Source organism: Mixophyes fleayi, chromosome 1 (genome assembly GCF_038048845.1).
Source record: "Mixophyes fleayi isolate aMixFle1 chromosome 1, aMixFle1.hap1, whole genome shotgun sequence".
NCBI classification, from domain to species: Eukaryota; Metazoa; Chordata; class Amphibia; order Anura; family Limnodynastidae; genus Mixophyes; species Mixophyes fleayi.
In genome coordinates this window covers 319,492,987-319,781,344 of record NC_134402.1, presented here as the reverse complement: position 1 = coordinate 319,781,344, position 288,358 = coordinate 319,492,987, and the positions used below count along the sequence as shown (strand labels likewise).

Genomic DNA, 288,358 nt, shown 5'->3' with positions numbered 1-288,358 from the left:
CATTTCTCCATACTCATTCTCCTGGATCTCACTGCTGCTTTTGACAATGTTGATCACCCTCTTCTCCTACACACCCTTCACTCCATTGAAACAATTCTTTCCTGGTTCACTTCCTACTTATTGAATTGCTCCTTTAGCATTTCTACCTCTGTCGCATCCTCCCCTTCACTCCCACTATTTGGGGTCCCACAAGGCTCTGTTCTTCACCCGATACTTTTTACATTGTACACCCATTCTCTTGGGGCACTAATTCACTCATTCGGCCTCCTGTACCACCTCTACGCTAATGACACCAAATTCTATATCTCTTCCGCTGACCTCTATCCTTCTGTACTATTTTGTGTAACCAACTGTTTTTCTGCTATTTTCACATGAATGTCCCAAATCTACCAAAGCTTATAATCTTCCCTCCTACCAGAATCACCACCTGCGATCAAATCTCCCTCACTGTCAATAACACCACAATCTCTTCAGGCTCCCAAGCCCGCTGCCTTGGTGTCCGCCCTCTGCTTTATTCCTCACATCCAGACTCTCTCCTAGTCCTGTTGATTCAACCTTAAAAACATTGCCAGAATATGCCCATTTCTTACTTAACATGCTACAGAAATTCTTATCCATCCTCTCATCATCTCCGATCTTGACTACTGCAGCCTCCTGCTATCTGGCATTCCCGACACCCATATATCCACCCTTCAATCTATCTTAAATGTTGTTGCAGGACTGATCTTCCTCTCTTACCGCTTCACATCTGCCGCAGCACTTTGCATCCCTACACTGGGTCCCTGTGTCCTCTAGAATCTAATTCAAATTAGTCACCCTTACCTACAAAGCCCTCAACAATACCACGCCTTCATACATCTCAAGTCTCATATCAAAATACTCTCGCCTTCTTAGATCTACCTCTGACCTGCTCAGCTCTTTACATACACAAGAGTGAGAGCACAGTAATTCCTGTAATGAGAGGATGGAGACGGAGGGATCGCACATGGAAGTCTACAAGGATAAGTCGAACAGTATGCAAAGCAAGTCCAGTGCAGGCAAACAGGTTTCATCAGCTAGGAGAATACACACATACTTGGTACATGGATTGTGTGTAAAGCTATGGAAAATATTGATAATAGTAACATTAATGCGGCAAGTGTATGCAAACAGAATAGTGCTGAGAATGTCTGTATATTTATAAGGAAGCAGTTATTATGGTAAAGGTTATGGTACAGATTTAGTGTTGGTTTAGGACAGCATATGAGTAATATCATGCATGCTTGCACAGCTGCAAACATTCATCAGAACCAACTACATTTAATCTGTAACCACTTTTAAAACACTGCAGCTGTCAGCTGTAGTCTATATTTCTGTAGAACCAGGTTGTGTCCCAGAGATAACTCTTTAGTATTAAGACATTCACTGAATTGAGAGTTTTTATACTGGAAAAAAATGGGGTACCATACATTATGCGACATGTTATTAGTAGTGTAACAGCAGTCTTTTTTCTTCTTATTCACTTTCATCACTCTCTTTACCTTTTCACTTCAATAGTATTTTTATTGGTTTTCCAAGAAAAAATATGGGATACAGAAAATAAAAAGGGAAGGGGGGAGAAAAGGACAGAGTAAAAAAGGGAGAAAATGGGGTACATAGTGGGATAAGAACACTACAACAACATTAAATCACCATATCGATGTTACGATTTTGATGCCTTAGTCAGTATTAGCACAGGCTTACCTAGGGCGCGGAGTCTAACGGCCTTCCGGTCTTCACCAAGAACCACCGCAAGGTAGTGTGGGCTTAGCTGCCGAAGAACCGCAGGTCACGGCCCCCAGATTAGCCTACTGACGTAAGGGAGAAAGTTCTAAGTGATGGCAGGCAGACAAGAAAATAGACAATGTGGTGCAAGTACAGGCACTAACCGTTAATTCCAGGCGTAGTAGGTCTGGAACAGTAACCGGTAGATGCACGGAGGCAATGGGTGCGTGGCAGGATCCAGAGAATAGTTGGTAACACAGCCGGGTCGGTACACAGAAGGTATCAGGTATACGGTGCCAGAGGGAGATCCAGAGAATAGTTGGTAACACAGCCGGGTCGGTACACAGAAGGTATCAGGTATACGGTGCCAGAGGGAGATCCAGGGAATAGTTGGTAACACAGCCGAGTCGGTACACAGAAGGTGTCAGGTATGCGGTGCCAGAGGGAGATCCAGAGAATAGTCAGGTCACAGCCAGGTAGGTACACAGGAGTAGGAGGAATAGAGGGGTTAACAGGGAGCAGGTTCACAGGAGTCAGGACACAGGAACGGTAGCCAGGAACAGGAAACACATTGCTCTGACACAGGCAGCGTGTCAGAGCAGGGAAGATATAGGAGTTTGAATTCCCCGCCCAGGAGTCACATGATCAGCAGCAGAGAGAAGCAGGAAGTGCGGCAGCGCTAACAGAAGCAGCGCTGAAGATATGGACACCGCTGTCAGCTCCTGCTGACAGCGCAGCGGAACGGGAAGAAGGTAAGTTCCTAACAGTACCCCCCCTTCAGGGGTGGCCTCCGGACAACCTATAAGGCTTTAGAGGGAACTTGGTATGGAATTTCTTCAACAAACTCGGAGCATGAAGGTCTCGTGCAGGAATCCAAGAACGCTCTTCAGGACCGTAACCTTTCCAGTCAACCAGGAACTGCAAGGAACCTCTGGAAATCCGAGAATCTAGAATCTCCTTCACCTCAAATTCCTGATCTGGTGCAGAAATAGCAGCAGGAGGTCTTCTTGAAGAGAAGAATTTGTTAACAACAAGTGGTTTGAGAAGGGAAATGTGGAAGACATTGGGAATCCTCAAGGTAGGGGGTAATTTTAATCTAAAGGCCACCGGATTAATGACCTCAATGATCTTGAAGGGACCGATAAATCGGGGAGCGAATTTCCTAGAAGGAACCAACAAGCGAAGATTCTTTGTAGACAACCACACTTTGTCACCAGGAGTAAGTAGTGGAGACGGTCTTCTTCTTTTGTCAAATGCTTTTTTACTGATGGCAGAGGTGTGAAGTAATTTGCGTTTGATAAGATCCCACCTAGACGAGAAGTCCGATAGAAGGGAATCCACTGCAGGAACCCCAGAAGCGGTTAACTCTTTGAAGGGTGGAACTTTAGGATGAAATCCCTGAAGAGCAAAAAAGGGAGAAATGGAGGTAGAGTCGTGTGAATTATTATTGTGGGCGAATTCTGCCCAAGGTAATAAATCAACCCAATCATCATGTTTAGCTGAAATGAAACATCTGAGGAATTTCTCCAATTCTTGATTCGTCCTTTCCGTGAGACCATTACTTTGCGGATGATATGCAGAAGAGAAATTTAACTTAATTCCACAAAGACGAGAAAAGGCCCTCCAAAATCTTGCCACGAACTGAGTTCCTCGATCAGAAACGATAATATCTGGACAGCCATGTAGGCGGAAAATTTCTTTAATGAAGAGTTGAGCCAGAATAGGAGCAGAAGGGAGACCTTTTAATGCCACAAAATGAGCGGCTCGGGAAAGGCGATCGGTGACCACCCACACTACTGAGAACCCTCTGGAGGAGGGTAAATCTGTGATAAAATCCATGGAGAGATGACTCCAAGGTCGATCCGGAATTGGCAGAGGCTGCAGCAGACCGTATGGAGCTTGACGAGGAACTTTATTCTGAGCGCAAGTGGAACACGCCGTCACAAACTGTCGAACGTCCGAACGGATAGCCGGCCACCAATAACTACGGGAGATAAATTCCAAGGTCTTCTTTATACCGGCATGACCAGAAAAACGGGAGGCATGAGCCCATTTAAGGAGTTTAGTTTTATAGATGTGGAGGAACCAAAGTCTTCCCGTGAGGAATGATCACCCGAGTAGGAGTAGTAGCCAAAATACATTCTGGATCTAGAATAGACCTAACACTCTCTTCTTCGGTATCCATAGAATCAAAGGAACGAGAGAGAGCATCAGCCTTCTTGTTCTTGGACCCTGGTCTGAAGGTAATGATCATATTGAATCGTGAAAAAAATAAAGACCATCTGGCCTGACGGGGATTGAGGCAGGATGCAGTTTGTAGATAAAGCAGGTTCTTGTGATCCGTAAAAATAGTAACAGGAAATCTGGCTCCCTCCAAATGATGTCTCCAGGCCTCCAAGGCCAATTTGATAGCAAGTAGTTCTCTGTCTCCAATGCCGTAGTTTTTTTCGGTGGATGAGAATTTACGAGAAAAGAAGCCACAGGTAGAAAACTTTCCAGTAGAATTCTTCTGAGACAAAATAGCTCCTACTCCAGTGGAGGATGCGTCAACTTCGAGAAAAAAGGGGAAGGAAGAATCTGGCTGTTGAAGAATAGGTGCCGATATGAAGGCTTCTTTAAGATACTTGAAGGCCTCTACCGCCTCTGGTGGCCAGGTCTTAACGTTGGCAGATTTCTTGGTCAGGGAAGTGATGGGTGCAATAACAGACGAAAACCCTTTGATAAAGTGGCGGTAATAATTAGAGAACCCAATAAAACGCTGGATGGCCTTAAGTCCAACCGGTTGGGGCCAATCGGAAATCGCCTTTAATTTCTCAGGGTCCATACGTAATCCGGAGCCAGAAACCACGTGACCAAGAAAAGGAAGATGCATTTTTTCAAAGACACACTTGTCCACATTACAGTACAGATGATGCGACCGAAGGCGTTGAAGAATCAAGGAGACATGATGGCGATGAGTAATAATATCAGGTGAAAAAATAAGAATATCGTCTAGGTAGATGACAACAAATTGATACAGGAAATCCTGAAAAACTTCGTTAATGAAATTTTGAAAAACCGCAGGAGCGTTACAAAATCCAAATGGCATGACAAGATACTCAAAATGCCCATCGTGCGTATTGAACGCCGTCTTCCATTCATCCCCTTGTTTTATACGGATAAGGTTGTAGGCCCCTTTCAAATCCAGTTTAGAAAAAATTCAAGCTCCCTTGATCCTATCAAAGAGTTCAGAGATTAATGGTAAGGGGTACCTATTCTTTTTCGTTATGGCGTTGAGGCCACGGTAGTCTATGCAAGGACGCAATCCGCCGTCCTTCTTTTTTACGAAAAAGAAACCTGCTCCTGCTGGTGACGAGGATTTCCGGATAAAACCTCTGTTTAAATTCTCCTTAATATATAGGGACATGGCCTCTGATTCGGGTAGAGATAATGGAAATACCCGTCCTCTAGGTGGTATCTTATCCGGCAACAATTCAATGGAGCAATCCCAAGGTCTATGAGGGTGTAACTTGGAAGCCTCCTTTTCACAAAAGACATCAGAAAACGAATGATATTGAGGAGGAATACCGGAGGGTGTTGGAAGACAGCCCATAGCGGGTCTATGAATCCTGGGAAGACATCGGGAATGACACTCTGAACCCCATGCAAGAACTTCCGGTTTCTGCCAATCTAAAGTGGGGGAGTGAAGTCTGAGCCAAGGTAGGCCTAAGATCAACGGGTTGATAGCCTTTGGGATGACTAAGAAGGAGATTTCCTCAGTGTGCAAGGCTCCAATGCGTAGAGACATGTTGACAGTTCTGTTCTTAATGGATCCTCCAATGATACGACTGCCATCTATAGCTGTAATGGCAATAGGTGGATCTAAGGGTTGCCTAGGCAATGATAACCGCTCTACAATGTCAGCTCGTAAAAAGTTCCCCGCTGCACCGGAGTCAATAAGCGCTGGAAGAGACAATTGTTTATCAGTATATTGCAGAATAACTTGGATAGAAAAACTAGAATCCATAGGAGAGAGAATGTTCATACCTAACTTAGTCTCTCCGTCATCAGTTAGGTCCGATCGTTTCCCGGGCGCTTCCCACATTGACTCAGGACATGACCGGGTTCCCCGCAATAAAGGCATAAACGATTCTTGAACCGCCTCTCTCTTTCCTCCTGGGATAAACGTGCTCTTCCCAACTGCATAGGCTCTTCCTCCGGTGTAATAGGACTTTGGAAGCGAGGAGCCAAACGGAAAGTAGATCGACGGGAACTCTCTCTCTCCTGAGTGCGTTCACGGAAACGTATATCAATCTGGTTACAGAGAGAGATCAAAGCATCCAGGGTAGTGGGTAACTCTCGGGCTGCTAGCTCGTCTTTAATACGATCGGACAAGCCTTGCCAAAATGTGGCCACTAAAGCTTCATTGTTCCAACGAAGTTCGGCCGCCATAGTGCGAAATTGAAGGGCATACTGGCCCAGAGTAAGGGTACACTGGCGCAGACGGAGGAGTCCAGAAGCTGCACTGGAGACTCGTCCGGGTTCATCAAAGATGCGTCTGAAGGTTTCCAAGAAAGTGGCACAATTATGGAGAATGGGGTCATCATGTTCCCAGAGAGGAGAAGCCCAGGCAAGCGCTTGACCAGACAATAAGGAAATAATATACGCGACTTTAGTTTTCTGTGTGGGAAAGTTTCCGGGCAAAAGTTCGAATTGAATAGCACACTGGTTCAAGAAGCCTCGGCATTCCTTAGGATCCCCATTGAACTTGGGTGGGTTAGGTATGCGGAGTTGAGAGGTGGTGGGAGCAGATACAGCTGAACCGCTTGGAGCGGGGGAAGGCTGTGGGGCCGGAGCAGGTGGAGGATTAGGAGCTGCCACCTGAGCTGCTTGGAGCGTATCCAACCTGTTAGACAGAGTCTGCAGAATCTGTAATAACTGTTCTTGATTTTTTCCCTGTTCCTCAACCTGAGCCGCTAAGTTATCCAGTAGTACTCTCGCAGTGGGATTCCCTGTCGCTTCCATCAGTTAGATAAGGGTCAGAGCAAACTGTTACGATTTTGATGCCTTAGTCAGTATTAGCACAGGCTTACCTAGGGCGCGGAGTCTAACGGCCTTCCGGTCTTCACCAAGAACCACCGCAAGGTAGTGTGGGCTTAGCTGCCGAAGAACCGCAGGTCGCGGCCCCCAGATTAGCCTACTGACGTAAGGGAGAAAGTTCTAAGTGATGGCAGGCAGACAAGAAAATAGACAATGCGGTGCAAGTACAGGCACTAACCGTTAATTCCAGGCGTAGTAGGTCTGGAACAGTAACCGGTAGATGCACTGAGGCAATGGGTGCGTGGCAGGATCCAGAGAATAGTTGGTAACACAGCCGGGTCGGTACACAGAAGGTATCAGGTATACGGTGCCAGAGGGAGATCCAGAGAATAGTTGGTAACACAGCCGGGTCGGTACACAGAAGGTATCAGGTATACGGTGCCAGAGGGAGATCCAGAGAATAGTTGGTAACACAGCCGAGTCGGTACACAGAAGGTATCAGGTATGCGGTGCCAGAGGGAGATCCAGAGAATAGTCAGGTCACAGCCAGGTAGGTACACAGGAGTAGGAGGAATAGAGGGGTTAACAGGGAGCAGGTTCACAAGAGTCAGTACACAGGAACGGTAGCCAGGAACAGGAAACACATTGCTCTGACACAGGCAGCGTGTCAGAGCAGGGAAGATATAGGAGTTTGAATTCCCCGCCCAGGAGTCACATGATCAGCAGCAGAGAGAACCCGGAAGTGCGGCAGCGCTAACAGAAGAAGCGCTGAAGAGATGGACACCGCTGTCAGCTCCCGCTGACAGCGCAGCGGAACGGGAACAAGGTAAGTTCTTAACAATCGAGAAGACAGTTAATACATTTTGCCATAGAGATATCACCATGTTTGCTAAGACTCAGAAGTCTCTGGTTGTTTAGACTGGGGGGATTCTATAAGTGAGAATGCTGAAGGCTGATAGATGGCGTTAAGTCCAAGAGGTGGCGCCCCATCTCCTTCAGTACCATATATGTGCCAGCTATACCACTTCATGAGCGGAGATGATGCAGTGGAATATGGCATTCCCATTCTCCATCTCGATGCTAACTTGAGCCTTAGCCACTACTTTTTGGAGAGGTGGAGGCAGTGGAGATTTCCAAGATTGGGCTAGGGTGGCCTGTGCAGCGATCAGTATGTGGCTAAAAACATATTTAGCATGTAAGGGAAACTGGAGGATAGTGGTATAAGAGGGCTACTTTAGATGTCGGGGGGAGATTATGCGCTGTGACTTTATTAGCCAAAGCAAAGACCTGAACCAAAATGGTTGGATAAGTGGTCACCCCCAAAATATCCATAGCAAGTCGCCAACTGTATTACACAGACACACAACATTTTTTCCCCCAGCACACTGCTATAGCCAGCAACAGATCTGCCATTTCTACTGTAGATAAAAATGCAAAAGTCTTTGTTGCACACATTTGCAAATGTATGTTTAAGCCATCCTATTACACAGACGCCAACAAAATTTCGACTCTGAGTGCTACATTTTATGTAGTTTCACAAGAGTTAGGTATAGCCTGTTAATTAGTTTTATCAACATTTCTGTGTGATTCACACAGTTGGACATACGATATGAGTTCAGGAAGATAGCCTCCGACTGATCGGTAGAGAGATCTACATGTAGGTCTGCTTCCCATTGCACCTCTGTACTTTAGTTTTATGTGGAAGGGAGGAAGGGGTGGAAAAGCCATACCAGAAAGATAGCCTTATTATCCCATTTCGTCAATTTCGTATGTACCAACGGGTACATTAGGCCCTGTCAAGGGAGTGAGGTAAGCCAGTGCCTTATCTGAAGATATTTCTAGAACTCCCAGGCAAGGAGCCGAAACCTGTCTTGGATCTGAAGAAAAGACATTAGGCCTTGGTCTCTCTTTATCATTTTAGCTGTTTGCATAACTTTTTGTTTAAAACATAGATAGAAAAGACCAAGGTATATCAATCATAATTATTGCAAGACTAATGTGGAAAGAGTCTTCTCCATATCCAACTAGAGGAGAAGAGACATGGCTTTAATTTAATTTTGTGGATTCACTCAATTGTCCTGCCGGTGTTATCTCTTGCCAGTTGGCCCAGCACAAAACCCACCTGACCATAATGAATAGTCTATGGTAGTACATTACTTATTACTGACAATTTTGTGTCAGATATTTTTTTAAAATAATCAAACCAAATCACACACAACTAATTAATGACAGCTTAAATTTCCTTTTAAAACATAACTGCTTATGGTTTGAAGATACAATGTACAATTACAGGGCATGACCACAGGAGTTAGATTTGAACAAACTTACACCAATCTCTTCATGTGTTGTTCAAAAGAAGAGTACATTTGGGAAATCTAGTCCTTTAGAGTCTTTATATTGCTGATTTTACATGAAGTCTCAGGTTCAAACATCAGCGAGTTTCAACTCTCGCGAGAAAATAGCTGGCTTTTTAAAATCAGAGCTTGATACATTTACCACCCTGCTGTGTGAGGGAACACAATTGAGAAATATAGAACATTTCAGTCTTGATGGACCCCCACATGAAAATGCACAATGTAATGTCTAAAGCAGAATATTTTAAACCCTTCTTACAGGCTCTTCACCCCACCTTAGGAATTACATTTTCAATTAAGTCAGATTGATTCCCAAAATGACACAGAGCTTTCCGAAGTAAATTATATATCACTAAGTCATATGTTTGGGCACCTCAGAGAATCTCTCACCTCTGCTCTGCTTGAGTGGCTAGATAGTTTACAACTTTGGGGCTTCAAACTCCTCCAAGTTCCTTATCTATTCCCGGGCCTCGCTAGTTTCAAAAGATTAATGACACTTGCATAAGTTCAAACTCATGTCATCTAGCAAAGCACACGTTGAGATTACATTACAAGATTACATAATAAAATATTCACATTGTCATACATGAATTCAACAGAAAATAACAATCAGTCATTAGATATACTACATAATCGTCACAGGTCCCTATCCATATAATGATGCTAAATGATACGCAATGAGTTTAGCACAGGCGCGAGGTATATTTATAGTATTAGGGATTTTCCCACGCTGTCACGGGGAAACCCCTTACACTATAAATAGACCTCACGCCTGTGCTAAACTCATTGCGTAATGGAGCTTGTACAGTGCAAAAGCTGTTTTAGCTTTGTCTGTCATCTTTTATTTTTATCAAAGCATGTTCCAGTTTGGAATACAATTATGGGGGCCTTTCTGGCCTGAAGAGAAGAAGACTGCAATCAACAAGGGAGCCCTTCTGGCCAGAAGAACAGAAGATATGTCCATGCATGGATAATTGGAATATAAATTATTTTGGGACATTTCAAGCTTGGACAATTGGAATGCAAATTATTTTGGGACATGGTTTACAAGCATTTTTGGATTAAAAGCTGCTGACAACAGATGAAGAATTCAGATTGGTAAGTATATTGGGGTTTTATTTATTTATTTATTTATTTATTTATTTATTTATTTTGAATACATTTATGTGCTATGAATGAGGGTGTTTAGTGTATTTAGTGGGGTTTTATAATTTTTATTAAAATGTGATTTTAAACAGGGTGTTGTGGTTTTGTAAACATTTAGTTTTGTGGAACTACAGGTCATGGCCAGATATTCAGATTGCTGTATCTCGGACAGCCAGCCATGGGTGTAAGGCCATGTTGGCACATGTGGTTCTCCAATGCCAGCATCACATGGCTGCCATGGGTATGCTTGTGCTTGTAATTATACAAGCATCAGCATGCTCACACTGTTTATGGCAACCTGGCATAGCTGGGACTTGTAATTCCACAAAACAAAATGGTGTCCGTTTGTTTTTTTACTTTATTGATACCGATATTACCCTACTACCCACAGCCCACGGAGGTAGGAAGAGCCCTAGTGCTTGTCGCACTGGGCTGGGTTTTCCTAGAGGGGGGCCCACTCATTTTTTCAGCGGACCCCACTCCCTAGAAAATCCAGCCCAGCGCTAAACAGTCTGGGGTTGGTTGTCATAATGGCAGTGGAACCCCTGCTGCATGTCCCCCCGCTATAGTGCCACCCACCCGGGCTGGTTTGGCTAGTGCTGGTTGTGTGAAAATTCGGGGGACCCATGCAAATTTTTCACTGATTTTCACACAACCAGCAGTAGGCTGGCAGCACTAGGGTTAATAGTGGTAGACGTGGGGACCCCACACATTTTTTTTTTACATTTATCTATTTTTACACTTTTGACAGCTGCCAGACCTCTGGCTCTATAGACAGGGCAGTGTAACAGTGATGTGTTTTTTAAACACGGGAGAGTTAGCTAAGCACAGGAGTGTTTGAAACCGCAGCAAATCGCCAGAGATGACCAGCGATTTTGAAGATCAGAGTAAAAATCACAGCTTAGTACATCTGGCGACTTGGGGACTAAAATTGTGGGTTATCACCCACGATTTTCCGCGATTTTAAATTGTTGAAAAAAACGGAGCTTGATACATTTACCCCAGGTCTTAACTAGTAAGTAGTGTTAAGCACGTTTTGTCGCTATCCATTAGCGATTGTCGAATCTCGATTTGTGTTTATTATCCAAAAGTAGCAGAATAATTCAAGCGAAATAATAATAAGTACAGCCGTTACTTATCGCAGGCGCCCTGGATCCAGTGAACAGTCATTCAGGTCTGAAGTCTGTGGTCAAAGAAGACTGGTCACTAGCACAAGAGCCCCTGCTTATATGCAGTCAGAAATACAGTAAAACAATGCAGATGATGTGGCTTGCTTCTATTGGTCCAGGTTTCAGGAAGGTTCAGGATGTTGCAGATCATAGACCAGTTCAAACCATAATGTCCAAAGGTGGGGGTCATCTCTCCAGGGGATGTGCTAAGCCAGGATTTGCTGTCAGGCTGGTCCCTTTCCTTGGGACCAGCCACGGATCTACAGATTCGTTCTGATATGTTCCAGCTCCCGTCAGCAATATGCGTCCCATCCCCCTTTTTCACGTCATAGTACAGGAAGTCTGTAGTGTACAAATCCAAATGCAAGAAGATAAGTGAGTGTTTATTGTAATAAGGGTGGGGGCTGTGTGTTAATTTAATGGTAAGGGTGGGTAGTAATAATTTAATAGTAAGTGGGAAATATTAATTTATTGGTGGGGGCAATTTATTTCATAGTGATGACTATTTAATTTAATAGTTGTGTCATGGTAATAACTATTAATTTAAGGTGGTGTGATGGCATTATTTAATTAATGCTAGGATGGTTTGGGGCTTATTAATTTACAGTGGACTGATTTTAGAAAGAAGGAGCGCTATTAATTATTTGTGAATACCAATTATTTAATATTGGGAAAATTTGGGGGGAGAATAGGTGTATTTATTAAATGTGAATACCATTACTTTAATGTCAGGGCTTTGTAGGGGGAATTAGGTCCATTAATTCTGACATTTATTTATTTAATGTTAGGGCTAATTTGGAGGAAATAGGTCTATTTATTGAATGTGGAAACTATTAATGGGCAGCATGGTGGCGAAGTGGTTAGCACTTCTGCCTCACAGCACTGGGGTCATGAGTTCAATTCACGACCATGGCCTTATCTGTGCGGAGTTTGTATGTTCTCCCTGTGTTTGCGTGGGTTTCCTCCGGGTGCTCCGGTTTCCTCTCACACTCCAAAAACATACTGGTAGGTTAATTGGTTGCTATCAAAAATTGACCCTAGTCTCTCCCTCTCTCTCTGTGTCTGTGTGTTAGGGCATTTAGACTGTAAGCTCCAATGGGGCAGGGACTGAAGTGAATGAGTTCTCTGTATAGCACTGCGGAATCAGTGGCGCTATATAAATAAATGGTGATGATGATGATGATTAATAAAATGTCGGGGCTGGTAGGGTGAAAATAGGTCTACATATTAAATGCGGATGCTATTAATTTAATGTAGACGCTGATAGAGTGGAAATAGGTCTATTTATTAAATGTAAATGCTATTAATTTAATGTTGAACTGGTTTTAGGTAGGGAGGCCTAATTAATAAATGTAGGCAGGGTCAGACTGGCCCGCCGGGGAGCTAGGATGTTCCCCAGTGGGCCCCAACACCTGATGGCTCCACCCTTTTCATTGGTGGGGGGAGCAGAGTACTTTTTTAAAAAAAACAAGTTAAAAAAAATACTTATATAATCGGGGCGTCAGCACCCCTCCTCCCTCCTCCTTGCTCAATTCGCATTCAATGTCGGGCGATACGTCATCACGTCTGACATTCAGTGAGGAGCAGGGGCGGATCCAGACTATTGCTATACCCCGGGCGATTTTAGGGGGGGGCGATTTAGGCCCCGCCCCATTTCTAATTTCTAAGGCTGCCGGCGGCTGCACAGTATGTGCAGGTCCGCTCGGCAGTGACAGTGTGCTGCCCCGCTGCTCTGATTGTGTTTAAAACACAATCAGAGCAGCCGGGCAGCACACTGTCACTGCTGAACACACCTGCACAGTGTGCAGCCTCCGGCAGCAAGCCGCCCCTGGATCTGCCACTGGTGAGGAGCAACATAGAAAGGAGCCAGCAAGCAAGAAGTCAGAAGAAGCCATTATAAAGGTAAGTAAAAGAACGGAGGCAAGGAGAGGAAAGCAGTATGGCACAAAGTGATGAAGGGGGGAAGCAGCATGGCACAGAGTGATGAAGGGGGGGGGGGGAAGCAGCATGGCACAGAGAGATGAAGGGGTGAGCAGCATGGCACAGAGTGATGAAGTGGGAAAGCATCATGGCACAGAGTGATGAAGGAGGGGGAGCATAATGGCACAGAGTGATGAAGGGTAGGAAGCAGCATGGCACAGAGTGATGAAGGAGGGGGGAAGCAGCATGGCACAGTGCGATGAAGGAGGAGGGAAGCATGACACGGAGTGATGAATGGGGGGAAGAAGCCTGGCACAGAGTGATGAAAGGGGTGGGGTAAAGCAGCATGGCACAGTATGATAAAGGGGGTTAGCAGCATGGCACAGAGTGATGAAGTGAGAAAGCAGCATGACAAGAGTGATGAAGGGGGAGCAGCATGGCACAGTGGGATGAAGGGGGGGAGGCAGCATGGCACAGAGTGATGAAGGGGGGGGAAGCAGCATGGCACAGAGAGATGAAGGGGTGAGCAGCATGGCACAGAGTGATGAAGTGGGAAAGCATCATGGCACAGAGTGATGAAGGAGGGGGAGCATAATGGCACAGAGTGATGAAGGGTAGGAAGCAGCATGGCACAGAGTGATGAAGGAGGGGGGAAGCAGCATGGCACAGTGCGATGAAGGAGGAGGGAAGCATGACACGGAGTGATGAATGGGGGGAAGAAGCCTGGCACAGAGTGATGAAAGGGGTGGGGTAAAGCAGCATGGCACAGTATGATAAAGGGGGGTTAGCAGCATGGCACAGAGTGATGAAGTGAGAAAGCAGCATGACAAGAGTGATGAAGGGGGAGCAGCATGGCACAGTGGGATGAAGGGGGGGAGGCAGCATGGCACAGAGTGAGGAAGGAGGGGGAACAACATGCCACAGAGTGATGAAGGAGGGGGGAAGCATGGCACAGAGTGATGAAGGAGGGGGGAAGCATGGCACAGAGTTATGAAGGGGGAAAGCAGCATGGCACAGAGTGATGAAGGAGGGGGCAGCATGACAAACAGTGATGAAGGGGGGAAGCAGCATGGCATAGAGAGATGACAGGGGGGGAAGCAGCATGGCACAGAGAGATGACACAGAGAGATGACGGGGGAGCAGCATGGCAGAGAGATAAAGGGGCGGAAGCAGCATGACACAGAGTGATGAAAGAGGGGGGAAGCATGGCACAGAGTGATGAAGGGTGGAAAGCATGGCACAGTTTGATGAAGGAGGGGAAAGCAGCATGGCACAGAGTTATGAAGGGGGGAGCAGCATGGCACAGTGTGGTGAAGGGGAGCTAGATGAAGGGGGGAAAAGCAGCATGGAGGGCGCAGTGTGATCATAAGGAGGCACAGCATGGTGATGATGAAGGGGCACAATAATATGTGTGTGATGGCAGTGCCGTAACTAGCCATTTTAGTGCCCTGGGCGAGATAGGGAAGCGGCGCCCCCCATCTAAATGGGAGTGTCAATTGTCGAGTGGGCGTGGTCAACCTACTGTGGGGGGCGTAGCTAGCTCTTTACAAGTTCTAGACCGCACTGAAACCACCTCGCTCCCCATTCTTCTCGGTCTGGCTTTGTAAGGATCTTTATGTAATAAACCTCCATAGATCAAAGTACTTTAAATGCAGCTATCACATGCTAGCTGTATAAAAAATGATTTGGTTATTGAAATAAAACTCACTGAAACAAATTAAAACAAATGTAACAGTACCATCTGTATCACACTGCCCCTTCATCACACTGTGCCCTCCATCACAGTTTCTTCTTTATCACACCATGCCATGGAGCCATCTTTATCCCATCGTGCCCCCTTATCACCATCGCACGAAATGAATATATATATATACATACACACATACAATATAAAGAGCCTCCTAGTGTCCGCCATACCTTACAGAGAGCATTCCTGTGACCGCCATACCTTACAGAGAGCATTCCTGTGACCGCCATGCTATACAGAGAGCATTCCTATGACCGCCATACTATACAGAGAGCATTCCTATGACCGCTATACTATACAGAGAGCATTCCTGTGACCTCCATACAATACAGAGAGCATTCTTGTGACTGCAAAACAGATAAATACCTCACCTGAAATTAATAGACCCTACCATTAAATTAAAAAGCCCCAACAATAAATTTAATTGACCCACCAGCACCCCACAAATAAAATAGTACCCATTAAATAATTAGCCCCCACCTAAACGTCACCATTAAATTAATAGCCTACCTCCCACCCATGTACTAAGACACCTAACCTCCCTACCCTCATATCACACATTAATACATCCCCCCCTTCCCTCGCACATTATGGCAGCATACCCCCCCTTCCCTCATAAAGCATAGCAGCATCCCCCCTCCATAATAGCAAGATGCAGCACACATTCCTCCCCTCCATAATAGCAGCACACCCCCCCTCCCTAATAGCAGCTCACATCCCCCCTCCTTAATAGCAGCTCACATCCCCTCCCTCCATAATAGCAGCTTACATGCCCCTCTCCCCTCCCCTCCCTCCATAATAGCAGCTTACATGCCCCCCTCCCTCCATAATAGCAACTCACATGCCCAACTCCCTCCATAATAGCAGCTCACATCCCCCCCTCCCCTCCCCTCCATAATAGCAGCTCACATCCCCCCCCTCCCCTCCATAATAGCAGCTCACATCCCCCCCTCCCCTCCCTCCATAATAGCAGCTCACATCCCCCCCTCCCCTCCCTCCATAATAGCAGCTCACACCCCCCCCCTCCCTCCCTCCATAATAGCAACACACATCCCCTTTCCCCTGCTTTGAAACTTACCTTTTTCCTCTTTCTTCCTGTCCAGCCGTCGCTGCCTGGCTCCTCTCTGGTTCTCTGCTCCTCTGCTGCCTAGCAACGTCATGACATCAGACGCTGAGGCAGAGGGCAGAGTTCAGAAGGGGGTGGAGCCGGGTGCCGGCCGCCATTTTGGATGCGCCGGGCGGCCGGCAGTCTGAATCTGAGGTCTGTTTAATTTTTATTTTTTTTCACTCCTCACACAGAGGCAGGTGCGGGCGGCCATTGCGCCCCCTTGGGACTGCGCCCGGGGCGGCGGCACCGCCCGCACCGGCCTCGTTACGGCTCTGTGTGATGGCACAGGGGGCTTGTGGCAATGTAATGTGTGTGATGACACAGGGGGCTTGTGGCAACGTAGTATGTGTGTGTTATGGATCAGGGGGCTTGTGGCAATGCAGTGTGTGTTTGTGATGGCACAGGGGGCTTGTGGCAACATAGTATGTGTGTGTCTGTGTGTAATGGAACAAGGGGCTTGTGGCAGTGTAGTGTGTGTGAGGGCAGGGGGCTTGCGTCAATGTAATGTGTGTGTGTGTGTGTGTGTGTGTGTGTGTGTGTGTGTGTGTGTGTGTCTGTGTGTGAGGTAGGTGGTGGCTAATTAATGGGACCTATTTTTTTTGTGGGGTGATGCTGGGGAAATTTAATTTAATAGTGGGGACTATTAATTTAAGATTGGGTGGTTTGGTGGCTATTAATTGAATGTGGGGTTGAGTTTGGGGAGAATGAGGTCTATTCAATTATTCTATTAAATGTGAATATGAATTATTTAATGGTACTGATGGTTGCTATTATATATACTATTATTTTAATGTTGGGGCTGGAGGAAGCCCTAATTATTAATAATGGGTGATATTAATTTAATGCTGGGGCTGGTTGGAATTTCTAAATGTACCCAATTTTATTTCCAAATAGGACCCCCAACATTCAGGATCCAGACAAGCCGCAACTAAGGACACCAGCAGGTTGGTGAAAGTGACAAGAACAGGTAAGAGAGAGCAGAATAGTCTGTCAAATGTTCTGATTCTAGTGGGAGAATCCTGATTTTTGGTGACTGCACTGCGTAATCTAAGGGGCAGGCCAAGACTGCGTTATATACACACTGCATTCTTTATATACTACACTATGGTGCTAGCTGTCCTTCGTGGGCTTACCACACCCCCTTTAGTGGTTTGGTTACGCCTCTCTAGTGGCTGGCCACATCCCCTCTGGTGCGCCTCTACCATTGTATTCTCCCTGTAGGCTCTTCATGCCCCAGTGCAACATTGAATGTAGGTGCTATTGATTTAACATCTGGGGGTAAATGTATCAATGTCCGGATTCTTCAACTCCGGCGAGATCGGCGTCTTCAGCGCTTAAATTTAAAGCGGGGCTGCCTTGTAAAGGGAAGTTTCCCTTTACAAGGCAGCGCCACTTTAAATTTAAGCGCTGAAGACGCCGATCTCGCCGGAGTTGAAGAATCCGGACATTGCTACATTAACCCTCTGGAGTGTTTGGGGGAGGAAGGGCTAATTTGCTCGCTAGATTTTCCATAGTTTATGTATCTTCCTTTTTACCAAACAGGGCTCCAACATTCTAAGAATCCAGACAAGCAGCAACTGAGCGTAACAAATTAGCAGCCGCAGGTAGTGAAAACTACAAGAACAGGAAGGTCTATCCTGATTCTGGTGGAACAGTCCTGATTTTGTATGACTATCCCACTCAATGATAGTTGGAATGTATGGTCCACTTCACACTGTACTGCTCATTAAGGGCAAACAACATCCACTACATTTAGATGCAAGCAGCTCACCGTTAATAATTTGTACAGTGTACAGCAGGACATCCATCCCAACTATCCATGTAGTCAGAACAAAGTGCTGAATGAGCAGGACAGTCATATAAATTTTGACTGCCCCACCAGAATCAGGACAGTTGGCTACCATTGCTCGTGTATTTGATTTGAAGGGGATGGGAAGAGAAGGAGAGCAGCCTAGCATTGTATCATATGATAGCCCACGCCCGTTTCATATACTCTAGCAGTGTGGAAAAGAAATTCCCCTCTAAAAATCCAGCATTTGCCCCATGTGTAATAGAGCACAGAAGAACTACACACAAATTCAACAGCGCACGTATCTTGAGATCCCTGCCTTGATGACTTCAGGAGTGCCGCAAAGCCGAAATACATGCGCTTAATACCAAATGCAGGTTGCGCTCAGTATGCGTGCCTGGATGAATCATGCTAATTGCGTTTAAGAGCTTTCGGCTATTGAGGGCTCTCTTGTCATAGACGACATTACATTGCAGGAGTGTCTTTGCCTGAGCTTGTTTGCTAAGAATGAATTCACCTTGTCACATTTCTTGTAACATTTCTGTTGCAGATATTTAAGACATTTAGTTGCCTATTTGCATAGGATCACATTGGCAGTTGGCACTTGTAAGTTTCTGACATACCTTAAGGCATACATTTACATAAAGACCAGAGGTAAAGACGAAGGCACGCTAATCCAGTAAATGTTTATATATTTTCTTACAGTTAAAACCACTTTTTATTATTGTCTCTCAATTAATAATCACATATTACTTTCACTTAGGGCATGTAAGCTTCCCTCTACATGCCGTTTTATGGGCTTCACGCAGCGTCGGCCTGGCCCAGCGGGCTATTGGTGAAATCACCGATAGGCCCGGCTACCTCACGGCCACACCCCCTTTTGCACATGGGCGGGGCTTACCCAGAGGCCTTTTGTCCTCACCAGGTCGCAATTGAGCAGCGGGGACGCCGGAGAGGACTGACAGCCAGTCATCTTTCAATTGCGATCGCAGCTGCGATTATGTGACCAGCCCCCTCCCCCTGTCAGCTGATTGATGCTCCCGCTGAAGGAAGGAGTACAACTAACAACACATGGTTAAGTAGAGTTTAATCACTTTTTTGTCCTATCACTATATATATATATAATAATAAGTATATTTTTGTGCGTTGCATTTAGTAATTGAGCAAATGTTCTTTGAGCAGGGATGTGCATTTTATTATAGTTCTTCCCAAAGCTTCACCTGGGAAGTGCAGTTTGTCTAAATTGAAATTACCCTTTAATATAACGTGGCCCTTCACATAATTATATATGATCTGAAAGAGCATCGAAAGGAAAGGGAGGTGGCCCAGATTTGGGGCTTAACAGACTAAAGCAGTGATAACTTACAGAAGGCCCACCCAGTTCCCCACTGCGCCCCCCCCCCCTGGACTGGGTGCAAGCGCGGGGGGGGGGGGGGCGCAGTGTGGTACTAAGTGCAGGACAGAGGGGCGGGCGACAGAGGGGGGGCTGCTAAAGTGTGTGTAGGACAGTGGGGGGGTGCTGCTAAAGTGTGTAGGACAGAGGGGGCAACAGAGCGGGGGCAGCTAAAGTGTATGTAGGACAGAGGGGGTGCTGCTAAAGGGTGTGTAGGACATAGGGGCGGGCAACAGAGGGGGCTGCTAAAGTGTGTAAGACAGAAGGGGGCTGCTAAAATGTGTGTTGGACAGAGGGGCGGGTGACAGAGGGGGGGCTGCTAAAGTGTGTGTAGGACAGAGTGGGGGCTTCTAAAGTGTGTGTAGGACAGAGAGGGTGCTGCTAAAGTGTTTGTAGAACAGAGGGGGCTGCTAAAGTGTGTGTAGGACAGAGAGGGGGCTGCTAAAGTGTGTGTAAAACAGAGGGGGCTGCTAAAGTTTGTGTAGGATGGGGGGCTGCTGCTATAATGTGTGTAGGACAGAGGGGGGCTGCTAAAGAGTGTGTAGGACAGAGGGGCGGGTGACAGAGGCGGGGCTGCTCAAGTGTGTGTAGGACAGAGGTGGGCTGCTAAAGTGTGTGTAGGACAGAGGGGGGCTGCTAAAGTGTGTGTAGGATAGAGGGGGGCTGCTAAGTGTGTGTAGGACAGAGGGGGGTTGCTAAAGTGTGTGTAGGTCAGAGGGCTGGGCAACAGAGGGGGGGGCTGCTAAAGTGTGTGTAGGACAGAGGGGACTGCTAAAGTGTGTGTAAGACAGAGGGGGGCTGCTAAAGTGTTTGTAGGACAGAGGGGGGCTGCTAAAGTGTGTGTAGAACAGAGGGGGGCTGCTAAAGTGTGTGTAGGATGGGGGCTGCTGCTAAAATGTGTGTAGGACAGGGGGGCTACTAAAGTGTGAAATGGGGAGGTCTTAATATATTATGTGATATGAGGGAAGGGAGGTAGGCTGTCTTAATAGTACATGGGTGGGAAGTAGGCTATTAATTTAATGGTGGAGTTTAGGTTGAGGTTAATTATTTAATAGGTGCTATTATTTGTAGGGTGATAGTGGGGCAATTTAATTTATTGGTGGGATATTTAATTTCATACTGGGGGACTACGTCCCATAGCAACGCAGAGGATGTTTTTACTTGCCAACCTGATGTTGTGGGGGTGCCCAGGGATGCTCCTGTCCCTAGCAGTATGCCAGCTCTAGCGGTGAGTATAGCAGACCACAGTGAACCCCCTTTGACTGACCCCATTTTGACTGACCCTACCCAGCCCAACATAAACCCCCCTGCAGCATATCCTGATCTCTCTCTGATCCCTCACTGGAAGGCAGGAGGCACCAGGCTGGCGGCAACCTTCCAGTGAAGGAGGTGGGGAATGTGACCTGGCATAAAGGGTTGTTGTACCGTGTAGCTAGGAAGGAAGATGGGGATAGACCAGTCCGGGAACAAGTTCAACTGGTAGTACCACAGGGCTTTTACGCGCAACTAATGTCATTTGCCCATGAAATCCCTATGGTGGGACACCAGGGAAGAGACCAAACACAGAAGCTCCTGACAGAGGACTTTTTCTGGCCTGGAATGTCGGATGACGTCTGGGCCTACTGTAAGTCCTGTGATGTGCGTCAGCGTCTCAAGCGTCCCAGTGTTCGTGCTCCCCATAGGTCCTTGCCAATAATTGGGGAACATTTTCAGCGAGTGGCTGTGGACATAGTAGGTTCCCTGCCTGTGCCCAGTAGATCGGGGAAGAGGTATATCCTCACCATGGTGGTCTACGCTAAACTGTATCCAGAGGCTGTAGCTCTGTCCTCCCTAACTGCGGAATAGGTAGCGGACATGCTTCTAGGAGTATTTAGCAGAGTAGGGTACCCTATTAAATTAATATTAGATGAAGGGACATTTCATTTAATGCTGGGGTGGTTTGGGGCTATTAACTCAATGTGGGGGTTTGTTTTTAAATATGAATATTAATTATTTAATATAGGGGATGGTTGTGGGAAATGGTAATATTAACCATAAATGCTATTAATTTATCGCTGGGGCTCTTTGGATGGCAGTAAATAGGTTTACGAGGTATGTCTATTAAATAACGAGACTGTGATTCCACCTAGTAAACAAAACAGTCAGAACCGGTTATAACTGTATACGTAGTAACCTTAAACAGGTCTGAACCTGCATGACAAGCTGCAACACTGTATGACGTTCAGATGATTGTGAGTCGCCATTTAGTTTGGTTGTGTTTTCTGTAGAGTGCCGAAAAAATGCTAAGTTTAAAAGTCAAACAACGTGTCAATTTGAAATTTTCAGTAAAATTGCACAAAACACCAACAGAATATTTTCAAATGCTTACTTTGGCCTATGGGAATGACTGTCTGTTTCATGCGCATGTGTTTGAGTGGCACAAAAGATTTAGCAAGGGACGGGAGAATGTTGAAGATGATGAACACCCTGGATGACCTTGCATTTCAAGGAACCGAAGAAAATGTAGAAAAAAATCAGTCAGACTGTTTGAAAAGACTACTGACTCAGTATTCAAATAATAGCTGAATCCGTAAACATTGACAAAGACACCGTGTGGAAAATTTTGCGTGAGGATCTTAACATGACGAAAGTTTGTGCAAAGATGGTCCCAAGGGTTCTCACACCAGAACAAAAAGAACGTTGCAAGGAATGTTGTGTTGACATTCTGCAGCAACTTGACACATATCCAAACCTGTTTCATAAAGTAATCACTTGTGGATCTTCCAGTACGATCCTGAAACCAAAAGACAGTCAATGCACTGGAAAACACCGTCATCACCAAGAATGAAGAAAGCTTGTCAAAGCAAGTCAAAATTCAAAGCAATGCTCATTGTTTTTTTCGATATCAAGGGTGTAATTTTGGAAGAATGGGTTCCAGAAGGCACAACAGTTAATCAGCATTATTATAAGGAAGTTTTGCAAAAGCTGAGAGAAAGAGACAGAAAGAAATGGCTGAAACTGTGGAAAAATGGTTTCTTTCTTCACCAGGACAATGAGCCTGCTCACACAGCACTTTCTGTGAAGTAGTTTTTGACCGACAAACACATTGCTACACTTGAACATCCTCCATAGTCGCCCGATTTAGCACCTTGCGATTTTTATCTTTTCCCAAAAGTTAAATCAGTGCTTAAAGGGACACAATTTGAGTCAGTTGATGCTATAAAGAAGAAAACGGCAGATATGTTGAAACAAGTGGAAGAAATTGATTTGCTCCATGCCTTCGACCAGTGGAAAACAAGACTACAGCGATGTATTAGTGCAAATGGGGAGTATATTGAAGGGGACAAACATTAAATTTGTAATACCAATAAATAAAAGTGAGTTATTTAATCAGTCTTGTTTATTTAATAGACATACCTCGTATTTATTAAATGTGAGTGTCACAAACACCCCAGCCTGTCTCAGATACAGCAATCTGAACATCTGGTCATGACTGGTGTTACCTTCGTTACTTAACAATGAATACACCTTTTCTGCCAACACAAAGGATTTACTCTGGCGTCCTTACGTTCACCAACACCACTTATTAATGTTTCACACTTAAATCACATACACATGTAGCATGAGCCTCCTTGGGCTTCCTAAATTCACAAAGAATCACAAACAATACTCTAGATTAAAATATGTTTAATCTGAAAAATATTTCCAAGGCTTATTTACAAAAATTAATAACAAGACATACAATATGTCGCACAAATGAGTTTCAGAAAATAAAATAGGAAATAAAATCAGAGTTACTACTTACTGGTTAAGTCCTGTTGTGTGAGGGAACACAATTAAGGAAAATGACACATTTCAGTCTTAAAAGACTCCCTCATGAAAATGAACACTGTACTACTGATACAAGGGATTTTTAAACCATTTCTTGTTGGCTCTTCACCCCGCACCTTAGGAATTTTATTTTCACCTAAGTTAGATGGATGCCCAAAATGACACAGGGCTTTCAAAGTAAATTATGGATGTCCTGAGATGTGGCACTTCACAAGACCTGAGTTCTCATCTCTGCTCGTTCGGCCTGGCTAAGTCTAACTCTTCTGCATACACAAACTACTCATAGATTTTATCTGTCTCTGGGCCTGGCTACTTTCACAAGACCTATGACATTTGCCTAGGTCAGACTCAGATCAGTTAACAAAATACACTTTAAAAGGTTTTGAAAAATATTCACAGTGGTATACATAAATCCAACAGAAAATAACAATCAGTCATTATATATACTACATTTCGTCACAGTAAGTACTGTTATTTTAATGTTGGGGCTGAAGGAAGGCCTAATAATTAAATGTGGGTACTATTGACTTAATGCCAGGGCTGGTTGGAGTATTCTAAATTTCATGTACCTATTTTTTTTTCCAAATAGGTCAGTATTCCAGTATCCAGACAAGCAGCAACTGAACTAAAGAAACCAGCAGCCTCAGGTGATGAAAGTAACAAGAACAGTCTGCCAACTGTCCTGAATCTGGTGGGACAGGCCAGAATTTGGGTGACTGTCTTGCTTAATTGGGATTTGTTCCGACTGAAGGGACAGTTGGGAGATATGTCCTGCTTCACACTGTACTGCTCGTGCAACTAGCAGTATTGCACACAGTTTTGCCTGTGTATTTGTCTAAAAGATAACCCCCCTGTCTTAAGTGCCCTGGGCCCTTCAGAGCCTTATTCCAACTCTGACATTACTGTAGTTGTTCTTGCATGAATTCCATTGCTTGTCTTCTACCTTGCACTGGTCCCATTCTAAGATCACTTTGTAGAAAATATGGCCAGCCCCCATTGCACTGACAATATTATTAATCCTCCCAGCACTGTTATTAATTCAAACCACCACCAATCACTGGGCAAATTTAGGGCTCATATACAATTGTTACAAAAGAAGTAATTTCTTGCAGATGCTTGACGCATTTCACCTTTGTGGTGATTGAGCTGGATATCCATTTATTATAAGGATTATTTTTAATGCATTTTTTGAATCACAGAGTACACATTTGTCTATATGAAAGAGAGAGATTTGACTGGTAGTTTGCATCTCATGACCATAAGGGAAGATACAATAGTGCGGTGAGGTGCTCATATGCTGCTCTGGCAAACTGATCAAATAGAATTCTGACAACATGTTTCATAATAGTTAAACTTATTAAACGATGTCAGATATGTTTCCATGAAGGGACTTTTGGAAGCATGTGTTAGTAGGCAACTAAACAAGTTTGAGCACAGTGGCATAAACCAGTCGCAGATAATGCAAAAGTATGTAATGCAAAAGTCATGTATTTTTATAATGCAGGACTGGCAGCCTTTTCTCTGCATTGCTTTAAAGATGACCCACTGTGTATTAAGCCATCACATCTAGGTTTTCCTAAATGTTACTACAACCAAATTCCAGTAGTTCTAAACCCTGCCTACTTTTGTATTGGCTCCACCTACAGTTGATGTGGCCCCACCCACATGAGGCCACTTCAAGAATCCTCCCCTGATATAGGGCTACCCATGCAGCACCTTAAGTGTATCAAGTAACCTATCACTGGATTAAGGTAATCATTAGCTGACCTAGAGAGTTTACTACTATAAAAAAATCTCCATCTGGATTAGAGAACAAGTGGAGCAAGGTAAAAGGACTTTGTTATAAATTCAGATAGCAACCTCTTTACATTTAGAACCTGCAGATGAAAGGAATGAATGTAAATAAAGCCAACCCTTGAGAGCAGACTGATGAAAAATAAAGTAAGCACATAGTATCATAATGTTAAGAGAGAATGATATTAACAGAGAATAAAATGATGAATCCTTTTTTAAATGAGTTTATCTTATTTATGTTCAGATAGATTACTTTATGTGGCATGGGAATTGAAGAGAGAGCAATGCCAATACGAAGCTGACCATAAGAGGATTGAATTTCCATAGTCCACCAGGTAGTACAGGGGAAGGGGTTAAACCAACATGCTCAGCGCAAAGCTGGATTACCAGTTTGTCATTCCCAACAGACTGGTAATCCCGATTGTTTGAAAAAGAAACCTCCAACAATTGCGACCAATCAACATCTCGGCACCACAAAACGACGTCACTTTCAAGCACTACACTATTATTTGTGCTGTTTAGGGGGTAATGCAAGGAGGCGCGACTGTACAATGTTTTTTATGAAGGCTTCTACATTGTACAGGCGGCACCTCCTTGCATTACCCCCCCTAAAAGCAGGAATAATAATGTCGCAACCAGTGTACTAAGTATAGAACAGTTTAGGAGAAAATAAGTGGAGGCTAGAGTCTAGCACCTAGTCATAACACTAGAAATAAATGCTGATCTAAAAACAGGGAGGCTAATATAGAGCCATTGGGTCTATGAACTGTGGCAGTATGCAGCAGAATGTCTTTGGAGTTGCATAAAAACTTCAGTAATAGGAAAGGATGTGTGACTACAAGAATAACATAGTCATAAAAGCTACAATTCAAAAGTATAAAACTGTAAAACGTAGCAGTGGTCTTGGTGTCAGAGGGAGTTAATCACATAGATATAGAAAAAACTAGAGCCGTACCTATTACTTTTTGGCATTTAGTGGTAAGCAAAGGGCTAAACCAATCAGGGAGCATAAAATCTTAATCAGAGAATGATCAAAGGTACAATAGTGCTCTCACCCACTCCTGCATCACTTCATAGTTCTTACTACTTCATGGGCGAAGTTTGAGGTCTCCTGGCTTGGTAGGAAAGCCACTCTCAGAATGATGTTTTTGCCAAAAATATTGTACTTGTTCAGATCCATACCAGTTTTGGTTCGCCACCAAATAGTCAAGAAGTTTATGTGGAGAGTCAAGCGTCCTAGGATGGCTAGGTCACTTCTGTTTTGTCCTAAGTTAAGAGGTAGCCTTTCAGCCCCTTACCTGAAACTCTACCAACAAGCCGCAAGGCTTTATTAGCTTAAGGGCTGGACAGCTCACCCACACAAACCATGGGTCTCAAATGAAGCCCACATAGTATCCCTGCTTCCAAGAGAAGACTTGCTTTGATTGGATTGGAAGTCTAGGCCAGTCACAGTGACCATCTTGCATAGTGGTAAGGACTCCATAGCAAGTTGGGATAAGTTGGTGAGAGTGGTTCAGTAATTTTCCCTTCCCTCCTCTAAATGGAATTATATTTTCAAAAATGTAAATACAATGTCGAGATGTATCAACCACTTGGAGATGCTCATTAAAATAATTTATAGATTATATTACACCCCAGTTACATAAAATTAGGCCAAACGTATCCCAATCCTGTTGGAGAGAGTGCGAGGGAAATTGGATCCCTCTTTCTGGACTTGCCTCAATATTAAACCTCTATGGAACAAAGGATTTGGATTAATTCAACTAGTAACTTCAATGGCTATCACATCACAACAATCTCTGCTCCTTTTACAACAATATCCACCTGATTTCCGGCTCACCACTGGTATGTGTTAGGGCTAACAGCAAGTGTCATAAACTTGTAGAACAGGTCACAGAGGTCTTCACCTATAGCAGCCGCCTTTCCCGTAGAGCTGAACGTGCTCACAGGTACTCGGATGCCCCAAGGTCTTAAGCTCAAAGCAGTATTAATTTATAACACTACCGCAACACAGGCGAGGAACAGATGGTAGAAATAGCAAAGTCCAAACAGGCCGAGGTCAAGGGGTACAGCAGGCAGCGGTAGTGTGGTCCAGGCAAAAGGTCAGGGCTGGCGGCAAACAGCGAATCCAGGTAACAGGCAGAGATTGAGGTCACAGGCAATACAGCAGAGTCCAGGTAACAGGCAGAGGTCGGGGTCACAGGCAAAACAGTGGAGACTAGTACACGAGTCAAGGTCATACACAGCAGAATCAATCAAAGAATAATAATATATCTAGGAGGACCAATCACAAGCAGGTAAGCAACAACGATATTCCCCAGCTAGGGATGCAGAGGATTTGCGCACGCGCCCGGCTGGCCAGCGCCCGGTAATGAAGGAGTGTCCTGACCGTCGTCATGGCGTAAACCGGAAGTGACGACCGGGACGCTCCTGTGGGGCCGGAGTGAGTCGCGGCTGTGCCTGAGCCGCCGCGGCTCGTAACAGTATGTTGCGAGCCATATTTTTAGTAAGTGCCCTATGCACCCTGTAAACCACCATATCATCATCATCAGAGACCTTGAATAAGCAGAGAACACTGAACTCCTAGGTTGATGTCTTCGACTGACAGAAGGTTGGGGCTTATAGAGTGGCAAGGGCTGCAATGCATAGCCTGGTCATGAGAACTCTACTTTTTAAAAAAAATAAAAAATAAAAGATGTGTTTGAGTCAGATACTGATTTTTTAGATTTCTTATAGACATAAATGAGGCAAATCCCAATTATAAATTGTTAGCGTAGGTATGTATCTGAATGAGGTCACCTTGACATGGTAGATGGGCATCCACAGTTTAATCAAAATGTGCACTAAAACCTCATCTGTTGTCTTAAGGAGCTGTATATGTTCTCTTTTGTTAGATGTTGTTTCAGTCTAAATTCTGGAAGTATTCTATGTGGCAGACACTTAGCAATGGTGCTGCTTTGTTATATTTTTGCATTACCAAGCAACTTTTTCTCATTGATATGAAGGTCTAGACCTCATAATGACTTATTTTTCCTGTTTATCTTCTTATCAAAGCTCACTTTTAAGGTTTGAATTCTCTCTAATGTATTCTTGTTTGGCTGCCAGTATGGGTAACAATGAAATAGAACCTATGATTCTGTCTGATTACATGGTTTTTTCCCATAGCTATTTTAGACAATGGAATTTTCCCTCCCATTTAGCCAGCTTAAATGTTTTCCAAGGTATGTTGAAAGATACCTGGCAGACCTATGTAACAATCAGCAAAAAATGTAACTCTTTCATTGTTGTTTGGGAATCAACTGTTTTTTTCCTGTAGCACACAAATACTTGATAGCTTATTTGTACACTGAAATTTAAAGTAGATATTTGTGTGCTACATGAAAAAACAGTCATTATTTAACTTATGTGCAAAACAGAATACTAATTTGCACCCCTTGCATTGTAACATGGTTTTGTCCAGGAGACTGAAATAAGAAGTTTCTTAAGTTAAGATCCTTAATGAATCAGGCCTCTTGTCTCTCATACTTGAAACACAGTTGAATCGCCTGTAGCTAAGTACTGGAAAGGCCTGTGCCCACCGACCCTTCAGCTGGCTAAGAATAAAAGCTGCTTTATCGTATTTATGGAAAAGATTACCCAATTACAAGGGAAAGCTGATAAATTTGACCCTATCTGGGACCCTTGGTTTGCATTTGCCTCCCCCATTCCCCATCCCTCCATAATTGTTGTTTATTATATTCCATGCAGACCCTTTGCATCATGTTCTACAATTTATTCAGGCCCTTTTATATTAGCTTAATGGACCTTATTGATAACCCTGTTTCATATGCAAGCTACTTACTCACCTTATAAAATTACAAATAGGTGTTTGTGATTTAATTCATAGAGTTCCTGTAAGCCACACTAAACTGAAACTGTTTCCAGTCATGGGTTAAAACCTGAGAGGGAGAGACTAAATTATATTATTATCTTTTTAATTGTCTCTAAATTCTTCTGCTCTACCCATGAGGTATTTATTGATAGAGATATCCATTCCAGAGGTGTAGCTACAGATGAGTGCCCAATACCAATTTATGGAACAGGGCAAAAATCTAAAAACCTCTTGGAACCTCTCTTTAAGGTTACATCAATATCCTCAATAATATCCAAAAACAGACCCCCTCACACTCCTTGTGGTTCTGTAACATCTCAGGATACCTCAACTTGTTTACAAGAGGTTTAGCAACTGTTTGAATGATGGGAAATAGGAAAATGACACATTTTCTGAAATATCAAATTACAGAAGTCATGTCTGATATGTAAATGGAGAGAAATGTATGACCTGTTGTGTAGTTTCAACTTTGTAGGCCATTCTGATGGGAAGTTTGGCCAGTATATTAAAACCCTCACTTGAAAGGTGTTGTGAATTGACGGCCGTAAAAAATTGATTTACATGAACACAGGCTTTCTGGCTCTGACATCACGTGGAATGGGGGCTTTGGGCATCTGAAGAGTGTTTAAAATGAGAAGTACATCATTGAATTCAGGCTCTTCCAGCGAAAAGAAAACTGATAATTCATAGGTGTACCATTTTCTTTTGTTTATTCATTTTTATTTTTACAAGAAACTACTGTATTATATATTTTTATATATTTTTTAGTATTTGCTTTTCATGTCATGCATTGTGGATTTATTTTCTATTTTATATTACACTTAATAGATTCATGTGTTCTTACAAATCCACGTGTCATTTCGTTTATGATAACTCTGATGAAAGTAAATTGTGATAGTTAGCTTAAAGGGAGAACCGAAGGCTCCCTAAGTAAGAGAGTCAGAAAAAACCTTGGTGGTAGCATAATTGGTAAGGCAAAGTTAGTGTATTGGATAGACAAGGAGAGTTTTAATAACAGACTAGGTGGTAGCCAGGTACATGGGGTCAGGTCAGGTGGAAAATTGGAAAAGGGAGAAGTTTTGTATTTATAGTCCACAACGTTTATTTTTTTTTTTTTATTTTTTATTTTTTTTATGGTATTGATTGTCATTAGTTTTTGGCAATCCAGGTGCAGTCATAGATATAAAGAAATTGAAATCTGTTCTAGTCCTGCATGCTGGGACAGGGCGGGAGAGATATTTAGTAAATTCCTGTTTGTTTTATGTGGCCCAAGGGAGGGGATAGGATAAATGGAAAATAGTATGATTGATATTGAGTCTCGAGGATGTTGGAGTCTAAATTTAATATTATCTCCTGGAATGTAGGAGAATTGAATTCACCGCTTAAACCAGGTGTCAGGGAACGTTTTTTACCTTTTACCCCAAATATATTTAGATACGTCGATGTTACCCCCTTGATTTGAAAGGAAGGAAATCATATATTAATTATTGGAATTCAAAATTTCTTTGAAAGCTTCAACTTCAAAACTTCAGGTTTTGGAGAAATGATGTTGCTTCATTTTTGATTCGAGAGCATCAATATTGGGGCATTTTGATGTCAGAGCAATTTGGATACAGTCTTCAGCGTCCAATCGATTTCTCTGCTTTGTGTTTCTGTTTGTTAGAGTGGAAAATCCTTGTTCTCAAAGGTAGGTTGTTGCAAAAGGCAGCAACTTTTTGACTGCCTCCTCGAGCAATTTTGAATGCCTTTGCAGCTGTTGACATCCAAAACTATGGCAGATCTACTTTGTTTTCAAATGTAATACGTGCTTCATTATTGCATCGAAGTTCGAGAAGTGCCTCTGCCAATCCTTGAGGTTCTTCTGGTACAACAGCAATTTCACATTTAAAGGGGTCCACAATCCAACTGACAGCATGTGAATCGGCAGCATTACCCCCAGGAATTTAATTTTTACCCCATTTGGGATAATTTACCCCTGTTCCCTGACCACTGTCTTAAACCCAAAAAGTTATAATCCATTTGAAGACTTTGTCACCAGATATTGTATTTATTCAAGAGACACATTGGAATCATACTCAGGGGATGACTTTAAAGTCTTCATGGATTCAAGTTTGTATTTCTGCTCCTTATGAAACTAAAAAGAGAGGATTTGCGATACATTGGAATAAAAGATTGCATTATACTATTGAGTATAAGCTAATTGATACTGAGGGTACATATATTCTTTTGCATTTGTTAATTAATGGCAAACGGTTTACATTGTTGAATATTTATGCTCCAAATATGCCTAATCAAGGCTTCTTTGCTAAATTGTCAGGACTCCTATTTCAAAGAGATCTTCCAAATCTAATAGTGGGAGGTGATTTCAAAAAGGTAGATAATCCACGGTTAGATAAATCAGCTATTCCTGCCTCCTATGTTAGATCTGGATGGGATAATATTCAATATTTTAAAGATAATCATGGGCTTGTTGACCCATGGAGGGTTCATAACCCCAATGAAAGAACTTATACCTTCCAGTCGGGGGTTCATTATACATTTTCATGTATTGATTATCTGATTGTTTCAACGTTTTTACTTTCTAGAGTAAGTTATTCTCAAATTGGGAGTATTTTATTTCAGATCATGCCCTGATATGGATAAAATTGAGGGTTCACTCTGATGGGGCCACTCGTCGGCCTTGGAAGTGTCCTGCATACCTGGCACAATCAGATGATTTTAGAAAATATCTTAATAAAAAATGGCTGGAATTTGTAGATGATAATTTAGATCACTGGGAAGATACAGTATTATTTTGGGAGACCTCTAAGGTTGTACTAAGGGGCCACATCATTGTGTATTTGGCAAAGCAGAAAAGAGAATATCAAATTAAATATGATCTTTTGAATGGGGCTGTAAAACCTGTATTTGAGGCTTATATAGAGTCCCCGTCATCCTCTTCCTTTTAGTTTTGTATGAAGGAACGTCAGCTTTTGGAAGACTTATTGGCATCTAATACAAAGTGTAGATTGGATTATTCTAGGAACAGATACTATAGGTGGGGTAACAAAGCAGGGATGGTGTTAGCAAGCATGACTAATGCTCAATGAAAAAACAATATGTGGAAGCAATCAGAGACCCAATTTCGGGTCATAAACATATATCATCCTCTGCGATAGTTCATCAATTTAAAATATATTATGAAAAATTATATACGGCAGATATAGACGATTTACCTCTTCATCATTCTCTTTTAAAGTCTATCAAAATGCCTAAATTAACTGAACTACAACGTAATGTTTTAAATTCAGAGATAACTGAGCGAGAAATCGATTTAATTGTTAAGACTTTGCCTTCTAATAAATCACCATGACCTGATGGTCTAGGGGAATAATATTATAAAACTCTGCGTTTTAATATATTACCATTTCTTTCTATTATGTATCGTAGATTGCATGCTGAACAACTTCCCTTCACCGTTTTAATCAAGCGTATACAATATTTATTCCTAAGCCAAAAAGAGATCTGGAAAAGATATCCTCTAATCGCAACACTCCCTATTTAAAGCACCTGCTGTCCATACCTCGTTGCCTGATCTTGGAGTCTCATTCCCCATGAGCCTCTGAAGGTGTTCTTGTGTTTCCTCGTGTATTCAGCGCTGCTGATTCCTGTGGTTTCCAGACCACTTCTACTCCTGTGGTTTCCAGACCACTTCAACTCTCCTGTGGTTCATCGTGACTGTTAGCTGATTCCTATCCGCTGCCTCCGTGCACTACAGTCCTCTGACCACTTCAACTCACTTGTGTTTCATCGTGACTGTTAGCTGATTCCAATCCGCTGCTCTCCGTGCTAAACAGTTCCAGCTCAGCTCTACTCTCCCGTGTTTCATCGTGGCTGCACCTGCTGGTTGCTACCCGCTACCTCTGTGTACCTGCAGAGTCCTGCTGGCTGCTACTCCTCAGTTCTACTCGTGTCTGCAGCAGCTGATCCGCTCTCCGTGCTTCTCAGTGTTCCTGTTGGTGTCTACTCGCCAGTCTGCATCGGATCTGCGCCTCACTGCTTTCATCTCGTCTAGACCATCGCTACTCTTCAGGATCCTCCAGGAGTCCAGTTCTACATACTACTGCTTCCTGAGTATTTGTTCCCCTGCTGGTCTACCTACCTGTGCGCTGCACCTACTTGATTACCGCTTCACCCTCCAGGGACTTCGCATCCTGCCGGCCTCCAGCCATTCAGGTATCTCTGCACTCCTGTCTGACAGCCTGCTCCTGAACCACGGTATGCATACTTCTCATTGACTGTGCTGGTGTATTGCATATCTTGCTGGACTGAGTTGTTCTCCTCTGGAGCTTACTATCCGCTGAGACTTTTGCCATCATTGACTGTGTTATCTTTTGCCCGGATAGTTTCTATGACTTTGTATTATTGCAGTGCTGTTCAGTCATTACTATATTGTGCATGTCATTGTGGATCAAGTTCAAGGTGCCCGTGTATCCTCTGTATTGCAGTCTCTCCCGGTGCTCCTCCTCACTCATATATTCAGTGGTACAACTTGCTAGAGGCAGACCACTGATTCCTGTTTCCTGTGTCACCTGTGCCAGTGTCCTCTCACATAGCAGTGGTACAACTTGCTAACGCAGACCACTGACTCCCCGGATACCTTCACCTGGATTCTATTCCTTCACCCCAGACAGCGGTACAACTTGCTAAACGCAGACCGCTGACTCTTCTCACCTCCTCGTTTCTGTTGGACATTCCTCCTCACTATAGCAGTGGTACAACTTGCTACCGCAGACCACTGACTACCCTTACGTGTCCTTTGTCCATTCAGTTCCTCGTGTATTTCTACATATATATTACCAGTGCTGCTAGTCATAGACTTTCCCGAGCATCTCTATCATCTGCTGTCTCCTGTTCCGTGATCACCCCGCTACCAGAGTACCATATTACCATCTATACTGCTCTGGTAAGCTTATCACCTGGTGATCCCTGGGTAAAGACTCCTAGTGCCCGTGACATTATCTCCGATCCACACTCCTCAGTACCACCACTTCTTGATAAACTTGCAGAGTTTGGGAAGGTGTCTGGATTTACGGTTAATAAGGAAAATACTGTGTCAATGGCCTTGGGGTCAGTTACGAAACCAATATGGAGGAGAACCTTTGGGTTTACATGGGCAACTCATTCACTGACATATCTGGGGATTAAATTACCTAAGAATATATATAATCTTTATTCTTTGAATGTTAGTCCTACTATTAAAGAAGCTGTTTCTCAACTTCAGAGATGGAGTGATCTTCCCCTGTCATGTCAAGATCGAGCAAACTTTATAAAAATGACTATCGTCCCAAAGATATTGTACCCGTTGCAACTTCTACCGGGTCTGCTAACTGCTGCAGATGAAAAATTGATAGATGGGGAATTCCGTCGATTTATTTGGCAAGCTAAGAGATCTAGAATTGGCTTACTTAAGCTGCAATAGCCTATATAGAGAGGGGGATTCAACTTTCAGAATTTAAAGATATATAATCAAGCGGCGATTCTTAGGTATGTTCGAGAGTGGCTTAATGCCCAAAACGTCTATGTCAATTTGGAAGTTGATAGTTTTTTTGTGCCTACTTGTAGTTTGATCTCCTTTTTAACATCTATCTAGACAAGATCTATTTAAAAAATGGATAGATAACCCCTTACTATTTACTACATGGAAAGTTTGGTGTACAACTCAAATAAAATATGAGCTTAATTGTACTTATTCACTTTATCTACCATTCTATAACAACCCTGATTTTCAAGAGGGGAAAGCTACATTTCCAGTCAAGGTATGGCAGAATATGGGAATTTCTAACATAGGATCAGCAAGCTACGAAAATATTTACGGTAGCTCAAATTAGTGCGAAATTTGATCTGTCTGATACTCACATCTTTGCAATACACCAGGCTCAACTTTATGTTTCTTTGGACATTAAACATCTTTCAGCCCAAGACTGGGTAAATGAATTAGATATAGTAATCTCTAAGCCCATATTAGGTCGGGGGGCTACTTCTGTTCATTATGAACTTTTACAAACAAAGTTTGATTATACGAAAATCCGCTCGGGACTGTCTTATTGGGTGGATATTTTTCCTCAGGTGACTTTGGATATGATCTTTAAAACAATTGTATTTTCTATTAAGACATTACCAGCAAGTACATATAGGGAAATGTTTTATAAGATATTCCATAGGGGTTATCTATTCGCATACCGAGGTTATACTACAGGTTTAGTTGAATCGGATCGTTGCCCAAAATGTCATAGCTCAAAGGCTACATTTTTTTACTGTATGTGGGAATGTCCATACATTAGACGGTTTTGGGGACAGGTTTATAATTATGCATCAACACATCTTTTAAACTATGTTCCTATATCCCCGGAGTGGGCTGTATTGGGAATTGTGACGGTATGCTCCCGGATAATGAGGGGAAGTAGTAAACTACTCTTGATTATTTCGGCTGTCGCTCGGAAGAGTGTTTTGCAAATGTGGACACATGATCGGTCTCCATCCTTAGATTTATTTCAGACAAAATTAATTTTTGCATTTAGAATGGATTGGCTGGAGACCGCTTCACATAAGGAAAATAAAGTAAACTCCTTTTTTGAAATATGGGAAAGCTTTATTGATTTATTACCTAATATACTTAAGTTAAAAATTTTCTCATGTTTTCAATTTACAAGCTGGTATGAGGAAAGGATAGGTTTAACTTTAAACAATCCTCCTATTCAATTATCAAGTGAGGTAGGTTTTATGTCGAATGTAGGTTCTTGCATTAGGTTTAGGTTCTATTCAGATAAAATGACCGCACCTGGAAGATGTATTTAAAAATGTATTTAAAATTGAGTAAATAAGTTGTATGGAATATGTAATTAAATTATATTTTTAGTATTATGTGAAGTTGTTTATGTATTGTATAATCATGTTGTGCGACATAATTGTAAGTTATTTTCTATTTTTCAAATAAAAGAGAAAAAACAAACAAACAGACTAGGGGGTAAATGTATGAAAGCCCAGTTTTTTTAACTCGCCGGAAATCGGCGACTTTGCAGCTAAAATTTAAAGCGGCGCTGGCTTGTATAGGTAAACTTGCCTTTACAAGCCAACGCCTCTTTAAATTTTAGCTGCAAAGTCGCCGATTTCCGGCGAGTTGAAAAAAACGGACCATAATACATTTACCCCTAGGTGGTTGTTTTTGTCTAATCCTTTGTCACGCATATGTCGCACAGACTCGCTCCATCCTTTCTCTCCTTTCCCTTTCTTTCTCTCTTCTCCCACTGCCCTTCCTTTCATTTGATTTCAAAATATTAAAATGGCATATAGATTATGCGCTTTCCTATTTTTTTTTTGCGATAGTTCTACATTGTATTGCTCCCATCTCGTTAAACATGTTTTGCTTATTTATTATATTGTTAAAAAGTTTTCATTCTACAATAAAAAGTTTAAAGTGTTAAAAAAAAGCATGGAAATAAGACAGGTGGGATGGTGTCTAAACAGATTGAAAGGAGATTCTAATGTAGTACATTTAAGGGTGGACAGAGGTTGCTATGGCATGAAGGTAAAGATATTGGGCCTGAGTGTAAACGATTTGTGTCCAATACACAGACAAAATGCATTCCCATAAGAACACATTATTACATATATGCCGTATGCTGAGTTGCACGAATCTTAGGCTGGATGTGAATCAGCATTTATACGTAATTGCTTGTGAATGCTTAAAACATGATGATAATGCTATTCAGCATCAACAAAATGTAAATAATTGCCTTTTATGGATCTTGGCTTCAAGATTAAAATAAACTACCCTTAAATCTGCTCCAAATAGAATCAAATACTTGGGGATTTATATTCACAGAATTTAGAGAACTTTTATAAACTCAATGATACCATAATATTGCAAAACAGTTATAATATTTTAAAAATTAGAATTCGCTAATCATCATCATCATCATTAGCTATTTATATAGCGCCACTGATTCCGCAGCGCTGTACAGAGAACTCACTCACATCAGTCCCTACCCCATTGGAGGTTACAGCCTAAATTCGCTAATTTACACACACACAAATCATATCTTTGCTTGACTACAATGAGGCCCTCATATAAATTGTTTTCCTGTGAACAGCGCTTACTGTTTTGTTAATATACTTGTAAATCAGTTCATCAGGACACTGAAGCATGGGTGGGCACTGCTGAGCTCTTTATTCAGCCATTTGCAGACTCCGGGTACATTGCACACTGCCCACACCCACTTCCCAGCATTCCCCATGGTCTTAGGGACCATCACTAAAGATTCAAGCTTAAACATATAAGGGAGAGTGTCTACAAACATTAAGCATATCTAATGCAATAACATCACATCTTCTTTTCTTTAAAGATAAGCTCTGTATCCTTCAGTATAACAATTCAACGATATAACATTAAGAACATCATCTAACACGTTTCAATGAGTCTCTCTCAGGTCTGCGTATTTCTCTTATGGGTCTTTCACACAAAGTCTGTGTTTCGTCAACCATGTTGGACCTTTCTTCCATCATGGTTTGTTCACCATTATCAAGTCCATCATACATGTCAGATGAAGGGTATTCTTCAGTCGTGTTGCCATCACTATGGTTGGGTTGAGATCTTAAATCGACCCGATTTCTTCTTACTTCTGTTCCACGATCTGTACGTACAATATAAGATCTTGGTGCTACTTGTGCTTGCACAATAGCTTTCTGCATCCAAATGCCTTTCTCATGATCTCGGAGACGGACTTGGTCTCCTGATCTTAGATCAGATAAGCTTTTTGCTCGCCTATCATGGTACAGTTTCTGTTTCTCCTGTTGACGTACCTTACTCAGTCTCACCAATGCTGAGTTATGCGTATTAAGCAGTTCATCACTTATCGGAAGATTTGCTCTAATCCTCCTTCCCATCAGCATTTGTGCAGGAGAGAGTCCATTCTGTAGAGGTGTACTGCGGTAGATTAAAAGACTTTTGTAGAAATCTTCTTTGCCGTCTTGTGCTTATTTCATTAGACTCTTTACAGTTTTTACTGAACTTTCCACCAACCCATTTGACTGTGGATAGTGGGGACTCGATGTTGCATTGACAAATTCCCACTCTTCAGCAAATTGTCTAAATTCAGCGCTGGAAAACTGAGGTCCATTGTCAGTGAACACTTCCATAGGAACACCATGCCTTGCAAAGATTGACTTCATGCAACTGATTACGGCTTTACTAGTAGTTGTAGGTAGAGTCTGCACCTCAGGGTAATTAGAATAATAATCAGTCACGACAATGTGCGTTTTTCCTATACAATCAAACAAATCTGCGCCTACCTTCTGGTATGGTCTCTCTGGCACTGCATGAGGACTCAGCGGCTCGACTTGTTGCTTTGGTCTGTACATAAGACACAGTTCACATGTAGCTGTTGTCTGTGCTATGTCCTGGTTCATTCTTGGCCAATACATCACTTCACGCGCCCTCCGTTTACATTTCTCTTCTCCTAAGTGGCCTTCATGTATCTTGCACAGCATAATTTTTCTTAGTCGTGCAGGTATAATAATTCTATTGCCTTTGTAAATAATACCATTGACAACCGTAAGGTCAGTGCGGTACATCCAATAATCATGAATAGACAGTGGGCACGCATTTTTTTCTGCTGGCCATCCTTTCAGAATGATGTCTTGTAACACTTTCATTGTGATGTCTGTCTCTGTTTCTTTTCTTATCTGTTCTTGTCTTGCAAGAGACACAGGTAGAGAAGCTACAATCAAATTAACATATGCGTCTATCTCTTTATCCATCAGACTTTCGGAACCTTCACTTTTGTTCACAGCACGGAAAAGTGTGTCAGCAATGTACATGTATTTACCAGGACAGTACAGCAATTGGACATCATATTTCTGTAGTCTTATAAGCATTCGTTGAATTCTCATGGGACAGTCATGTAACGATTTAGCCATGATAGCTACCAATGGCTTGTGGTCAGTTTCCACTGTAAACGCTTGACCATACACAAATTGATGAAATCGCTCACATGCATATGTGATTGCTAGAAGTTCTTTTTCTATCTGAGCATATCTTGTTTCAGCACTTGTCACTGCTCTTGATGCATAGATTACCGGTTGCCATGTATCCTCATGTTCTTGTAACAACACTTAGCCTAGGCCAAATTGCGAGGCATCTGCTGAAATTCTTATTCTTTTTGTAGGATCAAAGAATCTTAGTACCGGTTGCTCTGTAATGGTCCATTTCAAGTTTTGCCAACTTTCTTCTTGTTCATGTGACCACATCCACTCATTATTTTTGTCCAACAACCATCTTAGAGGTGCTGTTTGTTCGGAGAGTTGAGAAATAAACTTTCCTAAGTAAGTAATCATTCCTAGGAATCTTCTCACGTCGTCTTTGTTGTTAGGACGTTCCATGTTTATTATGGCTGATATTTTCCTCGGGTCAGGCTTCACACCTTCCTCCGAGACCACGTCACCCATGAAGGTAAGTGTTTTCACACCAAATTCCCATTTGTCCTTGTTCAGCTTTAGATTCACCTTCTTGATAAGTTCCATTACTTGTCTCAGTCTAGAATCATGTTCTTCTTTTGTAGATCCCCAGACAATAATGTCATCCATCATTGTTTCAACACCTGGAATGTGTTCAAAAATCATGTGTATCCTTTTGTGATATACTTCTGGAGCAGACAATATCCCATATGGTAGTCAAAGGAATCTGTATCGACCTTCTGGGGTATTAAGTGTACACAGCATTGAGCTGGCTTCATCTAGCTTCATTTGCCAGAATCCTGAAGATGCATCCAATTTACTGAACCATTTTGCTCCCGCAAATTGGGACATGATTTCATCTCTGGTTGGTAGTTTGAAATGTTCTCTTTTAATAGCCTTATTTAAATCTCTTGGATCCAGACATATTCTGAGTTGTCCATTTTTCTTTTCAACAATTACTAAGGAGCTCACCCATTCAGTAGGCTCATCAACTTTCTGTATCACACCCAAAGCTTCCATGCGGTTTAACTCCTGTTTTAGTTTTTTTCTCAGCGCAAATGGCACTTTTCTACAGGGGTGTATCACCGGAGGAACTTGCGTGTCTAGATTTATCTTATGCTCGCCAGGCATACAACCTAAACCTTCAAACATGTCTCTGTATTCTGTAAACACTGATTTGCATTCATCTTCTACTTGTGATGTCACCATGAAAACTTTCTTTATCAAGTTAAGCTTCTCACATGAACTTAATCCTAGAATCGGTTGTACATCTTTATTCACAATCAGTAGAGATGTTTTGAACTTTTGTCCTTTGTAGCTCAGGGTCACTAGGCATGTATCTTTCACAGGAATTTCCTCCCCAGTGTAGCCTGTAACTTTCACATTGGCTGGATGAATTTTAGGTTTTACTCTAAAAGTCTTATAGTCTTGAAACAATATCAAATTCACCTGCGCACCAGTATCAAGCTTAAAGGGAATGACAATCTCGTTCACTGTTAAAGGAACAATCCATTCTTTCTTGTCTGTGCTGCAAAGTTCAATACAATTCACAAAAAAAATCTTCAGACGTAGCTTGTTCAACGGCATGCACTTTGTTTGTTTCACTATTGGTTCTACAGCATTTGGCAAAGTGATTAAGTCCACCACATTTCATGCAGGTTTTACCATAAGCAGGGCACATTTTAGGATTGTGAGTATTTCCACATCTACTGCAGATTTTCCTATTAGATTGCATTTTAGACTGCTTCATTTTAGAGAATGGTGGTTTGCGTGGCTCTGTTTTCTTCACCACATGTACAGTAGTATCAGATTCCTTGTGTAACTGTTTGGCTTGCAGTCTGGTCATTTCTGCAGATCTGCACATAGTCATTGCCTTGTCTAGTGTTAGGTCTTGCTCTCTCAGCAATCTTTCTCTGAGTCCATTATCAGGTATTCCACAGACAATACGATCTCTAATCAGTGAGTCCTTTAAATCACCAAACTCACAGGTTTTGCTGAGTGATTGCAGTTCTGTAACATACTGATCAAATCCTTCTCCAGACTTCTGATCACAGGTGAAAAACATATATCTTTCATATGTCACATTTTTCCTTGGCACAAAGTAATCTTCAAACTTTTGCATTATAGAAGATAGCACCATATTCTGCCCTTCAGCAAACTGAAAACTGTTATAAATGTCCAGCACATCCTCTCCTATCACATGGAGGAAGATGTATGACTTTGTTTTATCCTCCATTGCATCAGCTCCACATGCAGCAAGATATATATTAAACCTTTGTTTAAATCTTTTCCAGTTTTCAGACAAGTTGCCAGACATGAGCATGCCTGCTGGAGGAGACAGCCTATCCATAGTTACTCACTGTTTGATGTGACCAGAGCACAAGGCACATATTCAGACACTGCGTGTCACAGCTTTACAGACTTCTGCAGGATCCTTTCACACTCTGAGCTCTAGCAGTCCAGTTAAAACTTCTTCTGACACCATGTTTTGTTAATATACTTGTAAATCAGTTCATCAGGACACTGAAGCATGGGTGGGCACTGCTGAGCTCTTTATTCAGCCATTTGCAGACTCCGGGTACATTGCACACTGCCCACACCCACTTCCCAGCATTCCCCATGGTCTTAGGGACCATCACTAAAGATTCAAGCTTAAACATATAAGGGAGTGTCTACAAACATTAAGCATATCTAATGCAATAACATCACACTTACTATACTGACAGAAGTACAGAAAGGACAGTGATACAATCAGTGTGCCCAGGACGTCACAGTGACATGAAGTAGGTGATGTCACATCATGAGAATGAGGAGCAATGTATCTACTTACAGTCAGTTAAGTTGCTAGCTTTCAATTAAACACTATAGCATGTATTTATAAATATCCCAGTATATTTAACTCAGGATCTTACAGATTCACCTTATTATTAAAAGGACTGAGTTACAGAGTAAATCTTCTAGCAAGCTAACAAAATTATACAGCGTCAATGCAATCTTCAATTAATGACAATGTCAATCTGACAAACTGAGAGCTCAGTAATACCTGACTGTCACTATTAGTACTGCATCCCATTCAGGAACAGTGGTTTCTACCAGCGTTTTACTGCCGATGTTTTATAAATAATTATCCTCTGATGTGCACCAACGTCCTTGACCATGTATACATAGGTTTCCTATTACCAAAAACGAGGATTTTTCAGTTATCGAGCGTGTGATGGTGTAAATAATAACCTATTAGTATGTTATAATATTGTCTTAAAACTTCATTTTTAATGTATTAGTTGCCAGAAATGTCTATTTTTCAATAATTCCTAGTGAGTTCTAAAGAAATACTTATATGCTCTACTGAGGAATAAGTAGTGTGATGGAGTAGAGACAGTAAGCTATATTGTATAATTCATTTATGGTGGAACAGTCCTTATATTGTTAGAGTGCCCTCTTGATGGGGGCCAGGTCCAGGCCCGGCGCTCCCATTAGGCAAGGTTAGGCACTTGCCTAGGGCGCCGGGCGCCACAGAATATTAAATGACTTTAAAACTGTGCGGCGACCGCTGACCATACCTGTCACGGCCGCCGCACAGCATTCAGATGCACGGGGAGGGGGGGGAAGAGGCTATTTTGTCACCACCGCCGCCTCTCTGCTTCGTCTCCTCCCCTCCACTTACTTGTGTCAGCGAGTGGAGGGGAGGAGACGGAGCAGAGAGGCGGCGGTGGTGAGACAAGGTAAGGAGAGACGGATTGACGGGGGAGGAGGGTGGCGATTTTTGTGGGGGGGGGGGGCGCTGCTTTTTTAAAAATGCCTAGGGCGCCGTGGACCCTAGCACCGGCCCTGGCCAGGTCTAGTATGGGGCAGGGGCTCTCCTGAACAGACCCGCAGAGTTTAAATTCCAGAAACACAGCCCAGAAGATGAATTCTGGTACAGGTAGAAGCACCATCAAGACTTAAAGGTGAGAAGCACTTGCTCAGTTACTACTTACAGTGATCCAGTCTTCTACTTTCAAGGGCCAAAAAGGGTGTTCCATTTTCAAATATTATTTATTTTTTCATATCTCATAGTTTGCTTTGACAGATTCCCAGACCTATAGAAGCCTAGATAATGCTTCATTATGTGCCTTTGAAGTGGCCTCATTTTTTGTTTGATCATTTGAAATGTCTGCTTTGTATTAAAAACTTCAATATAAAATGTAAGAAAAATATGATGTGTTGCCTGTTGCATCCAGTGTCTTTAAATTTCTCCAAAACTATACATCGCTCTTTATATGGGCTGGTAAGTGCCGCTGGATAAGGTTTAATATTCTACATAGGCATCCATAGGAAAGTGGCCTGGCGTCCCGCTCATCAAGAGATATTACTTAGCTGCACAGCCCGCCCACTGTTTAAAATGGAGTGCTTCCGCCTCAGTCAAGATGTGGACAGCCATAGAAAGTATCTATTCAGATCCCACTGCTCCTGTCTATTCTCAGGCACCGCCCCACCCTCCTCCCCTTTGTCCAGGTCTCATCCAGTGATATCATTCTCTTTATTCATTTGGTTTTATGCCTCAAGATATTATCCCTTAGCACCCTCCCCCTCGCCAATTTTTCCCCTCTGGCTTAATCCAGGATTCCTCACAGCGCAGGTCAGTCCCTGGCTGACAGGTGATATGCGGATGGTAAATATTTAGAGTCAGCCTGTGTTTTCCACCAGTTTTCTGAGCTTCAAGAAAAGTACAGCATCCCCTCAAAATGGTTTTTATCAATTTTTGCAGCTAAGACAGTTCTGCCAGACATAACGCTCCATAGCAGACCTCTGTCTATCTTTGAATCACTTTGTATGAGCTGTGCATCCTTGAAAGGCCTAATCTCCACAATGTACTCAAAACAAATCACTCTTCGTTCCGGGGGAAGGGATCTCTAAGTATTGAAGTGGGAATGCTGACCTGGCAAAGGCTGAGATAGACCAAGCAAAAATAAGAGAAAACACGTAATCAATTTGAGTGAGAATTATATTAGAAAATGTGTATAGACTTTTGTATCACTGGTATTTGGCACCTGAAAAATGACAACACACTTTATCCCAATTCTTCAGATAGATGCTGGAGGGGATGCTCTCGTCTTCTTTCTTCATCTATGGTGGAAATCCCCTAAATTCGCAGACTTTTGCAATGATGTAAAGGATTTTATTTTAACCATGTCCCAGGTGGATGCTCCTTTCCTGACAAAGTTGTTCCTCTTTCTAGTCCCTGTCCCATCGGTTTCCCCTGATCATTTGTGTCGCTCACGCTCGCCCCCTCCCCCCCCTCTCTCTTCCCGCACCAAAAAAAAAAAAAAAAGATATTGCTTACTTACACCTAGGGGTATATTTACTAAACTGCGGGTTTGAAAAAGTGGAGCTGTTGCCTATAGCAACCAATCAGATTCTAGTTATCATTTATTTAGTACATTCTACAAAATGACAGCTAGAATCTGATTGGTTGCTATAGGCAACATCTCCACTTTTTCAAACCTGCAGTTTAGCAAATCTAGCCCCTAGTCTTGTGCAAAACATGTAATTAACAAAAGTTATTGTGAAAAACTTATTGTACGACGTACAATTACCACTATCTGTAATTATCAATTTATGTAAATAGATCCAACATTCCTCCAATAGATTTAAAAATAAAATAAAAGACATAAATAGATAGGTTTACAAGCACACGGAGTGTACCGATTTATGGCCTTTTGCTGCCGTAAGGTCTTATTAGAGTACAACTATACTAAGCCTCCATAATGCTAGTAAGCTATGGCTATATTTAAAAGAAGGGAACATACTGAGGAACCCTTTCACTAATGAATTTAGCCAACGTGGAAAAGGCTTGCCAACAATTGTCAAACTTTTTGGGATTTTTAATCTAAACCGGTTTTTGTGCGATGCTGATCACAAAATCTTACTAGCAAAAAAACAAACAAAGTTTTACCCATAACAAAGTCTAAAATAACTCTTGCATAGATAAGCAGAACTGGTAATCCAAATGGCAAATGTTTAATATTAAGTGAATTAATTCATAGATTCCATGTTATAAGAACTAAAATTGACTGACAAATAAAGGTGTTTGCTTAGGTCAGGGGTCGGCAACTCACGACTCTGGAGCCACATGCGGCTCTTTCAGCCATCTGCTGCAGCTCCGGAGTGCGGGTGTCAGTGGCAAAGGGGGTGACAGAGCGCCTCTCTGTCACCCCCTTTGCTAAAAGAATTACTATTTAAAAATATAAAAAAAGTAATGGGAGCCGACAGAGGTGAGAGCGCTCGTCCCCCGCCACTGCTCCCTGCTGGCTGAATGACACTGACGTGACCCTAAGGTCGCATCAGCATCATTCAGTTAACAGAGAGCGTGCCGAGGAGGAGCAGAGAAGAGAAGATCCAGGACTGGGACACCACCCGAGTGAAGTAAATTAAAAATATATATTTTCTTGGGGACTGCATAATTTAAAAAAAAAAAAAAAAAAAAAAAAAAAGGGACCTACAAGAGGGGGCTACATAATAAAAATGGGACCTTTAAGAGGGGGCCACATAATATGGCTTTTGTGGCTCCCGAGGCTTCCCCCACTCCCCCCCAAAAAAAACGGGTCCAAATGGCTCTTTGAGTGTTTAAGGCTGCCTACCCCTTGTTTAGGTCATATAGAAGTGGAGATTGGGACTTCCTTGGAAAATGGAGATCTGTCCATTCACTTTATTTCCTTTTTGTGAAAAACTGGCAGGACCTTGCACTTTACCCTCTAACAAAGGTTGGTCATATTTTTCTATGAAAGTATTATAGTTTAGGGAAGTGGTTCCTGACAGAATTTTATTTTTAATCTTTTATTGCTGCAGCACCAACATATTACTTAATGCTTTATAACTAGAGAATGTTTATTCATTTTTACATCAGTCCCTTACCCAGTGGATGAACCCTGTTTAGTATGAGTGTGATCCTGAACACCCTGCCATTGCAACAGGTATAAAACTCTTCTTTTCAGAATAGTGCTGGAAGCCACATTCACACAAAGACCTGCACTTCATTTTACACCTCAGTAAGTGTTCAGCAGGCCAAAGGTTGTTGCAATTGCTTGATATTGTTTAACATAGTGAACTGTTAAAAATTAACATTAGGCACAGTTTTCTTTTCTAGCCCTCTTCAAGTAATGCCCTAGAGCTGTTATTTTCTCCCAAATAAAGGCCAATAATAATAAATGTCCTAACATAACTGATAGCAGCCCAACCCTACAAGTTTGTACCGATAACCACAGTTTTCATTGGGGCAGTGGTAAGGCTGTATGGCCAATCTGATGGTCAGCCTTTGGCTAGAGAAGCATCTGTCCTAGGCCATGAAATGTCCTCTTATAATGGACAGGCTGCTTTAATCCACTGGCCAGGAGGCTGTCAAAGGAAATAGAGCAAAAAAAAAAAGTGCAGTAAATGCCATAAAAATCACCAGCTATCATTCTAGCTGGGCAACAAAAAGTTTATATTCTAGTTTAAGGCCAGTGCTGTAAACCACTATACTCATTTATTTTCTTCACAGATTTCTCAGGGTGTGATAGACCTTTATAGGCTTTGCCTTCCAGATCTAGGCTAAGGGCTCTGTCCCTTAAAACCTCTTTGGAAGACTTTACCGATGTCTTTTTTTTTTTAAATTTGTACACGTTTTTGGGCAAGTAAAAAAAAAAAAATCATTGAATACTTTTGTACAAATCCGTCATAACTACAAGCACCAGCATGTCCTGACAGCCAGGGCCTGTACGAACACATTGTTTAAACTGTAAAAAAAAGGAAAAAAAAAAACCCCGCCAATAGCAATAGTATTTAAAATTAATAAACTCCAATATTACTTTTACTTCCTTATTAGATACTTACATCCATAAGGTAACTTCTTTCTTCAATCCTAAAGTAGCCCATTTGGAATAAAAAATAAAAATCCCTGTGAAAAGCTAAGGACTTGGCCGTTAACGAGCATGAAGGGGTCAGTATATGAACAGCCAGAGCAGTTTGGGACAATTGTTTGGTGTGTGGAAAACCTGCTTATTGGCTGTTCACATACAAACCCCTTCATTCTCATCAGGGTCAATTAAGTTCATTTGAATCTACTTTAAGAGAATAGTCCAGGTTGACTCCTTTTCATGTGAATCAGTGTAGACCATGCTGTTCCTTTTTACATTATACTCTGTGGGGAAGGGAAGGTTCTCACTGCAGTCAAAGCACTGCCAGGGTAAGGGAGGTGCTAACTTTGCTATACTAATTCCAGACTGGGATATTTAACCTTCAAAATCTCCTACCCAAAACGAATGTCCATGATCCCCCCCTGAGGTCTAGTGCCAACTCCACACCAAAATACTGTGGGCCAGTAGGCTCCTTGCTTGCTACTGGGAAAGCCCTTCATTTGAATCCAAGAGGCACTAATAGTCCACCCCCCTCTCCTATGCTTCTGGCTGAGGCTGTAATGAGGCAGCTAAACACTGTGACCCTTCAACTGGACAAGTAGGGATAGGGGACATATAGCACATTGCTCTGGTTGAAGAGACCGTGATGTGCGTTGACCCCCTTTGTTCTACCAGGATAATTATTTGAACTTATTATTTGAAATATATTTTAAACCTTTTTTTTAAAAAAAATACATCATTATATAAAAGGCACACTGTGCCACCAATACAGTTCAAAGGGCACATTAAATAAAACATGTGCCACAGCACATAGAGGGGCAGGGATGGGGGACCCAGGTAAGCTGGCTAATGCAATATTAAATGTTCTAAGACTGATCATCTTAAAAGGATGTAAATAAAAAGCTTTAATATATAAAAGCATAAATTGTCAGAGTCCCCATGGCCTACAACCATGTTAAAATGTGATGCAAGATAAAGTACTAGCCACTTAGAGCTGCACTACCATCTAATGTTAAACTTAATTAACTTGATCCTCCACTTACCCAGTCACAGGGACAGAAGACTGCTTTCAGTAGGTGGTAGTGCAGCTTTAATCAGTTTACAAACGCCAGCGTTTGTTAGTACTACCCACAGACAGAATCCTGGTCTGATTTACTAAATTACAAGCTGTACCACTGTTAATTTAAATAAAACACTTTTGTGGCTTTAATGACAAATATACGCAATATTTTCAATAAGGATAAATGGTATGTATGCAGTTTAAAAATAAAGAACATAGCACAGTTGACACCTAGATGTGGAAACAGATATACATGTTTACATATTAAGGGTCATTCACAAACCACAAGATGTGCACCAACTATGAGGATGCACCTAAACGTACACATGGGGTATATTTACTAAACTGCGGGTTAGAAAAAGTGGAGGCGTTTCCTATAGCAACCAGATTCTAGTTATCATTTTAGTACATTCAACAAAATGACAGCTAGAATCTGACTGGTTGCTATAGGCAACATCTCCAATTATTCAAACCAGCAGCTTAGCAAATATACCCCATGGTGTGAAGAGTGAATAAAGACAAACCTACTAATCCTTTAGGACCACATGTATTCATTTAAATGTTTCCTTTTTATATCCTATAATACTGCTCAGTTTCGCTGTAATTAGGTATTAACATAAGAGTTAAGACTCACTGACACTTGTGTCTTCACAGCCTCTTACTACACTGCTCACAGTATGCCTAGAAATGCCATTTACTGATTTCTGTATAAATGGAAGGTGCCAAATGCATCACCTTAAACCTCAAAACTGTATGCATTTGAGGTTTGCAAATTACCTTTAAATGTGTTTATTAACTTTCTTTTTAAATGTAATATTTAAGAAGTCTATCTCTCACCTACCTACAGTGGACGCAACCATTTTGTAGGCCGAACAAAGCAATTCACTAGGAATGTCACTGAGGCATGATGCAAAAACTGAAGCTACATTCTCACAAATTCTCGTTCAGCCTGAAAAACGTCTGTTTCCATTCTGTATACTTCATGGAAAAACAAACTATTTAAAAATAAATAAAAGTTTTAAATGTAAAACACTATGTAATGTATTTGGAGGAGGACTTCTCAGTAAATAATCCGGAGCAGCGTCTCAGTGGTCTCCACTAGTTTTGCCTTTTTACAGCACAAACTTTTACATGCTCACCAAAAGCCATACATTTTACTACATGCAGCCAAGACCATTTTTTTTATATATATACAGAAATGTCACTGTGTGGGGAGGGGTTGGGTAGAATAGCAATAGCATTATTCTCTTCTACGACCAATAGCACAGCCAAAAAAAAAAACTTTACGCGGGGTGCAGGAATTCCCACCTTTTCCATGCACTATGTGCAATGCACAAAATCATTCAACCAAGTCATATACAGGAGCTGCAATTACTTATTTTGAATGTTGATAATAGTTTAAAGTGCTAAAGTGACACGATCAATGTCCAATCCAGCCACATGGTGGTGGCATTGGACAGGAGCCTGCGATTGAAGGAGTGTACCTGATCACAGAAGGATTACCATTTAACAAGATACCTCTGTATGAAACAAAGATCATAGATTATGTTTAACACCATATTCTTCCTGCATTAGACTGACAGGAGACTTGCTGTACTGTTGGGGAAACCCATTTATTCCATCACACTCATCTCCTGAAATATTGTGCCACTAGTAGCTTACATAATGGACCCTCCGACAGATATTAATAAAATAAATTGAGTTATTTCTATCTATCCACACACACATATATATATTTTTCCTTAGTAGCTGAAACTGGCTCGGAAACTGCAGTTGTTCTGCCCTTTATTCTGTTTATTTCTGGTGTACCCCCACTGCATAAACCCCCTGATAATATATAGTCCTGTCTAATGTTTATAGGGATACCTAATTTATTATACTACTGGTATGAACTATTTAGATGGGCCATAGCATTTTGTGTATATGTCTGTTATTTTGCATTTGTTGCCTTTTTTACACTTTTAAGAATAAATTCTTAGTGAAGCTTTTTATTTTATTAATGATATTGTTAGTGATTGTATTAACATGCCATCATGTTACAGTTATATATCTACAGTATATCTAGATCTGGACAATAAAGTATAAACAAACATTTTGTAGCTCAACGCGCATTACCCGACCATACGATCACTAATGTGAATTCAGTACTTATATGCAAATCATGCCAGCAGGTGCACAAAATAAATCTTAAGTGTGCTTTTATATTATATCTTCTAATTGGTTATTGAAGGCATGAGCAGTAGCTGTTGTCTCACTTTGTTCAGTAACAGGTCTGTTTTTAGCTTGTATCTAGACTGCATTGAATTGCAAACAACTAAAATGATCAAGTCCTTACTGTAAACACCCAAAGTGACTTTGTATTGTTGGGTGTGATTAAAGCATGAATATAAGTCTCTGCTAGTAAGTCAAACACCTGATTTAGCCATAAAGGAAAAACCAAAAACAAATGTTTCTGTGAGGTTGTTTATCAAAGCAGTTTGTATAAAAGTGGTATTAAGAAACGGTCCCCCTGTATGTGACCTGGTTGTGAAACAAGGAGGACTTCTGGCAGCACGGTTAAAGAGAAAGCTGACTATCTCATCAGCAAAATGATGCCTACATCAGGAACATTTGCAAATTTCCTGAAGCTAAGTAACAAGAGTGGAGCTACATTCCTGGGACCATAGTACCTTTATACTGCATAGATTGGTCATTTCAGAAAATATGCGCACATAACTCTTGCACGGCACGCACAAGAGAGATCACAAACAAAATCCACCCCCCAAACAAGCCAGCAATATAGACAGTAAATTCATCACTTACAAAAGGATAGTGACTTAAAGGAAGAAAAGGAAACAAACACACACAAAACACAAACTATTGTCACAAATGAATGCTGTGATACAAGAACACATATCCTGAATGGTTTCAAATATATTCAATCTAAACCAAAACCCATGAAACACAATTAGTAACACTGTATATAGTGTATGCAAATGTGCTTGTGGTACTTCCATCAGTTATAACAGTCACCAGTAGATATATTTTATACATTTCTTGTAGTTGGGAAAAACACTTTAAGGCATTCTGATTACCAAATAGTTCAAAACACATTTGTCCACTTACAAACTGAACAGTACGACTATAGGAAAAACAAACAACCACAATGTAATTTTATTGTAGTCTAAATATTGGCAAGCATCTTTATTTTTTTATTTATTTTTTTTGCAACAGCTAATATCATAGATAAATAAATATTCCTGCTTGGCTGTGTTTAGTGTAACGCTATAATACACTGTGTAATACAAGCCCTTCCCTGTAGCATCAGGAGGAGGGTGGAATAGTGTTGGTTGGTCAGGTAACAGCATACAGTTCATTCCCAGAACCTCTTGCAGAGACCTGAGATGCAAACTTGCATGTTCTCTCCTTGTAAAGGATCTAATAAGACGGTGAACAAACTAAACAGACACTCCATTGTGTTGGGCTATAATTCATACTCCTTTAATCCATTTATTGGTACAAAGAGTGTCTGTGGGATAGAGGAAGAGAGTCTGTCACTTTTATTTTTCTGGTTGGTCCCATGTACAAAGGAAACAATGAACTCGTTGTGCATAGAAGGAGACATTCTGCTTTCAGCAGCAAAACATCTGGAATGGAACAGCGCACAGGGCGCATACTCAGCACCCTTTATACGGACATCAGTCACAATACAGAAAGGATCCCTTGCAGCCTATACTGGATGGTATTTCTAACTAGTCCAGTCTGTTACCAGCAGAGACTAACAGACATGAAGAACACATAATGGATGTTTTGTGATCTCTGAGCAATGACGACTTTTGGAAGTACTAAGAGTCTAGAACTTGGAGACAAATCCCACAAATACATTACTTTATCCAACAGATTAATAAGGCTGGTTTCTGAATGGTCTCTACCTATTTGTATCCAACACATCTCTGCTGCAGCCGTTACAAAAGAGGTTTCTGCCTTTGAAGTATCTCTAGTACTAGAGTTGAAGGACTCCTAAAGCACACTGATGGGTATGATTTGGGGTAACCATTTCTCCAAGTGGCATGGCTGTGGAAGTTATAAATAGGTGTCTTCACTCTCTTTGGAGCACAAGCTCTCACTGGACTGGTGCACATTTAAAGAGTCCTTTTGGGATACTTTGGCCAACAAAGGCTGTACCGGATCCTGCCGGAAATCTCTGGTCCCACCACCCCCATTTTCCTCTTTCACAGCCCCATTAGATTGGTCACCTTTGCCTTTACTCTTTTTTTCAAGCTTCTTTTTCTCCTTCTCCATCTTTTCCCTCTCCTTTGCCTCCTTAGCCCGCTTCTTTTCCTGTTCCTTCTCCTCCTGTTTCTGCTCTTTAGTCTTCTTCCCAGCGCCCACACCTGATGGAAGGATGATGGATGGAGAGTGCATGAGAGGTTTATGGACAGATGGCTCAGCATCTCTGATGGCTTTGGCCCCATGCATGCGGGAGGGCGATTTGCATTGCAACTCTCCACATTCTTCCTTCCACTTCTTTAGTTGTATTAGGTGTTCACGTTCCACATCCCGCTCTGTAATGGTCAACTCCACAATCTCAGGAGAAAAGAAATAGAAGAGGCCATGTAAAATGGGCATCAAGCAAAATATTAAATTCATTCAGTAGGAATCACTTTAAAAACAACAACAAAAAAAAAAGTAACCTTTATCATACTGTGCAGGCTTAAAGGGTAAGAAAGCTACCCCCCCCCCCCTCCCCATTTAAATTTTTCAAGTGCAATTATCAAATCAGTAGGAATTGACAGTTAAGAGATGCAACAAGTGAACAGGTTCTTGCTAAATTATAGTTGTAAGATTGTTTAGTATTACCAAAAAATAGCCTTTCTACAAAGAAAGTTTCCTGTGCATGTTTTATTGAAGGTATTTTTCCATAGCGCAAACATGACTGTAGACTTCAGGAGTACGTGTGTGGAGGGAATGGGAAGGTTACCCTTTAGGCTACGTACACACTGAGTAAAACAGAAACTGTCAACCACAAAGTAGACAACTAGAAAGCATGACTTCCTGGGGCGTCGTTTTCTTTACCTCTATACTGGCTACAAGTACCATTGTAGGTGCTGACTGAGCCTCAGGTAAAACACTCTTTCCACAGGGTGTGTAGAAGGCCTTAAGCAGCGAGAGTCATACTAAGCCACTCATTTTAGGAGGGGGATATTTTTCTCTGTACGGAGTAAATATGTAAAATATATTCTAGAATAAAAGCAACGTAAAATTGTCACCACATTTTATAAGGAGGTCTCCTGGGCTTAGGCGTTTCCTAAATAGATCATCAAAATGAGCCTAAATTCTATAAAGAGGTGAATGCGGTTAGTAAAAGGAATCAAAGTTCATAAACTGCCTAAGTTATTACGCGGCCCAAAAATTATTTATGTCAGTTAAACCTTAAATGATACTGTAGCTAAACTCTGCTCCATTTTTTTTTCCCATTTCAACAACTCTATAAATGTTGTTTGCTGTTTCGCACTCACTACTTAAAGCTGTGAAGACAAAGATGTTCTGATTTCATGAAACTAAACTCCAATTACTTTACATCATAGTGTGAATTCTGCCAACATAGACAAATACCATCAATGCGTGACCTGCTCACCTCTGGGATAAGAAAACTTTCATGCATATATTTTGGATCAATCGCCCTTAGACTCTCCATAGTCTCATATTGGCCCTGGCATGATTTGAGCTTTTCAGAGGAGCCAAGTGAATACTTCAGGAGAACAAGTGCTACCCGGAAGATGATCTTCACACCTACAGGGATAAAGTTAGAAAAGGAGCAAGAGTCAAGTGAAATTAAATTAACAAATACTTCCTAGAACAGGCCATGCCAAAAAAATCCACACAAAAACACATGTATTATTTATTTAACTGAAACAGAGTTTTATTTAATACACCACTCTAAAATGCCTGATGGTGAAGTTTCTCTTGCTGGCAAAGGATAACTGCCATGATTCTAACTCTTACCAGATCCATTCCCAATATACGCACAATTTATATATGCATATTAGCAGGAAAAATAAATTATCTATACTTTTAAAAGATAACGTCATACAGATGTTGCCATTGTGATATGTTCACTTCTGCATTTGACTTCAGTGCATTCATTGCAGGCAAACCTCATGCATAAAAGACAGGAATTCAGAGGTCACATGGCTCATTAGTCCCTGATAATCTATACTTCCCGGTAACATCAAATTGTGCATTGGTGTCACAGCCCCAGGAATACAGCATGCAGGGTTAAAATCACAGCAATAGAAAGGTCAAAAAACAGAAAGTCTGCCAAAGAACAAGCCTTAAATGACAAATGCAGGGAGGGATGAGACCGATAGACAACACATGCTAACAGACTGTAACCAAAACAGACACTCCACACCTCCTGAAAAGTCAAGTACAGGCAGGCCACACTACTTACACACCCTGTGATGAGTAACTGCTCCTTGCAGCATTCATATCTGCCCATCTAACAAGGACACTGCACGCCTCACACTGAGCTGGCACCAGACTGGAAGTGCCCTGTGAATCCCTCCCAAGTGGGTGAGGGGAGCACAGTACAGCAGTTCTGAGTCACAAGAACAGGTTGGGATGCTTCACAGAATCAGCATTCATCTCTTCTCAAATGATTTTTGTACACAATGTTCTTACCTTACTGTCCTTACAAATCATAATGTTGATTTAACCACACAGCTTATTATAACAGTGACATTCTTGTACATGCCTTTGAGATCAAGCTATCAAAATGAAACAATATTTCACAATTGCAAGTCGATAAAGAAGTAAAAATCTTACAGGACATTTCAGTGAAATGTCCAATGTTTATACCAGTGATTGACAAGCTGATACACTTCAAGGGCCGCACGGGCGACCCTACAACCAACAAAAGGGCCACCCATTTAATCAGAGATACACCAACATGGAATAAGAGTGGACATTTTAATGTATAATAAACAAGTGTTAGAAGCTATAGAAAACATGAAAATTCAATATGACTCCTGGATAACCACATTTTCCACCAGCTTTTGAACGTTGGGTGTAAGACTGGAACAAGCACAGCACAATTCTGCAGAGAGGTTTCTATCTATTAACCTGTTTCTGTGCTCCAAAGTAGAGAGCCCCCTCTTGCCCCCAAAACAGCCTCAATTCTTTGTGTCATGGATTCAACAAAGTCCTCAGAACATATCTTTGAGATTAGGTTCCATGTGGATATGACGGGTGTTTAACGACATGTCGCGTTATACACATGGTCAGCAATAATACTCAGGTAGTTGGGGCATTTAAACAATTCATGTGGTATTAAGGGGCCTAAAATGTGCCAAGACGACATTCCCCACACCACCAACCTGCACCGTTGACACAAAGCAGGCTGGATCCATGAATTCATGCCAAATTAGAACCATAATCTCTTGCAGCAGTAATCGAGGTTCTCAGGTCAGGCATTATTTATTTGAGTTACCGTCACCGTCCTGAATGGTTGAACCAGTCTGGCCATTCTCCAGTGACCTCTCATAAACAAGATGTTTTCGCCCCCCCCAACAAAGCTACCACTCACTGGATGTTGAGAATTTACAGATAATGGTGCATAAACAGACTGTTGTGCATGAAATCCCAGTATATAGCAATTTCTGAAATGCTCAAACCACCCTGTCTGGTACCAACAATCATTCCATGGTCAATGTCACTTAGGTCACATTTCTTGCCCTTTCTTGCGTTTGATCTCAACTGTCATCTTGACCATGTCTGCATGCTTTCACGCATTGAGATGCTGCCAAGTGATCGGCTGATTAGATATTTGCATTAAAGAGCAGACATACAGTTGTACCTAATAAAGTGGCCACTGAGTATATGCAAAAAATAGACACACAACTTTGCAGCATATTGGTGCATACATAACAAGTTCCAAGAAGGGAAAATCACACAGCTCTGTCTCAAGAAGGAAGGAGGAAAACCATGCAAAATAGTCTGTATGGCCATCCTCCTCTGATCTCAGATGTGCTGCTCATGCTGCATAGCCTCCCTGCATTTGTGGGGCAGAAGGTCATGCGAGTCTTAGTCTCTGTTTTACACCTGCAGAGATTCACCCTCTGCCCCATCTTTCAATAAGACCTGGGACCATTGGATAAGCTCAGTGGGGCATGAATCTGATAAAAGGACTGATAAAGCAGGATGGAGCTGGGGCCATAGGTGAAGGTTTGGGGGGCTGTCTGCAATGCTGCATCATCCCTCACAGCCACTGGCAGAGCAATGATCCACGGACCAGCAATGCTGCATCATCCCTCACAGCCACTGGCAGGGCAATGATCCACGAACCAGCAATGCTGCATCATTCCGCAGCCGCTGGCAGAGCAATGATCAATGGACCAGCAATGCTGCATCATTCCGCAGCCGCTGGCAGAGCAATGATCCATGGACCAGCAATGCTGCATCATTCCACAACCACAGGCAGAGCAATGATCAATGGACCAGCAATGCTGCAACAATTCCACAACCACTGGCAGAGCAATGATCAATGGACCAGCAATGCTGCAACAATTCCACAACCACTGGCAGAGCAATGATCCACGGACCAGCAATGCTGCATCATTAAACAACCACTGGCAGAGCAATGATCCACGGACCAGCAATGCTGCATCATTAAACAACCACTAGCAGAGCAAAGATCCATGGACCAGCAATGCTGCATCATTCCACAACCACTGGCAGAGCAATGATCCACGGACCAGCAATGCTGCATCATTCCACAACCACTGGCAGAGCAATGATCCACGGACCAGCAATGCTACATCATTCCACAACCACTGGCAGAGCAATGATCCACGGACCAGCAATGCTACATCATTCCCCAGCCACCTTCAGGATCACCATGAACAACACAAGAAAGGGGCATGAACCCTCCAGTAACAGTAACCCACAGATTAGCAGTAACCTGGATACTCTTATTGAAAAGTAACATGAGATTAAAATCTCAGTGAATCATACAATCACTCCTCTTCAGTATTACCAAAGGTATTAAAGACTATTATTATTTTATTCAATGAATCATTGCGCATGATAACAGCCCAAACATTAGCATTACTCCTTCAAACTGCTTGCATTATAGTCATCTTTTATGAACAATTTCTCAATGTACATAATAATTTCATGGGATACTATCACAAATAAAAAAAAATAAAAAAATGAAATAGAAAGGCAGATAGGTTAGATACACTGCACACATGATGTATCAATCAATTGACAGGGCTGGTAGTAAATGCTGCAGTAATTTTATATTTAACCAGCCTTGCCACTCTTGAAGGTCCTGTACACCATAGTTACCTTCACAGAAAAACATGTCCCACACACGCAGGACAGAGCTCCAGGGAAGGGTCCGTGAAAACGCACACATGAACCACTCAGTCATGTACAAGATGGGGTCAATTTTCTGCTTGCTCAGATGCTTGTAGGCCACAGGAGACACTTTACGGAGCAGCGAAAACAGAATCCTTCCATCTAACTGGATCGCCTCCTGCAAATAATATCAAAGTACATTTTACGATGATGGCAATAAAAATGAAAACAGGGAAATTTAAATAATCAAGGGGCGTGGCTGCATCACATACACCAAAACCATTTGTTTACAAGCTAGAGAGGGTTTTCTGATCTGGAAACCAGTTAGAGAAATTTCCAAAATTCAGATAGAAAAAAAATAAAAATAAATAAAGTAAATGATTGGTCATTTTGACACACCCTAGATACAGTATTGGCTTCCCTCACTCCCTTTTAATTATATGGGTTCCTCTCCGATACTCCCACTGTTATCTTAACAGTGGCTGGTATCCAGTGACCAAAAAGGTTCGGTCTTTGGCAAGCAGTACAGTAAAGAAGTCTGAATGTTCCCCGGCAGTTGCAGTTCTTCATGCTCCAGGTATTGTCCTCCAGCATTTTGTAAACATGGGACATTCATGGTACAAGAATGGAGTAATTCATAGGGAATGTACCCTTTACAGCTACACAGCAACGGGCCATCTAAATAGGTGTCAGGTCTGAAAAGGTGCGCAACCCTGAGGGGTTAAGTTTAACCCATCATCACGTGAGGTGTTCCCGTTTATCTATTATTGCACGGAGTACATAGGGATTTTTCTCCTCCATCTACATTTTTGATATATATGTGGATTGCACTATGTTTTTTCTTCTTCTCTTTTACATGTATGACCTATGAGGAATATTGAAATATTCGACTTGATCAGAAGATTCCATAACTGTGCCTTTTGGAACATAGGACTTCCTTTATACTTATATATACTTTTTCTGGACTTTTTATTATTGATTTTATATTTTGGTGGATTTATAGATGATTGGCGCCTGTTTGCAAATTTGCTGTGTGTATATGGCCATTATTTTTATCTAAAGCAAATGAGATGAAAAAAATTGTTTTATATTGAAATATCAATTAAAGAAAAATTCCCAAATTATTAGGACAAGTGCACCATCTAGTAGATTGTACAAATGTAAGAAGTCATCTTGTACTTGTATGCAAAGTATAAAAGTGTAATTTACACTAAGAGTATATCATCATTTATATAGCACCACTGATTCCTCAGCGCTGTACAGAGAACTCACATCAGTCCCTGCCCCATTGGAGTTTACAGTTCCCTGACAGACAGAGAGAGAGACACACACAGACAGACATGGGTCAATTTTGATAGCAGCCACCTATTAGTATGTTTTTGTATACTAGGATTGTGGGAGGAAACCCATGTAAAAGCCATACAGATAAGGTCATATTACCTCTATATTCACAAATTAGAAAATTGGAAGTGTGAAAAAGTATAGAAAGTACATTGGCAGCTTTTTTTCTCCATTAAATGTTTATTAGAGTAGAGAAAGGAAAAATAAAGCCACAGACAGGAAAGGACAGTGTGGCAACTATAATTACATTGCCTCAGAGCTGTATCACGGCACTATGGGACCCAAATACACATTATAAGTCTCCAGTGTATACATTCCACAGATCAAACTATATTCCTTTATATTTATGGCCTAAAGATTTTATTATTGTATGTTGGACTGACTCATGTAAGCCACACAATAAAGTCTAAACCAACCGTAAATAGCATCTTCTGCTTAAAAGAGCAAGTAAATATTTCTCAAAGGCTATGATACATTACCAAGCTGAATAATATGAATGAGATAAACCAGGAGTGTTTATACGTAACTATGCTCTTTCACTTCTCTGCAGCAGGTTGCCGTGTTTACCTAACAGAGGTCCAACACAGTGACAAACGCATTTTGTGGATTGTTGAATTCCTACACAGATGCAGGAGAGACAAAGGGGCCAGCGATGTCATAGCAACTTAAATGTCTCAGCTTTTTGTACCTCATCAAGACACTTTTCTAAAGTAGTGGGGGGAGATTCAATAATCTGTAATTGAGTGGGGAGTAACTTACTTTCTAAGGCTGGGTACACACTACACAGTGTTTTCAGATGATTTATCGGCCCAATATCGCATTAGTGTGTAGGCTGTAACAATTAACGATTACCGTGCCAAAGCACATCGTATCATTTCATTTGATCTTTAGACTGGACAAAAGATCTCATTCAACAATGGAAGAATGTCGTTCTAATTCTGCAGTGTGTATGTACTCACGACGGGCACGGGTACTCAGTCATGTGGGGTATATCTGCAGTGTCTATAGATCTCTATGGAGTGTGCAGAGTAACGATTTTTTTCAGCAGATGGCTATGACAGATGAAGAGCACAGATCTGAAGGTAAATCCTGTAAAACGTGGTTAGTGTGTACACATGAATCGACCTGCTGATCGGGACTTTTTTTTCCCTTTGTAAATCGTTGGTAAAATTATTAAGGATATCGCATTGGGAGCAAATTTGTATAGTGTGTACCCAGCCTAAAAAAAGCTACAGTGGAATGTCAGATGAACACTGCACAATATATTTTACTTTCATGAGTAAGATCAGAAGTTGGATATTCTGAAGATAAACAGCACAGGTTCTAATATATGTATTCTCTGAATCCAAATGACCGGAAGTAAAGTCAAATCATGAAAATACTGATGCAGTACTCATTTTTTTATTCCTTATATCCCCCAACACTGGTTCCTCCCTAAGTCGTAGCAGTGTACATACAATAAATGTTGTATTATTTGCGTGATCACATCATGTTGGGACATGCCACATTCCCTAGTGGCGTACCTAGTGCTTCTGAAGCACTATGGCATCCTAAACCCCTCCATAAAAAGGCCTTTGAACTAACCAATTTCAGATTTGAAGGGATGGATGGTTTGCACAGCACACACCATAGTGAGGGCAGCACTCTCTCACCAAAGTGAGTTGGGTATATCTCTAATATGCCAACAGTTGGGACAAAGGTGCAGACTGGTGGGACAGCCCCCAACTGGGACAGTAGGAAGGTATATATTACAGGTGTGAGATCTCCACATTTAAGTCAGTCAATGTGTTTTCTGGTAAAGGTAGGGATTGAATTTACCTTTTGGTAGGTTTAAAGTCGACTTGAACCTTAAAATAACATTTTGCCTTTTGCTAGGTTAGCCCATGTATTGATTATCAATGAGGATCTTTTATGGTCTGCCTTAGTAACATTTACAATGGAGGAGGGAGGGGTCAGACACCCTGACTGCACAGTCAATTGCTCAGCTCTGTGATAAATTTTAGATACTGAGCAGAGGTTGTGGGCACAGAGGGGTCCTTCCTCCATATCTGCTGGCAGTGTCCCAGACTTGCCCCATTTTGGACGGAACTTCGGGACTTTGCTTCACAGCTACTGCAGATTGACATCCTGTTTTCTCCCAGGTTTTTCCTTCTCCCTCTCGGGATCCCATTGGCCACCAAGCATCAAATGAAAATGTTTCGCCACGTAATCTCTGCTGCCCTATGCCAAATTGCTACGGACTGGAAGCAGCCCAATGCTCCAACTCTACAGACGATTATCAGTAGGATTTGGTACTTTTATCAGATGGAATACATGACATGCATAATCCGTAATACCTCCAAGTCATTCACTAAGGTTTGGGCGCCGTGGACCTCATACTTCCAAATCCAAACCCCTTTTTTCATGTGATTCTACAGCATCACTCCATCTAGATCCATTCTTCCCTTCCCTGTTCCATCGCTTCTCTTTCTTTATCTTCTCCAGATTCCACTACACTCTTTCCTCCCTCTTAGGCGGTCCGCCACGCCGCCCCCCTTTACTCTTCTCAGTCTTATTTCTCTTTCTAAAATTGTTGCTTTCTTGAAAAAATTGGGTCAACATCCTTATTAATACTCTTTTCTAACAAGACGCTGCGCTGTATGTTTTAATGCATATGTATATTTCAGATGTTTTTTTAACACAGTGCTGTACAGAATGTTACTTTTGGTTGACCCTTGCAAAAATAAAATCTTTAAAAAAAAATTTTTTTTAAGATACTGAGCACCTACCTTCTTCTCTACTCTTGTTCCACAGTGATATGGAAGCTCCAAACTGCCTTCACACCATTAAACATTTAATTTAAAAGAGTGACACAAACTGCTGGATACATTTAGTCACGTACAACCACTTCCATTATTTCAGCTACTTCGGTTACTGGAAGCAGAACAAGGACAAACCAGTACATCCATCAGCTTCCCCAAAGTAGTCAGCCAATTACAATACCAGGTGCAAAAGATAAAATTATCAGTTGTTGAAGAAAAAGAGACCTTTTAGAAAACAAAACAATACTTCTGCCTCTCACAGTGTGTGCTGATTACCAGTAGGGGTTTCCAGTGGAGGCAGAAGAGCCATAATTGAAACAACTCTATAAACAGACATCTCTACCCTTCTGCACTTCATCACCCTGTTGGAGATGGCTAAGACAAGGGGACTAAGTCTCATAGAAAATTGTAGTTTTGCTTTTAAGCATTTTTTTGACAAGGATGTTCACCATTCATTAGGGTTAAGAGGACTCTCCCCATGCTCTAAACTCTCAGTCACGTGGGGTATATCTGCTATGTCTTTGGCCAGAGAACTCAGAAGTAGTAGTTAGGTGCAGTAACCCAAGAAAAAGATTCATTCAGCTCTTCCCTTACTTATAAAAAGTACACAACAATACTCGTAGTTACTTGACATTGCTATTTATAGCAGAGTATATTAAAGCAGATTATTCATACTTGCCAACTTATGGCAAGTATGATTCGGGAGCCTGCCGGGGAAGGTGGGCGTACAGGGGACGGGGCTCCGAAAAATCGCATCATTGTGGCCCCGCCCCCGTGACCTAATGACGCAAAACGCGTCATTTTACAGGAAGTGGGCAGATCCGGGAGATTGCCACACTCTCCCAGGAGTCCGTGAGACTCGCGTGAAATGCGGGAGTCTCCCGGACATTCCGGGACAGTTGGCAAGTATGAGATCATCCTACTGCAGTAGCAAAATATTGTCACAAAAGTTCTGCGCCTGTAGGACTGAACAGTGTTTGGGTATGTAAGCTGTGGTACTAAGGTAGTGTGGATATTGCAGGGGTGGGACACCACAGTGCTACCAGAAACATGTCTGGTGGTGAGGGAGAACACTGTGCTTGGAGTTCTTTATCATGTTTAATTGTATTAATATAAATTTTGAAGGTTTACACTTGCAAAACAGACAAAGAAAACAGTGCCTTGCAGAGCATGCAGATACAAGACAATGTATATTATGCAAAAAAAAAAAATCACACTTTCCAAAAAAAACACAGCATACCCAGTTAGAACAGCACCAAGATCCCATTATACCAGTGCCCCCACATTATACCACCACGCTCACATACAAGTCAATGCTGCACATTAACAGCTCCAGTGATCCACTTACAACCCTGTGCTCCACAGAACACAAGTATCCCTACATAGATGCTAGTGCGCCGCATTATCTACACACACATACCTGCAACAGTATTGCACATAGTAGCTTTACCAATGCCCTGCATACAAGCCAGTGTTTTTTTCCAACAGCTGTATTCTGGTTACATGGCTGGTGTGACATCTTGGAATATCAGCACCAGCCCACTGCTCTAGTCATAAGGACACTTAAATGATACTGGGTATTTATCCAGCCCTGCTACTATGTTTTATAGCAAGTAATGTATTCACATTATGTTTCTTTAAGAGCAGCCTTAATATCCTCAGTATATATGTTTGCTTTTTTACAAATGATCAAATTGCCCCAACATTATCTATGGTCCATACTCCTACTTGAATTATTATTATTATTATTAATATATACTAACATTGCCTGCTGTCTTTAAGCAAACAAACTTTCCCAGGAAAGTCTAACATCTAACAAATAGTGAAATTATTCTGTACAAATTGTTTGCACCAGATGATGATCAGTGATCGCCTTAGGCTCCTCATGCGGTCTTCAGCACACCTGTTGTCATCCTCAGTATAATGTCACCATCCTCAGTATAATGTCAGAGCCGATAGAGGTGTCTACCGTCTTACACAGCAACAAACCATAAGCAGGCAGCAGAATCTGAGCTTCGCTATGTGTGGTCTTTTCTACATACATATATGGACAGACTGGCATTCAAACATCCTTGAAAAATAGTCAATATGAAAACACTACACAGTATATTAGAAAAATGACATATTTAAGAAATGTATTACAGTATTTAAATATTTACACACAATATTCCCATCACTGCACTACATGAAATAATATCCATGAGATTGTTTAAAAGTATTCTTCTGAAGCACAATTATTTTATTTATTTATTTTAAAACCGTTGAACATTAGCTAAATGCATTACTATACTTCCCTGTATAATGACACTAGGACAGTGTATTATTCACTTGTTCTGCTTCCTGAATAGACTTTACTCAGTAAATCACAACAAACTACTCTCCTCGTACAACTGGCTGCCAACGTGACATTGAGTGACTTACTAGATCTGTCTTATCAGACATGAATGAACATGATCATTAACAATAATTTATTTTTTGTTCCAATTTAAGATGTTCCTGGAGCGCACATGAGGTCTTTAAAGGACCAATAAATCTAAAATACGTGTGGCTGTGGAGGGAAATCTTTTCCTATACTGCAACTGAAGGGTGCTGAAGCCAGCCTGAAATCTCTGATAACAGAACATTATGCATGAAGTTACACAGCAAATATGAGTATACATTCATTGGTGTTGCCACATATAATGTGCCTGGCTCTGGTGCTGGTATTGGAAGATTTTTCAGCAGCTTTATCACTGAGTTATGCCAGAAATCCTTCTTTGAAAGAGCAGCAGTTTTCTTATGCCATCCTAGGCTTTGCCCTGTCTGATGCCAAGTGTCTGGTTGGTTGCTTCCAAACACAGGATATTGATTATTTTGCCAAATGGTAATTCTACCAGTCTCAACATTTAGTTATGTTTGCCCACCCCTAAAACGATGTCACTGCTACACTTTCCTCTGAGCCACTGATGTAAAGCGTCAGTAATCAGTATATCATATTATGGGCATGCTCACTTAGAAGTTTCTTTGAACTTTGGAATCGGCTACACTGAAGCATCTCTGTTACAGTAAAAAGTAATCCTGCCACAGTAAGGAGGAGGGATTCAGCACAATGTTTCTCGGGAACCTCCAAGGAAACACATCCCGTTGATATCCTGGCTGGAATCTCCTCTCATTTTTCCTCACACCTCTAAATGAGCGGAGATCCCCTACCGTAATGGCCGGCAATGTGCACAGCCTGTCAATGTGGTGTTGTCCAGCCGCACGTGACCAGAAATTGAATTCCCTACCGATGTCTGATCAGATTGGGTAGGGAATTTCAAATTAGTAAGATCGGACTCCCCCCATCTTCAAATTTTCCAAGTGCTCTCTCAAACCCCCACATGTGCCCCATCTCTCTATAGGTAATTCCAGCAACCATACTGTCCCTCCAGCTCCTATCCTATCATGCCTGCACCTTCTCCGTCAACATCGTCTCCGTCTTCTGTTTCTATTTATGATCACATATTTTTTTTTAGACTTTGTTATACAGATTCTCTGGTGCTGCAGACTTTTGGGGCTTTTTAATAAATGAATTATAATAAATGATTTAACACCAATATTAATTAGCAATAATAGGTGTACACCAAGTTCACAGATTAACATGCAGGATTTTAATGTGTGTTAGCCCGGGACTAGGCACCTGTGTTAAAGCAGGGGGTAGGAGTAGGAGTAGTATAAAATTGACAATTTATTTCTGCCTATTAAAATAAAAGAAAATACATGTCCAAATTACTCAATACTATAACCATGAACAGCCTTTTAGGAAGATAGTTATGAATGACCCTAGGTGACAAGTATATATAATTTGATAGAATTAATTACAGAAAGATATTTTTACTACAGACACACAGGAGGTAAAGTAAATAAAATTCAGCCGCATAAATTTGGCCACACGAATACAGCCATGTAGCATGTATAATTTACATGCTACATTTATAATTTAAATGCAGAAATGTCAACAGTTTTGTGACAAAAATGTCCAGTTCAGGATTCCCCATTTACAATTTGGCTGAACTAACAAGGGTTCAATTCATTCAGTTGTTACCAAGTATGTATTTCACATAAATGTTGACTGAAATAATTTAGGCTCAATTAACTGAAGTGGGAAAACCTGTACCTGACAAAGATGTCTCCCCTCATGAAATAGGTCAAGTCTACATGTGTATGGATTTACATGTGTGATCTCTTAACCCTACGCTACACTGACACGTATAAAAATGTATGTGAAGAGCATCGTTAAATGACTGCGGGAGTGAAGGTGGTGTTAGCAGGGTCTTCTGAAGATAAAAAAAAAAAAGGTATAAAGCCCAGATAGCAACTGAGGGCCTATTGATATAGAACAAAAACACAAGTGATATAAGGTTGTTGGAGCACTGCAAGCCAGTTATGCTTGCTGGGAAACCAGTAACAGTGGTGAAAGCACATAACGGCAGTCTGTAAAGAACATTTCTCTTACCCAAAAAACGTGAAATGCAAAACACAGGAACCCAGAGTGATGCAAAAGAGAAGCATCATCCTGCTAAACAACCTCTACTTTCTCTAACCAACGAAGCAAACAGCATGCCTGAAAACAATGGAGGGCTGCAAAGAATGAGTGAGAGGAATGAGGCTTGCAGCACCACCCAGTATAGTAAAGGGGTGTAATGAAGGGAAAATATTAGGAACTTGCAATAGTCAGTAAGATAAGGATAGCTTATGTGAGATAATGACATACACAATAATGTAAGAGTTGTGCGAGATTTCATGCTAATTTTGAGTTGGATATATCCATAATGCACATATACTTGTGTACAACAGTGTGAAGTTTAGGTGTATTATTCAATAAATGGGGGGTATTCAATTGTTGCTCCGGGGCACCGCCGGAACGAGCGCGTTAAAACTATTACCGTTTATACGGTAATTTACTCGCTCAATTTCAGCTCGCTGCGAGCTGAAATTGAGCGAGTAATTACCGTATAAACGGTAATAGTTTTAACACGCTCGTTCCGGCAGCGCCCGGAGCAACAATTGAATACCCCAATACGTACATGTAGTTCTATTTAATGCAGCGCTTTAGTCCCCCCTAATCAATGCCATCTTTATGCTAGATCTATTTTTCTAAGTGACAGCTCTTACAAAACATCTAGATCACTGACCCTTGATCTGTTCCCAGTGTGGTGCCAATTATTAGCTACAACTCTGCAAAGAAAACAGTGGCTGTGCCAGACAAAATGACTGGGGAAAAACAAACATTCTATTTCTGCTTACCAGTTTCTCACTGTAATATCCTGGCAGGTACTTCTCACAGATCTGCACCAAACACCAAAATGCTTGCTGTGGAAGAAGACAGGGGCTGTGAGACTGCACAAACGCCATTCTACTCACCTAGCAGCTGTTACTGGTATTCTTACCTCCGCTGGCATATGCATGAGCAGGACCGCTGCAATGGGGGCCTGGGCCTGACAGTATCCTTCATCTGGCCGGTAGAGAGTGTAAGCTTTCAGTACCCTGAAGAGATCTTGTTGACTGCAGAGTTAACATAACAGAAGAAATATATTATATATATTTATGTCTGGGCATAAATCTTATAGTTGTCTCGCATTTGGCAGTGAATGGGTTAGGGCAACGCTTAGTGTACAGGGTTCTATGTTGTTGGCAGATAGGTATTCTAATTATACAGCACTTAAAGCCCTGGACCAAAATAATTGTGGCATGATGCCATTACATGATTTAACGAATCTGCTGTCTTTGCATGCAGATCAAAATCAATAACCTACACAAAATGTGGTTACTTAGCCAGGAAATTGTTTGATAATGCAGAATAGACCATCGGCCAAATAGTTAACTTAAGCAGGCAAAGATACTGGAAATTGATAATCAATAAGTATATATAATGACTCATCACTGTGAGGAGCAGCAGGATCTAGAAACAACTCACCCATGACCTCCTCGAGCAACAAACATTTCATGGAAAGGGAACTGCCTGTGAAGGTCTCGTTCTATAATATCAAGCCACTTGGGGTCACCTGCCATTGAGTCCAGCTCCTGTGAGAACCGAAAATGTGTAATGAGAGGGAGTGTAAGAAACACACAAACTTGTTCCTCACTAGAAATTACTCACATCAAATTTTTGGTGGTTCTGATCCATTTTCACCCTGCTCCCTGAAAGGAACTGCCAGGCGCGGCCACGCAACGAAGGCGGAATACCCTTCTGACATCGCAGCTTTATCTGCGGAACAAAGCCTTCCATTACTGCATGCTTTCCCCAAACCCACTTCTCATAAGCTGAGACAACACAATGGTGTAACAAAGTGCTTAAAGGACCTGTCAAGCTTCAGATATAATTAGTGCACAAGGAACTGTGTAAAGTATGCAGGTCCTAACACAATTACAAAGTTCACCTATGCTCCTTCCCACTAAGAGAGAACATATATATTTCTGTATGTTATATTCAAATGCCAAAATTTTGGTTGCTAAAGCAGACTATTGCTCCTTTCTAAGTGGCTTCCTTCTACAGCCCCTCTGTAATCACGAGGCAGCGGGACTTGCAATGTAGGGGAAGCCAACAGGAAGAGAGCACGAGTCCAATCTTTGCAACGGACATTCAGAAACTGCATATACAACACAAATATATGCTTGGTCAGGAGCACTATAATGCAGTCCCTTTCTTGTGGAGATTTTTTTTCCTTTTCTGTAAACAAGACTCATTATTAAAGTCTACATTTTTTAATAGCTACATTAAAGAAAAAAAATAAATACAAATAAAAAAGAATTATACTTTGCAAAAAGGCACTAGTTTCTTTAAGTATTTTTACAACACTCCCAAAACGGAATTTAGTCAGTGGTCCTTTTCCAATCTCCTGAAATCATCCTGCATTTACAATACACAATATTGATCAGAGACATAACTACTTACTGAAGCAGTAAGTGTCTAGACTGTGCTACAATGCTGACTTCAAGTCTCAAAACATAGTGCACTCTTATTATCTATACCTCATATGTTCAGTCTAAACCACAAGGAGCAGGACTGAACTTGCACATTGTCTAGGAACGTCTCAGTCTCAACAATTACTGTAGCAGCAAGAGATCAAAACCTCAGACTGCCTTAGGTTTATACCATACAGCTGCTGGACCAGCAGTACTATACGTGTGATGGCATGTCGAAAAAGCTTTTAGCAATATTGCTGTTAACATGGGAATGCAATAGCAGCAACATTATCTGCAGCAAAACAACTGCTGAGCTTCTGTGTACCAGAATATTAAAACTGACGCTTTACGAGTGCACTGGATGATTAGTGCGTCAGTAGTGAGAAATACATGAGCAATATTGTTTCATACATTGGGCAAAATGTAGTTGAATTCATCCTCTACAGTACTGTAAACAAATTAACTTATTTGTTGGTAACTGTGTGCCTGGTAAACAGTTCAACCAGTTTGCATTTAGAGCACAAGGCAAACTGGGCTGTCTCTCTTCATGACCTTTACCTGTGCAAGTCTTTTCAGCCAAACCACTGTCTATTCTGCTGAAGCAAGCAGAGATTTGTTGTTGCTTAACAATAAACTGCCTGAACGGCATATGTCCCTAAACGTCCGAGGGTGCTGTGAGCACACCCCAACTCGCTGCACCCAGGGATAAGATGGGAGTGTTCATAAATTATGTCATTGGCAAGTTATATAAAGAGCTTGTTAATGCTATAAAATAAGCACTTAAATTATTAATCTACCTTCTTGTGTCTCTTTGCCATCCATATATCCCAGTTTGACAGCATGTCCAGCCATTTTGCTTCCCTCTGTCTTAACACATCAACTGGCAATTCTTGCTCCCTGTGAAAATACATTAGAATATTAGTACCCTAAACTCACCACAATGCACAGAAAGCCACACTTCTAAAATCCATTAGAAACTATGGGCATGTGGGAATTGCTGCATTCTTCATAAGTATAGAAACATAAGGCTGATTATACACCACGACAGAGAACAAGCATTGGATGCTAGCTACTCTCCCGCTAAACACAGGCATGAACATGCAAAGTCACAGCAAACACTCAAGGCTTCTATTCAGAACAGATATACCATGTTCTTACGTGTCTAACAGTGGAAGAGAAGAGGTGATGATATAAGACAGCATCTGTCACCAATCCTAATAGAACATTAACATAGCAAAGTCTCTGTCGTTTGAACAGAGACAAATGAAAGACAATTATATAATCCAGGACATTTATGAAAACTGGGGCACCAAAAACATGCAGAAACCCACAGTAATAAATCATATTTTAACATTTTACTCGTAGAAATTTTGACATGCCATTATGGAAAAAGTAAATGGAATATGAGGGCAGTACGGTGGCTAAGTGGTTAGCACTTCTGCCCAACAGCACTGGGGTCATGAGTTCAATTCCCGACCATGGTCTTATCTGTGAGGAGTTTGTATGTTCTCCCAGTGTTTGCGTGGGTTTCCCTTGCTAACAAATTGACCCTAGTCTGTGTGGTGAGTGTGTTAGGGAACTTAGAGTCCCAATGTAAGTCCCAATGGGGCAGGGACTGATGCGAGTGAGTTCTCTGTACGACGATGCGGAACTAGTGGCCCTATATAAATAAATGGTAATAATAATTTTACAATAAAAGGCAGTAGAAGTCGCGGTATGGCATACCACCGTATAGCAGCCCCCTTAAACCATTGATTTTACTAGTACAGGTCTCTTATATAATGAAACAGATTGGTTGCTATGGGTTATAGCACCTTCCAAATGTGCACCAGGGTTTCAGAAGTGTCTCCGATTACTTTCTACAGTGATCTACAATGAAGACGCAAAGCCAATCCAAACTGGTAGCAAGGTATTTGCATACAATGAACAGGGGCCTGCTCACTAGAGTGTGCAGTAGGGGAAAAAGTAAACCGATGCCTGTGCAGAGAGACCACATTATATAATAAACATGCCCCTTGGCTACAATATAAGGGTGCAGCCTCACATAGCTGGCATCTGTGCAAATACAGAATCAGGTCAGCAATGACTAGAAAAAAAGCCTAAAAAGGGAAATTACATTGCTTGTTTCCCATCTGCCAAATTAATATACTTTAAATAACAGTGGTATTAACTCAGCTGAATAAGTCATCTATGGCAAGGATGTAGATGAGAATCAATTGTAATACATGTCTGAAATATTATTATATGTTATGCATATTTCAATCTTTACTCTTCCTATCTCTCATACAAAGTGTAAAGGGCAAAAGATATTTTTAGAATAGTGTTCCTGTTACAAGAACATCACGGAGGTAGCATAGCAATATTAAAGTGTCCTGGATGAGTTAATAAGTTACCTGGGTAAAAAAAAAAAAAATCATGTGTTTTAAAGAGCATGACAATTGGCTATACAAGAAGATAGATGAAACAGTATTATATAACCTCAACAAATGAAGTGCAGTTGGAAGAATGACTGAGATGACTGATACAAAGAAGCAGGTCACAGTGTGAAGGTGTTTGGTACACATAACACATTGGCCAGATCTGAGGGGCAGCCAGATACAGAGCATACGGAATCGCCATTTGGGTCACTAGCAAAATTTGGTACTGCAAGTACAAAAAAATTGGTACCCTTGTAGTTTTATCTTATAATGCACCATTTCTTCCAGAAAATTGTTGAAACTCAAAAAAGTTTTGGTATCTACATATGTATGTCTTTAGTTTGCTGTGGATAAAACACAAGAAGCAGAAGAAAAAACAAAAACAAACCTCACAGCTTATTCCACACAGAAATCCTTAAATGGACCAGGAAAAATTGTAGCCTTTTAGAAGTAGTCAAAAATAATTGGATTTCAATTGAGTGATTCTCCTTCACGTTAGAACTGAACTCACCTGTGGTGAGTAGTAGGTGCCTTGTAATCTAAACTTCACTCAACAAGCTTGAATATAGAAAACTCAAGCTCCTGTTTTGTACTGCATGGAGTCAGAGGTCAGGCAGTAGACTACATGGACAAAGGCTACAAATCAATCTCCAAAGACCTTGAGGTTTTTTTTTCCACAGTAGGTAATGTTATTGGAAAGTCCCTTGGTATTTTAGCCAATCTCCCTAGACATGGCTGCAACACAAAACATGATGAAGAACTGCAGCACACTTTCAACTCGCACCATCTGTCGTCAACTCAATGAAAGGGGGTTACATGGCAGGAGGAGAGAGAGAACAAGACACACATTAGAAAGCCTGACGTGATTATGCCAAACCACACAGGGCAAGTCAAACTCCTTGTGGGAGAATGTCCAGTAGACAGCGAGACCAAACTAGAGATATGTTCACAGAAAAGAACACCTTCTATACAGTCAAACATGGAGGAGGTTCAATTATGTTTTTGGTGTTGCTGTGGTGCACCTGGCACTGGGTGTCTTGAGCGTGAGCATGGCATCATGAAACCTGGAGATTACTAGGCCATTCTGCAGTGCACTGTTGAACCCAGCGTCAGAAAGCTTCTTCTAGCAGGATAATGACCCCAACACACATTTCAAGAAGTACTGAGGAAAGTTTCAAGACCAGACGCAGGACTGTTCTGCTGAGGCCAGCAATGAGACCTGGAAACAGCATTTGGGAGAATGCACCTTCAAATCAGGGAGAACTGCAGAAATAAACAGGCACCAAGACTACAGCAACCCTAAATTCTAAAATTTAGTAGAAATAGTAACCGAATTTTTAAACTGGAAACTATTACAGCATTGCTTTGAAGGGGTTAATAGTTTGCCCAAATAAAAAGATCCTGATTAGTTAGAAACATGATTGCAAGCTATTTATAACATAATTATGCGCAAAAAGTTTACCATTGTCATTTACTTCCAATTAGAGCAAACTCCCTAGTTCTCTTCAGAGATGATACAAGCAATTCAGAATCCACTTTCACATTTAGGACAGAAGTGTACAGTTAACTGGAACAAGACAGTGCAGGGAGGGGGGAGAAGGGTGTGGCCTCTATGTAATGGATCCAAAAACAATGACATTGTTCAGATATCAGACGCTTCCTTCTCTAGATATGCAGTGAATGGACAGGGGGCTGCATTCCCCTCCTGTAACAACTCTGACCTCGGGAGAGGAAGCAAATTCTTCCAGAGGAAGTTTGGACAGTGACTTCTGTATCCCACGCAATAGTTAGTGCAACAAATGAACGCCCTACTGTCTCATCACACAATTCTCACACATGACAGTAGTTTAATATCAACAATGCCTTCTTAACCTAGAAGCAGGCATCATATTAAGCAGATTGTGTGACTCATAAGGCTATTTAAATGAAATGCCTCAGAGCCTCTACGTTTCTCCTATTCACATCATTTTATATTGCAAAGTATGTGTTTATGTATGCAATGGATAGCTTACCCATTGTCTCATTACTTGAAGACCCCAAAACATTGTATTGAAACCAATAATAGAATTACAGCTTTCAACTCTAAACCACTACCTGCTTAAAAAAAAAACAAACAACATTCAAATACAAAAAATGTCCTTTCATCAGAGAACTGAAGACGTAACTTGCTGTAAATGAGTAAAAAAAATAAATACATTAAAAAATGTAATTCTTCAATTTTCCGCAACTGTTAAATCAAGGCTGGACAAATCCCACGAGTCAGTCAGCCAAAGCTACTAAAAATATTGCTGCACTTGAAATTGGCGTGTCTTTCTTTTGAGGTCACTGAATAAAAAAAAACATTCTCAGTAACATAAAATATCCTGCTGGCTACAAGGATTGACTTCTGAATCATCCTCTTGGATCATAAGTATAGTTTATAATAGAAGGCTTGCATTTTTTGACCCAGGCTATAATCCATCCCCTTTTTAATACTGTCTAGCATACAGAATAAGAGGGGCAAGAATGAAGCAAAGAAGAGCTTTTTCAGGCTCTTTTCTGTGGTCGGAGTCTTCTTAAATGACTTGCACACAGAGTGGAGCTGGGGAGGTACAGTAAAAAGTAGCAGTTTTCAAATCTCCCATTGCCTGGCTGGTGCAGTAATTTAGCCAAGCAGTAGGATAATTGAAATACTGGCGCAAGTGACAGCAGCAGGAGAGTCAATGTGGCACCTGTATAACAATGATCATTTTCTGCTGGTCTCTTGCCATGTATGAACTGTGAAAGATTCTTATTTTTGACAACGTCTGACATCAATAATCAAATATATTTTTCACTATGGCCAAGTGAGTACATCATCCATGCCAGAAAGTGACAAACATAACTTTGTTTCACATGTATGTGCAATGTTTAAACAATGCAATACCCACTGTTTCCTTATTTTCTCCAGTCATCACATTTACCTGTCCAGTGATCACAAAAAAAAAACCCAGATCAGGTTTGTGTCGGACCCAATCACAGCTCTCCCTCACATGCATCATCCAGCTGTCTGACCCAATCACAGCTCTCCCTCACATGCATCATCCAGCTGTCTGACCCAATCACAGCTCTCCCTCACATGCATCATCCAGCTGTCTGACCCAATCACAGCTCTCCCTCACATGCATCATCCAGCTGTCTGACCCAATCACAGCTCTCCCTCACATGCATCATCCAGCTGTCTGACCCAATCACAGCTCTCCCTCACATGCATCATCCAGCTGTCTGACCCAATCACAGCTCTCCCTCACATGCATCATCCAGCTGTCTGACCCAATCACAGCTCTCCCTCACATGCATCACCCAGCTGTCTGACCCAATCACAGCTCTCCCTCACATGCATCACCCAGCTGTCTGACCCAATCACAGCTCTCCCTCACATGCATCATCCAGCTGTCTGACCCAATCACAGCTCTCCCTCACATGCATCATCCAGCTGTCTGACCCAATCACAGCTCTCCCTCACATGCAGCATCCGGTCACATAGAATCACCTCACAAGACACATCTGTGTGCACACCAAAATTTAATTCAATATAATAATGTGAAAGAGTGGTACAACAGAAGTCACCTGAGTTTCATGACATGGATAAAAGCACTTGGCCTGTAACCTCATACGGTTTATTCCAATTTAATAGGACTCTGATAGGCTTCTAGAGCTGGGGGGCAAGTAAAAACAGACGGGTGGAGTACCTGGGAAATATGTGCTGGGCAGAACAATGCAGACAATCTGATTTTTAGCCTAGGGAGTCTAATGTTACATACTGAACACTGTAAATGTAGAGTGTTCAATCAGGTAAGTCATGATTATCTAGCAAGGTCTTCTCTCTATTGTACTGCTAGAACAGCACAAACACTTTATGGTGGTGCTGTAATCATGTATTTAGGTCAGTGGCATATGGCAGTATGCAAAAGCTGTGTGTTTCACGGAAAAAAAGCATAGTCCTTACAGGTTCTAAATCGCTCTGGGGCAACACATGAAAATTAAGCTAAAACATTCCTCCAATGTCACATGACAGTACTTCAGCTGAATACACCCTACATGCAACCAGGTGACAGACTTACTCATGAAATCAGGTGTGCAAATGTCTTTCTGTACTAGAAAAATCACAGAATCTGTTACATCGTCTTATTTTCCACAACTTCAAGTGGAGCGTTTTTCTATGTGTTCCTCAATGTAATCAAAGTGTGAAACATGCACCTTCTTGTGGGACCAAAAGGGACCTGAGGTGCAATGTGGGCTTATTATCCATCATGCCACAGAAACCTGTTAAACAACCTGCTCTTGCTGTAGTGCATAGATTTTATTTGATGCATTTAGAAGGCTTCAAAGATCCCAGTTAACAGATTACCCTGCTTGGTAGGCCAAGAGACAAGACTACAAGAAACACATGCAGGAGGACAGGAGGACCACAAATCTTGGCTTCTTCTGCAGTTTTCAAACAGTGAAGAACAGGGGCAGTTTAGAAGCAGATATACTAGCAGTCTTATGTATGATATAAAGAAAACAAAAACAAAACACTACATTAATGAACATACAAAGTGCAGACACTGCATTGAAAGGGATTTAAATTCATTTACAGCAATAGTGGACAAAATAATGCAGAAGCTAAAAAACTATTAAGTCAACTCTAGAAGGCAGAAGGATACTTTAAAGTGAACCGGTCACCCAGACAATGTAGGAATCTATTTTGTGGGTTGAACACCAGTATGCAGCCGAGCAATTTGCTAGGAACAGCAGAGACACTGCACGACTAAAATGCATGAAGCCAGACATTCATTAGGCATTGGCTCCTAGTTAATGAATAGGTATAAATATTATGAATATTAATTAAACCACAAAATAGCCGCCGCTACTCTGTATAGGCGATAGGTCCTTGATTAACTGTATTGTTTACATTTAATGAAGGGTAACTTACATCTCTAGTTGAAGGTTAGAGGGTACATCATTTCACCCAAAAAGGAAATAACTCCCAAAAACTTAGGTGCCGGCAGAGTGTGTGTGTGTGTGTGTGTGTGTGTGATATATATATACAGATATACATATATACATATATACATACACATATATACACACACATATACACACATATATTATTATTTTTTTAGGTGCCATGGCTACCAGGCTATTGGGATTTGTCCAGACCTGAAAAACAGTATGTTTGAATTTACCAAAGTGTAATTATTTACTGTAGCTACAAAATATGGATATACATTACTGGTTTAATATATTTTAGACTAGAAGTATGACTGCAATGTATATTTTTCTCCCAAAAACTGAGAAGCAGATCTCCAGAGAAGACCTCAGAATCACAGGTGCATACTGACCACCCACATTGTAATGACAAACACAAGTTACAATGGAAGACTTGGTTAGAACAATCCAGTGTGAAGTAGTTGTAGCTTCAAACATAGAAGACCACAGAAAGTGTGGTCACTGGTTCCAAGTGAAGGGACTGAAAACATTCTTAGTAATATTTGGCTTTGCACACAATGGGTCCCGATTCAAGTCCCTTTCTTTACGTGACGCATCTTGCGTGAAATAGATCTGCACATGCTCAGAAACAGACCTTATGCCAATTAACGCAATTCATGTCCGAAAGTAAATGACACTTATGACTGCCAACAACTTGAAGTGCAGAATGGGGGTGGAAAGGTTGGACAAACATAGGCAATGTATAGTAAAGGTGTGCCACTGCCAACGCAGATGCGGCTGAATCAAGTCCTGGGTTTCTCTAAAGTACGCTTTTTAGAAGTATCATTTGCACCAGCTACAAGAGTTGACTGATAGTGATGAGCGACTGTCACAGCATAGTAATTGTATTAAAATTGTATTAAAATGTCCATGTTTGAGTGTCACTAGATGGCAAAGAAAATGTGTATGCAAGGAAGATTGACTTAATAAACGCATTGCATATACAGCATCTGATTGATTTTCCTTGCAAATTGATCTTTCTTCCACTGCTGACCCACTCTGTCAGTCTCTACATTGGTTGCCCATTTTTCACCGAATATAAAATTACAAGTTAACCTGTGCATGATACTCATGCATTCTAGTCAAATCAAGCTACTTAAGGTCTTAAAAAGGTTCTTGTCATGCATTTGGGCCTAGCCCAGGCCTCCTCAGGGGAAGAGCGTTACTTCCCGACGCAAGCGCCCTTTTTAATGTGTGTTTATGAGGTAAAATTACCTCACGAAAACGAGTTTGACCCCTCAACTCATAAATTTAGCCTTTACTACCCCTCCCACGGGGGGAAGGGGGATATGATGGAAGTTAACTGACTTCACTATTCTAATTTTTTTGTCAAATAATGTCAGTATACCAAATTTCAGGTCAATTGGATGAGTCCTTTCTGAGAAAATAGTTTTTTCCACACACACACACACACACACACACTAACACACGCCGCTAGGCTTTTACTTTTATATATTAGATAATGCTAAGAATTTAGTAGGTCAGTGTATAACTCCGCCCAGCAGGTGGCGCTGCAGCTTGTGTTTTTTTCCCCACACACAGACTAACACACGCCGCTAGGCTTTTATATTATAGATTCTACGAACATATAAAGCCATCATACAAAATTGCACCAACATGCATCTCCTCACTTGTCTCAAAATATCTCCCAACTTGACACCTTCGTTCTGCACAAGATCTACGTCTGTCATCCACACATTACCTGCTCCCATTCCCAATTACAGGACTTTTTTCAGGTTGCACCGACTGGAATTCCCTCCCTTGCACAATAAGGCTTTCCTCTAGTCTTCTAACCATCGTGTTCTCTGAAAACCCACCTCTTCAGGTAAGTTTATAAAATTCTTCAACCACTCTCTTAACCTCCTTAGGTTACTCTATTACCACCGTCTACACATTTAACACAAGACAAGACAAGAAGCCTATGACCAACATTGCTGTGTGACTGGATCATATAGCCCACTAAGCATTTTTTACCTTTAAAAATTTGTCGGGACCAATATGGACTATGCAGCACTTAACTTCATTTATCAAACTCCCATTGTCCTATAGATTGTAAACTTGCAAGCAGGGCTCTCTTACCTCTGCATGTATTACCCAATATAGTTTTATTACAGTGCTTGTTCCCAACTGTGAAGTGCTACAGAATTTGCCAGCGATATATATAAATAAATAATCTGTATTTACTGTAAAAAAAAAAAAAAAAAATTAAATCCATATTTATATTAGTGATTATACTAACCCAGCGGCTCCCAAAGTGTGCGCCGCGGCTCCCAGGGGTGCCACCGCGCTGTCACCGGGGTGCCGCGGGCCAGCCATAAAAAAAAACAAAGAACACAAAAACTTACCAATCCGCGCGGTGCCGGGACCCAGCATCCTCCTCTCTCACGCAGCAGCTTGTCATTTCAGTGACAAGCTGCTGCGTGAGAGAGGAGGATGCTGGGTCGCGCGGATTGGTAAGTTTTTGTGTTCTTTGTTTTTTCTATGGCTGGCCCGCGGCAGAGAGGGCAGAGGAAGGGGGCAGCGTGTCTGGATGCAGAGGGGGCACAGTGTCTGGATGCAGAGGGGGCATTTTTGCATACAACTAAATAAGTATTTCTGACCTGACCTAAATACTTATTACAATTTTTGGACCCAACTACTTCTAAAACAGGACTGCTCAGTAATTATTTTGGAGGGGTGCCTTGAAAAAATGATGGAGACTAAGGGTGCCGCGAACTGCAAAAGTTTGGGAACCACTGTACTAACCCTTAAGAGTTGCTCATTTATTTTACCATTAAGAATGGTTTGTGTGTTCGGATCTGACCTTTTAGTAAACAGATACTTGTGTGTATGCTGCAGGTTCTGTCTACATAAGGCAAGTAAAGTTGCAAGTTGGGTCCGAACAAAATTCAGGCCCAATATGGCTGCCTCCATATATAGAAGACATGTACAATTTAAAGGCACTTTAGTATATCTCCCCCAATATTTCAGGCAATTTGCTGTAGTATTATATAGATATCACTAAACAAGTGTGTACATAATTTCACGGAACAGGATAAACCAATGTGTTTCTAATTTACCTCAAGTTCCAAAGGAACACACATTTGGTTTTATTTTCATTACAAGAATGTGTGCGCTGTTGTTCCACTGTACACATTGACATATATAGATAAAATAAGCGAGTACTTCTTTATCTGTTCTAATATGTGAAAATGGTAGCTCAAAACATATTACACAGTTCTGCAATGTTACAGAACCTTAGAAAAAAAATAATTCAAGGGAAAAATAATTCTGACAGCCCTCATTTTTATTAACATATTCCATAACATGAGTAATGGTTTATTTTAGTTAAAGCTTTTGTTTGCATATAAGAACCTGTTTCCATAATATAAGAGTAAGATAAATAGGAGGCTTCCGTTACAGCGATCTATAGTCAAGGTACAAAGATGCCCCAAAAAAACTTTGCATTGAAAACTAAGTTAAAACCACCCAATATATATATATATATATATATATATATATATATATATATATATATATATATATATATATATATATATATATATAAATTAGTTTGGGATTTAGACAAATTGCATAGGATGGGTGGTGATGGACAGAAGGCAGTCCAACCAGTATCCCCCTGCCCCCCCCCCCCCCCCCCCTCTTTCCATTCACTCATGGCCCTAGCCATTAGGAGACTGAACATGAGTGGTGAAACAGACTTTCGCATTGTGTGACCACCTCTGCAAGATGCACAGCTCTAAGATCAGAGAGGGAATGACGTCTGTATCATGTATGTGGCTTCCCTCTGTGAGAAAAAGCTGAAACAGTGATTCATTATTACTTCCCTGATTACAGCAAGTTTAGGAAGTTTTAGGCAGATAGTACTACATTTGTAATGGATACTCTCAGTGACACTTGAGTGGGGGGCTTGAGTGACATGGGTAAATCTGAAGGGAGTACAGGTAGGATATCATCACCATGGGGCATTTGGGATTAGTGCGCGAATTCTCTGATAATTACCATTTCTGCACCTATGTCATTAACTAAAAACAGAGACCGGGTATCAGTTCCTGTTTATGTTTTGCCTACCTGGTTGACCAAACCCTTGACTTCAGATTTAACTTTGATTACTGTCCACATCCAGACATCAACCCCTGACACTTCTCCAAGCATCTGGTGTATTTAGCGGACCGCTTTCAGTGTATGATCAGCTTTTGTTGTCCCTACTTTTAGACCCTGCATTGCCACCAGTCAATGGGATCCATTATCCAGATTATTAGCTGCAGAGATCGTCATCTGCAGTGAACATTACAGGAGCAGAGTAAAAGTGGTAGAGATTGTTTCTGTAACACTGTAGGTAACACATTGTCGGTCACTAATAAGTTATTACAGATTGGTATTTTTCTTTGATTAAATGTATTGTGTACGTTTAGAAGTGAAATTAAGGGTAATGTTCGTCCCACCTGCGAGGCCGCAGGTTGTTTGAAATAAATACATATGCTACGTCTGGAAACACAAATAGTAATAATCCCTGACACAAACTGGAAGAGAAAACAAAATAAGGCCGTGTTTTAATACACATGAATGCCAGGCTCACTGTACTTAATGATTCTAAAAGCATGAGAATTGCGTAATGCAAAGAAATCCTTCAACAAGTTTTGTAGAGTTTCATAATAAATTACATTTCTGAACATTACACAACTTTCATGAGAACATAAATTTATATTGAGAAAATTGTCTATTAAAAGAATAGATACTGCAAAACAAACACCACCAGAGAGAAAAGAAAATTGCATAGTAGATAGGAGCAGTAAGAAATCACTGCAGCAGAGAAAATACCATGAAACCTTTTAAAAGGTTTTCTTAGCAATCTGGCTGTTCCTGGTGACGTAAATGGAAAATACTTGACAGAACCTAGTGTTATTGACATGCAGTATAGAGGGTTTGAGGTGGGCCTTAGCCAACCAAGACAGCTGTGCCACAAAATAACTACCACTAACACACCTTCTGCAGCATTAACAAAACTGAGAGTCTGGAGGACTGTTTATAATTTGCATTTGTAGACAAAGCATCCTCTGCAACCATGCAGAACACGTCTGAGGCTTAATCTGAACTGTATGGTAAAAAAAAAAATGCATATACGCGAACCATATACAGATAACCACAACACTTCCCATTTTCTTAAGTGCTGAAGGAAGAGAACAGGAGACTGGGAGGGAAAGAGTGAGATAACAGTTTGTGGTACGGGTGATAATTCAGCTGAAGGTTTCTTACTGCTACTTAGATGAAGTATAATCTTAGGCCCATGTTGAAACAGCTATTTTAAAGCTGGGGGGAAAAAAAAGCATCACTATTGCTTACAGATCAACCTGTGACTCTCCTGGTGCTATGGAAGGATGTGTGCCAGCATGCCAGCTTTACCAGCCAGAAGCAGGCAAGGCATGCTAAGACCTGTAGTTCACAACAGCTGGAGAGGCTGTCTACTTTGCTATAGAGTATGTAAAATCCAGGTAGCAAATGGTGTTTGTAAAAGTTATATATATTATTTCTACTCTGATACCTTTCCCCACAATACCTTAAAAAAGACAAAGAACATAATGAGGTTTGGTAAAACAGCTCATTGCTAAAGCCACAGACCTAGATACACTTAGGGGCATATTTAATTAGCTTTCCCCTTCGCGATAACGCGCTTTTCCATGAAAAGCACGCAGTATTGATGGTAATTCGGTATCGCAATAACGCAGATTTTCCTTCGCAACCCTATGTGCACGAAAATCCACATTATTGCGGTACCGTAGATTGCCTTTGCGGCCCATTCCGGTGCATTATCGCGGACCGGAAACCTAATTGAATATGCCCCTTATTATTAAATCTACCTTTCTCTGTTGTGCAATGGAAAGAGGTTGTTAGTTAAAGAGGAACTAAAAGTAAACAAAATACTTTTATATAGATGCAGAGGAATTACACTTCCTTCAGTGGTATAACAGCTCAGATTAGTCACAAAATGATTTGCAAATTGCTCAGGATATCATCGCTAATTCTGCAGAGCTGTACAGAGAATTTACTCACATCAGTCCCTGCCCCATTGTAGTGAGATGACGGTCAATTTAATAGCAACCAATTAACCTACTAGTATGTTGGTTTCTGGGAGAAAACCAGGGCACCCGGAGGAAAGCCCACGCAAACACGGGGAGAACATATAAACTTGACACAGGTAAGGCCATGGTCAGGAATTGAACCCACGACCCCAGCACTGTGAGGCAGAAGTGCTAACCACTAAGCCACTTGCTATGCTGTCATATTTGAATAAGACTATATCCCACGCTCAGATCAATTATTATTTTCACAAAATAAATGTAAAAACCATCAGCATATACAGTGAAGTAGAGAAAAACAATTAAGCAGCCTCCACTCAAAGACTATTATCAAGTCTATATCACTGATCAGATAAACAAAATATCTGCAATTTCATATTTAATTTTAAACCTTTTCCTGCAGTGCAAAACCAGCTATATTAAAGGCACAATCTAACAGCTCAGATACAGAAAAGTCAGAAAGCAGAATCTTGCCAAAAACTTCAGACTTAATGTGATCACTATGGACAATAAAAAACATGACTTGCAACCACCAAAAAAGCTAACAAAAAAAAAAAAAACACAAGTGAGTTATATTACTCTTACAGATAAATACCAACAACAATACTAAAGCCATTGCAATACTACTGTGATCAATACATAACTGAAGCCAGAGGGACTATGACAGTCCTAAGCTCCACATTGAATTCCCACTATAGTTAGTAGACAAAGCTTTTACCATAATATAACATTTCAGAGATCTGGGCAAAAGTGACATTTTATACTCTTCATGCCATTTTCTTTACAATAATACTTTACAATTCAAGAGATGAGTTCACTGTTAACTACTCCATCACAATAATCTTAATGAGACTAAATTGACAAACTATCGATCGAGCATAAGAACCAGTAACGCAGAACACTAACTCTCATAGCCATTGTCATAATCAGGACAGGTGAATTATATTTTTGCTTTGACTTAAATGTAAGATGGCCAGATATATATTATAACTTGAATGTTTAAGGCAGGAGTTGACAAAATAATGTGGAAACCAGAAGCCAGGAGTAAGATCTCGCAGACAGCGGGATCTTCTACGTAGGCAGAGAAGATGTTCATCCATTGATTTCAAAAGCAATAGACTCCCAAAGTGAACATACCAGCAGTTATTTTTAGATGATTTGGATACCTACCTTCTGGGATTATTCTATCCCTTGTATATAACAGAAGAGCAGTGGCTATACATGTCATCTTAAAACATGCAAGAAAAGACCTAACTAGAAGACAAGGTAAACGATTTTTTGAATCAATTATTTTTTGCCACACAAATACATATAATCATATTTTATTAGGCTGGTCCTTTCACAATTGAACAACATGTCCTAATGCAATAGAGCATTACAGATTAATTATAGAACACGCTTAGGGTTAGGCACATTTCATAAGTCAGATAACCACTGTGCTTAAAAGGAACCTAACTTTTCCCAAAGCCTTTCTTTGTCTCCTTAAAATGTTAATCTGGAACTGAAAAGGTACATAAATTTACTTCTATATCTGTTTATTTTCATATTAATTGCCAATGGAATTGCATGCAAATGAGACTGAAACAGCAGGCAATAGTATAAAAATAAAGATGACCCACTAAAGCTTCAGGGATATATGTGAAAAGAAATAAGAAATGTTTCTTTCTGTATGTAATGCAAGATCAACTAGACCACTCTAGAACTTTTAAAAACAATCAATATGGCATTATATGAGGGCAGCAGGTTTATTACATTATCAACAAGTAAACTTGTAAATCAGAACACAGACTTTACTCTGGATATTTTACAGCTACACAATTACTGATCACAGACCCATTTCTGTAAACTTTGCATGGACTAAGCATAGGTCCTCCTGCAGCAATGCAACAATGTCTATTTTACCATTATGTAACAACAATGCAACATATAAACTGATCAATCGTGCCGGACATTTGATGTTAGATCATTTTCTTATTACTGACAACATTGAGCAATAAAAAAATGTTTTACTTCAAACAATCTTATTGGTTAGCAGCCTACTCCAAAATGCCACCCACTGGAAAGACTGCCTTACTGTCCAAAGTGGCAGCAGTAAAGTGAAATGTTACTTCAAATACTTGGTAATAGTCTAGACTCAACCCCTTTCACCCAATAAACATGTAATGGCAGGAGTTCCTCTTATAATTAGGGACATACACAGTTATCACACAACCCCATTAGATAAAACACTGGCATACACAATAGGGCTTATTTACAGACATCATATTTGGGCGCAAAACAATAAACAAAACCATAGCAACTAACAACACACTCTCTTTTATTGACCAAGTTACACTAAACAAATATAAAACTAATTGATGTGGTTCTGCTCAAATGCAATGAACCTTACTGACTCCACAAACCCATATTTGTATATAATCTACACCCAGAACCACAATACTGATCCAGGGAACACGCAGACTGAGGTCACATATGAACACACTACTGCCTACCCCACAAACACTCGGTCAGCACAGGCGACACAATGGTGTCCGCTCACCCCAGCAGCAAAACACAATTACACTCTAACCCCACATACATCCCGGTTAGCGTCAATGACAAACATTAACCCTACACGTCCACTAGTGACAATCACACTGAGCCCACTGGAGACACTCTGACCCCACTAGTGACATGCACACTGAGCCCACTGGAGACACTCTGACCCCACTAGTGACAATCACATTGAGCCCACTGGAGACACTCTGACCCCACTAGTGACATGCACACTGAGCCCACTGGAGACACTCTGACCCCACTAGTGACAATCACACTGAGCCCACTGGAGACACTCTGACCCCACTAGTGACATGCACACTGAGCCCACTGGAGACACTCTGACCCCACTAGTGACATGCACACTGAGCCCACTGGAGACACTCTGACCCCACTAGTGACATGCACACTGAGCCCACTGGAGACACTCTGACCCCACTAGTGACAATCACACTGAGCCCACTGGAGACACTCTGACCCCACTAGTGACATGCACACTGAGCCCACTGGAGACACTCTGACCCCACTAGTGACATGCACACTGAGCCCACTGGAGACACTCTGACCCCACTAGTGACAATCACACTGAGCCCACTGGAGACACTCTGACCCCACTAGTGACAATCACACTGACCCCACTGGAGACACTCTGACCCCACTAGTGACATGCACACTGAGCCCACTGGAGACACTCTGACCCCACTAGTGACTGTGGAAGGCACTCTTGTATCAGTCCCCGACACACTGTATCCCCCGTACTCACGGGCCCTCGCTGTTCTCGGTCTTCAGCAGGAAGCCGTACTTGTCGGTCCTCCTCTCCGCCGTGAACCCGTTGATCTCAGAGTCTGAACCGACAGACTCGAGTTCCGGGTCGCTGAGGGTCTCCCTGGTTCCACGCAGGCTGGCGGAGGGGGACACGCTGTCCTCCCCGGGGCTCCGCGCCATCCCGGATCTCCCCACCTTGTCAATACCACGGAGCCATCGCCTTACCCCGGCCCCCGCCGCACCTCGCACTCCGCTCTCCCTTCAGCAGCAGCAGCGGACACCTCCCGGGGCCTCTCTAACATTACCCTGCCTTGCAGCTTGTTACCCAATCAGCGACCGGGATGCAACACGTCCAGCCAGCCAGAACGGGCGGCTGGTCTAGGCCAACCAATCGTGGCAGAGAACGGACTGTCAATCAAATGTGTAGCTTGCAATGCACAACATTAATTATCTTCCATCCCGACTTCTCTATCAGCCAATCGGCCAATGTGATAGTCCACTCCAGCCAATCACTGCTCGGAGCCCTACGGGTTGCGTGGTCAATGTATGTGACATTTATATATCTGCTCAGTGTTCTGTAAACACTCTGCTGCTGTCACAGTCACTGTAGTTCCGCCCTCACATTAATCACAGCCCAAGAGGCTGTCAGTCAAGGCCAGGTCCTCCCAAGTCCTGGATCCTGTCAGAGCAGCTGGGAAATGTGCCATGTGTATTATTAAGGGGGGAGGGGCAGCATCCCTTAAATATGCAATATATGTAAAGCACTTTTAATTCCAGTTGAATGAATTCAGAGGGAGTGTCCATTTGTATTATGACACTTTCCCAGACGCTGAAACGGGCATCCTCTCTGTAGGAATGTTGTGGAAAAGAGGAGCTCCAGGTGCGCCATCTAATGGCTGTTTCTTCAACTACAAGTACAATGCTAAAATGTGAGGTATAGCATTCCTATATGTCAGGGTAAGGAAAACATTAGTTGTACCATGTTTTAAACCTTGGTTACAAAATATTATTTAGTCCTAAACATTGGTTCTAGAAGCAATGGGAACTGATGGTTCTATTTTTTTGTAAACAAACTGGCTACTTAAACATATAATACACTCATAGGGGCCGATTGAGTTCTGCCATGTTAGTGTAGGAATAACGCAGCGCTAATATTACCTTTAATACAGTAATTTTAACGCTGATTTTTGCTCACAGCAAAAATCTGCGTTAAATTACAATACTACCGGTAATACTGCACTATTGTCTTGCTATTTTGCCAAGATTTGGGTATATTTGTTCCATCAGCCTCCAGAATCTTAGTTGGTTCTCCTTTATTTTCTCTGGCAGAACACCTGTAACACGATTTATAAATCATGACTAAGTTTGCACTTACAATTGCAAGCTATACTTGATATGTTCATTAAAAAAAAGTTAAATAAATTAAGCACCATTAGACACTGTTCTAATGTAAGATTAAAATCTGCCCAAATTTTTACACTACTAAGTTTTTTTATGTTTCAGGCAAGGTTTAGAGAACAAACAATTCATATACTGTCTCAGGCTTATTAATTTTTGTGCAAGATTATTAACATTTAGGATTCCCAGAAAAAAGGCAAATCATTTGTGCTAAAATAAAATATTCTACTGATGGCCTCTCTCTACAGTACAGTATACAAAACAGTTTTGTACTGTCTCTATTTGTCTCCTCAGATGCCTCCCTCAGCATTAGAATTATAGCTACACAGCATTGCACAGCTGCTTTTGTGCGGCTGTGCAGTACCTTGCACATCGGAATGGGGCCCCATGTCACTAAAGTATGTATTAGATCATATTTATAACATTGTTATCTAACTAGTAAATTATGGCTTGACTAAATTGATAGATACCATTTCTAAAACGTATGTTTTACCAAGATATTTTAGAAATATGGGCAAATTTGACATCTCCGTAAAAAAAAAATGTAATTTTAAAGAATACATTAATGCAGGTTACATAAGTACATAGAAAGCTCCTGTGGCATCTGTGAACTGTGAGACAGTGACTCTTCATGCCAGCATTTTTGAATGTCATTGTCGTGATCGCTAAACAGGTCACTTATTTGATGCTTGGTGACATGTATCTGAAATAAAGAACTTTGTCTATAATAAATGTGATATATATCGGTTCTCACCTCTCAGTTCAAGCTGAATCATACTAAAATGAAATACTTAGGAATCTATGTTCCCACTAGGCTTCATAAATTATATGAGGTCAACTACCCACCTGTAATCAAAAAAATTAAAGCGCTTCTAACAAAGTGGCATAATCTCCCACAATCCCTTTTGGGACGTAACGCAGTTATCAAGAGTGTGGTCTTCCCAAAATTATCATACCCAATTCAAATGCTTCCAATAGGTTTAAATAAGTCAGACACGCATACGTGTACAAAGTTATTTTCCAAATTCATCTGGCACTCAAAGAAACCGCGTATAGCAAGAAGTAAGCTAATTCTAGGAAAAGCGCAGGGAGGAATTAACCTACCAGATATAAATGCATTTACTCGTGCAGCCTTATTTCGGTATATTGTTGATTGGCTTTTTCAGCGTAGCTGTTACAATGATAAAAACCTGGAAAATGCTATATTTTACCCACATTCCCCGGCTGCATTATTACATCTGCCCAAATCTGAGATACCACCACAACTTGCTGAGAGCATTATATTCAAAGATACATATAAGGCATGGATCCATATCAATAAAAAATACAATAGAGATTTTAGGACTACCGAATTGCTCCCGATCTGGGGCAACCCAGCATTCCAACCTAGCTTGGAAAATACCAACTTTCTGACATGGCGTGATGGTGGGATAATGGCGATTAAAGACATATTTGATCCAGGCAGCAATATCTATACGTTCAGTCAACTAAGTGGAAAGTTAAGAATTCCAAACTCCCAATTTTTTATGTATCTGCAGCTCAGACATTACGCAAATTCAATACTAATTCAGAGAAAACCAACAGGGAGTTCAGATGGTTTGGAAAATCTACTTTCCTTCTTAAAAAGGGTTAAATTCAAAATTAGGTATGTATATGCAGATTTAACATCTATGCAGCTCACAATCCCCTGGAAACGAACGGTGGATGCATGGCGAAGGGATATCCCCAGCATAAGTGATCCAGTCATTTTAACTTGCCACTTTGAACGTATCTGAAAGTCGCTGTCCACTACTTGCCTCCAGGAAATACATTTAAAGGTAGTTCACAGAGCATATATTCCACAAACAAGGCGAAGGTTTATGGTTGAGGGGGAATCTGGTTTTTGCCCAAAGTGCAAATCTCAAAGGGCAGATTGGCTGCATAACTTTTGGAGCTACAGGAAGGTCAGGAGATTTTAGTATAAGTTGGTAAATTATATTAATCACGTTTTTAAGACACAGGTTAAACTGGCTGCAGAGCCCCTTTTGCTGGCCGATTTTACGATTTGAAAGGACCTCTTACCATCCCCTGACACTCTGGTTGCCCTGATTGTAATTGTAACAGTAGAAAAAAAGCTGATCTTACGATATTGGGTATCACTGGTATCCCCGACTTTGGAAATGCTCAAGTTGGGAGATTTTAGATATTATATACTTGGATAGGAGAGCCACTCTCCCGAATATTGAAAAAGGTGGTCTGAGGTTCCAGAAAAAATGGGGCATATATATTGAATCACTAGATCTACTGGTTCAGCAGAACATCTTTAAATTGTTTGAATACACTACCTGGTATTTACTTAGGCAATTAAGTTAGGGAGAGAATAAATGAATAAACACTTAGAAAGATAACTGGAACCTCCTAAAAATTCTGAAGATGCAAATTTTCCTTAATTGAAGAAAGGTCTGACTAATACCCCCGGTCATAGTGCTTACTAAAGGAACAACAACCCCCCCCCCCCCCCCTCCTTCCTCACCTCCTCCCCCTTATTTTATTTCATTTTACTTTACTTTATTTCATTTCATTTTACTTCAATTGTTTTAATTTTCTGATAGTAGCTCATACTGTTCAGTTACATCCATATATGTAGGTATACATGATTATCTAAAATGTATTCATAAATTTAAAATAGCACAATTTTTCAGATGTTGTTACTGTTTGATGTTGATATTTAATGCCAAAATGTCATGGATATCTTAATTATTTCCGAAAACATTGGAAGATGTAACAGAAATGTCATTACTGATTTGTTGTATTTGTATCTGAGAAAAATATTCAATAAAAAGATTTAAAAAAAATGTAATATATATTTTATATTTAATAATAAATGGAGCCATCTAACCTTCACTGTCAGATGAAGAGCTTGGGTCTGTACTTTTACGTACATTCTTTCGGAGTGTGTTGCTTAAATAGGTAACCTGTTTTGCCAAGGCAGTAGCATCTTTGAAGTACATTTTCTTGAAGCATGGGTCTAACACTGTGGAAATTGCTAGTAAAAACACATGTTCTCAAAAAGTGAAAAATTGTTTTCAATTCTCAGGGCTGCCGTCAGAAATCGTGGGGCCCAGTACAAATTAAATTGGCAGGGCCCCTCCCTTACTAATTTAAAGGGAAAAAAAATGCAGGTGGCCCAGTGACCCAGTGCAAGGTAGTCCACTATGGGACCGGCCTCGAGGGGCAGATGAGTCTCTGGATGCCGGGTCCTGTGAAGACTTATGCGCATGCGCACAGCGCCTCAGCACTTCAATCAAGGTGTGTTGAGTAAATTAGTCAGTGTAACAGCTCATGAGCAATGGAATGGAGTGGAAAAAAGGGTTCCTTAGGAACCCTTCCTTAGGAACCCCTTTTTTCCAATCCATTATGCCGACAGATTTACTTAACATACCTAGATTGAAGTGCTGAGACACTGTGCGCATAAGTTTTCACAGGACCCGGCATCCAGAGACGTATCTGTGCGGCGAGGAGAAGCGGCCAAGCGGAAGGACGAAAAACGTGGACCAGGTTTCCCGGTCAACTATCCCAGCATACAGGTGACTTCTTCGAACACCTCCTTCCTGTGCAAACAAGGTACTCTGCGTGTTTGTGAATAACCCACTTCCAAACTGTGCCTGCTATACACCAGCCACTGCTGCAAGGTATGTATGCAATATATGGTTCGGTCTGTGCAATAACTAGTCTGCTGCCTCCTATTTTCCTACATACAATCCACCTACGTATGGAGCAATGTCATATATATACAAAAATGGAACATAGGCATGGCGCTGACAATATACAGAGGGGAATAATATCCAAAATCACATAGGGTTAAATAACACCCTTACATAGTTCTGATGAACAAAAGTCAAGTCCCCAAAAGTTTGAATTGTCCTCCTTAGAAGTAACACTTGCACAATCCTGAATATGAAGATTTCCAAGATAGAGGGAGTGATCTTAAATCGTTCCAACAGTTCACTCTCAGAAAAATATTCCAACTCGATTAGTTGCAGAGTACATACATGGAAAGAAAAAACGGGTATAAGTGTCATCAATAAAAACACATATATTGGGGATCCTCAAGTAAAAAATTGTATGTACCAATGAGCCCAAGTGTAAATGGCCCTAAAACTGATACAACACCACGTGGAAGATAATGACAATAACCCCTCCGGGTACTAACTTACGAGAGAATTAATCCTGAAGGTTAGTGGAATAAGCCCAAAGACACATTCAGAACACTCCTCCTTTTAGGTATTATTCATCATCTCGATATGTAGTGTGTACCCGAGAAGAAAAAAAATGGATTTGGAATACTAACCATATAAAACAGATATCAATAGTAGGCTACATCCTTTTCTCACACATAAATTCCATAACGTATAAGCAACCTAATGGTTACCCTGATAATTTTCAAGGCAGGTAACCGAGTTAGTAATCATATGATTGACTGAGATACTTCTCCATATCTAATATATAAATGCTTAGTGGCGTCTGTGTGTGTGTGGAAAAAAAAACCCAAGTTGCAGCGCCACCTGCTGGGCAGAGTTATACACTGACCTACTAAATTCTTAGTGTGTGTGTGAAAAAAAATTCAAAAAGGGCTGAAATTTGGTAGGGCTCAAACTTATTTTCGTGAGGTAATTTTACCTCATGAACACACATGTGTAGAGGCGTGCGTTAGTGTGTGTGTGTGTGTGTGTGTGTGTGTGGAAAAAACTATTTTCTCAGAAAGGGCTCATCCAATTGACCTGAAATTTGGTATACTGACATTATTTGACAGAAAAATTAGAATAGTCAAGTCAGTTAACTTCCATCATCCCCCCTTCCCCCCGTGGGAGGGGTAGTAAAGGCTAAATTTACGAGTTGAGGGGTCAAACTCATTTTCCTGAGGTAATTTTACCTCATGAACACACATTAAAAAGGGCTTGCGTCGGGAAGTAACGATCTTCCCCTGAGAAGGCCTGGGCTAGGCCCAAATGCATGACAAGAACCTTTTTAAGACCTTAAGTATCTTGATTTGACTAGAATGCATGAGTATCATGCACGGGTTAACTTGTTCCAAATATGTGTGTAATTCCCTAGTAAAAGCCACAAATGAACAATAAAAAACATATAAATCATAAATTACACATTTACCTTCTTAATTAAAACCACCATCTGTTAGAATAAAAGTCTTGCTGATTTGTTGAAAACACCACTCCAGATTATAAATATAAAAATACCTACACACAAATCAACTATAGAAAAGGGTACAGATAATAAATTGTACCTTTTCCTCCCACATATTATGAGACCCCCTGAGTGGAAACCGATATTGTTACTCATAAGAAACTTCTTTATAAGACCAACACATTAAAAGCCATTAAATTGCTTGTTTTTCCTTATATAGAAAAACCTTTTATGGTGCGATATAACGATACTCCGAAACAGGTATTACAGAGAAAAATTTCTTGGAAAGTAAAAAACCTCCCTACATTGGACGGACTCCATCTACATATTCTCATACATATAACACATAGTGAAAGAGAGAAAACTATGGTAAGTAAGTTATAAAAACCATTTGATTTCAAAGTCTGTGTTCAAACCCTGGGGGGTTAGGGTTCCCATTTGATAGATTAATTTCATCTCCGTTTTAGCAAGTTCAGCTTTGGAATCTATCTTTCTCCAATCACCCCAAACTTTTTTAATTTCACAGAAAAATTTGATGGTAGAGATATCACACTGATGTTCTTTCTTACAATGTAATGATAACGAATGTAGTTCGTATCCTTTCTTAATATTCAGAATATGTTCCCCCCATGATTGTTCAATTTACGTCCTGTCCTACCTATGTATTGTTTTCCACATCCACATTCCACTATATATATACAATTCTTAGTATTGCATGTAATAAAGTCATCTATTTTATAAATTAAACCCATGGTATTGGATTTAATCTTCACTTGTTTAATACAACCTGACTGGACATTTTTACATGCTGAGCATGATCCACACCTATAAAAACTTTTAGATTTATTAAGGGTTTGAGAGGGTTTTCAATTCACACTTTTAACTAAAATGTCCTTCAGTGTGGCGGGTCTCCTATATATGAAATGTGGATGCTTCTTTATAATATCTCCTAGATCTGGATCCTTACTTAGGAGGGACCAATACTTCCTTATGATCTTTTCTACATCTTTATAGTGGGTGTTGAACCTGGTTATAAATGGAATCCCCATATCTTTATTATCCCATGTTTTTCGATTTGTTTTTGGTACAAGGAGCTTATCTCTTTCTACATTCTGTACTTTATCTATCAAATGTTCCAGACAATCTGGCTTGTAGCCTTTTTCTATAAATTGTTCTTTTAATGTTTGGGCTTGTTCTCTATAGGTCTCTACCTGGGTACAGTTACGTCTGATTCTCTGAAACTGTCCTACGGGAATATTTTCAAGCCATTTCTCATAATGATTGCTGTCCATGGAAATATATGCATTAGAGTCCGTGGGTTTGCTATAATTTTTCGTACACAGATTTCCTTGCTCTATATAAATATCTAGGTCCAAAAAATGCACTTGCTGATCACTGACATCAAAAGTAAGTTGAATATTGTACTTATTGATGTTAAGTTCATTGCAGAACTCCATCAAAGAGGTACGATCTCCTCGCCATATAAAAAAAATATCATCGATATAGTGATACCAGGAAACCAGACTCGCTCCGTGCATGGGGTTTGCATGAATGATGTTCTTCTCCCACCACCCCATAAACATATTAGCATAGCACGGAGCGAATCTGGTTCCCATGGCTGTATCCTTAAGTTGTAAGTAAAAATTGTCAGAGTACCAGAAAAAAATATTTTCCAAGATCAGCCTGATTCCCTCTAAGAGGAACTTTTTTAAACCTTCTGGTATGGTAGATTGATCCAAATAATGTCCCACAGTTTCTATCCCTTGACTATGATCTATAATAGTGTACAGCGAACTCACATCTGCTGTACCTAATATATATTCCTTCTCCCAAGTGATCTTACTCAATTTATTTACAATATCCATAGTATCTCTCAGGTAAGATGGAATAAATCTCATACAATCTTGGAGATAATGGTCTATATATTGGGAGAGGTTGGATGTTATCGATTCCGTCCCTGCCACAATCGGTCTATTTGGAGAACGAAATTGATCTTTATGGATCTTGGGGATAGTGTAGAAAACAGGGATCGAAGGATTTGAGATCATAATATAATCACTGATGTCTTTAGATATAATTCCTTCCTCCATATATTGATTCAATAAATTATTTCATTTCAGGATTATCTGAGTGGAGGGATCTCCTTTCAGAGTTTTGTAAGTTTAATTGTCTTGCAATTGTCTCATCACTTCTTCGTGATATTGATCTTTTCCCTGAATAACTACACTTCCCCCCCTTATCAGCTGGCTTGATAACTATACATTTATTTTCTCTTAGATTCTTCAATGCTTCCCGTTGTTTTTTATCTAAGTTTAACCCTTGTTTTCTTTTCTTCAATTTGATCCTTTTTAAATCTTACTTTACAAATTTCTCAAAGGTTTCAACCATATGACCTTTACAGAACGTAGGGAAGAAAGTAGATTTATTTTAAAAAAATATTTTGTTCACCTCCCTGTGAAGTTTCTTTATTGTTTTTTTTAAAAAACTTTTTTAGAGCCAACTTCCTTCCAAATTTTTGGAGATCTATAAATACTTTGAAATTATCCGGTTTACTAGAGGGGGCAAATTTAAGACCCCTCGTCAGTACATTTTCTTCATCTTTTGATAATTGATGTGTACTGAGATTATAAATTCTAACTCCTTCATTGGTAGTTGGTACTCCATCTACTTTGGACTTTTTCTTTCTTTTTTTAATATCTCCTTCCTGACCATTATCATCCCTTTTTTTTTTTTTTTAATCCTGCCCTTTTGCCCCTTTTCCTTTTTCGGTTACTATTTGTATTTAATAATCTGATCTTCCTAAAAAAACATTTTGTCTGTCTTGATTTCTTTGTCTTTCTTCTCTCCTTGTATATTTATTAGGGGTAGGGTTACTCCTAGGATATGATTCTCTTTCTTGTCTTTTCCTATCCATATCATACCTATTTCTTCTTCTATCCCAACGATGGTCTCTCTTACTTTCCTCTTCCCTATACCTCATCCTTCCCTCCTTCGAATGCCTACCTCTTCTGACTTGTCTATTAATTCTAGGTATATATCTTTCTCTTTCCTCTTCCCTATATCTAATTTCCTCATCCTCTAAATGCTTGTCTCTTCTACCGAATCTATTAATTCTAGGTGTGCTGACCTCTCGATCACTTTTATACTTCTTAATATCAGATTTTTCCTTTGGTCTACTTTCTTTTCTAATATTTTCTGATTTGTTTCCTCCCCTTGGTTTGATTGTTGGTGGGAGTAACCTCCCTTCCAAAAAAATCCTGTTTGTCCCTTATGTACTTTTTCTGGTTTCCTGAACCATTTTCTTCTGTTTGTTCAATTTGATCATACTAAGTTCTCCTAATAATTTATAGTCCTCTAATTCAGAAAATGGGGACACCAGGGATTTAAGGACTTCAATTTCTTGACTGATGACCTCCAAATCCTTCCTTCTTTCATTCACTAACAGCTCCATCAGGGAAAAAGAACAGTTTTCTAAAGTTCTCTGCCATTTTTCCATGAACTCCCTGGAGTCTGTTTTTAAAGTGGGTCCTTTAGTAATTCTCAGACCCCTAGGGATCAAATTTTCAGCTAGGTACTTTTCTAGCGTAGCAATTTCCCACCAGAGTTTACTCTCCTTAATTAGTTTCCTCTCTAATCTGACCATAGTTCCTTCCAAATCATCTTCAAAGAAATCAAAATTATCTGTAGTTTCTAGATTTCTAAATACTCAATCTAGTTGTAGTTGACGGGTTTCTCTATATCTAAACATAATGTATGCCGCTGACCTTCCCAAAGATGGATAAAATGCAGAATATGTACACAATATATGGTTCGGTCTGCGCAATAACCTGTCTGCTGCCTCCTATTTTCCTACATACAATCCACCTACGTATGAAGCAATGACATATATACACAAAAATGGAACATAGGCACGGCGCTGACAATATACAGAGTGGAATAATATCCAAAATCACATAGGGTTAAATAACACCCTTACATAGTTCTGATGAACAAAAGTCAAGTCCCCAAAAGTTTGAATTGTCCTCCTTAGAAGTAACACTTGCACAATCCTGAATATGAAGATTTCCAAGATAGAGGGAGTGATCTTAAATCGTTCCAACAGTTCACTCTCAGAAAAATATTCCAACTCGATTAGTTGCAGAGTACATACATGGAAAGAAAAAACGGGTATAAGTGTCATCAATAAAAACACATCTATTGGGGATCCTCAAGTAAAAAATTGTATGTACCAATGAGCCCAAGTGTAAATGGCCCTAAAACTGATACAACACCACGTGGAAGATAATGACAATAACCCCTCCGGGTACTAACTTACGAGAGAATCAATCCTGAAGGTTAGTGGAATAAGCCCAAAGACACATTCAGAACACTCCTCCTTTTAGGTATTATTCATCATCTCGATATGTAGTGTGTACCCGAGAAGAAAAAAATTGGATTCCAACAATGGTGTATTATCGCAATATAAAAAATTATTTTAATACACATGTAGCACAATTAAAACATAGAACTTCGGTCATATAACCACAACAGCAGTGCACATCCCTAGTGAGGTTGGACTCTTACCCCGTTCAGGATGGTAATAGACACGTAGAAATAGTCTTTATTCCTTTTCATACGATCGGGAGCTGCCGAGCATCTCCACATGTCGTCGATAACGGAGGCCGTGTCCAAACACTTCCTGGAACGTGCACCTTCGTTTGTAACCGCCCCTTGCCAACGCGTTTCAATTACATCAATCTTTATCAAGGCATAGCGGTTACACTGAATCCGGTTCCTACTTAACAGGCTTCCAGCCAATAGCGGTGTCCTAAATTAGCATATCGTTGTCATGGTGACCTTTCCGGATTCCAGATATTCACTATGTCCCGTTCAATGGCAAGGTTAAAAACAAACCTTAATGACAGACTCTTCTCACACATAGATAAAATAACATATAAGCAACTGTATAATTGAGCTAAAACTTTATAAAACAAATGATTGGCTTATTAATCGTATAATAATCCAAGTAGTCTCTCCATGTTCCAAATACAATACAAGGGAAGTTTCCCTTTTGCAAGCTTAATACATTTACCCCCTGGTGTTTCTGTGATAAAAAATACTTACCCCGTCCTCTTCGTAATGCACTGTCTCCGGATCTCCTCCTTGTCTTCTTCATACTGCAATTGCGCATGTGCAGTTTGAAGACCTGGGCATGTGCACAAACATTTCTGCTCTCGCTCTGCAACTATAGTTACAGAGAGAGAGCGGTGAGTGACAGGGAGGGATCATGTGATCCCTCCAGACATGCGCTGTCCAGATCTGGTCTTCGGAGCAGAGCTGACAACACTGAAATTTTTCAATTATGATAATGTAAGCCAGCATTAGCATAACACGTTACCATAAAAAACTTTTTTGCGGAACTTGTTAGATTGCAGAAAGGAACAGTCACCATACTATTGAATGGTGACTGCTCCCAAAAATGAAACAGTAGGCAGAGCAGCAGATATCCAAGATATCTGCTGCAATGCACAGTTCATAAATATGCGGCACACTACAAGTGGCGTGGAATTTGCGGTAAGTGTCTGAAAGTGTAACATCACTACTTGTTAAATATGCCCCTAAGTATCAAACAGTCTTGTCTCTTTTTCTTTCCTGCAGATCTCACTCTCTTGAGCCTCCTCTTTAATTTATTTTTTACAGTGCACCTTGGCAAAACCATGTTGCATTGGAGGCGGAGGCAAAATTAAAATGTGATGGAAGATTTTTAGTTGGGGGGAATTCATTTTCTAGATCAACTTTAAATTTCAGTGTAAATCTATCAAGTATTTGTGTGCTACATGAAAAAACAGCCAGTATTTAACTTATGTGCAAAATAATAAACTAATTTGCACCCCTTGCATTGTATCATGGTTTTGTCCAGGAGAAAATGTACTCATTTTTTTGTCGTACTTTCCTTAATGAATCAGGCCCTCTGTCTCCACTCTCCAGTCTCCCTCCCTTCTTTCTCTCTGTCTCACGACACACTCAGTCTGCTCCTCATCAATGACGTCACTCCAGGTTCAAAGATACCGCTGGGTCTGTCTCATGCTGCAAACACAGTGAGTGACTGACACTGTCACTCTCTGCTCAATTATCAATAGCTGCCAGTAGTGATGGGTAGTTCACGAATGATTAGTTCAAATTAACTAATCTTCAAAGTAAACTAATTCATTTAGTTCACAGCTCTGGCAAAGATTAGTTCACCAGGAACTAAAACAAGTGGGAGGAGTTAGAGATAAAGCTGAGCAGCTCCAGCAGCCTCACTCACTGGGGCATATTCAATTAGCTTTCCGGTCCGCGGGACCGCGCCGGAACTGGCCACGAAGTCAATCCACGGTACTGCAATAACGTGGATTTTCGTTCGCACCCCATAGGGTTGCGTACGAAAATCCCCGTTCACTGGACCACCTGATGGTGGGGACAGACGGGCTGCAGACTGACAGAGGGTCGTGAAGTGTGTACTGGCTGGGGAGAACCCAGGCAAGCGGAGTGGAATCCAAGCAGAGGTCAGGGGCTGGCAGCAGACAACGGTACCAATAAAAAAGCTGAGGTCAGGGGTCACGAGCAGGCAGGGAGGTCGGTATTCAAGCCAGAGGTCAGGGTCACGAAGTTCACAAGCAAAGTCCAAATCCAAGCCAAGGGTCATACACGGGAAAACAACAGCAAGTCTAATAGACAGGAACAAGGCAGACTGGATACAGAACTATAACCGGCAGTGAGTTTGCAGAACTCACTGCCTTAAATATACAGGTGGACCAATCAGAGCCTAGCTCTGCAAGCAGACCCAGGGGCTGGCTAATTAATAAATTAAGGCCAAATAGCCACCAGGCTATTAAGTATTTCTGTGTACGCGCCCAGCTGTCCCCTGTTGCTGGGACGAGGCACTACACTGCGGGACGTCCGACCGTTGCCTCGGCAATGGTCGGGAGTTGGGAGGAAGTGACGTCCCGGTCGTCATGGGCGCACGGGAAGCGAGCCGCGGCGGCTGTGAGTACCGCCGCGGCTTGTGACAGTACCCCTTCCTTGAGGAGGGGTTAAGGAACCCCGACACCCAGGTTTCTTAGGAAATCTCCGAAAAAATTCCTTCAACTGTCTTGGAGCGTACAATCGTCTTCGCGGGACCCAGGACCGCTCTTCTAGTCCACGATTTTTCCACTGTACTAGGAAGTACACCTGCGCCTGCACTCTTTTAGAGTCGAGAATCTACTGGATGGTATAACTCTGCGGTTTGTTCCTATTCTGCACAGGCGAACTTAACGATTGAGACAGATTAGAGTATAACACAGGCTTAAGGAGGGAACAATGGAACGTGTTGGGGATCCTCAACGAAGCAGGAATTTTCAATCTGAAAGCCACAGCATTGATCTGCTTGATAATGGGGAAAGGACCGATGAATTTAGGCCCCAGTTTCCTGCAAGGCTGTCGGAGCCTAATATTGCGTGTGAACAGCCACACTTTCTGGCCCACTTTGAGGGAGCAGGTGGTACGATGACGGTCCAAATTTTTTTTTGCAAAGAATGAGGCTTGTTTCAATGATGACTGTACCTTCCTCCAGATGACCTTGAGATCCCTGGCTGTGGAACGAATTTCCGGAATACTAGCGGACTTGAGAGAGCACAGGGAATTGGATCTGGGATGATAACCAAAATTGCAGAAAAATGGAGAAATTTGAGTGGATGCATGACACGAATTATTATAGGCAAACAAGGAGGACCAGTTGTCGTGAAACTCCGAAGTGTAACAATGCAGGAACTGCTCTAAGGACTGGTTAACCCTTTCAGTTTGCCCATTAGACTGAGGGTGGTATGCGGATGAAAGACTGACCTTGATGTCAAGAAGGGCACAGAAGGATTTCCAGAATTGTGCTATGAATTGGGACCCACGGTCCGAAACAATGTCAACCGGAAGATAATGGAGGCGGAATATATGCTGGATGAACAGGAGAGCCAGATTTCGAGCACTAGGGAGCTTGGTTAATGGTATGAAGTGAGACATCTTGCTAAATCGATCTACTACAACCCATATGGTGTTGTGTCCTGCAGAGAGTGGCAGAACGACTATAAAGTCTGTCAAAGTCAGCAAATTGGATAAAGTCATTTCAATTAAAGTCTAGCAAACTTGGTTGTCTTTGTCTGAAAAGATGCGTACGGTACGCATCGACGTACAAGGGCACGCTACGGCGTGAAAGGGCGTACGCATCCACTACACGTGGCAGCAACAGTAATTGGTCTTTTACCATACATCCGCACAAACACGCATACTTATAAAATAGTACACATTAATGGTAGTTGCAACACATAGTCAGTTATGTCGAAATATAGTAGTATTTATATGTTATATCAGAGTTACATGCATATTAGTGAAATACACGGAACAGGTTGAAGGAATTACATCATGAGTGGTATCATAATGAACCTCGTTACATATCCTACTGTTTGGCTCACTCTGCGAGGGAATCGCAGAGTGCATACACAAGTTATGAATAATAGGGAATTATGAACTACTTAAGACTAAGGAATCTTGGCGGGAAGAGATGACCCCCTCCTTTGGATTCCTTAGGATGAACCAGCCAATGATTGACAACCCCTTGGACATTCCTGAGACCTGGACCAATAGATGCAAGCTATACCATCTTCATTGTATTACTGTATTTGATTGTGTATATAAGCAGCAGCTTGTGATCCAGTGTGCAGACATCTTGTCCCCAGACTTCAGGATTGAATGACTGCACTGGATCCAGAGCGCCTGCGATAAGTAACGGCTGTATTTATTATTACTTCGCTTGAGCATATTGTTCTACAATTTGCGAATAAATCTTTGTGCGTTGGAAACACAACTCGAGGTTCGACAATCGTTATTGGTTAGCGACAATACGCACATAACAAGTCCATCGACAAATGAGTCCAGGGTTTTGCAGGAACGGGCAATGGAATCAACTGACCTACCAGACGATTCCTGGGAACTTTATTCCTGGCACAACCCTCGCAAGAGAGAACATAACTTCTGATATCAATAGGTAACGATGGCCACCATACAGTAAGGGATAAGACTTCCAACGTTTTCCGGATTCCGGGATGTCCGGCAGTCTTACTATTGTGAGCTTCTGCAAGAACCGCCCTACTTAAATGAACCGGCACAAATAAACGTCCCTCCAGTGTATTATCAGTGGCTATCCTTTGAAACCTTTGGAGTGCAACGCTCAGGTCTTGGGTTAACCCAGCGTGGATTATGGAAGGGGAAATGATAGGTTCTGGGTTCGTAATTGGAACATGATTCGCCAGGAAGCTTCTGGACAGAGCATCTGCTCGGACATTCTTAGAACCTGGTTGGTAGGTGATCACAAAATCGAATCGAGTGAAGAACAGCGACCAACGGGCCTGTCTAGGGTTCAGACGTTTGGCCGACTGAATATATTGTAGGTTTTTATGATCTGTAATAACGGAAATCTGATGAGTAGCACCCTCCAGCCAATGACGCCACTCCTCAAAGGCCCACTTAATTGCCAATAGTTCTCAGTTACCCACATCATAGTTGGCTTCTGCCGAAGACAACTTGCGAGAAAAGTAAGCACATGGGTGCAGACGGTGAGTATGAGAGTCCTTCTGAGACAAAATAGCACCAGCAACGACATCAGAGGCGTCGACCTCAAGAACAAATGGTTTTTTAGGATCTGGGTGTCTAAGGACCTGAGCGGATACAAAGGCCTTTTTCAAGCTTTCAAATGCAGCTATTGCTTGAGGCGACCAATTAGTGGAATCCATTCCTTTGCGGGTCAGGGTAACAATAGGAGCCACAATATCAGCAAAGCCACGAATGAATCTTCTATAATAATTGGCGAAGCCCAGGAACCTCTGCACCGCTTTGAGATTATTTGGTCGCACCCAATCCAGGATAGCTTGGACCTTGGTTGGATCCATGGAGAACCCTTCCGAAGAAATTACATAACCTAGGAAGGATACCTTCTGCACCTCAAACTCGTACTTTTCTAATTTGGCGTAAAGGTGGTGTTCTCGCAATTTCTGTAGGACCTGTTTGACGTGACCCCGATGTACAGTTAATGACTTGGAATAGATGAGAATATCGTCTAAATAGACAACCACGAAACAATCAAGGAACTCCCGTAGCACTTCATTAATCAGATCTTAAAACACAGCAGGTGCATTACTGAGGCCAAATGGCATGACCAGATATTCATAGTGGCCAGAAAGCGTATTGAATGCCGTCTTCCACTCATCTCCTTCTCTGATCCGGATGAGGTTATATGCACCCCGAAGATCGATTTTGGTGAAGACGGTTGCACCTCTTAACTGGTCGAACAAAACGGAGATGAGAGGGAGTGGATAGGTGTTTTTGACCGTGATGAGGTTCAATCCTCTGTAGTCAATACAGGGTCTTAATCCCCCATCTTTTTTAGACACAAAAAAACATCCAGCTCCTACTGGAGATTTGGATGGTCTGATAAAGCCCTTTTCCAAATTCTCCTCAATATAATCCTGCATGGACTTGGTCTCGGGACCCGAGAGAGAATATAAACGTCCCTTGGGTAACTTGGAACCAGGTATGAGCTCGATGGCGCAGTCAAAGTCACGGTGAGGTGGTAAGGTATCCGCAGCTTTCTTGGAAAACACATCCCAGAACTCGTGGTATTGTGAGGGAAGTTGCTCCGGAATAGACTGGATCATCCGCAGAGGCAGTGTCAAGCAAGACTGTGAACAATACGAGCTCCACAGAACAATCTCTCCTTTCTCCCAATCCACAACAGGGTTGTGACAGGAAAGCCAGGGATGGCCCAGAATCAAAGGAACTGACGGACATTCGATAAGGAAGAATGTAATAGACTCAGAAGGGAGAGCTCCAATGTTCAACTGTAATAGTGGGGTCTCCCAGGTAATCTTGCCACCAGGCAAAAAACTCCCATCTAGGCCACATACAGTAATGGCGGATTTGAGCTTTACCATCGAAATTCCAGCAGAGCGGGCAAACCCGATGTCGAGGAAGTGGCCCGCAGCTCCGCTGTCAATGAAGGCCAACAGGTCCACAGATCCAGAACTGGACGTGAGCCGTGCAGGAATTAATACAGCATTTTTTGGGGAAACAATTTGCAGACCTAGGTGAACTCTCCCCTCATTCCCTAGGCATGCTCTTTTCCCGGCTTATTAGGGCAGGAACGGGAGAAATGGCCCTTAGTGCCACAATAGAGACATAGGCCTTGTGATCGCCTCCTATCTCTTTCCTCAGGGGAGAGACGGTACGCTCCTAATTGCATGGGCTCCTCACCATCCGTGGTAACAGGAATCAGGGCAGATGGAAAAGAAGATGCCACCTTCTCAGATTTCCTTTCCTTAATTCTCCTGTCAATTTTAATGGCGAGGTGCATCAGTTCCTCCAATGAGGTAGGAGTTGGGTATTGCACCAAAGAGCCTTTAATCTGTTCCGACAGGCCTAGGCGAAACTGACTACGTAAGGTAGGGTCATTCCATCCACTGTCGGGTGACCATCTATGAAATTCAGCGCAGTATTCCTCTGCCGGTGCGCCGGCCTTGTTTCAAGGCCCGTAGATGGGCTTAAGCGGAGGCCATTCAATCCGGGTCATCATAGACCTAATGCCTCGAAGAAGGTGTCCACTGACTGCATGGCAGGACTGGTCTGCGGCAAGGAAAAGGCCCAGGACTGGGGGTCACCCTGTAGGAGGGAAATGATAATCCCAACTCGTTGCTGCTCGGGACCAGAGGAGCTGGGTCTCAACCGAAAATAGAGCTTGCAGCTCTCTCTGAAATTCCGGAACAGGGATCTATTTCTGGAGAACCGATCCGGTAAATTCATTTTAGGTTCACAGGTAGAACTTGAAGTGGGTTGTGAGGTTTTCGCAGCCTCTTCTTGAACAGACAAATGCTCAGACAATCCCTGGATCATTTGATACAGGGACTCCACATGGCCCGCTAGGGACGTCTGTTTTTAGGCCGGTTATAATGTTAGGAAGCCCTCCAGCCAGCAAAACACTGTTAGGAACCCCCACAGCCAGTAACACAAAACCCGGAGTCTGCTCAGAAGTCTGGTTTTCGCTGGAGCCCCTAGTGGTGGGGACAGACTTGGCCGGAGACAGCTGAGGGTCGTGAATTGTGCGCAGACTGGGGAGAACCCAGTAATGGAAGATAGGAGAAATAGCAGAGTGAGGTCCAGGCAAGGGTCGAGGCTGGCAGCAGACAGAATATCCAGTACACGAACTGGGGTCAGGGGTCACAGGCGAATCAGCAGCATAGGAGTTCAGGCAAGGAGGTCAAAAGGGCACAGGCAATCAATCGTGGTCAGTAAACAAGGCAAGGGTCGGCAACAGAAATCAGAATCCAAAAGTAGTCAGAGAGCAGAGGAACACAGCAGGCTAGTGTGCATAAGCAGGAACTATAACCGGCAGGGGAGGATTGCCCCTCCCTGCCTTATAAATGCAAGCTGGCCAATGATGGGAGGCTGGGGGCATGCCTAGTGTTTCTCCACCTGGCTAGGATTTGATTAGCGCGCGCGCCCGGCTCTTCTGCATGCCGGGACGTGGCACTGAGCTCAGTAGCGTCCCGGCCGTTGCCAGGCCGGGACAATGCGGAAATGACGTCCCGGTCGTCATAACGACGGCCGGGACATGAAGAGAGAGGAGGAATAGAGTCGCGGCGGTGCCCGGAGCCGCCGCGGCTCATGACAGTACCCCTTCCTTGAGGATGGGTCAAGGAACCCCGACAACCTGGTTTTCTGTGGAATTTTTTAAAGAATTCAGCAAGCAGCTTGTCAGAGTGTAGATTCCTTTGTGGTACCCAGGACCGCTCTTCAGGGCCATACCCCTTCCAATGAACTAAATAGTGAACTTGACCTTGGACCTTTTTTGAATCCAGGATTTTCTCTACTATAAATTCTTGATGTCCATCCACCGAAACTGGTTGAGGTTTGGATTTCCTGGCAGATCGGGCAGGTTTCAATAAAGAGCAGTGAAATGTACTAGGAATCTTTAAGGATTCCGGAAGATTCAGTTTGAAGGCCACTGGGTTGATTTGCTTTAGGATGGTAAATGGACCAATAAATTTAGGTCCTAATTTCTTACAAGGCTGAAGGAGTCTTATATTCCGAGTGGAGAGCCACACAGAGTCCCCAACCTTGAACGTACAAGCGGAACGATGTAGATCAGCAAAAACCTTGGACCTAAAGGAAGCTCGAAGTAAAGACTGATGCACAGACTTCCATATCTTCCTAAGACGAGTGGCCGTGGCTCTGGTTTCAGGTGGTCCCTCGGTGGATAGAGAGGATAAGGAGTTGGCTCTGGGATGGTACCCCAGGTTGCAATAAAAAGGAGAGTATCGGGAAGACGTGTGGCATGCGTTTTTGTACGCAAATTCGGCCCATGGAAGGAGGTCAGCCCAATTGTCATGATGTTTAAAAATATACAGTCGAAGGTATTGCTCCAAGGATTGATTCACCCTTTCGGTTTGTCCATTCGACTGAGGGTGGTAGGCAGATGACAAACTGAGGGTGATGCCTAGGAGCGAGCAAAAGGCCTTCCAGAAGACTGCGATAAACTGTGAGCCCCGGTCCGACACGATATCTTCTGGTAGTCCATGGTGACAAAATATATATTTGACGAACAAGGTGGCCAATGAACGAGCAGAAGGTAACTTGGTTAAAGGAATAAAATGGGCCATTTTGCTGAACCGGTCCACGGTTACCCAGATGGTGTTACACCCAGAGGATAAAGGTAAGTCAACAATGAAGTCCATGGACACATGGGTCCAAGGTCTGACCGGCACAGGTAACGGCAGTAATGGCCCGGAAGGGGAACTTTGGGAAACTTTGTTCTTGGAACACAGGTCACAGGATAATATATACTCTTTTACATGCTTAGACAATGATGGCCACCAGACAGTTCGAGAAACAATTCCAATGGTCTTGGCAATACCGGGATGTCCAGAAGCCTTATTGTCATGACACTGGGAAAGGACCTTTCTGAGGTGTACCGGCACAAACAGTTTGCCCACTGGAGTTTCAGAAGATGCCTGTGGTTGACATTGCTGAAGGGTTTTACCCAGTTCCTGCGTGAAAGCAACCAAAATAGAAGAAGCAGGAATAATAGAACAGGGCTCAGAAACTGGACTTTGAGAAGAAATAAAGTTACGGGATAGGGCATCCGCTCTTAGGTTCTTAGAACCCGGCCGAAAGGTAATGATGAACTGGAAACGGGAGAAGAAGAGGGACCACCGTGCTTGCCTGGAGTTCAATCTTTTAGCGGACTCAATGTAGGATAGGTTTTTGTGGTCCGTATAGATTGTGATAGTATGTCTTGCTCCTTCAAGCCAGTGGCGCCATTCTTCCAACGCCCATTTGACGGCCAGTAACTCACGATTGCCCACGTCGTAATGTTCTTCAGCGGAAGAGAATTTTCGAGACAGATAAGCACAAGGATGAAGGCGGTGGTCTTTAGAATCTTTCTGAGACAACACGGCTCCAACTCCAACTTCCGAAGCATCGACTTCAACAATGAATGAGAGGTCTGGATTAGGATGTCTTAGTACCGGGGCAGACATGAAAGCACGTTTCAGGGCTTCGAAGGCGGAAAAGTGCAGTAGGCGACTAGACCTTAGGATCAGCACCCTTACGGGTCAGAGCTGTGATGGGGGCGATGAGTATGGAAAATGAACTGATAAATTTTCTATAATAGTTGGCGAATCCTAGGAATCTTTGGATGGCCTTTAAATTGGAGGGTTGTACCCAATCAAGAATAGCCTGTACCTTTGTGGGATCCATGGCAAAGCCTTCAGGAGAAATAACATAGCCCAGAAAAGTGACCCTGGAGACTTCGAAGTCACATTTTTCTAGTTTAGCATATAGATGATGAAGACGGAGCTTCAGGAGTACTTGCCGAACATGTTCCCGGTGTTGTTTTAATGAGCGGGAGTAAATCAGGATGTCATCCAAATAAACCACTACGAAGGAACCCAAGAATTCATGAAGGACATCGTTGATTAAGTCTTGGAAAACAGCTGGAGCATTGCTGAGGCCGAAGGGCATGACGAGGTACTCATAATGGCCCGTTTGAGTATTAAAGGCGGTCTTCCACTCGTCGCCACTTCAGATACGTATCAAATTGTAGGCTCCTCGTAGGTCAATCTTGGAATAAATTTTAGCTCCCTTTAGTTGATCGAAGATGGCTGAGATAAGTGGCAGAGGGTAAGTATTTTTAATGGTTATTTTGATTATCCCTCTATAATTAATACAAGGCCTCAGCCCACCATCTTTTTTAGCCACAAAGAAAAAGCCTGCTCCGGCAGGAGACTTGGAAGGCCGTATGAAGCCTTTTTGCAGGTTCTCCTTTAGATATGATTCCATGGATTGGGTCTCTGGAATAGATAAGGCGTATAATCTTCCCTTGGGCAACCTAGAACCAGGAACAAGGTCAATAGCACAATCGTACTCCCGAAGTGGAGGAAGAACATCCGCTTCTTTTTTAGAGAAGACGGCAGAAAACTCGTGGTAATGAAGAGGCAACCGTTCAGGACAGATCCGAGTAATTCTGAGTGGAAGAGACAAACATGAGGAAGAACATTGAGGACCCCACTTGATGATCTCCCCCTTGGTCCAGTCAATACAAGGATTGTGAAGAACTAGCCAAGGGTGGCCCAGTATTAAAGGAACCGAAGGACAATTAATTAGATACAGAGAGATGGTCTCGGAGTGAAGGGCACCCAATTTTAACTGCAGAGGAGGTGAACGATGATGTATCTCACCCTTATCTAGATGATTTCCATCCAATCCGAAAACCGTGATGACGGATTCCAATGGAACGGCTACGAAACCCAAGGACCGGGCGAGGGCCAAGTCCAAAAAGTTTCCGGCAGCTCCACTGTCCAGAAAGGCTGGGATGAACATATCTCGTCCGTCAAAGGTGAGCTGAGCAGGTACAAGTAAAGAATTTTTGGGAGAGATTACTTGCAGGCTTAAGTGGACACCCTCCATGTTTACTTGGCCCGGTCTTTTCCCGGTTTAACGGGGCAGGAACGGAGCAGATGACCCTTCTCTTCACAATACAGACCCAAGGTACGCCTCCGGGTTCATTCCTCCGATGACAGTCGATATGCCCCCAGCTGCATAGGCTCGACTCGGTCAACAGAAGCAGCTTGCGGAAGCATAGGAGAAAAGGTAGAAGAACTTTTCTTTTCAGTCTTCCTTTCTCTGTATCTCCTGTCGATCCGGATAGCTAGCTGCATAAGTTCTTCAAGGGATTCTGCAGTAGGATATTGGACCAGGGAGTCCTTTATTTGCTCAGAGAGGCCCAGACGGAATTGACAACGAAGAGCTGGGTCATTCCATGCACAGTCTGAAGACCAACGCCTGAAACTGGAACAATATTCCTCCGCGGATCGTTGCCCTTGTGATAAGGATCAAAGCTGTGCTTCGGCAGAAGCCACTCGGTCCGGGTCATCATAAATCAACCCAAGTGCTTCAAAGAAGGCGTCCACAGACTGTAACTTAGGGCTGTTGGAATCTAAGCTGAAGGCCCAGGATTGCGGATCCCCTTGTAGGAGAGAGATAATTATCCCCACCCTCTGCTGTGGAGATCCAGACGAGAGTGGTCTCAATTTGAAATAGAGTTTACAGCTGTCACGGAAGTTACGGAAGAGCCTGCGATCTCCCGAAAAGCGGTCAGGTAAATGCATCTTGGGTTCCACCACAGCAGACTGAGCGGCTTGTGAAGCTCTAGACGCTTGTTCTTGGGCAGCCTGCCGCTGGGACAGCTCCTGGACCATCTGGGACAAAGTCTGGATTTGTCCTGCCAGCACTTGTGCTGGGCTTTGTTCCATAGGGCCGAATAATACAACTCACTCAGTATAACCCTTTTTTGGGCCAGTTATAATGTTAGGAACCCCCACAGCCAGCAACACAAAACCCGGAGTCTGCTCAGAAGTCTGGTTTTCGCTGGAGCCCCTAGTGGTGGGGACAGACTTGGCCGGAGACAGCTGAGGTCGTGAATTGTGCGCAGACTGGGGAGAACCCAGTAATGGAAGATAGGAGAAATAGCAGAGTGAGGTTCAAGCAAGGGTCGAAGCTGGCAGCAGACAGAATATCCAGTACACGAACCGGGGTCAGGGGTCACAGGCGAATCAGCAGCATAGGAGTCCAGGCAAGGAGGTCAAAAGGGCACAGGCAATCAATCGTGGTCAGTAAACAAGGCAAGGGTCGGCAACAGAAATCAGAATCCAAAAGTAGTCAGAGAGCAGAGAAACACAGCTGGCTAGTGTGCATAAGCAGGAACTATAACTGGCAGGGGAGGATTGCCCCTCCCTGCCTTATAAATGCAAGCTGGCCAATGATGGGAGGCTTGGGGCATGCCTAGTGTTTATTCACCTGGCTAGGATTTGATTAGCGCGCGCGCCTGGCTCTACTGCATGCCAGGACACGGCGCTGAGCTCAGTAGCCTTGGCAACGGCCGGGACAATGCGGAAATGACGTCCCTGTCGTCATGACGACGGCCGGGAAATGAAGAGAGAGGAGGAAGTGAGTCGCGGCGGTGCCCGGAGCCGCTGCGGCTCGTGACAAACACAACCCAGAGTCTACTCTGCCAGTCAGGTGTTCACTGGAGCCCCTGATGGTGGGGACAGACTCGGCTGCAGACTGATAGAGGGTCATGAAGTGTGTACCGGCTGGGGAGAACCCAGGCAAGCGGAGTGGAATCCAAGCAGAGGTCAGGGGCCGGCAGCAGACAACGGTACCAATAAACAAGCTGAGGTCAGGGGTCACGAGCAGGCAGGGAGGTCGGTATTCAAGCCAGAGGTCAGGGTCACGAAGTTCACAAGCAAAGTCCAAATCCAAGCCAAGGGTCATACACGGGAAAACAACAGCAAGTCTAATAGTCTAATAGACAGGAACAAGGCAGAGAGCAGGCTTAGCAGACTGGATACAGAACTATAACCGGCAGTGAGTTTGCAGAACTTAATATACAGGTGGACCAATCAGAGCCTAGCTCTGCAAGCAGACCCAGGGGCTGGCTAATTAATAAATTAAGGACAAATAGCAACCAGGCTATTAAGTATTTCTGCGCACGCGCCCGGCTGTCCCCTGTTGCCGGGACGCGGCGCTACACTGCGGGGCATCCGACCGTTGGGAGGAAGTGACGTCCCGGTCGTCATGGGCGACACTGTGTAAATAAAGGTTAATAAGAAGCATTTATAAGTAATAATAATATAATGTGTAAGGCAAAATTGGATTCCCCCTTTTAATATCCAGTGTTTGCACCTGGAAATGACTGTTGGTACAAACAAACTTCTAACATATAATATCTTTTCTTAGTGTCTGCATGTGCAAAATACACAGTACAATAATTGTTCTACAAGCAGTTGGGAAAAGACTTTTTAGAAAAAATGTGTTTCCTGCAAGAGGATGATGTCAGCCTATAATTTAGAGTAGTCTAGGAATGCTATGCTCCTCTGGCAAGGATTATTAAGGGCATTGATGTTGTGTGATATGAATATCAAATGAAAAGCCTTTGTTGGCCCGTTGACTCAGCCAGTAAAGTAAGTCTAAAGTTCCATTTATATAGACAGCTGCTGTGCAAAGTGAAACGTATATGGTTTCCTGGATGTTAATACGTGGACTCCCCTGAGGTCCCACTGTCACAAGCCTGTTAAAAAAAATAAACAAAGGAAGAGGGAGAAACAACATGGAGGAAGAGGGTGCCAAGGGCAAAGGTAGGAGAACACAAGGCCAACTTGTGTTGTTTGGATCTGGTGAACATGGGGTCAGTGCTGGATGGGACATCACCTCTTTTTCCCCACCAATAACTGAAGTAAAAATTTTGAAAAGAAAGAGCAAAATCGAACTATTCAGAACAGGGCAGGAATACAAACTCAAAACATAATTCCCCGGTAAATACATGGGATCTCAAAAGGAAGGCCATCACTGAAAAGGTCACAGGTTAGAAGTCAGCATCCTAAACATCTGCACACAGTCAGACTACTCTAAGGGGTATATTTTCTAAACTGCGGGTTTGAAAAAGTGGAGATGTTGCCTATAGCAACCAATCATATTCTAGCTGTCATTTTGTAGAATGTATTAAATAAACGACTGTTAGAATCTGAGTAGTTGCTATAGGCAACATCTCCACTTTTTCAAACCCAAAACATATGATTGTCTGTTTTCGGCTAACTTTCCCTCACTAGTAACCGCCCTAAAGCGTGATCTCAAATCCTGGTCCCCAAAGTATATTTCTTGGATTGGTAGAGTGGCATCAGTTAAGATGAATACTCTACCAAAGATTCTTTACCTCTTCCAGACCCTCCCTGTACGAGTCCCATCACTGTTTCTTAAAGATCTTCAGGCAAGCATCTCACAATTTATATGGTCCGGCCGACGTCCTAGAGTTGACCTCAAAGTCCTCTTTCGTCACGCCCGAAACGGGGGATTGGGGCTACCGTGCCTCCATAAATACTACCTGGCGTCACACCTTACCCAAGCCGTTCTCTCCCATTCTCTCCCCCAAACTAGACTTTGGGTTGACACAGAGGCAGACCTCCTCCAGATGCTATCCCCCAGTAATTTGTTTTGGCAAGATCCTAAGGACCTTCCCCCTCTGCACACCCTCCCCTCAACAGTTCGGTTTTCTATAGAAATATGGAAATATTGCATCCGTACTTTTAAACTCTTGTCTAATCCCAAGCAGATGTACCCTCTGTGGCATAACCCCTCTTTCCCTCCAGGGGTCAATCCTAAATCTTTCTCCCAACGGACAAAACGGAATATTTTGTTTCTTTCCGATATTGTCCCAATGGGTTTTTTCCCGTCCTTTGCTGATCTCCGTGAGCGTTTCCATCTCTCGTCCTCCGTGTTTTATCAATATCTACAAATTCGTCACATTTTCTCCACCTTAATAGACCCTCGTGCTCCTCACAATCCCTTCCCCTTAGAAACCTTCTGTAAAAACAAATCGTTTTCTAAAGGTTTAATATCCACTTTCTACTCTTTATTAATGAGTCACAATTTGCCTGACAAGGAGGCTCATGAGCTCCGCTGGGAGGAGGAGATGGCTGAATCTTTGGATCCTGAGGAATGAACGGAGATTCGCGAGGCAGTCGCCAAATCCTCTATCTGTACACAGATAAAAGAAAACTCCTGCAAACTCTTATTCCGTTGGTATTTAGTCCCATCCAGACTGATCTATCCGGCAACCTCTGACCAGGGCCGGATTTACCACTAGGCAACCTAGGCCATTGCCTAGGGCCCAGCGGTCCCCAAAGGGCCCTCCTGGGCCGCCGGTGAGACCAACCTTTAAAAATGGGCCGCTACTTATGGGCCAGTGCTATGTGCTTGCCCCCCTGGGCTAAAGTCTGCCAGCCAGCCACTGAATACGGGTATATGTTATGCTAAAAGGGAGGGGGCCCCAAACCAGTATCTTGCCTAGGGCCACATGAGGTCTAAATGCGGCTCTGCCTCTGACCTCTGCTAGTGCAACTGTGGCCAGCGCGGCTCCCTGTCCCACATCTGGTGGAGCTGCCCAAAAATCATCCCCTTCTGGAAGGAGGTAGCTGATCTTATTTATAAAGTAACTAATCTAAGATCTCCATTCCATCTATCTTACTTTCTCCTCCCGTGGCTACCTCCTGACACCCACAAAATAATGTGGTTACTCCCGGGCCATATCCTGACCGCAGCCAGATGCTTAGTAGCCAAGAAATGGAAGCAATCAGAGAGCCCTTCTGTATTGGAACTAATTAAAAATGTTTGGCATATACATAACCTAGAGCACATGACTAGTGTAGTTAATGATCGTCCTTACAAATTTCTCTCCACATGGCATTTGTGGCAAGATTACTTCCCTGCTACACATTCCTCTTCTTGAAAAAGGAAAATTACGATACTTCAGTAATTGTTTGAGCTGAGTCTCGCTAGGTTCTGTTTCCACTTCCTTCTTCTTTGTTCTTCCCCCTACTAACACACCCTCCTGTCCCCCCCGCCCCCCCCCCCCTTACATACCGTCTCCTCTCTGTTTTCCACTTATCTTATTTCCTCTTCCTCTCCCCCTCTCCATTTTCCCTTCATGGTACCCCGGATATCTCATAACCATAATTCTTTTGATTCCCATTTTCCCGTATGTTACTAATCTTGAGGACCACTCCGTTTGTGGTGGTTCTGAGTTCTTTACCTCGCCTGTATTACAAACTCTTGATGTTAATACGGTTATGAGTTGTATGATCATAACATATGCTGTACCGTTTATTTTTGACAAAAATCTGAATAAAAATATATTTAAAAAAACACAACAAACAACCCCAGACCATATATAAGGCAGCCTTACCATGTCCCCTATTTCTTTTCCTACCACTAATATAGGTAGGTCAGGTAGTGTTTTTACTTTTTCAGTAGTGTATGGGTTTACCTTGTCTGTGGTACCAGCAACACACCATCCGTGGTGCAAGCCGAGGACTTGGTTCTATTACCATCGGGAGCAGATCTGGTATACTGATTTGAATAAACCTTGCTACATGCGTGCACCACGTCATGGGTTACAGGCTGCCAAGATGGAAGATCAGGCTAAAGAAGGACTTCGAACTGCTTTGAAGAGTAAAAAGAGGATTACCACATTCATTGTTGGAGTGGCAGCTAGAGTTCTTTAGTGGAATGGAACCCAAGCCCAACCCCAAACAGCCGAAGCGCATCCACTCTAGGTTAGACCCTCAGTTAGTGGTGCTTTATTGTTCATGGCTTCACTTTAGTTTGTAATACTGTCCTTTCAGTACTCTTGTAAAGCCTGTGTAAAGAAAAAGGACAACCGCTTAGTCTGTGGAACCTGTGATAAGCTCAATATTGTTTGGTTCTAATATTTTGCGGGTAGACAGCCATACTTTGTCTCCCACTTTAAGAGAACAGGTCTTGCGGTGGCGATGAGAAAATTTTTTTGCTCGAGCAGAGGCGTGAAGCAGGGCGGAATGGACCTTCTTCCAAATATTTCTAAGCCAAGAGGCAGTTGGACGTATACCAGAGGAACCAGAAGAATTGATTGTAGAAAGGGAATGATGTAAATGATGAAATCCAAAATTACAAAAGAATGGAGAGAGCCGGGTGGGAAAATGAGAGGCATTGTTGTAAGCAAATTCAGCCCATGGGAGCAATGACGACCAGTTGTTATGGAATTTGGAGACGTATAAATCAAAGGAATTGTTCCAGAGACTGATTGACTTTTTCTGTCTGACCATTTGACTGTGGATGATAGGCAGACGATAGACTGATATTGATGCCCAGGTGAGTGCAGAAGGATCTCCAAAATTGAACGATGAATTGAGACCCACGGTCCGAAACAATATCCTCCGGCAAGCTGTGGAGACGAAAGACATGGTGGATGAACAATGATGCTAGGGTCTGAGCATTGGGTAACCCTGCCAATGGAATAAAGTGGGTCATTTTGCGAAATCGGTCAACCACCACCCAAATTGTACTGTGACCAGACGAGCTGGGGATATCCACAATGAAGTCCATTGAGATATGGGACCATGGTTTAGTTGGAGCGGACAAGGGCATGAGTTGACCCCGACGGACAATTTCTAGTAGACTTGTTCCTGGCACAATCTTTACAGGATAGGACGAAATCTCTGATATCAGAAGATAAGGTGGGCAACCAAACGGAGCATGAGAGAATTTCAATTGTCTTAAAGATGCCTGGATGACCAGCACTTTTATTTTCATGTGCTTCAGATAAGGCCTTTCTAAGGTGAACCGGTACAAATGATTTGCCAGACGGAGTCTCGGGTGGAGCAATTCTTTGGAACCGGCTGAGAGATGCCCCTAGGTCCAAGGTCAAGCCTGCATGGATGGAGGCTGGAGGAATAATAGGAAGTGGAAATGTAGACGGTGTGTGAGAAGATATAAAACTTCTGGAGAGGGCATCCGCTTTGGTATTTTTGGAGCCCGGTCTGTAAGAGATAATAAACTTAAAATGAGTGAAAAACAAAGCCCAACGTGCTTGCCTGGAATTTAAGCGTTTAGCAGATTCAATAAACAGGAGATTTTTGTGATCCGTAAGCACAGAGATAACATGGACAGCTCCCTCTAGCCAGTGCCTCCATTCCTCAAATGCCCAGTTGATAGCTAAGAGTTCACGATTGCCCACGTCGTAATTAATCTCAGCAGAAGAGAATTTTCGTGAAAAGTAGGCACATGGGTATAACTTGTGGTATCGAGGATCCTTCTGGAACAGAACAGCCCCTGCACCCACATCAGAGGCATCTACTTCAATGACGAAAAGGCAATTCAGGATTGGAGTGTCTCAAGACTGGAGCTGAGGCAAATGCTGACTTTAGAGCTTCAAAAGAGACTATGGCACCGGAGGTCCAATTGGTGGCATCAGCCCCTTTTCAGGTTAAGGTGGTAATAGGAGCGACTAGGTCAGAGAATGAATAAATGAATCTCCGGTAATAATTTGCAAAACCCAGAAACCTCTGGATGGCCTTGAGATTAGTTGGACGTACCCATTCTAGAATTGCTTGAACTTTGCTAGGATCCATTAGGAACCCCTCTGGTGAGAAAATGTATCCAAGAAAAGAGACTTTTCGGACTTCAAATTCACATTTCTCTAGTTTAGCAAAGAGCCGGAGTTTGAGCAGAACCTGTTTCACATGAAAGCGGTGCTGATCCAAAGACGAGGTAAAAGATCAAGATGTCATCCAGGTATACCACAACAAAGCGGCCTAGGAATTCCCTGAGGACATAATTAATTAGATCCTGAAAGACAGCGGGTGCGTTGCATAAACCAAAAGGCATAACCAAATACTCATAGTGACCTGAATGAGTGTTAAATGCGGTCTTCCACTCATCACCAACTCTGATACGAATAAGGTTGTATGCACCTCGTAAATCGATCTTAGTAAATACAGAAGCACCTCTGAGTTGATCGAAGAGAACAGATATGAGTGGAAGCGGGTACGTTTTTTTTATGGTGATTTTATTCAACCCGCGGAAGTCTATGCACGGTCGAAGTATCCCATCCTTTTTGGAGACAAAGAAAAACCCGGTTCCTATAGGAGATTTCGAAGGCCTAATGAAGCCTTTTTGAGATTCTCCTTGATGTACTCTTCCATTGCTTGCGTTTCTGGAATCGAGAGAGAATACAATCTCCCTTTAAGGAGTTTAGAGTCAGGGACTAGGTCGATTGCACAATCATAGTCACGATGAGGAGGTAGTGTGTAAGCTGCCTGTTTAGAGAATACATCTTGAAACTCATGATAGGGAATAGGCAGCTGATCCAAAGAGACCTGGAGCAGACGAACAGGCACAGACAAACAAGAAGAAGAACGGGACGGACTCCAGTGAATGATGTCTCCTTTGTTCCAATCAATGACCGGATTGTGGAGTTGTAGCCAAGGATGTCCTAGGATCATTGGAACGGAAGAGCACCTAATGAGATAAAAGGACAGGGCTTCGGAATGTAGCGCCCCCACGGTGAGTTGTAATGGTGGTGTCTGTGAACATACTTTTCCACCTGGTAGAGGACCTCCATCCAGGCCACAGACAGTGATGGGCGACTTAAGCTTAATGACAGGTATTCCCAAGGAATGGGCAAAATTCAGATTCAAGAAGTTTCCGGCGGCGCCACTGTCCAGGAATGCAGAGATAGGAGCAGATTGTGCACCAAAGGAGATAACCGCAGGAACCAGGAGTGCATTCTTGGAAGATATTATTTGTAAGCCTAGACAAACATCTTCCACGTTCTCTAGGCTTGCTCTTTTCCCGATTTGTCTGGCTTGTTGGGACAAGCTCGGAGAAGGTGGCCCCTGTTACCACAATAGAGACAAAGGCCTAGGGTACGTCTACGGGTTTTCTCTTCTGTCGTGAGACGATAAGCCCCTACCTGCCTGGGCTCAGTGGCTTCATAATGTACAGCGGGGGGAGTGAGAAAAGAGCTTGAAGTAATGGAGGTGTCTCTCTCTGTCTTCCTTTCTTTAAACCGGCGGTCAATCTTAATGACCAGTTGCATGAGGTTCTCCAATGTAGCTGGTGCAGGATATTGCACCAGAGCATCTTTTATTTGTTCGGAAAGACCCAAATGGAACTGGCTACGGAGTGCCGGGTCATTCCACTCACTATCTGTGGACCAGCGCCTGAACTCCGCACAGTATTCCTCAGCGGTACGACGACCCTGCTTCAAGGCCCTGAGGTGTGACTCAGTCGAGGCAACTCTGTCTGGATCGTCATAAAGGAGTCCTAAAGCATCAAAGAACGCATCCACAGATTGGAGTGGAGGGATTGTGGGCGCAAGGCTGAATGCCCAGGATTGAGGATCACCCTGCAGGAGCAATATAATGATGCCAACTTTTTGAAGTTCCGATCCAGATGAACGGGGCCTAAGACGAAAGTACAGTTTAAAACTTTCTTTAAAGTTGCGAAGTAAGGTTCTATCTCCGGAGAACCGATCGGGCAGGTTCAATTTAGGTTCAACAGTACTTGACAAGGGAGCTTGCTGGGCTTGTGAGGCCCTGGCAGATTCCTCTTGCGCAGACAATCTATGTGACAGGCCTTGAACCATCTGAGAAAGATCATGAATTTGGCCCGCCAAGACTTGAGCTGGAGAAAGATTTGTTCCGCTTTCATCCATGGGAATAGTTTCCCAGTCTTCACTGGCCGGTTATAATGTTACGGCAACCAGTGCGACATAAACTTATAGAAGAAGTATAGGAGGTCTTCACCTATAGCAGCCGCCTTTCCCGTAGAGACTGGTTACGCTCACAGGTACTCAGATGCCCCCAGGTCTAAAACTCAAAGTAGTATACGTTTATACTCACACAGCTGCGTACGGGTACAGGTGATGGCACACGGAACAGCGGCGGACCAGCGATCTGCAGACTGGACGGAGCACCGGAGGTGCCAGGAAACAGCACGGTCAGGGTCACAGGCAATGGTACGGAATCCAGGGACAGGCAACGGATCAGGATCACAGGCAAAGATTCAAAATCGGTACACAGGCCAAAGGTCAAGGGTCACAGGCAACACAAATTCCAGGAACATGCAAGGGGTCATACACGGGTAGTCAGAATCCAAAGTTCTTCACCAAACAGCAAGAGCAAGCTAAAGACTGGCAACAGAACTATAACCGGCAGGGAGGCTAAGCCCTCCCTGCCTTATAAACAGGCAGTGACCATTGGGAGCCAAACTGTAATCAGTCCTAGAGGCTGTCATGACAGGTTCAGGTGTGACAACGAGCGTGCCCGGCTGCTCCTAATGCCGGGACGCGGCACAATGAGACTGCAGCGTCCGGACCGTTGCCTAGGCAATGGCCGGGACAACCCCCGCAAGTGACGTCCTAGTCATCATAGCGACGGCCGGGTCGAAGGTGAGAGTCGCCGCGGCTGTAACAACCAATACAAAAGGTTTTTCTGAGATAATGACATTATAGGTGGTGGTTACATCTGCTCACAGAGCTGGAAAATACAAATATTGTGGTTCAAGGAAGTCTTTCTGAACATCTATGTAGATAAAGTGGTTCTAAGAGCCAATCCAACATTTCTGCCAGTAATATATATATATATATATATATATATATATATATATATATATATATGACATTTATCAGGAAGTCATATTGCCGTCCTTTTGTCCACAACCTATTGATGAAAAAGGAAAGAAAGCTGCACTTTTGGATCTGGTTAGAGCTATTTTCATATATTTATACATAACAGAAGAATAGAACAACTTTTTCTGATTCTTACAGGACCACGGAAAGGGTCTGAACAAGCCATTTTCAGATGGAGCAGATAAGTAATTATACACAATACAAGAGGAATGTGCGCAAGATGCCAGTGATTATAAGGGCCCACTCAACACAAGCAATAGCAACATCTTGGGTGAGAAGGGCTCAGGCTTCAGCGACAGAGCTTTGTAAAGCAGTTTGATGGACATCTAGCCATACCTTGGCTAGTTATCCTCTGGACGTCTTATCCTATAGTGACACTCAGTTTGTGAGACATGTTCTCCACACAAGCACTAAAAAAATCTTGATATATGAATTCTTCTATGTAGCATGTGGTTGATTATTCTTTTGTGGTCCATCCAACTGTATTGCATTGGGTCATGCCATTATAATGGCCCATGGAGAATTGAAGTGGAATAATGTGAATCATGCTTATCGTTAATTCTTTTTCCTCAATATACTCCATAGCAGCCCAATTTCCCACCCATGCCGACAAGTTTATATTTTTCATAGAAAGCTTGGAAAGTCATTCAATGACTTACGTGAAGAGGAATAGAGAACCTATCGATTGCAATGGCTGCCATAAAGCATTTAGAGGAAAAGGAATGTTTTTTCCATGACTTTAATTTTCATAACAATTTCCACTGATATATCAGTCTGATCACATTTGTTGTATCCCTGGATTAAATTAGATTAAGTATGCACACTCATTAGGGGTTGGGACCTTTTATTACTAGCTTTAGATCCTCTTTGGTTGAAAAGGGTCGGCCAATGCAACGTTCATCCATTTAATTTGTTCCTACACCTGAGGGAGTGGCTGCTATTTTTCATTGTGAATACTATTAGCACACAATTTTCCCGAGTACCCGCACAGGGAGGCTCGTCTCACAAGGTGCCCTGATCAATATCTTTTGCTGTAGAAAGACTTTTCTGTTAACTCACAAGCAGGGCTGCCATCAGAAACTGTGGGGCCCAGTACTAATTAATCTGGCAGGGCCCCCTCTCCCCATACATGTGCCCCTCTCCCCATACATGCGCCCCCTCCCTCTTTGCCATATATGTGCCCCCTATCCCTCATCACAGTACATTCCCCCCACTCCCTCATCATAGTAAATGTCCCCCTCTCCCCTCCCCACAATCACAGTTAATGTCCCCCTGTCCCCCCACAATCACAGTTAATGTCCCTCTCAAACACAGTTAAGGTCCCCTCTCTCCCCTCTCAAACACAGTTAAGGTCCCCTCTCTCCCTCCACAGTTAAGGTCCTCCAGGCTCTCCCTCCTCCCTTCACAGTTAAAGTTCCCCAGGCTCTCCCCCCCCCCAAAAAAATGAATACCTAATTAACTTACCTTCTCCTCCGTGATGCTGCTGCTCCCGGTCACTGATACACTGGGAGCACTGTGCACTGCCAGCATATCAAAGCCTGGGAGGCGGAGCTGCAGAATCGTGGAGAAGGTAAGAAGAAAAAGGGGCAGCACGGACGGTGACTGAGGGGCCCGGACAGTCAAGGGAGTCCGAACAGACGGAGAGGTCTGTCCGGGCCCCTCACAGCAGTACTGGCCGTACCCCCCTGATGGCGGCGCTGCTCACAATAATCCTTTTTCGTAGGGATTTCTGTGGAATGAGAGACTCTAGTAGAGACTGATATAAATCTGTTTGCGATCTTCCACAGACATCCCCTTGGTTTATACAAAGGTCCAACACCAGGGGCCAGGGGCGGATTGGGAACTTAAAGTGGCCCTGGAAAAAAGTCTGAAAGTGGCCTCATGTGGGCGGGGCCAAATAAATGGTAGGCGGGGCCCAGTATGCGTGTGTACCCACTGTGTCTGTCCCCGTATGTGTGTGCGCTCACTGTGTCTGTGCGCCTACTGTATGTACCAGAGTATATGTGTCCTGTTCTTGTTGCTTTCCCTACCTGTGGCTGCTGGTGTCTTTAGCTTAGTTGTTGCTCATCTGGATCCTGGAATGTTGAGAGTAATATCTGGAAAAAAAATGGGTACATTAAATTAAGAAAACTCCAATGAGCCCCGGCGTTAAATCAAGAGCACACACGTTTAATAATTAGGCCTCCCTCTAGCTCCATTAAAATAAAAGTATTCACATTTGATCAATAGATCTATTTCCCTCCAACCAACCCAAACATTAAATTAATAGTATCCGCATTTAATAAATTAACCTATTTCCCTACGTCCAAACAGGACCAGCAATAAATAGCATTTACGTTTAATAAATATAACCATTTCCCAAAATCAACCCTTGCCTTAATTTATTCATATTCACATTTAATAAATAGCCCTCCTCCCCAAAATCAGCCCCACATTGAATTAATAGCCCCAAATTAGCAGTAAATTAAAAGTCCTGCCTACTCATCTTAAATTGTTAGGCCCCCCCACTATTAAACTACATTGCCCCACCATCACCCATTAGTCACCACCTAACTCACACCCCCATTTCATTGCCATAAGCTCCCCTGCCCTCACCCCATTTCATTGTCATAAGCCCTCCTGCCCTCACCCCCATTTCATTGTCATATGCCCTCCTGCCCTCACCCCTTTTCATTGTCGTATGACCCCAGTCCTCACCCCCATTTCATTGCCATAAGAACCCCTGCCCACACACTACAGTGACATAAGCCCCCCTCCCCTCACCCCCATTACAGTGACATAAGCCCACCTGCCTACACACACTATACTGACATTAGCCCCCCTGCCCACACACAATATACTGACATTAGCCCCCCTGCCCACACACAATATACTGATATTAGCCCCCCTGCCCACACACACTATACTGACATTAGCCCCCCTGCCCACACACAATATACTGACATTAGCCCACCTGCCTACACACACTATACTGACATTAGCCCCCCTGCCCACACACAATATACTGACATTAGCCCCCCTGCCCACACACAATATACTGATATTAGCCCCCGTGCCCACACACAATATACTGACATTAGCCCCCCTGCCCACACACAATATACTGACATTAGCCCCCTGCCCACACACACTACATTAACACACACACTACATTGACATAATGTCTCCTGTCCTGACCCTCATTACATTTCCATAACACTAGCACACGCTACATTGACATAAAACACCCTCACACTTACCTTATTCCAGCGGCGCTTCCTGCACAGTACACATGGAACAGCACCAGTCACATGGTGCGCGTCCCATGTGACCTTTGTTTATTACTGGATAGGACAAGGACGCGGCCACGCATGGGGGCGGGGTTTATGATGAGTTCCGCGGCCACAACAATGTTCCCCCTGCTGGCACCTCTGATTCAGGGGGCCTCCGCTGCCCCCTCTCTCCCCCCCCAAACCGTCCCCATATTAGGCTGGCACTGATTGTCGGCCGGCATCCATAATAAAAAATAAAAAAATAAATAAAAAAAAAAAAAAAAAAACAGATAAAAAAATAAGATGTAATAAAACAAGAACTTCAAGCAGCCGACAGTCGGCCTCATCATGTAAAATTCCCGGTAAGCCCAATGGCCAATCCGCCCCTGCCAGGGGCTGCAGGATTAGAGATTCATCTCCTGACTTCCTACGCAATATCTGCTTGTGACTCATTTGTGCAGACACCTGAAGACAAGGGAAGAGGCCTTATATACCCTCCAGATGTCTTCTTTCCTGAACACATGTGAAGGGGACCATTAACCCCTTGAGAACCACTGCCAATGTGATGGGAAAATATTTAAAAGATCAGTTTATTTCACAACTTCTAATTACTTTTCCTGATTTACTGAGTTGACCAAAGGTACACATTTTACTTGATTTCCATGCAATACCATTGGTAGCCTTTTATTTCTATAAATGTTTCCATATTAGTATAGTTTGCAACAGTATCTAAAATCATTTTCCCACTCAAGCTTCAGCACATCTCTGAATTGATTAAACTTTGACCTTCTAAAATCCAGTTTTTGTAGTTTACTTACATACAGAATATTACATTGAAATTCAAGTAAAATGTTACCGTTTTGACCACTGTTCCCTAAATGCAGCATCACCTGTACATTAGATATAATATCTGTTCTATTTGGTTCTTCTATCACTGGTGGCAGCTAATAATCTTAAAATAAGATTTAAATAAGGATAGGAATGAGATTTCCTCCAGTGGCACTCTGGAGAGCGGGAGCTCTTTTGCAGATAGCGAGTCTGTTTATTGTGCCATGATTGGGGTTTGGAGACTATATGTAGTAGCTGGAGCTGTATTGTCTAGGGCTGAAGTGAGTGTTTTGTTATAGAAAGAGGCAGCCTGATTAGGACAGGACAATGCAGTCATTGGAGAAAGTAGTTGTTTAAGTGAAAATAAGAAGTGGATTGGGTTAAGAGTAATTAGGTTTCATTGTGTACGTCATACTTGCCAACCCTCCCGCAATGTCCGGGAAACTTCCGAAATCTGGGTAGGGCTCCAGGGAGAGCAGGCAAGTCTCCCGCATCCCCTGGCCAAAATAACGCAATTTGTGGTGAATCGCATCATTTTGGCTCCGCTCCCGGCAACAAAACATAATTTCCGTCGTAGGAGCGGGACCAAAATGACGCAATTGACCGCGCCCCTCTCCCGGACTGCACTGCACTGCCTGAAAGTAAGCAAGTATGGTGTACGTATGTACTTGCGTGTAGGGGGACGGGCACAAGGTAAGGTGAGGCTGAAAGAAAGGAGGTTGTGGTTGAAGAGTGGGACGGCTAAATTGGAGAAACTAGAGATGGAGCAGTAGCGGGAGAAGACAAGGTCAAGGGAGTGCCCATCACAGTTTGGTGGGAGATGAGGTCCACTGGGAGAGACCAAAGGAGGAAGTAAGTGAAAGTAGTTTAGTGGCAGAAGAGACGGTGGGATTTTCAATGGGAATGTTGAAATCAGCAAGTATGAGTGTAGGCAGGTCAAAGAATAGGAAATAAGTGAGCCAGGCCGCAAAGTTGTCATGGAATTGGGAAACTGGACCTGGAGGGTGATAAATGACAGCAACACAAATGCGGAGTGGATAAAACAGACGAATAATATGGACTTCAAACAAAGAGAATGAGACGGAGGGTTCAGAGGGTATGACAAGGAAGGTGCTGCTAGGATAGAGTAGAATGCCTACTCCACCACCTTGTCTGTTTCAGGGTCTGGGAGTGTGGCTGAGGGAGAGTCTCCCATAGGAGCGAGCTGCAGGGGATGTAGTGTCAGATGAGGTGAGCCAAGTTTCTGTAATGGCAAGGAGGTTGAGGGATTTAGAAACAAATATATCAATGATGGATGTAAGCGAGTTACAAACAGATCTGGCATTCCATAGTGCACAAGAGAAGGGAAGAGAGGGTAGTGGAGATATGTGGATAAGATTGATGGGATTGGAAGTACGGGATGGATGGAAAGGTTTGGGGTGGAGCGAGGAGTGTGAGCAGATAATGGGGATGTACGGGGCCCAGAGTTAGGCGAGATATCACCCACAACCATGAGAAGGAGCAGGGTGAGAAAGAGGACATGTGAGGATTTGTGGGTGTGAGGTTTATTTCTGTTTATGTAGGTTGGTGAGTGTGGTGTGTGCAGGAGACAAAACAGTTCATGTGCACAGACTAGCGAGGAAGAAAGTAGTGAAGGGGAAATCATAATCGGGGAGGGAGGAATAGGATGATGGAGAAAGAAAGGGAGTTTAGAGAGAAGTATGGCGATAGTAAATAGGAGAAACTTTAAATTCAGTAGGTGCATGATGGATAGATGTGAATGAATGTGTATTAGCTAGGGTAGGTAATGAGAGTAGAAAGGAACAATTGATCCAAATTGTGTGGGGCAATGGAAGAAGTGAAGGATACTTTGCCGCCCCCTGGCTGGGTTTAATGGAACAGGCAGTTTCTGCCGCTCTGACACTAGGTCCAGGAGGATCCTGAATGTTGGGTGCAGAGTTTAGCAGCCAACCAGAGATGGTAACAGCAAACACAATTGAGCGCAGTGAGTAGATGAACAGATGTTTAAACAGCAATGTCAGTTGAGCTCTGTGGGTCCCACAGCTGGACAGAGATGGTAGTTCTGTAGATCCTAAAAGAGCCTTGTTTTCGGTATGAAGTCGATCCTCAGCGCTGCTGTGCTGTTTCAAACAGTATTTAGAAATATCCAAAGCGTTAGATTTGTGAAAAAAAGGAAAAGTGAGAGCTTGGGCTAAGAGCTGAGCCAGTGTACAGCTTACTCCAACTGCCGTCCAATTTTCACCTATTCTAAAGAAACCTTCTCTCGATCAAGGCTCTCTCCCCAACTACCGCCCTATTTCTCTCCTCCCATTTGCCTCCAGACTACTTGAGCGATTAGTGTACAAACACCCATCTCACTTTTTCTCCTCATTCCATTCTCGACTCTGCAATCATGCTTCTGCCCCCAACATTTCACTGAAACTGCTCTCACAAAAGTGACCAATGATCTACTTACTGCATAATCTAATGGTAATTTCTCCATACTTATTCTCCTGGACCTCTCTGCTGCTTTTGATACTGTTGATCACCCTCTTCTCTTCATTGGCCTTCGTGACACAGTTCTTTCCTGGTTCACTTCCTACCTATCCTTTACTGTTTCTACCTCTGGCATATCCTCCCCTCCACTCCCACTATCTGTTGGCTCTGTTCTTGGCCCTTTACTTTTTTTCATTGTACACCTCTTCTCTTGGGGCACTAATTCGCTCATTCTTACTCAACATGCTACCAAAACTCTTAACCATTCTCTCATCATCTCCTGTCTTGACTATTGCAACCTCCTGCTATCTGGCATTCCTGACACCCATATATCCGCACTTCAATCCATCCTAAATGCTGCTGCAAGACTGATCTTGCTCTCTCTCACTGCTCCACATCTGCTGCACCACTTTGCAAATCCCTACACTGGATCCCTGTGTAAACAAATTCAAATTACTCACCCTTACCTACAAAGCCCTCAACAATACTACCCCTGCATACATGTCAAATCTTATATCAAAATACTCTCCCTCCCACCCTTTTAGATCTACCTGACCTTCACCTTTATCTCGTCTCTGGTAACCAACTCTCACTCCCGCCTACAAGACTTCTCATGTGCTGCTCCCCACTTATAGAATTCCCTACCACGCTCAGACTTTCCCACAGCCTTCAAATCTTTAAACGCTCTTTGAAAATCGCTTTTTTTTTTTTTTCTTTTTAAGAGGTGACCTTATCCCCGACAACACTATTCACACTAACGCACCCTCATGACTATCCCAATCTCCACTCAAACACATTTACTCCTCGTTTCATCTGTGCCCTCTTCCATTTCGAATGTAAGCTTTCTAATGAACAGGGTCCTTCATACCCTTGGTTTTCATGTCTGCATTTATTTTGTCTACCTTGTATGTCCTGTTTTACCTACTGTACTGCGCAGCGGAGCATTGGCACCCTACAAATCTATGATAATAAATGTGCTTGCTCTGCCTTAACCATTAGATTATTTGTCCCTACTGATACCTGAATAGGAGTACATTTTTCTTTCAATTGCTAGTAATTTAAGTACAATGGAATGTGTCTTATTAACAAACCTCTAATCACTAAACCTAAACACTATATTGGTGTCTACTTTCAGGTTTATCTTGTGGCAGGTCTTCAATATATTTTTACATATACACAAACCTTCCTATTCCTAAACATTATGTGTCTTTCCAAATTCACTGGTCAGTCATGACTTTCATCCGAACAAGCCTCAGTTACACCCATCATAATGATCTACCAACATCATTAACGGTAGTTCACATACTTTGTTTCAATACAGCTTGGGAGTATAGTACAGTGTTCTTTACATTGTGAAATGTTAAAATGCACCTAGTTAGGGCCATTTACCAAGTGTCATTTGAGGTATTTTCTGAAATATGCACAGTCATGTATATTGTTGTAAAACTATGGATTTACAATATTTCTAATAAAAATAAATAATCAGCCACAAACTAAAACAAAACCTATAGTCACACTGTAGGAAAGCTGCACATTGATTAGAAAATACATGTATGAATGTTGACCAATGTTTTTTAATGTTGCATACAAACATTTCATGAACAATAATTCTGCTAACCTTTAATGTTAAATTACTGCATGGAAAGTGAATGACAGAATAAAACACTTAAACTGTATTATAATTACAATATATTTAATTACAAACCAGTACTTTTTCGCCATACAGATTTGCTTTCCTGTGTATAGGCAACATGCCAGATGTTTAATTTATACCTTGGTTTTTTATATGAATGTATAATGATGGTTTGTCAAACAAGCCATGCCTACTTCTTATGTCAATAGTCACACTTGTTACTAAATGTACATAAAGTACTAGATAATTACCCCAGTTTACTCCACTATATTAATACTTTCTACCCATCCTCAATATTTGTTGAAAGTTTCTTGATCTCCCCCACACAAGTCGATTCAGTCAATAAGATTAAGCATTGTGGACAAAACAATCAGTGTTACCCTTTAGCAGGGACACAAGTTTCAATTAATGCAATTATACACAAGTGTGTCCACTAATTTCCAAAATTACTAAACATGATCTCTTCAATCCTAATAATATTTTACAAGGATTGCTGGTCAGTCTGGATCTACATGTCTGGAAAAATACACAATGACTTCTTCCATTCCCACTTCGTGATCTCTATAATGACTGTGCACCATCTTAGAGATCCTATAATAAAGTATCTAGTGACAACCTGACACTGAATTGTGCTATATACAATTTTGAATTGGTAATTTAAAATATTTCCAGACAATAAGTTTAAGGTTTTTTTTTATTAATTCTCGAGTTCTTTAATTGAACAAATTCTGATCAGATAGTTACAGCCTTAAATCAAATTATCCATAAAAGCCAGTCAGCAAACAGGTCTTATTTAAAGTGCAATATCTGCACGGTACCACACTCAATGGGCATAATGAGCTATTGTCATGTCTAGCATTGACAATGTTAGTTAACAGAGATTTAGCCTATGTGCTACAGACATGTAAAATCAATGTTAAATGACAACACAATCTGTCTAATGTACTGATAAGAGAAATGCAGTCAAATTTTAACTTTTTTTCCCCTCATTTCTTTCGACCTCCTCTTTCCTTCAAAGCCAAGTGAATTGTAGCTCCATTCTGCATGTTATAATATGCAAGAGAGTTTGAGTCTTTAATAAAGATTCCCTGTAGGAGAGAAAAGTTAAAGTTAGAAAGTAATAAAAACCTGCAAATACATTAAACCAATCAGGTTAAACCTAAGCAGATAAAGACAGTCTGACTCTTGAAGACTGCAAGTACTGCACCTGCTATAAGCAGTCTCTAAAATTAGACATAAGAAACACAGCGATGCAGATGCTTGTTTGCCGTCAAGCTGCATTAAATGTTACGATACATTGCCTAAAATAGAGTGGTGCCATCCTACATAGTAGTAGCCACTGAGCCAAAATGTAAACTCTCATTCATATCATTACAGAAGTAAACTATTTGCTTTTAATGTTGGACACAAACAGTACTTACGTCATATTGAAGTTTCTGCTTTCCAGCTGGCATGCCAGTTGCCTCATGAATCTTAACCTTTATTACAGAGACCTATCAAGCAAAAAAAGATTGTTGAAAAGGTGCACGGCTCTCAACATTTCTCAAAACAACGTAGTCTACTCGTTGCTAGCAAAGGTAACAAGAGTTGATAAAACATTGCCAGTAGGTCTGGCATATTACCTGATCGGGGAGAGGCAGGGTAAATGCCAAAACTTGACCACCCAGCTTCCATTCTGTCTTATCCTGCATGTTGGGAACTTGTACTTTAACTGTAACAGGACCCTGTGAAAAGAAGAAAAAACTTGGCGTTATTTCCGAGGGCAAAATGCAAAAGCACAGTGCCTAATCCTCTTAGGTGATGTCACATGCTTATTTTTGTTCAAGTGTGCCTCAATTTGTGCAGAAGATCATGGGTTTACGGCATGAAAGACTGCAAGATGGCAGAAATTGTACAGGAGCAACATATTATACACTGTCAGATAGGAGAGAGCTAAGACCAGGGATGACCATACAAAAATGGGATTTCATCCTCTGGTGGTTCTCATTGCTTTGTGTAAGAGCGCTCAGACATTTCCATGCCACAAACACTAGAATTTTACACCAGTTCTGATTTGGTGGAGATCAGATCTCATCCTATGTATTTAATAGGACTTATTTTGCACCTTCCAGATGCACTTCAGCAGAGAAGTGACTTTCTCTATGCAATTTTTAATAAGAGAAAGAAAAAGGTCACATAGTAGACAGTCCTGATGTTCCCTCGCTCAATAATTTAAGACATCTGTGAGCATAAACTAAGCATTTTAGGCAAAAAATGAAATGTTTAATTTAATGAGGGGTGTTTCAAAAGTAGTTGGTTGAACTTTTATGATGATTACACTTTGCACCTCTTCATATTTTTCCACCTGTCCTACGCGCACATCTTTTCCTGAGGCATCTCCAAAGACAGTATGGTAGGCAGAAAGGTCCAGGTAGGTGAAGCACTGCAAAAGCACCAATTGCAGCAAACATCCTGTGCACTTTGTAAATATCTGTACTGACTGTCTGTGATAAACACTAAGTACCGCTCTGCCTAATGGGCAGGATTTATAGTAGCCAAGTCCACACACCTTGTTTCTGCGCAAGAACTCTTCTTCTGGAATCAGTGCATCCTCGCTCTTCATTTTCTTGGCCGATGGTTCATCATCCATTGGTGGAGGAGGATGAGCTGGGGGTAGTGGTGCCGATTGTGGTACAGGTGCAACAGGTGGAGCAGAGACAAATGCTGAAACCAAAGACAATTTTTATTATATCCTTCATTTCTCAGTTTCTGAAAAGGTTGCGTATCAGTAACATTTCTAAACACAAACCTTTCAGACACAAAATTTGAGGGGGTCAGTTTGTTTCTTTGTACTAAATGAGGCATTTATGATAACTACTACATGCAGCTGTGCAGAAAAGGAGATTAAATCATACCAGTCATTTTCTTAGTACAGCATCTAATGTGTTCCTACGAGTAATAAAGTTTCTACACAGTTACCTTTAAAAGTGCTTTGATAAAGGTCTCCTACCAAGATTTAGCTCAAATCTATAATCCGATTACTGATACCAAAAATTTGAAAATGTAAATAGATTACTTATTACACAATGATGGGATCGAGGGGCTGCAATTGTTGATGTGATTAAATAAAACTTGCCTTAAATGGATTGAACAGTGTGAAATAATATTCACATATACATATAAAACACAAAATATCTCATGTAAAAGGTCTTGTCAATAAAGATAAACAAACACCATTTCACAGAAACATAAAACTCACCAGCTGGGACAATCATGTGTGGAGCTCTCTGCGTCATCATTGGAGGTGGGTTTGGTGGCATTTGCACCACATTAATCCTAGGTGTGTGCAGGATGGGTGGCATTGGAGCAGCCAAGACAGAGCCAGGAGGAAGACGGACCACAGACGCCATTGGTGGCCTCTGCATCACAGGCACAGCAGACACCATAGTAGTACGTATAGGTGGTGGCATCTAAATAAAGATTAATATTTAACAAGCTGGATCCAATACTTCCATTGTAAACTTAAAGCACAGACTTATCACAAATTTTAATAAGTATAAAAACCATAAATACTTTGACAACTTCCAAATGCAATGGGTTATTTTAAATGGCCACGGCAACTCACTTGAATGAGTGCCACCGTATCTAACTTTTTCCTTGTGCCTTTAGAACTATACTTGGTGCAAGTAAAGGTTTCAATAACACTGTGGCATATATATGGGATGTCAAGGTTGAATATTTTTCAGTGTCAATCATAGTCAACAAAATCATGTAAATAATGAGCAATTACATAGAAGACAAAATGTAGTGTACTAATTGAGACCATAAGGAAATCTGCATCCATCTCCTTATAAAGCTAAAGCTGAAGCATGCCGATGCAGATTACATAGCCTAAGGGGGACAATCAATACTTTTTAACTGTTATACATCCCATCAGCATGAATGATAACCACCGTTCTATGTCCTCCAATACTAGGCAACAGAAACAGGCAAACAACTTACGGATAGTGGCCGTGACACAGGAGGGTTGATCTGTTGGTGAAGTGACACAGGGGGTGGTAGTCTTGGAGCAGAGTTCATAGGTGGAGCAGAACTGGACATGGTAGGTGCAGAAGATGGAGGCGGCAGCTGTGAGATTTCATTGGGTTTGCTAGGTCCAATCTTGTCCTTGCCATCTTCTTCAGGCACCAGCCCCTTAGCCTTATGGATTGCCTCGATTTGCTCCTGCAGAGTAATATTTGCCTGTGCTGCCTGCTGGGTACGTGCCATGCTGCCAGAGTGCCCATCCCATGTAACCTATAAGCAAAGAGCCAATGAGAGATAATGACATTGGAGTACATACATATTACTGAACCTTACTATTAAAGAATTAGAAAAAGAAAGCAATACCTTCTCCTCTGGTTTCTGGATCTCTTCCTCTCCAATCTTTTTACCAATGGCTGTTTCTTCCACACCAAAAATATCAGTACGGCGTTCAGCCAACTGCTTCAAGCTGCTTTCAATATCCAAACCTGCATATAAGAAACATTGGGGATGAAGATTAACAAAACAGAGTGATAACCATTGGAGAGAAAGGAGCTAGGAAGCACACACCTCACAATGAGACATACATTCCTAGAAAATAGGTATAAAAACAGTTCTTAAGAGGAAAAGTCTGCATCATTGTTAAGACGCCACATAGCTATCAATATTCTATTTACTCACATATACTCGAATATAGAATGATCTGGGGATGTATGACTCACATCCAAAAACTATTTTAAATTAAAACCTCATACTCAAGAAAACAGCCTAAGGTGAGTGATGGTGACTTATCAGTTAGCTGTACAGACTTCTAAACATTCACACATTTAGTATTGCAAAGTATTTCTTTTTAAAAAAAAAAATAAAAAAAAAAATACAATCCACACAGAGAAGTTATTATATACAATATCATGTACCAGTAGGAGTTTTCACTACCGATAAGGTGTATATGGTACCATGAAACATATCTGAGACTATAGCATTAAATGACCAAGATATTCTAAATAGCAATTATTCCATAAATAATTAAGAGATGCCTAATAATCAAAAAGGTACCAGTTGGATATTATTCCAATTTCCTTGTAATTATTAATCTCATTTGTCACAGTGGTGCATTTGAAACAATGCGTCTTGTTTGTGATTTCATGTTATATTCTGGAGCTATTGACTCTTTCCCTTTGCAGCATGAAAAAAACATTTTCAGATTTTGGCTAACTGGCTGTGAAGGAAACAAAACTAGTGTTTAGAGGGAGTCTAGAGGGTGTCAGCTGACCCAGTCAACCTCCAACGGGAAAAGATGAAACCCTCCCACTTGTTTTGGTTCTTACCATGGCGAGGTCATGGCATTGGAAAGCATGAGAAGGAAGGGCCTGTCATAAAATTGCTTCTTTCCATTGGCAACACACTTCAAAACTCTGTCATAACATGTATGTCACTGCTATAATAGATTACTAGTAATGATGGCTCAGATAAGTGTGAACTATTCGTTATATAGTTATATAAACGCTTTACTCACCAGGTGCATACACTTCATCATCCCCTTGTTTCTCACGGATGGAACGGTCTCTCTGCTCCAGCCAGCGTGGATCCAAAAGACCAATCCGCATATGCTCCTGCATTTTGCTGGCAGGAATCTTCTCCCCAGTGATGGGTGAAACCAGATACTCATCTGGTGCAGTAGCAGGGGGCTGTGGCTTAGAAGCTGAGGGGACAGGAGAAATGTGCAGAGTGAAGGAGAGCAGGACTCTATAGAAAGAATAATTGACTTAATAAATAAAAATGACACTAACCTTTGGGATCGTAATCTTTACGGACAATAACTTGGTCTGGAGTGGGGGGCAGGGGTGGGGGCATTGGTGACTCAGGAGGAAGAGGAGCCTTCTGTGCATAATCTTCATCATCTGAGCCCTGTGGGAAAAACAGTACACAGATCAGCAGAGCAAGAGCTGAATGCAAATAGCTAAACAGCGGGTGTTTTGTGAACAGCTGAGACAAGAATTTCATCCATCAAACATAGTAACTATACAGAAGAAATTGCATCACTAACACATGACTTTTAGCACGCTGAAGGACTAATTGGTGCTGCAAAAAACACCAAAAAACACCAGATGTGAGATTTACCATTAAAATTAGATCTAGGGAAATCCCAGGAGCAATGTAATACAATACATACAAATGTATATGTCACCAGATGGGAGTAATATCTATAGAAATCAATGTGTACCCCCCCCCCTTCCATGGCTCCTAAAAACAAAATTTACAGAAGAAGTCACTGATTGCGGCAACATGCTACAATATAACAAATCTATCTTACTTCATCCATATCCTGCACTTGAGTATCCTGATCCATTTGAGATGAGGATTCTTCAGTCTTGCTGTCCTTCACGTCTTCCTCCTCATCAGACTCCACTTCCATCTCCACTTCCTCGCTTTCTCCAAACTTTTCGTATCGCTCTTGGATTAAAATACGAGCACCCAGCTCCTCAGGTGTTGTAGGAGGTGGAAAGTTACCTGTATAATAGAAAGTACAGTTATACATAATATTCTTAATGCACAACACAATTTTTTTTTAATTCAGAGTTCGCAAATAGGCTTAGCACTGTGGTGGTTGTCTTTTGCACTGTAGCTAAATTTCAAAGAGCAGAGCTCATCTTACCTTGCTCATTAGGCTGAAAGTCAACAGTCTCCACTACAACAAAATCATGCCAATCAATCTGTGCATAAGCCACACGCTCTCGCTCCTTCTCTTCTTCCTCCTTTCTTCTCTCCCTTTCCTGGAACTTCGCCCACTCCACACGGTATCGCACCTAAACAAGAGTCATCGGAAGATGAAACCTTTAGGCAACGTTTTCTGAACCACAAAAGTTGTGGATGTCAAACATTCCGCGTACACTTTTGTGATATGTTTTGCCCATAAGTATTTTAACACTTCCAAAGCCAAGGATTATAAAATAGTAAATATTCGATTTTTCCATACAGAGTTCTGTTTAAAATAATAGAAGCAATATTTTATACAGACATCAAGTTTTCACCTTCTCAAGATCTCTACCTCCACATGTTCTAGGTGTTTTGTTATAAAGTAGAGGTATGTAAATGAGAATCTTTAAGGGTTAAAATAACTTACGTTAGGAGATGCAAACAGACAAAACAAACAAAATGAAAGTTACAAAAGCAAAACAGTTTCTTTGATAAACAAGGAGGTTAGTTTTGTACTTTAGTTTATATAAAAATAAAAGCATGAAAAAAAAATGACCAACTACAGATTGAGCTGGACAATTACCTGATCTAAAACCTCTGTGGGGTTCTCAGCCTCTCTCTTCAGCTTGGCGAGTAATCCTTTTGGAGGAATCAGGATCTGAAACAACGAAGAAGATTACTTGCAAAGTGCTCTCCAGTGTCAGAGCAGGAGAGCTCATACGGTCATCTTTATTAATAACTTTGTAATAAAGCCAGTCATTTGCAGGCCAGCAAGTAAGTGACTCATGCTTGTTGAAACAGCTGCCTCTTGAAGCATGCTTAGGATATATAGTGCTGAAAATATTCATATGCTGGCAACTTGACAGTGTCAAACCATCAGCAGCTAGATTACTTTGACAAATGTTTAAGTAATGTTCAACATTTGCACACAAACTATAAAGATTTAAAAAAATGCACATAGTATTAAAAAATGTACTGGAAAACACTAACAGAGAAACAGGAGAATAATAAAGCATGAAAAGAAAAGGTATATAAAGGCTAATGTGCAATAACAGTTACATATATTTAGTCAAAAGGTCTAAAATGGATACGAAACAGCACATCAAATCTCCTGGTGTGCACTGGACTCTGTACCTTGGTGTATTGCTCTACAAGCTTGGTGAAGTAATTGAAGAGGCTATGTTGAGGTCGCAGAAAGTCAAACTGGTAATTCCTCTGTTCCTTTTGCATCAGTTGGGTCAAAAACTGACGCCCATTTCTAGCTACAAACTGAGCTGTCAGTTTCACTACATCCAGGTCAAAGGCAGAGATGGAAGGTGGATCAGCCACAAACTCAAACTCTGGAGGGGGTTCCTTTGGGATTATGGTCTCCTGGACAACCTGGGCCTGAACCTGACAAAGAAAAAAAATGTTAAGTGAACATAATTTTGGGTATAAGGAGAATATGACAGATGAAAAAGCTGTAAGCAGAATTTACATGACTACATTTCGAGCATTATAAAAAAAATTGCGTTTTAATTGTACGTCGGCCTGGAGATACTGTACTTCCAATATTTTTTTTTTTTTAAGGTTGTCCAAAAAATAAACTTAATGCTAAAACAAATAAGCGGGGACAATGGCCACTAAAGAATAGGCACATTATCATAATGATCAATACTTCACAAGTGTTTCCCCCATCCAAGAGGGATGGACTAAACTACAGACGTCCAGCCAAAGCAGTTACCCAACACAGAAAATTAGGAGCCATATAAACACTACTGAGTGAGAAGGGATATGCAGTTGTTTGTCCTGGTCCAATGATTAGACTAGTTGAAAAAGCACAAGCAGCACATGAGACTGGAAGGAGGTGGATGAGGCAGGATAAAAGAGGTTGGGGGTAAAGGGCTAGGAATCTATAACAGCATATTGGGAACCCAGAGACTACCAGTACCCCCACCACAGAATAAGCCTAGGGACTGCCATACTGATCCAGCGGTAGAACAATAAGGAGGAGGCATTTTCCTATCACCTTCGCAAAACAGGGCATCATAAAAGTAATCCCGAGTACTAGACCGATAGATCTGACAACTGACAATACGCAAGGAGTAAAGCACTGCTCCTTCTGAGTTGCAAGGGCACACGGATGGTACCAGCACTCCTGGATGTTATAAAAACCAGAGACAACTTGAGGTTGAAACAAAAACACTACGATAGGACCACTTTCTTTGGACTGGCCCTAAACACAGATGACTTAGAAGAAGTTGAATGCCTGGCCATCTGGGCCAATCAGTGGTGATGAACAATTCACCTTTTCCAGGCAGGCATTCAATAGGATAAGAGTTATCAACATAGATGAGAGAAACAGGTAGTTAAATAACCCCATACTCATATTACGCAGATCTGTACAGAGAATATGTAGTCATTCACATTAGGCACGGCCACACTGGAGCTTTCAATCAAAAATCCATACAACACACACAAAATAGGGTCCATTTTGTCAGAAGTCAATTAATATACCAGTATAAGGTTTCCCAAATCCAGTCCTGAGAAAGTCCTAACTGCATGTTGTCCATGCCTCCTTGTTGCAGCAGAGGTGTATTCATGAATGACTGACATTGTAAGAGATCCAGGGGTGGTCCTCATTATTTCACTTGGGGTCTCTGAGGACTGGATTTGGGAGACCTTGTACCAGTATGTTTTTTGGACTGTGGGAGGAAACTCACGCAAACATGAGGAGAACATAGAAACTCCACACTGATAGTACCCTGGTCAAAAAATCAAACTCATGACCCCAGCTGTGTAGAACAGCCATGCAAATCAGAGTAGTTAAACTGGAATGGACTCAGAACTACCAGTTCATCAATGACACAGTGTCATGGACCCTTGCACCGTAGAGGGGGAGCTTATGATTTAAGTGAAAGCTAACAAATCTATTTTCATGGAGGCAGATCAGCACAAGGCCCCCAAAAATGTTGAGATGAAGGTACCACTACCGTAGATGGCTTTGTAAGATCACATGGGAGTTGTCCACCCCTGGAACATATATTGTGATGGTGGTCAGAATAAAATGCGCAGAAAACTGCAGAATGCAAGATGCTGCACTTGTGGCCTGGGGACTATGAGAATGCCCATTTGCGACACTGTTGTACGCGGTCTGATCCTTGAGAAATGGGCCAGAGTTCAAGCACATTGATTGGTCTCCTAAGGAGACCACGTATTCTGGGACAATGACAGAAAAAAAACCACCCCCATCCCTAAAATCAATTGTAGTGACTACCTTTGTTAAATATGGAGTTTGTGACCAAACTCCAATTGTAGTAATTCTTCAGCATGTGTCCCTAAAAAAATAAATAATCTGCTGTTGCTTAGGGAGTAATTGCTATAAAAAGCTTTGTGCAGGCAAACAAATCCATTTAAAAAGCACAGCAAGCCCCTATCACTTTCATGCCGCCGGGTCATAGAAGATCTTTGTTCTACTATTTGCTAATCCAGAAGGGCTTCTTTTTGGAAAATGAGGACCTATGACCTTGAGGATTGGTTCCATGACAGTTTGGTGTGGCCCTGAAAAAGGCAGCACACACACATTTTGAAAAAACAAGATTTGAGCCAGAGGACTATGCATGCCACAACTAAAATCTGGTCGATAAGATGGAAAATTAAGAGCTGCATCCTCAATGGGCTAGGGAAAAAAATTTGGCCACATGTTTGCATTCTAACAAGGAAGCATGGGGTATGACCTGCATAGAGCCAAAAGTACTGCCCTTATGACATGGTCAACATAAATCAGACAATGTTAAGACCTTGGCTGATTCCAAAGGTGCTGACAGCTGGTCTGGAGTCATCTTCCTTAATCTCCTCTCTCTTTCTCAAAGTATCCACAACTCATTAGTATGAAACATTCAACCGAAGCCTAACAGGTGAGGAAGGAGGAAACTTGTGCTTCGGGTTGCAAGGAACAACCCACCCTCAGGATATGTAGTTTGCTACTACGGTTCACAGACTCTGCAAGAGACCAGACCCTTTAGCTCAAACACTACCTGGAAAATTTGAGCCCCTATGAGTGCTGTATAGAACTGAAAAGTGACAGTCAGCGTACATGAGGCCTACACATCAAATTTAGTCTGGCACTTGATAGACACAATTGTGGATATCCAAGATTGAGAGCCTAGTGCCCCTAATCTTGCACATGAGTGCCTGACAATCAGACATGCCTGTACCCTGGAAAGGAAAAAAAAAATGTGACTTTTTACTACCCTGCCAGCTTCTAAAGGAGCCTAACTTGGCATCCTCTAGACTAGACACAGTAAAAAAAAAAAAATAAATAACTTCCCTAACAAGTGTGGATTCTGGGGGAGCAGGAGTCAGTCCTTGATAGCCAGCAGCACTATGTCCACTGGAAAGTTTGGACTGATCAGTGATCACTATAAAGGTCCTTTGTGGCAGGCTGAATAAAGTGTGGAGGAGCGGGCACAGAAACCTGGAGCACTGTATACTGTTATCCCAGCACTCCTGTTACTCACCAGTCCATGTCACATGTGCAGACCAGACTAGTCCTGTACCCTGCAAACAAGGGTTTCCAGGGCACGCCACCCTCCTTATTGTGACTCCCATCTTGGATTGCCAGTGGAGAGGCTCAACTGTGTACCAGACTCTCGTGGACAAAGCAATTCTGCCCTTCTTGTAAGGGACATTGTGTGACCAAGATGGGAGGACCAGTAATAATGCAGAGATGGGCAGCAGTAAAAGATTCCTTATCCTAGGTAACCATGGGTCTCCTTGACCCTGGGTTGAGGGACTCCTGTGATGTGGGCGGGCATATGGAGGATAAAAAAAGCAGACAAAACCAAAACATCCCTTCAGCTTCAGAGGCAGTTGAAGCAACCATCAGATAGCGCAGGAAAAACAAACAATGGATAAAATAAAAGCCAAGTCACTAACCCTATGCAGGTACTGAAAAACAAACTGAGGAGAAGTGCAACAGTAGAGTAGAAGCCCCATTGCACCGACTCCAAGGGTTGAAACAAAACCCACTGTGTCTCCACCTACCACTGAAAGAAAAATTATGTTTTCCAGGAAACTCTTAAACCCAATTTGAAAGACAATTTTATAGATTTGGAGGGAAGACAGACAGTGTTCATAACCAGAAGCAAGATGGCATTAGCAAATAAGCATAACTTATGGAGGACAGTCTGGAGATACTTTAAGGCCAAATGGGAAACCATGCACTACAATACAAAAAGTGGCCCTTGGTCCCCAATTACATTAGGAGACCACTACAAAAACAGTAAGTTAAACTAATAGCTGTTATCCAGCTATTAGGGTAGAGAAGAATGTCTGAATGTACTGCACTCACTGTTATTACTAGGAAGAGGACCAAAAAGGGGAAGTTACTCTGGAATACGTGTGACCCCCTTGTGGGCCATCTGTTATCTACCATTATCCAATAAGCTGCCACTCATTATCATCATCATTTATTTGTATAGTCCACACTGCTTACCTTCTGAGGAAGTTGCTGTACAGACTGCTGTTGCTGCATGACTTTGGGTATGGCAGCAGATGGCTCTTGTGCTTTTCCCTCTTTGAACTCATTGACCTTGTGACGGTAGTAGGCATGGTAAGGGTCATTTGGGTTCAAGAAATTAAATTTAGGATTGTTAATTTCATTCTGACGGATTCTGGCTTCAAACTCAGGGCCATTTCTGTGGAGAAAGATCATGATCAAGTAATAAATATCCTCTCTCACAATATGGAGGTTTTTTCTTTGTTTATGTTTTTTTTAAGAGTATATACAATAGTTCTCAGCCATTAGTGGAGAGACTAATGCGGGAGTGGCCTGAAGTTCTGCCTGCATATGGAAGCCTTTTCCTGACCGAAATTGTGTCTAGTACAAATGCATTTTTAAATATTTTTATTCTAATAAAAAGTCAAAAGGCATGCACCAAACGCTCCCCATCTTAGTTTAGTTTTACAATTGTAACTTTAGTTCCCAAACAATCTAAACAAACTCCAATCAATCTAAGAATATTCTCCACAAATGTTACTGGTATGAACCAATTGGCAAAAACACAAATACACCTCTGTATGACAATGCAACGTCTACCAAATTATTTGTTTATCATTTAGTGCAAACTAAATCTAAACAAATCAAGAGCCAAGACAAACACATTACTTTCTAATCCTGAATAACTTACCTTGCCACAAAGCTTGCAGTCTTATCCACAATATTTCGGACTTCTGGGGGAGGGTAGATGATTCCTACAATGGGCTTAGATGGAACCACTTCTTCTTTCTTTTCCTCCTCCATCTGTTGCTACAAACACAATTCATACTATGAGTACCCTGCATACAGTCACACATACTGATCAACACAAAACACTAACATCAAATGAAAATGCAAACAGTTAATAAAAAATTATGTAAGTAGTTTAATACTTGGTAGTAGCACCAATTATAACAGAGTCTATTTGGGTAAGTATACCAGTTCTGCCCACTGCAATTTTTATCCATTTCACTTTGCAATGTTGCTTAAGTTTCATCAGGCTGGATGGAGGGTCCATTGATGAATAGCAATTCTCAAATCAACAGATTCTCTATGGGACTGAAGGCTGGGCATTCACCGGACCACACCAGGACATTTTGTCATCTAAGTTACTCTAGTGTGGGTTTTGATGTTTGCTTTGGGTCACTGCACAAATTTACTATAAATCTTGGACTATAAATCATTTGGTTTTCTTCCAAGATTTGTCTATAGTGTGCCACCAAGATATCAAACAAACCCTAATTGGTGATTTTCAATCATTTTTTCTCAGATTTACTCTGAATGTTCGTAATTATTTTAGTTTTAGTTATATAGTGCCAATCAGATCACGCAGCGCTATGGAAAAGTACTATTCACATCAGCCCCACTGGAGCTTAAAATTTATATTTACAACCACACAAACACTAGTGTCCATCTAACTAACATACAAATACTTATTGTTCTGTGGGAGGAAACCCTTGTAAACATGGGTAGAACATACAAACTCCACACAGATAGGGCCCCGGTCAAAATCAAATTCATGATCCCAGCGCTATGAGGCTATGTGTCTGAGTAACTATATTAACCAGCAGTGGGACCACTCATGGACAGGTAAAGTATTTTAGGACGTTGTGCAAGGCGCCCAATAGCGGTTTTATTTTAAAAAGCTATTAAGCACAGGTGAGCTCCAATCAATTATGTGACCGAAAATAACTAATTGCATTAGGGTTTATTTATTATGAAATCAATTACTGACTTTTTGTAACTTAAGAAAAAACATGTATAAAGAGTTTTTACAGAGTATTTCTTGCATGTTGCGTTGCAATCCATACATATGTGCCACCACCCCAAATGACATCCGTATTTACTGCCTAGGTGCCAGATATAAGCCACAAGAAAAGCTGCTGACAGCGGGTGTAAAAGCCAGCAAGTTTCATCTTTTTTGGGACAGTGACCAACACATACTGCATTAAGCAAATCTGAATCTATCTCAAATATGTTCAAATTCACTTTTAGCGCATATCCACTTGCTCCAATGCTTTTTTTTCAGGAAGTATTGTTCAAAAAGACATGCACTGAAACTGGATGGTAGTAGAGTTTATTTGAGGAAAATTACTTTCCTTTAATGGCAGTGGATAGGTGAAATAAACGCACAACAGATATGGTGGTACAGTCCAACATGGTGGGAAACTATCCTAAATCGAAAAGCAAAAACAAGGGGCAGACTATTCTATGTGTCTACGTGTTTTGAATGAAGAATCCATTTAAAGATTTTGCGTTTTCTTGATATGGAAAGTATGTGCAAGTGCAGTATGTCAGAGTGGAAATGCAATTGTTTCACTTAGATTGTAAGCTCTATAGACAACTTGTTCTTTTCCAGGTACGAAATTCAATCATCCTGCATTTCTCACTGAATTCTTTCAGTGTAGCTGAGTCTCCCACAATGATCCGTCCTTTATACACATACATTAGGGACGCTTAGGGTCTGACACAAGGGGGTAAATGTATCAAGCTGAGAGTTTTCCGGCGGGTTTGAAAAACCAATCAGCTATCATTTTTTAGTACATTCTGCAAAATGATAGCTAGAATCTGATTGGTTGCTATAGGCAACATCTCCACTTTTCAAACCCGCCGGAAAACTCTCAGCTTGATAAATTTAACCCAAGGTCTTGAGGTACATCTCAGGGTTTAAAGTCCCAAGACACAGGCAGAGCAAAAGGGTCACTGTCCAATTTGGTCGAATGAAAAATGGCCCAATTGGCCAACATCCAAATTAATTCCAGCTTAGACTAAAGCTGTTCGTGAATTCAAAAGATGACTGTACACATAGGCCAAGAGGTCATCTTCTGACTGCATATTTCAACATGCTCAACATTAAGTTACGTCTTTTAACAGTATTATAGTAGGCTGACCAGATGCCATATTTAGGTGCACTTTAAAAATGCATGCAGCAAGACAGCATGGGCAACACAAATTCTGAACCAATCAGCATAGCTTCAGTAGTTACTTTTTCTGTATGTCTAATTTATTAGATGATCTGATCAGCGAGATACTATAAGGTCTGATTTACTAGCAGTGGTGCACTTTGTTTTTGTGGAAAGAGGTGTTGTGCATGTCCTGCTTTCAGTTTGAAACATTTGCAAAAAGTAACCTTACTACCATTATAATTTACAACACCGAGACTGAATGTCCTATAGTTAACACAGTCCACTCTAGCCTATAATAAACCTCATTGGCTAGAGGTTATCATTGCGCTAAAATCCCTCAACACCTAAAGTTGCCACCCAGAGTGAGAGAAACTAACATACTGGAGTCAAGCATGAGTACTAATTAGCATGCAGCTGTGCTTGGTGGTTATAAAGACACTGTATACTATTGGCATGAGGACATAACTGTATACAATAGACATAAGGTCAGTTGAATTATGTGCACAGTATTCACTTATTTGCCTTACCACACATGGTAGGTACTTATTTTACTGTATGTTAAATGCATTATTTTTACAGTATGATAAAAGGTAAGCTTGTGGGTTTGTTTGTTTGGCCTTTTGGGCCATACCATGCCTATAACACAACTAACTTACACACTATACCCACACATGGCACGCTTTTGGTTTTAAACACATTTAACCTTTCAGAGTTGCCCCCACAATATAAGGGGAAGGTTTGAGTGTAGGGGCATCTACATCTGGATATTTATCTGTCCCACTGATTACAGAGTATACATAGGGATTGGGATCTCAGTTTTGTAGCATCTTAACTACCTTGTCAGCTAGATCGATGTTAGGTTCATTTCTGATATATTAACGAATGTGACTTCACTTCAGTTTTAATAACGACCAGCAGAATGGACACACGAACCATATGAGAATGCCCCTATAGCCACAAGTGGGGGCAGTCTATACTGTGTATAAGGAGCCGATGTCTACATTCGGACGCCATCAGGTTACTAGTAATCCCACCCATGTAAACAGTGTAGGCTACCCTCGCCTCATAGCTCTACATACCTGCCCTCCATCGGGCACCTGCGGCGGTAACATCTGCACGGGTCCCGCCGGCATGGTGTCGACGTCTTCGGATACGAAGGCGGAAACCACAAGAGCTGGACACAAAAATGGCGGCTGGCAGAGGTGAGAGAGACGGGCGGAAGTTGTGGGAGATACCACCAAACGGCGTAGGGGTGAAGAAAAAGTCTTGATTTACACAGAACACCAAGTGGTCGTCCACGTATGCTAGGTAATAGTTGAGTATCTACATGAAATACGTCTGTTGAAAAATGATGTTTTTGCAGCTGATTGTTTCAAAATATTCTACTCCCCCTATGTAAATGGTACATTCCTATTCAGAGCGTAAGCGTGGCAAATGCACGCACGCTGGTCGCATGGTCGTCAGACGTACCGTGCGTCGTTGTCATAGGAACGGATGTGGTGTACGGAACAACATTATACCTGGGGTGAGCAGCGGAACTATATAAAACCTTGTTGGTATAACCGGCCTTTATGCAGGAAGAGATATATAGTAATAGCTAAATGCCACTAAAAGCTTAAAGTGAGCTTGAAACACGTATTTGTATACTGCTACTTATATTGCGCAGCACTGTACGGAGAATATGTAATCATTCACAGCAGTCCCTGCCACAAAGGACCTTACAATCCAGGAATGGGGAAGGGGGGGGTTGTGTCACTGACAAAAGTAATGCGACCTCCCCACTATTACCGTGCACATTATTACCGTTAGTACGGTTATCTTTAACGCTAATTTTTGCTTATGGCTCCGCAGAAATCCGGGTTAAAATTACTGTATTAACAGTAATAGAGTGCAGTAATACGGGCAATTGAATTCCCCCTCTCCAAAGTAGTGCAGCGTTAAACTTATTACCGTCATTACGTTAAATTTAACCCGGCTTTCTGCTCGCAGCTCAGGGAGTTGCAAGCAAAAACCTGGTGTTGAAAGTACTATAATAACGGTATTTATGTGCACTATTACCATAATAACAGTAATAGTGCGCAGGCAGCGTTACTGTTTGCAGTAACGCGGCCAAATGAATCCCCCCTATATGTCCTAACAAACACACTCACTACACCCATACCAGTATGTTTTTGGACTATGAGAGGAGACCAGGGGCAACCAGAGAAAACCCACACAAAGATGGGAAGAACAAACTCTACACAGATCAAACATATGTAAACGTATATTTTATGTATACATATTTTTACATATGTATACGTATGGTTTTCTCATGCTGTGATGAAATCCACACTGTATATGATTTTATTAATTTGCTGTTTACAGGTGGATGGGCAGCACAGTGGCTAAGTGGTTAGCACTTCTGCCTCACAGCGCTGGGGTCATGAGCTCAATTCCCAACCATGGCCTTATCTGTGTGAGTTTGTATGTTCTCCCTGTGTTTGCGTGTGTTTCCTCCCACATTCCAAAAACATACTAGTAGGTTAATTGGCTGCTATTAAATTTAACCCTAGTCTCTCTTTTTCTCTCTCTCTGTGTATGTTATGGAATTTAGACTGTAAGCTCCAATGGGGCAGGAACTGATGTGAATGAGTTTTCAATCTTGGTAAACCAGATATTCATTATCAGTTGCCTTCAGATCAAACCTCATAATATTTATTGAATGCCTATCCTAATTCAAACTGAAGACCTTTAACTTTGAGTTTGAGTTATCCACTTGTTCCCTTCAGTTTTCCCTTACTAACACTCCCACCTTCCTCCCCATGTTAAACATCATTAGCGATTCAACATTTTACTAAAGATGTTTCATTCAGTTGAGTTTTTTCTTGTGATGAGAATGACTTTTCCTTTTTATAATTTAAGGTAAAGCCCAGCCTTTATCTTGTTTGGAGAAGAGTTACGTTGTCATTGTGTATTCTACTGTTTTATAGTTTGGAATCCTCCCTTCTACACTCCCTCTCTTTTTTCTGTATTATATTCATCTCCACCTTCTACCTCAACTGTAGAAGTACTGTTTATCAGGTATATGTTTAAAGAGAGGGAGAGAAGAGTAGAAAGGAAGGGAACAGAAGGAACATTCATGGCTGTTTGTGGTGCCTTCCATGAAAATTTCTTTACCCAAAGAGAGAACTTAAAAAAGACAATATTTTCTCTATTTGCCTCAAATAACACACCAAAAAAATATTTTGAGGTTAGTGTCCCTTTGATTTGCCTTGTTTCGTTGTGTTTGCCCTACATTTTTAGAATTATGACTTGCATGCTGGGAGATCGTACATGTATGGAAAGTCTGAGGAAGGACATCACTGATCTTCAGGGTACCGTGATCGATGTGTTCTCAAGAGTTGGCGCCGTGCGATCCCCCTCCTGGAAGTTCCCAGATAAAACATCCTGTGATCTAGACCTGGTACAGTTGCTGGATCGATATGATTATGTGGAGGAAGATGCAGACTTCACCCAGCTTTCACATATGGTTTTATTGGAGCTTGTAATTGACAGGTATGGCACATTTCTGGCACTATAGAAGTGCTATACAAAACACAAATTTGTACTGTACAGGTACACGTAGTTTTGATGATTGTTCCATATTCAAATTTAACTATGATACTGTTGATATAAACAAAATTAATTGTCATTGATTATTTGATTAACAGACGTTACATGTTAACTATAGTGATATATTTTGATACTTATTATATTTTTGTTCTTGTTTGAAAATTATTATTTTTTACTATTAAGCAAATTAAAAAAACTTCTCAATTGTAGTATATGTAAAAATGTGTTTTCTATATTTTAATTTTTAACACATTATTGTTATATTGACAACTTGCAAGTACCTAACCCTCTGGCATTGCATTCGAGTCCAAAAATGCAAAGGCATACAAATGCTATGCATTTGCACAGTGTCTGATAAGCATTTAATATGCAGCTGACATACGATTGTGCTGGAAACATTCATTTCCACCGTGTGCACTACATGTGGAAACCCCATTGAAATTAATGCACTGTTGAAATCAATTGTAGAAACTCTATACATAAGTAAAAATAACCATGCAGCATAATCCTCCTTCTCCCAAAATTCCTGAACCTGTCTAAGTGAGAACTAGACCCAGGCTGGTCAGCTTGGGGCTGGAGCCTCTATGGGGGGGGGGGGTGCAGAAAAACAGCGTGTCCCTCTCCCTCTGAGTGGGTATCATCAAAAGCTGAAAAGCTCTTCTCCCAACCCCATGGGTTCAATTGTAATCCAATGGAAAATCTTGAAAATGAATGGGAAATTCATCTTGTTATCAACAAGAATTCTTCTTAATTTGTAAATCAAAGGAAATGTTTTCTATTTGTAATACAGTGGGATAGTTTTGTAATCAATGAACAATCCTCTTAATTCCATGGGGAAAAACAAACTCCTCACTACCCTACACAAAATGCTTCTACTGGGAGCCCTGCCACAGAATGACTGTGAACTTAATTGACCGATGCAAACACTAATGTGATTCCCTAGTGGCAAGGGGACTCTATGCTTTGATCACACATCAGTAGAGACTAATTACATCTGTATTGATGTAAAGAAAAAAACAACTAACTGCTGTGCAAGCCTCCTCATGTCAATGGTCAATTCATTTTAATGGCCAGTTTGTTTTCAATGGAGTTTCTACATGTAGTTCACAACTCCATTAAAAGAAATGTGCCATTGGTATTGTGGCATTGCAAGAAATTTGTACATGCCAATGGGAGGAGCTGGGTGGATCCTAGTTGATCTTTGCTTAATATGAAGTCAGTGCGTCAATGTGGCTAGTTTTGTGGAACAGTTGTTATTTCATTTTGCATAACATTATTATAATTAGGTAAAGGGATGGAGAGGGTGCATTTAGGCATTTTAACTCTACAGCCTTAACATCCCTTCACTTTCATAATTAATTTAAGCCATAAATGAGGTTAAACCGTTGCTATGTTTAGTATTCATGAAACAGGTGGGTCTAACGTCCTAGAGGGTTTCACTTAAACCTTTTCAGATTTTTTTTCACCTGGATGCATTTCTAGTTTACAGAAGTTTCTCCTCCATTGCAAACCATTTAGACAAACATATTTTATTCATAATAGTGTCTTGTTACTTTTCAGTACAAAACATGTGACATCCGTCAGCTACTTTAGTTTATTTATTAATGTGTTCATTTTCTCTTGTAATTAACCAGGTAGTATTTGATATTTACTCTTTTATGTTCAGGTTGCTTCTTCTTCTTCAAAGTTTTGAAGTATACACAGAATTAATAAGCAGTGATGGTCGTTTTACCCCAACCACCCGTGGTCCTGGAACCTCTATGTCGATTGGCCTAACGGTTCGGAAATATTGGAGCAGCATGATGAAGTTGGGAACAATCTACCAACAGGCAGTGAGTGAGAAGTTAATCATAAGTATATGTGCAGGTTTTTACCAAGGTAGATATGACTGCAGCATCCATTCTGCTTTACAGCGTTTCCAGGAAGAATCATGTGTATAAAATTGCTTTCTTGGGATTTGTTTATACAAAGTTTATTTTACATATGCCTTTTACAATTACTTTCTATCTGTAGAGGTCCTCTTCCCATGAAAATATAATTGTGAGTAAACAGAGAGGGACAGCAAAGGAGTCTCCCTACTTGCCTTCAGCCATGCTCCAATCAGTCCCCTCACGTACTGAAAGCCGCCACCTCGTCTGTACGCCACAGGAAATGAATCGTTCCATTGCAAAGGACACCCGCACAGTAGGCTCACAAACATTAGAGTCTGCTCTCGTACCCTGTGATGCATGTGCCATTGCTCAAAGCAGCTTAAAAGAAGTTAGTGATGCTATTGTTAGTGTGTGCAGCAGTCAGAACTTGCCCTCCTCTCTAACAAAAATCCAAGAAGTTTTGCCGACTGGGGGAATTTTATCACCAAGTGAAATGCGATACTGGGCCAGTGAAGAGAGCAAGGACCTGGCTCGCATTAGCAAACATCTGTCAGAGCTTACACAGGTGATCCAACCTCTGAGAAGTCAGCTTGAAGCTGCTAAGGTTGAGAATGAGAGGTTACAACAAAACGTGGAAAGCTGGAAGAACCAGTTGCAGGCTCAGAGAGAAGAGCTGCAGAAACAGGCAAAGGACAATGAAAGGACGCTAAAAGAGAAGGGGCAACAGAACCAGGATGTAGTGGACAAGCTGGAGAGGGACAAAGAAGAACTCAAGAAAGGTAATAGCTGATTTAAACTGGTCGTGAAATCACTTAGCCCTCTGTTGGCATGTGTGGGGCTAATGTACTATGTGCTTTATTTAGGATCTGCATTCCTAGAGGAAAGAGTTTCCATCCTGAAAGAGGAGCTGAAAACTCAACACTGTACCATCCGAGACCTGGGTAAGGTCTCATGAAAAGTGCATAAGACAATAGCAGTGTTGTATGTTTTATTTCTCAGACTGACGCAGCAAGAACTCAATGTGAAAGGGATGGAGTAAAGATAATGTCTTTGTACAAAAAAAATCTTATTTGAGCTCCAGGGCAACAGTGTCAACAACCTGTTCCATAAATTCAAAGAAAACCATCAATGCTCAAACAGCGACTTGAAGCAGGCAAGTCCATTTAAAATTATATGGATGGAGCCTATCTGTTTCATACATGCATTTTGCATCAAGCACTGTTCTTTATAACCCTAATGTGCAAAATGAGTCAGAAACGAGCTACAAGTGGCTGTTATGTACAACATTTTTCTTTTTAAAGAATTACAGGAAAGTATATGGTTCTAATTGAGTTATTTGGGTGGGCATTGATGGTTTTCTTTAAACTACTGTAAGAGGCTGTGGGCTCTCTTGCTTTGAAGCTCGTAGCAGTGTTATTTTTATTTTTTTGCGTGAAGACATTACAATTCCTACGCTACAGCATCATGTACTGTACATTTCCCAGTGACTACTTGCATACAGGAGTGGTGAGGAGAAAGATAACTTGTGCTGTTCATAAGTGTTTTGTGCTCTTGTAGTTGAGGTACAGATAACAACTACGCTATTTAGAGACTTTCAGATATGTTCTAAAGCGGTGGTTCCCAAACCCAGTCCTCAGGGACCCCTAACAGTGCAGGTTTTCCAGGTCACAAGTGACATAATTAAATCACCTGTGGATCTGTTACAATGTGTCAGAATATAATGATAACACCTTCAGCAGAGAGATATGGAAAATATGCACTGTTAGGGGGCTGTGAGGACATCACTTCCTAGTGACATGTGTAAATGAGAGACAAGCGAGAGGCTGTGTATGAGTTTTTGTGAGTTTTTTTTCTATTAATGAGTGGAGTTAAAACAATTGTCTCAGAACTGGCAAGACAGAAGCTTTTAGGCGAGATGCAGAGCATGGTGCACAAAGAAGAAGTGTCCCAACTGGAGAAGAAAATGAGTGATTTAAAAGTCCAGCTAGAAAGAACATTGCAGAGACTGCAAGAATCTGAAGAGGCTGTATCCAAAGAGAGAGCACGTGGAGAGAGCCTTCAGAGCCACAAAGAGGTGAGTGGGTCCAAAAATTCCTAATGCCCCTTCACCTGCACACACAGAGAGATTCAAGTGCTTTCTTTCATTTAAAAATATGTACTACTACTACCCTTAGATTGTACGCTCCTCTGAGCAGGGCCATCTCTCCTCCTGTTTCCACCACTTCTAACTCTGCTCTCCAGCTACTTAGCCCTCCTCCTCGAGGGTCCTCCACCCCACGTCCACTCTCGCTCCCTCCTCCCCCCTGGGGGTCTCCCTGTCTTCCGCGCCCTCCTTCTTGGGCCCCGTCGTTTGCAGATCCTCCCTCCCCCTTCCCCGCCCTCTCTAGCTGTGCATTGAGCATACTGAGTTGCTGTGTTTAGTGTACTGTGCTGTCTCCAATTGTATTGTGATTTTGTTTGTCTCTGTACGGCGCTGCAGATGCCTTGTGGCGCCTTATAAATAAATATTAATAATAATAATAATAATAATAAATACTACTTAAAACACACTATCAAGTAATCATCTGTTTTCTGCAGCCCAAATCGTATGTCTCGCTAGTTCCATTTTTCCCTTTAAATTGTAAGCACTCACAAGCAATACAACCATACAACCGTTCTCTTGTTTCCATTTGTACTTATGTCAATTATACTAATTTATGTACTGCATAAAATATCAGCACTTTAAAAATATTAGACAGGATGAACTGGCCTTTAAATGCACTTGGAGATACTAAGGTGGCCCCTATAGTATGTTTGATGCTTCTGATAACACGAAATCATTGAACAAAGTGTCCATATTATAGATTTATGGTATAAGTCATTTGTGCTAGTTAAAATATAATATTCATGATTCCCTCAATGCACTGTGCTTTGTAATATGTTGATGCTTTATAGATAAATGATAATGTTATTATTGTTATTTTCAACTCTTCATTTGTCATTGTATTTACTATTGGGCTATTGCATACCCCAGTTCGATATTAGATGACAATAAGGTATATTGTGCCTTAAAGGAGTTATTCACCTTTGAACAACCCCTACTGTATAAGGACACCCCCTATTGACTAGAATGAGGCTGCCAGTCCGAGATGGCTGACCATATGGTGAGAAGAGAGCTGTCAGAGCAGGTGGAATTAGTCCTTCTTTAGTGTTCCAGAAGTTTGGATGGTGGTGTGTAGTGAAGCAGTTAATTGAATCGAAGCTGCAGCCAATCCAGTGGTCTACTATATACATACTATATACCTACATATACAAATACATTCTAAGCAGTTGTTTTGAATCATCAGCTCAGTTTTCACTGCCAGAGCTGACCACATTCTTCTGTCCCAGCTGACAGTGCACAGCTGTAGTCCAATACCAGTGGGGCTCCTGGGATCGGTGGACAGAGATGGACATCCCATTGAAGTAAAACATTTACGCATATATTTACTCAACTCCGAGTTTGTTTAAGTGGAGATGTTGCCTATAGCAATCAATCAGATTCTAGCTGTCATTTTATAGAATGTACTAAATAAATGATAGCTAGAATCTGATTGGTTGCTGTAGGCAACATCTCCACTTTTTCAAATCCTCAGTTTAGTAAATATACCTCTTAGACACACCGTAAATTTTGCAGACAGTATGCTTATGCCACAAGCAAAATACAAGCCTGTCTGATAAATGCAAGTCTCTACAATGGGCATCCGCCTGTTTCTATGTTTTATATTTTTTTCCTGTAACTTTGAAAACTGTTTAAGCAAGTTGAATTTCGTTTCATACAGAGTTCTATTTGTATTAGGAGTCTCGTATCATTACTCAGTGCTGCTGGGGACCCAGTGGTTTTGTCCTCAGTAACATAATCACACAAGTGGACAAGTCACTGCCTCACACAAGACCAACACATTTATCTCCAGCTGCTCAGAGCATACTGATGAAGATTAAATAGAGTAAAGTGTTTATATCCTATTCAAGCACACATTGAAAATGAAATGTTCTTATTTATTTTATTTGTCTTGTTTTTCATTAGTATTACTACAAATGTATTTTCTATTCCACATACTTTAATTATCTTTAACATCTCTCCCACTGAAACCAGTCCCTACATGCGAAGCAGAAGTCCCTGTTGCAGCAGTTGGACAGATTATCCCAAGAGTGTGAAAGTTTACAAGGGAGTCTGGGGGACACAGATGAGGAAAGAGCAAAACTGGAAGAACAAATAGAACAAATGGAGAAAGAGGCGGAGAACCTGAAAAGGCAATTGAAGGATCAACAGGTACTGCTCATATGACTTTATTTCCCCCCAAGATAAGGACTTTTGCACTTTTGTCTTCTTCAGTTACATTATAATTCGTATCCCTAGAGTAGACTTTCCTTAACGCACTACAGAGAGTTTTAAATAGTGTCCTTCTGACGCCACTTGGAGCACCACTGTTACAAAAAAGTTTGTTTTAGCTTCCTGTTGATTTTCTGCTCCATGTTCTATTCATTCCTTGTACTGTACTTATTCTTCACCCTGGTGTAGGAGGTGATAAAGGTTCTTCAGCAGGAGAAGGTGACATTGGAGAAGTCTATGTCAGAGGTGACCATGCAGCTCACAGAACTACATGGATGCCTCCAAGAGCAAAAGGAAAGAGAGAAACTACTGGTGTCTTTCCCAGACTTACACCCACTCCCAGAATTTGAGAGTAAGTACATATTCTTCTTAATTGGATTTCCAGCAATACTTAAAAATAAGTAAGCCTACAATACTATGTTTGATAAGTTCTACCATTATTGCACCATACCAACCTTTAGAACAACACTCATTTGGCCAGTTTGTCACAATCCAGCCCTCCCCTGAGCCTGCGTGACAAAGGGTTGATAAAAAAAACCAAAAACATATGGGCCATTTAAAAATTATTAAAACTCTCTGGGCCTGAGTCATTAAGCACATCAAAAAAAAGGAGTAACTTTGCACCTGGGCAAAACCATGTTGCATTGGAGGGGGAGTTAAATTTAAAATGTGAGGGCAGATTTATAGTTTGGATAGGGCATGTCCTAGATCAACTTTAAATTTCAGTGTAAAAATCAAGCTATGAAGTACCGTATATACTCGAGTATAAGTCGACCCGAATATAAGCCGAGGCACCTAATTTTACCACAAAAAACTGGGAAAAGGAATTGACTTGTGTATAAGCCTACGGTGGGAAATGCAGCAGCTACTGGTAAATTTTTTACTTTACTTTACTTTTATACGTTCAGCTGAGACCCCATGCTTCCACTACAGTGGAAGCACATTCATTAGAAGCAGCGGGATTGGGGGTTAAGGTGATGGGCAAGGAAATGGATAATACACTGGATAAATGCAGTGCTATACAGTAAAACAGTGTGTGAAAACAAACAAGTAATACTGCTACTGAAATAGTAATTGGATGTACCGATAAACAGATGGACCTGCAGTAGTTGTGTCTGCAAGGTAGGCGTTATAGGTGCACAGTGGAATAGTGTTCAAAGTGGAATAATGTTCAAAAGGTAGTGACTTCCAGTCTTGCAGGTGTGGCAATATTGTGCTATTACCTTTAGATGGTAGTAAATGCACTTAAGCTACCATCATGCAGGATGCCTTGGATGCTGTGAAGGGTCCCGTAGAGGCTGTGTGCGGTGTGAACCGGTCTGCCCGTGGACGACTGCTGATGATGTGGTCAGGTGGGCGCTGGTGTTCCAGTCAGGCTGCGTGGTTGGATGCTGGGCGTTGTGTGACCTCCCTGCTGCCTGTTTCCGATGAGCGCAGCTGGCCGCACATGCGTGGTATGTGAAACTCGGGGATATAGAGTAAAAAAGTGTGGTCCTGGAGCATCACTCGAGTATAAGCCGAGGGGGGGCTTTTTCAGCACAAAAAATGTGCTGAAAAACTCGGCTTATACTCAAGTATATACGGTATTTGTGTGCTACATGAAAAGAGAGACAGTATTTTTCTTAAATGCAAAATAATAAACTAATTTGTATCTCTTGCATTGTAACATGGTTTATCCAGGATCACATTTACTCCTTTTGTTTGCCTTGCTCTCCTTAATGACTCAGGCCCTGTCTATCTCACACACTAATTTTACAAGTCATGCCAACACCAAGGTTTGGTTGAAGACTTACACTCTTAGTTGGGAAGCCTTCGTTTCTCCCAGCTAATCTTTCACAGCTTACTTTTAATCAGAGTTATCATAAACCAAATTATCTCCTCTGTTTCAGCTATGTAGTGTGTTACGTCTCACGGGAGACTCCTATTAGTCAGAGTTGACACATGTTTTCCCAGGGCGCGGAGTCTAACGGATCCCCCGGTCTTCACATAGACGAGATGGGTTTTGCTGCCGGAGGCCCGCAGGTCGCGGCCCATAGGTTAGCCCCCTGACGTAATAGGTGAGAGGTTAGTAGATGAGAGATCCAGAGCAGACTCCGAAGCGGTAAAGCATTGCAGGATAATTAGCTGAAAGATCAGCACAGACCGAAGATTCCTCACACGTTTCAGTGGAGCACCAGGTCTGATACACTGAAGCGATATCACAGTAGAAGAATCGCAGGGTCGGATATACAGGAGCACAACCGGGTTGGATACAGTGGAGCTCGGGCAGCAGAGGAGTCAATGTAAATAGCCGGGTCAGATACACAGAATGTCAGCCGGGTCGGATACACTTGGGCACAGGCATCAGAGTAGTCAAATATGAATAGCCGGATGGGGTACACAGAATGTCAGCTGGGTCGGATACACTTGGGCACAAGCAGCAGAGTAGTCAAATATGAAAAGACGGGTTGGATACACAGAATGTCAGCAGGATAATCCGGAAGCCGTGGTCAAACAAGACAGAGGTCATACACGGAGGAAACGCCAGGAGTCAGCGCAGGATACACAGAGGGAGAGAGCCAGATGCCAAGCTGTAACTTGTTGCTCTAACACAGGCAGTGTGTCAGAGCAAGCAAGATATAGGGGAAGAGATTTCAAATTCCCCGCCTGCATGTCTCATGACCATAGCCGCCCGGAAGAACGGAGCATCGGCTGCAATCGAGAACAGGAACGAGGAGAAGTAAGTTCCTTACATAGTGTTACCAAGCTAACCAAGTGCACCAATTCCTGACACGTGACACAAACTTATTAAGAGTGGTTTAATATGGAAAATAAATCCACAATGCTTAAAATAAATAAAAATAAATAACAAAAACAACATACAAAGATATTGTACAATAGTTTCTTCTAAAATAAGCTGCTGGGAGAGCATGAATTCACTGGAACATTTCTCAAGATGAAATTGACTCAGAAATGTCAATTTCCCTACTTTCCTCCCTTTGTTTTTCTCATATGACCTTGCCATGTCTTATGCTATATTATATATGATTCCCTACAGTTTTTTGCTCACACTCATTTGTGCTCCTTAGGTGTAACTGTTTTTATGTGTTTGTGATCTTGCTCACTGTATTACTGTATTAGTTATGTATTTATATGATTGTCCGGTACTACAGAACCTCTGGCGCTCTATAAATAAATAATAATAATATTAAAGCACTCTAACCCAATGTTGTATGTTTCCAGCAATATATAATTTTCTAACTGGAAAGTCTAATATATCCTATTTACACAGCTAGTGCAAGGGTACTATGCACTCTGGGCCATGCTTTATGCCTAGCATACCTGCAATACCCCCATGTACACAACTAAATTCTTTAAATGTGGACATCATAGTGATATGAATCTATGAATATTGGCATACACCAGTCAGGAGGCCAGCTGAAAGAGTCTGTCCCTGCTGGGCAATTCACAAGACTGAGCCGTCAACTGGAGTCAAGGCTGGGGAGAGTTAATCTCCATGGTAACAGAGTATAATGGACGTATCACAGTTAACATTCTGACAGGAGAGAAATACAGAGAACTAGTAGAGAACAATGAAACCACAGATTTCATCTATCTCTGCATCATTCCACTGTATTTACTTTCCTTATGGATACTGGTATACCTAATGATTACATTATTTTATGGTATTATCAATTTGTAAAGTGCCACATTGCTCCGTAGCACCGGACAGTGGAGAAACAGGACCTTTATAAAACAGGAAAATACAAGGTAACAAAGTAAATGCAGAAATGAAAACAAAGGGTAGTGATGACCCTGTGTCATGAACACGCTCCCAACTTCCGTGACTTTGGGTGTTTACTGTACGAGATTACACACGATTCCAGCATTCAGTCTCTACCTATCACACAGGTTATAGACCTGCTGAATTGCCCCACCACAGTGATTTCACACCCCCACACACTTCAGGTTTGCCACCACCTATTGAATATGGGCAATAGGACCCCAATATACTATCCCACACTGGCACACAAGACTTCTGGCTACCCACAGGTTAGCAAAGTCCACACCAGCAATCAAAAGGTTAACTTGGTCAAGCTATATTCTTCTTAACAGGCTAATGGACGCCACTTATTAAATTTATAGATTTAATATACAAAGGTACAGGGCATTCAGATATAAAAAAATAAAATAATTAATAAACAATTGATATAACATAACCAAGCAAAACGGTTTAAAATAATCTGTGCCATGGGAAATTGGCTAGGAAAATGGACCGCTTATCAATGTGGATTGATTTCCCAAAAGACTGACAATTTGCCCCTTCCTAACACAGGTTTTTTTAAGCAAAATGAAATGGGACGACCTTCACAGGGGCAGTGTTGATGCTAATAGGGGGCCAGGGATGTCCCCTGGGTGTCACTATAGTTTTCTTACAAATATTACAAAAGTTTTGACTATTGTTAACTCTTCACACATATATCCCAAAGACATAACTCCCCCTTCAATAAACCGATCATAATCTCCTTCACATTTAAATTACAAACAAGATGGAATTATGACAATGTGACATACCTTTCCCAAAGACATGTGATTATAACTGTTCCCTGAAACCGCCAGTACCTGTCATTCACAACCCTGGTGTGATTTCTGCCCCTCAGTATGGAGTGCACACCCAGATTTCCCTAAATATGAACTATGAAGACATTTTCCTTTGAAGTTCATATTTCTATATACCTGTATAGGCAGCTTTCCAATGCTGCCTTTGTCTACATGGATGTTAAGCTGTGGACGGCCACAGAAAGTCTATTCAGGTGTCCAAAAAACGAACTTGTGTCAGGATATAGCTCACAGCAGGGGCCTTTGAAGCTGCTACAGGTGACAAGGTGACACTACTATCTTCTAACACTGGGATGTGCAGAGTCACCGAATACACACACAACAGACTTTCTGACTTCACATTTTACAATTTAGTAGCTCAATTTATCAGTGGATTAATTTGATATACCATATTTATACTATGGTTATGATTTAGGCCTTATTCCACACAATTATGTGATGGGTTAACCCTTATAACTGTAAGTTCTCTATGTTCACCACACCCTGCTTGTTAGAGAGCTTACATTCTAAGACGAGCGACTGTAGCTCAGAGTGGAGATTGGGACAGCAATGAGGGTGCATTAGTATGAGTAGTATAAGTAGGAGTAGGGTATGCTCTAATAAGAGATGAGTTTTCAGAGAGATGAGTTTTCCAAGACACATTAGGGCTGTGTCATACCCCACTGTTCCTACCTTCCTTTTGGCGGGAGAAGGCCATGATAGTCTCTTCCTATCCACTTTCCATCATGTGTAATCAGGAGTGCAGCTGTGACCCCCTTTTTTTCTGCACACTGAAGACCCTGGCTTTTCTATAATGCTGCAGAGGACTTCCGCAGGTCTTAGGACCAAAAGTGTGTAGGAGCCTGCAGTTCCACTAACGGCCAGTGGTGGAGTACACACTTTCCTCTCCATGGCATAAACTCGCATACACACAGCTTTTGTCCAACAAAAGTGACTCGTTGGGAAATGCTGGATATTGCTGGGTATATTAAAAAGTTCTCCTGTATTGACTAGCATAGACAGTCTTGTGGATGCCTCATTTTTGTTTCCCTATTACTTCTGAGGTCCCTACATTGTTGGTATTAAAACAACAAGGAACAAGTTCAGAGAAAATTTCCCCAGCACACTGCTATAACCAGCAAAGGAGTTGCTATTTCTATTTGTACATAAAATTGCAGAAATTTCAGTTGCACACATTTGCAGATGTATGGAAGGCCCCCCGCCACTTCACGGCGCTTCTGCTAATAGGATGGTCCAAGCGCTAAACAACGATATAAATTGATTGAGCAACTTCCACTTCTGTATTGTTTTGTTTGAGGCATTCTATGGTGTCAGTGGTTGATGGGGAGTGCTGGCGCCAGATTGCAATTTGGAGGAGTTTTGGGTACCTCTTGGTAAGTTACCTCTAAATTTATAAACACATATATGTATGACCCAAAAATGAAAATTACATTTCTTCCTCAAATATTTTCTACAGAAGTATAATTGGGTACTTCAGAATATATATGAAAGGGGAAGAAAGTGAGAATTGCCATTGCCATCTTGCAAAGGGTTGTAGGATGTATGGAATAACCAGACTTAGAGGTATATTCAGTGGTGGGATTCAGCCGGTTCAGCAGAACAGATACCTAATTGTAGGCTCAGTTTAGCGAACCAGTGACTAGAGAGTCCACCCTCTTTGTTGGTGGGAGGAGCAGGGTCCTTTAAAATAAAATAAAAAATACTCACCTGTTCGCGGCGTCAGCATTCCTCCTCCCTGCTCCGACCTCACTGAATGTCGGGTGTGACGTCATCACATCCGATGTTCTTGAGGAAGAGCGCAGGGAGGAGTCGGCAAGCAAGAAGAAGAAGAAAAGAGAAGAAAGAAGCCGATAGAAAAGGTAAGTGAAGGCAGTGTTTTGAGGGGCAAAAGCAGCATGCACAGTGTGAAGGGGGGTAAAAGCAGTATGGCACAATGTGATGAAGACGGGCATTACTGTGGCATAATATGAAATGGGGCATAACATGACTCATTACTATTATTATCTTAATATTAGCATAAAATAAGAAATATTTTATACACACGCACATTTGGGTTTGACTAGATAACTGCCTCTTGATATTGATATAAATAATTTATCATTATGCAGCTTTTATAATATTTGTTGTTTATTACTTTGCTATTGTCTGTGTAATGTCTTAATAATTTGTACTCTTTTATTTCCTATATTTAAATTTAATTTCTATTGTGATTCAATGTATGTGTTGCCAGGTAACTTCCATCATTGGTACTTTATATTTTTTTAGTTTTTTGTCAGATATCATTTGATATTTTTTCATTAATATTTTAAAACTCTTTCTTATTACATAATCTAGTTTTTGTGTACCTTTTATATTGTTCTTATTTGAGTATTAAATGCATGAAATATTAAACTACCTTTCGGTATATCTTTTTGTATACTTAAAACGGTCATTAATGCAGTGAACCGGTTGTTAATTTATTTGAATCCCAAAACTGGGTATATTTACTAAACTGCGGGTTTAAAAAAACTGAAGATGTTGTCTAGATGTTGCTGTCAACATCTAGACAACATGTTGCTGTCATTTTGTAGAATGCACTAAATAAATAAAAGCTAGAATCTGGTTGCTATAGGCAACATCTCCACTTTTTCAAACCCGCAGTTTAGTAAATATACCCCTTAGGAGTAAATGTATTAAGATCTGATTTCTGCTATTCGCCGATATTTGGTGACTTTGCAGGCAAAATTTGAAATGACAATGTGTTTAAAGGCAAAACTTGCCTTTAAACTAGAGATGAGCGGGCTCGGATATCTGAAATCCGAGCCCACCCGAACATTGCCGATCCAAGCCGGATCCGAGACAGATCTGGGTATTCCCGCCAATTGCAAAACTGAAACCGAGGCTCTGAGTCATAATCCCGCTGTCGGATCTCGCGATACTCGTATTCTATAAATTCCCCGCTAGCCGCCGCCATCTTCACTCGGGCATTAATCAGGGTAGAGGGAGGTTGTGTTAGGTGGTCCTCTGTCCTGCTATATCTCGTGCTGTGCTGTGCTGTGCTGTGCTGTGCTCTGTTCTGCTCAGTCCAAAAAAAGTTATAAAAAAAATATTTATAAAAAAAAGAAATAAAAAAAAATATCCAAAAACAATCCTGCAGTATAAGTCCATTGGTACTGCTATATTACAAAGTTCACTGATTCAGCAGAAAAGACTGGGAATTAGTGGAAATGATTGTTATTGAATGTTATTGAGGTTAATAATAGCGTAGGAGTGAAAATAAACCAAAAAACTTGATTTTAACACTTTTATGTTTTTTTAAAAATAAATCCGACTCCAAAACCTTAAATCCGAACCAAAACCTTTCGTCGGGTGTTTTGCGAAACAAATCCGAACCCAAAACCTCAAGCAAATCCGAATCCAAAACACAAAACACGAGACACCAAAAGTGGCCGGTGCACATCCCTACTTTAAACACATTGCCGTTTTAAATTTTGCCTGCAAAGTTGCAGAAATCGGACCTTAATACATTTACCCCATGGACTGTTCCTAACAAATTTGCATGATTTAAACTGAAATGCTGGTCTTCACCTAAGAAAACCAAGATTAATTTGAAGAATTTATATACAGACTCTACTTTGGCAAGTTTTGGTCAACTCAACCTCAGATCAAATATTCCAAACAAATATTTGTAGCAATACCTCCAGATCTAGCATTATAGTTATTTGTCCCCTTTGACACGATACCAAAAGTACTACTTCCTGTTACGAGCCGTGGCGACCCGCGACTCGTCCATCCTGCTCACATCCCGGCTGTCATGGCAGCAACCGGGACGTCACTTCCTATTTCTAGCTCTCTCTGACAGCTCCATGTCCCAGCATTAGAGACAGCCAGGCGGGCACGCAGGTGTAGGTTTAGTTAATTTTGTATTTCAGCCAGGTGGCTGATTTACTGACAACGCGTCCTCAATTCTGATTGGGCATCCTATGTTTTTAAGGCAGGGAGGGCTTAGCCTCCCAGCCGGTTATAGCATCCAGTTTCTGTTCACTTGCGTGCTCCTGTTGTTTGCTGGAAACTTTGGATTGATTATCTGTGTATGGCCCTCTGCTTGATTTTCTGGATTTTGGATTGTAGCTTGTTGCCCTGACCACTGCTTTGTTACCTGGACTACCCTTGATTGCCACCAGCCTTGACTTCTTGCCTGCACCTCACCACGTTACATGCCTTGGACCCTTGACTACGACCTGTTCCTGACTACGCTTCCTTGTCATCACCAGCTACCTCATGCTGCGCTACAATCATAAGCTTGTACTACTCTGTGTGTAAGTTCTGGAGTAATCCGAGTACCTGTGAGCACAACGAGCTCTACCGGAGAGGCGGCTTCTATAGGTGAAGGCCTTTTCATCCTGTTCTACAAGCTCATGATAGTAGCCGTTAGCCATAACATTTCCCTGAACCTTAGCTTCTTTGCAGGTCATAAGGTTTTTTGCTTCTTTCTACTACTACTACTTATTACCAACAATTATTTTTATAGCACCAACATATTCCATAGCATTTTACAATTGGGAACAAACATAGTATACTTTTACTGGGCATTACCTGATTCTACACTTTGAAAGGAACTTCCAGGTGGATTATCTTCAACATTGTTGAGAGTGGGTTTTTAGCACCATAGGGCAAATGTATAACATAGAATCTGTATCGAAACTACTACATAATGGGGTACATATACTTACCCCTTGAAGAAGTCCTATACCTTAGGATGAAATGCGTTGGGTTTGGCTACTTGTATCCCTTTCTCAGAAGTCTTTGTTACCGTGGAGGACTAGATAAGTGCTTATTCAAACTACTTTGATGTGTGTGCAGTGTGTATAGTTTTTTTTTGTAAGAATAAAATGTCTTTTTAAGGATAATACATTATAAAAAAAATTATATTTGTTTATGGAGTCCATACACATGCCAGATGAATCATTGGTGAAGACTCTGAGATTGTAAGGAAATCTGTATTTATAATATGCAATATTGAATTGTAATGTTGGTACGTAGGATATCTATATATGGTAATCAGTGGTGAATTATGGAGTTTTGGAAAAAGATTTGGTGTATGGTAATGTGCACAGTTGTGATAAAACTCTGGTACGTAGGATTCTATATATTAGTCACTGATGTGAAAACAGAAACATTTAGAGATAATCCAAAGGGAATTGTGTGGTGGAATTATTCACTATATAAGTGTGAATTGTGCTTTGTGCACGGGTGTTGAGCACTATTATCTTTTCCTTTGTTATTTATATGTTATCACTCCTGGAGATGAGTAGTAGAAGACACCATTGAATGATCATATCATATGGATGAGCATATTTCTACTCTTTCTGTGGTACGTGATCCTGTAGAGTGAGGAAACTATAAGAGAGGACAGTATTGCACTAGGCGGCGCCCTTCTTCTTTCTTCTTTTAGATTTTGGATACCCGGTGGAACAGACAGGGAAAGAGCCGTCACTTGATTAGAGGGAGTGCATTTCTTAAGGCTATGTTTGTGAACTTCCCTTTACTCTTCATTTACGATACATATTAGTGGGATTTCGAGCGCCAGTAACTTGTGTTTATAACTGTATTTCTATTTGTCACATGAAAACCCTCTTCTCACCACTGTCATTATCATCATTATTATTATGTTCACTATTATCTGTATTTAATAAACATGCTCCACTATGTCCATAATCTATAACAAATGCTTGTACTGGTCTTACACCCTCTTCCCTCTATTGCCTCCCCTACTTTATTCTGTATCCATATGCTTTATTTTAATAATTAATAAACATTTCTCTTTCATCCGGTCTGGGGGACACTGCTTACCATGGGTTGTGGAGGGGAGCTTGGGAGTTGGCACCTAACTAGTTAATTTAGTACTGCTGGCAAACCCCTCCCCTCTACAAACCCCCTGCCTCTTCCTGTCCAGTTTTTTTTAGGTGCCCTGGAGTTGGGCAGCCTTATTTTTTACTGCTTAGTTTAATGTTTAAAAATTTATTTTTTTCCTTTACTTTTTTACTTTTTTAGGTGGCAGCGCTGGAGTGTGTTCTAATATAGAGAACACACTCACAGCTTGGCAGCGCAGGCATTCCCCTGTCAGCTGAGAGCCAGCGGTTCTCACTGACAGGGGCTGAAGACAAGGTGCCTGATTGAAGGGAGTGACAAGCGGTCTCATGGACCGCTGCACTCCCATAGCCTCCCCGATAACCGGCGCTGCCATTGCAGGCATAGAGCGCTGGTTATCAGGTAATGAAGATGGCGGCGGCCATCTTGGATTTCGGCAGAAGCGCCGAGGAGAAGGGGCTAAACCAAGATTCCCCCCTCAGTCATAGGAGGGGGGCGTCGGATACCTTCCGCTGCAGAGACCTCTGTCCTAGAGGTCTCCACCACTCTGCCACTATTATAATAGTTCTTTTGAAGAAGGAGAAGACATGGAAAAAAAGAACTACAGGAAGGGGGAGCTAATACATAGAGTTCCCCCCTTCCTTCAGAGAGAGAGATGGTCCTTCCCAGGTCTTTTGGCGCCAGCACAAGCCCGGGAAAAGGAACAGAGCTGAGGAGAAAGCACAGACTGCTGTCAGATCTGCTCCCCAGGGTGGCCTTTGGCTAAGTATCACCTTTATTTACACACATATCTGATGTGGTTATACTGGGCTAGCAGGTTTACTATTATAGCCTCCTACTAGCCATTGATATTTAAGGTGTTTACTATTTAAAGTACAACTTTTAGAATATATCAGTTGTTTACTTGGTATTGCTCTGTTTTTCATTGCTTATTTACTCTCTCTCTATATTAACTATCTATCTGTATATTCAGCTAGATTTTTTATTACTCTGTGTGCTTGGTGTACCTTCCTTTATAAAGATGACAGATAAGGGAAAGGGCCCTATGCCAAAATATTTCACATGTTCAAAATGTAATGTTAAATTAGCTAGTGCTCAGAGAGACCCGTTGGCGCTCTGCACGACATGCGAAGCAGAGGCTTCCACTGCACAGATACCGCAGGTTTCAGTCCCACCGTCGGTGGAACCGGCCTGGGTTACCTCCCTTACGCAGTCGGTTAGCTCTTTAGCTCAAATGGTCCTCCAGTCTAACCAGTTGCTGACTACTGTGGCAACTTCTGTGGCTAGTAATGCAAGTTTACAGTCAGACCCCCCGGCTTCCTCAGGTTCTAGTGCTTTGAGTTTGCCAGGGCCATCCTCATTACAGACTGACCCAGCCCTGGTTGCTACAGAACCGGCATGGTCTACAGCTTTTATCAGAGGGCTGAATAAGCTTAACCAGCTACTTGACCCCTCTAGTACCCCGCCTGCTAAAAGAAAGAGGCCTAGATATGTTAATCCCCTATTGACCCTCTCAGATTCTGAGGAGGAGTCTGAAGAAGAAGGGGAAATTTATTCGGACACTGACCAAGGTCATTCCTCTGAGCAGGGAGAAGTGTCTAAGGGCCAATTTGTAAACGATTTGGTTTTAGCGGTAAGACAGGCGTTGGATCTCCCGGAACCGGAAGATGTAACCCCCAGAGACAGAAGTCTCTTTAAAAAGGCCAAGAGGAAGGCCAGCCGTTTTCCTCCCTCCGCGGAACTTAGAGATATCGCTGAAGGGGCATGGAAACATCCCGATAAAAGATTTTCTATCCCCAAGAGGTTCTCTTCCCTGTATCCTGTAATGTGCGTATTGTCGCTAACCAATAACGATTGTCGAACCTCGATTTGTGTTTCCAACGCACAAAGATTTATTCGCAATAAGTGGAAAAAAATATGCTCAAGCGAAGTAATAGTAAATACAGCCGTTACTTAACGCAGGCGCTCTGGATCCAGTGCAGTCATTCAATCCTGAAGTCTGGGGACAAGAAGTCTGCACTCTGGATCACAAGCTGCTGCTTATATACACAATTAAGTACAGTAATACAATGAAGATGGTATGGCTTGCATCTATTGGTCCGGGTCTCAGGAATGTCCAAGGGGTCGTCAATCATTGGCAGGTTCATCCTAAGGAATCCAAAGGAGGGGGTCATCTCTGCAGGGGGTATGCTCTGCTCTTCCCGCCAGAATTCCTTAGTCTTAAGTAGTTCATAATTCCCTATCATTCATAACTTGCGTATGCACTCTGCGATTCCCTCGCAGAGCGCACCAAACAGTAGGATATGTAACAAGGTTCATTATGATACCACTCATGATGTTATTCCTTTAACCCGTTCTGTGTATTTCACTAATATGCATGTAACTCTGATATAACATATAAATACTACTATATTTCGACATAACTGACTATGTGTTGCAACTACCAATAATGTGTACTATTTTATAAGTATGCGTGTTTGTGCAAATGTATGGTAAAAGACCAATTACTGTTGCTGCCACGTGTAGTGGATGCGTACGCCCTTTCACGCCGTAGCGTGCCCTTGTACGTCGATGCGTACCGTACGCATCTTTTCAGACAAAGACAACCAAGTTTGCTAGACTTTAATTGAAATGACTTTATCCAATTTGCTGACTTCGACAGTTCCACCCTTTGATAGTGTAATAAACTATCACCCAATCACCGTTTCAAGTTCCGGATTATACAATACTTCTTCACAGACCATGATCTCGGTATCTGGTACCACCTTTTCAGTCTCTTTCTCCCATGAGACCGTTTTCCACACTTCAACACAGTAGGAACACATTTGACAACTAAACCAATTGCTAAGATGACACTCAGTATAAGGAGAAGGAGCTTACCTACACTAGCAATCATTTCCTGTACCCACTCCCCCAGACCGGAGAACCATTTTGCTGGGTTCAACCATGAGAACCAACCCGCCACTTTTTCCCCGACCTCATATAACGAAGAATTATGGCTCTTTCGAAATTCCCATTTCAGCTGCAAAATTTCATCCATCTTCCGGTCTATAACCTCTTTAGGGTCTTCCGTATTATTAGTAATGTACGTGCAACATTTGACACCGAACTCCTTCTTGTACGCTTGTAGCTCCCTTACAGTATACCTGAAAGTGTCATCATACATCTCGGTGATATTATCTATTAATTTAGCTAGGTCTTGGATATATTTAATGTTCCCCGAGCGGTCCTGGTGAGATCTAGAGCAACCATAACTTGGAAACCAGCAGTTTCACTAATCAATTTTGTAGCTATGGGTTCCTCACCAGGAATCATATTTCTCATACTGTGTGTGTATGTATGGTGGTGATGTAGTCTTGTGAATATCTACCATTTCTTCATGAGTAATAGTCATGATTTCAGGAACCAGTTTAGCTACACAAGCCCTTGGAACTCGGAGTCACCCAGGAATAAGCTTTCCTCCCACAAACAAAATACACATCATCAGGGAGAACATAAGGAACAGTATGCCCATGAATTATATCACACAGAGTTTTGATAAAACTACCCATGCCTAGTGTCTCCATCTGCTCTAGACACGTGTCGGCATTAATGATATTTTCACATTTATCTGTAGAGACTTTTCCAATAGATACCTTCTTCTGTTTGGTTATACGCCCTAACTTGTGACTTCCATCAGCATTCCTGCCTAGTAGTGACCTTGTGGGTCTCTCTCTAAAATGAGTGTGGCGAGCCATTGTCTGATCTGATAGGTCAGCCTCCCAATTCTCCAGGCGCTTTGCATGAGATATGTTTAGGCACAGCAACGATCTGCCTATGGAGTATTGCCGAAGCGTCAGACTAGGGGACCTAGTGTTATTGTACCTCCCTTCTATGGGCCTCCCACCCCTTAATTCGAGTACTTCGGATATGTTTAGCGGGAATGGCACTAGTCCTATGTTATGCTGCCCTTGAGGCACGTGAGAGCACACCCAACACTCAGTTTGGTTTAGCACCTTACCCACCAGGGAGTGATAATCCTCCAATGGATGCCCGCCTATATTCAGAGTACTGGGGGACTGGCATCGTTGGATGCATCTCTCGTCAACTAGGGAGTTGCAGAACTTGCAGATACAATACTCATCAGACAATAGCCCCTCACACTGCCTCCGAGTTCCTGAGCTAGCAGACCTTTTCATAACCCCTGGACCAAGTTTGATAATGGGCTGCTCAGGATATCCTATTAACTTTTCTTCGGCCTCTATTTCATCCGTATCACTCCCAGAACTCTCCTCCGTCCTCCATCCTCCTTCACAAAAATAGAATGTCCTAGAAAAAGTAAAAACAAGGAAAATCCTGGAACAAAAGAAAAACAAAAACCGCCACTCCATCGCTGGAAAGATAGTTCTGAGGCAACGTCTCTGGTTCAGGTGTCTCAACTGCAGGCTTTAGGTCTCCCGGAACAGGCTCACAAGTGACAGCTCTATGTCGTCGGTCTGAGTCTTGTCTTGCACTTTCTCCGGATTATGGACTCTCCTGCAGTGGGTGGAATGGACCCAAGTGTCTCTCTCTGCAACCTTCAGTGATGTAGTACTGGTCAGCAGCACTTGGTACGGGCCTTCCCAACGGTCTGTTAAACAACCTGAACGTAAGAAATTGCGGATCATAACATAGTCTCCAGGTTCAACATCATGACAGTTCGTCTCTGGCATACCAGGTGACAGCATTTTTAGTTTTTGTTGTTGTTGTTTCAGCTGTCTACTCATTCTTATAAGATATTGTACAGTCACTTCATTATTACACTTTAAGTCGTCTTGTGGACTCACGATCAAATGAGGTTGTCGTCCGAACAGTATCTCAAAGGGGGACAGATTAAGAGGAGGTCTAGGAGTGGTTCGAATGCTGTGGAGGACCAACGGCAAAGCCTCAGGCCATGCCAACCCAGTTTCAGCCATTATCTTACCTAGTTTGTTCTTGATAGTACCGTTTACTCTCTCCACCTTACCACTGGCTTGTGGTCGGTAAGGGGTGTGAAGTCTGCTACTGATTCCCATGAGTTTACACATATTTTGGAAGACATCACCAGTAAAATGGGTACCCCTATCACTTTCAATGATTCTAGGGATACCGAACCTACACACAAAGTCTTGTACAATTTTCTTTGCAGTGAACACAGCAGTATTAGTGGCTGCCGGATATGCTTCTACCCAACCGGAAAACACATCAATACACACTAACACATACTTTAGATTCCTGCACGGTGGTAGTTGGATATAGTCAATTTGTATTACCTGAAAAGGTCCGTCTGTAGGAGGGATGTGGGATGGCTCAGTTGGAATAGTTTTCCCAACATTTTTCCTCAAACAAGTAAGACATGACATTGCTTTCTTACCAGCTTGAGAGGAAAATCCGGGAGCACACCAGTATGCTCTCACCAGTTTGCACATACCTTCTTTACCCAGGTGAGTCAGGCCGTGTGCTGCTTCAGCCAGGCTTGGATAGTGTGTTCGGGGAGCTACAGGCTTACCTTGTCCATCCCTCCAGAGTCCTGAGGACTCTTGACCACATCCCTTCGCCTTCCAGACCGCCTTCTCCTGCAGGGAACACAAATCTTGCATTTCAATTAATTTCTGCGTGTCTAATGTCTGAAAAACCATCATAGTCTCGGTCGATACAGTCATAGGTTGCCCTGCTGCCCATTTAGCAGCTTCGTCTGCCCTGTTGTTGCCCAATGACACTGGGTCTTCTTCAAAGGTATGGGCTTTGCACTTTATGACGGCTACTGTTCTGGGTAACTGTATCGCTGTCAGAAGTCCTTTTATGTGTTGTGAGTGTGCCACTGGTGTACCTGCTGCTGTCGTAAAGTTTCTAAGACGCCAAAGGGCCCCAAAATCATGCACTACCCCGAAGGCGTACCTAGAGTCAGTATATATGTTGGCTGATTTACCCTCTGCCAATTCACACGCTCTCCTTAGTGCTACTAGTTCCGCCACCTGGGCTGAGTGAGGTGGACCAAGGGGTTCAGCTTCTACCACATCCTGATCGTCTACAACAGCGTAACCAGTACATAGCTCTCCTGTCTCTGTCTGTCTATGGCAACTTCCGTCTGTATAAAACGTAAAATCTACACTTTCTAAGGGGGTGTCACATATGTCGGGCCTTGCAGTAAAGGTCTGATTCAGGTGTTCCATACAGTCATGCGTGTCAGTATTCTTGCCTAACTCATCATCAACCAGGGTCTCCTCACCTCCCACCCTTTGTGTCTCTTGAGACACATACGGAAGGTATGTAGCTGGATTTAGGGTGCTACATCGTTTGATGGTGATGTTTGAGGGTGCCATCAGGGCTAGTTCCCACTTTGTGAATCTAGCTGAAGAAACATGTCTGGTTTGGGCTGAATTTAACAGAGCTGATACAGCATGGGGTGTATAGATGGTTGAATTATGTCCTAATACTACATCCTCGCTCTTACTTACTAGAAGGGCCGTTGCTGCTACACTTCTGAGACATGTTGGGAGTGACCTTGCCACATTGTCTAATTGTGCACTGTAGTATGCTACCGGTCTGCTAGCGTCACCATGTTTCTGTGTGAGGACACCTGCTGCACAGCCATCAGCTTCTGTACAAAATAGCTCAAAAGGCTTTTCATAATCAGGTATTCCCAATGCAGGTGCTCTTGTCAGACTATCTTTAAGATTAAAGAACGCTTGCTCCGACTCTTCTGTGTGTATGACACGTTCTGGTTTTGAGGAAGAGACTAGCTCCTGCAATGGTAATGCCAGAATAGAAAAACCTGGGATCCAGGACCTACAGTATCCACACATCCCCAAGAAAGTACGAATCTGCTTCTGGCTCTGCGGCAGGGTCATGTGTTGTATGGCCTCAATTCTGTCGGTTGTCAGGTGTCTTAGCCCCTTAGTGAGGCAGTGTCCTAAGTATTTGACCTTAGTCTGACATGGCTGTAATTTATCCTTTGCCACCTTGTGCCCTGTTTGTGAAAGATGAAGCAACAACAATTTAGTATCATGTAAACATGACATAAAAGAATCAGAGCACAACAACAAATCGTCCACATATTGAATTAGAACAGACCCATTGTGGGGTTGAAAGGATTGCAAACAGTCATGTAAGGCTTGGGAGAAAATACTGGGGCTGTCAATGAACCCCTGGGGTAGTCTGGTCCATGTGTATTGCACTCCCCTGTAGGAGAATGCAAAAAGGTATTGGCAGTCAGGGTGAAGAGGGACTGAAAAGAAAGCAGAACATAGATCAATGACAGTAAAATGACTGGCAGACGGTGGAATCTGCATGAGGATGACAGCTGGATTCGGCACTACGGGGAATTGGCTCTCAACAACTTTGTTAATTCCCCTTAAGTCCTGGACTAATCTATAGCCCCTCCCCCCACTCTTCTTCACAGGGAAAATGGGACTATTTGCTGTACTGGCTGTACGAATTAAAATCCCTTGTTGTAACAGCCTCTCAATAACAGGATATACCCCTAGTTCCACCTCCGGTTTTAATGGATACTGTGGGATTTTTGGAGCTATCCTACCACTTTTTAGATTGACCATGACAGGGGCTACGTTTGCCATCAGTCCAGTGTCCTGTCCATCTCTGGTCCATAGGGAACCTGGTATTTCCAGCAACATCCCCTTTACTTGAGATGGACTTTGTTCTATAACAGGAGAGTGTAACATTAACCTTGGAGGGGTGTCCAATATGTCCTGTACCTCATGTGCAACCTTCTCGGGTATATCTAGGAACACACCATCTGAAGTACAGTATATGACACATCCCATTTTACATAACAAGTCTCTCCCTAGCAAGTTAGTAGGAGCCGCTGCAGCCAAGAGAAACGAATGCTTAGTATGCAGAGGCCCGATAGTAACTTCGGCGGGTTTAGTTAGAGGATAATGTAACACTTTTCCCGTCACCCCCATAGCTGGAATAGTTTTGCTGGTCACCTGTAGATTGAAAGGAGAGGTTATCACAGATCGGGCCGCCCCTGTATCTACAAGAAAAGTTTGTTTCCTGCCAGCTATGTCAACTATCATTGTTGGTTCTTCACTCTGACTCTCAGTTAACCTCACTGGCTGTAGACTACAGGTATGACCTGACCCCTAGCGCTGACTATTGATTTCCCGCGCAGCATTTGCTGCCGTAATATGCGCGGGTAGATGTGAGTCTTCTAGTCTATGTGAATCCTTTCTTGGAGGATATCTATGTGACCCACCCCTATGTGTATTGAGTCTTTCTTTATTACAATCTCTCCTGTAATGTCCTTCCTCGTTACAGTTGAAACACCTGATCACTTTAGGTTTCCTGTTATATGGGTTGTATGCTGGTGGTCATGTATGCACCCCTTCTAGAGCCTGTATACTTACCGTCATTAACCTATCACTTTTCTCTTCCCTTTTTCTAAAAAGGTTCTTGTCATGCTCCACAGCAGACTCCCTAAGGAAGTCTACCGTGACGCCTCTCCAATTAGGTAATGTGGTTTGTACTCTCGTCTTTAAATTTTCCCTAAGGCCATCCATCAGTACCCCTACAGCTACCTCTCTGTGATGTGGGTCCTCACTTATGTTGGATATCCCAGTAAATCGTGCAATCGCTGTTATAGCTCTAGCAAAGTAATCTGAGGCAGTTTCACTATCCTTTTGTTTAATGGTGAAAATCTTACTCCAATTTACTACTACTGGAAAACAGATGGCTAAGTGTTTGACAATTTGTTCTATATTCCGTTGGTTAATCTCATCAGTCAGGGTGTCATCTTCCTCCAACAAACAATCTCCAATAAATTTTTGTATGTTAGTATTGGGAGGAAGACACGCCCTCAACACTACCCGCCAATCCTTACTGGTTGGTTCATGAGCATTCCCTAAGTCTTTAACAAATTTCTGACATTTAGCTAACTCTTTTCTAGGATCTGGGAATTCAGTCATAATGGAACGTAATTCTGATCTAGTCCAGGGACAATGCATTGTAACATTTCTTAAAGGAACTACACCATCCTTATCCGGTTTCCCATTGGGAACTGATATTGTGCGGACCGGGAACACACCCTCTGGTACACTAACTTCAGGGGACGCTACAGGATTTACAGGCCCTGGATTTAGAACACTTTCACTCCTAGTGATCACGCTACTCTCACCTATCTCAGCCATTTTCTCATACTTGCGCTGAGCCTCTAGTACATTAACAGCATGGGCAATGGCCGAAATCACAGTGGGTTCATCTTCGTTTTCAGATACACTTGATTGAAACTGATTTAAAACAGGGTACAACTTAGTAATTTTTCTATTTTCAGTTTTAACAACGGCTGTACTTACCCCTCCCGCCACATAAGGTGGCGGGGGCGCGCTTGCGCTGAGTTCGCCACACTTCTCAATGGTTACATCCGCCTTGCGCGCGCTTTTCGCCACGCCTATTTCCGGGTTTGCATTCGCTGCTCTGCCACGTGTTACCTTCCATTTGCCACAATTTTAAACAATCATTATGTCTATTTCTCTTTTTCGTTGACTTGATCAACCATATTCTATCTTTTACAGTATTCAGTACCTCTGCATTAAAACTCCCTATTGTTGGGAAAGGCCTATCACAAGCTTTGGTCATCCCGACCCACGTGTCACAATACACAGTTGCATATGCACCATACTTCTTACACATGAGAAACCTCGCTGAACCAATAGGGCCTTCCTTAGGCAGTACACTGACCATCTCTAGCGTATGCTTAGCACCCATGTTGAACAATATACCTTCTACCCGGAACACAGACACACCGCAATGCTCTGTTCCTTCCGGCCAAATGTGAAATACAGACACACCGCAATGCTCTGTTCTTTCCACCTAATAATTTCAACTCTGTTGCTATACTCACCGCTAGAGATCTATAATCCTCGGTGAACGTATTTCCTTTAGCCGCGCTCACTCGCTTTTCCCTAATACAGAAATATCACTGTGGGCCCCAAGGGCTATCAGCTCCTCGATACCCTGGCTAAACCACAAAATCTGCTGAGTTTATTATCGCTGGGAGCGCAAAGTCGATACAATCAACCTGCCTTTCCAGTATAATTCCTCCTAGCTGCTTCACCAATTCGCACTAACGGTGCGACTGGATCGCACTGCCTACCAATACTAATTATTAGCAAACCTTGCGATCTATTGGTAGCGCTTTGCGAAAACCCAGTTTTCGCATTCGGTATACCTGCCCTGTATACCGTCCTTCAGTTGGGCAATCCGCCTCGTCAGACAGCAACTGAGCACCTCAACAATAAAACAGTGTATCTACGTTACAACATCACACACTATACACCTTTTCTGCGCAGAAAATCAAAAGTTCCCAACAATAGTAATAATGTCTCAGAGGCTTTCACAAGTAATTATACTATGCATGTATAATAACTATCAACACGATTGTTTAACCACGTGGCAAGTTTACCGGAAGTTCGCGTACGCACAGCAGGAAGTACACATACGCTAAACAATGCAATACAGTTAAAACGCACAATGACAGAAAAAAGAAACAGTTTTCTCTTTTGTCCCTAGGTTCTAGTCAGCGTGCCCTAGATAATGCAAAACGGACATTCGGTTTCGCAACACAGAGTAAAATTCAGGTTTTGAACACCATGCGTTCTTACCCGTTTATGACGCGTCTCCACCCTTTGTTGAGGAACCGAAATCCGTTGGTCTTGCGTATCATCGGCAACGAAACCTCCAAAGCTCACGAGCCCCCAAATTGTAATGTGCGTATTGTCGCTAACCAATAACGATTGTCGAACCTCGATTTGTGTTTCCAACGCACAAAGATTTATTCGCAATAAGTGGAAAAAAATATGCTCAAGCGAAGTAATAGTAAATACAGCCGTTACTTAACGCAGGCGCTCTGGATCCAGTGCAGTCATTCAATCCTGAAGTCTGGGGACAAGAAGTCTGCACTCTGGATCACAAGCTGCTGCTTATATACACAATTAAGTACAGTAATACAATGAAGATGGTATGGCTTGCATCTATTGGTCCGGGTCTCAGGAATGTCCAAGGGGTCGTCAATCATTGGCAGGTTCATCCTAAGGAATCCAAAGGAGGGGGTCATCTCTGCAGGGGGTATGCTCTGCTCTTCCCGCCAGAATTCCTTAGTCTTAAGTAGTTCATAATTCCCTATCATTCATAACTTGCGTATGCACTCTGCGATTCCCTCGCAGAGCGCACCAAACAGTAGGATATGTAACAAGGTTCATTATGATACCACTCATGATGTTATTCCTTTAACCCGTTCTGTGTATTTCACTAATATGCATGTAACTCTGATATAACATATAAATACTACTATATTTCGACATAACTGACTATGTGTTGCAACTACCAATAATGTGTACTATTTTATAAGTATGCGTGTTTGTGCAAATGTATGGTAAAAGACCAATTACTGTTGCTGCCACGTGTAGTGGATGCGTACGCCCTTTCACGCCGTAGTGTGCCCTTGTACGTCGATGCGTACCGTACGCATCTTTTCAGACAAAGACAACCAAGTTTGCTAGACTTTAATTGAAATGACTTTATCCAATTTGCTGACTTCGACAATCCCTTACAGGAAGAAGAAGTGGCTCGCTGGGAAAGTATTCCCAAGGTGGACATTCCCATTGCTCGCTTAGCAAAACCTACTTTACTCCCAGCCCCGGGTTCAGCATCCCTGCCGGACGCCAATGACCGCAAGGTTGAATCACAGCTCAAATCCATATTTGCGGCTGCGGGTTCTGCCTTTAGACCCACATTTGCCTCGGCCTGGGTGGCTAGAGCCATGGAGGCATGGGCAGACTAGCTAGCTGAGGCCTTACAGGACTCCGAATTTCTTCCCCTAGCCTTACACCTAAAGGAGGCTTCGGGGTATATTTATGAAGCAGCCCAGAACTCAGCGGCAGTCTCCTCTTCCATTCAGGCGGCCTCCATTTCCGCCAGAAGGACGCTTTGGTTGAAATCCTGGGAAGGTGATGCGGAATCGAAAAGGTCCGTTGAAATTATCCCCTTCTCGGCTGCAGGTTTGTTCGGCCCGGAATTAGATACCCTTATTTCCCAGGCCACGGGGGGCAAGAGCACGTCCTTGCCAGTCTATGCTAGCAGGAGCCGCGCCCCGAGGGGTAGCTCCTTTCGTCAGCCCTTTCGTGGGGCCTCTCCCCATAGGGGACAGCCCTTTAGAGGCAGGCAATCCAATTCCAGAAGCTCCTCTACCAGAGGGAGATCCTCGTTTGCTTCTAAGCGCCAGGCCCCCAAGACCCAGGAGAAGCCTGCGTCCTGTCGACAACCCTGTACCACAGGGGGCGCCAGTGGAGGGACGTCTGTCTCTGTTTTGGGAACAGTGGGCAGCGTCTTCCCAAGATCCTTGGATTCGGGGAATTATTTCAGAGGGGTACAAAATAGACCTTTCAGGCCCGGCTCCACGCCGTTACTTCCAGGCCCCTCTTTCCCGAAACCCAGTAAAAAGACAGGCTATACAGGATTGTGTAGCTTCTCTTCTAGCTCAGAGGGTCATCGCCAAGGTTCCAGATTGCCAGATAGGAATAGGGTTTTATTCCAACCTATTCCTAGTCCCGAAGCCGGACGGCTCCTTTCGCCCTATCTTAAATCTAAAGGGCCTCAATGTTCACTTAAGGGTGGACAAGTTTCGGATGGAATCTCTAAGGTCAGTGATAAACGGCCTAGAGAAAGATCAGTTCATAGCGTCCATAGATATAAAGGACGCGTATCTCCATATTCCCATTTGGATCCACCATCAGTCCCTTCTCAGATTTTCGGTGGGATCAGTTCACTATCAGTTTCGGGCCCTTCCCTTTGGCCTATCAACAGCGCAAAGGGTCTTCACAAAGATTATGTCAGTGATGGCAGCATGTCTTCACCTGCAGGGTGTTCAGGTCGTTCCTTATTTGGACGACCTGCTAATCAAGGCTTCCTCAGAGAGTTGCCTAAGCTATCACCTGTCCCTCACCCAAGCGGTTCTCGAGGGCCACGGATGGCTGATAAATTTAAGGAAATCCCAGTTGGTTCCGTGTCAGCGCATGGTGTTCCTGGGACTCATCATGGACACCAGCAAACAAAGGATATTTCTCCCAGTAGAGAAGATCACCTCTATTCAGAAGGTAACCTCCCAGGTTCTGTCTTCTCCCAGACCCTCAATGCTCTTGTGCATGAGGCTACTGGGCAAGATGGTGGCCTCCTTCGAGACCATTCCCTTCGGTCAAGCTCATTCTCGATGTTTCCAGTGGGACCTATTGTCGAAGTGGTCAGGTTCACACCTACGCCTAGATCTTCAAAAGATTTCTCTATCCAAGAGGGCGAGAACATCTCTTCAGTGGTGGATGTGCCAGGATCACTTGAATGTGGGCAGATCCTTCGCACCTTGGTCGTGGATCATAGCTACGACGGACGCCAGCCTCAAAGGTTGGGGGGCGGTGGTCCTGCACCTCCGGCTCCAGGGATGTTGGTCGGTTCAGGAGTCGGCTAACCCAATAAATTTTATTGGAATTGAAGGCCATTCTTCTAGCCCTTCAGGGAGCACAATCCCTTCTTCAGGGCCACCCAGTCCGTATCCAGTCCGACAATGCCACGGCCGTGGCATATGTCAACAGACAAGGAGGAACCAGGAGCGCAGCGGCGATGGATATCGCTGCCCAAATATTGGTTTGGGCAGAGCTATATGTTCCGGCAATATCAGCAGTTTTCATTCCAGGAATAGAAAACTGGGAGGCGGACTATCTAAGTCGAAACCAGATGATGCCGGGGGAGTGGTCACTTCACCCGGAAGTCTTCCAATCTCTGGTTCACAGGTGGGGTTTTCCAGACATAGACCTCATGGCTTCCAGACACAACAGAAAGGTCCACAGGTTCTGCGCAAGGGTAAGAGATCCCCTAGCGGCGGCAGTGGACGTCCTGACGATGTCATGGGAATTCAGGATGGGATATCTGTTTCCTCCGATCCCCATGCTTCCTCGCGTCCTCAGACGAGTTCGACAGGGTTCCCTACCAGTAATTCTGGTAGCCCCCTTCTGGCCACGGCGTGTGTGGTTCGCAGAAATAATATCTATGGCGGAAGGTTCGGGATTCCACCTTCCGTATCGTCACGACCTTCTTCTTCAAGGTCCATTCCATCACCAGAATTTACATCAGCTCAATTTAACGGCATGGCTGTTGAAGCCAGCCTTTGGAGGGCTAGAGGGTTTTCTTCCAGTGTAATTCAAACGTTGATGCGAGCTAGGAAACCAGTGTCATCTCGCATCTATCACCGGATTTGGAAGGCATATATTAGATGGTGTGAAAGTAGGACATACCACTCGTCCTCCTTTCGCCTCCCTCGCTTGTTAGCTTTCCTTCAGCATGGCTTAGAAGCAGGCCTTAGATTAGGCTCCTTAAAGGTTCAGGTTTCAGCCCTTTCGATATTTTTCCATACGAAGTTGGCTGACTTACCAGACATTAGGACTTTTTTCCAAGGAGTTCTCCATATACAGCCTCCTTATGTCCCTCCTACAGCTCCATGGGATCTCAATCTGGTTCTGGACATGCTCAAGGGACCCCCCTTCGAGCCTTTGAACAAGGCGGATTTGAAGTGTTTGACCTGGAAGGTCCTTTTTCTTCTGGCTATTGCCTCTGCTCGCAGAGTTTCTGAATTAGGAGCCCTGTCCTGTCGGGAACCTTATTTGGTGTTCCACGAGGACAGAGCGGTGTTAAGAACCCTTCCTTCCTTTGTGCCAAAGGTAGTTTCGGCTTTTCATCTAAACCAGGAAATAATTGTTCCGGTTTTCTCATCCACTTCTCATACGGATCAGCAATCGATGAAAAAGTTGGATGTGGTTAGAGCTCTCCGCATTTATGTTAAAAGAACTTCTCAGATTAGACGGACTGACTCACTGTTTGTTCTTTATGACGCTAATAAGAGAGGCTAGCCAGCCTCAAAACAATCCATCGCCAGATGGATTACGTCTACCATCAGACAAGCTTATATTAATGCTAGCCGTGCTGTGCCGGAGAGACTTATGGCCCATTCCACCAGATCGGTGGGGGCCTCGTGGGCGGCAAGGAATGGAGCTTCTGCGGACCAGCTTTGCAGGGCAGCCACCTGGTCCTCTGTCCACACCTTTACCAAATTTTACCAGTTTAATATATTTGCCTCTGCGGATGCAAATTTCGCTCGTAGTGCTTTACGAGCAGGATTTTCAGAGTAGTCCCACCCTTAGGGGGCTGCTTTAGAACGTCCCCATGGTAAGCAGTGTCCCCCAGACCGGATGAAAGAGAAAAGAGGATTTATGTACTTACGTTAAATCCGTTTCTCTGATTCCGTCTGGGGGACACTGCGATCCCTCCCTTCTGTTTTTCTTCTGTGTGTTCTTGTGTGACTGCCCTTTTTGATCTTGTGCTTGTTAAAACTAACTGGACAGGAAGAGGCAGGGGGTTTGTAGAGGGGAGGGGTTTGCCAGCAGTACTAAATTAACTAGTTAGGTGCCAACTCCCAAGCTCCCCTCCACAACCCATGGTAAGCAGTGTCCCCCAGACGGAATCAGAGAAACGGATTTAACGTAAGTACATAAATCCTCTTTTCAAAACAAAAAAAATGGATCCTAAAAATTCAAGTGCCAGATCTAAAAACAAGGAATGTTATATTGCTTACACCGCAAAGAGATTCATATGGGAAATGCCCTGCCAACACTGACATTTATTATGGCTATTGCAAGCAAGGAGAAAGCCAAAAACTGGGAGATTGATTTGCCTGTGGGGTCCCAGTGCCCCAGATCATCTTGCTTCACCACTGATGTTACATCATTTTCCTTATAATGAACACTAAAAAGGAAAATTCAAGGAATTTGAGCATGGAATGGTATTTCTAAGCAAGTTTATTTTTCTCTTATCTGATGCATGAATCCTTAGCTTCCCATCCCTCCCTCTGGTCCCTACATGTCCCCCTTCCATCCATTAACCCCCCCCCCCCCCTATACCCTATAGTTCTGAAATGTTAAAACAACATCTTTGCAGTACTAGATAAATACGCAATTCTCTCCCGAATACGAGAGAACGATGAGAGTGTTTATGCATCCCGTTATATGTAAACACGTGTTATCTGTTACTGATTAACCTCTCCAGATTTTGTAATGCCTTTTTCTATTGAAAAAAAGATGTTTCTAATAAAAAGTTTTGTAAAAAAAAGAAAAATTCACAAATACTTGAAGAATGTTCTTCACTTGTCCTTGTTCTACACAGGTAACTCTATTGTTTCTCAATGTAGGCTCTGGGAATATTACGGAAGATATGGAAAAACAGCTCCAAGCTAACAGCATCCGTATCAGCATTTTAGAGGAGGAAAACTCAAAACTGAGAGCCAGTCTGTATAGACTCGGAGAGATGAGCAATCAAGGGCCACTAAAGGTGAGTGTAGAGACAAGGATAAAAAGAATACAGATACCTGGATCACATGTATAGTATTTTCCAGATAAAACTCTAAGGGGTATATTTACTAAACTGCGGGTTTGAAAAAGTGGAGTCAGATTCTAGCTGTCATTTTGTAGACTGTGCTAAATAAATGATAATTATATTGTGATGTCTCTACATGATTCTGCTTTGAAATTATGTGTCATTTGCTGTTTGTACTCTCTTAAATATGTCAATAAAAACAAATATATAAAGGGTCATTTACGAACGTCAAAAAAAATACGAACATACTTCTCTTTTTGTGCAAGTGCGACAAATTGTCCGCAAAATGCATTTTAAGGTGCACACATACTTTATGGTCTTTGGACACACCCTGTACAAGAGGAACACACCTACCTGTGTACATTTATGGATCCACCTGCAAATGTACATGATGGAAATAGTATAAACAGCATTACAAAGTCCAAATAAATGACCAGTTTAGGACAACCCCCTTCATTCATTTCAACTTTTCCATCTTTCCTTTACATGATTTCTTATTGAGCCTCACTTATGTCTTAAATTAATCATGAGAGAGCACTGTCTTTATTATATCCCAATATTGTGTCTGAGGCTTTTTAATACATTAGCCAAATACAGTCCACCCATCTCCTCCATCTGAAAGTGTAAAGCACCTGCAGATGCCTCCATCTGAGCCTGCAAATACATGTGCCCATGCAGGCCTCCATTGTGAATAAGTCGCACAAGGTTTTTATACACCCAGTGGCACCAACATTGCCACCCAACTTTGGCTGATTGACTTATAAAATCCCTTTCATTAACTGGAGTACACATTCATATTCCATTTGCTGCAAATGTGACATTGACCATTGCAACCAAGGCAGACATCCACTTAATTAAACAGTCTGAAAAAATCAATACATGAATATATAAGAGACCTAAATAAAATGGAATATTGTAACCTGATCTGTGATTAACATCATTATTTATAGGCTGTTGCTATGCACTTCAGGACTCAATATTTGTATAAAATGTCCAATTAGGCAGCATTTTAGTACAGCTAATTTATAAGGACAAATTGTGTTTTGCATGAAATCTCATGTATGTGGCTTTACCTGTTCTGCTTCTCGTTGTATCACCAGATAATTCCTCAAACTCAGCTGTGGGCTCTCTCGCCCACTAGAGAGCTATTGTCTCCTGAACCCCAAATTACTGACAGCAGGATCAGCGTAACAAAGTGAGTATCTTGTAATATATATCTTGTCTTCCAAAGTAAAAGTCTCTATTTCCATTTTTTCAGTGTCTGCAGATAAGCAATTGAATTTTTTTTACTTGTTACATTTTTGCCTGCTAATGTATCTGCCCTTTGTATATATTAAATAAACCTATATATAATGCACACATCATACTAGGAACGTGTTTATCTATGGTCTTGGACCATATGCAGTTCATCAAAGAGTTCTTTCATTAATGAAAATGGTAATACACAGAATTGCTTATCAATATTTAGAGTATGTTTAGCCCTATAAGTAATGGAAGTATTGTCACGTCAACCTGTGAGCACAATAGGAAACTTACACTGAGGTTTATAGAGCCTGCGTCATGGTGACACTGGATAAAGGGCGTTTTAACTTGGGTGCATTTAGCTACATTCACCAAACTATAACTGTAGACATCATTGAACTCTATGGTTAATGAGACCTCCATCCTCACTAGAGAGCAGGATGCACCTGCAATGAAGCATGTACAGATTCACATGTATCCTGATCCTAGTGTGCACTGACGTTGCAGTTACTATAAACATCAGTGGTCTCCATAGTGATGTCACGGTAGATGCAGCTCACTGCACCACCAGTAAAACAATATACAAAGCCCCTGGTTTATGTGAGTCACCTCATACAGTGTCCTGCCCAGTGTTCCCTAAGTTGTTGTTTTGACTGAATTATTTCCGCAGTTGGCTAATGCATACCAGTAAGACAAAGAATAAAAAGGTGAAGAAATGTACATACTTTCTACAGTATCTAATATGGTGCTGCTTAAGGTAGCTACTTACCAGGATGATTGTTTCAGAGTTTTTTCTTGTGATGGGGTTTTTGTGCTACTTCTTTCTTTACTCTCATCCTCTTTTTGTCATATAGGCCTCCGACTCCAAAACTAAATTCAGTGACACTCCCTAGGGACACAATGAAATCCCCAGCTATTGGTCAGCCAGAAAGAAAAGGCTCAAGCCAGTCTCTTAACCTTGTAAACTTTCCACCTGCGAATTCGGCCATAGCAGCTTACGCACGTGTCAAGCAGGTAAAGGGAAGAAACCGAACCCCCAGCTCGGATCGCAAGTAACTAGCAGGCAATCACATAAAAGGCTTCATGTGATCATAACAAAGCTAAAATGAATTTCCCTCCTGGGACTGTTGCTGTCTAAAAATACTGACATTACTGCAATAAAGTGCAAGAAAATGAGGGACATACATGTGGACTGTATCGGAATAAAAAATGTGGCTAACAAAGACCAGTCCATGTCTTAGATGTGTTTTGGCAAAGGCAAGAAGCACCTTTTTGCCTTTGTCAGAGATTCTGTCTATGAGGACTCATTGTGAGTGTACCATGATGGAACGCACAACTGTCAGTCTAGAAAAATCAGACAAGAAGATGAGCAACTTCTCCAAGAACCATATTGAATGCACTACACAAGTGTTGCTTAAGGCTGGATAAAGAGTACTAGTATCTGCCATATTTGTTATGTTATGTGCTCCACTGCTTACTGTGCTATGTATTTGTAATAAAAATAATGTTATTCTTTTCAATACATCAGTGTTTTTCAGTAATAAAATAAATCTCTCTGACATCCTCAGCAATGTTGATTTTAATCACATTTTGGTACCTAGTAAGTATCTTTTCAGAGTAGGCATAGCAAACATTCTCTGTGAAAGGTCCTGATGCAATGCATTTAAATTAGATTATATATTGAAGATTCATCCAGTAATTCCAGCACTTGAAGTGTAAGGTAAGTACACACTAAGCAAAGCACCTTCTTGGAGGGGAGAAAGGAAAAGTTGGTAAGTATGATCAGAGTATACCTCCAGTGTATATAGCTGAAATGTATGATTTTCTTTTATCATATTGGCTTTATTTATCATTTTTAAATGATAAAACAAAACATGAATCAAATAATAACATAACACATCATACATAACATTAAAAGGCATGAAAGCACTAAACAATTTTGGGCCTCATTTTGAGTTGGACGTAAGTTAATTTTTGTCCCGTAATTGTACCCGTTTCTGTACTGTACATGCATACCAAAATGCATCCATACCTAGATTTGTGCGTATTTTAGAATTGTGGCCACTCTTATGCCTGGAGGTGCTGAACTGGGGCTGGCAAGCATAAGTTGAGTACAGTAAGTACATGGTTCTCTTAAGTGTAGCACACCCCCTGGACAAACTAACAAGACTGAAATAAACCCTCCTTCACAAGTGTGAACAGTAGCAAAATACTGAATATTATTTCCACTGTTTGCAGCACAACCATTCAATACCTTTGTATCATTGGACATTTCCAATTTCCACGAAACATACTCCGCGAGGGTCTCAAATTAGCTTTATGCGGCATACTAGGATATGTCCTGTGAATTATGTACAGTCGTTTTAACCCTTGAGCATGAATGTTTTGGCACTTTTAAAATTTCAGACCACTGTTCGTCTGTAGTACTGAACACATCTTGCTCCCATTTCATTGTAGTGGGTAGATGAGACTCTGCAAGAATATGATTATGTAACTCTAATTCTCAATATAGAAATAAAGGTAAAGCATTATTATTAGATTTTTGTAGCATGTACAGCCTTATTTCAGCATATTTTTCCAAATTATCTTCCAAAATATACTATTAATACTGTTAAATATTTTCCTAGGGAACCATAATGGGAAGCTATGGAGTATGTATCCCTCCCCCTGAGATGTTTATCAGTAGTTGTGTGTATTAGGCTTACATTTGGCTAACAGAGAGTATAAACTGAGCCTAGCATAAATCCTTGACCCTGGAAGACACTACAGCTCCCAAATATTTATGGTATTGACACGCTTCTTTTGCTTCTGTCATCAGTGGATCATTATGTGGATCTTAATGTGGAACCAAAAGAAAGAAAGCAAAGGAGGTAAAGGACCGGGTAAGTGTCTCTATCTGGGTGTCACTCACCGGACTGTGAGTGCTTCTTCCCGGACATTTAGGAACCGTGGCCGTCCTCCATCCTGAGGGACTGCGCATGCGCAGCCCTTTCCATACCTCCAGTGTATGTTCCTTTAACTAAATTGGCAGATCAGGCAACCTCCCTATATTAAGCACCTGTGGTCAACACCACGTTGCCTGATCTTGGAGTCTCATTCCCCATGAGTCTCTGAAGGTGTTCCTGTGTTTCCTCGTTTATTCAGCCCAGCTGATCCCTGTGGTTTCCAAACCACTTCTACCTCTGTGGTTTCCAAACCACTTCTACTATTGTGGTTCCATACCACTTCTACCATCTACTGTATCATCGTGACTGTGAGCTGATTCCTATCCGCTGCCTCCGTGCACTACAGTCTTCTAACCACTTCAACTCTACCATGCATCATTGGGACTGTTAGCTGATGCCTATCCGCTGCCTCCGTGCACTACAGTCTTCTAACCACTTCAACTCTACCATGCATCATTGGGACTGTTAGCTGATGCCTATCCGCTGCCTCCGTGCACTACAGTCTTTCATTCACATCCACTCACCTGTTCATGATTGTGACTGCCAGCTGATTCCTATCCGCTGCCTCCGTGCACTACAGGCTTCAACCTGCAACTCGTCTGTGTTTCATCATCGTGACTGTTTGGCTGATTCCTATCCGCTGCCTCCGTGCACTACAGTCTTCAACCTGCAACTCGTCTGTGTTTCATCATCGTGACTGCTAGCTGATTCCTATCCGCTGCCTCCGTGCACTACAGTCTTCAACCTGCAACCCGTCTGTGTTTCATCGTGACTGTTTGGCTGATTCCTATCCGCTGCCACTGTGCGCTTCAGTCTTCAGCCCTTGTCAACTCTCCCGTGTTTCCTTGAGTCTGCTGCCACTATTGCTACCCGCTACTCTCCGTGACCAACTGTTCCAGTTCAACTCTGCTCCGGTGTCCCATCGTTACTGCACCTACTGGTTGCTATTGGCTACCTCCGTGTTCCCGCAGAGACCCGCTGCTGTTACTTCTCAGCGCTACTCATCCATCTACTACTGATCCGCTCTCCACGCCTTCCTGTGTTCCCTGCTGGTCTACCTACCTGTGCGCTGCACCTGCTAGACCACCGCTTCACCCATCCAGGGACTTTGGATCCTGCCGGCCTCCTGCCCTTCAGGTATCTCTGCACTCCTGTCTGACTGCCTTCTCCTGAACCACGGTATGCATACTTCCCATTGACTGTGCTGTGTATTGCATACCTTGCTGGACTGTGTTGGTTCTCCTCTGGAGTGTACTATCCGCTGAGTCTATTGCCATCATTGACTGTGTTATCTCATGCTGGATTACTTCAAGAGACTTTCTACATTGGCAGTGTTGTTCAGTCATTTATACATTTATATTGTGCATATTACTGTGGATCAAAGTCAAGGTGCCCGTGTATATATTGTGTTGCAGCCTCTCCCCGTGCACCTCCTCACATATATATTCAGTGGTACAACTTGCTAGTGGCAGACCACTGACTCCTGTTTACAGTTTCACCCGTTCCAGTATCCTCTCACATAGCAGTGGTACAACTTGCTAACGCAGACCACTGACTCCCCGGATACCTCCACTTGGATTCCATTCCTTCACTCCGACAGCGGTACAACTTGCTATCCGCAGACCGCTGACTCTCATCACCTCCTCGTTTCTGTTGGACATTCCTCCTCACTATAGCAGTGGTACAACTTGCTACCGCAGACCACTGACTACCTTCACGTGTCCTTTGTCCATACAGTTCCTCGTGTATTACTACTTCCATATTGCCAGTGCTGCTAGTCATAGACTTTCCTGAGCATCTCATCATCTGCTATTTCCTGTTCCGTGATCACCCTGCTACCAGAGTACCATATTACCACCTATACTGCTCTGGTAAGCCTATCACCTGGTGATCCCTGGGTAAAGACTCCTAGTGCCCGTGACAGGAAGATCAGGCCATGACAGACCCATATACGGAACCTACCGCTAAAGAGATGCTGCAGCATCTGGTCAGCCGTGTGGAGCAACAGGATGCTCGCGAACAGCTGTTACTTCAATGTTACCAATCTTTAACCTCCCAAGGAACATCTGGACAGACTGTTACAGCTAATGTTGAAGCTCCTGTGCTTTCCTCCGTTTCCCCAGTGCCATCCCAGGTGTCTACAGTTCCTACGCTTCACCTGCCTACTCCGTCAAAATATGACGGGGACCCCAAAACTTGTAGAGGTTTCCTTAACCAATGTTCAGTCCATTTTGAACTTCAACCTCAAAATTTTTCTACCCATCGTTCCAGAGTGGCCTATCTTATCTCATTGTTTTCTGGACAAGCCCTGGCTTGGGCCTCCCCTCTGTGGGAGAGAAACGATCCAATTCTACAAGATAGTGCCAAATTCATTTCCACGTTCCGAAGTGTGTTCGATGAACCAGGTCGTGTGACCTCCGCTGCTTCCAGCATTCTTCGTTTGCGACAAGGCTCCCATACAGTAGGACAGTATGTCATTCAATTTAGGATCTTAGCCTCTGAACTTCAGTGGAACTCTGAAGCATTAGTTGCCGCCTTCTGGCAGGGGCTTTCCGATAAAATTAAGGATGTACTGACTACCCAAGAACTTCCTTCGTCACTAGAAGATTTGATCTCTCTTTGCCATCGTGTAGATATGAGATTTCGTGAAAGAGAGTCTGAGAAAACAACGGCTGTCAAAGCACCTCTTCGTTCTAACCCTCAATTTCGTCCAGCTCCATCCTCTGCGATTCCCATGGAGATAGGACGTTCCAAATTATCTTCAGAGGAGAGGAAACGAAGAGTAAAGAATAGACTCTGTATCTATTGTGCTGATTCCACGCATATGCTCAGCTCTTGCCCTAAGAGATCGGAAAATGCCAGGCCCTAACTAGTTCTGGAGAGGTGAAGTTAGGGTCCCTGGAGTCCTCTCCATTGTCTATGAAATCTAAAGTCTGCGCTTTCGATGTTACGATTTCCTTTGCTACCAAATCCTTTGAGTCACAGGCATTGATTGATTCCGGAGCAGCAGGAAATTTCATTTCTAAATCACTAGTGAATCAATGGTCCCTACCAGTGATCACTTTAAAAACACCCATTACTGTGACGGCTATAGATGGATCACGCCTCATCAATGGTCTCATCACCCAGAGTACGTCTCCAGTAACCCTTCAGATTGGTGTACTACACCATGAAGAAATTTCGTTTTTAATTCTTCCAGTTACGACAAGTCCGATTGTCTTAGGCCTTCCATGGCTTCAGTGTCACTCTCCCCAGATTGACTGGCGCACCCCTCAAGTTACGTCTTGGGGGTCTGAATGTCACCATCGTTGTCTCTCTCAAGTTATTCCTCTTAAAGTACAGCAATCTTCCATCTCATCTTCCTCCCCGGGACTCCCTCCTCAGTATGCTTCATTTGCCGATGTGTTTGATAAAGCTCAGTCTGAACGTCTTCCTCCTCATCGTTCTTGGGATTGTCCGATCGACCTTCTACCTGGCAAGACTCCTCCCAGGGGTCGGGTCTATCCTCTCTCGTTACCTGAAACTCAAGCCACATCTGAGTACATACAGGAGAATCTCCAGCGTGGGTTCATTCGATCTTCCACCTCTCCCGCTGGAGCTGGGTTCTTCTTCGTCAAAAAGAAGGATGGATCATTACGCCCTTGTATAGATTTTCGTGGACTCAACGCCATTACTATCAAGAATCGGTATCCCATTCCGCTGATCACTGAGCTATTTGATCGCATCAAGGGAGCTCGGATATTTACTAAGTTGGATCTTCGTGGTGCCTACAATTTAATTAGAATCCGTTCCGGTGACGAATGGAAGACCGCGTTTAACACCAGAGATGGGCATTACGAATATTTAGTAATGCCCTTCGGGCTGTGTAATGCCCCCGCTGTTTTCCAGGGTTTCATCAATGAGATCTTTCGGGACTTATTATATGTATGTGTCGTTGTCTACCTGGACGACATATTGATCTTCTCACAGGACCTGCCTTCTCATCACCAACATGTGGCAGAGGTCCTCTCCAGACTACGGAAAAACTCGTTGTTCTGTAAATTGGAAAAATGTTCATTCGAGTTACCCCAGATTCCATTCTTGGGGTATATAGTTTCCGGAGTTGGCCTGAAGATGGATCCAGACAAAGTAAATGCTGTACTACATTGGCCTCAGCCAACTACTCTTCGTGCCATCCAGCGTTTTTTAGGTTTTGCCAATTACTATAGACGCTTCATTCAAGACTTTTCATCCATTGCATCTCCCATTGTGGCCCTAACTCGGAAAGGGGCTAATACTAAGCAATGGTCATCTGAGGCTCTCCAAGCCTTTCAAATCCTCAAAGAGTCCTTCTCGTCTGCTCCCATTCTGCGACAGCCTAATGTGACACTCCCCTTCTTCCTAGAAGTAGATGCCTCTAATGTGGGCTTAGGAGCTATTCTCTCCCAACGCTCGGAGCAACAAAAATTACATCCTTGTGCCTTCTACTCTCGGGGTCTTCTGCCCGCAGAGAAAAATTATACTATCGGGGACAAGGAGTTGCTGGCCATCAAAGCTGCATTAGAGGAATGGAGATACTTGTTGGAAGGAGCTCGCCATCCGGTGACGATCTTCACGGATCATAAGAACTTGTCATATTTGCAATCTGCTCAATGCTTGAACCCTCGTCAAGCAAGATGGTCTCTTTTCTTTTCCCGTTTTGAATTAATTATAACCTTCAAACCAGCCGCTAAGAACAAGAAAGCTGACGCTCTATCTCGAGCTTTTGTGACGTCCTCTGATGTAGAAGAGGTTCCCAACCATGCTATTCTAGACCCCAAATGTATTTCTCTGGCTGCTTCATCCACCAAAATGCTACCATTTGGGAAGACCCTTGTGCCTCCTACTCTGAGGAGGAAAATCCTTTCGTGGTTCCATGCCTCTCGTTTTTCTGGACACGCCGGTGAACACAAGACCTTTGAGATTCTCTCTCGTAGTTACTGGTGGCCTTCAATGAGGAGAGACGTCAAAGAGTTTGTTGCTTCCTGTGATTTATGTTCTCAGTTCAAATCCTCCCGCAGAACTCCAGCAGGGTTGCTGCGACCACTACCCATTCCGTCCAAGCCTTGGACCCATATTAGTATGGATTTCGTTACTGATTTGCCACCAAGTAAGAATCACAATACTATTTGGGTAGTGGTAGACAGATTTTCGAAGATGGCCCATTTCGTCCCTCTGTCCGGTTTACCTTCCTCGTCTACTCTGGCTGAACATTTCATTAAAGAAATCTTCCGCATCCATGGATGTCCGTCTGAGATTGTGTCGGATAGAGGAGTACAATTCGTTTCCAGATTCTGGCGGGCCCTTTGTAAAACCTTGGGCATACGATTAGCACTCTCATCTTCTTACCATCCGCAATCTAACGGACAAACGGAACGAGTCAATCAAGATCTTGAGACCTTTATTAGGATGTTCTCTTCAGCCAACCAAGACAACTGGGTAGAATTGCTCCCTTGGGCTGAATTCGCCCATAACAACATGTACCATGAGTCATCATCCAAAACTCCATTCTTTGTGGTCTACGGTCACCATCCGTCTTTTCCGGAATTTCCTGCCCTCCCGCCCACCCAAGTTCCTGCTGTGGAGACTGCTTGTCAGACCTTCAAAAATATCTGGTCTCAGGTCAAAACCTGTTTAAAGAAGACATCTAACAAATATAAGTCTTTCGCAGATAAGAAGAGGCGGGCTATTCCACCACTAAAAATTGGAGATCGTGTCTGGTTATCTACCAAAAATATTCGTTTGAAGGTTCCATCTATGAAATTCGCCCCTCGTTTTATTGGTCCATATAGGATCATTCAAGTTATCAATCCAGTATGTGTTAAACTTCTTCTTCCTAAGAATCTTCGGATTTCCAATGCCTTCCATGTGTCCTTGCTCAAACCTCTCATCATCAACCGTTTCTCGACTCCTCCCTCAGCACCGCAGCCAGTTCAAGTTCATCAGGAGGAGGATTTCGAGATTACTGAGGTATTGGATGCAAAAATTTCGCGAGGAGTCCTCCGTTTCCTCGTTCATTGGAAGGGCTTTGGTCCTGAAGAGCGTTCATGGATCAAAGCTGAAGATCTTAATGCTCCTGCCCTTCTGAAGAAGTTTTATTCCAAAAATCCAGACAAGCCCGGTTCCAGGCGTTCTGTGCCCACCTTTAAAAGGGGGGGTACTGTCACTCACCGGACTGTGAGTGCTTCTTCCCGGACATTTAGGAACCGTGGCCGTCCTCCATCCTGAGGGACTGCACATGCGCAGCCCTTTCCATACCTCCAGTGTATGTTCCTTTAACTAAATTGGCAGATCAGGCAACCTCCCTATATTAAGCACCTGTGGTCAACACCACGTTGCCTGATCTTGGAGTCTCATTCCCCATGAGTCTCTGAAGGTGTTCCTGTGTTTCCTCGTTTATTCAGCCCAGCTGATCCCTGTGGTTTCCAAACCACTTCTACCTCTGTGGTTTCCAAACCACTTCTACTATTGTGGTTCCATACCACTTCTACCATCTACTGTATCATCGTGACTGTGAGCTGATTCCTATCCGCTGCCTCCGTGCACTACAGTCTTCTAACCACTTCAACTCTACCATGCATCATTGGGACTGTTAGCTGATGCCTATCCGCTGCCTCCGTGCACTACAGTCTTCTAACCACTTCAACTCTACCATGCATCATTGGGACTGTTAGCTGATGCCTATCCGCTGCCTCCGTGCACTACAGTCTTTCATTCACATCCACTCACCTGTTCATGATTGTGACTGCCAGCTGATTCCTATCCGCTGCCTCCGTGCACTACAGGCTTCAACCTGCAACTCGTCTGTGTTTCATCATCGTGACTGTTTGGCTGATTCCTATCCGCTGCCTCCGTGCACTACAGTCTTCAACCTGCAACTCGTCTGTGTTTCATCATCGTGACTGCTAGCTGATTCCTATCCGCTGCCTCCGTGCACTACAGTCTTCAACCTGCAACCCGTCTGTGTTTCATCGTGACTGTTTGGCTGATTCCTATCCGCTGCCTCTGTGCGCTTCAGTCTTCAGCCCTTGTCAACTCTCCCGTGTTTCCTTGAGTCTGCTGCCACTATTGCTACCCGCTACTCTCCGTGACCAACTGTTCCAGTTCAACTCTGCTCCGGTGTCCCATCGTTACTGCACCTACTGGTTGCTATTGGCTACCTCCGTGTTCCCGCAGAGACCCGCTGCTGTTACTTCTCAGCGCTACTCATCCATCTACTACTGATCCGCTCTCCACGCCTTCCTGTGTTCCCTGCTGGTCTACCTACCTGTGCGCTGCACCTGCTAGACCACCGCTTCACCCATCCAGGGACTTTGGATCCTGCCGGCCTCCTGCCCTTCAGGTATCTCTGCACTCCTGTCTGACTGCCTTCTCCTGAACCACGGTATGCATACTTCCCATTGACTGTGCTGTGTATTGCATACCTTGCTGGACTGTGTTGGTTCTCCTCTGGAGTGTACTATCCGCTGAGTCTATTGCCATCATTGACTGTGTTATCTCATGCTGGATTACTTCAAGAGACTTTCTACATTGGCAGTGTTGTTCAGTCATTTATACATTTATATTGTGCATATTACTGTGGATCAAAGTCAAGGTGCCCGTGTATATATTGTGTTGCAGCCTCTCCCCGTGCACCTCCTCACATATATATTCAGTGGTACAACTTGCTAGTGGCAGACCACTGACTCCTGTTTACAGTTTCACCCGTTCCAGTATCCTCTCACATAGCAGTGGTACAACTTGCTAACGCAGACCACTGACTCCCCGGATACCTCCACTTGGATTCCATTCCTTCACTCCGACAGCGGTACAACTTGCTATCCGCAGACCGCTGACTCTCATCACCTCCTCGTTTCTGTTGGACATTCCTCCTCACTATAGCAGTGGTACAACTTGCTACCGCAGACCACTGACTACCTTCACGTGTCCTTTGTCCATACAGTTCCTCGTGTATTACTACTTCCATATTGCCAGTGCTGCTAGTCATAGACTTTCCTGAGCATCTCATCATCTGCTATTTCCTGTTCCGTGATCACCCTGCTACCAGAGTACCATATTACCACCTATACTGCTCTGGTAAGCCTATCACCTGGTGATCCCTGGGTAAAGACTCCTAGTGCCCGTGACACTGGGACTAACTCACCTGGAATCAGTACAGGTTTTGTCAAATTCAGTCCAAAGTAAAAGTGTAAGGAGAAACTAATGTCCAGAATTTCCATATTGGACCAACACAAGAAGAATAGTTAACCATCCTCAGAGCAACCCCTAAACCATATTTGTATCCTTCCCATTATCTGGGTTGGGAGTCTTCACCAACCTGAAATGAACCTCAGAAACCGAGAATCAAGTCCCAGTGGGGGTTTGTAATGACCCATTTCCTTGAATCCAGATTTGAATTTATGACAACACTAGAAATTGAGCTGTTTGGGCAGTGTAGAAAAGGGATATTCTTGATAGGACTCTGTCATTATTCTGAATTAGGCCTGCAGTATCTCTGTGCTACCAGAGGTGCTGCTGGTATACTCTTATTTTCTCCTCACCTGCAAGAGTTAATCTCAGTCCCCTGTTTAATCACCTGTGTCTGGCCTTTATCACACTGCCTGTTCCAACAAACTGTCAGTTCAGTTGTCTTTGCTGCTGGTCTCTCTCTGATACACCTATGATCTGGCCCTGATTATCCCCTGGTATCTGACTCCTGTTTGTTCCATTGTTTTGCACCATTTATTGTGACCCAGACTCTGGCTTTGTTTGACCTTGCTCCTATTTACTCTCTGGTACTGTTGTGGGTCTATTGGCTTCCAACCTTGGCCTGCCTGACCTTCCCCTCACTGCCACTTCCTGCCTCATCCAGTCTCTTCTTCAAAACAGTAAGCCTACAACTCTCATTAGTTCTAGACTGTTCCTCTGCGCATACTGCAATATCTATTGCCAGCATTATCAAGTGCTTTGTTCCTGTCAGCAATATATCTTACCAGTATTATCAAGTGCTTTGTTTTTTTCTGCAATATATTTTACCAGCATTATCAAATGATTTGTTCCTGTCTGCAGTATACCTTACCAACGTTACCTGTTATACCTATGGACTTGTAATAGCCGTATTACCATTTACTGCATTTAGCTATTATCTGTGTGACCTGTGTTCACAATAAAGACTCTCTGTTTGCATTCACAGCTACTTTTTGATCTTCATATTGGGAACCTAAACAATTCTAAAGCCAGGTGCCCCTATATGAATGTTCCTTTCCTGTTGTACCAGGGCTACCTTTATTACAGGTACTGGTCCTATTTCGGGTGAAAGTCGTTGAAGTGAATGTTAGGCACTGGAGCATTTGCTGACTTTAAAGGAAGTCTTTCAGAAATGTCCGATATGTATTGGGTGTAAAGATGGGAATACATGAGTGTCCTATTCAAATGCCCAGGCCACCCTTACCGCATGGAAAGAACACCACCCTGATAGAGAGTGCATGTCTGTATTATTTACCCTCTACTGTATTGATAAGCAGAGACTGCCTGGACTTTTCTGCCCTTTGCACACGGAAGGTACCGGAGGTTTTGCCCAATGTCCCCGGAGAGACATTTCCGCTTTCTTCCAACTCTTCCTGTCCCAAGTGAAAACCGTAAACAGAAGAGGACGGATCACAGAGACTGACTCCTACAAGATATTCTGGTGGGGAGAGTATTAAAGTACAGCCTTATTATGAGAATGTGGAGATGTCTGATATTAATGAAGATGTGTTATCCTATTCTCTTGCACCCATCTCAGATCTCAGAGTGGCTCAACGGGAAGATGGTTTTTGTGTAAAGTATTTGAAAATGTGCAAAATCATATTCTGTATAGAAAATAAACACATAAACAAATGGGAGTGGTCCTACCATTATTAATAGTTCATGCCCTATTGAGGAAATAGGTATTAACCATTGCCCACACCGTTCCCTGAGGTGGTCACTTTGGGACAGATAAAACCCTGGACAGAATAACAGCACATTATGCTGAGGTGGACAGATTATGTGCTTTGTGTCCTGATTGGCATGTTGGTGGCAGCTCCCAGAAAAGAAGCTGAGATAGCTATTAGAGACACAACACGTTTCGCCGAGCTGCTTAGTCCTGAGAGAACTAGTCGTGAGGTACAAGTTGAAGTCAAAGGATTAAAGAAGGTAGAATAGTGATGGATAAAGCCAAAGTTAAAGGATTGGAGAAGGTAGAATTCAGATGACCTTTCCACTGAAGGTCTGATTGCAGAGTAAGGAAAGCTATGCAGTAGTCCGAGGAGGTGAGTAGCTAGATTGCTGTTCATAGCAGAGAATCCTCACACTGATTATCAGATGACAGACACCTGCCACCAGCTTCTGGCTCCTTTTATTCCCCAATCTATAGTCTGGGTTATTTTAAAAAAAATTAGAGGTATGCTTGGTGGATCCAAAATAACCTTTTTTCTAAGGGGTACAAATTCATACTGGTGGTTTTATAGGGTGTGCCACCAGATGCTCAGAGGCCTTTCCACTATGAACTGCAAACAAATGAATATACTTTTTCCACAGTAGATCTGACAAAAGTTGTCCTTACAGACCAAGACATAAACCTTATGGCTAAACTGGGGAAAGGGTCCTGAGGCTAATGAAAGTGTTTTCAGTTAGGACATTGGTCTAGCATTGTTCAGATGCTTTATTAAGAGAAAAAAGAAACAAACCCCTTTCATTTTCATTACTGGCCCCATGAGGTCTCTCATGATTCAACCGGCTTTTCAATATTAAGCTGTTTCATGGCAGAAAGCCATCCTTATCTTAACCTTTGGATAGAATTGTAGGAAGAGCAACCCATATTCATTGTTTTCATTAGGGATGAGAATGCTTCATTTTATGTTTTCAATGTGTACACCCACCTATATTTGACAAATGAGCAACTGTGTAACCATAACGCCCTGGCCACCAAACTATGAGTACAATCTATGGGGTAGTGATTGGTAAATTTAATTTCTAATAATCTTGACTTAAGTGTTAGGTCCAGCATCAAAGCCTAAGGTCCTTTACAAGCTGTAATTTCCTCTGAGTCCATAGACACTTTGGTTGTAGTTATTTTTATCAGTTTTCTCATATTCTAGGAAGAAACAGCCTGGGTGTCACCAGAGGTTATTGTTCACCAAATACCCTATAGGCTTACATAAGGGATAAGTTAGATCGTAAACAAAAGAGTTGAAGATATGCTGAGGCTGGGGGGTAAGGCAAGTTTTGCCTTTAAAGACATTGCCGTTTTAAATTGCTCTTGCAGAATATCAGTGACTTGCAAAATCCGCAGTTTAATACATTTACCCCTGGGAGTCATTGAGAAGTCCATTAATGAGTGGTGTAGTCCAGGCCTGTCCAACCTGCGGCCCTCCAGATGTTGTGAAACTACAAGTCCCAACATGCCCTTCCCGCTATCAACTGGTTGTCTACCGGCAAAGCATGCTGGGGCTTGTAGTTTCACAACATTTGGAGGGCCGCAATGTGTTCAGTGGACTCCACAGTGTCAGGCTCTGTTTTGAAAGATCAAACAGGTACACTGTGAGGGCCCTGTCCTTCAGTATCTGAATTTAAGATAGCTGTTTGTCCAAACAGATGGCTCTGATTTGAAGCCTGGGGCAGTTTTTTGTGTTACAAGTTTTAGGGAGTAGAGCATCCAATATTGTATTTAGGCTGGAAGCTCTATCCCCGCGAGACTCGATATTCCACTATACAGTAGGAGTGGCACAAATCATTTTGTTGTTGTCACCATCCACAAGCGCTCTACCCAGTGGTAAAAGTGGGGGTGTATATGGTGGTATGCCATACCACCACATCTCTTACTGCCTTCAAAAATCTGTTGACATACATTTCCATTATATTTTTCATACCACCACTTCTAAATTTCCACTTCGATCACTGCAGTACCTCAATGCAGCTTTTTTGTCCTGTCCGTGGCTAGAATGCCAAGCTTCCACCTCGGCTGATCCAAGACCACCCTACAATGGGGGAGACAGGTGGTAAGTGGATGTCGGACCCATGTGAGAAGTATGGCATGGTTCTACAGCTTCCTCACCCTGGTCAGGCTCTATAAGTATAACGCCTAGCAGGCTCAGTGTCACGTTGTGTACTGAGAGGAAGGACTGTAGTCTGCTAACGCACTCTGTCCTACCCATTACTAGGCTAAACACTACTTGTATTGTATCTTCTAAATATCTGTCTGGCTGTGTTTGCTATTCCTGCATAATGAAACAGTGGTTGAAACATGCCTCTCCTGAGTCCTGACCTGACCCCTGGCCTCCAATGGGAAACAGCAAGAGCTATATTGTGCTGTAAACTCACAGCATAGGTGGAATCAATCTGTCCAGTCTTCTTCAATAGAGACACAAGGGGCCAGAGGGAAACTGCATAAAACTGTGATCAATTTTACATTTATATGTGTTGGCACCCCAGTAGCTATATTCATACACACGCATCTACATCATAGAGGTTTTCTATAACCAGATCATTTTTTATTGTGAAGAATATAAAATAAAGGTATTTTTTTTTAAATACAGTTACTAGTCAGGAGGAGAATTCAACAAACCTTTATCTAGTCTGGGATTTCACACCCACTACTAACAAGCTGCCAAATAGAGCTATCCAAGTTTTCATACCTTTTAGAAGCAGCTAACCGTTAGTGCTGCAGAGAAGCCATACAACAGTAGTAGACAAAAAAGGGGTTTGCTAATTATTGTATTACCAACTGGATTTAATAACTTGGCTATATAAATTTAATTTCATATACAGATGTATTTGACCCCACAAGCTTTCTACATAAATTTGGCAGGTGCCTCTCATCACTCCTCTGTGGATTGGCTACATGTTGCATATCTCCCAACATTGTGCTTGGAGAATCGGGACAATCTGTGCTGTGTAATGCCACATTGGAGCAGGGTCACACCACTTGGGGGTATGTCGTTGAGCCCAACCCTCTCTTCTCCCTGAAAACACCACTGAATTGCCAGATGCACTTGTGGAGGGGGGTGTAACACAACATCACAATATCCTAGGAGTCTGGACAATCGTGCTCACTGTCGGGACGTTTAGGGTGTATAAAGTTGGCTTAGTCTTTCCCATTTATATTGTGCTTGCATATGAGTACATAGGAGTTGGTTGAGCTGAAATACTATGCACTGCTGTTAACACTCTAATGTACTAATTATAGCTGGCTGTAGCCCTCTTAGTGGGCTGCGCGTCAGTGTGTAATTATAATTATAAAATGAGTTAAATAGTTGCTTTACAAGAACGATAAATGAAAAGTTATACATCTTTTCATTGCTCAATCACTATGGGTCTAATTCATTAAGGAAAGTTAGGCAAAAAATTTAGTACTTTTTCTGGACAAAACCATGTTACAATGTAAGGGGTGCAAATGAGTTTATTATTTTGCACATAAGGAAAACACTAGCTGTTTTTTCATCTAGGACACAAGTACTTGATAATTTATTTGTACACTGAAATTTAAAGTTGATTCAGGACATGCCCTACCCCATATACAAATCTTCTGTCACATTTTAAATTTACCTCACCCTCCAATGCAAAATGGTTTTGCCTTACTTGCTTACTTTTGCTTAACTTTCCTTAATGAATCAGGCCCTATATGTGTGTTTCATTGAGTGCTGGGTAATCTTTACCTAGATCGGCAGTCATTTGGCTCTACTGAAAGGTCAGAATAAGAAGTTGTTTTTTTTTTTTAGAAAGATTGTTCTAATTTAATCAGACACTCAATAGATGGTGCTTTATTCCATCTATTTTAAATATCTGTCAGTTGTAACAATCTGGCCAAATCCTTTGGCCACTCCCTGCCGATTGCTGCTCGATTGTACTGGACACTGGCATAGAAAATCCTGACTTTGCAAATTTCATGTTACACTGGGCAGATTTTCTATCTCTAAAACAGGAATTGGCCATTGAGGTAATCAGAAGTTTGATATGCTCTTAATAGTAATTACACACAGCAATCTAGCCAACAGTATCTCTTAATTCTCAACATTATATAATGAGAGTGAATGTATCCCTCATTATTTACCAGGACGCAGTATAGAGAAATGACAGCAATTAATATGAATTATATACAGGCACCTGTAGGGTTTGTGTACTTAACAGAATAGATTGACTGTAAACAATGCAAACATCTGATTACCCCATTGCCCAATGTGCAGTGTTAGAGATAGAAAATCAGTCCAGTGTAGCAGGAAATTTGCTCAGTCAGGATTGCTGTTCCATGCTAGAATCCAGTAGAATCGAGCAGTATGTAGTATATATATTAGCAGAGGTAAAAAGGTTTATTAAACAGTGTGTGAAAAATGAAAACTGAGAGAGGTGGAATCAAAAATTATTTATTCACAAGCAAAGTATTTCTTTCAATAGGTGGTCTGTATATTAACCTTACGTAGACCCAAGAAAACACCAATTTCATGTTATTTTAGCCTAAATTGCATTGCTGTTTGTCATTGAGAGTCTGACAATATATCATCATCATCACCATTTATTTATATAGCGCCACTGATTCCGTAGCGCTGTACAGAGAACTCACTCACATCAGTCCCTGCCCCATTGGGGCTTACAGTGTAAATTCCCTATCATTTTTACTTGTACATAACAAACCTAATAAGACTTAGGTGTTGGAGGATGGTGGGAAGAGGAGATATGGTATGATGCTGCAATGTTAATATGACTGAGTGTTAAGATCTTAAAGAGGATGAAATGTTAATTACGAAAATGTTTTACTCAAAAGTTGCACTTTAGGAATGTCTGTGTTAATGAAAATTATTATTAATTTTTTTTATTTTTTTTAAAAACAGAAATGCACTTGCTAGTTTACAGGGAAATTCAGCATTTTTGTGTCAGCATTGTATGTTACATAACTTTTCTTATACCAGCTGCAATTTAAAATGCATTATTTCATTATTAATGCAATGCATCATTTATATAGACTTCTAATAATAATGTGCAAGATCATAAACAAGGGCATAAACCGCATATTATATTTTGCCTTATTTTACTATAGTGTATTAAGTAGAAGTGTAAAAGTGTGTGTACATTTTTACAATTACATTGTTGGAAACATATGCCCTGACTTGGTTGAGCTGTTGTTGTTACCTCTGTACCTCTTTCTCCATAAGTCTTGGTAATGTTACTTAATAGTATGGAGAAAATATCAAACTTGCAGAAAATTTCAGCAATTAATCCAATATTGTGTTTAATTTTTCTATGCACTATGCTAATAAAAACTAACACTATCTGATTTTTAATGTGGGTTACAATATGCATCATAAATCTTAGTAACTAGTTAATTTTTACTGTGCTACAAGATACTTGCTAGCTGTTATCACTATTGCGCTGATAGGGTTTTCTGTAACTCAGATCTACCGCTGACCATTTCAGTACAGAAGGAAATATCACAATGGAGGTCTACTTTTCAATAGGACAAAAACCATAGATCCGTCGAAAATTGGAGATATCGCTGGATTTACGTATTTTTCCTATTTATCAAAGAATCCCGGCTAGTGAAGGCCACAGCTAGTCTGAGGCTTTGTCGGAGGCCTCCAGAGATGCTTTCCCATTCATGGGCAACTGTACAACTACTGCCACTGTCCTTCAATGGCTAACACCATGTCAGGATGACGTTATTAGTAAACTAAAGCATTTTATCCTTTTTATCTATTTGATTCACGTTTAAAAATATAATTGTATTATTATTATTTTTTTTTAAAAAGGAATCTGGAACTGGAAGCCGGAATATGCTAGCCAGAATACCAACTCACGCATGTGAAGAAGGACCCAGCAGTGTCCAGGCAAGCGGTAAGACTCCTCTTACTGCTGCCAAATTACATGATAGAAGATTTTCTATCGCTAAAATATGCAGTAATAGAAAATCTTCATAATGGTTGAGTCTTGTTAAACAAACCAAGTGAGGTCTTACAGCCAGGGCTGTCTTTCCCATTGGGCACGCTGGGCAACTGCCCGGGGGCCCACGTGCATAGTGGCCCCATAGCCAGGGTTCTGAAGTAATTATTAAAAAACAAACAAAAAAAAAGTTACTTTTCTGCGGTCAAGCGGCATCGATCCGGCTCCCTCCCTCTTCCTCTCCTCCCTGCTGCGCCCGCACTGAAAGTTGGGCGTGACGTGATCACGCCCAGCATTTTCAGTGAAGAGTGCACCAAGAGGAGCCACAACGCGGCAGACAAGCAAGCGAGGAAGAAAGACAACAGAAAAGACGAAAAAACAGAACAAAGTGATAGAAAGCGAAGGTGAACAAATAGAACAATAATGGAGAACACAGGCATAGTATCTGATACAGGGATGGGGGAAGACCATAAGAATGATGAAGGGGGGAAATAGAAGAATAATGGAGGGCACAGTGTCTGATACTGGGGGAGACCAGAAGCATGATGAAGGGGGACAAACAGAAAAAAACGTTTATGTGGATTAACCTCTGTAGTACAGCATGTTTTTTTAATGTTTAAACACTGACTTTTTTTGCAGGTAACAATAAATATAAACTTAATTTTATTGGTAATTTACATTTTTATTCCTGAGAGTGGTTGTGTAGGTAGGGGCCCCAGTACACTGCTTTGCCCGGGGTTCCATAATGTTGTTAAGATGGCCCTGCTTACAGCCATTCAAGGCTATTGTAAAGACACAGCATACCTGCACATACATGTATCCCCTCTTAAGGAGACATACAGGCAGTGGTAGGAACTGTGATGTGGATTTTTGCTTTCATCTTCTGCACTGCTCATGAACATGAAAATATTATTATAGGGATATGTTTTGAAACAAAAGTGTGGTTTCTGTGGTCATGAGTTATTGATATACTATCATATATAATTAATAATAAATAAATAGTAATTTGAACAATTCTAAAATATAGCATGTGGGGTTAACTGATTCTTGTGGACATGCAAAAAAAAAAGGGGAAACACAGTGCAATATTGCAGATAATGCATAAGAACAGAAAATATATATCTAGAATTTATCTCCTTTGGAAACCAAAGTTACACATCAAACAAGTTTCAGTGCAAACAGCCCAGAAACAAATTTCCAAATCGGTAAATGATAAATAAATTCCTAAGTAATCAAGATCTTTGTACACCAAGACGTGTTTTCCCGACAGTGCATTAACAGCAGCCTTAACTATTTTTGAAAATCGCCTCTCCGTTGTATTTAGAATAGATGCACTGTGTAGATGATCAGAACCTTGTTGTGGGAGAACTTGGCACATGGAGCACTGTAGCTTTAAGAGAAGGAGGCTGTCCCCAGAGGCGGAGACCGCGGCTTGTAATATGAAAACACAGGGAAGCCCGGTGACAGAGTGTGACAGTCACACACCCTCTCCAGCATAGAGAGAGACAGAGAGAAAGAGACAGAGCTCAGGAACGGAAGAGAATACAGCCCGGTGCTATAATGAGTGGCAGACTGGGGGATCTCAGTCCCAAACAGGAGGAGGCCTTAGCCAAGGTAAGGATGTCACAGCACTCATGCAGATGTCATCTAACCACATACTGCATTATCAAATTGTGCTATGTTATCGTTGACTCATAGGTAGTGCACAGTGCATTACTCCGTCTAATTCATCATTCACCTACCTTCTGCACTAAACCCATTCATCCAATCTCTTGTAACCCAGATCATTGCCGGTGTTAGTCCTTTAGCAATTCTAGGTCACACATTCAGTGCACTACCCGGCACTCTAAGCCTGTTTTGTAATTCTGCATGACCAATGCTTGGTGGCATCACCTCTTCCCCAGTAACCTCTTTCCTCTGCACAACACTAACCTCTTCCTCATTAGTCCTGAGCAGTGTCTAACCCCGTCTACTTATAACATCCGTCATGGTAGTATTTGTTTTCACTTGTTCTACCTGCTTAATTCTCTGTATTTTTAGTGCAAGTTGTGCAGTAATCCCAATTGTGTGACACCTAGGGAATGCTGTAACTTAGTCACAATAATATAAGGTAACAGAACATACTGTTCTGGGATCCCTCTGCTCTCTATACACCCTTTAATTTCTAAAGCAATACACACTTATAGAGGGAATGATGAGTTTTATTGCATATATTGAGCCTCATTTAGGGGGGGATTCAATTGGCCGCGTTACTGTAAAAAGTAATGCGGCCTGCGCATTATGGTAATAGTGTGCTTAAATACCGTTATTACGGTAGTTTCAACGCTCCCTGAGCTGAAAGCAGAAAGCCAGGTTAAAATTACCGTAATAACAGTAATAGGTTTTACGCGGCGGGGAATTGAATTCCCCCCCTTAGGGGTATATTCAATTGTCGGCGGAAACGCCCAAAAAATCTTGCGGCGCGCACTATTACCGTTATTACGGTAATAGTGCTCATAAAAAACTTTATTACGGTAGTTTTCTACCTGAACCGCGAGCTGAAATCCAGCTAACTATTACTGTAATAACGGTATTAGTTTTAACGCTGCGGAAAACGGCGACAATTGAATATGCCCCTTAGAGTTAGTTGTAATTTCCAGCTTGAAGGTGCAGTTTTGCACATTGGCAAAACAATGTTATGCTCAGAGGCTGGCTGGCAAATGTTAGCCCGGGGGCGAGACCCAGCTTAGCAGCCTATTACGAACACTTTAAGGGGAAAAAAATGTAGTTAGCCTATTGACCCAGCCCAAGATTCCCCACTATGGAACCGGCCCAGGGGACAAATTGCTCCCTAGCTCAGCCAACCTCTGGCTACGCTGCAGGGGGGCAAATTTAAAATGTGCAGACAGATATAGATTTGGGAGGAGAGCACCTCCTAGCTCAACTCTAAATTGCAGTGTGAAAATAACATTGCCATGGGGTACTTGTTTGATACAAGCAAAAGCAGGCAATTTTTTATTCCTGCATGCAAAAAAATGCATTTGCACCCCCCTTGTCGCATCATGACTTATCCAACTGAAAATTTGTTCCTAACTGTAAACAAGGCGCTTAATATGGTTATAAAATGTTATATTTAATTCAGCTTACATTATAACAATCACAAAAAGAAACTATGCCATTACAATATATTCACTGATTGTACCATTAGGGCTCACTACCAGTGGACAAAGATAACCTATTAAGTATATGGATATGGAATTGTTAAAGATTGTTAAGTAGGTCAAAAGCAGTAAACCTATTCTAGTCCAATTATTAGCACAAACAATTGCGCAGATTGTAAATGCCACAGACGCAAATAGTAATAATGCAGCACCTATATTTAGTTCATCAGCAAATCGTTGGTGGTTTATCGGTTATCCACCATTATTAAACATTTTCTAAGACAGAGTATTAATAATAATACTATTAAAAGTATTCTGTTGGATATAAAAGATAGTTAAAGGAGTAAGCTTCACGTATTATAATGATCATATGTTCAAGAGGTTTTGTCCAAAGGATAGAGACATGGAAATATTAATAATGGGAAATCTAATAACCAAGTCTTATTTGTGGAAGACTACAAACTACAGCCATTTCGCTATAATTGGAAAATATTTTTTATGAAGTAGTTGAATATATGTATGTGACTTCATAGCAGGTAGCAACCAACATAGACATTATGTTATCCAAGAGTTAATGCAACCGATTTATCTAATCAGGTTCATAGAGCAAAACAGAGACCTTGACTTCTAAGGCCACTGTGTTTATGACCTCGGTGCCATCACAAACCTGATGCAAGGATATTAGCCAATGATTCTTGATAAAGAGAAGTGTAGACACTTATCAGTCACTTAACTTTCAAGAAAAATGCTGTTGAGCGAGTTCATTCATCCAAGGTATTTTTTAAACAGTTTGCCCACAAAAGAAAAAGTGGTTCAACAAAACCGAAGAGTAAAAAGGCAATATGTGTGAGCGTTTAAACACATCTAGTTAGAGGAAGAGAGATATTACAGGGAATAGTTTGTAGATTGAAGTCTGAGTTGTAATACAATCTATTAAACAGTCCTAAGTGATGGGACACAGGCTTTTTATTAAAGACATTGATGTTAGGACAGCAACAATGACACAACTTGTGTAGTGATTACTATGCAAATTGCAATCAGCACTTCATGCAGGGATAGTGTAAAATCCCTCATTTAAGGAGTATATGTATCAAGCTGCGATTTAAATAGCTAGAGATCACCAGAAATTTAACCACCAATTGGCCATATGTATTAAGTAGTGATTTTTAAGTCTAAAATCAGAAATCGCTGTACATTTCAAGCGAGATGCAGCGGTTTTAACATCGTATGCAGTCTCAAATCGCCCGTGTTTTGTTTTAAAAAAAAAAACCCTCCCCAAGCCAATTATCTCTAATGTAGGTAGTAGCAAAATCGAGGGGGACAAAACAACTGGGGTCCCTCCGATTTTATTACAGTGCATAACATACAGATATGGGTGGGCACACAATACAGCAAATGCATACATACAATTTCAGCACATACAAACATGAAGGGCACAATATAGTATGACAGAGAAATGGGGGAAAGTTCAGCACATACACACAGACATGTAATAGCAAACAGGACAGCCCATACAGGCATGGAGAGGGGTCAGTATAGCAAATATATACATGAGTGGACACAGTACAGCACACATAGACATGGGAATTGTACAATAGAGCACATACAGATATGGTGAGAAGAAGCACAGTACAGCACTCACAAATACAGGGGTGCACTATATTTTAACTACTGGCATAGAAGTGCACATACAGTACATAATCTAAGGGTTTCAAAGTACAACATACATAGAAACAGGGGTGCAGGTTATAGCACTTATTGATACTGGGGTGCACAGTACAGCCCATACAGGCACAGGACTGTACAGTACATCCCGTAGAGAAACAGGACTGCACAGTACAGCCTCTGACAGGCACAGGACTGTACAGTACAGCCCATACAGGTACAGGACTGTACAGTACAGCCCATACAGGCACAGGACTGCACAGTACATCCCGTAAAGAAACAGGACTGCACAGTACAGCCTGTACAGTCACAGGACTGTACAGTACAGCCCATACAGGTACAAGACTGCACAGTACAACCCGTAGAGAAACAGGACTGCACAGTACAGCCCATACAGGCACAGGACTGTACAGTACAGCCCATACAGGTACAGGACTGCACAGTACATCCCGTAGAGAAACAGGACTGCACAGTACAGCCCATACAGGTATAAGACTGCACAGTACAACCCGTAGAGAAACAGGACTGCACAGTACAGCCCATACAGGCACAGGACTGTACAGTACAGCCCATACAGGTACAGGACTGCACAGTACATCCCGTAGAGAAACAGGACTGCACAGTACAGCCCGTACAGGCACGGGTGTGCACAGTACAACCCGTACAGGCACGGGTGTGCACAGTACATCCCCCATACAGGCATGGGGGTGCACAGTACAGCCCATTCAGGCACGGCGGTGCACAGTACAACCCAGACAGTCACAGGGGTGCACAGTACAACCCAGACAGTCACAGGGGTGCACAGTACAGCACGTGCAGGCACGGGGGTGCACAGTACAGCCCGTATAGGCACGGGGGTGCACAGTACAGTCCGTACAGGAACGGGGGTGCACAGACAGCCCATTCAGGCACAGGGTGCACAGTACAGCCCATACAGGCACAGGGGTACACAGTACAGTACAACCCATACAAACACGGGGGGGGGGGAGTACAGCACACACAGACATGGGGAGAGGAGGGGCAAATTACAGCACTTACAGAAATTGGGAGGGGCACACTACAGCACATATAGACTTGGAAGGGGCTGTGTGCATCACATATAAACATAAACATGGGAGAGGCGCAGTGCATCACATATAGACATGGGAGAGGCACAGTGGACCACATTCAGATATGGCGGCACAGTGTGTCACATACAGATATGTAGGGCACAGTGCATCACATAAAGACATGGTCACAATGGATGGCAGAATGCATCACCTGGCACACTGACTAGCAAAGCATGCTGGAGCTTATAGTTTCACAACAGCTAAGGAGCTGTAGGTTGGCCAGGCCTGGTTTAGGGTAATCTGGGTCCTAGGCAGGAGAGTAGGCAGGCTAATGGATGACCCGACTTTGGTGTCACAACTGTGTGAATCATGGTGTTTAGGGCTACATGAGAAAAACTTGCTGATGTATTTTTAAAACCTACTTCTAAAAACTTTGTCAAAGTAAAAAAGACAAAACCAAAACATATCACTTATCTGGTGCTAATCATGTAAGCAACCCCTATTTGTCTTAAAGAATAAAGCAGTGATATAACGAAACATGAAAAAAAAAAATTATACCAAAACTTTACACTTGTTACTAGTATAACAATCTTCCTTTCATGCGCTGACCTCTGTGCTGATAGAGGGCTCACACCCATCTCTCTGTGCAGTTTCTATATGGAATGAAATATTTCTGTGTTACTTAGGTTATTACAGGTCACTAAAGTGTTTCTCACAACACAAAGGTCCCTGATAACCGCATATATAATGTCTGTCATATTTAAGTACTCTTTTTATGTCATGTCTCTGGTTTGTCTATCAGATATGTTCATCTTTCTGTGGCAACACTTGACGGTGGTCTGCAGTTGTAACATCTTCTTTTTCTTTGTCCCCAGTTCCGGGAGAGTGTTAAGGACCTGATTCCCAAGCTTCCCCCCTTCTGTCAGGATGACTGCTTTCTGCTACGTTGGCTACGAGGTAAGAACGTGGTTAAAGAGTTAACAGGGTAATAGCGTGTAAAGCAGCGAGATAAGGCACCTGGTCCTTGAAATAAATGTTATTGACAATTAAGAGCTAAAAACCATCGAACATGAAAGCCCTTTACCCCCTAGAGAAGGAGTAGAGTTATGGAATAGATGTTAACACTGATTACCCCCTTATTTTTCATTCTTATTACAGACATTTTCTATGTAGATAATACTTACACTGGCACTACAGTATCAATCTTTATTGAACCTTCCACTGTGATTACACATAATGTTATCTGCTTTGATAAAAGTTGTGCATATCATATTGGTTACGTTACAAGGAGATATCAGGGATCTGACATTAGTGCCAATAAAAACAAATCCGTTGATGAAAAAAATACCAATGCACTAATTAATGAATTATTACAAATATAAGAATTTGCCAATAAGTAGGATTTTCAAAGAACCTTTAGTATAATTTATATTATCTTAGTTTATTAGCAGCTTTAAACCTTTAGCCAAAAGATAACATTTGCTTTACTGTTATGTACATAGACTATTGTAAATTGACTTTTGTTGCTATAAACATATTGATGAATAAGGGATGACTACTATGCCTTATCTTATGTATTGCTCTCTAATGCTCGTCTATATTATTTTCTATGGAGTCAATGACTTAGGGTTGTGCTGCTCGCAGGAACTAATGTACCTATATAAAGTATATTAAAATAGTTAAATACATGCTTTTTACTATGGTAACCAAGGAGGGTGTTCTACGTTAGCACGATGATGACAACACCGACAACATACACCCCGACATAAACACAACGAATGCAAACTCCCCGACAGCGTTGTAATTCTGACATGTTGGAAGACAGAACTTCAAGAAATGCGACCAATCAACATGCCGTCCGTGATGAATGACGTCACTTTAAAGTGCGGCACTGTCACTCGGGATGTGAAGGTAGTAATTTAAAATGGTGCCTCCTGCACAATTTTTTTTTTTACAAACCCTTGTACATTGTGCAGGCGGTGCCTATTTAAATTACTATAATGTTCAGTGAGCTATGCACAGCCCTCTCCCTTCCCTGCATTTAACTGTGTTGACAGCACAGTGCAAATATTATCCAGTTACCAGTGACATTCTGGTTTTAAGCCGAGAAATCTATGCCGCTAACACACTTCATTCTCTAAACACTCTGCAAATACCAGTTTCACCCAGGTTACATGATCGTAATATAATTGTATATTAGGAATATATACCAGTATTGCTAATATACTATGTTAGTGTTGGCAGAGAATAAAAATCTGTTTTATGTGGTCCTGTCAATAACAAGACATTTTAATTGCCACAAATGTCAGACCCATGAGCACACAAGACTGGCAAAATGCCAGGTATGACATCTTAAGCCGCACTAGTAAAAGATGGTAGTGCAGGGCCTCTCCGCCTTAGCCGTAGCCCCCAGTCTGATACATGCAGCCATTGTTCTGCCAGTTGTGGGAAAGAACTGGCAAATTATTTTTGTTAAACACTTTTAAATGGCGCTGAAGGAGTGGGGGTGGAGTCTGTGAACCAGAGAACCAATCAAAGGGCACACACCCTTTTGTGATTGTACCTCCCAAAGCTGTAACTGGAATGGTGGAGTCCTAGGATACAGCCCCCTGAGGCTCCATCCGATGAGGGTTCTCCTGCACTACCACATTTTACTAGGTGGTTCCACAATCTAGAATGGATAGGAAAACTGATTTCACTAAATACAGCATAATTTCCCTATAGTATTACAGGTTAACAATTGTTTGTTCACAAATTTTGAAAACTTTTCCATTAGTAATTGCTCGTCTGTTTATTTTTTTCTTTTGCTTGTTTTGCTGCCAGATGAGCCAACAAGGCTTTGTGTTGCAGGGCCCTCTGGTAGTAGGAGGGTTAAGGATTATGGATTATGTAATATAATATCCCTGTAATCTCTGTCTAATCTCTTCTCTCACTGCCCCATCTCTCAGCCCGGTCCTTTAACCTGCAGAAATCAGAGAGTATGCTCCGAAAGGTGAGGACTTTATACCTGCTGGAAAAGTAATAATATGTATGACCTTTAACCCTATGATAAAATTGTGCTGTTTGCTCACAAACTTTATATAGCTGTTCTAATAATACTAATGTTGTGTATAAACACAATTACATTTTAAAGCCCAGTATTGCACACCAAGTAATAGTCTTCATTAAGGGTATCCAGCATGGCCATATGCAGCCAGCAAGGGCTGTATTGTAGTCCACACATATGCCATCATTTTTGGAATAGTGTTCAGCTCACAAACAAACAAACAATTAAAGTGTTGCAAAATAAGACAGGTTAGTTCTACATGAACAGTGATATTCCTAAGTAATGTTCCCACGTTTCACCTTCTTCTTGAAAATTAGAACCTTTCTCATATAATTTAACATGACCTGTTTCACCAGTTTCACTCCACTGATTTTCCAATTGCATCATTAACTGATGGTAAAAGAAAATCCTTTGACATTGACTGTAAGCTCTCACAGACAGGGCCTTATGTCTTATGTCTGGACTCTGTCTCATGTCTCCGTCCTCCTCTCTGTCCCTGTTTTGTCTTATGCTGAATTGTTTTTGTATGTCATGCAATTTTTTTCGTTAATTGCAGACATACATTTATTATTCTGCTTATATGTACTCATTAATTTATCTGTATGTGCTTTTGTTGTATGTTCTAACCTGCTATGTACATGTATTATTATCATTATGTTTTATTTATAATGAGTCACAAGGCGGAAGCCTTGTGACTCATTATAAATAAAACGTAATGATAATAATCAATTCAGACCATTACTGCATTTAGACAATAAGTGGAAATAAAGAAACAGAATATTGCGTACTAGGTCAGTGATGGCTAACCTGTGACACTCCAGGTGTTGTGAAACTACAAGCCCCAGAATGCTTTGCCAGTAGATAACTAGTTGATAGCTGGCAAAGCATGCTGGGGCTTGTAGTTTCACAACACCTGGAGAGTCACAGGTTAGCCATCACTGTACTAGCTCATTAATTTAGATCATACTGGGGGTAAGTAATTGACAACCACTGATCGCCACCCTCCACCTCTTTATTCCCAGCCACCTTCACAGGAAGAATGCACCACGGCACATCCTTTGCTGTTTGCCCCGGTCTGGAGCGTTATGCCGCTATTGAGTAGGATGTTTCGGTCGGTGTTTCTTCCCCCCGCCTGTGCATATCCCCTGCCTCCTCTTCCTCCATCATGTTTCTCACAGCTACTCATTGAATTGAGCGACACAGTGACAGATTTAAAAACAGCTTTGAATCAGCTATTTGCGCATAGCTGATACAGTGGCGCCCGTATAGTTAACAAGTACCGACAACTTACATTTCTAAGCCCCCACGAGTAGCCTCATCAGGCAGCAGCTTCCTATACAGAAGTATGACAGAAATCATAATCAATATACAAGTCATGGTTGGGACAGACAGAAATGATTCATAAATAATAAACATCCCGGGGTCACAGCATTTGTACAGTGCAAGCCTGTGAGTTACTCTCTGCCTAGAAGAGCAGCTAACATGGCAGCCTGCGTCAGTGGTGGACACATTTAGTTAAGTATAAACTCTTTTGTTATTTTAGGTATGGTTTTTAGCTCAGTAATACACAACCATTGGGATACATGTGTTTCAAATACTGTTTTTACAGGCTCTTTAATTGAATATTTCTTTATCTTTTATTCAGCATATGGAGTTTCGGAAGCACATGGACTGTGACAATGTACTGGAGAAATGGCAGCCTCCAGAGGTGAGCATCACACAGAGCAGCTCCTCACTCCCCTTACGCTGTGGGCACTGCTAAATCTTCCACCTACCACAAATCCAGTTATGGGTGGAATATAACTAACTCATACTTGTCAACTCTCCCGGAATGTCCGGGAGACTCCCGAAATCCGGATAGGTTTTTCGGACTCCCGGGAGAGCAAGCAGGTATCCCACATATGGCAACTTACTCGCCAAAATGAAACGACTTCTGGTGAATCGCGTCATTTTGTCCAAGCCCGTGGGGCCAAAATGACGCGATTGACCGGGCCCCGCCCCCTCTCATCCTCCAACCACGCCCCCTGCCCGGGATCTCCCAGAATTCACTTTTCAAAGGTTGGCAAGTATGAACTTACTTGGGGTCTGACATTAAGGCTCTCTTTTTAGTCTCCCGATATCCTGCTGCGCAACTAAGTCCTTCAATTTCTGACTAATTTTACGTAATACTGTATTGTTCCTTGCGGTCTTCACTGAGTTTTATCTTGATTTCTATAGTAATAATTCTCCATTTAAATAAAATAATTGTTCCTCCTCAAAATCCCTTTGTGACCCACTCTCAATGTTCTCTTGCCTCTGTAATACACAGTAATGTGTTATATATGATAGCACAGTATAGTGCTAGCTTTTATTATAATATTCTATCTATTATAGCACATTACGCTATATTAGATAGGTAGGACAATTGTATGGAAACGCAGGTCTACAGACCATGAAGGACATTACCATGCTGGCCGAATAAGAGAGCCCAGCAAAGTACAGTGTCTGTACAACCCTTGATCAGCGTTGGATAGTGTGGAAAAAGAAAAGATCACCATTATGGGGGGCAGGGAGGGAACTTTCTTAATTTTACTGGTGCACCTCTTTAAAGATGACAGATCACCTTTTTATACTCATATTTGACTAGATGCTTTTCTTAAGGCTGAGTACACACTACAGGGTTTTCACAGATTATCGGGCCAATCACATGATAAACGACCACTTGGCCCGATTTCACATTAGCATGTACGGTTTCGACGTTGAAAGATTACGTTCCAAAGCACATTATATCGTTTGATTTGATTTTTAAACCAGACTAAAAATCTCATAATGGAACAATGTCGTTCCTGTTCTGCAGTGTGTATACACGCATGACCGGCAGTGTCCATAGATCTCTATGGAGTGTGCAGAGTCACAATCTTTTCATCAGCTGATGGTTATGCACAGCTCTGAAGGTAAATAGTATAACATGTGTTTAGTGTGTACACAGGAGTCGGCATGCTGATCTGGACTTTTTTTTTTCTTTTTTTTTTATCGTTGGTAAAATCATTAAGGATATCGCATCGGGAGAAATTTTGTGTAGTGTGTACCCAGCCTTAGTATGTTGGTCACTGTAAGATAACATTTGTTTTGGATGTCTCTTCTATAATTCTGTAAATGGCTGTGCAAATAAGAGTATGGGTGTAGATATTTGAGTAGAGATTTTAAGCTGAGCAGTTTATCTGGCCGCAGCCCAGACTTGCAAAATCCTTTTTAACTGATCCTTTAGTAAAACCTTCTCTGGATAATGAAAGGTGTCAGGTTAATGATAACCCTCCCTCTGACACCCCTGTTAGTGTGCGCCACGAAACAATTATTGGTAATATACTTGCCCCATTTATAGGTGTGTTTTTCTAAGACTTGGATACGTAGGAGCCAGGTTATCATTGTGTCTGGTTACTGTGGCTGGCACTTTATTTTATAGGGGTGTTTAGTTTAAGTCTCTTTAGGTATGGGGTTCTTAGCTTGTCTCAAAATATAGTTTTCTGTGTTAGCCAGAAGAGCAAATGCAAAACGTATTTGTTAATAGAAAAACAAATTATATAGAGATGCTTTTATAAAAACTATCTGTATAAATAGTAAATTCTGATGCCACCACTATAATTAGTGAGGTTTGATATCATCACTTGTTGTTCATTAAGAAAACTTGTTTATATTAAGGAATAATGCACCCACTACTGTAACTCTTTTACTGATATTGGTCAGAATATAAAAGCCGTAGGCTACAGCTTGGTGCTTTTAAATGGTCACAGAAGTTCTTGTAGAAATCTAATATCTATATAAATTACAACAGGGAGTACATTATCCCATATATATCTAATAATTAGAATTATTTAATAGATTGTTTTGTTGTTGATAAAATGCAGCATATATAGCCATCATATTGTAGGTCATTAGCGAAGCACCTGAGTATCCTGTATTCAGCATCAGTGCCACCATACAAAAGGAGTCTATTTATCAAAGGGAGATAAGCCCTAATAGGGCTAGTCCCTATTTACCAAAGTCCCTGGCTGGTGAAGTCTATAGTCGACGGTAGCCATCAGCGGGATCCTCCGCCAAAGTACCACCGCTGTCTTCCAATGACTCACCCCTTTTAATAATGGTATTAGCTGTGTTGCCCGCGGGAAAAAATGCTTTATTACTAAAATTAAAAAAAATTCCAGGGTATTTTTTAATTTAAGTTTTTCCTTATTTTATTTTTTTTCTTCTCTTTTAACATTATTCATTGTTTTTAATGAATCTGGATCTGGAAGCCCTAGTCCAGGCTTCCAAATCCGGTGCACTTGTTTTAGCTAGGAATCCTGCTCACGTAGGCACTTATTGATAGCAGACTGCCCCGGTGACCTTGGTTTGGTAAGTTGCAGATTGAAGATTTTAATTTTCATTAAAGAGGGGTCTTGATAAATAGGCACTTAAATTACATTTATGTTGCACATACTGATAATTTTAAGGTCTGTAAACAAGCATAGTAATGTTCTAGTTTTGTTTTTCTTTTCTTGATTAAATAGTCTCTTCCTCATGCTGAGATTGTTCTAGATTGTACCACAATTATCTTTCTCTACATTTATGTCCCCAGGTAGTCCAGAAGTACTTGTCAGGTGGATTGTGTGGTTTTGACCAGGAAGGCAGCCCTATCTGGTATGATGTCATCGGGCCCCTGGACCCTAAAGGGCTGCTGTTCTCTGCTTCCAAACAGGACCTCATGAAGACCAAAGCCAGAGATTGTGAGAGCATGCAGCGAGAATGCCGTCTGCAGACTGAAAAGGTGACAGCCCCTGATCCTTAAAATAGGACCACAAGAGTAATGAGAGGGCTTGAGATGTACCAAAGAATTAAAATAACCATCTTCGCATATGATATTTCATAAATCAATTCCTTACATTATCTTATAAAAAGAACAAGTTTCAAGTAAATTTACTAGACTTAACAATCACACAAGCCTTTTTAATATTTCCTTGTACAGTTTACATCTGTAAAGTGTTTTATGTCTTTTCTTCAGTTGTCTGCGACTTATTTATTATTATTATTATTATTATTATTATTATTATTACTACCAGTATTGCAGTTCACTGAGTTGTGGTTTTGTGCTGTTACCATGGAGTGTTCTTCTTGCAGTACCTTCTGGGATCATCTCTATTATTATTGGAGAGCTTACAGTCATGGCCAAAAGTTTTGAGAATGACACAAGTATTGGTTTTCACAAAGTTTGCTGCTTCTTTGTTTTCAGACCTTTTTGTCAGATGTTGCTATGGTATACTGAAGTAAAATTACAAGCATTTCATAAGTGTCAAAGGCTTTTATTGATAATTACATTAAGTTTATACAAAGACTCAATATTTTGACCCTTCTTTTTGAAGACCTATGCAATTCGCCCTGGCATGCTGTCTATCAACTTCTGGGCCACATACTGACTGATGGCCACCCATTCTTACCATTCTTACCTAATCAATGCTTGGAGTTTGTCAGAATTTGTGGGTTTTTGTTTGTCCACCCGCCTCTTGAGGATTGAGCACAAGTTCTCAATGGGATTAAGGTCTGGGGAGTTTTCTGGCCGTGGACCAAAATTTCAATATTTTGATCACCGAGCCACTTAGTTATCAATTTTGCCTTATGGCAAGGTGCTCCATCATGCTGGAAAAGGCATTGTTCATCACCAAACTGTTCTTGGATGGTTGGGAGAAGTTGCTGATGGAGGATGTTTTTGTACCATTCTTTATTCATGGCTGTGTTCTTAGGCAAAATTGTGAGTGAGTCCACTCCCGTGGCTGAGAAGCAACCCCACACATGAATGGTCTCAGGATGCTTTACTGTTGGCATAACACAGGACTGATGGTAGTGCTCACCTTTCCTTCTCCAGACAAAACAATCTGACAGGGGATTCATCAGAGAAAATGACTTTACCCCAGTCCTCAGCAGTCCAATCCCTGTACCTTTTACAGAATATCAGTCTGTCCCTGATAATTTTCCTGGAGAGAAGTGGCTTATTTGTTGGCCTTCTTGACACCAGGCCATCCTCCAAAAGTCTTTGCCCCGATCCCATAGCTGAATCAGCTTTAGGAGACGGTCCTGGCGCTTCCTAGACGTTCTTCAGCACCCTAAAGCCTTCTTCACAACTATTGAACCTCTCTCCTTGAAGTTCTTGATGATCCGATAAGTGGTTGATCTAGGTGTAATCTTACTAGCAGCAATATCCTTGCCTGTGAAGCTCCTTTTGTGCAAAGCAATAATGACTGCACGTGTTTCCTTGCAGGTAACCATGGTTAACAGAGGAAGAACAATGATTTTAAGCACTACCTGTCACGAGCCGCGGCGGTACTCACAGCCGCCGCGGCTCGCTTCCTGTCTGCCCCAGCGTCCCGGCCGTCACCATGACGACCGGGACGTCACTTCCCTGCAACTCCCGACCGTTGCCGAGGCAACGGCCGGACGCCCAGCAGTGTAGCGCCGCGTCCCGGCAACAGGGGACAGCCGGGCGCGTGCGCAAAAGGACCTAATAGCCTGCTGGCTATTAGGCTGTAATTATTTTGTTAGTCAGCTCCTGGGAGTAGTTGCAGAGCTAAGCTCTGATTGGCTCACCTGTACATTTAAGGCAATGAGGTCTGCTACCTCATTGCCGGTTATAGCTTCTGTGCTCCAGTCTGCTGACCTGCTTGTCCCTGTTCCTGTATTCTGATACCATTTCTGATCTCCTGTGTATGACCCTTGGCTTTGAATTGGACTTCGCTTGTGTTTCCTGTGACCCTGATCTCTGGCCTGTTTACCGTTCCTGCTTTCCGCCTGTGACCCCTGACCTCAGCTTGTTTACCGATACTGTTGTCTGCTGCCTGCCCTTGACCTCTGCGTGGACCTCACTCCGCTTGCCTGGGTTCTCCCCAGCCGATACGCACTTCACGACCCTCTGTCAGTCTGCGGCCCAGTCTGTCCCCACCATCAGGGGCTCCAGTGAACACCTGATTGGCAGAGTAGATTCCGGGTTGTGTTGTGCCGGCTGGAGGGGTTCCTAACACTACCCTCCTTTTAAAGCTTCCAGTCTGGTATTCTAACTCAATCAGCATGACAGAGTGATCTCCAGCCTTGTCCTCGTCAACACTCTCACCTGTGTTAACGAGAGAATCACTGACCTGAAATGCAGTTTTTGGGATAAAGTTCATTGTCATGGCAAAGAGGGACTTTGAATTTAATTGCAATTCATCTGATCACTCTTCATGACAGTCTGGAGTATATGCAAATTGCCATCATAAAAACTGAGGCAGCAGACTTTGTGAAAAATAATATTTGTGTAATTTTCAAAACTTTTGGCCATGACTGTAGAATTGTTTAACAAATTGATTACCACCCAGCCACTATTTCACTCTTTATTCGTGACTTTCAAGCAGGTGTCGACCATTCACCTAATCAACTAGGGTCCCACAGTGGTTGATTGCTATTTGCTATATATTTATTTATATATTTATATGCATTTATGATGTTGATTTCATGTGATATATTTAATTGATAACTTGGGCAGTTAATTCTTATGTCAGCTATGTCTAGCGTCATAATTGATAATTGGTTTTCATTTATTTTAATAAATATAAATATTTTAATAAATCTTTATACAGCGCTCTCTTATTTATTTATTAATTATTTTCTTCAGCTGGGCAGAAAGGTTGAAGAGGTTGTGATGATCTATGATGTGGAAGGTTTGGGACTAAAGCATCTGTGGAAACCAGCAGTGGATCTATACGGGGAGGTAAGGTTTTGCACAAGTGTCGACTGTTAATTTTTACATGCTGCTCTGAATTTACGAAGTCATTAATGCACAATGTATTTAGACTTCAGCATGTGAAAAGATTAGTGATTGGTCAAGAGCATATGGCTTGTTAGAGAGTTGACTGCAGGTTTTGTTTGTCAGTTGTTCTAGAGGTGGATTAGTGCTCAGTGTTTTAAGGGAATGTCCACTTTTAATGCAAAATGTTGCCTACTTCTTTCAATTTCTGTGTAGGCTTCTCTGACCATAGCCATCTACACAGTATATTTGTTGGTCCAAAACTATACCTTTTAATGACATTGAATTACATTTTGTGTTGTGGGATTGGCGTATACGTTTATATACATTTTACCAAGGTTGGACATGACCTGTAAGGTAGCACTACCACAAAGTAAGACTTTACTAAGATGCACCTCTTCCTAGAAGGGCTGCTCCTGAAAGACCTTTCTCCAGGGGCTCCTGTGTTCCTCTTACAGTCCAGGCCAGAAACCAGGGTGGTGGTGAGCGGGAGGGCCAGTCAAGTTATTGATGTCACTAAGGCATTGATTGAGCCTTCTGATTTGTCCTGCTCACACCCTTCCAACTTGCAGTTTATGTTGGTTAATGGAAGTTATTTGATGGTTCTGCTTTACAGAACTGGCAGAGCTTTCCCTGTGAAACAGGCTGAAGGGTTATTTTAGGTGATAACAGTATAACTTAGCAATGCTCTGGGGTGAGTTGTCCAATTTTAAATACCAATATGTTAGTGTTGCTCACATCTAATGTATGAATCGTTCATTGACAACATATATTTTTAACACATCCATAAGCTTGACAGGTACAGCACTCTAGAGCAGTTAGGACATTTAGACGAGTTGTATTGACAACCTGGTGCTTTTGGAGTTGTATCAACAGACTAATGTTGTTGGGAGTTATTTTTTCTCTTACGTCCTATTGGGGGACACTGCGATACATTGTGGTATAGTATGTGGTCCTGGAGTCCAGGTACTTTACAGACGTGGTCGTCTGTTAACACATTTGTCAAATTCTACAGGTTGCAGGGCGTTGCATCTCAGGATCCTAGTTTTGGCCACAAGGTTATGCGTGCAGCTGTTTCAGAGTAATAACCCCCATTAGGGGCAGTTTGGAATGTCCCCAAAGTATCGCGAGGTGTTCCCCATTAGGATGTAAGTGAAAATCCTATTTTTTCAGAGGTTGGTGAGGCAGTTTCGTTCATTCTGGAGTTGTGGTGGCCAGATGAGAATGTTGTAGGTTGTAGTGGCAGATTGAGGTTTTCTGGGGCTGTAGTGGAAAGCTTAGACTGTTAGACGATGTAGTGTCAGGATGATGCTATTAGGTGCTGGTAGTAGGCTGATTTTTTTCAGGTAAATCTGTATGTATTCATTTTCAAAAATCTGTTCTTGTTCTATAGGTCTTGCAAATGTTTGAAGATAATTATCCTGAGGCTTTAAAAAGACTCTTTGTAATTAAAGGTGAGTTCAGTAAACTGTTATTGAGAGTAACAGTAAGATGCTATACACAATCTATAATGACGCATTTCTTACACATCTAGGTTTTGTTTACTTATGTTATGTGGTAAAGGACATTTCCATCTTTTGATACACCGGTGAGAATTCACTTCAGCTCCGCAGGGTATCTCTGGAACAGTTCGTGGAGACACATTACGGAGGAATAGTTAAACAAATCTCTGCTCATTTTTTCTGGCTTTCCATAGAGATGCAAGGATAAAATGGAGGGAGATTCTGTGTGGTATTGGACGGCAATGTGCACAGCAGGACATCGCAATGATATCCGGCAGCACATCGCCAGCGATTGAATCCCCCCCCTCATACTCTTAAAATAGGGCTGGGCAAGGTTTGCAAAAAGTTAGGAGCCAGCAATGTACAAAATCATTAGGATTGAGTTTGTCAACACGTACCAACAGCACACTGCGGGTACCAGCTGCGGCCAACACATATTCTCAGCAAGTAGCATTGAGCGTTTAGGATGAGTCTCCATGACCCTACATTTGCACAACTCTTTTGTTCTACCTGTCAATAGACTATGTACTGTTAAAAAGCGAATGACATAATAAATGATGCATAACAAATAGATAAATTAACTGTGGGTTCCTATGATGACTCAACAGCTTTCTGCTACCTGAATACATCAGCCACAGAAATCCGTCTCACAGAAACCCAGAGGTTGCATTAACTGCTATGTACAATCAGAAGGCCCCGGATCCTGTGGCTGATATGCATGTTGCATAAAGTGAAATATGCAGTAGCCTAAAACTAGATCCTGGGCTGAACCAAATATTTATATACCCTGCGTTAAAAAAATGTTTTTTTATTTTAGAATACACAAGAGATTGCGGACCTATGTTGGTCCATTGATACACGTGTGTGAATGAGCTAAGTTCACACACGTATCATAGTGCTACTTGCATTTCATGTTCTATGTGCAATCTGTCAGGTAGGCCACAGAGTGGAATGCCATTTACTGGAGCAAATATTAAAATCTTACAAAAATCTTAATAAAATACATATATATTTAACACTTAGAACACTTCAAAGTTAGCACATTATCCGTTATTGATACTTTAAATTAAAATGTCACATAAGGATGTGTCTATATAAGTGATGAGTTAGAAAAGACTCCTGCTATGTATATTCCAAAAAAAGTACAGTGACACCAAAAACTGTCTCTTCACTGTCCAATTTCAATAACGATTCCATTAACAAAAGGAGAACACAGAGCACAGAAATTAATATGTATGATTTATTCATTTAAAACCGAAATAGTACTACTTTCAAGTGTTTAAGTATGTCTGCTCATTACAAACAATCTGAAGTGTTTTGAACATAAGACATAACTATAGCCGTAGTAGCACATGCAACACCTATGGGGCCAGTAACATAGGGGAAAACGCTGCCGTTAAGAGCCCCACAGCTTTATAAGTGCTTATATGTTACAGTAAGAGGGGAGAACTACTGTAATCTTTTGCCACCCCTAAAGGTCTTCTCTGATAAAATGAGAAAACATCTGGAAAAAAAAGTAAAAAAAATAAATCTATAATTTTATTTTTATATACATATATATATATATATATATATATATATATATATATATATATATATATATATATATCTAGAGAGAAAGATAGAAATATATATGTAGATATATATATATATATATATATATATAAATATATATATATATATATATATATATATATATATATAGATATAGATATAAAATTTGCTTGGGTAGAGTAAATATTGCAAAAGTTTTTTCTGATGAAGTCGACATCCCCAAAAATGTGAAAATGGGTCTGGTCATTGAGGTATAAATACCTCTGTCCATTAAGCGGTTAATGTGGTTTGAAAGCAATCAGAGCAAAAACTTTGTATGTAAATTTGAATCCCCTGTGTGAGATTAGGAACAATGTAACTGGTAATTCACAATAGTGGGCATTGATTAGCATAGTGGTTAGCACTTCTGCCTTACAGCACTGGGGTCATGAGTTCAATTCCCGATTATGGCCTTATCTGTGAGGAGTTTGTATGTTCTCCCTGTGTTTGCGTGGGTTTCCTCTGGGTGCTGGTATTACCCGGAGGAAACCCTGGTAGGTTAATTGTGTCTGTCTCTGTATGTGTTAGGGAATTTAGACTGTAAGGCCTAATGGGGCAGGGATTGATGTGAATGAGTTCTCTGTACAGCGCTGCAGAATTAGTTGCGCTATATAAATAAATGGTGATGATGATTATGCAGGTTCTGTATTGGTTATTGATGTCACAGTGACTCTCCTGTTCTTCCACTACAGCTCCTAAACTTTTCCCAGTGGCATATAACCTTGTTAAACATTTCCTGAGTGAGGATACAAGGAGGAAGATCATAGTGGTAGGAGGTAAGGAGTCTGGGTACATTTGCTATGGAGATACAAGCAAACATGTTTTGAAACATATTTACAATTTAATTAAATTAAAGAATATGTGTCCTTGTAATAAATGCTTTTAAAGTATTTCACTTATAATTTTCTCCATAGTCAACAAAGCTGCTGCTTAGTTTGTGCATTATTTTGGTGACATTTTTGTATTCTCTAGACAACTGGAAAGAAGTGCTTCAAAAATACATCTCACCAGGGGAACTGCCCAAATACTATGGTGGAACTCTAGCAGACCCAGATGGTGATCCAAAATGTAAATCTAAGGTACTGAGACTGATTTGACTATAGATATGTACAGGTGAAAGGTCCTGAACTCTCAAGTCTACTAGATTCTATTCACAGTCATGTTTAGGGGCAAGTCCAGAACTGTGAGGGGTTCAAACTTTAAACCATAAACTACACTGCTCTGCAAACACTCATCAGCTGTGGCTGTGTAACAGATTCTGTTTGTGTTTTAATAAGCCTGTCTTCAAGGGGGATTCTGGGAAGTGGTAATCCCCAGCCTGCTCTTGCTTATAAGATGCAAGTGTGAAATTTAATAAATAATTTATTATGAATTAAATTGCATTTAATTTTTAACTTGGGAAAAATCCCCCTTGTTGCTTGAAGTCTTCAGTTCTTCTTGGCCAGAAGGGCCCCCTTGTTGCTTGCAGTCTTCAGCCAGAAGGGCCCCATACTTGTAATCCAATCCGGAACATGCTTGGTTAAAAAAAATAAAAAAAAGATGACTAACGCCGCAAAATGCTTCTACAATGTAGAAGCTCCGATACGCAATGAACTTAGCTCTTACACAAGGTCTATTTATAGCATAAGGGGTTTTCCCAGAAACACAACTCTGGCAATTTTACATGAAATCTCAGGTTCATACATCTGCGAGTTTCAACTCTTCTGAGAAAATCACTGGATTTGCAAAATCGCACCTTGATACATTTACCCACAGATCTCTCTAGAATATAAATAATCCCTTTTAGAACAGGACATGATCTACAGCAGGGTGACTGGTCATGGCAAATGGTCACTTGATATATCAGCAAAGCTAAATTAACCCCTTTGTTACATGTCCAAAGGGAGCTACAGCAGTTCCCCTGATTGTGTCATAACTGTAACAGTTTTTTTTTTCCATTTATTTTTTATAACCGCAAGTGCATGGAGAGATAGTGTTAAATAGAACAATTATATAGAATAAATTTGTCAATACAACATTTTCCATTCACAAAGTTAAATCATGATCTTTAGATTTTATTCTAAAGCTAAAGAAGCTGTTGTACCACATACCAGAAATAACTATTCCTTATTAACTACTTTATCAGCCTGTCTGCTTTTATGTATTCAAGAAAAGTGTCACATCCATGAATGATTACTCATGGATGTGATGGTGCGGCACTTTGGCACAGTGGTTAGCATTGTCGTCTAGCGCCGAGGTCATGCGTTTGATTCTGACCAGGGCACTATCTGTGGGATTTGTATGTTCTCCCCATATTTTCATGGGTTTCTTCTGGGTGCTCTGGTTTCCTCCAAGAACATACTGGTAGGTTAATTGGCTGTTGTTAAAATGGACCCTAGGATGTGTGCATGCAATAGGGAATTTAGAATGGAGCAGGGACTGATGGGAATGGTTCCATGTGCTCACTACAGCACTGTGTAATGATTGGTGCTACATAAATAAATGATAACAATAATAAAGTGATTAACTTAACAGGACTCTGAAGCTTTATTATGTGCTATGGGTGTGTCTGGGAACTTCGCTACCAGTAAAACACAGGGGTTCCAGAAGATTCCAATGAGTTACTGATATAAGCAGTCCATATGAGACATGGATCACGTGTCACAAGTTTGATTTCAATGGACTATTATTATAATGGAATGGATACTGGAATCCTTGTTTTTGAATGTGGACTAATAAAATATCCTCCCTTTCTGCAGATTAGCGTTAAGGTAGTAAGGGAATAAAGCTTTGCCAGTGATAAGCACAGGATTAAGTAAGGTTTGAATACATATGAATACCAAGGAAAGGGCAGTTTGCAATCGATATGTTCAAATTGGTTTTCTTAGTATATTATTATATTTACGTTTCAGATAAATTATGGTGGAGACATCCCTAAGTCATACTATGTGCGGGACCAAGTGCAACAGAATTATGAGCACAGTGTGACTATCAACAGAGGCTCCAGTCAGCAAATGGAGTATGAGATCCTGTTCCCAGGATGTGTACTCAGGTGAGTAGCCAACTACATTTGTGTTACTTGCTGTTATGGAAGATTGGGACACCAGACTCATCTGGTTTACTGTTTAGTGTTCTAGAATGGCTTTCAGCAGCCACATACACCCAAGCTATGAGATCAATCCCCACCTTGGCCAGGATCACTTTCAGTGGGGCCTGTGAGTGCGACCAGAATATTCTGATACCTGTTATCCTACAATCACATTTACCAACATGTCCGATAATGATCCAGTCAGTTATTAGGGTAATTTTCTGGCCACACAGTTGGATATTGGACCAATTTCCTAATGTTGTTACATGGGCAGCATTAGACAAAGTCTCTACGTTGCTAAGGTAGCATACAAAGATTTGTGTCGTTGACTGTGTGTTAAGGAATATAAGGAAACATTTATTTTTTTTCCATTTCTAAAGCTACAGTACCTTGTGTAATCTTTTTAAATGCTTAGAAAATGCTTCTTTACATTAGATGAAACAATTTTGGAACTCATGTTTTTCTGTGTGTTTACTGTGTTTCTCGTATATCTACAGATAATGTATTTACTTTGGGAATAGAAAATGTTTTCTTGCTCTTGTAAATAATATATTTTGCATAACGATAAAGGATTGTTTTGCAATTGCAAGAACAAATGTAATATACATACTGCTGTCCTTTTTTTGGTCTGGGCCCTTCCTTTTTGGTTTTACAGTAGACAAACACTAAGCTGTTGTATGTTAAATGTTCTAACAAAAAAATAATAATACAGTAGTTAAAAGATGTTAACAATAAGAAACACACATGCAAAATAATATTGTCCCATTACGCAGGTGGCAGTTCCAGTCAGATGATGCTGATATTGGGTTTGGCGTTTTCCGGAAGACTAAGGCGGGAGAGCGTCAGAAGGCTGGAGACATGATTGAGGTGTTGCCTAGCCAAAGATATAACGCCCACATGGTACCAGAAGATGGGAGTCTGACCTGTGCTGACCCTGGTACATGTAAGTACAAATGTGGAGAATATACCTTTTTTATATCATATTTTTGCAATAATACATGAAAGATGTGTGAGTTGTTTTTTCATACTGTATACTCTTAAGGAACCTTTGTAAATCTCATTCTGTATGGTAATGTGTATGATGAGTTCTAATGCTGGCCACTACTCCTCTTGATCCATAAGTCAACAACATAGATGGACAAAATCACCAGATGTTTCTTGTCACCTGATCACCACACATGTGCAACTATGGTGACAACATTTACTGTTTGGCCTGATAAAAATGTCAGTGAGATTGTTTGCCGATATGGGCCCAAAGTCAACCATACAAGTGTTATTAAAAACAAAACATACCCCTCCCACTTGCAGGATAGTACATTTATAAATGTTCCATATTGTAATGTGCAAAAAGAGTATGTAAGGGAAACTAGATCTGTAGATGAGTAGCAGCCTAAGGTATACATACATCATCCATATAACTAAATACACTATTTCTCATCTTTCGATTTTAGTGCTGGCTCTTTTACATATTTAGCTGTTGGGGAAATGTGACCTTCTGAGTCACAATCTTTTGATAACATTGTTTTAAAGTCTTGCATGGTTTACAGTACAGCCATTGAACATAGCCATGCATCTACAACTGGCAAAGGACAGGAGCAGTTCTTGTATAATCACCTACATTGTAGTCAGAGGAAACTGTATACAAATTTAATCCGCAATGACAGCCAATGTGATCACAAATAACTGGATGCCTGTATTCAGAATTTAAAACACTAGGCAAATACTTAAACTGTGGACAACTCCTGTTATTTTCTAAACATTTTTACTGAAAAGTGATAACTATTTCATTTGTCATTCTACAGGTTGATTTTTTTTATGTCTCATTGATTTTACTGTTTTCTCACAATTCTGATATTTGAAAAAATTGGACATATGAGAAATTGTAATACAAATATATTTAAACACGTTGTATAGAAATCAGTGTCCAAATGAAAATGGGAGCCAAATTTAAAACTTCTGAAAAGCAACGGTTGAGGTGTTGCCCAGAGCAACCAATCAGATTCCAGCTACATTTTTTAGAATGTACTAGCTAAATGATGGCTGGAATCTGATAGATTGCTATGGGCAACACCTCCACTTTTTAGTTACTGTACCCCCAAAGTGTTAGGGAAAGGAGGTGTTTAACTGAAGCTCTCCCACAATGCAAACGTGTATAAATGTTTACATGTTATAATGTAGCCTTAGATGTCCTAAGAAAATGCTGTTGTGTGTAATTAATGCTGTATCAATAATAAAAAATAAATACAATAAACAAATTGAAGATGTTAAAAAATAAGAAACACACATACAAAATAATATTTGACAAATACACTTTAATAGTGTTTTGGTCTGTAGATGTGGCCCATTAAAGAGTTCAGCAAGTTTTGTTCATATAATTATTTGGGTGAAAGTATATGTGGAAAGAGGTAAACGTGTTTTTGTTTTTCCTCTGTGTATTTTGTTTTTAGGTGATAAATGTGCAAAACGGACCCATGTGTAATCATTTGCTAGCAGAGTATATCTAGCACTTTCCTTCCTTGCAGATTTATCTTCAGGAGCCCAGGCCCATGCAGTCCTCCAGTTTCTGTTTCCCTTAGCGTATCGACCAAATCTTACTTATAATAGAAATTTTAAAAAAGTCTTGGCAAAACTGATGCAGCAAAGTGCAGAATTATGGCAAGGAAATGGTTATTAAGTCAGTAAAACATTTCTAGTTACTTTAATGCTCCATGATGTGTATGAACGCTCCATGAAGGCACTCTGTAGCCATGTATCTTCCACTATTTTTCCTTGCATCCAATAAAGCTGCACAGAAAATCAGCGATGTTCGGGGTACCGTAGTGCCTGGACACAAACACATGGGAAAGTCTCATGAGGCTTCTATGGAGCTTTGCCCAGAATAGTGTATATTAATTTTAAAAAATAAGTATATAAACTCTCTTCTTTGAAGGCACCAACACTTCTGTAGTCTCTGTGAGAGAAGTTTGTTACATAGTTGGCAGCAGTAGGTGGAGATGTAATGAGATCCTGAAGCTGACTGTGGCATGTACATATACATTTGACTTTAAAAGGTACAGCTTTATCTGCACACAACAGCACTGTAAGAATTTCTCTCCTAATACTCCAAACTCTCTTCTTCCTCTACAGATGTACTTCGCTTTGATAATACATATAGCTTCATTCACGCCAAGAAGATCGGCTACACTGTGGAGGTCTTGCTGCCTGATCGTAGCTCTGAGGAGAAGATACAGAAACTTGAAGAAAAGCTGGAGACCAGTCTCAGCCTCTAAGTGGACCCATAAAATGATCATCCTCTCTACAAAGCCCGAACAAGACATTGAAACTACACTGAGAAACAGTATATATAGAAGAGCCAACTAAGGTTCTGAAAATGTAATAAGGCATCTGCATACTCACCTTGTAGACTAGTGTGTGTGTTTGTCAAATGCCTTATTGCATTTCAAATTACCAAAAGTTTCATTGTGTCTGATGGTCACAGTTGCCTCTAGATAAAAAAAATAAAAAATGATACTAAGGACTAGTAAAAAGATAATGCTTGTGACAAGTACTGAATGTGTCAACAAACTTGAAGGACTGTAGCACAGTCCAGTGTTTTTTTGGAGAAAGTCTAGAGACCTCATGAGATAGGTATACTGTTAAAGAAGTGTCATTCATTTTATTGTGTTTTCATCATTGGATAGTCTTATTTTAGATACTAGACCATGTGGTGGCACATAAGGCCATTAACCACGCCTGTGTGGAGATGGTTATATTGAACATAGGAGTAGCCTATGTCAGATTCAGGTGGTGGAAAGGTTCTCACAGGAAATGACAAATACCATGACTCCCCAATTTTTATGGAATCAAATACCCAAGTAATAGATCATCCGTTATTTGTGTAATTATCATTTCACTTTATGAAAAGACTAAAATATACCTAGAATAATTAATTAGTGAGAGGCTGTTTTAAAGGAGCTGTCCACGTTGAATCCCCCACCCCAAATGTCATTCTATTCTGAGTGAAGTCCTGTCAGAGTCTCACATGATGTGCACATTTCCGGGTAATGCACATCTAAAATATTGCTGAAGTGGTGCAAGACAACTCAGAAGCCTTTTAGTACCCTATCACACGAAGCTCCAACAGGACTTCGCTCGGAATTCAATTCTACCCTTAAATTGACTTCTCCCCTTAACCCACTAGTAGAAGTTCAGAAGTGCTATATATGGGAACCCTGCCACTTGGAGGGGGCATGACTTAACCAATGTGGCGGATGAAGCTGATTTGATGGCTGCCTTAGTTTTATCAATCTACTCTAGTCAGCACTCTAGCTGTATCCCAATCAGATTCGGAATTATACGACTGTGGGGCGTGCAGAGTTAGGGCATGGACAGATGCTCTAACATTTGGGAGAAGCTCCGGACAAGGATTCAGTTAAAATGAATTCTCAGTGGAAATGAGAGTGTGCCTTCTCTAGAAAACTACTAAGCTGAACCTAGATGTTCTGATTCAGAATGTTCCCCCATGTTGTTCCCCCATGTTGTTCTCTCTCTGCTTTAGCAGTGGAACTATGAACTGACTGTCAGAACGTATGCAGTCAAATCTAGTGATATCAGATTTCAAATCTAGTGGTATCAGCTGAATGACAAGCAGAGGACACATACAAGAATGACAAGCAGGGGACAAGAACATCATCTAGCATGAATAACTATTTTCACTGGGACTTTCAAATCTAATCATGATGGCTAAATGACGAGCAGGGGCAGGTCCGCTGGCAACATCGGAACAGCACTGTTAGGTGTTGATTTCAATTCATAACTAATAATTATGTTCTCTTTCAGTTTGTTTAATATTTCTGTAAATCACAATGTACTGTAGCTGCTTGTGTAAATTACATCACAAATCCAGTATGGCTGTTAATGTGGCAATGTGTTAAGTATGTGTGCTTGTATATGTCTTACATTTTGACAGTTGATTTCTGAATCACTAGCAGGCTGTTTAATGGAAGAAAATAATTATTTACCTCCTTCCTTTTAAGAGATAAATATGAATGCACTGATGTATCTAGTTGTAAATCCATAGGAAATTACTTGTGTTTACACAACAAATGAAAATACATGTGTGGTATAATGTATATGCTGTGCGCATCCACAGAATGTCCTGTGTTAACCTGTTGTGCTGTTTCATATATTGCATGATGGCCAGTATAGTCTATCTGCACAATTGGAAACTATATATAAATACTACATAACAATTACAAAATGAGGTATATCTTATATACCACTATTACTGTTCTGCTTGTTTAATTTAAACTATTTGATCATTCTAGATTCCATTTGATCCTGGATCAGACTGATTTTGTTATGTTTTTATTGTGAATTCCAAATACTAGGTTTACATTTTCTTTTTGCTTTGTTTCAATTAAAACTGTGATGTAGATGGCACACAAGATACTTTGGTCTGGCATGGGAATCTCAGGGCAATGTGACCTCAATCTCTGAAGGTAACCAAACATGCAGATCTGGTTGACTAAATTGGTTGTGTATAAAAAATGAGCCTGAGTGGTATGTTTGTGATTCTAAAACAATAGTTTAGAATTTTAAAATGTGATTCAATGATATGACCAGGCTACTGATCCCCACTGACACAAGTGGGTCAATTGGCTATCCAAGAAGTAGGGCACAACCCCTTACTTTGTAATTTGGTAATTCAATTGAGACAGCCAACCAGATTTGCAGGTCTGTGGCCAACTTTAGTTACTATACTACATTTTAAAATGTAGAGCTAATACTGATACAGTTTGGGTTTTCTTTCTCTCTTCACAAATTACATAGATTGTCTTTCATACACCTACTTGGTTTTCAGTTTTTTCAGGTATTTTTTATGAAATTGAATAAATCTGCAAGCAAAATTGTATCTGGTTTTCTGAGCCCATTTTGGCAATAACACCCAAGCTATAGAGTTTTATCACACCTCATATTGACAGAAAGGCAAATAGATAAAGGCAAATAGATAAACAATTGCTGAATACGGATGTTAGGAATATTAATAATACAAAGACAAAATAAAAATATATGGTTAGAGTCATTGGGTTGAAATAGTGAATTTCCATTTATATATATATATATATATATATATATATATATATATATACATATATATGATGCAGTTAAGTTTGGTTCTTGGAGGACTACAATAAAATTGAGGAAACAATATAGGGTGGCATAGGAGGAAAAAATTACCCTACAGTGCGGCATAGGGGAGAAGAGGAAAGGGGAGGTGCAATGGCAGTTGCTCAGCACAGGTAGCATTATTGAAGTAAATAGTCCAGAATGTGGTTTATTCACAAAGTTTTAATCTGCATGATACCATTGATGCAGAATTTACTACGCTAAACGTCATGATTACCAACAGTTGTATAGTGAGTAACCCTGAACTGTCTGGCATGATATAGCAAATAATCGGTGCTGGTATTGCAGACGACAACATAGTAAAGAACAAATCGGTCTAGATTTGCCAAAGTAAAGTGATTATGATGTGCCTGGCCTCTAGCTATTCTCATCTTCACACTTGGTTTGCGAATTGTAAATTACTGTTTAAAAAAAAAAAAAAAGCATGGAAAAATAGCGCTTGTATGCAGACCTGTACTCATCTCAAGATGCCTCCACATCAGTAGCATATGTGCCTGGTTCACAATACATTATCATCAAAGAGTATTTGCACCTGGCAGAGTTGGTTGCAAATTGGGAGTAAATTACTCTTGGAAAAAAAAAAAATGCATGGAAAAAGAATATCTGTAAAATACTTACAAACCTGTCCCCAATACTTGCAAAAGATACGCCTCCTAACAGGCATATACGTGTGTTTCTGCAGGTCTGCATGAGCCGCATTTGCGTGAATACGTCTTTACCGTACTCGCCCAACGTTAGAATGCACCGTCCTGTGCTTGTCCCCCCAGGCGGTAACAAGTGTCAGATACGCTTTGATTTACAAGATACGATACACAAATTGGTGTAAGTCCCACTATTCATCAGCTCCTTGGTATATTGCAGTATTGCTTGATTTGTCTTTTTTTTTTACAATAGATTTGCTGCAAAAATTGCCATGTCTTCACATCCCACCTTTTTTTATTTAAGTCTATATTGTAATAATTCCAAAACCCACTGTTTCTGTACTTGTTATTAACCATGTAGGTGTTGAAATACCCAGGCCGAACATTGGTTGTTCTATTCTTTACAATGCACTGAGGCAAAAAAAATGTTTTCCTCTACTTGTCATTGCCTATCTTAAGTGTACAAATATTATTATAATTTATATGGCGCCATAATGGTTCCTCAGTGCCTTACAGTAAAAAAGGAACAACAATATAACAGGGTAAGAGTCTGAGCGTACGGGGGGGGAGTATTCTAGAGCTGGGGAGGGGGAAGGGAGAAGTCTTGGAGGAGGGACTGGGATGAGGTTACCAGAGGGGAGGGGAGAGGTGGCGACAGTCATTGAATGTTAAGATTGGGAATATGTAGGGTGATGAGGTTGGAGATGTAGGGATGGGAGGAGTGGGTGAGGGTGAGCAATTTGAATCGGATTCTATAGGGGAACGTGAGCCAGTGTATGGTTTGGCAGAGAGGATAGACAGAAGTGGAGTGGCGAGAGAGAAACATCAATTTTGCCATAGCGTTGAGGGTAGATTGAAGAGGAGAGAGGCTGGTGAGGGGGAGGCTGGACAGGAGAAGGTTGCAATAATGGTTACAATAATGGAGGCAAGACATCACTAGAGAGTGAATGAGAGTTTTGGTGGCATTGAGGGAGAGAAAGAGTCTGATCCTGGCAATATTCCGAAGATGGAATCAGCAGGATTGAGCGAGGGATTGGATATGGGGGGGGGACAGGTGTTAATGAGAGGGAGATCCTGGAGGGAAGGAAGATGATGAGTTGAGAAGACTATGTTGAGTTTGAGAAACATCCAGAAGAAAATGAGAGAGAGGAGATATGTGGAAAAGAGGTAGGTTTTGGGTGTCATCAGTGTAGAGGTGATACTGGACACAAAGAGCTGACAAAAGCCAAAGGGTAGGAGGGTACAGAGAGAAGAGCAGGGGGCAAAGGATGGAGCCATAAGTGAAAGGTGAAGGGGGTACCAGAGAAGATCGGTTGGAGAGGTAGGGAGTAAACCAAGAGAGGACAGTCATAAAGGCCAATTAAATGAATGGAGTGCAGTAGGAGAGGATGGGTCTACAGTCTCAAAGTCAGCAGAGAGGTCCAGGAGGATAAGCAGAGAAAAGTGGCCCTTGGACATGGTTGATCATTGGGCACTTTGGCAAGGGGGGTTTCTGTAGAATGGAGGGGTTGGAAGCCAGTTTGGAGAGGGTTGAGGGGGGAGCAATTGTAGAGGTAGCTAGTGAGGCTGTTGTAGACAAACCGCTCAAGGCTTTTGGAAGATAAGGGGAGGAGAGAAATATGGCATTAGAAATAAAGGCAGGGTCAAGAGTGCTGTTTTTTTGTGAATAGGAGACACTAGGGCTTGTCTGTATGAAGAGGGGATGATGCCAGTGAAGAGGGATAGGTAGAAAAGGAGGGTGAGGTGGAGGCAGGTGTCAGGGGAGATGGAGCAGAGTGGGTGAGGGGGGATGGAATCAAGGGGCTAGGTTGAGGGGGAGAGAATAGAAGAAGAGAGTGGACATCATTGCCCGTGGCTGTGTGAAAGAAGCACATGAATGGAGGAGGTGGGAGCAGGGTTCTTGGCAGGAGATTTCATGTCTGATGGTATCAGTTTTGGAGGTGAAAAAAAAAAAAAAGAGGCCAGTGGTGTTGAGGGATTTGAAAGTGATGAAGGCGGAGGTTGGAAGACAGGGAGGAGATCCTCCCAGTCTTCCAACTTGAAGGAAGTCGATCCTTCAAGTTTCTAGAAATCCTTCTAGAAACTTGAAGGATTGTTTGGCAAGAGAGAAGGCAGAGTTGAAGGAGGAGAGAATGAACTTGAAGCAGTGTGAGAGCATTTTTGTAGGAACCAGGTCCGTTTGGAGTGTCAAAGTTGAGGTCTGGGGTGCGAGAGGTTGACTGGCGTGGCAAAGGCAGCAGAGTTAAGAGCAGGGGTGAGGGTGATGTTATAGAGGGGGACTGCCTGGGGCAGCCAAGGGAAGTTATTGGGGAGAGAAGTGCTTCAAGTGAGGTAAAGGAGTGTCGAGGGGAAGACAGAAAAGGGGAGTTGAGGATTGAAAAGCGAAGCACAGGGACAGGGGGGAAGAGTAAGTAGGATGTTAGGGATAAACAGGGTCAGGGAAGGGAGGTGAGGGAGAGGATGATGTAGTGGTAGAGAGTTGGGAGGGCGAGGTGGTGTGCAAAGTAGGGGGAACAACAGGCAGGGGCCCAGATTGACTGAGGAAAAAGGGGGGGGGCGCTGATGATCTTGGCCACAAACTGTTTCTCATTCACAAAAAGTCTGTAAAGCAGACCAACTTTGTGTCCATGATCAGTAGGGAGACATGCGGAACAGGCAGTTGTACCCCTGCTTACCTTACCACGGCACTTTAGGGTTCCTGGTGGCTAACCTCTCCTCCAGAAACAGCCATCATACTTCACGTGGCCGCAGATAGTATGATCCCTCCCTCCCTTCCCCTTTGTGTGCCCGTATCCTCTTAACATGGGACTCACTTCATATGACAGTCGCCCTGTCACATGTGTGCAAGTTGCAAGAGAAGCAGACAGAAGACTGCCCCTCCAGCACAGTGCAGATGGAAAAAATGGAAGTATGAAGGAAGGGGAGGTGAGGGTGGAATCTAATTATGTGATGGTGGGTGCTATTAATTTATTTGTGGGGTGATGGTGAGGCTACTTAATTTAATAGTGGGGGCTATTAATTTAAGGTGGGGAAATGGAACCTTTAATTTAATGCTGGGGTGGTTTCGTGGCTATTAACTGGATGTGGGGCTGGGTTTGCAGAGAAGAAGAGTTATTTATTAAATGTGAATACAAATTATTTAACTTGGGAAATGGGTGTAAGTGATCTTGCGTTATGCCTTAATTGCGCACGGTATCTTCTTATTCTGTTCTTACATACACTCGTTCACTTGCACTTTTATACACTTTTCCTTAAATATTGCTGCCTTGTTCAGTCCTTTCACCATGCTAAATAACACTAAAGCCTTTCAGAATTACTTCACAATATATATCCGTTAGAATTAGCCAATACTCACAACATATATATGTATTCAAATTAAAGTATTTTACTGTTAACACAGAAAACATTGCACTTATAGTTCATACATATATTACAATATTGTTCAAAATAATAGCGTAGTATACCAATATCATTATAAAATCAACCCTATGTTCACCGCCTAATCCCTATGCAATTTGCCCAATCCTGCACTATTTATTTACACATATCTTTAATAAGGTTTGGTATTTATAATATTGATTTAACTGTTCCAGATAATGTAGAGCAAGCAATAGTTAGAGTAATAGTAAGATCAGATAGATAGTTAAATGAGTATTATAAGTAGTTGGGGCAGTAGTTATATACATTTATTTATATATAGATAGATAAATATGATACTTCAATTACCTATCTGTAGTATAGTGGATTTTCTGTAGTGCAGGGAGATCCCTAATACATATATGATAAATAAATATTATCACCACATTCACCACACACGGATGCTGTTTGTGTGGGCCAGGGGTGATGATGACATCAAACTTGGCCGCAAATCCCCACTGGCAGCGCATGCGCTGGCATTGGCACATGCGCTGTGTGTCAGTGTCCATGCACGTGCCGGAGCAGCATGCGCACTAGACACACTTGCACCATACTTCATGTGCACTAGCAGCCCTCTCTTTACAATGGGAAATCGGTATATGTATTAAATGTAAATGGTATTAACTTATTTATGGGGCTGCTTGGAGGGAGGGAAAGTTTCATTTATTAAGTGGAAATACTATTTATTTTAATGCTGGGGGGGAAATAGGTCTATACAATTAAATGTGAATACTATTCATTTAACATTGGGGCTGGTTACAGGGAGTGTGGCCTAATTATTAAATGTGGGTTCTATTGATTTAAAGCTGGGGCTTTCTATATTTCATCATTCCGCACATGCCCCCTTTTCACCAGTGAGCCCCATATTACCTTCTTTTTACCTGATTCTCCCCCATTAGTTCCAGCTACACGGTAAAAGGAAAATTTGCACCAGCCCGACCTAAACTGCTGCCGTCACATGACCTGGTAGTGTTATAATGATGTCTGAAGGTATTTTAACTAAAAGGAATTTAGCGTCTACCCTTCAATTATGACGAGGCTGAAGTTAGCTTCTTATTCGGCCAGCTTCTTATTAACGTCTTATTCATCCTCCAGCTTCTTATTCAGAAAAGCTTATTTTTAAAGGATTAAATCAAGTTGGATCACTGATTTCACATCAGATTAAAACTAAAGGGGGTCCCTTATACAAACTGCAATAGTATTTAGCCTGACCCAACAAGGTTTTGGGCATGAAATCAGGTGCCAAAGTCACCATATTTTATAATACTGAATAAGTAGCTGCAGTTTTGCAAGGGTTAAATGCTGTTGGGCCACCAATTTGACAGTGGGAATCAACACAGGGTGGTCAGTTACATATAAACCACCTGTCTTTTGCCTGGCCCAACACTGTTTTGAGCATGACATTTTTGCCACCTGATTGCATGTCCAAAACAGTGTGAAGCTGGCGTACATTATCATAATTGAAAAGTTTCAGAGCTGGACAGCGCATGTGTGGAAGGATCACATGATCCCTCCCTGTCACTCACCGCTCTCTGCAACTGTATAGTGCAGAGATGTTTGTGCGCATGCCCGAGGATTTCAGTCGGCGTATGCGCACTGGAGTGAGAAGAGGACCCCTGTGGATCTCATACTAAAGAGGCAGTGGTATGTTTTCCACTTCACAGGAACAGCAGTTTTTCGGAACCACTGCTCCTGTGTTACTTTTTTTTCATAATTATGAGAAATAGTTTAATCCTTAGCGATGCGATAAGGATTGAAAACTATTTTTCATTTTATGCGGTGGTTGATAAATGTGCCCCTTAATCCTTTAACAATAAGTTTTTCTGAATAAGAAGCTGGAGCATGAATAAGAAGTGAATAAGAAGCTGGAGCATGAATAACAAGTGAATAAGAAGCTGGAGCATGAATAAGAAGCTGGAGCATGAATAAGAAGCTGGAGCATGAATAAGAAGTTGGAGCATGAATAAGAAGTTGGAGCATGAATAAGAAGTTGGAGCATGAATAAGAAGTTGGAGCATGCATAAGAAGTTAGAGCATGAATAAGAAGTGAATAAGAAGTTGGAGCATGAATAACAAGTGAATAAGAAGCTGGAGCATGAATAAGAAGTGAATAAGAAGCTGGAGCATGAATAACAAGTGAATAAGAAGCTGGAGCATGAATAACAAGTGAATAAGAAGCTGGAGCATGAATAACAAGTAAATAAGAAGCTGGAGCATGAATAACAAGTGAATAAGAAGCTGGAGCATGAATAAGAAGCTGGAGCATGGATAACAAGTGAATAAGAAGCTGGAGCATGGATAACAAGTGAATAAGAAGCTGGAGCATGGATAACAAGTGAATAAGAAGCTGGAGCATGAATAAGAAGTTGGAGCATGAATAACAAGTAAATAAGAAGCTGGAGCATCATTAACAAGTGAATAAGAAGCTGAGGCATGAATAACAAGTGAATAAGAAGCTGGAGCATCATTAACAAGTGAATAAGAAGCTGAGGCATGAATAACAAGTGAATAAGACTCTAACTTCAGCCTCATCAATTATGTCGGTCTTTCAAATCAGGCGCCTCAGGCTCGGCGAGTCACATGACTCTGTCCGTGGCTATTCATTGGGTGAAATTGGACAGCGCACTGTTGGGAACGTCTAACAAAAACTAATCAGGAGATGTAACGCAGACACGGACGGCGCACTGATAACAGTAGTGTAATACTGTCACCCAGGACTCAGCTACTAACAGTACCATCACATCGCCGCTGGTGTGCTACGAATACTACCAGGGGTGTTATGTAACTGCACCCTTGATATGTTAGTATTGTTGTATCTCAGCATGTGCATGAGATGGCTCCCCGGGTATTACCTGGTCTAACAGAGCTCTAAACCCCTGCGTACACTTCTACTCTTTACATCATTTATTACCCAGCAACCCAGAGTGTTTGTTTGTGTGGAGCTAGTGCTGCTACCTCTATATGATCTTGTGTCACTATCCCTGACTGTAGTGTCCTGTTCCTGGCTGCGGCTGCACATAGTAATCAGTAAGTCACGAACTCCGTTCAACCAGCAGTCATGGCTCATCACCCCCAGTCCAGCGCAGCCTCCCAGCCAGACCTGTACAGAGACACGTGGGTCCGCTACCTGGGTGAGTGAGTGCTGGTCACGGCTGACATATACTAGGACTGAGGTCACCTTTACTAGGAGTCCTAAGAGAACAGGACGATGTACTGTAACTTGTGACCTTCAAGCTAACAGTAAAGTACATAGCAGATGGATTCTAGGACTGTTTTTATAAATGCACAGTGCTGACATTGTATGAATTCTGCTGGTAAGATGAAAGTAATGTATCGGACATGAGTTTTGGTGCGCACAAGCGTACTCCACTATACTGGTCAGTGCAAAGTTTTTCTGAGTGGCTGAGTGTAGATTAAGAGTATAATGCAAAGTTGCATTTTTTTTTATTTTTTTTTAAATATCTGCAAGTTCTGCTGCGACATAGAAAGTTTGTAAAACCTTTTATGTGTGTGCAGGGAGTATATAGCTAGCTATCGAATGTGAGTCTTTAAATGGATTTATCTGCTGAAAGTGACTTCTAATTACTGTAAAAGATCTCAAATTCTGGTGTAAGAAAAGCCTAGATTTTCATATTTAATCAGATTGAGGTATTTTTGTATAACCCCTGTAAATAATAACTTTTTTTTGTTCCATTACACTTTGACCAGATGCATAATCTAATTTCAGAAATGACACTTTGTTAAAATACATACACTAGCCACACCTTCCATAAGCATACATGGACTTTGATCAATGCACTGGTGCAAATTTACATGTGCTCCATGTTCATTTCTCACTAAATGTAAAATAAATGAATAAATCAGTTTTGCTCACGCACAGAAGCATTTACACCATGTACACAAACTTTAAAAGGGACCCTCCACACTAATGCTTCCAATAGGGGTAAGGGTCTTTAACCCGTCTTTTCCCGCGCTCTTGGGGAAGGGATGGTGTCTTTGAAAGTGGGATCTGCTGGAGCATTCTGTAGATCTTCCCTACATCTTTGGAGAGCAATATGTAGCATATTTTTACATAGTGCTGCGTGTTGTACCTTCCACATCACATTTAAATGGATTAAGTCCGGCGTCACTACAGATGGATTATGACCCACAAGATAGGCTCCCATTGCAAAACTTTTGTGAGATACCAGTAATTAATATTTTAATATTAAATTATAAAAAGTACCTGATTTCTTGTCAGTCATATATATATATATATATATTTTTTTTTTAAATATACTTCACTTGTATTTCCTTTCAATTAATTTAGTGTTTGGCTGCCCTAACAGTATTTACAGGCAGAGTTATGGCTGCTGTAAAGTGCCTTGTGCCATAGTACTTGTTAAAAACACTGGAAATGGTTATTGCTGTAGAAAATACATTTCTCAAGTAATATTAATGAGCTTTTACAGCAGGTGCAACAACAGAGGTCACTGGTCTGATGTGTAAACACACCTTACGATTGGCTATGTTAATTCATGCTTCCCAAAGATTTTCAGACTTTGGTTCGTAGTTGAAACATGTTTAAGAGTCTCATGTCATGGCCATAATCACTCATTCTTGTACTCTAATGAAGTCACACACTACGGTAGGTAGAATAAGGGCGCTGCACTGTGGTCCGGTTTCTATTCCCCAGAGAGTTGGGAGTTTGTATGCATTTTTTAAAAAACAAAACCACAGTTTAAATAGCCTACAATAAGCAGAGAGACATTGCAACATTCTGAGGAGAGTCTCTAACCAACATCTCTTCTCTATTTAGTACAAGAGGCGTAGTAAAAATAATTAAGACATTAGCTCATGGTCTGCATGATTATTTTGTGCATTGTGTTGGAAGATATATATATTTTTTTTATTTTATACATCAGGCTACGCCAATGAAGTTGGGGAGTCATTTCGTGCCTTGGTGCCTAAAGTTGTTGTTTGGGCCACCTATGGAGTCTCTACGGCCTATGTAACTGCAGACGCTGCAGATAAAGGACAGAAGGCAGCAGAGGTATGTTTATGTCCGAGTTATAAAATTATCTATTCCCAAGACACCTTGCGGAAAATTGATTCTGCTCCTAAGTAGTAAAATGCCACCAAACACTCAGAGGTCCTCTTTGTCATTTAAAGTAGATCAAATGCTGCCACACATTGTCCTGGTTTTGCATTTGTTGGAATGTGAAAAAACCTGTGCACGACTATTTTTTAGGCAAACAGAGATGGTCCTGGTCGGAGAGCAGATATCACAGTGGCCGTAGTAGATACTTTTGTCTGGCAAGCTCTTGCCTCTGTGGCTATTCCCGGATTTACCATAAACAGACTGTGTGCTGGTTCGCTTTACATGATGGGGCGTATTACTCGCTGGCCTCTTCCGGTACGCAAGTGGACTACTACTGCAATTGGACTCGCTGCTATTCCGGTCATTATAAAGCCCATAGACAGGTTGGTGTTATTTTTATTTTATATATGAAACAGGATCTTAGCTACAGTTTTCAGGTTGTGTCTTCTAGCTCTTACGGTAGAAGCCCTGCCACTAGGTTAGACATATGTTTGTGTTACATGCAGGAACTCAGCATTATGTAATTAATGTTCTAGAGTAGCACAACAGAAAAATACCAATATAGAGCAGATGCCCATAGCTTCTTCTTCTTATTGTTGGTATAGGCTGCTGAAAGTGCATGGAGGACTATATTGCCACCCTCCAAAGAGGCTTGATTCTAGAAGGCCCATAACATTATCACTGCCTGGCCCATAAACCTGAAGGGGAGGGAAACTTACTCATGAGACAGCATACTGCCCTACCACCATGTGGTGTATATAACAAAGATGGATCCTCTGAAGAAAGCAGTAGCTTGGAGAACTGTTCACTTTTTGGGATGTATTGCTTGCTATCAAGAGCCAAATGATCTGGTGGTAATCGAAAGAACTATTACCAAGCAGGATACCTACAGGAAACACCAATTAGGAAAAAAAATAAATACATTAATCTAAACAGACTTACTTACAAAGCGGCGCTGCACATTTTTGATTGCTGACTGCAGGTAATGCCAGACACAGACCTCTACAGCAGTTCTGCATCACTGAACAGTGTGACCTAGATAACTGTTCCTTTAAAGGGGCAAAGTCGGGACCCTGCAGGTTAAGTGTTCAGAGGTCTGTGTTCGAAATTACTTGCGGTCAGCATCATCCAGCCAGCGGAAATGTACAACGTTGCATTTTAGGTAAGTCTGTTTTAGATTAATGTAGTTTTTCTAATCAGTGTTTCTTTGTAGGTATCCTGGTTGTTGGGGTTGTGGTACTTGGAGAAACGTACCCAACACAAATGATCACAAAGAGCAGCTGTTCTCATGCCAGCACAAGATAGTACTGTGAAATTATGTTCCAATACAAGAAAAGCTTGGTTAGCTCAGCCACTTCCTTTACTAGTTTCATACCTGAACACTGTCTGATTTATAATGCCGTTTCATATGTACATAGTATTAAAGAAACCATCCTAAAAACCCCACAGACTACTCATGACAATCTATTATTTAGAGCTGTAAATTGTATAGATCTGTTCGTTCTCAAAAAGAAAAAAATATTGAGACCATTTGTCCATGATTAAAATGTTCAAGATGATGTATAACAACTATAGATAATGACAATTAGTAACAACATTCTAGTGTAATGTGTGTTTTTATTTAAACAAAATCTATGTGTCTAAATCATTTGTTATAAGAGTATCGCAAGATCCAAAAATAACTACGATTCTGCCCGCAAGTAAAAATACCATATATTACATTCCAGCAAATGGACCCCTTGGTGCTTTTTTTTTGCTCCTATTCCTTATTTATAGATCTTTTTCTGTGTAATTGCTTAGTTTTAGCCCTTTTAGATTTCATTATCCTGAATTATTAAATACACATTTCACTACCTCTCAGTGTTTCTTCTTCAGACCAGAAACTGTCCAGTTGGAACATCAGTAAATAATTGCAGAGGATGACAATTCTCTGGCCTTCAATATTTTTCATGATATCAATATGGGCAAAAACTCTGAATAAAATTCTTTAAAATTGAAGTATTAGATTTAAAAAAAAAAAACATCTGCTCAAATGCTAAACACATTTCTTAACTAAAATGTATATATTTTATACACACCCCTCAACTTCAGTGTTTTCCTTGGATTAGTTCTCAATTAAACTTTTAGGTACATCTTTCTTATGTTCATCCAAGAACTATATAGCAACAAATTTAGTTAAATCCAGCATGAAGATAGACATAACCCAACCTCATTTACTTACTCAGACATTTAGTAAAGAGACACTTTAAGACTACATATAAAACCAGCATTAGGGGAGGAAATTCAGTTAGCCGCAGAGTGTCTCAAGGACATTAGATTCACTTTGTGGCAGAAATTTGATAGAGATGAGGAAAAATGAGTGAAGATTTCTACCATAATTGTGGTGCACACACATTGGTGACATCACCAGTAATTGAATTCCCCCTTAGACTCCCATGAAGCATGCTTTGAGGATTGAAACTAGTACAGTAATTTAGTGCCCTAACCTACTTTTTAGCACCAATAAAGTAGGTGACAAACTTTGCCTTAGTCCCCCATACTGGTACGAGTGATGCTACTACATTTGGACACGTTCCACAGAGAAGCAGCTACAGTTTTTCGGCACTAGAGATCAGCACATACATTGGACCAAGTTCACACTCACCATAGCAGGAGTGAAACCAGGAGCTGGCGTTATCACCTCTCTGCTGCAGTAACATGCTTTCAATAGCTAAAAAAGGAGCAGGTACCAGGACCTGGCCCCAGTACGGCTTTGTTGTGGTAGAAAGCGAAGATCACCACCCAGAACAGAACACCCATCCACTTGTGTTACTATTTCACACAATATATGTATGCTTAAATAAAAATGTAATATTTGTCTGCAATTCTCCCCCTAGATCTGTGGACTTTCTGCTAGACTCGAGCCTTCGCAAGTTCTATGGCACTCAGGCTAATAAACCGGACGAGTCTGAAACAAAATGAGGCTCTACTTAAAATATTCAGTTGAAGATCAGTGCTACCCCAAGAATGACCGGATCAGACAGAACATTAACTGTGAACTGAGGACATGTTCAAAAAATACAACTGCATGAGCCCAATTCTGAAACTAGTGAAAAGCAGATGCAAGTAAACATTAACGGGTACAACAGCACATATTTAGAGCATTAGCTCATCACTGATGGGATGTGTGCAAGGAGGAATCATTGTTCAAGGTGGAAGTGATTGGAAATAAAGTTCTCTCTAGGATATTTATGTAGCTCTAGGGACTCTGGTTTGTTACATATACACTGTATATAATGTTTCAACACCTGTAGCATGGATCCTCTTGCTAAACAGGTTATCCAAAGTCCAATACGGTTAATTACCTGAGAAATGACACATTAAACAATAAGCCCCCCTATCTAGGTTTACTTTCCCCACAGAGGTTAAACCAGTCCTTCCCATTTCACAGTGCAGACATAGCCTTTTGGTAGTGGCATTAATGGTAACCTCTCCCTCCCTCCCCCCCCCTTCCCAAAAAAAAACCAAAAACACTGCTGAATGACAATTGCTCTGGCATATCTCTTTAGATCACTAGTCAGATTAAAACATGTTATCTCAACAACAATGAGCAAAGGTCACATGGGGCAGAAGAGCAAGGCTTTATTTATTTAAGATTTGTCCATGTTCAGTTTCATGAGTAACAAGGAAGCGTTTCTCAGCTTCTTCACAGTCTTGGTGGGCTGCACGGTCATACACAGCAACACCTACAGACAGCAGCAACAGTACTGCCAGCTCCAGGAAGAGTGCTCCAACTACAGGCGGCAATAAGAAGCCTGTGGAGACAAACAAACATGCATGACTAAGCTTCCTATTCAGTTATAACAGTTCTACAGCAATCCATGTTCTGGACATTAATACCTGGGGTATTTGGGTGTAGCAGTGACTGCACTTGTGTCAAGGCTAAGTTAAAAATGTTTGAGTCACAAAATGTTAACTTTGGACATAGGAACACCATCCCCTCACAAAGCCATGCAGCCAGAATTTTCAAGATCAATTAGGTGCTCCCCCACTCCCACAGTTTGAAGACATGGGAAACACATTCTATGACAATACACACCTTTGTTTCAGGGGATATAAGGTCTAACACCTTATTTGAAGCTATGGATTGTAAGGTACCCACATTCTACAAATTTCTGCATTTAGTTCCCTAAAAAGGACTTGGGGGAAAAAAAAATTCCATTTGTTGGGGCACATTCAATCGTTTGAATATCCTGCAGCGTTAAGTATTACCATTATTACGGTAATACCAAGCTGGATTTCAGCTCGCAGCTCCCTGAGCTGAAATCCAGTGTGAAAGGTACTGTAATAATGGTATTTATGTGCACTATTACTGTAATGACGGTAATAGTGCGTGCGCACCGCGTTACTTTGGCCAGTAACGCCAACAATTATGCCCCATTAAGTCAGTAACAATGGAATTACCAGACTTTGCAGTGAACGAATCCAAAGTGGTGGAAACAGAGTTTTGCCTTCCATCAGACGGACTATGTACTTTGAAGGGTCCTAAAACCATTTTGTGGACAAGACCAGGATCATTTTCTATAGGAAATAAAAAAGCCACACAACTAGTCAGTTTAGCCTTGAACAATTGAAGACCTGAGTTTCAACCCGCTAATAAAATGTACCTATATATTTGTTGGGAGCGGTGGCGGCATCTCTACTTACCAACACTTCTCCTCCTCCTCGAAGGATTGCAGACAGAGTCACAGCAGTTACACACATTACTTTGTGAGTTACCCAGAAGCTGCCACCTGGGTAGAGAATTAATTTTTTGCCAACTGTTAATCTAAAAGATTCATCCTAGTGTAGATTTAGGTTTTACCCAATTCTCTGATAAGTGCAGTAGTCATTTTACACCCCACCCCAGAATGGTAGTATTTCATCAAGGCTCATCTCATTCTTGAACAAAAGATTTGTGTACTAGCGCTGACAATCAGGAGCTGCCCTCGGTTTTCTGCCTTCCGATCCGTAAAGCAGAAACAATAATTATAAAATTCGTAAATATATGGCGCTGCCGATCAACAGTCTTATACTCAAGAATACACACAAAAAAAGTAATAAATGTGAACTAAAATCAAACTGAAAAGTTTTGAGAAAAAAAGCAAAACTTCAAATCTACAATATCCAAAATGACAACATCCCAAAGTTTATGTAATCCAATTTAATTGATCAAAGTCTAACAAAGTGTCTGAAAATTTCTTAAAGTTCCTCCCACGTGACGGATATAAAAAGTGTAATACTGTAAATAATTACGTTATGTTCCCAAAGTAATCTTTAGGTGATTAATAGTAATAAATACCAGCATGTGAGCAAATCAATACCCCCGTTGTGAATGCACTCACAGAATATGGATTGTAACAGTGTTGTATAGCAAAGATGTGTCCTCTGAGTCAAATACGTGCAATATCCCTTTAAGATGAGCTCACTCCATGTATAGGAAGAAAGAAATGCCACCAATAGTGCTTTATCATTTACATATTTATTATGTAGATAAAAACAATGATCCCAAGATGGAGCTTAATCCACACAGATAGAAGGTAGACTCTTGCGCCAATCACATTAGATATACGCATATAGAAATGTACTCCCTACAGTGGTATCACGATGCCCATAGAAACATAACTTGGTGGCAGATAAGAACCACTTGACCCATCTAGTCTGCCCTTTTATTTATACTTTTATTAACCTATGGTACCTTAAACCCTAGTTGATCATTTAGTCTTCAAGGATACTCTGTCTATCCCAAGCATGTTTAAATTGCTCTAGTGTATTAGCCTCTACCACCTCTGGTGGGAGGCTATTCCACTTATTCACTACCCTTTCTGTAAAGTAGTTTTTCCTCAAGTTTCCTCTGAGCCTACTTCCCTCCAGTTTCAGTGCATGTTCCCCTGTTCTAGTACTGCTCTTCCTTTGAAGGTTTCCCTCCTGTACCTTGTTGAAACCCTTGATATATTTGGAGCAGAGATGGGAAAGGGGGGACATGATAGAAACTTTCAAACTATACATATTAAGATCTTTGAGTCTTTCCAGGTAAGTTTTGTGCTATAGGCCATGCACCATTTTCATTGCCCTTCTTTGTGCAGTCTGTTTATATCCTTTTGGAGAAATGGCCTCCAGAATTGAACACAGGATTCTAGATGAGGCCGTACCAATGACCTATACAATGGCAACATTACCCTCTACTACAGATTCCTCTCCCTATGCAACCAAGCATCTGACTTTCCTTCCTCATTGCTTACCTGTATTAATGGTCACCTGATATTGACTCCTAGATCCCTTTCCTCTTCAATAGTTTCCATTATTATGCCATTAATACTATATTTAGCCTTTGCAAAACCATGCACTTGGTTCTCAAAACTCCATTTATTTTTTTTGCCATTAAACTGTAGTTTCCACTCTTGACCATTCCTCTAGGCTACCTAGAGATCAATCATTTGTTTTACCCCCTCCTGGTGTGTCTACCCTGTTGCATATCTTCGTCATCTGCAAAGCCATACTTTCCCTTGAATACCATTTGCAATGTCTTCAATAATGATATTAAAGAGCACTGGTCCAAGTACAGATCCTTGGGGTATTCCACTGATAACCTTTCCCTCCTGTCAATACACTCAATTTACCATAACTCTGGATAAGATCTGTGTTGCAGAATAGGAAAGAACCATCTTAGAATCCATTCCCAAGCTTTTAAGTTTATTTAACAGTCTGCAATGTGGGACAGTGGCAAAAGCCTTACTAAAATCTAGATAAGCTATGTATACACCCCCCTCCCCCCTTGATCTATTATTTAGTCACCTAGTCAAAAAAGTCAATAAGATTTGTTTTACATGATCTCCCCCCAGTAAATCCATGCTGTTTTAAGAGTGTTTCCATCAATTTCCCCACTACTGATGCAAGGCTCACTGGTCTGTAGTTGCTTGCCTCTTCCTTGCTTCCACTTTTCTGCAGTGGACCTACATTTGCTTTTTTCCAGTCCTCTGGAATTACTCCTGTGACTGGTTGAATAATTCTATTAATGGTGTTACCAGCACCCCCTTAAGCTCTTTTAGTATCCTTGGATGTATTCAATCTGGCCCCATTGATTTATCCAGGTCCTTCTCCTCTGTAAATACACTTGTACCCACCTCATTTTTATTAGTATACTTGCCACTTAACTGTGGCCCCTTCCTCACTCTCTGTAGTGAACACTGAGCAAAAATTATTAAGTTCTCCTATTACCTTGTCCCCCTCAACAAAAATCCTCACTGTCTTTAGTCTTATTTCTTTTTGTTTTTCTCCATGCACATACTTTAAAAACAAAAAAAAAAGTTTTGCCCCCCCCTTTACCTGACTGGGCCATTTTCTCTTCAGCTTGTGCCTTTGCACATACAATTACCTTCTTAGCCTCATACTGTCTGACAAGATACACCTCTGTGTTCATTATTCTGAGTCTGCTTATATTTCCTGAAGGACATCTTTTTTCTTTCACAATACTTGCTACTTTTGCAAGCCATACTGGCTTCCTTTTCCTTGTACTTTTCTTAAAGCAACAGACCTTTGTATCAAAAGGGTTAAGTATTGCACTTTTTAATTTTTCCCACATCTCCTGCACTCCTTTCAAGTTGTTCCACTCTCTAGAGATGGGAAAATGTGTAAGACTCTTTGGCAAAGCTCCTTCCTAGAATCTAACCTTTGTTTTTGTGGGCTATGAGTTGGTCTGTTTCTACTAAACCATACTGCTTGATGATCACTGGATCCCAAGTGCCCACCCACATTTACATCAGATATTCTGTCACCATTTGTAAGAATTAAGTCTAATATGGAGTCTTTGCGAGTGGGTTCCCTCACCATTTGCTTGGCCGGCTTTTCTTTTTGCATATATCAAGGATGGAGGAACAGTCCACTGCTGCACATAATCTCCAGCTGCTAATGCATTTCAATTTTGAAAATCTTTGAGGCATATGGAACCCCAACACATTTTCTTTTAAAGAAGTCCCAACCAATCATACATATGTTAACAGAGAACTGTCAATTCATTAGTATGGTCAACGTCCAGTCTGCACATGGAGAAGCGTCCCCTTACAATATATATAGCAAAAGGGAGTATATTTCTATATGAATATATTGGGGCAAGAGTCCACCTTTATCTGTGGATTAATCTCCATCGGCAGATTTTTATAGTTGTTTTTTTATCTTTTTAATAAATATGTAAAGATACCACTAATAGTGGTATTTCTTTTTTCCTATACATGGAGTGAGCTCATCTTAAAGGGATATTGCACATATTTGGCTTTAAGATGACACATCTTTGATATACAATATGATGTTATAATCAATATTCTAAGTGCATTTACAACAGGGGTGTTGATTTGCTCATGTGGTGGTAATGATTATTATTAGTCACTTAAGAATATTACTTTGGGAACATTTCTATGCAAATTATCAGTATTATACACCCAAAAATCTAGATTTGAAACACATAAAATAGGTCTCACCTGTTTGTATCACTGAAATAAGAGCATGCCTTCCTGAGTTCAGTTACAGTGTTGGTGTCCCAGACAACAATTTTAAAGTGAAGGTAGATCTGTACAGAAGGTAGAAGGATTACTATGGAACTTAACTGACTATGTTTATTACTAATACAGCAAACATTAGATATTGCAAGGGGAAAGAAACCGGTTATATACTTAGCCCTTTGTTTAGAATCAGTGTTAGTCTTGCTGTGAATACGTGCCTCATCACTATCCTCTACAAATTTCATTGCTGGGAAAGTCAGTCTGATGGTGTCCAGTGGAAAGTGTTCTACAAATTTAGAAGCTGCTACTTTTCCATCCACAAAACATCTGCAGGAAGAGAGAATCATGAGATATATACACACTAAAAAAAACAAAAAACGATAGCGATTGGTTGTTTAGAGTTGCAAGTGAAAAAATGTAAACATTAAACCTGATCATTCTTTCAAGCATTGACAAGTGCACAGAAGCCAGTGTCTGAATGCACAAAAGGACGAGAAGATTTAAGGGGGCTCTGTTTTTCAGTAGTAGTGGGCATGTGGTATACAGCCTCCTGCCCTGGCAGAAAACAACTTTATTCTACCGCATGAGGTGGTGAAAATTTTGGTCTTGTCCTAGGCTATTTAGTGGGTCACCTTTTGCATTTTCTAGTCACTTTAGGGGAAAAGTACAATTCTAAATACACTTACACGATAGTGTTTGCACACAATTGAATTACCTCTCGTGTGCAAAGTCGCATCAGAGACTCAAGATAAAAGTTGCTGATTTTCACTCACATTTTAGAGCAAAGAGTCAGATTTTTTTTTTTTACTTAACATAATACCGTGAAATGTATGCAGGCACACCTCATGCAAGGCTTTGATCGAACTTTGCACACAATTCTTATAATATCCCGCCCCCTCCCACTCGTGATTTGGGACAAATTAAGCTAAAATAATCTGTATTTTAGGAGAAAAATGTAAATTCACACTGGTGAAGGGTTTGGCTTTGAAAGAACTTTGTTTTAAACACCATGTGCATTCTCAGGTGGCTACAGAAACCTGTTCTGCTGCAGTTCCAAGCACCATTAAGTTGGCTACAACTATACATAGGTCCTTTGTGCAAATGCAGAAACAGTAAGTGCCTGCATTTGTTTTGTGTCCAGTGTGTGTGTGTGTGTGTGTGTGTAAGCAAGAGCACAGTGGCACATTTAAATTTTATACATGTCAAGTTGAGTAGTTTTATTGTAGTTAGTGTGGAATATAATTTTGGGACCATTACAAGGACTTTTTTCAACCCAGCCCTTCAAGATTCATTTACAGGTTTCCCCAAGAAGCTGTGAAAGTTTTAAGTTTAGACAATACTGTTACCCATGGTTGGTAATCAGGCTGTAGATTGGTCCTGAATTGCTGATGTCTGGAGTTGGCGTCACTATGCATTCATCTACAAAGATGCGCAGAGGCATGTGATTGGTGCTGTCCACAGACAGTTCCAAGGAAATAAGAGACCCCAGACTAAAATCCTTTGTAGGAGTGGTGTCTGAGAAATCATCTGCAAGGAAACAAATGGTCTTTCATTCAAAATATTAAAACAATGCCACTTTCTTCTGGTATAGGGGACCTTTGCCAACAAAGAATTGCTAATGTACCTTAAGCTACATGAATGGTGGGGGGGGGGGGGAGAAGAGTCACACTACCCAGGTACTTTGCAGTTCAGCAAATTTGAAAATGTAATTCTCTTTATAAAACTTATGCTGAGGTGTTTTCAGCAAACACTTAACATATTTGTTGTTTTTTTGCAAAGTTGTAGTCAGACATTACCATACCTGCAATGCGCACTTAAGATGCAGTTCTCCCGGAATGTCCAGGAGACTTCCAAAATTCACTTGTCAAAGGTTGGCAGGTATGATATGCATACACAAATCCATCCTGCCTTGTGTCAATGATGCAGGCCATTGTGAGGAAAGTTCTTAGCCCAAATTAGACCTTTTAATACCAATTGAGCATCATTTAAATTCCATGGCCTACCCGAGTATTGTGCTGAACATGTGAATCCCATCTTCTAATAGCTACTGCCAAAGATAATGCTCCATGTCATAAGACATGTCATCTCAAGCTGGTTCCATGAACATGACAAGGAGTTCAGTGTACTAGTGGAATAGCCTCTCAGAGGTGGTAGAGGCCAATACAGTAGAGCAGTTTAAACATGCTTGGGATAGACATAACAATATCCTTCTAAAGAAGAAATGATCAAATAGGGTTTAAGGTACCATAGGTTAAAAAAATAAAAATAGGCAGACTAGATGTGCCAAGTGGTTCTTATCTGCCATCAAATTCTATGTTTCCACAACGGTCTCCAGATCTCAAGCACCTTTGGGATGTGGTTTAACTGGAGATTTGAAGCATGAATATGCAGCTGACAAGTCTGCAACTGCATGATGCAAACCTGTCAACATGAACCAGACTCTTATGAAGGTTTGCAGCACCTTGAAGCCATGCCTCAAACAGTTTGTTCTGGGGACAAGGGGAGGATTCTACCCAGTACTAGAAAGCTGTACAAATAAAAGTTTTCACTGTATTAGAAAAATATTTGTGTCATGTAGCAAAATTTAAATAAAGCCAGTCATATCATGGCTAGCTTTCTGATAGTTAGTGGTATGGATCATTGTTTTTATTATAAATTAAAAAAAAATCTGCCTCCCTGGCAACCATCTGTTTGTATTTTGTTTTAGACTAGTCTTTCCCATGGAGATTGGGTATAATTACCAAATTCTGCTATATGATATTGGGTGGGGGCATAGACTGAAGACTGCATGCACTCAATTTCCAGAATATCAAGTAAAGGCAATTTGATATACACTTGAGCGCCATAAAATGTGGAATTAAGTGGACTGTAATGGATGATCTGATTATTTTGTAAGTCACAAGTTTTGTGGCATTTGCACAACATCTTAGCGCTACCTGTATTGCATCAGTGTTGAAGTGGAAACAAAAATAGAAGTGCAATATATTATATCTTTGTAAAGTCATTTTTGCCAATTAATACTGGTCTGTTAAGACTATTGATCTGTTTTATATCCAGCCCAGTCACGGACCAGGAATTTGAGAGACTTGGACTACCCTCTAGGTATGCTTACAGCACCTCTATGGCAGCTACATAACCAGAAAGCATAAAAATTGTGATGGCTCTAAAGTGGTGAATTCAATTAGCCACAAAGTGCTCTCGGACACCACCTCGGTATCCAGCTCGATGTGCGTTTTAAATTATTCTGGTCATCTGCAGGAAGTGGGAGTAGGTGCAAGGGTGATTTGGTACTGCTGACCTGTTACTCAGACTTCCCTTGTAAAGTTTCTCCAGTATAAAAGTTACCATATGGCATATATTTACCGTTCATGAGTTTGGCAAAGAAATTAAGTAGACCTTTTGCATAAACTGGGACAACCACTGTAGTTTCTATGGAAGTAGGTGTCATTGATCTAAGGGAGGAGAAAAAAATTAAATAAAAAGATAAATCATACAGTGCCAGAGTAATAACTTCCTAATTATAGGTAAAGCTACTGGGCAAGACTGATAACATTCTTTTTTAAAAAAAAAACCCTGTACATTTGTTGTATATTGAGACTTCTTTGCACAAAGGATTCGGGGCTATACATCAGACAGATGGCCACTGTATAGTATACATGTTAGTTAGTGTGGCCATCTGTATGGGCCAAAGGCCCCAAGTAGTTTATTGATAATTGGTAGTGGACAGCAAGTGAGCCACAGGCCTGGGAGCATCACTAATATAAAATAAATGATTGAGGAAGCACTGTTATAGTATGAAGCTGAAAGTGCAAAAGAGCCTTTATACACATTTCAATAGGATAGTTAGCTTTGATGCTTGGAGGAATCATTTCTAGTATAGTCCAGGCAGTGAACAACAAGATTCTCAATGTATCCCATGACATTTTCAGTACTCTCCAGAATTGCATTTGTCAGCTGGCATTCAAGTAAAAGACTAAATTTGTATAAATTCTAAAATAAAAAGACCCACCCTGTGTATCTTTGATTGGTAGGTTTCAGATACAGAAACATTAGACTTGTTTATAAGAGGTCCATGTTTATTCAACCCACATATCTTATCCAGTTTAAGTGGGGTGGGACATTTTTAAAGGCCATTTCCTAATCCAATGATTCTTTGGCAAGTGAATATGAACATTTTAGAGTAAAAACGGTTACACACTACTGTGACTGGTATGAAGCTGGGTTTTTTTTTTGTTTTTTGTTTTTTTAAACAAGACAGTAACAGATTTTGCACCTACAGTAGCAAAGGCTGTCACATTTTTCATTCTCTACTATACATATTGTGTTCTTCTACAGCTGCCCAATTTTAACACAAAATGAGTCATTGTCTATTTGAAACCAATTAAGCCTTAGTTGGTGTCACAAGCACTTTTGACATCACTTATGGCAATCACCCCAAATTGAAATTATATGAAGAATCTAAAGCATACCTGCCAACTGTCCCAATTTCAGTGGGACAGTCCTTCAAGGATCCTTAACAGTGCTAAACAAAATGCCTAGATTGTGTTAAACTGTTGTGGTAAAAGTAGAGTATTTTTAAAAGGGAACTGGTGTATTTCAAGACACCTTTTAATTTAACAAAAAATAACCCTCATTCCACATTTGAGGTCAGTTTTCTAGTTTAACAACAATCATCCTACCACTAAAAAGGTAGGATTTTATGTTGTACAACGTTGCGTAGTATGTTGGTACTATCAAAAACAAAACCTAAACACAGCAAGTGGCACCCTTGGTTCCAACGGAGCCCCAGTGGAGGAGAAAGCACAGACATCACAACATACTGGGTGACCATCATGATCGTATCCACAGACTAGAGGCACTGTGGAAGGAAGGGTGTGAGGACACATACGGGAAGAAACAAGTGGAAGCTATTTACCAAACTCACCTGTTCAAAACGCAGCCAATATGCTTTGTAAAAGGCTGAGAAAACTGGTTTGCACCAATATTCGTAGGTTGGTAAACTAAGTCCACAAAATATTTCACAATATTCCCAAAAAGAATCAGTGATCAGCAAGATTTACAGAAAGAAACAGACCACCACCACACATCAACCTCTGACTAAGTAAAACAGGACATGCTATGTCTTGTAGAAACACAAATGCACATTGCCAATGCCACAGGTATCTTGGGTAGAATATCTATGACATTTTGTTGAGTATAAGGGAACTTGGTGGAGACCCCACTGGTGCAATTGCAGTTCAAGATAGGGCTGTAATTCCACAAGTGAATATAGACCTTATAATTACAGCAGAAATAGACATTGAAAAGCATTAGTGTGCCTCAAGGGGCCCCAAGTTACATAGGCAGTGCATCTGGGACCCTGTTAGTTTGCTCTCAAAATTGACCATTGCCCTAAACATAGCCTGATCATTCTCCAGAATAAGGGAAACTAAATCTGAACTAAGCCTAAACTGCTGTGTGGGGGGAGAGTGTTTATTAAAGTCTATTCAGAGAATGGCTGGCTGTCACCATAGATGCTATCTATATCTATCTATCTATCTATCGTGTGCCTTGGCTACAACCCCCCTGTATGACTGAAAAATGGTATGTATAGACATGGTTTGTAGCAGCACACATTAGGGGTGCTCTAGCACCCACAGAGCTGTCTCCTATGGTTGCCACAACTACAACTAAATACACAACTGGGGCTCAGTCTGCTGCCCTAACCAATTAGCAGTCATGACCAGAGTCAGTGGATTCCAGGAGGCAACCCAGAGGAATGTACCATGTCCAATCATGACAGGGATACCAGCACTGCCCATTTTCTACCAAAAAGGATAATGTAAAGCATGTAGATCTTGTAAGTGCCAAGTCAGAAGCCATTAGCTGCAATTTTATCCTCAATTTGAGAGGCTAATAAAGTTTCAATGCTGCTCCAATATGACTGTATGATCATGTCAAATCATTAAAAAACAACCATGTGTAAGTATGTGGATAGAAGCTGGCTTCAGACATTTGATCCCTTCTAGAACTGCACATTCAGTGGCAGATTGGCCATACACCTTACCTGGACTTTTACCATTAGGCTGATGGCATTATAGAGCTATTTAATGCATTTGTTGTTTTCCCCTACTGGTTTTTAAAATAGAATTTATCTTTCACCAAGTGGGAAAACGGGGTTGATTGGCAGGCCTTTGCAGAGAGTATTCCACACAACAGACAGCAAATCTGGATGAGATAGTTGTATACCGATTTGCTGCCATACTGTCTGTACATAGTCTCGCAAGCTATTGTGTTGAAATTCTCATTTTGCAAAACTACAAGAGGACAGACATCCACTGCTCTCTGTGGGAGACACCATGATGGACCAGGACCCTGGGGAGAGTCACAGCCTTATTACTGCCTGGAGCTTGATAAAAGACTACTTTCTGCCCTTCCCTCCATAATCCCCTCCCTCTGTGGCATATTACGCTTTTTAGCAATACAAGCCATGTCCCCAGCACAGTGCACATCTTTAGCAACTAGATCCTTTCCCTCTCGGTAAGGAGGGTGTTTGATACCAGTGTGGTGCACACACAGTTCTTGTCAAGGGACCAGTTTGTCCCCCCCAGGCCATTCTACTGCATTGTGCCCACTAGAGAAGTGGGTGGGATGGGGGCCTCAATTACATGATTTATGGTGAATCATAATTTTGTCCCCATGATTAGATTTGGGGCACCATACCCCCTTTGCAATTGTACTTCACCTCCAGGGTCTCCTAGAGGTGAGAAGCAAAAGTCAACAAGTATGCAATGTGACAAACAAGGGTAGTGTTGAGGTGGCCACAATTTCCTATAAGTAGAGGATCCTCAATAATTCAACTTTGTAAACAAAATCTGCAGCTTTCATTTATAATTAGTCATGCCAACTCAGCCATTAAACATCATGATAAATGCTTACTACATGACTGCACTGCAGTGAGTTTAGACATGATGTTTGCCTGCAATTTTTGCAATGCAAACATGCTGTATACATGTATACTTATTGCACAACATTTTAGCTTGTTTTAGATGTACTGATTTACATAGGCAATATGGTTAACGGGCATAAGACATTCATATGAAAGAGCTACACAATGTGTATCACATAAGATAAGTGGACAATGGTCAAAACTTCTGCAATACCTACAGGTCTTAGGTGTGAACTTGATGCCTGAATGTATATTAACAGATATATACTTTACAGTATTATATACCAGAAGAACCATGCTTCAGTATAAAGATTAGAAGTTCATATATTGACTTTTTGGTACAGATAAAGCATTATCTCTAAAACTTACCATTTTGGAGAAGCCACAATCATAAAGGTGGTATTCAAATACAAAGAAGCCACTAAGAGCACTGGTACTAGATACTGGACATTTCCCCAGGGTCAGGCTTCCAGGGTCCAGCTTCATCCCTACACCAAATGGGTCACTTTTAACAGACACACTTACAAATGTGTTATTGCAGGCATAGAACACAGTCCTGTCTGGAGCTGTAGGGAAAAGGAAACAATGTACTTTATACCATTTCCCACCCAATTTGCTTAACTTCATGTAGCACTAAAATGTATTAGAAAGCGGCCATAGTACAAAGGGGGCAGGGGGTGGGGGATTATGTAAAAAGAATGAAAAAAAACAAAACCCACACCCTAATGTAGAGTAGAGCTTAGAAATTTAGGGGCCCAGCAATCAGATTAAGTAGCTTAGTTTTTAACATTTCTTTACATAAAAGTCATATTACATTAGTATTTAAGATTGTGTAATGCATTAAGAAACTGAGCACTGCAAAGAAAAAAAAAAAAAAAAAAAAGTTTAAGTTCAGTAAATGCCTGATAACAATGGCAAGCCTCTGCCATTTTTAATGGAACAAGAAAAATTTACTTTAATTTGCACATAATTTTTTATTTATAAAAGGTGCCACAAAAGGTTCAGTGCCATTTATGACATTCTGATCCATAACCCATCACATGAATAAAAGAGAGACCAAACATTACACAGATCAGACACTAATGCAGATCAAGTTATTTACAGGACAGTGAGCGAGTGATTGTGGTGGCCATTGTGAAGTAGGCCTCAGCTAAGGAAACAGAGCAAGAGGTACAGAGGCTGATTGAATAGAAGGTTGAGAACACAAGGAGGGCCCCTGCTCATGAGAGCTTACATTCTAAAGGAAAGGGCGAGACAAATTGCAATGGATAGATTAGGGAATGGGGGGTGGGGGGGGGGGGGGGGGGGGGGCGGAAACAAAACAACCAAGTTAGGAAGGCTGATATGCATGAAGTAGTGAGTCTTAAGGGCACGCTTGAAGCCTTTGAGTAGAGGGGGTTGGGAGGTTGCCTGCACTACTCCCTAGCTGTGAAACAAGAGTTCTGAAGGCAGGAATGATAAGAGGTAATCAAAGTAGTAAGTCGGCTGTCATTGCCAGAGCAGAGGGGGTGGCAAAGAGTATGGAGAGGAGGTTCATCATCATCATCACCCTCTTTATATAGCGCCACTAATTCCGCAGCGCTGTACAGAGAACTCATTCACATCAGTCCCTGCCCCATTGGAGCTTACAGTCTAAATTCCCTAATATAGATGCACTCACACACAGACATATACATACAGACAGAGAGAGTAGAGACTAGGGTAAATCTTTGATAGCAGCCAATTAACCTACCAGTATGTTTTTGGAGTGTGGGAGGAAACCGAGCAACCCGGAGGAAACCCACGCAAACACAGGGAGAACATACAAACTCCACACAGATAAGGCCATGGTCGGGAATCGAACTCATGACCAGGGGGCGGATTGGGAACTTAAAGTGGCCCTGGAAAAAAATTATTGAAGTGGCCTCATGTGGGCAGGGACAAACTTAAATGTAGGTGGGGCCAACACAAAAGTAGGCGGGATTTAGAACTTGGAATTTGGTTGGGGAAACATTTAGGAAAACCTAGATATGATGACTTAATACACAGTGGGTCATTTCTAAAGCAATGCAGGAAAAAAGCTGTAGCCCCCTCTCACAGTTTTCCCAGAAGCAGCCCCCTTACATATAGTTTTCCCATTTGTAGCCCCTTACATATAGTTTTCCCATATGTAGCCCCCTCTCACTTACCTTAAGTATCAGGGCCGGCGCGCTCTGCAGCGTTGCTCCGCAGACCTGATCAGACAGACAGGAAGTGAATACTTCCTGCCTGATCGGTGCACAGTGCTGTATGACCCACAGTGCTGCAGCACCAGGCAGCCTTGCGATGCGTGAGGCTGCCTGGTGCTGACCACCAATTTTTGGATTGTTGCCCTCCTTCCGACCGCGCCGGGTGACACAAAAAAAGAAAAAATAGAAGACGGCCTCGTTAGGCCACCGGCCTCCCGGTGAGCTTCCCGGTAAAAGTAATGGCCAGTCTGCCCCTGCTCATGATCCCAGTGCTGTGAAGCATAAGTGCTAACCACTAGGCCACTGTGCTGCCCATGCAAGTGTGTTTTGGAGGAGAGTGAGGAGTTTAAATTCTGTAGGCCCCAGGGAGCCAGTGTAGTGACTGGCAGAGAGTGGTGGGGAGAAAAATAAGGCAGGCAACAGCATTGAGGATAGCCTTAAGCAGGGCACAGTGGAGAGTCAGGAAGGTCAGAGCGGAGGTTACAGGAATCAAGGCGAGAGATTACAAGAGTGAATAAGGTTTTGGTGGCTTCCGTGGTGAGAAAGGGGCGCATTTTTGATTTATTCTGGGGGGGGGAAGGAGCAGGATTTTGAGGGGGACAGAAAGTGGGGCTTGAAGGAGAGCATCTCTCATATGGAGAACATATCTGTCAAGTTGAGAATCACCCAATGATAGAATATCCAGATGTCCAGCCTGCTGTTTGCACAGCTCTGTCACAGATGCTTAAGCCTTCTTTGTCCAAGATATAGCTGCCGCTCATGTTGAATGGGCTCTCAGGACTTCAGATACTGTCTGCCCACTCCTCTTATCCATCAGGGCCTATCTTGTTTAGAGGGAATATATGCTTTAGAATGGCCTGCAGGTATCAGTTTTTTGTGAAAACTAGATAAAAATATAGAAGTGGCTCTGGCCAGATCTAGAAAATTGCAGTTTCTTTATTCTTACCTTTAAGGTTGTGGGAATAGAGCTGATAGCACTACTTGATGGATGTGCAATGTAGATACTACTTTTGGTAGAAGTGCAGGATTGACTCAACACCACTATCTGAATGCATATTCAAGAAAGGTTCCTTGTAACAGTGCTTCAAATTCCCCAGCTCTCCTGTCAAGAGTAACTGACTCTTGGAATACTTCAACAATTTCACCTGTACTTCTTGTAGTGGTTCATAAGGAAAGCATCTATTTCTTCTGTTCCTGGAACTTTGCTAAAGTACAGATTTCTTTGGCACAATCTGTTTTTTTGTCATTATGTTCACTTATGCAAGTCCAACTTTGTCTATTAGTAACGAATACTTTGTGGTTTAGACTCCAATTCTCCAGGTGGCTATGCATGCGACAGAGGTCGTTGGCTAGTATGCTCCGCTGGTCTGTTACATGTAATTGGTGGTAATCATTTTAATGATTATGAGAAAGCTGACAAGCAGAAGCCCTACAAAAACCATCTGATTTGAGAAAAAAAAAAAAAAAAAACACAACCCACACAAATGAAATTTAAACAGACTTGCCTAAAAAACCAAGCCTGCAGATTTCCAATGCCACAGCATGCTGACAGGAGCTCATTCCGAATACACAGTTCTCCGGTAGTTCAGTTTGACCCTAGATGCTAATTTAAAGTGGCAATGTCTGGACCCTGCAGGTTAAGTGTTTTCGTTAAAACATACCCAAACCCATGTAATGCCATCAGTACTTTTACATTCTTTGCTGCCCACAACAATGTTGACCATTTCTACCGTAGTTCTGTTCTGTTCCTCAACAACTATTTTTGAAAGGCACCATAATTCTATTATCAGTGTATATTTTTAGATGCATTGGATACCACAAGTGTTTTTTTCCCCCCAAACTGCTTGTTCAAGATTTATGTGTCATTTATTTCAGTTTAGTCACCATGTGAGATTACTTGGTGGTCTCCCAGAGCCAATGACTCTCTCCCCCCCCCCCCCCCCTCCTCTTCTTTTTTAAGAGTCCATTTCTTTAAGAGCTCTAGTTGGATCTCATGTGCCAGTTTGCCCACAGGACTACATCTATTTCTAAACAGTTGCAGCCTTTTCCTTATCATTGTTGACCAAGGACTATCAGAATAAAGATGTGCCAGAATGCTACATCAGGCAGGGCAATTGCAGATATCTTGTTCCTTTTGGTGTTTATTTGGACTCCAAGAAACTGTTTTTGAACAAGATGTCTTTGTTCATAACCTATCCATGCTGTTGCAAGAAATCACTGGACTGTTCTGCTTTGCCCACTAAAAGAATATCATCCAGATATGGCCATATTTTGTTATATAGATCTGCTACCAATGTGACCAATACTTGGTAACCGTTATAAAAGATGTCACCAGCCCAAAAGGCAGTCATTTAAACTGAAATTGACACCCCATAATGCAGAACCAGAGATTTGTGCTGCATACCTACAGGAGTATGAAAGTTTTGACTGAGAGGGTCCCTGTGCTGATTGCCCTTACAATGGAATTCACACACTCAATTTGAAAGTGCATTTACAAGCTTGTTGAATCTTCTCAAATCCAAAACCATGTGAATAATGTCCCTGAAGTTTTCCTGACAATGAATAGTCTGGAATAAAACCCTTGCCTTCTTCATCTGGGGAAGCTTGACAAATTGGATTGATTCTCATTAGACCAAGCAGACTTTCATGCAACTTGACTTTTATTCCCCTTCTGATAAAACGGATGACAGACACTAGTCAAGGAATCTTCAATTTTTTCAAATGTGTCTTTACCACTCTTACTCTGGATCCATGTGGGCACTGATTGCTGCACCTTGCAATGTTACATGGGGAAAGCATTTAAACTGGACAATAATTTGAGTGGAGAGATTGATACAAGCAACTTTTGGGGTACATTAGCCAAGTTATCCCAGAAGGACTTTTTGCAGTTCCCTAAAACCACACACTACAATTGTACTTTTCGGTTTGTTCTCCTAAAAATTGTTGCTGCATTTTGAAGTGTTTCGAGCATAAGGGTTTAGCTTTTAAATCCTATATGGTGGATTGACACTTACTGGCACTTTTGTATTTGTTTTTAATATGTAATCTTTACACCAGTCAGACAACATTTAAACCACATCCCAAATTTTGTGTATGTCACCCTCATGCTGCCAAAGCAGCTCTGATCTCAAGGCATGGGTTCCACAAAACCTCTGAAGGTGTCCTGTGGTATCTGGCACCAAGAGGCAGCAGATCTTTTAAGTCCTGCAAGTTGCAAGGTGGGGCTCTCCATTGCTCAGACTGGTTTTTCTGGCACATCCCATAGATGCTTGATCATATTGAGATCTCGGGAGTTTGGATCCCAAGTTAACACCTAGAACTGTCATGTTCCTTGACCATTCCTGAACAATTTTTGCAGTGTGGCAGAGCACACCATCCTGCTGAAAGTACACTCATAAGGGAATACCGTTACCATGAAAGGGTGTACTTTGGCTGTTTAGGTAGGTGGCACAGGTCACAGTAACATCCACATGAATGCCAGGACACCAGATTTCCCAGCAGAACATCACACTGCCTCTGCCAGCATTCCTTCTTCCCATAGTGCATCCTGGTGCTACATCTTCCCTAGGTAGATGACACACCCAGCTGTTCACATGTAAAAGAATGTGATTTATCAAACCAGGCCACCTTTCTGGTACTCATGTGCCAGTTGGCATATTGGGTAGTGGGCATGGATCATCATGGGGACTCTGCAGTTTGATACATAGTGACAGACCAGTCACTGCACTGTGTGTTCTGACACCTTTCTATCATATAAAAAGATGTATCCTACTCAAAAGAATGGATAATATTAGGTGCTTCTGTGGAATTCATTTATAATGTATTATAGTAGTTTCAACAGAGCAAGTTATATACAAGACAGTTCTAAAATAGCAACAAATCAATAAACTTAATTGCTGCTCTTCTACAGGATTGCTGTGTATTTGTCCCTAAATACTTAAAAGCAAAAAAACTACTATGAAAAGTGCAAAACTCTCATAACCACCACAGATCCATCTGGGAATACCAGGGGATGGATTATACATATACACCCTGGTATTCCCAGCTGGAATCCTATCCAAGCACTAACCAGGCCCAACTCTGTGTAGCTTCCAAAATCAGATCCAATTGCATTTGTTCAAGGTGATATGGCTTTAGGCAATAAATAAAAAATAAGAATAAAGTGTACAACAGATTTGCAGTTAATAAGGACCCAATATGGATTTCCTGATAGTCTATTAAATCATCCTACAGTGTATTTGTAGCGAAAGGCTACCATCTATGTAGTTTACATTTTCTGCCTCCAAACAATAGTGGACTCCTAAAACTGTTGATGAAACAAAGGAGGAGAAAAGTTTCTAGTGGAAATTGTTACACGGTGTCTAATTTTTCTTCAAAAAAAAAGGTATAAGCATCCAAGGATGTCTCACATGTAAATGTTATGCTTTATTTTTTTTTTTTACAGCATTGCAACACTTTAGAGTTTGTATGTTCAACATTCCCTGGATGAAATTATTGAGGTAGTCACCCCATAACTGAAAGCTCTGGCTACTGAGAGTTTAGCCACACCTGACTTAGTGTGGTCCTGTGTGAAACAAGACCTTTAAGAGATCCTATGGACAGGAAAGCAAAGGACCATCATCTTCAAGTGGAACGGGTGTTCTCAGACATACTAGCTATAGCAGAGTCTTTTCTTAGGATTAATCTCCACTTTTGAGCTTCCTCCTCTCCAAATGGACACATCTGCTCTAGTCTCTGTACATCAAGGGATGAAAGTATTTTAAATCTGTCTGATTCAGAGGACAAAAAAAAAAAAAAGACTTTCCTAATGCACTCTTCAAAGAGCCCTGAGTAGCCATAAAAACACACAAACTACAAGAGTGCTGAAAATGGAAACACTTTTACTATCTAGGGGTATCCAAACAATAACCCTAATTTAGGGGCTTACCTGGAGCAGGTGTTTGAGCATTTTGTGATCAAGCTTATTCTCCATCTTGCAGACTGACATGATGCTTGTGCACTCAAGTGATTATCACAGGACTATCCAGGCCCGGTGCTCCCACTAGGCAAGGTTAGGCAGTTGCCTAGGGCGCTGGTCTCTGGAGGGCGCCTGGAGGGTGCCACAGAATAAAAATTACTTTAAAACTGTGCCGCGACCGCTGACCATACCTTCCACGGCCGCCGCACAGCTTCCGATAAATCCACGGGGAGGGGGAAGGGGCTATGGATCATCACTGTCGCCTCTCTGCTCCGTCTCCTCCCCTCCACTCACTGACTGTCGGGCGTGACATCATCCTCACAGCCCGACAGTGTCAGTGAGTGGAGGGGAGGAGACGGAGCAGAGAGGAGCAGCTTTATGGTGGCAAGTAAAGGTAAAGAAAGACGGGGGGAGGGGGAGGGGGATTGTGAAAGTGTGCCGGGTGTGGGGGGGCGCGGACGTGAAAGTGTGCCTGGGGGGGGGATGTGAAAGTGTGCCTAGGGCGCCAAGGACCCTAGCACCGGCCCTGGGACTATCCTCCTCAACAGCGGTCAGTGAGAAGCATGGGAAAGCCCCTAGCTTATAAATAGACCTTGCGTCCTTCAATATTTTTTTCTGCAGCATATGTTTCTCCATAGAGGAACAAAGTTCTCGTCATGTTGTTCATGGTTTATTTTTTGCCAAGCCGGTTTCAGAGGATTATTTGGAGTTCTAAAAGAAAGCTAAGATTTTATTTTTATTTATTTATTTATTTTTTTAACACCTACCCATGTAATATTTTTTTTTTGGGGGGGGGGGGGGCTTAATTTTTATGGCCAACCACAGGACCTAGGATGGCATTTTTATGGACAGCTACAGGACCTTAGAATGTTTTGGTTTTTATAACGGACTCAAGCCTTCAGAATTGAAAGCTTACAAGACTGGATCCCTTCCCGATGTTGGCAAGTATATATGGGGATTATTTTTTAATAAAAGCGTGTGGTATAAATGAGGCGTTTTATTTAAATTTTAGTTTGTGGTACTACATGACTCAGTGGGCCTTGGGTTCTGCAAGTGCCAGCATGCTTGTAGTTCTACAAACAGCATCCCCAGACACAGTGGCAGCCTGAGCCCTGTAGTTTCACAAACTAAAGTGTTTATTGTTAACCACTTTAATACCCCACATACACCTCCCAGGGGTGTGGAAAGAGCCCTAGTGCTTTTAGCAGGGGACTGAGTATTCATAGAAGGGGGGCCTGCAGTTTCTTTGCAGACCCCACTCTAGAGAATCTAGCCCTGTGCTGAACAGCCTGGGTTTGATTTGTCATTACAGCAGGGGTCACTATAGGGCCACCTACCCCCCCCCCCCCCTCCCAGTTTTGCAGACTCTAGCGCTGTATTGAGTCTGCATGGTGTTGCCGGACCCGCCGACTAAAGTTAAACAAGCCCTATAGCTAGTGCAAGAGATACAGCAGAAAAACAAGTAACTTTGAGGCGTGTTAATACGGAAGTGGCTGCGTGCGTTTGAGTTTGGCATACCACTACTGTATAGTCACTGTGGAAAAACCCCTCTCCTATCCAGTTCACTCCCCAAAGGTGTAGTAAGCGTCCTTTGTGTGCGCTGGTGCATGGAACAGGACTGCATTCACAACTGTGAACTCCTGGTTCTGGGCATGCACAGTGATTTTTGTGCATGATACGCTCCAAGAGCAGCAGATACCTGCCTCGATGAATCAGGCCCAAGGAGTATATAAAGCAATGTCTAGTATCCTACCTGGGGATATACATTTTAGAATAATTAGGGGGTGGTGAGATGTGCTTTGGGTTAAGCATTCAAAAAGCATGCTGAAGACAATGGTTTTGATAGCATAGTAGACCAGAGAGCCAGCTTATCTAGCATTACACATATATAAAGGAGGCTAAATTTGTTCACACACAGGCATGTCCGACAGATCTGGATCTGAGCTATGTCAGCGTGGTGGTACGATAGCATACACAGTCCAGCCACATCTATCAAATTGACCATTCAAATCAGGGTGTGTACAGGCATTCAAACACCCCCCCCCACCCCCAAAAAAAAATTCCCCCCACATTTAAAAGCTACCGCCCTGTTTCAGAGTATAGCATACCCCTAGACATTTATTTTACCAGCATTGGGCTTTTAGGGATGTATAATCACATTCATGGTATGTTTCAGGCAGATGCACAACATGGCCCAAGATATCACAAATCCAAATTGGAAGGTGTTGACCACCACCACTTATTTATATAGTGCCAGCAAATTCCCTAGCACTTTCCAATTGGGTAAAAAAAAAAAATACTGGGTAAGACAGACCAAGATACTGGGTAGATACAGAAGTCAGGTACTTATATATTTTTTTCATTGCAGAGTGTGACCAATTCATTGAATGAGATAGTAAATTGTTTAGCTTCTGCTGACATTTATATTGGATGAGCGATATTTCACTCTTTTAGGCACCCTGGATGTCCTCTAAAGATCACCCATTGGTAGCACCGTAGCAGCCAGCCCCGCACGGTGTCCCTGTCACTCATAATTAGTAAAAAAAAATAAAAAAAAATGTTAGTACCTAACCATATTAAGACGTTGTTCGTTAGCTATTCTTTAGCAATCGTGGGGCCGGAAAAGTCTTGATTGGAGTTATGCAAGTCATGGACACAAAAGTGATCCCCCCCCCACCCCAAAAAAAAAAAATACAAAACAAAAAAACACAATCCTCGCTATGTATGCACACATGAACACTATAATATGCAGTTACCGGTGTTCTGTCATTTAATGAGACACATGCAACTCCATTTCTATTGGCTGTCCTGCCTTTGTTTACTATGCATATTGGGCATCAAACATCTTCCAGCAATTCAAATGGCAAAAGATGGTCACTAAGATTAATATGAACCTTCTCATCTGCCAACAATCAATCAGAAAATCAGGACACTAAGAAACAACCACTTCTGCTGATGCCACACCCCTTTCACTTACCAAACCTCAGGACTATCCCATAAACATTGGAAAGGTTGGTCAGAAGGATTTGTTTGTGTTAACTGACATAAGGTTTCATCCCAACAATTTGTCTACATAACATAACATAACACATGTTACCATCTCACACACAAATTATTCAAAGTGCATTATATTATGCATTTAGCACTTAGGAAGCACATTGTACTGGTCATTACCAATTCAGATATGTATTGCAAGTCCAGAGGAGGAACAGGACATTTCAATAAAAAAAAAAAAAAAAAAAAAAAAGGACCAACTAAAGAAATTAGTAAATTCAGAGTTTTACAGTTGCAATGGAAACATGCAGGATGTGTATTTAATAGGTGTCCAGTTTTAAGTGGCTGATGTTGCACAAATATCAGCCAGGGATGTCATCACAAGGCTCCTGCTCACAATTACTATAAACCACAATTTAAACACACTATGTACTAAGGCACTTACCAGCTTGACCAGCAAGAGAGGTGACCCAAGAAAGCCACAGCACCAATACTGCCCAAACTTCCATTCTGAAAACACTCCTTCCTCCCACCTGACAACCTGGAGATATAGATAATGACAACTGAATTAACTAGAATCAGCTGAGATCCAGCCCTTTATCACCACTTGCAATTAACCATATAATTCTAAATGGGATTGCAGTAGTGCAGCCACTATACAAATACAAATTGATCTGAGTTCTGCATTATAGTGTCTAAAATGTTACTCCCAACGCTATAAATCTGACTTAAACCTGTCCTATGTCAAATCCTGACTGGCATTAATTGTGAATGTATTTAGTGCCTTAAAAATATTGTAGGTGTGTGATTTTTTTTTAAATAAATGTTTGGTTGCACTATTATATAAGCTACAGTAAAATAATTCAGACTAGGTTATTACAAATTAACAATATGTACGATAAGCAAAAAGTGAGACAGCACCCCACTTTCTCATGGGCTGTACTTGTATTCCCATTTATTTGTTAATCAGATTAACACATATTAAACAGAAGCAGACAATTGTTTACTGCATGAAATGGGCATATCAGTATTTATAAATACACAAAACATGCATTTGGTAAGAATGTGTCAATAAACTGCCTAACAGCTGATGCCCTCCTTTCTTACTACCCACTCCCCTTTTCCTTGAAATAAAGACATGAGATTTGTTTAACAAAAAAGAAGTCACAGCTTTATAACCAGCCATGACCATAAACACATGGGTGTGAATTCTGAAAAACAACTCTACACTTTTTGATTCCCTTAATTTAAACCTTACTTATCCCTTCTGGCAATCCCTACTTCTTCTCCCTCTCTTCTTCCATTGGCTGCCTCCTAACCAGCTCCTAAGGCAAGTCCTGAGTTCAAGCCATGAGAAATCTCCCTATTATAAATATGACTACTGACGCTAAGAGCTCAATTTGCAGCAGAGCTCTTAGGATCCTTGGATTTATTACAGATGAAGACCCTGGATGTAGATGAACAAAAATGAGGATGAATGAGGGTTATGTAGTGGTGTTTTTATTTCAATTAAAATAATGTTTACACTTGTGTATGTGGTTTATTTATATTTTTCCTTGGTGCACTACAGGAACCGCAAGTGCCATCAGCGCATGCTGGCACTTGTGATTCCCTAAATGCCAGTATGCCCTGACAGTGATGGGTATGTTGGTGCTTGTAGTACTACAAGCATCAAGATGCCCAAACACTGAATGGCAGCCTGGGCATGCTGGCACCTGTAGTGCACCAGGTACAAAATGCCTCATTATTTTTTACTTATTTAAAACACTATTATTACCCCACTGCCCAGGGGTGTGGGAAGAGCCCTAGTGCTTTCAGCACGGGGCTGGGTAAACCTAGGCGGAGGGGGTGGGGAGGGGGATGGCATTTAATTTTTGCAGACCTAATCTCCCTTGGAGAATCCAGCCCATACTGACCAACCTGGGGATGGTTTGGCATTATCGCAGGGAGACCCCACACTATAGGTTTCACTGTTATAGTACCACCAGCCCTGGCTGGTAAAAGTAGAATTGGGGGGACCCCATGTCTATGTACCCCCAATGTTGCTAGAACCAACCTAGGCTGGCAGCACTGCGGTCGGATAAGCTGTATGGCGGAGAACGCTGTTTTTTGTATTTTTTTAACACGTCATGCCTTTTTTATTTATGTATTGCCGTTTTAATTCTAGTGATTTATGTCGACATTTTGACTGTCGACTGTTCAACCCTGTACACATTTTACATGTCGACATTTTAACTGTGTGAACCTTCTGAATATGAAGACATTATGACTGTCGGCCTTATAACTGTGTTATTTTGGTGTAGACATTTTCACTGTCGACTTTACATTCCCAACCAGTATTGGGTTGTTACTTGTTTCTGTAGCTTTTTGTGACTTCAGAATGTGTCCTTGTGACACAAAACAATAGTTGTAAATACTTTGGTGTCTTGTACCGCCTTTTACTGGGGCTTTATCGACAAATTTTAGTTTTATTCAGGAATTTTATTATGCTGCATCTAGGATGGCCAGGTCAGCCTTTCAATTCTGGTCATAAATGGAATATTTAGGGTGGGTCTACACAAACTCATTTTTGGAGCATATCTGAGGCTTAAAATATGTTTCTGAAATGTTCCAAGATTTACTTGAATGGAATTCTAAAATATGTATCTGAGGGTTTTGCTTTTCAATGCATATGGGCAGTTAATGAGCGCTTAATAAGAATTTGCTCTCACTGCATTCATGCATTGTGCAGGCATTCATATAACTGATCACGGTACCAGCACTTCTCTGCTGTTCAGACAAAAAGCATTGGTTAGGGCTGATACTGGTCTTCTGCTGTTCCCTTGCTTGCCATGTGGAACCCAGTGTGATCAAATTATTTCTAACCGCTCATTGACCGCATGTATGAATGAGTTATTAATGTATCTGTCACTTGTGTAAATAAGACCTATGACTAGAGAACAGTCAAATGGCACGAAACCATTCCGTCCTCACATTGTGTTCCAGACAAAACATGACATTTAGGGCTGAACCATGTTGGGACTCCATGCAATAGAGAAAGACTAATTTAACTCACAGAAAAACATTTGGATCTTTATATGTGTAGCTAGCTTAATAGCACAAACATTTTGAAGCTCATGTAGAATTAAACATATAACTGGGTTTTTTTTATCATGATTATTTTTATTGTGTTTAAGTGTTTTATGGTAAAGTGAAAGGGGTACAGAAAAAGAAAAGATGGAGGGAGTACACAGTGGGGGCCAGGCACAACAGAGCACACCAGATGACATAACGTAACATCATAAATAGAGCCATATGGTCATACAAAAATACCACAAACAAACACTATTATAGAACATGCATTTATGTAATTTGAGACTAGTCAATAGTAGAGATGCTCAGGCTCGGTTCCTAGAGAACTGAACACACCCGAACTAAGCAGATCCGAGTACTTTCACACACCCTCGGAATTGAAAAAGAGGCAAAACGTCATTGTTACATTGTCGGATCTCGCGAGTTTTGGATTCTATAAATACCGCCCTCCACGGCGATCCAGCGCCATTTCACAGAGGGAAATAGAAGGGGTAGCACAGTTCTTGGCAATCTCTAGTGCAGTTGGGCAGCGTCATAGGCAGAAAAGAAAGAGGAGGGGTAGCAGTGTTCTTCAAAGTCTCCGTGACATTCAGGAGAGCTCCATTGCTCCATTGCTAATTGCCATTGCTGAAATAGAAATAATAGGGCTGGCAGGCTTAGTCTTCTAAATCTGCAGTCACATTGTACTGTGTTATATAGGTAACACACAAAGAGGAGAACTCCACTACTCCATTGCTAATTGTTATTGCTGAAATAGAAATAATAGGGCTGGCAGGGTTGGTCTTCTAAATCTGCAGTCACATTGTACTGTGTTGCATAGGTAACACGCAAAGAGGAGAGCTGCATTGCTAATTGTCATTGTTGAAATACAAATAATAGTGCTGGCAGTCTTAGTCTAAATCTGCAGTCAATTTGTATGGTTGTAAGGATTTTTACCTCTCCACGCTCCTGCTCTGTCAGCCGCTCACTTCCGGGTTCAGGTCGGGGGCCTGTCACATGACTCCATGTCGGGGATCATCACATGATCCCGCAGCAGGGAATTTGAATAAAAGAGAGGATCTGACATTTACCTGTGTCATATCAACAGGTTAGCTTCCTTCTGACTCTAGCGTGAGTTTGTCTGTTCCCGTGAGCCTTGTGCTTGCTGATCCTTTCCTGTGCACCAGACCCAGCTTGCCTGCTATTTGTCTCCTTGGATTCTCCTACTGTTGTTCAGCCATCTGACCTGTGTTCCGAACCCGGCTAGTACCCTGACTTCTCCAGTTGGACCTACCACTGCAGAGTGCCAGCCGTACCCAGCATCGCTCTTCACCAACCCTCCTAAGGTACCACCGTATTTATTTACTGTATAGCTTTTTTCACCTATCCCTCTCACGTCTAGAGACCGAAACAAGAGCCGCGACCTGTAGTCTCCTAGCAGCCAAACCCATCCCACCTTGCGGTGGCTCTTGGTGAAGACCAGGGGGCTATTAGACTCCGCACCTTGCTAGGCCTGTGTAAATCTAGACTGAGTGTACTCTTGAGCGTAACAACGGTGTTATATAGCTAACGCACAAAGAGAAGAGCTCCATTGCTCCATTGCTAATTGTCATTGCTGAAATAGAAATAATAGGGCTGGCAGGCTTGGTCTTCTAAATCTGCAGTCATATTGTACGGTGTTATATAGCTAACACACAAACAGGAGAGGTCCATTGCTCCATTGCTAATTGTCATTGCTGAAATAGAAATAATAGGGCTGGCAGGCTTGTTTTAAATCTGCAATCACATTGTACTGTGTTATCAAAATGGATTCACAGCAGTACACAGAAGACTGAAAATTTATTGAGACTGACACAAATATAGGGAAGGGTGCATAAATTAAGGCAAGAAATTCAGCAAAACTTCAAACAGTGATAGGGGAATGGGTTGGAGGGGGTATGGGAGGGGGAGACACAAGCCCAAGGTTTTATTGAATAAACAGACACAAAGGGGGAGAAGGAGAAGAGGGAGACAGAAAATGAATCATCTTCCTCTTCCTCAGAACTGTCAATGGTGTTATAGTCACTTAGCAGGCTGTGGATCAGCCTGCGACAGTCCGGGATGGTCATCTTCTCCCTTTTCAAGATTAGGGGATTCCTGGCAAGCCAAATAGTGTTCTTAAAGTAGTTCATAAGGCGCCAGGGCTCCTGGATTGCCCCAATGGTGTGGGTCAGGAAATAATCCATAAAATACTGAATGGTATGAAAGGCAAGTCCTAGGCACACTGTCCTTACACTCACACTGTGCTGTAAGGACAGGACTGTCCTTCAGTTCATGTTCCAAAGCATCCAACAGTGCCTGTGCAGTGGGGCAGTCCCAAAAAATATGCTGAGCTGTTTCCCTTCTGGTGATACAAAAGGGGCAGTGAACATATCGGCACAGGTTCCGAGAGTGCATGAATGCCCTGAGGCAGACTCCCCTGGATAGCCACCCATGCAATGTCTATTAGTCAGCCTCTTAGAGGCCACATTCTCCTACACGTGTTTTGTTGTTGCAGCAGGTAGCCCTGGAAGACACCCCATAATGTCTTTAGCTCTGATGACCTTGTAGACAGTTTTTGGCTTCCACAAGTCTGGTTTAAGTCCCTCCAGATGGTGCTCCCTCACAAATTGTCCAACATCCAGGTAAAACCAAGGTGTAGTCCAGTTGTAAGGGAAGGAGCTGTCCCACTTGTCCCAACCAAGGGTCCTCCAAAGAGGCAGGAGGAAAAAGTGAGACACGGACTTCCCAGCAGAACATATGTTCTTTTCAATAAGAGTTCTGTGGATGCAGTTGCAGACTAATAAGGCTTGCAGCATGGTGGGGATATCCGGGATCCCTTTCCCATATTTGAGGGGCTCCTTGTACATGACCGCCTGCTTCACTCTGTCCATGTATTAGCTGTAAACTTACCACAGTTATCCAAGGAACGGGTGGAGCGATCAAATGAACCATAACTGATTTCATGATTCATTCTCAGTTTCACTGTACCAGCCATGTGCTCAGGGGGTCATCATCTTCCAAAGTTTAGTCTGTAGGGGCCAGTGACACACCCATTTGTATTCTCAGGTCTCTTAGCTGTTCTTTAAACTTTAAAATGTATCATCCTGCCTCAGGGCTGCCCCTGTATTATTCTTCTGAAGCGCAGTGTATCTCTCGTGTACAAGCTCTCTTAAATCCGGGATTTCATCCGGTGGGTCACGTTTTAACTTATGTACAGTCTCCTCAACTGCATCTATATATTGGTTTAAATCTGTTCAATGCAGCGTTTTCCAACATGACAGATTCCATGCTGCTCACATGTTCCGTGTCACAGTCTGTCTGAAGCAGATCTAATGCCACTCCAGTTGTAGTATCCATTTCTGTGTCTACATAATTTTGCAGTTCTTCAGGGATGACAGGGAGGTATCCAGAGAGAAGGAGATTAAAGATGCAGCACGATCAGACATGGCTTAATAATGTAGAGTTCACTGACAGCACTGTTAGGCTTAAGGCAGCTAATCTATTTTTAGCTTGTTTTGTGGGGTGCTGATGCCCCCCTGTCCCGCAGCCCAGTCTGTCCCTGACTGCAAGTTAAATCCATGATGCCATAATGCCATTTCCATTTAGCCATGGCATCTTATACAAAGTAAATACTCCTTTCAATAAATTCATTATGTAAACATGAGTAAGAAGTCAAATAACACAATTGTAAAAATATAAACACATGAAAAAAGAAGAATAAAAAGAAGAAAAAAGCCAAAATAAGTCCCTATATTGACCATTCATACATTTTTGTAACACAGAGGGGGGTATTCAATTGTGAGCCATATTTTTTTTTGACCGCAGTTTTTTATCATTTTCGAGTGGGTTAACTTTACCCGGGATTCAATTCCATTATTAACGCTCAGGTTTTTTTCATGAAACGGTCCTCTCGCGGTCCAGTAGAAGGTTTATTGAAAGTATAGGGTGTGCAAGAGGCAGCCGCGTTAAAAGGTATTCAATTGTTTTTTAACGCGGTGCGTTAAACAGGCAAATATGCTGTTTTATCTCGCACCTCTTTGGGGTGTGTTAAAAATAAATAACCTCTGAAAAGTATTTGAAATCATGTAATAATTTGAAAAAAGTTAAACTTATATTTATCACTAATGCCTAACATGTAAAAGTTGATTTTCTTGTGAAAAAATAATGAAATAAAATAAACATAAAAAAATAAAATCACTGATTAATTATATTTATGTTTTTGGTACAAATATGAATGTAGTAATGTGTTTTGACATGGTATAGATAATTCTATGGTAAAAAAAAATAGTTCAATTAAAAAATATGCTAAATAAAGTACTGTAATGTAGATATTATCAATGTGTAATGCAATCTAATGTATGAAAATGTATTCAAAACCTTTTGTTTGTGTTATACATGACCGCGTTAAAACTCCCCTAAAAACTAAAAACTTGCAAACACAATGGTTCACGCGCGTGGGCAACGTTCCCTCTTTTTCAATTGAATTGCATGAGTTTTTTCGCTGCACTAAATAAAAACGGTCGCTATTGCAGTTAAAAACCTGCAGTATTTTTTTTTTTTGTTGCGCTGCGGGATAAAAAAGAACTTGCTGACAATCAAATACTCCCCAGAGATGGAAGTATATTATCATCTAACTTGTTTTGCAATTCCTAACTGTATTATCATTAGTGTTGTCTTGGTGTATCTGTCTATGTACTTTGTTCTTGCAGCCCAGATATTAGGGTTCGTTAGAAATGAAGTATACCTTACCTTTTGCCATTCATTAAATAATGGATAATAATGGAGGATAGACTATAAAATATGTAAATGCGTGCTCACTATGTGCAGCACCAAGTTACTGGCTAAGGGGCCTCTGCCTTTAGTTTACATAAAATAATAGTTACTTACTTACATGGCTTCTTAGTATATTACATGAAGAGATTCAACAGGCTTGGCCTTATGCCTGGAAATAATGTTGTTAGTGCAGCAGTAGAAAAATAGTACTAGGTCATGTACACCTGGTATATGTAATTTATGAATAAGTGTACAGCTATACATGCTGCAAAATGGACAGCTAATTATGCTGTCGGCTACTAATTTCTGTGTATATGGGCTCAAAAAAGGCAGCTGATTCCAATCTACAAATGCAATCTACATCTAATATCAGATGTTGAATGTGATGGCAGGTACAGTTAGAAGATAATAAAAATTCTTAAAGTGAGATTAGATGTATTTGTGTTATACACTGGTATTTATCTCATATCTGTAATTCAGTACTTTAATCTATTTATAATGCTTTACCTACAACGAAAGCTTAAAAACACACAAAGACATATGCAACTTTATGTGTCTTTTTGTCAATAGGTAAAACTCAGACCGGGCAGATATACTTTCACATTCCCAGACCATGGTGCATAGTCTATTGTTCTGTTATGGATAAGGCTGGGTGCACACTACAGAATTTTCCGACCAATGTGTTATCTACTATCATTGTACCTACGACCGAAGGTCCGAACAGTCGGTCAATTCATGCGTACACACTATACACGTTGTAAACGATTGTTTCATGACTAACCGTCTGGCCAGCGGTTTTTGGCAGTCATAACGTTGTCTCAAAATATTGTGACCACGGTTTATTTTAATATAATGGCCACAATTGAACAATAGCAAGCTTGTGGTCTTTTGTTTGTCACTATGGCAAGAAGACTGCAAACACAGACACGGAGGGAAAGAAGGAGAAAGAATCGTTCTTGTTGGACCAAAGAGTGGTTCAAGAGGAAAGACTCGTTTTCTCATATGTCCCTGCTGCTGAAGATACACGACAACAACCCTGATGATTTCAAGAATTTCCTGAGGATCAATGAACCCACGTTCCAGGAGCTCCTCCAACTTGTCACTCCCCTCACCCAGAAAGAGGACACCCGTTTAAGGAGACCCATATCTACAGAGCAGAGACTGGTTGCTACCATGAGATTTTTGACAACAGGAAGGACACTGATCTGAAGTACAGCACAGCAGTTTCACCCCAAGCTCTGGGTTTGATTACACCTTAGACCTGTGAGGCTATTGTACAAGTTCTGCATGAACAATATATGAAGTTTGGTAAAAGAAATACTCTGTTTTTAAACAAATTTGTTTTTATTAAAATAGAAAGTAAACATATCAACATATTAAAAAGCACACAAAATATTGAACTTGAAGGGGCGTATTCAATTGTTAGCGTTAACGCTGGCAATTGAATACGCCCAGAAAAGTGCATATAAATACGTTACATTGGTTTTTTAACTATAAAAAACAAAATACACAGGGGACACAGCTGTTCATAATGCAAATGTTCACTGTTTTCCAATGGGGATGGACTCCCTGTATACTGTAATATACTTGTGCTACCCATAGATGTAGTAGTCCTGTAGGCTGGTGGGGTAACAGATTGGCCTCCCATGACGGAATGTTGCATGTGGAGTGGTAATGGCTGAAATGTATATGATTGGGCCGGACTGAAATGTCCTTGCTTCTGAGTGTGGGGGGATTGTGTTAATACAGTGTTTGGTGAGAGATCCCCCCTCATTGACCTACAAGTTATGTCGTGCACCAAACGTTCCATCTCTACATTTCTGTACATGCATTTCTCATTTTCTTTGGAAGAGTTGCTCCTAGCAGGTCAAATTCATCTGGTTCTTTTGACATGAAGTGGATTGCAGACTTTACCATCTATCGTGTGAGCGAATCACGTTGCTCTTGATCACGGATCCTTTTTTTCCCCTCCTGTAACTTTGATCCCCTTGTGGTTGTGTGGGTAGATCTGTGATCTCCTGGCTGTCTACCGTCAGCTGGCTGGCATGCGTTGTTGTGTCATCTTGCTCTGCCACATCCCAGAATCTCATTTAAACAATTTAATTGGTGTGTGGGGCATATTATAGTAACAATGAAATTACACTTTTATTTAAAAATGTAATTCTGTGTTCTGGATATGACCCACACAAACACTGTAAGTTGTTCTGAGTACAAGGTATTTTGAGGTCAACAATATCTGGGGCACAAATTGCATGGGGTCACTCCAATTTTCCTCCAACCAGCCCTAGGCTTAGCCAGCTGGGGCTGATGACACTATAATAGGGGAACCAGCAGCATGGGGTCCCCCTACCATGATGCCTAACAGCCCCAGGCTGGATTGCTGGGGCTGTTAGGCATCAACAACTCCATAGGGCTGGATTCCCTGGGGAGTTGGGTTCTCACGGATGTGAGAAGAACCCTTTCAGCACGGGGCTCGGTACCCCTAGGGTATTGGTGGGGGATAAGCAGCTGTCCATTCTTGTAGAGAAATCTGTTGATTGATTGGGTTTATAACACCGTTTCTTTGTTGAGTCCCCCCTGGGTAAATATTTAAGGGAGACCCTTGAAATAAAACCGGGGGAAATGGCGATTGTGGTAGCTGAAATGGAGAGGATGTTGGACGAATACCCCTTGATAGTTGGCATTGTAGACCTGTGGGCAGAATAATTTGTCTAGGCCCTTGTTGAAAAGACTGAATATTAGGATTAAATTGGGCCTGAAAACTGGGTGGTATAGAAGAAGAAGAACCTCCGGACTCATGTGAAACAAGACATGGAGAAATCCCTGAATATCCTGTGTCTCTGATGGCAAACCCCAAATTCGCCGACCCTGCTGCGGATTGATAACTCTATGTCAGGTTTATTGTTTGTGGAAAGTTAGGATAATTTACTTGAATTGAAGGAGGGTGATGAATAATAGATCCATGGCCCAGGGTAGTATTTGACAAAGGATAATTCGATATTGTTTGATTAATTGGTGTAACAATATTTGGCCTTAATGTTAAATTTCCATCTGTGGCAGAAATATTCCTGATCCCTCCACTGTTAACAATTTCACTCCCAATATTTTAAGACAAGATAGGACTTGGAGTTGGCACTCTCAAAAGAGCAGAATTACTAGTCAGTGCACAACTGACTGCAACAAGTACTGGCATTGTAGGGGGTAACTGAATAAAGCTGGTATTATTATGGTTTAAATTATTATTACTCCCCACTGCTGTTGTTCTGGAAATTTGGTGTAGGTTAATAAAATTGTCAGCAGGGGGAGCTCTAACATTAGAGTTATGACTGCCAACAATTGAAGTATTTGTTTGTACGTTGGTGGTACAGTGTACCTGATCAGTGTGAGTGGAAGAAGATCCCCTCTGAGAGGGAGCAATGTCTCCTAATAACAAAAGCTCCACAGCCAGGTTGAATGGCAGCCTGCTCCTGAGCTCTTGATCTAACTGACGGTTCAGACAGAGCCTCCTCCCCCTCCCACCAATGATTGCCCCCTGACTGGGAACAACCGCTGGGGCATAGGTAGGTAGGCACATTAGAGTGAGGGGTGGTACTGGGCATGCCGCCGTCGCTATCAATTATACTAGGAGGGGGAACAGTGACACTACTACCAGGATGGCTCCAATTAGAGGACGGGATACCATCCTGGAATCTGAGCTGGTGGGAAGCCGTCCTTTTAGGTCTGGACATTTTAGGGGTAAAGTAATAAAAAAAAAGGGTAGGAAAGTGTGAAAATAAAATAAAGGTTAAATAAAAGAAAAGAAAAGGAAGGGGGAGGACAAGAGGGAGAAATACAGATAAAATAAAAAGGGGGTTTACAAGAACAGTAAAGAAAAATTTAAAAGAAAAATAAAACTAATTAAGATATTAATAAAGAACAGAATGAGCAGATAAATCGCAAAAGCACTGTAAAAACAAGCATAAGGGGGGGATACAAATCCTTTCTCTCTGCTGCAGTCACAGGTCTCACTCATCATTTGTGAAGAAAAACTGAGGCTGATGGTTTATATAACCTCACCTTGACCACTCCCCTGCCAACTCTCATTGTCTAATTCATCATCATCATCATCAACATTTATTTATATAGCGCCAGCAAATTCCGTAGCGCTTTACAAATGGGAACAAACATTGATAAAACAATACTGGGTAATACATAGACAGAGAGGTAAGAGAACCCTGCTCGAAAGCTTACAATCTAATTCAAATCTAACTCTAAAAGTTAACCCTTTCAGGTAAGTGTTAAAGATCATGAGCCCAAATGCATTAGTTGTTTAAGGGCGTTCGGCTTAGTTAAAATGCCTCGCTTGTCATTCTGAAGCTATATCCTATAAGCTATCATGTGCAGTATAAAATATATGGCAGTCTGAAGCAGTCCTGGTAGATAAGTAAGGGTGTGCACCGGCCACTTTTAGTGTTTTGGGTTTTGGGTTCTGATTAGCTTGAGGTTTTGGGTTCTGATTTGTTTTGCCAAAACACCCCACGAAAGGTTTTGGTTCTGATTTAGGGTTTTGGTTCTGATTTAGGGTTTTGGGTTCTGATTTTTTTTTTAAAAAAGCAAAAAAAGTGCTAAAATCCAGTTTTTGTTTTTTTTTTTCACTCCTACGCTATTATTAACCTCAATAACATTCAATAACAATCATTTCCACTAATTTCCAGTCTATTCTGAACACCTCACACCTCTCAATATTGTTTTTAGGCCAAAAGGTTGCACCGAGGTAGCTGGATGACTAAGCTAAGCGACACAAGTGGGAGGCACAAACACGTGGCCCAACACGTGGCAGGATCAGTGGACTTAAACAGCAGTACCACTGGACTTATACGGCAGGATCAGTGCCTTGCTTGCAGTCTCCTAGGTAACGCAAATAATCTGTACAAATATGCACACAGGGGCATGGCCAGTAAAATATGGAACACATACTTTATGGATAAACAATGTCACTACACTTCATGCCGAGAAGCTAACCAAATAGTTTTCTCCATACAAGATACTCCCAACTATTCACTGAAATACCTAGCTTTTATCACCACGTAAATGAACTCAGCAGTCAGATCCATAATAAAGCGTGTCATCACACAAGTCAGGTTCGGGATAGACTCATCACAGTTCAGGTAAATTTAAGTTTGACCACCTTTATGTTCATCAATATAAAAGATTTGAAAAGTTGTTTTTTTCTGCATCTTACTGAAAATCAAGCTACAGAGTATCTGTTTATAGAAGCTTCAAATCCTAGATTAATTATTAAATATGCCCCATAGCATTATATTTCTCATCTTGCAGTGCAGCCCTCAAGGATTTTTTTTAAGTAACAGTGTTACGGTTCATATACACGGGCACAACTGATCACCCAATACAAGTGTGTGTGACACATATTAGTGAGGTCAGACAAAAAAGGTAACTTTACAAAAGTGCAAACCATGTACCTCTCACATTGCTTAAGATATTTTTACCTACATTCTTGTGAAAGAACTTGCTTATTTTGCAAAAATCTGTGCAGTTCGGGTGGTTCTATTGCTGATTGAGGGCTGTTCTTAATTTTAGATGGTTAAGCACATTTTTAGGTGTAATACAATAAAAACATTATATATGTAGCAAAGGCATTCCTGACACTCTCTTGCTCTCAAATCTAATTTTAGAAGATAAATGGAAAAGGTAAAATGAATGAACAGGATAGTGCTAAAGTCACATTTTCACTCTTTACACTGTGCATATTCATGGCCTGATTAAGGGGGGGCACGTGCCCCGGGCCCCCCTCTCTCTGAGGGCCCCCCGCCGCCGGCCACACGCTGATCGGATCACCTGTCAGTGATCCGATTCTAGTGCTTCTGCGGCTGTGGGCCCCCCCTGACGCAGGCATACCGCCACGCCCCCTGCCCCCACAAAATTTGACAGCTGGCCTGATGTACAGCAGCCGCGGTGCTGATGTACATCAGGCCATTCCATGATGGCCGAAATTAAGCTGCTGCGCATGTGCAGCAGCTCCTCCCATACCAAAAGAGGTTACAGCGCTAAACATGGCTTCCAGAGTCACACTTTCACTTGGAGTATGGTACAAGCAAGCAGGAGGAAAAAAGAAAGTCAGCAAAAGGTAAACATCATTCTTTTCTGCATCTAAACCCAGTGCCCAAAACTTACACTGGTTAAAGTCAGATATATCAATATTTTTAGCACATTCAATTTTAAAGAAGTATTTATTATTACTTCTTTACAGCCAATTTTACTTAATATTGTTGCTTATTAAACTCAAAACTGTCATTTTAGTTATGTTACAAAAGTTTATAAAGTTTCGGTATGACAGTAGTTCAATACAAATGCCCCATGTTACGACTTAATGGACTCATACTCCATGAGAAGTGACAAAGACTGGTAAATCAATGTTTGTATGTATATATGTGTGTGTATATGTATGTATATATGTGTGTGTATATGTATATATGTGTGTGTGTGTGTGTATGTATATATATATATATATATATATATTTGCTTGAGTAATCACTTTAATAATTATTAATAAAATAGAGGTCCCTATAACTTATAAGTTTTAGGATCCTCTATTTTATTAATCACTTTATATATATATATGTATATATATATATATATATATATATATATATATATATATATATATATATATATATATACAAGTTAACCCGTGCATGATACTCATGCATTCTAGTCAAATGAAGCTACTTAAGGTGTTAAAAAGGTTCTTGTCATGCATTTGGGCCCTAGCCCAGGCTTCCTCAGGGGAAGAGCGTTACTTCCCGACGCAAGCGCCCTTTTTTAACGTGGTTTTGTCCACATGTCACCACCTCATCATTCTTCTCCATCACCTCATCCTTCATTTCCATCGCCACATCTATCCAGATGTCTATCCAGACACAGGGATCTCTCTCAGCGGTCCTGAGTATCAGACTCCTCTCACTCTGTCACCCCCGGCAACCACCAACCACTCCCCACTGTCACCCCTGGCAACCACCAACCACTCCCAACTGTCACTTCTCCTTCAAGAAATATATATATATATTTTTTTAAATCTTTATAAACACTTTTAACAATTAACAAATTAAATTAACAAATTAAAAACATCTTAGTATACCAAATTTCAGCCCTTTCTGATTTTTTTTTCCACACACACTAAGAATTTAGGTCAGTGTATAACTCCGCCCAGCAGGTGGCGCTGCAGTTTGGTTTTATTTTTTCCCACACACACACAGACAGACTAACACACGCCACTAGGCATTTATATTATAGATATATATATATATATATATATATATATATATATATATAATGTATGTATATGTGTGTAGTCTAATTAAACCTTTACTATTTAATAGAAGAGGCAGGCTTCAATAATTACTTTAATAATTACTAATAAAAAAGAGGATCCCATAACATAGTTGTTGTGTGTGTGTGTGTGTGTGTGTGTGTGTGTGTGTATATATATAATATAATATGTATGTGTATATATATATATATATATATATATATATATACACACATATATAGCAATGATGCCGCACATAAAAAGAAAGAAACAGTGATAACATGCCAATAATTTTGATATATATATATATATATATATATATATATATATATATGACTTAAAACTGATGTCATTTTATCAGTGTTTCTTTTTTTTTTTTAATGTGCAGTATCAATGCTATTTTCTGGGGCGGGCTGGGACGGGGAGCTGGGGGGCATATGCCCGTTGGGTCGGGCAGAGAAAAGACTATTTTGGTCCGGTCCCTGTACTGGCCCAAGTCTCTATTACTTGGTGGTTGGCCCCTCCTCTGAGACCAGCCACCTTCTATCATTGGCATTGGATTCTTATGATCCATCCTCCCCTTCCCCTATGTGTGGCCTGCTGTTGGTGTCACATGGGACGTACACCACGTGACAGGTGCCGTCCCATTTGTGAAGAGAAACAAGGTCATACAGCGAGCGGATAGAACAAATTTATTGGGGGATAGTATGTTAATATAATGTGTGTGAGGGGGTAGTATGTTAATATAATGTGTGTGTGAGGGGGGGTAGTATGTTAATATAATGTGTGTGTGAGGGGGGTAGTATGTTAATATAATGTGTGTGTGAGGGGGGTAGTATGTTAATATAATGTGTGTGTGAGGGGGGTAGTATGTTAATATAATGTGTGTGTGTGAGGGGGGTAGTATGTTAATATAATGTGTGTGTGTGTGTGTGTGTGTGTGTGTGTGTGAGGGGGGTAGTATGTTAATATAATGTGTGAGGGAAGGGGGGTTCTTAATTTAATCTTGGATTGCAGGTGGATGCTATTTATTTAATGGGTGCTATTTTATTTGTGGGGTGATGGTGGGGCAATTTAATTTAATAGTGGGGGTTATCAATTTAAGATGGGGTAATTGGACCTTTAAATTTAATGCTGGGGTGGTTTGGAAGCTCATAAATGAATGTGGGGTTGTTTGGGGAAAATTAGATTTTATTAAATGTGAAATATGAATTATTTAATGCCAGGATGGTTGTGGAAAATGGTTATATTTTTTAAACGTAAATGCCATTTAATTTATTGCTGGGGCTGTTTCGAGGGAGGGAAATATGTTTATATATTAAATGGGAATACTATTGATTTAATGCTGGGGCTGGTTGGAATTTTCTAAATTTCATGTACCCATGTCTTTTTCCAAATAGGGCCCCCAACTTTCCAGGATCCAGACAAGCAGCAACTAGAGAAACTAGCAGCCACAGGTGGTGAGAGTGACAAGAACAGGTAGGAGAGAGCAGGACAGTCTGCCAACTGTCCTGAATCTGGTTGGGCAGTCCTGAATTTGGGTGACTGTCTCGCGTAGTCAGGATTGGGTCCGACAACAAGGACACTTGGGAGATATGTCCCCCTCCACACTGTACTGTAAAGGCAGAGCTGCGTATTTGTCTAAAATGATAACCATGTTACATCATAGGTGCCCCCCTGCCTAAAGTGCCCCGGGCCCCCCAGAGCCTTAATCCAGCTCTGTGCATATTTCCATACAAAGCTCCATGCAACCACACAGTGAGATCCTAGTCATTGTTCAATCACATTTTCGCCGAGATTATATTAAAGTCTTCAGCTTTTAGTACCAGCGATGTGCTTAAAAGTGAATAATAACCTTTATTTACGACCGGTTCCTTCTCTTTTCCCTTTGCAAATTATTCAGCATTATTATTCAGGATTCAGCAGGACAGAGTGACAGGACACAGCAGCGCTAAAAAACCCAACCTCCCTATACTATCCGAGTCTCGCGAGATCCACGGGATTTGGAGTCTTAGCCTCGCTTTGACTGTTTCTCCCCGCCGGAAATACCCGAACAGTGCTCGGATCGCCGTTGAATCCGCACTGTTCGGGTGGGCTCGGATTGCGATAATCCGAGCCCGCTCATCTCTATAAGTAAGGTAGTATGCTTTGTTTACATTAATAGAAACTGAGGGATGAAATAAGCTTGAAGGCAATTTAAAAGCTGAAGCTGTATCTTTAAGATCTGGATTTATTCTCTGGTGTTAATAGTTAACTATGGGGTACGCCCATCTGATGTCACAGGGGAGGGATAGACAGGGTCTTTAAGTTGGATGACTCAGTCTCTGGAGTCTGGATGTTGCCCACCCACCCTCCTTGGTTGGCGGTGCTTAGTGGCGTGCAGGATGTGCTGGATTTTTATTTGTGATGGTGCGTAGTTATGGAGATCCTGGATGGAGAGATGCCGGAAAATGCAGTGCAGTCGACGGCCAGTGGTTGGGGCACACATTACGGTAGCGGGCGTGCTGAACCCGCCTCTCTTCGACTGAATCGGCTATAGTCTCGGTACAGGTACCGCCTCTGTGGGTCGGCCTGTGGTGGCGTTCCATTTAGCCCAGAGGATTGGTGGGTTCTGTAGAGCCTGGGACGTGGGGTCCCGCTAAGGTAGATATGTGCACCTGGGGTTTGATTGGTTGTCCCCCACTTGAACCCAGGGTTTCATTGATTGTCCCCCAGTTGATTCGGTCCCATGGTTCAGCTGGGACATTCTGGTTCTACCTGGTAGACTTTGTGCTGACTGCTCTTTTCTCCACCGCCATATTTCATCATCATCATCATCATCATTTATTTATATAGTGCCAACATATTCTGTAGCGCTTTACAATTGGGGACAAACATAATAAACTAATAAACAAACTGGGTAAAACAGACAAAGAGGTGAGAAGGCCCTGCTTGCAAGCTTACAATCTATGGATTTAAATAAACCATTTTTAATTTTGCCACACTCAAGTCTTGTGTCAATTATTTAATAGATAAATAAGAGTAAGAGGGTAAAGGAAGTCAGGATATCAGCCGTTAAGCCTTTTATAACATCGATTATGCTCTCTGGAGGGGAGGGGTGCAGAGGGAAGAAAGGAGACAGAGATCGATGGCTCCCCGTGGTGTCTAGGCAGGAAATGGCCTTGGAAATATTGCATTACTCAAAGTTTATAACTATTGTTTGTGAGTGTTCACTGATTATGTCTGTAGCCCTACCCAAGGGGTTTGTTGGATAAATGTACAATTAGATAAAGGTCCCCAATTCTCATACACAGTGCCTCTTGTCTCTTCATGATTGTAGCTCTTTGCAAAGTCTACCAGGGATTGACTCAGGAACCCTCCACCTGCCTCACAGTGATAACTCTCACACACAGATATCAGATAAAAAGGGTCATGTCATTTATTAACTGAACTGACAACTGGAAGGCCAGTGAATCAATGAATAATGAATAGAAAAGAGGAACTTGCAGGTGAGGTAGAACACAAGTTGCATACAAAATGACAATAGTATGATTAAGTACAAATGACTAACATGATGATAAGTACATTTGCATGATACTCAGTATAAACATTGATGACAAAATATACCAGTTCACAATAAAACACACCTATGCAATTATCGAGCAGATCACAAGATTCACATTGTTTACATGTACTATATGTCATCTGTTTGTTCCTGTATCCAAGTAACATAGTAACATAGAAACATAGCTGATGAGGTTCAAAAAAGACACCAGTTCATAACGTTCAACCTATTTTGGATCTCGTGCGATCCTTATCTTATATTTGTAATTGATCCAGATGAAGCAACCACCAATCCCTACTGACCCAATATTGCAGTCCTATTTCTCCCTGGTTTCATTGCTATCCTTTATTTTAATTAACGGTCGTAACGGTCGTATACCGAAACTGCCCTGGCCAAGGTTACTAATGATCTCCTATCGGCCAAATCCAAGGGTCATTTCTCCCTACTCATCCTCCTTGACCTTTCCGCAGCCTTTGACACCGTGGATCACCCCCTCCTGCTGCAAACTCTTCTCTCTCTCGGCCTCTCTGGTTCTGTCCACGCCTGGTTCACCTCATACCTTGCTAACCGCTCCTTCTCTGTATCCCTGTCTGGTTCTTCCTCCTCCCCCTACCCTCTCGCTGTAGGAGTCCCACAGGGCTCCGTTCTCGGCCCTCTACTCTTTTCGCTCTATACTTCCTCCCTTGGTGCTCTCATCTCCTCCTTTGGCCTTCAGTATCACCTTTATGCTGATGACATTCAACTTTACATCTCTTCACCTGATCTTTCCTCCACCCTCCTCGCTCAGGTATCTGACTGCCTCTCCGCCATCTCCTCCTGGATGTCGGAGCGCTTTCTCAAAATCAACATTTCCAAAACTGAACTCATTGTCTTTCCTCCTCCCAGCCTCCCATCCCACCATGACCTCTCCATTGTCGTTAACAACACTACCATCTCCTCTGTCATCCAACTCCGCTGCTTGGGTGTCACCCTTGACTCCTCTCTCTCTTTTGCCCCCCACATTCATTCTCTTGCCAAAGCCTGTCGCTTCCAACTACGCAACATCGCCCGCATCCGTCCCTTTCTCTCTCAGGAGGCCACCAAAACCATCATACACGCACTCATCATCTCCTGCCTGGATTACTGCAACCGCCTCCCCACCGCCACTCCTGTCTCTCCCCCCTCCGCTCTATACTCAATGCGGCCGCAAGACTCATCTACCTCTCACGCCGCTCCTCCTCTGCCTCCCCTCTCTGCCTTGCCCTACACTGGCTCCCCTTCCCCTACAGAATTCTTTTCAAACTCCTCACCACCACTTACAAGGCTCTCTCCCACTCTACTGCCCCTTATATCTCTAACCTCCTCTCCATTCACACTCCCACCCGCTCCCTGCGCTCGGCCAATGACCGCCGCCTCTCCTCCACTCTGATCACCTCTTCCCATTCCAGAATCCAGGACTTTTCCCGTGCAGCCCCCCTTCACTGGAATGAACTCACCTCGCTCCATCCGCCTCTCTCCTACTCTGTGCTCCTTCAAACGTGCACTCAAAACTCACCTCTTTCTCAAAGCCTACCAACCATCAACTTAACCCCCATCTCCTCCACTCATTCTCCCCTCTCTCCCATTCCCTCAACTGGCTCCTCTTGTGCCTGGTCTGTTTAACCCTCCCTTAGGATGTAAGCTCGCTTGAGCAGGGCCCTCTTCCCTCCTGTCTCCTTACCCGTTCTTCTGCTCCGTGTCTATTGCATCTGCCTGCCTGGAGTTTCTGAAGTATTGGTACTTTTGTTTATTGTTCTGTACTGTTATACCCTGTATAGTCTACTGTTTGTACTATGTGCGGCGCTGCGGAAACCTTGTGGCGCCTAACAAATAAATTATAATAATAATAATAATCCCTGGATACCCTTTTCCGTTAAAAAATTGTCTAACCCTTTCTTTAACATATCTATTGAATCTGCCATCACAACCTTCCCTGGCAGTGAATTCCATTTCTTAACTGCCCTTACTGTAAAGAACCCCTTCCTTTGCTGGTTGTGAAATTTCCTCTCCTCTAACCTTAGTGGGTGAGCACGTGCCCTGTGTACAGACCTTGCTGTAAACATTTCCCATGAAAGTTCTCTGTATTGACCCTTAATATATTTGTACATAGTAATCATATCACCTCTTAGACACCTCTTTTCTATAGTAAACATGCCTAAACTGGTTAACCTTTTCTTATAACTTAATGACTCCATACCATTTATCAATTTTGTCGCTCTTCTATGAACCCTTTCTAGTTCTAAAATCTCCGTATTCAAGATGAGGTCTTACCAACAATTTATATAGTGGTAAAATTACACCTTCTTCCCTTACATCTATGCCCCTCTTTAGGCATTCCTATACTTTATTGGCCCTTGCAGCTGCTGCTTGACATTGAGCACTATTGCCAAGTCTACTGTCTATAAGCACTTCCAAATCCTTTTCTATTATAGATTCCCTTAAATTTATCCCATTTAATTCATAGATTTTGATCCCTAAATGCATAACCTTACATTTATCTACGTGTATAGATCATGAAATTTTAATATATATAGAAATACATTATATATTAGTGGTTCTAAATTGTGTTAAGCAATTTAAGGCCAGACCTCAAGTTCATGGGCTGCTGGATTTGTGCTAAGCCCTGTGTATGGTGTAATGCAGTATTTAACTGGTTACTCAAACTTGCTGTAGACACTGAACAATTCTAGAGCCTGGTGGGCTCTCAAAACAAGGATCAAAGGATTTGATAAGTCTCCAATGGCTCAATTCACTAGGCCAAAGAGTTGAAGTAGTAGCAAATGCAAGCACCTGGAACAACTGGAAAAAAAGTCAGGACATTATGTGAACAACTGGAACGGATCTGGATGCTCTCTGGACACCTTGGCCAGATCTGGACTCTCTCTCTCTGAATATCTGAACCAAATATGGACTTCCTCTAGATACTTGTACTAGATCTGGACTCCCTCGAGACAGTTGGCAGCTTTCTCCCTGGTAGTAGTAGCTTCCTCTCTTGAATTGGCAGTACCCTCTGTGATTCTGGTAGCACTCTCTAGTTAACTGGCAGCTCTCACTGTTAGGCTGGCAGCTATCTCTGTTGGGCTGGCAGCTCTCTCTGTTAGACTGGCAGTGCTCTCCCTCTAGAGTACTCACTATTCCAGCAGTTGCTGTGCTCACTGCGGCTTTCCAGAATCGGCTGAGCTGCTTCATCTTCCCCAGAGTTTCCTCTATTCCAGGTGGCATTTCCGGCAATGGCTACAACTCCTTCCTCTCAGGCTGCACTCCCGCGATTCTCCTTCTCTGGAGGCAAACTCCTTTGCAGTGACAGGCTCTTACATCACTTCCTTGCTCTCTGCTCCTCATGCATGCTGGGAGGTGTAGATTCCAAGAATTGAATTGCCCTTAGCCAGCGGCTCTCCTGAATCCAGCCTACATACACATGTGAGCGCTGAGATCAAGTGTTACATTGCTGTAGAGTTTTATATCTACCTTGTCTGTTTACATAGCCTCATCAATTTATTAGTCACTTTCGTCCCATGCACAGTTGCTTCTCTTATGACGTACTCAATGAAGTACAAGGATTCAACACACCTCAACATCTGTGTCATGCACCAGGCCCTTCAGGCCCTGTTACTTACCCCTCCGCTTTCTAAGCTGTCCCTGTGGTCCGCAGGCTCTGCTAGTCTCAGATCTCTCTGCAAGATGCTGCCCAGTCAATCTCCACTCAGGGGATTCCTTTCACAACCAGTGCTTGGGTGCTGCCATCTTGGATTCAGTTACCTGCTCTCTCTCAACTAGTCAGTGTGCTGCTCCAACTCAGCGGACCACAGCCTCCAAACAAATGATAGCAGTCTCAGAGTTCCCTCCAAAACCAGTGCCTGGCTGCTGCCATCTTGGATCCAATCACCTGATCCCTCTCAGCCAGTCAGAGTGCTGCTTCACCTCAGCTGACCGCAGCTTCCAATCAGCAGATGGCAGTTACCATGCAAGGACTTTCTGGAGCCCTAACTTGTTGCCAGTGCAACGTTGATTACTCAGATGCCAACCTGGTTTTTTAGCAGTCTGCAGTCTACTTAGTTATTTCAGCCCAGACATCGCAGTCTGCATTCTGGTTCCAGAATTCTGGTTCCATTTCAGTTCCAGCATTCTGGTTCTGTTGCGGTCCCTGCATTCCGGTTCCATTTCTGTCCCAACATTCCGGCTCTAGTCCAGTCCAGCATTCCGTTCCAGTCTGGTCTTCTTTGCTAATCTGATCACCATCTTGCTACTCTTGACCTCTTGCTCCTCTCCTACTTAGTAATATCTTGAACTCTCAGTAACCACCACCTGCACTTGTTCTTTCCCTCTCATGAGAAAGGACATAATCAGGCCAGCCAGAAGGTAGTCTGGAAGTCTTTTGGAAGCATCACTATTTCATCAAGGTTCACACTGTGTTTCTGGGGAGTATTCCCAAGCCAGAAACAGATTAATACTGTATCTGTAGTACAATGTAACATATATAATGTTTAGACTACTACTATTAACTACTGCCATGGAAAAAAAATGTCACTGCTAATAAATTGTGACTAATCTAATGCCATAACAACTGCTGCCCGGCAACAATAAGTGTTGTCAGTAGCTTCGGATCCTCTCAGAACGCAGCATGAGGTCAACATGTGTCTAATAGCAGTAAAGTAGCAGATGATACTGTATACATATTAATGGCAGAGTATGGGGCCTATTTACTATTTGTCAATGCAGCAATGACAGACTAATTAACGGGGTAATTTACTATTAAAGTCATGTTGAGACAGTACATCCAATAGGAGGCTGTTCCGGTGATGACTTTTTAATAGAGACAATTCCGGATTCTGCCCCAGAGTCTTTACTACGCATTTTCGGTAATCAACGCTGGGAGAGCAGGAAGGCGATATCTCCTGCATTAGACTTTTGTTAGAAGGCCACTTTCTAAAAAAAATCCCTAAAGCATGCATGGAAAAAGCAGTTTCTGCATGGATTAGGGGTTTATAAATAACACCTGTCTAACAGTCATAGGACCCTTGGTTGCCTTCAAAAACATTTGCCATGTGGAGGAGACAGATTCTTGCTGTTACCTGTGGTGTCACATTACCCCCTGAGTGCTGGCTCTTTGATTGGAGCTGGGGACTGGGCCTCTTAAATATTAACAATCCCCTGCGGAACTGGGATTTTACTTTGTATGGTTGCAGAAATTAAGTCTCACAATATATTTACATTTCTGCCACTACATCTGCTATGAGAGGCCCACTTGTTGTAGTGATGCCGCAGCATGCTGAAGAGGATCTAAGACTATGGCAGAGTAAACTTCTTTTTGAATGCAATCCTTGAATAAAATCAGTTTAGTGAGGGAACATGGGGTTGTACACTGGGCATAGAAGTGGCTGCCCACTGGGAATGGATAGTGGGCATGGGACTGGGTATGGGGTTGTGCACTGGGCAAAAAAAATAATGGGCTGTAAATTGGATTTGTTATAGGGCGCCAAATGAATGTAAAATATTAATTCCCTGCACCTCCTTTTTTTTTTTTTTAAAGTTTTATTTTTGAGAAGGTCAATAATGAGCATCAGTCCAAGACAAAATCTGTTACAATCAGGTTATGCATGTTCAGGGACTAATACAATCATTGTATATCATAATAAAAAGAGTTTTGATATTGACCAAGTTTTAACTATAAAAAAAGAAGAAAGAAGCGACAGAAAAGAGAGGCTTGTCAGAGAAAAGTGGGCAAGATAGATTAGGAGGCGGTGTGGCAGGCCGCCAAAAAAAGAAAAGAAAAAGAAAGCAAAGCAAGAGATAGAAGAGAAGTGGGGGGGGGGAGGCAGGGGCGGCGGGGGATGGTAGCGGGTTGAGGGGGGATATCAAGTGGAATGTTTTAGAGGAGTCATAGGGCAAAAGGAATTTGGATTTGAAAAAATTACATCCACGGCTCCCAGACTTTGTTGAATGATTTAGAGGTATTGCGCAGTATGCATGTCATAAACTCCATTTTGTATGAGTGCCAACCTCTATTAATAATTATCTGCATAGTAGGCGTGGAGGGTTGTTTCCCTGCACCTCCTTTTATATTTGAAACATCTTGCACAGACATAGTTGCGACCTTCTGTACTCTTATGACTTGCCAGGCTCTCTGTCAGAGTAACTAGATAGATAGATAGATAGATAGATAGATAGATAGATAGTTAGTTAGGGATAGGTAGTGTTATGCACATCTAGTTGCTATCCAACAACGATTGTCGATTGCCGAAATGTGTTTCCAAAGCACAATGTGATTTAATAGCCAAAAGTAGCAGAATAACAATCAGAATAAAATAAGTACAGCTGTTACTTATCCCAGGCGCTCTGGATCCAGTGTACAGTCATTCAGGTCTGGGCAGCACAGTGGCTTAGTGGTTAGCACTTCTGCCTCACATCACTGGGGTCATGAGTTTGATTCCTGACCATGGCCTTATCTGTGAGGAGTTTGTATGTTCTCCCCGTGTTTGCGTGGGTTTCCTCCAGGTGCTCCGGTTTCCTCCCACACTCCAAAGACATACTGGTAGGTTAATTGGCTGCTATCAAAATTGACTGTAGTTTCTCTCTGTCTGTGTGTGTGTTAGGGGAATTTAGACTGTAAGCTCCAATGGGGCAGGGACTGGTGTGAATGAGTTCTCTGTACAGCGCTGCAGAATAAGTGGCGCTATATAAGTAAATGATGATGATGATGATGATGATGAAGGCTGTGGTCAAGTAGACTGACTACTAGGTCCAGAGCCCCTGCTTATATACAGTCAGTGAATACAGTAAAACCATGCAGATGATATGGCTTGCTTCTATAGGTCCAGACTACAGGAGGGTCCAGTGTAGTGCAGGTCATAGGCCAGTTCAAAAGAAAATATCCAAAGGTGGGGGTCAGCTCTCCAGGGGATGCACTCCGATTTTTCCACCAAGAATCCAGTTTAAACTAGTCTATTAACATTACACAGACAGTATCATTTTAAACATTTATTCCCTATCATCGCTATCTAGAGTATGCGATGTGCGATCCCTTCGGCGAAAAAAACGGACAACTGCGGATGAATAGGGGATCAAAATGATACAAACATGCCATATTTCCTGTAACCTGAACCTTTGATTTCACTAACATGTATATAACTTATAATATTAACAGTAAATATTGGTACATTTCGACATAAATAACTATGTATTGCAACTACAATTAATGTGTACTAATTACAAATGTGTATGTTCGTGTGAATGCGTGTAAATGTGTAAAACCTGTTATCGTCACGTGTTGCGGCTGGATACGCTTCTCCACGCCATAGCGTGCTATATTCATAATTTTCAGACAAAGACGATCAAGTTTGCTAGATATTAATTGAAATGACTTTATCCAATTATCTGACTTCGACAGTAGGTAGGTAGTTACATAAGTTAGATAGCCACTGGGTGTTTAGATAGGTAGTTAGTTTAGTTCTCAGATAGATTAAATAGATTAGTTTAGGTAGATCAGATAGGCCAATAGATTAGCTAGATAGATTAGATAGGTACTTGTCCAGCCTGTTTCTCTGAGCTTATTCACCTGGCTTCCTCATTATCACCTGCAGCCTATTAGTTCTCATTTACATCCAATCTGCTAAAAGACTGAATTCCAGGCAAGCCTGATGGGCCCTGTTCTT

The 288,358-nt window shown here is 41.7% G+C and overlaps 6 protein-coding genes and 1 non-coding gene across 7 annotated transcripts; 3 read left to right on the top strand and 4 right to left on the bottom strand.

Annotated features, from left to right (window-relative positions):
• Window positions 1-50,941: 50,941 nt before the first annotated feature.
• TBC1D10A (TBC1 domain family member 10A) lies at window positions 50,942-85,531 on the bottom strand. The gene is made up of 9 exons (XM_075213160.1): window positions 84,983-85,531; window positions 68,996-69,095; window positions 67,393-67,500; window positions 67,210-67,316; window positions 66,683-66,797; window positions 66,540-66,605; window positions 57,121-57,310; window positions 53,408-53,562; window positions 50,942-52,356 (listed from the first exon to the last, which is right to left on the bottom strand). Exons 1-9 carry the CDS (start codon window positions 85,162-85,164, stop codon window positions 51,853-51,855), a joined length of 1,527 nt encoding a protein of 508 aa, XP_075069261.1. The 5' UTR covers window positions 85,165-85,531; the 3' UTR covers window positions 50,942-51,852.
• A 40,742-nt stretch (window positions 85,532-126,273) lies between these two features.
• SF3A1 (splicing factor 3a subunit 1) lies at window positions 126,274-142,703 on the bottom strand. Its single transcript, XM_075213146.1, has 16 exons — window positions 142,555-142,703; window positions 139,222-139,340; window positions 138,528-138,729; window positions 134,186-134,443; window positions 133,635-133,709; window positions 133,011-133,161; window positions 132,669-132,865; window positions 132,145-132,262; window positions 131,871-132,056; window positions 130,721-130,842; window positions 130,334-130,627; window positions 129,591-129,801; window positions 128,901-129,055; window positions 127,975-128,076; window positions 127,774-127,845; window positions 126,274-127,440 (listed from the first exon to the last, which is right to left on the bottom strand). Exons 1-16 carry the CDS (start codon window positions 142,606-142,608, stop codon window positions 127,339-127,341), a joined length of 2,418 nt encoding a protein of 805 aa, XP_075069247.1. The 5' UTR covers window positions 142,609-142,703; the 3' UTR covers window positions 126,274-127,338.
• Window positions 142,704-142,939: 236 nt separating this feature from the next.
• Window positions 142,940-180,974, top strand: CCDC157 (coiled-coil domain containing 157). Its single transcript, XM_075213135.1, has 11 exons — window positions 142,940-143,000; window positions 144,758-145,009; window positions 146,733-146,898; window positions 147,080-147,716; window positions 147,801-147,878; window positions 148,824-149,011; window positions 151,052-151,228; window positions 151,478-151,640; window positions 177,981-178,120; window positions 179,266-179,360; window positions 180,262-180,974. Exons 2-11 carry the CDS (start codon window positions 144,762-144,764, stop codon window positions 180,461-180,463), a joined length of 2,094 nt encoding a protein of 697 aa, XP_075069236.1. The 5' UTR covers window positions 142,940-143,000; window positions 144,758-144,761; the 3' UTR covers window positions 180,464-180,974.
• An 18,661-nt stretch (window positions 180,975-199,635) lies between these two features.
• Window positions 199,636-226,981, top strand: SEC14L2 (SEC14 like lipid binding 2). Its single transcript, XM_075213124.1, has 12 exons — window positions 199,636-199,854; window positions 204,970-205,051; window positions 207,043-207,086; window positions 208,786-208,848; window positions 211,735-211,923; window positions 214,795-214,890; window positions 216,320-216,380; window positions 218,714-218,797; window positions 218,994-219,100; window positions 220,913-221,052; window positions 221,862-222,031; window positions 224,215-226,981. The coding sequence occupies exons 1-12, from the start codon at window positions 199,801-199,803 to the stop codon at window positions 224,355-224,357; spliced, it is 1,233 nt and encodes a 410-aa protein (XP_075069225.1). The 5' UTR covers window positions 199,636-199,800; the 3' UTR covers window positions 224,358-226,981.
• A 6,994-nt stretch (window positions 226,982-233,975) lies between these two features.
• MTFP1 (mitochondrial fission process 1) lies at window positions 233,976-239,625 on the top strand. Its single transcript, XM_075213110.1, has 4 exons — window positions 233,976-234,445; window positions 236,219-236,346; window positions 236,545-236,777; window positions 239,271-239,625. The coding sequence occupies exons 1-4, from the start codon at window positions 234,373-234,375 to the stop codon at window positions 239,353-239,355; spliced, it is 519 nt and encodes a 172-aa protein (XP_075069211.1). The 5' UTR covers window positions 233,976-234,372; the 3' UTR covers window positions 239,356-239,625.
• Window positions 239,626-239,990: 365 nt separating this feature from the next.
• Window positions 239,991-262,540, bottom strand: LOC142153813 (zona pellucida sperm-binding protein 3-like). Its single transcript, XM_075210903.1, has 10 exons — window positions 262,439-262,540; window positions 252,205-252,401; window positions 249,832-249,941; window positions 248,271-248,359; window positions 246,254-246,434; window positions 245,126-245,234; window positions 244,887-244,975; window positions 241,081-241,166; window positions 240,838-240,954; window positions 239,991-240,188 (listed from the first exon to the last, which is right to left on the bottom strand). The coding sequence occupies exons 1-10, from the start codon at window positions 262,500-262,502 to the stop codon at window positions 240,016-240,018; spliced, it is 1,215 nt and encodes a 404-aa protein (XP_075067004.1). The 5' UTR covers window positions 262,503-262,540; the 3' UTR covers window positions 239,991-240,015.
• A 12,371-nt stretch (window positions 262,541-274,911) lies between these two features.
• Window positions 274,912-274,983, bottom strand: LOC142137227 (small nucleolar RNA SNORD50). Its single transcript, XR_012687871.1, has one exon. It is a non-coding gene; the product is annotated as a small nucleolar RNA SNORD50 (small nucleolar RNA).
• Between the last annotated feature and the right edge of the window lie 13,375 nt (window positions 274,984-288,358).

What these genes read in the sequence shown, in the direction of transcription:
- TBC1D10A (XM_075213160.1), bottom strand. Translation starts at nt 85,164, where the DNA reads ATGGCGCGGAGCCCCGGGGAGGACAGCGTGTCCCCCTCCGCCAGCCTG. An exon ending in GTTGCTCGAGGAGGTCATGG is followed by an intron (nt 66,798 to 67,209) that starts GTGAGTTGTTTC and finishes TTAACTCTGCAG; the next exon opens with TCAACAAGATCTCTTCAGGG. An exon ending in TCATGCATATGCCAGCGGAG is followed by an intron (nt 66,606 to 66,682) that starts GTAAGAATACCA and finishes CTTCTTCCACAG; the next exon opens with CAAGCATTTTGGTGTTTGGT.
- LOC142153813 (XM_075210903.1), bottom strand. Translation starts at nt 262,502, where the DNA reads ATGGAAGTTTGGGCAGTATTGGTGCTGTGGCTTTCTTGGGTCACCTCT. An exon ending in ATTGTGGCTTCTCCAAAATG is followed by an intron (nt 249,942 to 252,204) that starts GTAAGTTTTAGA and finishes TCACTGATTCTT; the next exon opens with TTTGGGAATATTGTGAAATA. An exon ending in ATTGGCTGCGTTTTGAACAG is followed by an intron (nt 248,360 to 249,831) that starts GTGAGTTTGGTA and finishes CTCCTCCCTTAG; the next exon opens with ATCAATGACACCTACTTCCA.
- MTFP1 (XM_075213110.1), top strand. Translation starts at nt 234,373, where the DNA reads ATGGCTCATCACCCCCAGTCCAGCGCAGCCTCCCAGCCAGACCTGTAC. An exon ending in AAGGACAGAAGGCAGCAGAG is followed by an intron (nt 236,347 to 236,544) that starts GTATGTTTATGT and finishes ACTATTTTTTAG; the next exon opens with GCAAACAGAGATGGTCCTGG. An exon ending in ATTATAAAGCCCATAGACAG is followed by an intron (nt 236,778 to 239,270) that starts GTTGGTGTTATT and finishes TTCTCCCCCTAG; the next exon opens with ATCTGTGGACTTTCTGCTAG.
- SEC14L2 (XM_075213124.1), top strand. Translation starts at nt 199,801, where the DNA reads ATGAGTGGCAGACTGGGGGATCTCAGTCCCAAACAGGAGGAGGCCTTA. An exon ending in TTCCCAGGATGTGTACTCAG is followed by an intron (nt 221,053 to 221,861) that starts GTGAGTAGCCAA and finishes CCCATTACGCAG; the next exon opens with GTGGCAGTTCCAGTCAGATG. An exon ending in CTGTGCTGACCCTGGTACAT is followed by an intron (nt 222,032 to 224,214) that starts GTAAGTACAAAT and finishes CTTCCTCTACAG; the next exon opens with ATGTACTTCGCTTTGATAAT.
- CCDC157 (XM_075213135.1), top strand. Translation starts at nt 144,762, where the DNA reads ATGACTTGCATGCTGGGAGATCGTACATGTATGGAAAGTCTGAGGAAG. An exon ending in TTGGAGCTTGTAATTGACAG is followed by an intron (nt 145,010 to 146,732) that starts GTATGGCACATT and finishes TTTTATGTTCAG; the next exon opens with GTTGCTTCTTCTTCTTCAAA. An exon ending in CTGTACCATCCGAGACCTGG is followed by an intron (nt 147,879 to 148,823) that starts GTAAGGTCTCAT and finishes CAATTGTCTCAG; the next exon opens with AACTGGCAAGACAGAAGCTT.
- SF3A1 (XM_075213146.1), bottom strand. Translation starts at nt 142,608, where the DNA reads ATGCCGGCGGGACCCGTGCAGATGTTACCGCCGCAGGTGCCCGATGGA. An exon ending in AGGTGCCCGATGGAGGGCAG is followed by an intron (nt 139,341 to 142,554) that starts GTATGTAGAGCT and finishes TTGTGTTTGTAG; the next exon opens with CAACAGATGGAGGAGGAAAA. An exon ending in ACACATGATTGTCCCAGCTG is followed by an intron (nt 129,056 to 129,590) that starts GTGAGTTTTATG and finishes CTTTGGTTTCAG; the next exon opens with CATTTGTCTCTGCTCCACCT.